Source organism: Microcebus murinus, chromosome 14 (assembly GCF_040939455.1).
Source record: "Microcebus murinus isolate Inina chromosome 14, M.murinus_Inina_mat1.0, whole genome shotgun sequence".
In the NCBI taxonomy this organism is placed as follows: Eukaryota; Metazoa; Chordata; class Mammalia; order Primates; family Cheirogaleidae; genus Microcebus; species Microcebus murinus.
In genome coordinates this window covers 221893-486268 of record NC_134117.1, presented here as the reverse complement: position 1 = coordinate 486268, position 264376 = coordinate 221893, and the positions used below count along the sequence as shown (strand labels likewise).

The 264376-nt window shown below is 60.4% G+C and overlaps 10 protein-coding genes and 1 pseudogene across 23 annotated transcripts; 6 read left to right on the top strand and 5 right to left on the bottom strand.

The window, feature by feature from the left end:
• The first annotated feature begins 61751 nt into the window (after positions 1-61751).
• ADGRA1 (adhesion G protein-coupled receptor A1) lies at positions 61752-90778 on the top strand. Of its 3 annotated transcripts, none has more exons than XM_076009683.1 (7): positions 61752-61828; positions 62383-62582; positions 71519-71646; positions 74384-74507; positions 77913-78058; positions 87238-87336; positions 88241-90778. In XM_076009683.1, exons 2-7 carry the CDS (start codon positions 62580-62582, stop codon positions 89397-89399), a joined length of 1659 nt encoding a protein of 552 aa, XP_075865798.1. In that variant the 5' UTR covers positions 61752-61828; positions 62383-62579; the 3' UTR covers positions 89400-90778. The 3 variants fall into 3 exon arrangements, 2 of the variants coding, with proteins under 2 accessions (XP_075865798.1, XP_075865799.1); XM_076009684.1 differs by lacking the exon at positions 61752-61828 and adding an exon at positions 61834-62032; XR_012922762.1 differs by lacking the exons at positions 71519-71646; positions 74384-74507; positions 77913-78058; positions 87238-87336; positions 88241-90778 and adding an exon at positions 68216-69035.
• Positions 90779-99820: 9042 nt separating this feature from the next.
• KNDC1 (kinase non-catalytic C-lobe domain containing 1) lies at positions 99821-142779 on the top strand. Its single transcript, XM_076010368.1, has 30 exons — positions 99821-99955; positions 106826-107024; positions 107451-107509; positions 110590-110736; positions 111072-111189; positions 112968-113671; positions 115520-115634; positions 116128-116199; positions 116286-116347; positions 117199-117357; positions 120584-120661; positions 120801-120897; positions 121325-121487; positions 121557-122206; positions 122327-122471; positions 123634-123728; positions 124686-125059; positions 126170-126263; positions 126369-126466; positions 126582-126802; positions 128419-128532; positions 129046-129193; positions 129279-129458; positions 130145-130351; positions 130979-131061; positions 131271-131421; positions 136383-136505; positions 136584-136643; positions 138569-138726; positions 142449-142779. Exons 1-30 carry the CDS (start codon positions 99857-99859, stop codon positions 142678-142680), a joined length of 5205 nt encoding a protein of 1734 aa, XP_075866483.1. The 5' UTR covers positions 99821-99856; the 3' UTR covers positions 142681-142779.
• Positions 142780-152601: 9822 nt separating this feature from the next.
• UTF1 (undifferentiated embryonic cell transcription factor 1) lies at positions 152602-153717 on the top strand. The gene is made up of 2 exons (XM_012746964.2): positions 152602-153142; positions 153224-153717. Exons 1-2 carry the CDS (start codon positions 152611-152613, stop codon positions 153715-153717), a joined length of 1026 nt encoding a protein of 341 aa, XP_012602418.2. The 5' UTR covers positions 152602-152610.
• Positions 153718-161615: 7898 nt separating this feature from the next.
• On the top strand, positions 161616-167631 carry VENTX (VENT homeobox). The gene is made up of 3 exons (XM_012746963.3): positions 161616-164509; positions 166085-166245; positions 166330-167631. Exons 1-3 carry the CDS (start codon positions 164287-164289, stop codon positions 166705-166707), a joined length of 762 nt encoding a protein of 253 aa, XP_012602417.3. The 5' UTR covers positions 161616-164286; the 3' UTR covers positions 166708-167631.
• Positions 167632-182940: 15309 nt separating this feature from the next.
• LOC105861481 (sperm flagellar protein 1-like) lies at positions 182941-188345 on the bottom strand. 3 transcript variants are annotated; one of them, XR_012922761.1, is made up of 8 exons: positions 188032-188345; positions 187587-187698; positions 186376-186526; positions 185886-185958; positions 185451-185538; positions 185246-185345; positions 184318-184442; positions 183184-183285 (listed from the first exon to the last, which is right to left on the bottom strand). XR_012922761.1 is itself a non-coding variant. In XM_076009681.1 (7 exons), exons 1-7 carry the CDS (start codon positions 188282-188284, stop codon positions 183145-183147), a joined length of 918 nt encoding a protein of 305 aa, XP_075865796.1. In that variant the 5' UTR covers positions 188285-188342; the 3' UTR covers positions 182941-183144. The 3 variants fall into 3 exon arrangements, 2 of the variants coding, with proteins under 2 accessions (XP_075865796.1, XP_075865797.1); XM_076009681.1 differs by lacking the exon at positions 184318-184442 and having other exon boundaries at positions 182941-183285; positions 188032-188342; XM_076009682.1 differs by lacking the exon at positions 184318-184442 and having other exon boundaries at positions 182941-183285; positions 188170-188340.
• Positions 188346-188742: 397 nt separating this feature from the next.
• On the bottom strand, positions 188743-189731 carry LOC109729421 (ATP synthase F(1) complex subunit epsilon, mitochondrial pseudogene; annotated as a pseudogene).
• ADAM8 (ADAM metallopeptidase domain 8) lies at positions 189677-199637 on the bottom strand. 3 transcript variants are annotated; one of them, XM_012746968.3, is made up of 24 exons: positions 199506-199637; positions 198322-198428; positions 197237-197313; positions 197026-197104; positions 196873-196949; positions 196423-196615; positions 196121-196183; positions 195969-196037; positions 195629-195798; positions 195463-195544; positions 195126-195274; positions 194879-195056; positions 194588-194677; positions 194269-194458; positions 194108-194189; positions 193800-193959; positions 193475-193552; positions 193021-193105; positions 192392-192512; positions 191516-191705; positions 190900-190965; positions 190612-190662; positions 190262-190339; positions 189677-189816 (listed from the first exon to the last, which is right to left on the bottom strand). In XM_012746968.3, the coding sequence occupies exons 1-24, from the start codon at positions 199549-199551 to the stop codon at positions 189766-189768; spliced, it is 2532 nt and encodes an 843-aa protein (XP_012602422.3). In that variant the 5' UTR covers positions 199552-199637; the 3' UTR covers positions 189677-189765. The 3 variants fall into 3 exon arrangements, with proteins under 3 accessions (XP_012602422.3, XP_012602421.3, XP_075865795.1); XM_012746967.3 differs by having other exon boundaries at positions 189680-189816; positions 190235-190339; XM_076009680.1 differs by having other exon boundaries at positions 189680-189816; positions 190235-190339; positions 194879-195041.
• A 1924-nt stretch (positions 199638-201561) lies between these two features.
• Positions 201562-225329, bottom strand: TUBGCP2 (tubulin gamma complex component 2). 5 transcript variants are annotated; one of them, XM_076009674.1, is made up of 20 exons: positions 225190-225329; positions 223217-223315; positions 221280-221374; positions 218542-218730; positions 216680-216808; positions 215786-215956; positions 213882-214041; positions 211896-212103; positions 211373-211572; positions 210835-211024; positions 210009-210154; positions 209279-209459; positions 208754-208934; positions 206638-206810; positions 206258-206386; positions 205386-205506; positions 204132-204275; positions 203149-203277; positions 202169-202332; positions 201562-201964 (listed from the first exon to the last, which is right to left on the bottom strand). In XM_076009674.1, the coding sequence occupies exons 4-20, from the start codon at positions 218689-218691 to the stop codon at positions 201829-201831; spliced, it is 2712 nt and encodes a 903-aa protein (XP_075865789.1). In that variant the 5' UTR covers positions 218692-218730; positions 221280-221374; positions 223217-223315; positions 225190-225329; the 3' UTR covers positions 201562-201828. The 5 variants fall into 5 exon arrangements, with proteins under 5 accessions (XP_075865789.1, XP_075865792.1, XP_075865788.1 ...); XM_076009677.1 differs by lacking the exon at positions 225190-225329 and adding an exon at positions 224978-225117; XM_076009673.1 differs by lacking the exon at positions 221280-221374.
• Positions 225319-229052, top strand: ZNF511 (zinc finger protein 511). 2 transcript variants are annotated; one of them, XM_076009678.1, is made up of 6 exons: positions 225319-225471; positions 225979-226019; positions 226262-226463; positions 226606-226730; positions 227750-227878; positions 228677-229052. In XM_076009678.1, the coding sequence occupies exons 1-6, from the start codon at positions 225319-225321 to the stop codon at positions 228753-228755; spliced, it is 729 nt and encodes a 242-aa protein (XP_075865793.1). In that variant the 3' UTR covers positions 228756-229052. The 2 variants fall into 2 exon arrangements, with proteins under 2 accessions (XP_075865793.1, XP_012602420.1); XM_012746966.3 differs by having other exon boundaries at positions 225946-226019.
• Positions 229053-234306: 5254 nt separating this feature from the next.
• Positions 234307-246133, bottom strand: CALY (calcyon neuron specific vesicular protein). 2 transcript variants are annotated; one of them, XM_076010370.1, is made up of 6 exons: positions 245957-246133; positions 239144-239292; positions 238048-238161; positions 237068-237181; positions 235233-235575; positions 234307-234449 (listed from the first exon to the last, which is right to left on the bottom strand). In XM_076010370.1, exons 2-5 carry the CDS (start codon positions 239276-239278, stop codon positions 235258-235260), a joined length of 681 nt encoding a protein of 226 aa, XP_075866485.1. In that variant the 5' UTR covers positions 239279-239292; positions 245957-246133; the 3' UTR covers positions 234307-234449; positions 235233-235257. The 2 variants fall into 2 exon arrangements, with proteins under 2 accessions (XP_075866485.1, XP_075866486.1); XM_076010371.1 differs by having other exon boundaries at positions 246020-246133.
• A 10920-nt stretch (positions 246134-257053) lies between these two features.
• Positions 257054-260681, top strand: PRAP1 (proline rich acidic protein 1). 2 transcript variants are annotated; one of them, XM_020280711.2, is made up of 5 exons: positions 257054-257166; positions 259037-259103; positions 259568-259620; positions 260119-260228; positions 260362-260681. In XM_020280711.2, exons 1-5 carry the CDS (start codon positions 257159-257161, stop codon positions 260583-260585), a joined length of 462 nt encoding a protein of 153 aa, XP_020136300.2. In that variant the 5' UTR covers positions 257054-257158; the 3' UTR covers positions 260586-260681. The 2 variants fall into 2 exon arrangements, with proteins under 2 accessions (XP_020136300.2, XP_075865794.1); XM_076009679.1 differs by having other exon boundaries at positions 260122-260228; positions 260362-260678.
• The last annotated feature ends 3695 nt before the right edge of the window (positions 260682-264376 follow it).

The window sequence follows — 264376 nt, the reverse complement described above, 5'->3', positions numbered from 1 at the left end:
GTCCCTGTGCTCCATGGGAGGGTCACCACTGATGGCCTGGCTGTCCCTGTGCTGGATGGGAGGGTCACCACTGATGGCCCGGCTGTCCCTGTGCTCCATGGGAGGGTCACCGCTGATGGCCCGGCTGTCCCCATGCTCCATGGGAGGGTCACCACTGATGGCCTGGCTGTCCCTGTGCTCCATGGGAGGGTCACCGCCGATGGCCTGGCCAGCTCAGCCTGGTCTCACAGGCAGCCAGGCCTCGTCCTGGGACGTCACTCGCGGTGACTCGAGGAGAACGCGGCCCACCTGGGGTGCCAGGCAGGCCAGAGACTCGGGGGTGGGGGCGCCTCCCAGGGGCTGCTGTCCCCGATGCAGGACGGCGCTCACCCGACCCCGCGGCTCCCTGGGAGGTGACAGGGGCCCCCGGGCCCCACCCACAGCCCACAGGGACACCCCAAAGGTGCGTCAGGGGACCAGCAGGCCCGCGTGGGGGTCCAGGCTCCGGCCGGGGTGGGCGGTGGCCTGGGAGCCGCCTCTGCCTCTGCGAGTCCGCACGGCGCAGCCCAAGCGCCGCGGGAGCCGCGCAGGAGACGGGGACATGGCCAGAGGCTGCTCCCCACTCGCACCTGAGACTTCAGAGTCTGAGCTTTGAGAAGGGAGGAGAGAGAGGTCACGGTCAGTGATGTCAGCAAATGTCTTGGGAAATTTGGAGAGGTTTCAGCTGAGGCTGGCTCTGACTGCGTCTCTGACGGCTTAAGCAAGAACGAGGGGCTGGAGCCGCGTGAAGGCGTCGGAAATGTGAGGATGGGCACAGACCGGCCCCCTCGCCCAGGCCTGGCCCCTGGGCCCCGGGAAGAGCAGCCCGTGACAAGGCAAGTGCGCAGCCAGTCGCCGGCAGGAACAGAAGTGGGGACAGAGCCGGCCGCACCGGTGGCGCCTTCCCAGGGAGGGGCTGGGCCCCCTCGCTCCAGAGCGCCCTGGCAGGTGACCGGGGTGTCCCCGGGCAGGTGAGCGCCCTTCAGTGCATCGGAAAGTGAACCGACACCCACATCATGTTCACACAACTGGCACCGGGGCTGGGGACAGAGGGCGGGTCCCCAGCCCCGCTCCTGCCTTGTGTTTGCGGAGACAGTCACAGAAGCATGAAAAGCCAAGCATGAGTGGTTCACTTTGCATTTCATTATTTATCAAGCGAGTGACTTATTCTTCTTTTCCGATCCTTTCCAAGAAAAAAAAAAGTGGGTGAGAAAAACAGCCCTCATGCTCTGAGCTATTGAAATTAAGATTTAAGTGACCTCTTAGCCAGGCGCGGTGGCTCACGCCTGTGATCGTAGCACTCTGGCAGGCCGAGGTGGGTGGATCACTCGAGGTCAGGAGTTCGAAACCAGCCTGACCAAGAGCGAGACCCCCGTCTATACTAAAAATAGAAAGAAATTAATTGGCCAACAAAAATATATAGAAAAAATGAGCTGGGCATGGTGGTACGTGCCTGTAGTCCCAGCTACTCGGGAGGCTGAGGCAGGAGGATTGCTTGAGCCCAGGAGTCTGAGGTTGCTGTGAGCTAGGCTGACACCATGGCACTCTAGCCTGGGCAACAGAGTGAGACTCTGTCTCAAAAAAAAAAAAAAAAAAAAAAGATTTAAGCGACCTGTGCAGAGTGAAAACTGGGCAAAGATGTTTTCAAACATGGGTGGATTGAAGGCAAAAAATGTCAGGGGTCTTTGTCGTCCATTTCATGAATACGATTCTGTTCCACTGACTCCCATGAACGGGCTCAGCCTGGTTTGCGTCTGGTCTTTGCCCACCCCACAGCAAACACTCGGCCTGTTGATCCATCAGCCTCATCCCCCGTCTGTCTGTCCGTCCGTCCGTCCACCAACAGCCCAGCACCTGCACTGCGTTGAAGGGGGACCCAGGCCCTTGAGGGGAGCAGTCCCGGTGGTGCCACTGTGCAGCTCCCAGACCACCTGTCCCCACGCCATTGTCCCATGTGGTTCAAACCTGCGTAGTCATACGCTTCAAAACACAGTGTTACCATTTTCATTTTATTTTATTTTATTTTATTTTATTTTATTTATTTTGAGACAGAGTGTCACTCTGTTGCCCAGGCTAGAGTGAATGCTGTGGCGTCAGCCTCGCTCACAGCAACCTCAAACTCCTGGGCTCAAGTGATCCTCCTGCCTCAGCCTCCTGAGTAGCTGAGACTACAGGCATACACATCCATGCCCGCCTAATTTTTTCTGTATATTTTTAGTTGGCCAATTAATTTCTTTCTATTTTTTAGTAGAGACAGGGTCTCGTTCTTGCTCAGGCTGGTCTGGAACTCCTGAGCTCAAATGATCCACCTGCCTCGGCCTCCCAGAGTGCTGGGATTACAGGCGTGAGCCATTGCGCCCAGCATCCACTTTTATTTTTTAAAGTCAATGTCTTTTAAAGAATTGAGAGAGTGAAATATACAGTCTTCTGTATTTGCTCACATATTTCCCATGTCTGGTGTTCTCCCCGTCCATACTGGAGCCTCAGTTTCCATCTGGGGTTAATTCCCTTCAGCCTGAAACTTCCCGTGGTGCAGCTCTGCAGGCTGCAGTCTTCAAATTTCTACTTACCTGAAAATATTTTTATTTCGCCTTTATTTCTTAATGGGCATGTTTGCTGGACTTAGAATTCTGGGTTGAAAAGTTCTTTCGTGCACCACTTTGAAGCTGCTGTCCCGTCTCCTGTGGGGACGGCTGTCACTTCTGTCCTCGGTCTCTTTGAGGTTGTCGTTTTGCACTGGCTGCTTTAGAGATTTTTTTCTTTATTTGGGGTTTTGAGGAGTTTGACTATGATGTACCTACATGTCCTTTCTTTGTATTCATTCTGCTTTGTGTTGGCTGGGCTTCTTGGATCCATAAATATATGCTTTCATTAAATTTAGGGAAATTTTGGCCGTGATTTCTTGAAAAAAATTTCCATCCCATTGTCTTACTCCTCTACTTCTGGGACTCCAAACACAGGTATGTTAGACCATGTGTATTGTTACACTGTATTCACTGTCAGCATCATTTTCTCTGTGTGGTTTAGATGGGACGATTTCTGCTGATCTGGTGACTCAGGGCTGCTGATCTGTCACGAGGCAGCCAGGCGTGCAGGGCGGGGGCTGGGCTGGAGTTGGGGCTCCCCGGTCACGATGGTGACTGAGCCCCCTTCTGGGTGGGCTCACTCGTGGGGGCCATTGGGGGCCCCTTTCAGCCACCCCCTTGAGGTCCGGGCTCTTTGCTGCTGAGGCACCGGATTGTGACCCCTGCCAGCCCCTCATGGTGTCCAGACGCACAATGACCACTGGCCCACGAGCCATTCCACCTCCTGCACGTGGTGACGTCAAGCATAGCCCCACCCCCACGCTGGTCCTCAGCCCCCAGGACGCCCAGGCTCCCCTGTCAGAGGGAGGGGCCACCCAGCCTCACGACGTCACTGCCCAGACTGGGGCCGGTGGCCTCAGAGCAGGGGCACACGCGTGGCCCAAGCCAGTGCTCCGGGGCCTGGCCAGGCAGGCGATGCTTGCTCGTGGTGCCCAGGCTTCCTCCTCGGGTGGAAGTCTTGCCCGGCTCTGTTGCAGCCATTGCAAGATTCCAGGGCTGGGGTCCCCTCCTCATTAGCCACCTTGACCCCCAGGAGCGGCAGGGCTTGGCCCTTGGCCCTGGGCTGAACGGGCTCTCTCCCTGCCGCACCTGCTACAGGTAGTCAGGTGTCTTACATGCAACACAAGGGCTCCGCGCAGTGGGCCCTGGGTGGGGGAGGGGAGGGCTCCTCCCAGTGGGCCCTGGGTGGGGGAGGGTCGCAGGGAGCGGCCCTCTGGGTGGCCCACGAGCTGACCCCACCCACACCTGTGTTGGGCACTGGCTGCTGCCAGGTGGTGGCCAAGGGCAGTCCCGGCCCTGTCTGCACTGGCCTAGACCCCTCTCCCCCTCCCTTTTTTCCCCAAAGGTTTGCCTGAGACTCAGTAAACACACTGGCCTGAATTATGTAAGCCCCTTGCAGCCTGGGCAGATACATTTAAAAATAAAACCTGTCAGGTGTCATTACCTTCCACTACCCTCAAAGAGGAGTCGTCTGAACTTGGGGCTATTTAAAGCCAGCGGCAGCGTCTGCATTCGGGGCACGGCACTGCGGGGGAGCAGGGACCCCCCACCTGGCCGCTGGGGAGGCTGCTCCCCTTGGCTTCTCCCCACCCTCCTTTTGGGTGTGCTGGGGAGGGGGGGGGAGATTCGGGAGGCAGCCCTGGGGTGGGGAGGGCGGAGACTGAGCAGGGCGGCAGAGACCCCTCTGCCCGGCGCGGGTGCACGAGACCAGGGCACCGGCAGCTCCGCGCCCCGGGCAGACCTTAGCAGAGGCCTGGGGGTGTGTCCTGGGGGAGGCCCCTCCCCAGCGTGGGAGCTCGGGTGAGGGCAGCAGCAGCATCTCGCCCTGAGCTGTTTGTGCAGGAGGGAGGCCACGTCCTGGGGGTGCAGGGCCCACAGCACGAGGTCTAGGCCTCCTGCCTCCCACAGGCCCCGTCTCTGCCGGGGTCAGAGGCTATTGGGGAGGGAGGGGCGCCAGACGTGTGTTTGGGTCTGGACTTGGGAAGAGGAAAGATGGGGAAGGCCCCGGACGCCCCAGCCCCGGGAGGGCCCGACCGAGGTGAACTGGCAGCCTGGGCAGGCAGGTCCTGACTCCAGACTCCCAAGCCAGCCAGAGGCAGCCAAACGTAAGTGACATGGAACTTGATCATTTACTGTTGCCTTAAACAACAACAGCAACAACGTAAGTTAGAGCCACAATAATCAGTGACACTGCTTTAAAAGCATCTTCCTCCACCGGGCGCGGTGGCTCACGCCTGTAATCCCAGCACTCTGGGAGGCCGAGGCAGGCAGATTGCTCGAGGTCAGGAGTTCAAGACCAGCCTGAGCAAGAGCAAGACCCCGCCTCTACTAAAAATAGAAAGAAATTAATTGGCCAACTAAAAAAATATATAGAAAAAAAAATTAGCCGGGCATGGTGGCACATGCCTGTAGTCCCAGTTACTCAAGAAGCCGAGGCAGGAGGATCGCTTGAGCCCAGGAGTTGGAGGTTGCTGTGAGCTAGGCTGACGCCACGGCACTCTAGCCCGGGCAACAGAATGAGACTCTGTCTCAAAAAAAAAAAAAAAAAAAAAAAGCACCTTCCTCGGCTTCTCCCAGGGCAGCCCCAGACCCCCGTCCTCCCCAGGGGGTTCAGAGCCCTCCCCAGACCCAGGCCTCTCTGTGGCTTTCCTCCCACCCTCCTGACACCTTCCGATGGCTGTGTTTCCCCACGGCCCCCCTGGTCTCTGTCTTGGGTCTGGGCCTGCCGCCCAGGCCACACCCTCTCATTAGCACCTCATGGGCAGGTGTGGTAGTCAGCACCTTCTCGGGGCTGGGGGCATGGGGGCACAGCCCTGTCGCCCCTGTGGAGAAGTAGGGAGCCCTCAGAGGAGAACGGTGCTCCTGAGCTCCAGGAGCCAGACTGTCCGGGGCACCTGAGCTCAGGCGTGAGACTGTCCCGGTGCTCCCGTCCCCTGAAGTCCCCTGAAGCCACCGCAGACTGGAGAGGAGGTGGCGGGTCCCAGGCCCCAAGACTCCCCAGCAGAGAGACAGGGGCCAGGACGGGCTCTGGTTGCAGCACCTGCTGGCGGGGGAGGGGTGGGCTGGCGATGCGGTGTGAGGACGGGCCGTCTGCTGCGGGGTCACCGTCACGGGACCTCACGGCGACCCTCTGGTCTCTAACTCCGGCAGAGTTGTGTCCACGACCGCTTCCATGGTGCGTCCGGTCAGTCTGTTGGGCCGGGCTCTCCTGTCTGAAGATCTCGTTTGCAGATTCCTTCCCCTGCAGTCCTGCAGCCTCTGCCTCATCCTGCACGGCCCACTCCACGCCCGGCGTCTGGCTCAGCACACACGCCCCGACTCTGAGAACCTCCCCGCATGCCGGGGCACTGGGCGCCGGGCGCTGTGCATCTCGGCCCCTCCCGGCTCCTCACGCTGGTTCCAGAAAGGTGTCTGCACATCGGGGTCTCTCAACTGTCCCGCAGGGACATCAGGGAGACGCCCGCTGGTCACGCCTGGCCATCCCGGAAGGAGAGGTTGGTGGCTGTCAGGTTTGGTGTGCTCAAGGTGCTCTCTGCTCAAGGGACACACGGCACTGCCCGAGAGGTGGAGGGGGCTGGGCTCGCTGAGAGAGGGGAGGCTCGTCGGTGCCGTGGAGCCCTGGGCAGGACGGCCAGCACCCGGGGAGAGGACGGGTCCCGTCTGTGTGCTCCGTTCACCTGTGTCCACGGCTGAGCTCCGGCTCCTGCAGCCGTTCAGCAGAAACACGAGGGGAAAATGAAGACGCTGCCCCAGAAAGGCTCAGAGAGCCTGCGCGGGGGTTGTGCGTTCCGCGCACGGGGACCTGAGCCACAGCAAACTTGCCGTTGATGTGCTTATTAAACAGAAACTCGGGAAGGAGTAATGGCCTGCTCCACGGTTACAAATTACCGTCTCTATTTTATTTATCGCTCTACAGGAAAGCGGAAGTGTAGCTCGTAATTTAGTGATTAGAACTTCACTGGCTTTCCTTTCGTATAGTCGCGTGCTTTCATGCAGCAAAACTCTCACCCTGTCTTTTCCCCAGTTCCTTTCTGACCTCGTGCAGGATCCTGAGCGGCCGCCCGGTCTCTGGGCGGGGAAGGGGCTCCGCCGCAGCCTCCAGGTCGTCTGGGAGTGGGGGTCGGCCTCTGCCCCAGTATTTTATTTATGGTACTGAATGATTTCTGTTTCCACTGGTTTTACATTTATTTATTTATTTATTTAGAGATGGGGTCTAGCTATGTTGGCCAGGCTGGTCTCGAACTCCTGACCTCAAGCGATCCTCCCACATTGGCCTCCCACAGTTCTGAGACTACAGGTATCGTGAGGACCCCTCCCCCACATCCAGCTGATTCTGCTTCCACTGCTTTTAAAATAACAGATGAAAAAGAGATGTGAGACAAGCCTACTCAGATGTGGCCAAACAGGGCACCTGCCTTCCCCACCTGGAGCTCACCAGCCAAGGAGACGCCCTCGAGTGACGCAGAGGCCCGAGACCCTCCGTCCTCCCTGCCCCCATGGCCCTGTCCCCGGCCCCTTCCTCCCCTGCCGTCCAGACTTGTCCCTGCTGCCCCAGTGGGTACAGCAGAGCTGCGGTGGACATGGTCACCAGCCTGTCCTCGGCCGGCTTCCCCAGCAGGACAGGGGCGGCAGGCAGGGGCGGCTTCCCTGCCCACCGGCCGTGCAGCTCCGACTGCTGCAGTGCGGGCCCGTGCAGGGCTGGCCGGGGACACAGACAGGCGGGGTGTGAGGTGACGCTGCCCTCTTCAGGAAGGCCCTGAGGCCGTCCCCTCTGGACTCTCTGAGCGGAGGTTTGCTGGAGTCAACTGTCCCTCCTTCCCAGAACTTGGCTTTGTGGTCCTGAAAGATTTCTGTTGCCACTGGTTTTATGTTTTTTAATTTTTATTTTTAATTTTTTAGAGATGGGGGTCCAGCTATGTTGCCCAGGCTGGTCTCGAACTCCTGACCTCAAGCGATCCTCCCACATCGGCCTCCCACAGTTCTGAGACTACAGGCACCGTGAGCCCCACCCCCGTCCAGCTGATTCTGCTTCCACTGGCTTTAAAATAATAACGTATGAGGAGGAGATGTGGGACAAGCCAACTCAGACGTGGCAGAAACGGTGGCCTTTTCCCTCAGCACGTGGGTTTCTAGAGCATCGGCCGCAGCGGGTCCAGCGGACACTGGGCAGACGGTCACCGCGAATGAAGACGAGTAGGCGCTGACCCGTGACTCGCAAACCAGATGAACCGCGGTCTTCCCTGACATCCTAGCGGCAGCTCTGACAGGTCATGCATAATTTAACTTTTGCTTAATTGAGTTTTATTCTAAATATATTCTAAGGAAGAGCGCTCTATTTTTTAAAATTCTTTTTTTTTTTTTTACGTTTTTCCCTTCCTAGTCGGCAGACGCCCGAGGAGCTCTGCACTTAAAAGCAGCTTTCTGTTCCTTGACACAGGAGGCGACGAAGCCACGCGTCCCGGACTCTCCCCGCTCTGGCTCTGGCGGAACGTTCCAGGCTGAGATCCGATTTTTAACACCATGATTTCATACAGCATGTTTTTTTCAAGAGCAAAAAGGATCTTTCTACCCTGAGAAAAAATAACATTTTGCTTTTGTAAAATCTATGAAAGGGCCTCTGTGGTTTCTCTTTTGTTCCCTGCAACTCGCTGGGCTGTGAGGCTGGAGTTTCCTTCTTACAGTTCAGAGTCTAACCACAGCCGAGGCTGCCTGGGCGAGATGCTGTCTCTTAACAAATGGAAAAACACATTTTTCCTGGCCGGGCGCGGTGGCTCACGCCTGTAATCCTAGCACTCAGGGAGGCCGAGGCAGGAGGATCACTCAAGGTCAGGAGTTTGAAACCAGCCTGAGCAAGACTGAGACCTCGTCTCTACTAAAAATAGAAAGAAATTAATTGGCCAACTTAAATATATATACAAAAAAATAGCCGGGCATGGTGGCGCGTGCCTGTAGTCCCAGCTACTGGGGAGGCTGAGGCAGGAGGATCACTTGAGCCCAGGAGTCTGAGGTTGCTGTGAGCTGGGCTGACACCACGGCCCTCTAGCCTGGGCAACAGAGTGAGACTCTGTCTCAAAAAAAACCCCATATTTTTCCAGATTTAGATAAAGGCGAAGGCTGTTTGGGGTTTGAAATGTTTTCCTTCTATGTGACATAAATGTGCACCACGCACACAGCCCTGAGATTCTTTCTGGCACCTTCCACAGGGAGCACGTGCTGTGTTCCCCACTGGCCCTCCTCCTGCCCGTCACCCGTTCTGTCCCGCTGGGGTTCGGGGCTCCCGGGGGCAGCGGCAGTGACCTGGTGGGGACGGGGCTCAGCCGGCGAGAACCCCGGACACTCCCAGCCTACTCAGCCACAGGCTGAGAGAGGGACTCGGGGTCGTGGCCCGGGTGGAGCCGCATGGCCTGGGCCCCTCCTATGGCCCGCTGGGACACGGGGCAGACTCCACACACCTGGTCAGGTACAGCTGGGCTCACGAGTCCAGGACGGATGCAAGGTCCCTGGCGAGGACGCCTCGGGGAATGGCACAGGCCAGAAGCAGGGGCCTCATCTCGAGGCGCCTGGTGTCCCCAGGTGGTCCATGCCGCGTGCACAGGTGGTGCCACCAACAGGGCGCTCGTGGGCATGTCTGCCTGTGAGTCCGTCCTTGGCCTGTGCCGTCTGAGCACCTGCCATGTGTGAGGCCTTCGGATCCGTCCTCTCTGCACCCCCAGAGCCGGGAGGGGGCCCTGCGGTGGTGCAGGGTCTGCCCCTCCCCTGCCTCAGCGGCGTCCAGGTGCATTTGGAGGGAGGACGGGCCGAGTGGTGTCCCCAGAAGGGGCCCTGGCACCTGCTCGTCATGGACAGCTGCTCCAGGCCGGACTTCAGAGCCTCCAGACAGCAGCCGGAGCCCCGGGGCTGCCGCGGCCCAGCCCACCGGGGCGCAGAGAAGGCAACACCCGGCCCCCACGAGGCGCTGGCAGCCCAGTCCCAGACCTCGGGACCTGTCCAGAGATACAGGTGACGCGGGCACATGGGGCACCGGGGCCTTGACTGGCCATTTGGAAAATCTGCACAGGGCAGGGGCTGGGCCCGGGCAGGACGGCGCCTGCAGAGCCTCCAGGGCTGCTGCACGTGGACCCGCTGGTGGGAGAGGGGCTGGTGGGAGAGGGGCTGGTGGGAGAGGGGGCTGGTGGGAGAGGGGCTGGTGGGAGAAGGGGCTGGTGGGAGAGGGGCTGGTGGGAGAGGGGGCTGGTGGGAGAGGGGGCTGGTGGGAGAGGGGGCTGGTGGGAGAGGGGCTGGTGGGAGAGGGGGCTGGTGGGAGAGGGGCTGGTGGGAGAGGGGCTGGTGGGAGAGGGGGCTGGTGGGAGAGGGGCTGGTGGGAGAGGGGGCTGGTGGGAGAGGGGGCTGGTGGGAGAGGGGCTGGTGGGAGAGGGGGCTGGTGGGAGAGGGGGCTGGTGGGAGAGGGGCCTCCTCTCTGAGCCCCTGCGGCTCAGGCTGAGCCCCCAGGGGGAGGAGGGGCAGCGACCTGCAGGGGCCAGGCTGTTCCGGGGCCGCCCTGGGCCTGACCCTGGGCCTGGGCCCTTGTGCATCGGAGAGAACAGGGCATGGGCTGCTCCGGGACACAGAGCCTGTGTGTGCTGAGGGCCGTGCTCAGCTCCGGGCGAAGTCTGGGGACAATGGGCCGCTCTGCAGAGTGTCCTCGAGGGCTGTCACATGGGACCCAGGACCCCAGGGTGCAGGGACAGGTGGGTGCTGTGGGGGCTCCCTTCCGGGGCCCTAAGGTCAGGCCTGGGAATGGGGACAGGCTGGGGCCACCTGCTGAGCCACGGCGCAACCCCACGTCAGCCACGTGGACCCGGGACCCGTGTGCAGAGGCGAATCTGGCTGCAGCACCTCTTGGCCGGCCTCCACGCTGACCCTGGGCTTGTCCTGCTGCCCCGAGCAAGGACCTGGCTCCCCTGCTGCCCGGGAGCCCCTCAAGGTCTGTGTCGAGTGGACACAGACACCGGGTGGGGGAGGGGGGCGCAAGCCGTCCGGGGACCGCGGGTCTGTCTGTGCCAAACAGCCGTCCCAACTCTCCACGTGGCAGGTCGTTAGGGATTCTGTGCGCACGGCTCGTGCTGAATAATGAATCAGACCGTCCTGGCATGATTAATTTTTTTAAACGAGCTATTTGCATATCGTGATTAATCACGGCCCAGCTGGAAGCCGCTGAGGCAGGAGGAGGAGGAGGAGAAGGAGGAGGAGGAGGAGGAGAAGGAGGAGGAGGAGGAGGAGGAGGAGGAGGAGCGGGTCAGGCACCAGCGCCTCTGTCCTGGCTGCGCAAGCCCCACATGGGACACACACTCGTGGAGCACAGAACACACACGCATGGAGCATGTCCGCCCTGCCCAGCCCTGCCCCACGGTCCTGGGACTGTCCTCCGTGCCCCCAGCCGGGCCGGTGCCCTGGCATCTGCAGCAGGGTGACCGGGGGCCTCGGGGACACCTGGACGCCATGGCCTCTCTCTGTGCGAGGCCCCTCGACTCGGGAAGGAGGAGTTCTGGGGACAGAGGTGAGAGGACACGGACGGGCTGCCGGGTCGGCACCAGGCTCCTCCCGCCCCCTGTGGCCCCAGGAGCTGACCCTACGTCTGGGGGTCAGGACACCTGGAGCTCCGGCCTGGCAGCCGTGTGCTGACTGATGGCACCGGTGTCCCCTCTGCTCTTGGTGGCCTCCCAGAACATCCCCCTGAGGCTTTGGCTGCGGAATTGCCCAGCTTCCAAGGGCTGGCGCCTGCCCGGTGCACACCAGGGTCGGCCGGCACGTGCAGACGGGGCTGTGCCGGGCGGGGGACCTTCCACGCATCAAGTGACGGGGAATCGGGTACTCGAGAGATGACTGGGGATGACTGTAATGAAGACAGCTAAACAGAACGCATCAGCACATTTTAACACATTTATCAAAGTGAAACACTGGAAAATATCCTGGAAATGTGATTTTCCCTCTCGCTGAGCATGTCATTAATCCTGAGCTCTGGGCTGAAGCTGGGTCGCCCTTGGAGACGCTCTCCCCTAGGGGCGTTGGCGGGAAGGCCCCCTCTGCAATGCCACTCGCCACTGAGGGGGCTCTGGCAGCTTCCCAGACACCCTGGGCTCTGCTGCAACCTTTGGGGCCAAAGCAAAGTTTCCCGTCCAGGTACATGCTGGGGAAGCGTGTGGAAGCCTGTTGTCCAGCTCTGCTGCAGGAGGAGACAAAAGCCCAACATCGGGCCACAAGAGCAACCTGGACATACCCCACCTGGACACACCCTACCTGGACACACTCCACCTAGACACACACCCCACCTGGACACACACCCCGCCTGGACACACACCCCACCTGGACACACCCCACCTGGACACACACCCCACCTAGACACACCCCGCCTGGACACACACCCCACACCTAGACACACCCCACCTGGACACACCCCGCCTGGACACACACCCCACACCTAGACACACACCCCACCTGGACACACCCCACACCTGCACACACCCCACCTGGACACACCCCACCTGGACACACACCCCACACCTAGACACACCCCACACCTGGACACACCCCACACCTGGACACACCCCACACCTGCACACACCCCACCTGCACACACCCCGCCTGGACACACACCCCACACGTAGACACACACCCCACCTGGACACACCCCACCTGACACACCCCACCTGAACACACCCCACCTGGACACACCCCACCGGGACACACACCTTACCTGGACACACACCCCACACCTGGACACACCCCACTGGGACACACACCTTACCTGGACACACCCCACCTGGACACACTTTACCTGGACACACACACTTTACCTGGACACACACCCCACCTGGCAACCCCCCCACCTGGACACACCCCCCACCTGGACACACACCCCATCTGGACACACCCCACCTGGACACACCCCACACCTGGACACACCCCACCGGGACACACACCTTACCTGGACACACACCCCACACCTGGACACACCGCACCGGGACACACACCTTACCTGGATACAACCCACCTAGACACACACACCACATGGACACAACCCAACCTGCACACCACAGTCCAATACCCATGGCACCAGGCCAGGGCCTTCCAGGGAATCACCTGGGGCTTGTTTGCAACATTAGGCCCCCAAGTCCTGCCGAATCAGCCGCCATGGAAGGACCCCAGGAATCTGCATGGTCAACAGCCCCTCCCACCTTCCAAGACCCTGAAATGTTTGAGGCTCTTCCCCAGTTCGGCCTGGAGGTCACCTGACCACCACCTTCCTCCAACCTTTAGAAACATGTTGAGTCAGAGTGGAGCAGAGATAAGCACCCCATTGCCAACCTGGTCACCTTCCACAACCCCGTGACCCCACCAGAGCCCAGCTGTGAACCCCATGACCCCACGCAGGCCAGGTGAATCAGGACACAGGCAGTGCTGCTTCCCTGACTAAAGTGATCTGCTCAGGGATGGTTGCCTTGTCTCAAGGGACCCGCCCCAGCCAGGGCGCTGCCATGAGGGAGGGTCAATCTTGGACAGAAGGGGTCTCGGATGGACAGATGGGGTCTCTTGTGGATATAAGGGGTCCCCTATGGGCAGATAGGGTCTCCTGTGAACAGAAGTGGTCTCTTATGGACAGAGAGAGTCTCCTGTGGACAGAGGGGTCCCCTGTGGATAGATGGGGTCTCCTGTGGACAGAAGGGGTCCCCTGTGGACAGAAGGTGTCTCCTTTGGACAGAAGAGGTCTCCTGTGGACAGAAGAGGTCTCCTGTGGACAGATGGGGTCTCCTGTGGACAGATGGGATCTCCTGTGGAAAGAAGTGGTCTCCTGTGGACAGAAGGGGTCCCCTGTGGACAGATGGGGTCTCCTGTGGACAGAAGGAGTCTCCCGTAGACAGATGGGGTCTCCCGTGGACAGATGGGGTCTCCCGTAGACAGAAGGGATCTCCCACGGACAGAAGGGGTCTCCCGCGGACAGATGGGGTCTCCTGTGGACAGATGGGGTCTCCCGTGGACAGATGGGGTCTCCTGTGGCAGAAGGAGTCTCCCGTGGACAGAAGGGGTCTCCTGTGGACAGAAGGGGTCTCCTGTGGACAGATGGGGTCTCCCGTGGACAGAAGGGGTCTCCCGTGGACAGAAGGGGTCTCCTGTGGACAGAAGGGGTCTCCTGTGGACAGATGAGATCTCCTGTGGACAGAAGGAGTCTTCTGTGGACAGAAGGGGTCTCCCGTGGACAGAAGGGGTCTCCCGTGGACAGAAGGGGTCTCCCGTGGACAGAAGGAGTCTCCCGTGGACAGAAGGGGTCTCCCGTAGACAGAAGGGGTCTCCCGTGGACAGATGGGGTCTCCCGTGGACAGAAGGGGTCTCCCGTGGACAGAAGGGGTCTCCCGAGGACAGATGGGGTCTCCTGTAGACAGATGGGGTCTCCTGTGGACAGATGGGATCTCCTGTGGAAAGAAGTGGTCTCCTGTGGACAGAAGGGGTCCCCTGTGGACAGATGGGGTCTCCTGTGGACAGAAGGAGTCTCCCGTAGACAGATGGGGTCTCCCGTGGACAGATGGGGTCTCCTGTGGACAGAAGGGATCTCCCACGGACAGAAGGGGTCTCCCGCAGACAGATGGGGTCTCCTGTGGACAGATGGGGTCTCCCATGGACAGATGGGGTCTCCTGTGGCAGAAGGAGTCTCCTGTGGACAGAAGGGGTCTCCTGTGGACAGAAGGGGTCTCCTGTGGACAGATGGGGTCTCCCGTGGACAGAAGGGGTCTCCCGTGGACAGAAGGGGTCTCCTGTGGACAGAAGGGGTCTCCTGTGGACAGATGAGATCTCCTGTGGACAGAAGGAGTCTTCTGTGGACAGAAGGGGTCTCCCGTGGACAGAAGGGGTCTCCCGTGGACAGAAGGAGTCTCCCGTGGACAGAAGGGGTCTCCCGTAGACAGAAGGGGTCTCCCGTGGACAGATGGGGTCTCCCGTGGACAGAAGGGGTCTCCTGTGGACAGAAGGGGTCTCCCGAGGACAGATGGGGTCTCCTGTAGACAGATGGGGTCTCCTGTGGCAGAAGGGGTCTCCTTTGGACAGAAGGGGTCTCCTTTGGACAGAAGGGGTCTCCCGTGGACAGATGGGGTCTCCCGTGGACAGAAGGGGTCTCCTGTGGACAGAAGGGGTCTCCTGTGGACAGATGAGATCTCCTGTGGACAGAAGGAGTCTTCTGTGGACAGAAGGGGTCTCCTGTGGACAGAAGGGGTCTCCTGTGGACAGAAGGATTCTCCCGTGGACAGAAGGGGTCTCCCGTGGACAGAAGGAGTCTCCCGTGGACAGATGGGGTCTCCCGTGGACAGAAGGGGTCTCCCGCGGACAGATGGGGTCTCCCGCGGACAGATGGGGTCTCCCGTGGACAGATGGGGTCTCCCGTGGACAGATGGGGTCTCCTGTGGCAGAAGGGGTCTCCTGTGGACAGAAGGGGTCTCCTGTGGACAGAAGGGGTCTCCCGTGGACAGATGGGGTCTCCCGTGGACAGAAGGGGTCTCCTGTGGACAGAAGGGGTCTCCTGTGGACAGATGAGATCTCCTGTGGACAGAAGGAGTCTTCTGTGGACAGAAGGGGTCTCCCGTGGACAGAAGGAGTCTCCCGTGGACAGAAGGGGTCTCCCGTGGACAGAAGGGGTCTCCCGTGGACAGATGGGGTCTCCCGTGGACAGAAGGGGTCTCCTGTGGACAGAAGGAGTCTCCTGTGGACAGAAGGGGTCTCCTGTGGACAGAAGGGATCTCCTGTGGACAGAAGGGGTCTCCTGTGGACAGAAGGGGTCTCCTGTGGACAGAAGGAGTCTCCTGTGGACAGAAGGGATCCCCTGTGGACAGAAGGGGTCTCCTGTGGACAGAAGGGGTCTCCTGTGGACAGAAGGAGTCTCCTGTGGACAGAAGGGGTCTCCTGTGGACAGAAGGGATCTCCTGTGGACAGAAGGGGTCTCCTGTGGACAGAAGGAGTCTCCTGTGGACAGAAGGGGTCCCCTGTGGACAGAAGGGGTCTTGGATGGGCACCTGGAGTCATGGATGGGTTCTTGCCGTGGCCACACGCCTTGCCCACGTGCCTCCTGGGCACACACTCCAGGGTCACTCATTGACTCCAGTGTCACCAGACTCATTCCTGACTCTCTCAGACTAGACCTGCTGAGCACCCAGAGAAGTGGCCAAGGCCTAGGGGCCCAAGGTCACGGGAAACATCCCACCAGAGAATCCAATGCCGTGTGGACCCACCGTCCGCACAGGGGCTGTCTCCAAGCTCACTGTCCACGCCAGGCCCACACATCTGTGCTGGAGCCACGACGCATGAGGAGAGGGTGGGGTGCAGCGGAGTGCGGCATGGGCCATCCATCCACCTGGATCTGCCGGGACGTCCTTGCCAAAGGCAGCTGAGAGACTAATTTAGAAGGAGTAAAATGGATGATGTTGACCTTGCTGAAACCTTGTGCAAAATAGTTCCCTCCCTGTGCTAGTTACTGGGGACCTTGAGGTCCGTGATGAACAGAGAAGCAGCTTCCGGCTCCGAGACTCTGGAGGGGGACCTGTGACACGAGAAGGCCTGGCCCATCTGGCATCCGTCACCCTGTGGCCGTGGGTCCTCAGGGACAGCCGCATGCCTCAGGGACCCCGTGCAGCTGCAGGAGGGACACACGGACTGGCCTCCGGACAGACGGGAGCCGTGTCCTGAGAACACACAGTGTTTGCCTGGCACAGGGGCCCGTTCAGAGCAGGGACACACACCCGGTGCAGGCTCAGGGTGGAGCAGGGATGCTCCCAGAGGAGCAGCCGTCACCAGAACCCCGACAGTGCCAGGCAGAGGGACCCCCGGCACTGCCAGAGCCCCCAGAGCCGGTGCCTTGGGGAGGACGGCCCGGCGGCCAGGCCTGCCCTGCAGGCAGTCTGCTGTGCCCGGCAGGCGGCAGAGGCGGGTGAGGAGGGTGGGCAGGGAGGAGCCCCGCGGGGACCCGGTGGCACCTTGAGGTCAGCAGAGACAGGCAGACACGTGTGGCAGGAGGGACGTGCAGGATGCAGCCAGCACGGGTTGTCCGCTGCCCTGCCGACCCAAGCCACGTGGAGGCAGGAGAGGAGCTTCTACCCACAGGGGACTTCACGTGGGTGCCCACAGGAGGCGGCGACCGTGAGGAGACGGGTGCCGAGAGGCTTCACGCGACGCCCACCCCACGACGCACGCAGGCCAGCGTCACAGCACCGCAGACGCGTGCCGCTCATTGTCCAACGTGCCTCGGTAGCGCCGGAGGGAAGGGGCTTCATGGCTGCACCTGCCGCGGCAGCCCCACCCCCGCCGTCGTGGCCTGCTGGGGGCTGGGCCACGGAGCCCCCTCGCCCCCACCCCCACCCACCGGTCCGTGGAAAAATCGTCTTCCGTGAATAGGGTCCCTGGTGCCACAAAGACTGGGGATGGCTGCCCTACAGGGCACCACAGCGGACGGCAACGCGGCCTTCAGGTGCGGCTGTGGAGCTCGTAGCTCATGTGGGGCCAGAGAGTGAAGTGCTGTGAGCGCCTCACAGGGTGGGGGCAGGGGAGCGCCTCACAGGGTGGAGGGGGCAGAGGAGCGCCTCACAGGGAGGGGGCAGGGGAGCGCCTCACAGGGTGGAGGGGGCAGAGGAGTGCCTCACAGGGAGGGGGCAGGGGAGCACCTCACAGGGTGGAGGGGGCAGGGGAGCGCCTCACAGGGTGGGGGCAGGGGAGCGCCTCACAGGGAGGGGGCAGGGGAGCACCTCACAGGGAGGAGGGGGCAGGGGAGCGCCTCACAGGGAGGGGGCAGGGGAGCGCCTCACAGGGTGGAGGGGGCAGGGGAGCGTCTCACAGGGAGGAGGGGGCAGGGGAGCGCCTCACAGGGTGGGGGCAGGGGAGCGCCTCACAGGGAGGGGGCAGGGGAGCACCTCACAGGGAGGAGGGGGCAGGGGAGCGCCTCACAGGGAGGGGGCAGGGGAGCGCCTCACAGGGTGGAGGGGGCAGGGGAGCGCCTCACAGGGAGGGGGCAGGGGAGCGCCTCACAGGGTGGGGGCAGGGGAGCGCCTCACAGGGAGGGGGCAGGGGAGCACCTCACAGGGTGGAGGGGGCAGGGGAGCGCCTCACAGGGAGGGGGCAGGGGAGCGTCTCACAGGGAGGAGGGGGCAGGGGAGCACCTCACAGGGAGGAGGGGGCAGGGGAGCACCTCACAGGGAGGAGGGGGCAGGGGAGCACCTCACAGGGTGAGGGCAGGGGAGCACCTCACAGGGAGGAGGGGGCAGGGGAGCACCTCACAGGGAGGGGGCAGGGGAGCGCCTCACAGGGAAGAGGGGGCAGGGGAGCACCTCACAGGGAGGAGGGGGCAGGGGAGCGCCTCACAGGGAGGAGGGGGCAGGGGAGCACCTCACAGGGAGGAGGGAGCAGGGGAGCGCCTCACAGGGAGGAGGGGGCAGGGGAGCACCTCACAGGGAGGAGGGGGCAGGGGAGCACCTCACAGGGAGGAGGGGGCAGGGGAGCACCTCACAGGGAGGAGGGGCAGGTGTGCAGTGTCATTGCCCCTGGCTCCGCACCTGCCAGCAGGTTGGGTTTGTCTTTCTGCTGCCCATTGAGCACTAGTTTCAGGCCATACTTGCCAGGGATTGCTCGGGGACTCTGAGCCATGGTGGATGGGGACTTCCGCTGTCTCCATCCTCACACGTCACACTGTCCCCATTCTGCCACGGTGCTGACCGATGGGTTCCCAGCTCAGCTCAGAGTCAGGTGCCCACAGGTGGGGCCGGGCCAGCCACCGCCCTGAGAGCTCCATCCTCTCCCGCCCCGTCTTCACGCGTGCCGGGATGGCATGTCCCCGTGCTCTCTGCCAGGCGGCTGAGCCCCTTCTGCTCTCCGAGGGCTTCTGGCCTCTCCTCCTCATCCTCCCACTTAGCGACTCCGCGTTTAATTTTGGAGGCGCCTCCTTTCTCTGATTCTCCTTGTCCCCCAACATCTCGGTTGGGTTTCCGGTTATAACATCATCTCAGACCTCGGGACTCTGAGTGCCGCGTGCAGTGCCGGCGTGTCTTGGCGTGTTCGGGAGGGAACTTCCTCTTGCTCCAGCTGTGCTGCGTTGCGTGTGGCCGCTCAGCCCGGGGTCGGACGCACAGTAGCCGTGCCTGCCGGGTGCGCCCGACGCCCAGACCCAGACGTGGGGCTCGGGCAGGTGGAGGGAGAGGGCGTGTGCGGTCGGCCCTCCCTGTGCGTGTCGTTGATTTGCTCGCATCCGTGATAACTTCCAGGTTCAACTTGGGTGTCAGCGGCGGCTTCGCGCGGACGGCAGCAGCACCCGACGCCTTCGTCTCCATTTCCATTTCTCCCCAAACGCTGGGTGAGAGGATTTCACCTCTTCCCTGGGAAACAAAGAGCTCACCTGGCCTCCAGGGTCGACACGGAGATTTCAAGGCACCTGGAGAACGTGAAGGACATTGGACTCCCCTGGCTGCCCCACAGCCCCTGGGCGCCCAGGTGGCTCCTCCAGGTGTGGGGAGGCTCAGCCTGCGTGTGGCACCTGCAGTCCACCCCAGGGGGTCCCCAGGGCCGCGCTGAGTCGCGGTTACTACTGTCTGCTGCTCACACTCAGGCCCTGGGGTGACGCACGTGGATGTTGACCCCACAGAGTGCCCGGGTCTATGCCGTTCACTCAAGGATGCCTGCCCAGCCCCAGGACATCACAGGTAGAGCACAGGCGGGCGACAGGTGACGCTGATGGCAGGGGCTGCAGCCACGTGGGGTCAGGGTCACGGCTGGCCAGGTCAGAGGACAGACCCCCCAGTGCCCCAGGCTCCCGGGCAAGCTCCGGCTTGTGGCCTCTACCAGCACACACCTGAGACCTCTGCTGCTGTCTTGGCGAGACTCTGGCTGGTCCAGCACCAGGATCCCATGGACGAGAGCCACACACCAGAGTCCCGAGCCCGAAAGGACATGGCTCAGCCTTCTGGGCCGGGTTTCATACTGAGGGAGGAACAGCAGGTCTTTGAAAGCACCTAACTGCAGTGTTAGCACATTTCCAGGAGGAATTAACACATCGCATTCGCTTTCCATCTTTTACACCGCATAATAGGGTCAAGAACTCCCGCTCTGTGCATGAGCTGCCCAAAGTGTTGGAAATGGAACTTCAACCTGCACAGCGAGGGCCGGGGCTGGGTCCAGGATGCTGGAGGACCCCTCCCAGCCAACCATTCCCACGATTTCCTTTGAGCCCTGCCCCCCACAGAACAGGTGCACAATGTTCTCTGAGCCCTGCCCCCCACAGAACAGGTGCATGATGTTCTCTAAGCCCTGCCCCCCACAGAACAGGTGCACGATGTTCTCTGAGCCCTGCCCCCCACAGAACAGGTGCATGATGTCCTCTGAGCCCTTCCCCCCACAGAACAGGTGCACGATGTTCTCTGAACCCTGCCCCCCCACAGAACAGGTGCACGATGTCCCCTGAGCCCTGCCCCCCCACAGAACAGGTGCACTATGTCCCCTGAGCCCTGCCCCCCCACAGAACAGGTGCACTATGTCCCCTGAGCCCTGTCCCCCACAGAACAGGTGCACGATGTCCCCTGAGCCCTGCCCCCCACAGAACAGGTGCACTATGTCCCCTGAGCCTTGCCCCCCACAGAACAGGTGCACAATGTCCCCTGAGCCCTGCCCCCCCACAGAACAGGTGCACAATGTCCCCTGAGCCCTGCCCCCCCACAGAACAGGTGCACTATGTCCTCTGAGCCCTGCCCCCCCACAGAACTGGTGCACAATGTCCCCTGAGCCCTGCCCCCCCACAGAACAGGTGCACTATGTCCCCTGAGCCCTGTCCCCCCACAGAACAGGTGCACGATGTCCCCTGAGCCCTGCCCCCCCACAGAACAGGTGCACGATGTCCCCTGAGCCCTGCCCCCATGATGGGCATTTGGTGCTCAGAGCACGGGGGAGGAACGTGCTCTAAGACAAAGCTTGTGTCAAGTTCCTGTCGCACAGCTGAATGCAGATGCCTCATTAAGAGGCCAATCATTTCTAAAGGTTAAATATGATGGTACTTAAAATATAATTCCAGCTGTTTAAATTCAGGGCACTGAGCAAAGTTCAGCCCAAGCGTGTTCCCCAGCTCTGGGCCGCAACTTCCCCGTGATGGTGAATCCGACACCGCGTGTTTGCTCTCACACCCGCCTGGGCGCCCGTCCGCAGACCCTCCAGAAGTCGGAAGTCCACGGCCGTCCCTTCTCCCCTGGACATGCGGGTGTCCCTGCCGTCCCTGGTGAGGAGGTGAGCTCCCCGGCCTCGGGCTGTGTCTCCCGTCCTCAGGGCCGGCCTTTGTCCTCCAGAGCCGTCCAGAGGGATGGGGGCACCCACTGGGGCTCCCCACCATTGCTCTGGCGTCCGCCACGTGCTAGGGACTCACACCCCTACCTGCCCCCGTGGGGATGTAGAACACCTGCCACAAGTGTCAGGCCACCTGGCCCCGGCTCGGGCACCCCGATGCGTAACAAATGGAGTCGTCTATCACACTTTTCTGTCAGTGAAATTCACCCCTGTAGCAACAACCCCCCCTCTTTTTAGAAACAGGGCCTTGCCCCCCTTTTAATTGCTGTGTGGTGTTTCTTACACGAATGCACCACAAATTATTTACTCTACTATTGACGAACATTTAGGCTGTTTCCAAACTTTAGCTTTTAGGAAAAATAGTGGTAAGAACATCCCGTGCCTTTCGTTGGTCCACATAAGTGCCCATTTTTCTGGGTAATTTCCTGGGATTAGAATCTGGGGTCGTGGAGTATCAGTGTTTTAGCACCCGTAGAAGCTGCCAAGCACTGTTTTCCAAGGAGCCCTGCCAGTGCAGACGGCTCAGAACAGGGTCCCGCAGGGCCACACCCGTGCCGTGGGGCTCTGTCCGCCCTGCTCAGGGGAGTGTGCCCGGCACTCGCTGGCTTCCTCCTGCCCCCCTTGGTGACGCAAGGTGTTAAGTGACACACAATGTACTCCCCGGCCAGGCAGGTGTCTGCATCTGTGCAGTGCCTATTCATGCTTTTCCCATTTTCTTTTTTTTCTTTTTGGATTGTTGGTCTTTTTTATCATTGATCAGTAGTTCTAGATGCATTTTGGTTTTTTTGTTTGTTTTTTGATACATTTTGTTTGTTTTTTGAGACAGAGTCTCACTCTGTCACCCAGGCTAGAGTGCCGTGGCATCAGCCTAGCTCACAGCAACCTCAAACTCCTGGGCTCAAGCGATCCTCCTGCCTCGGCCTCCCGAGTAGCTGGGACTACAGGCATGCGCCACCACGCCCGGCTAACTTTTCTATATATTTTTAGTTGGCCAATTAATTTCTTTATATATATTTTTAGTAGAGACGGGGTCTCGCTCTTGCTTAGGCTGGTCTCGAACTCCTGACCTTGAGCAATCCGCCCGCCTTGGCCTCCCAGAGGGCTAGGATTACAGGCGTGAGCCACCGCGCCTGGCCTCTTGATGCACTTTGGATCACATATACCTACATTTGAACAATGGTCTTTTCCAAGTGACAGCGTCCTGTGTCACTCTCACCTTTCCTTCCCACCAGGTGTGTGAGCACCTGGAGTCAGCTCCGCCCCTCCCCCATCCCACCTGCAGTCCATCCAGTCACCTGTTGCTGTAAGGGAGAATTTTTCCACTCCCTTCCTAATAGTGCATAGCTGCAAACTAGCACAAGCAACTGTAGAGTGACCCTTGACTAGATTTCTCTCTTGTGCATAACTGCAAAATAGCATGACTAAGCAGCTATAGAGTAACACGTGACTAGGCCACTGGGGCTGATGCAGACTTTAGAACCATTTGCTTCTGTAACATATAAAAGCCACCAAGGAGGCTGGGCGTAGTGGCTCACACCTGTATCCTAGCACTCTGGGAGGCCAACTCAGGTAGATCATTTGAGGTTAGGAGTTCGAAACCAGCCTGAGCAAGAGCAAGACCCTGTCTATACTAAAAATAGAAAGAAATTAATTGGCCAACTAAAAATATATAGAAAAAATTAGCCGGGCATGGTGGCGCATGCCTGTAGTCCCAGCTACTCGGGAGGCTGAGGCAGGAGGATCACTTGAGCCTAGGAGTTGGAGATTGCTGTGAGCTAGGCTGATGCCACGGCACTCTAGCCCGGGCAACAGAGTGAGACTCTGTCTCAAAAAAAGAAAAAAAAAAAATACCAACAGGCTCAGACCCCATTTTGCTCAGAATTTGAAGGTAAGACCCCTCTGAGCCCGCTGGCGTAATAAAAGCCTGTTTTGCCGTACTCTCCTGTGGCTCTCGGTTTGTTTCCAGGTCTTGTTTGCTGTCAGCATTGCCACGGCCCTGCTATCGTGAGTCGGACGGCTGCGGACGTGTGGGCAGTTTCTGGGCTCTCCTCTGTCCCTGAGGTCCGCGTGTCTGTCCTCGATCCACTGTCTGCTGGGTCACTGCGGCGGTGGTGGAACCTCGGCACCTGGCAGCGGAAGGCGGGCGGCGTCCCTTCCTTAAAGATTGCCTTGGTGGCCGGGCGAGGTGGCTCATGCCTGTCATCCTAGCTCTCTGGGAGGCAGAGGTGGGCGGATCGTTTGAGTTCGGGAGTTCGAAACCAGCCTGAGCAAGAGCGAGACCCCGTCTCTACTATAAATAGAAAGAAATTAATTGGCCAACTAATATACATAGGAACAAATCAGCCGGGCATGGTGGTTCATGCCTGTATTCCCAGCTACTCGGGAGGCTGAGACAGGAGGATCGCTTGAGCCCAGGAGATTGAGGTTGCTGTGAGCTAGGCTGACGCCATGGCACTCACTGTAGCCTGGGCAACAAAGTGAGACTCTGTCTCAAAAAAAAAAAAAAAAAGATGAGGAGCTCTGTGGGTCTGGAGATGCAGGCAGCCCTGAGAGCCACACGCAGGCGGCCGGGAGGTCGGGGGGTGGAGGGCCCAGACCAGACGGCCCTGCCCTCAGAGAGCCGGGGCTCTGGGGGCCGCTGGGCACGGAGGAAGCCCCACGCCCTGGGAGCCTCAGAGTTCGCTTTACGGGAAGGGTTTTCTTTACAGATTGAACATCATTAATCCCACAGGTGGGGTCACACAGTCTAGTCTTCCAAAGGGTCACCCACGCCACCCCATTCCCTGGGAGCGGACACAGAAGTGTCCGTCCTCTTCCCGAGACACTCGGGCCTGTGGTCATGTGACTTTTCCTTTCTGACACTTGTAAGGTTTTTTTCCTTGCTTGTCTTGCTCTAGGGACTTGTGCATTTTATGAAGATTTCCAATGAAACAATTCTTGGCTTTATTAATTTCTCTTATATTTTCCACTGCATTTGTTTCCACTCTCAAATTTATTTATGTATTTATTTGTTTTATTTATTTATTTATTTTTTTTTGAGACGGACTCTCACTCTGTTGCCCAGGCTAGAGTGAGTGCCGTGGCATCAGCCCAGCTCACGGCAACCTCCAACTCCTGGGCTCAAGCGATCCTCCTGCCTCAGCCTCCTGAGCAGCTGGGGCAGCAGGCATGCGCCACCATGCCCGGCTGATTTTTTTCTATATATATTTTTAGTTGTGCAGCTAATTTCTTTCTATTTTTAGTAGAAACAGGGTCTGACTTTTGCTCAGGCTGGTCTTGAATTCCTGACCATGAGCGATCCTCCCACCTCGGCCTCCACTCTCAAATTTATCGTTTCTGTTATCCTACTCTCTTGGCTTCCACGTGCTATTTTTCCAGCTTCTCGAGGGCGGCGATTCGATCTTCAGCTCTCAGCTTCCTTCCCAGCACCCGCGCAAGAGCCGTGCCATCCGCATCCATGTTTGTATGTATCACGCGCGTCACCATTCATTTCAGCTGTTTTTCATTTTCATGTGAATGTCTCCTTTGACCCACGTGTTATTTTGAAGCTTGTTGCTCAATTTCTAAACATCTGGGGATTTTCCAGTTGTCGTTCTCTATTAGTTTCTGTTTTACTCTACGGTGGGCAGACACGATGCTCCGTGTGATGTCAAACTTCTGAAACTGTCGAGACTGGTTTATGCCACGTGGTCTGTGTTGGTGCGTGTGCACGGGAAGTGGTCCGTGTCCCGTGGCTGTGAACAGGGCCCAGCATGTCGTTAGGTCAGGTAAGTTTATCGAGGTGCTCAAGGTGTCTAGATTCTTCCTGATTGTCTCTCTGTATCTTCTGTCGTATGTCCACCTTCCTTTCCGACCCTGTCTCCCACCAAACTGCACACCCAGGCCTCAGCCTAGGACCCTTCCCACGGGCCCTCCCCACCCGTCCCTGTTCCCATCCCTCCCTCTCAGATGCAGCTGCTGTGTGTTTGCCCAGCCCACAAGGGAGGGATCTTGGAAAAGGGCCGGGAGGCAGGTGGGTAGATGGGCAGATGGACAGACAGATGGATGGGTGGGAGGATGGGTTGGTGGGTGGGTGGATGGGAGGATGGGGGGGTAGGAGGATGGATGAGTGAGTAGGTGTTTGAAGGGATGGGTGGGTGGATGGGAGGATGGATGGGTGGGTGGGGGGATGGACGGGTGGATGGGTGGTTGGATGGGAGGATGGATGGGTGGGTAGGAGGATGGACGGGTGGATGGGTGGGTGGATGAGTGGATTTGGGGACAGATGGGTGGATGGGTGGGTGGGTGGGGGACAGATGGGTGGATGGATGGGTGGGTGGGTGGATGGGAAGAGGGATGGGTGGGTGGATGGGAGGACAGATGGGAAGATGGGTGGGAAGGTGGGTGGACCCTGGGCCACGCTGGGCCTGGCCCTGCCTTGCACCCATGGCCATGACAGTGAGTGGTGGCTAGGCTACTGTAGCCCCGATCTGCTTCTCGCTCTAATCTGAACAGAATGGGGTGAGGGGTCTCCGTGTGCTGCCAGACAATTCCTCGGGGGACTGGTCTGTGGAGAACGCAGCTGGAGCTCCTACAGGGTGGGCAGAAGCAACGTGCATGGCAGGACCCCCGGTTGGGGGTGCAGTAAGTCCATTAGCCCCTGCAGGGCAGGGGAGGCCCCATTCACACCAAGTCGTGCAGCCCTGGGCACTGAGCCTCTGGCTGGAGCTGCTACGCCCACCTGGCCCCGGGACCCTTGGAGGCTTCGAGTCCCCAGGGGGCCTCAGGGGAGGGTTGGCCTCAGCGGTGACTCCTCAGAGGCAGCAGCTGCGTGGCAGGTGCCTCTGGTGGGGTGGAGTCTGGTCCTTCTCTAGGCCTGGCCTAGCCCTGTGCAGGGCCTTGGGCCTCAGTGTCCCCATGGGGCCCAGGGACTAGGGGATGGCACCCCCACCCCCCACTGTGTGGGGATAGCTCGCTCCCCTCAAAGGGCAGAGGTGCTGAGTCAGCCCAAGACGGCCTTTCCCAGTGTCTGTGCCAGAGGTCTGAGCCTCCACCTGGGTGTGTAGGGAACCTTTGACCTGCCACCTGCTCCCAGCTCAGCCCCGTGCCTGGGGCCACAGGGACCCTCCCCACCCCAGGGAGGTGCTGGGCCTTGACCTTAAGGTGGAGCTAAGTCTTTGCTGAACATCAAGTGGCCTTGAGTTTTGGAAATCTCGGGGTTCCGCCGGACAGGCAGAGCCAGCAGGAGAGACGTACTAAGACACGCATCGCAAGGAACCGGCCACACACTCGCAAGGCTGGCCCGGCGGGCCGGGAGAGGCTAGTGGGCTAAAGCTCTCGGGCAGGACCTGCCCTGGCATCCACGGCTCACCCTGCTCCTCCGCTCCGGGCAGGGCCTGGGGAATGGGGTCTCAGAGGTGTGTTTCTCTGACCCCGACCCCGGTGAGGCCGCCTCTGCTGGGGGGAAGTTTGGCCAGAGCCCAGAGCCCAGCTCCCTGCCTCGCTCTGGCCAGGCCTCCCTTCTGCCCAGCCGGGGCCGAGGCAGGAGTCCTGGGGGCATGGCTCCCGTGAGCAGGTGCCGGGGAGGGCGGGGCCTGACTGGCCCTACCCAGGGCAGGTGGCTGTCACCGCCTCCCTGGGAATGGCCTCTGGTGGGTCGTCCCACGTCACTGGGGGCAGTGGCAGGGCTGACACCATAGACCACGAAAGTGTGAGGTCCCAGGCCAGGATCAGGCTGTTCCGAGGGACGAAATCCAGGGCTGGACCACGCTGGGCTCCCAGCTGGTCAGGTGCTTGGAGAAGCCGCCCTGTCCCGTGGCACCCGTGGCACCCGAGAACCACGTTCTTGCCACATGGCCCTGTCCGTGTGGCCTGAGCCCGGCGCCAAGGCCTAAATCTGCCACTTCCCTGAGTTCTCCGAGGCTCCTGGGGCTTCTGGAACTGCACGCTTTTAATTAGCACAGGAGATTACGCCTTCCCATCACATCTGTGAACGCAGGTTTGGGCTCCGCCGGGAGACAGGAGCAATTCCTGCCCCACAAACCGCACCATGGCCGGCGTGGCTGGTTTTTAATTATTGCACAATCCCTTGGGGACTTTTCATCTGTTTCAGACCGAAACCAACAGACACGTTCACTGGCCCGAGTGAGGCCGGCCCAGGGCTCAGCGCAGGCCGCGCGGACAGACCAGCTGGGAAACCCACCGTGTCCTTGCTGGCCCCGGCCCAGGCAGAGCCGGCAGCCGTGGCCTCGGGCCCTGAGACCCGGATGTGGGGCCGGCCCTGTGGGCTGCCTGGTGGGTCTGAGGGGCCTCTGGGTGCTCACGCCCACCCGGCACTCGACCGTCACAGACCACAGTGGAGGGGTCGGGAAGGCATCGGACGCTTTCCTTAGAAACTTGGGGGACGCTCTTGGTGCTGTCACTGCACTCACCAGAGGACATTTGAGTCTCCCCAGGGCAGCGGGAGACCTGCCCTCTCCGCTCAGGGGCAGGTGTTGCAGGACAAGCAGCTGCAGGGCGGTGTGGATGCCTTCCCTCCTGGGGAGGGAGGAGGGAGGAGGAGCACCACGGTGTTGGGCAGGTGGAGGGGAGGAGGGAGGAGGGGATGGGTAAACTCTCACCTAATGGGTGGGGCGAGCACTGCCTGGGGGATGAGCTCGCTGCAGCTCTGACTCTGGGGGCACAGGTGGTCTATACGTGCAGCCCCCCTGGAAAGGACCAAGGGTCTCCACTTCTGCTGGGACCCACAGCATCTGCCGCGACTTGGCTCTGCGCGGCCTGGAAGCCTTCTGTGTGCCCCCGGCGGGCACGGGAACTGCCCTGGGTGGGGCTGTGAGCCCTCTGGGCTTCTGCTGCCAGTTTGCGTCCAGCTGTGCGTGGGGCATGGAAGGGAGGCTGAGGCACAGAGGGAAGGAGCACTGAGGAGGAGCCTGCACCAGGCTCTGAGCCCCTGCGCTCCCCTGCCCGGCCTCTGTGGGCTGCTAGCTATCCCTCCCAGGTGAGCCCGAAGCCTGCCTCCCCCAGGAAGCCCAGCCTGCTTGCCCCTCCTACAGGACAGACAGCTCCTTTGCAGAGAGTGAGCGCCCAGCCCCGATGGCTGAGGCCATAGTTATTTCTGCTGTCCCTCGCCCAGGGGGCCTGGCCCACCCCAGGAAGGGCCCGGCCTGCAGGACGAGTGGGCCACAGGCAGGCCAGACGGATGCACGGCCCCAGCGGCCTCAGCTTTCCCAGAGCGAACGCCATGCTGGGTCTCTGCACCCCCAGCTTCTCCCAGGACCTGAGCCCCTCTGGGCTGCCTCACACACAGAAGCCCCCACCACCGGGAGAGGGAGCAGCTGGGGAAGGGCAGAGATAAGGCTTCCCGGACCCTCCTTCCGACCGACCGACCGACAGCTGAGGCCCCTGGCAGGGCCAGAGCCCAGGCTTCCTCCCAGTGGGTGGCCAGGACCTGCCTCCTCTTCCACGGCCCCGCTTAGCGTCCGCCAGACCGGACCCTCAGGCAAGCCCCATCCAGCTGCTCCGTGGTCAGTCCCAGGACCCACTCCACCATCACTTTGCTTTTTCTTTCCTCGGACATTTGCCGATTCAAGGCACAGAGACCTGGAGCAGAGGTTCCCTCCATGTATGTCCCTCTCCCTCCTCCCTCCATCTCTCCTGTGAAGCCCTACCACGTACCACCTCCCAGGTACCATGTACCACCTCCCAGGTACCACGGGTCACCTCCCAGGTACCACGGGCCACCTCCCAGGTACCACGGACCAGCTCCAAGGTACCACAGGCCACCTCCCAGGTACCATGTACCACCACTCAGGTACCACAGGCCACCTTCCAGGTACCACGTACCACCTCCCAGGTACCACATACCACCTCCCAGGTACCACGTACCACCTCCCAGGTACCATGTGCCACCTCCCAGGTACCACGTGCCACCTCCCAGGTACCACGTGCCACCTCCCAGGTACCACGGGCCACCTCCCAGGTACCACGTACCACCTCCCAGGTACCACAGGCCACCTCCCAGGTACCACGGACCAGCTCCAAGGTACCATGTACCACCGCTCAGGTACCACGGGCCACCTTCCAGGTACCACGGGCCACCTCCCAGGTACCACGGGCCACATACCACATGTCTCTGCTCGCTCAGCTCTCCCTGCTGAGCTGTGCCTCCCTGGTGTCAACCGTCAGACTCCGTCTCCTTGGGCCCCTGGCCCTACACATCCGAGGCCCTCAGTAAATGTCACGAGTCACTGAGTCAAAAATGAACTAACCGGATCTTCTAACACCGGCCGGTCTCAGCTTGTTGTTAATCTCTCCATTGAGCCACTAGCGCTGGGCTCTCGGGTGTCTCGGGGAGGTGCCCAGCCTCTCAGCACCTTCCTGTGGGCACAGCTCCAGGTCACTCCCAGCCTCCCGGGCGCGGCGCCCGGGCAGCTCCGAGCCTCAGACGCCCTTCCTGCGGACGGCGAGGGAGTGGGCCTGGAACGCTGGCTGAGCTCGGGCCCTGTGGACCCTGGTGGCCACAGACACATGTGGCCTCCCTGCCACGAAGTCAGTTCCAGGCAGAGTCTGGCCGAAACAGCGTCACCCAGAGGTGAGGGACGTCGCTGTCCCCTGTGCCATGGCGCTGTGACCTGCCAGACCGGCGGCCCGCTGCAGCCCCCCGAGAGCCCGCGGGGAGTTGGGGCGCGTCCCTCATGCGGGGGCCTGCCGCTCTCTGCGGCCGCCGCGGGGCCCCGGGCTGTGTGCCAAGTGCCACATGCCTGTGTTCCTCGCACCTCGCGGAGACCCGGAGAGCCGTGAGCACCACGTGGCAGGACTCACCCATCAAGCTTCTCGATTCCGCTCCCGGTTTAACGCCGCCCACCTGGAAGTGTCTTCCCTCTCACGGCCCCAAAGCTGCGTGGGCCGCCCCGGGCGGCTCCCGTCCTTCCCTCCCCCAGGGTGCCCACCCCGGAACCCACGCAAGGGCCTCGGGCCTGGACTCCTCCACCCGCCCGGCGCGGCCGCGGCCCTGCAGACAGACGCAGCTGCTGGGAGAACGCGTCTGTGTCTGTCCCCACTTTCCTGGCAGCCAACAGCCAGAGGCGGTGGCGGGTTTGCGGAAACTGCTTCTGGAACAGTTATTTTTACCTCCTCTGTCCGCATCCCACCCGCCTCCCCACCCCGCCCAGGGCAGGCCGAGTCCGGAGCCGCCGAGGCACTCCCGCCAGCCGGTGGCCACAGCCGGCGCTCGGGGCCCAGGCTGGCTGGCGAGCACCCAGGGGCTGCAGGAGCCCAGCGACTCGGGGACCAGGGCCGGGGTCCCCTCCGCATTCCAGCAGGTGGCAATGGCCTCTGACGTCACACGGCTGAAGCCCAGGCCTCCCAGCAGGTCAGGGGCAGCGGGCGCTGTAAACAAGCTCGCACACGCTTGCACACGCACTCGCCTTTTATCATGACATCTTCTGCCTCGCGGATGGGGGCAGAAAGGTGCCCAGCACCACGACCGTCCACGGCACCCGCCTCTCAGTGACGACCCCCCCTTCCTCCGTGCCTGTTATTTTGACACAAATCCCAGACATTTTATCATCGACTATGAATATTCAGCTTGCGTCAGGGACAGATAATGGCTAGGTCGTAAATAGCCATGATGCCATCTCTGACTCTAAAACCTAGAAATGACATTTCTTCACTCGATCAAATATCAAGCCCAGGTCCACATGTTGTGGGACGTCTTCTGATTTTTACAGTTTATTTTAAATTCCAGGCCTTGCGTGGCAGCTGCCGACGTGGCCTTGTGTGGCAGCTGCCGACGTAGCCTCCCGTGGCGCTGGGCCACGGCCCCCACTGACGTCCTTTTCTCCTGGCACAGATTGTGCCGGATCACCGTCCTGGCCTCTGGGGTGGTGCTGTGTGCTGCTCACGGGGTCCTGGGGCCCCTGCACATCCCACACGGGACAGCCACGTCTCGAGGCCACGATGCATCAAGGGATTGGCAGTCTGGCGGCTCAGAGGCTGCACGTGGCTCTCTCGCGAGATGGGCATTGCCCACGTGAATGCTCTCATCATCGGGGCCTGCGAAAGCCGGTCTGTCCTCGCCGCCTCCTGCCAGCTAGACCCTTCCACGAAAAGAAGCCACTGCACGTTCTCTTCTGGGAGACCCTGAGGTCACATTCCCGGGAAGGCAGGAGGGACGTTTGCACTGACGCTGTGTCCCTGACTCCTCCACTCACTGCAGACCCCTGTGGCCCACGCTCCCGAGTCCCCCTGAGATAGCCGTGGCTGCCGTGGCCTGGACTTCGGTGCACGATGCCCCGGGCGCAAGTTCTCCTCCTTCCCCAGGCCCAGAACGCCATCTCTCTTAGCCTGGTGCCGTGCAGGGGGCCCTGGTGCTCAGCACGTGGACTGCCACACTAGGAAAAACATTTTTCCTTGGGGCCACGGTGTTTTATTACGAAAATAGAATAGGAACTTCAAAAATAAAACAACCCTTCCTAATTTAATGAAAAATTTATTTCTCATTGTTTTCTGTGCATGAGTTACGTGAAACAAACAAAAAAAATGGTTCTTGTGGCTCCCAAGGTAGAGACGTGTTAGGTACACGTGCATCAGGAGGCTCCGGGCTCAGAACTAGCGCGAGTCAAGCACGGCTCGCGTGGCAGCTGCTGTGCTGGAGGCTGCAGCGTGGGCACTCGGCGCTCACCGAACCGGGGCTGGTCTTTGCTTCTTGGCTTGTTTGAGCAGATTGGGAGACGTGGGGGCCCCAAGGCCTGGGGACCCGCCGTGGGGTCCGGGCTGGCTGTCGAGACCACGCCGGGAGCTCGGGAGGCACAGCCGGGGCCCTCCTGGGGGTGCAGAGCCACACAAGGCCACCAAGAGGGCAACAACGGAATGAGATGGCCCAGAGGCTGAGATGGGGCCAGGGGACCCACGTCCCTGTGGTCACCTGGGGAGCGGGTCTGAGCGGGTCCCTCCCTTGTCCCCTCGGGTGAGCTCTGTGCGGGGGCGGGGGGCTGCCGTTGGGCACAGGGCACATGTGGCAGTCTCTGTGACAGCGCCGGGGGGCGCCCACCCAAGTCCCCAACTTGAGCAGTTCGGGGACATTTTCTCACAGTTGACATTTCTAACAAACTGCCCCCAACACTCGGGGGAGGTGCAGCCCGTGGCTCTTACTCTCCACTGTCCCTCTCGCCTGGGAGAGAAGATGTGAGTGAGCCTGGGAATGGCCCTCGTGCCTGGCCGGGTCCAGAAGCACCTCCCCTGGGGCCCCACCTCCCCTGCGGGCCTCAGGTGGGGGCCACAGCACGGCCAGGTCAGGGCAGGCCACAGCCAAGGCTCCACGTGGCCCTCGGCACCTCCCAGCAGAGGCCAGGCGGGCTGCACCCTCGGTGCCTTTGGGGACAGGGTCTCCTGCCCTGCGTGGCCTTAGCTTGTGTTCTGAGTGAGCACAGCCACTGTCTCCCACCCGTCAAAGAAGCCCAAGCCCTCAGCACAGAAACCGAGCGTTCTGCAGACAGGCGCCCTGCTGGCCACTCGAGGTCTGTGGCTCTGGTTACAGCCTGCCTGTCTACGGCCACGTGGGGGCTGCGTGGAAGGGGAAGGGGTGGCACAGCCCAGCCGAGAGTTGTCACCGGCCCTGGCGCCTAGAGCAAAAAACTGGGGTCCTGTGGCGTCAGGCGTGGCAGCCCGTGATCAGGAAGGTGACGCTGGCCCACGTGGCCCGGCACATGGACACAGGGAGGCGCTGGATCTGGGCCAGGAGGCCGGTGATGGTGGCAGCCACGCCAGGCCCGCCGGGTCGGGGGGACGTGGCCTCAGGGGTCCCAGCCCCGCAGGGCAGCCTGGGAGCCGATTCTGGGGAACGGAAAGCGAGGCGGGGCGGAGGTGGGAGGGAGGAATTTGAAAGTCGACTTGAAAGACCAACTGGCTGGGTCTGGCCCTGTCCAAGCTGCGCTTGGAGAAAACTGCCTCATCAGGAATCTTTTTTTAGACCGAGGATTAGGAAGGCTTATTTTATCAGGAGTTTGGAGGCTACTAAGGATTTTTACAACTGCAGGACGGAGAGACCACAGGGCTGCACCCTCGCATTCTGGGGGTGCCGCCGGCAGGGTCTGAGGCCCTGGGGGTTGGGGGGAGCCCCTGCCGCCTTCGCTCCACCCGCAGCCGTGGTGGCCGCACCTGCCGCTGAGCCCCAGGTCGCTGGCTCAGGTGGTCTGGCCTAGACACTGCCCACCTTGCTGAGCAGCCTCGGGCCGCCCCCCACCCCAGGCCCCCGGTCTGTGCCCGCCCCGGGGAGCAGGAGGGGAGGACCCTGAGACCCGGGTGCCGGGCGGCGAGAGCCACGCTGGGCTCTCCGGGGGAAGGGGCTGGCGCTGGTGGGTGGGGCAGCCTCAGCCTCCCCACCTCCCGTCCTTCCTCTTCCTCACAGCCACCGGAGCCCCCAGCACGGGACTGGGCTCCCCGGACCTCCCCACCTCCCGTCCTTCCTCTTCCTCACAGCCACCGGAGCCCCTAGCACGGGACTGGGCTCCCTGGACCTCCCCACCTCCCGTCCTTCCTCTTCCTCACAGCCACCGGAGCCCCCAGCACGGGACTGGGCTCCGAGGGCTCCCGCCATTGCAGCCCGGAAGCGCCCGGAGAGTGCCCGTTGCTCCGCCTCGGACTCAGCCCGCGCACGCCCACGGCTTCCTGGGAGCGCCCGCTCCGCCGCCCGCGCTAGCTGGGAAACTGTGGAACATATGGACGCACTGGTCAAATATTTGGAGTTTGTGAACTGTATTTTGAAATTAATGAGGATTTTAGCTTGTGTAGACTTGCAAAATACATAAACATGCGACTCGTGGGAGAGGACTCGCAGTTCTGCACGAAGCCGGCCCCACGTGGGCTCAGCAGTTTTCTGCCGTTTGGCGTCTAGAAGCCACACGGGACAGGTGCTCGGGCTCTGCAAGGCGTGTGCGTGTGCGTGTGCACGTGTGTACCGGGACCCGGGTGCCGACCCTTCCCTCGGTCTGCGTGGCCAGGACAACAAGGTGTTTCCCCAGAAGCTTGTGTCTTCCACAAGGACGTCTGCGTTGCCATGGCTACCCAGCCCAGACGGCGGCTCCGTGGCTACCACTGCCACCAGCCGCCCTGGCCGTGGCCTGCAGACGTGGCTGGTGCCTGCGTGTGCATCACCCTCCGTGTGACTCCCCTCACCCAGTCCCCGTGTATAGGAGCAGTGTTTGGGGACGGGGGGAGCACGAGGGTGCCACTGAGGCCACATCCCCGAGGCCCTGGACAGACAGGCGGGTGGCTCCGGCCCACCCCGTCGTCAGGTATTTAGATTGTTCCAAACCGTTGCCATTACCAACAGCACAACCCAGGGAAATTATTAAGAATTTTAAAATAAAAAAGATTATTTTTAGGCTCAAAGATTTTTGTAAAGGAGAGAAAGAAATGTTTCGAGATATAAAGAGTCGGAGAGCTGTTGTGTGGTGCACCAAAACTGCTAATCCTGGAAAAATCAGGGATTCAGGAATATGAATTTTCAAATGGTTATTTTCACAAGATTGCCAGGTGGAACGACCTGCTTTGGACCACAGCTAATTTGCTAAGATTGCTTGGCCTGACTGCCTGAGCCCTGGCAGGAGCCAGGCAGGAGGCCGTGGACAGAGCAGAGAAGCCGCCCAGACGGCTGCGCAGAGGGGCCGGAACTTGTGTGGGGGTGGCGTGTGCAGGGTGGGTGAGGACCACAGGACCCGGGGCCGCCCTGCCGCCCAGCCGGCTGGTTCCAGGGAGGGACGGCACCGCCCTGTGAAGCCGGCTTTGCAAAGATGAGTGGAGCACACTGGCGCTCACACTCCATGCACATAATTCCCCGGACTCAGACTTTAGGCCGGACGGCCCGAGCCCACCTGACCTCACAGACTCCCCGCCGGGCTGGGCCTGGGCAGGCGCTCAGGGGAAGGGCCGGCAGAGGAGGCGACGGCGTGACGTGCCCATCCCGTCTGGGCCAGGGCAGGACCCGAGGGGTGCGGTGGGCGCGGGGACCGGTCCTGCCGTGGGCCAGTGGGCGTGATGTCCAGCCCTGACCCAGCAGCGACGGGCAGAGAAAGTCCCCGGAGCAGCTCCCACCCCTGGGAGGACCTCGGAGGCCCGTCGGCCCAGGAGAGAAGAGAAGCTGGCTCTGACCGGGGAAGGTTTTCATGGAAACGGGGTCATTTGGCTACTTCTCCAGGTCTGAACGCTGGACCGGTCTGTGCAGTGCAAAAGCACCGGGACAGTCGGCTGTCTCTGTGTCGCCTCCGTCCCACGCCGGGGACCAGGACGGAGAGTGGGGGGCATGGCTCCGAGGCGGGGGGGTACTCGGAGTGGGGGCCTGGCTGTCCAAGCGCCGTGTTCACAAGTGTCCGGAGGATGCATGTCCCTTCTGAGTCCGGGGACTTATGCGCATGGAGTGGGAGCGTCAGTGTGCACCACCTGTCTCTGCAAAGCCGGAGTCTGGCAGCCGTGGGCTCTGCCGTCCGAGAGCCCGTGACACTATGGGGACCGTCACGGGGACAGGAGTGTTTGCTGCCGAGCTGAGCAGCACGGGCAGCTGAGGACATTGGAAGGTGTGTGTGTGGGGGGGGGTCCTATGGGGCCTCTGGGGGAACAGTCCAGGGAGCCAACAGGCAGCCCCCCCCATATGCAAGCAAAGCAGCAGCACCTGCCATGTCCCTGGGACAGCTACATGCAAACCTGCCCTCGCTCTCTCCCCCAGATACCCGCTATGGCTCCCTAGTGCCACAGAACACATGTCCAGCCTCCCCACCTGGCCCAAACAGCCTCCAGGGCCCGGCGGGCTCCGTGGCAAGGGGCCACGTAGCTCCTCCGTGTCTGGCGGCCACAGAGCAGGCAGGCGCCTTGGGTGCACCCGGCCACCTGGGGCCTCCGTGGACCTCAGGGGAGGGCACTCTTGGTGCCGTCTCTCTCTGACCACCAGGAATGCACAGCGCGGCTCCTTCCTCCTGCCAAAGCCCTCCACGAACTCTCAACACCCCTGAGGGTCCCGAGTGGGGCGGGAGAGCCCTTGGTACCTTCTGCAAGGAGCGGAATATCTCCGAGGCCCAGAGGAGGCCAGTGGGCGCTGGGCGCTCAGAGACAGAGGCGGCTGCCCAGCCCACCCGGCACCCTGCGGTGTCCACGCCCACGGCTCAGCCGGGCCACAGGGCCCGGTGCGGTCCTGGACTCTGAGCCTGGGCATGCAGGGACCCCGGGCAGTGACACTTTCCAAAGTCAACCCACCCGGACCCTCATCCCGCCAGGGGCCCAGAACACCCCGCAGCCGCCTGTCCGTCACAGATGGGGGTCGGGAAGCTTCCCGGGGTGCCTGGTGGCCTCCTGGCGGCTTCGGGTGGAAGCCGAATTTGCCCCGGTCCCCTCTCGGCCCAACAGCGTTTAATTAAAGAAGCGGTGGCACCGAGAACGTTTTAGGTTTGTTAATTTTGCTATTTGGTTCTCCAACTAGGCTTCACCTCCGGGCAAGAATGAATTTGTTGGCTTAAATCTCGGCTAGGAACGGTCCCCACGAATCCAAATCCGCGCTGGGGGGGGGGAAAGAGGCTGGTCGCCATGGCAACCGAGAGCGGCATTTAATTCACACCGGCAGACGGATGCTGCCCGCTGGGGAGGCCGTGGCCGCAGGTCCGGGCCAGGCCACCCACCCCGAGACACGGGGACACCACTTCCCACCCCCGGGGGCCTCCGATGTCAGGCTCTCGGGTCCCCAGGCCGGGCGGGAACGCTGCAGCCCCGGGCGCCATGGTGTCCGCGAGGGCTCGCCCTGCCTGAGAGTCAGCAGGGACCCGGCCCATGCTGATGCCAGAGACGTAGTGTTTTTAGCAAGCGTCACGCGTGTGCACCCGGCACCACAGCCCTGCATGCCTCAGGTCGGGGCTGGTGCCCTCCCTGAGGGCCGTGACCGGTCACTGGCCCACCCGGGTGCTGATGGCCACGCGTGAGGCCGGCCCCACGCCGACCGCCTCCTATTCTCCCGCAAACAGCTGCAGATTCCCAAATCCACAGGAAGTCCAGAGAAACGGTCTCCTGGCGCCCTGCGCCCAGGCGTTTGTGGCCGGCCGAGGCCCTCGAGTGTGGTGGGGCCTGCTCCATCTGGGGTCAGGGGTCGGGGGTCAGGGGTCGGGGGCGGGCAGCCTCCCACAGGCCCTCCTGCCCCTCCCCGAGCTCCCACCCGCAGGCCGGAGCCTCACGTCAGTCTCTGAGGCCGAGAAACCACTGAGGCCCCAGCCCTGGTCACGGCCCTCCGCCGGCGTTACCTCCCCTATCGGAGAGAAAGAGGAAACTGACCTTTCCGGAAGGGAGGTGGAAGCTCAGTGTGTGGAGAGGGAGGGGACAGGGACCAAGCACGCCGGGGACACACGTGACCTGGGCAAAGTGAGTCTTGTATGCTGATTAAACTACACACGCGCCGCACACGCAGTCTGGGCTCACGGAAGTGCGTTCCAGCGCCGTGGGCCCCTGTCGGGGGAACGGCTTCCGTGGGTCGGTGCCGGAAGCACCAGGTTTGCGGCGGGAAGAGGCCCCTGGCTGACTCCTGCCGGGGGGCCAGGGCGGGCGGCTGCCCCGTCCCCAGGGCCGGGCCGGGTCCTGCTCAGACTGGCCTCGGGGAAGCCGCCACCTGCTTGGGGACGTCCATCCTCCTTGTCGTGATGGGGACACGTCCACACAGCCCGTCAGCTGAGTGTCTTGTTGGGGGTTTTTTTGAGAAACTCAAAAAAACTCTCACTCTGTTGCCCAGGCTGGAGTGCCGTGGCGTCAGCCCAGCTCACAGCAACCTCACACTCCTGGGCTCAAGTGATCCTCCTGCCTCAGCCTCCCCAGTAGCTGGGACTACAGGCATGCGCCACCATGCCCGGCTAATTTTTTCTATATATTTTTAGTTGTCCAGCTCATTTCTTTCTATTTTTAGTAGAGACGGGGTCTCGCTCTTGCTCAGGCTGGTCTCAAAGTCCTGACCTCGAGCAATCCTCCCGCCTCAGCTTCCCAGAGTGCTGGGATTATGGGCGTGAGCCACCGCGCCCGGCCCAATGTCTTGGTTGTAAATGGTCAAAAAAATCGAAGGAAGAATGATGTCTCACGGCACATGAAAACCACGTGAAAGTCAAGCCTCGGTGTGTGTGGGCCTGCTTACGGCCACATGGCGCACACACGGCCAGCGTTGCCACGGCAGCCGAGAGAGAGTTGCCCGCCGGGCCTGCGGGGCGTGGTCTGGTCCTTCCCCAAGAACGTCCCAGAGGGGCCTGGGGAGGCGGCCAGGGTCATGTGTCCAGACTGTGCCCTCCAGTCCGGCACCGGCCCGGGCGCTGCCACGGAGGGACAGTGGATGGGGCTGACTCCACGCGGTGCCGTCTGTGCCTGGAGGCCCGTGGGCCGCCCCAGCGCAGGCGACCACGCCCAGCCTGCCCGACAGCGGCACCGGCTCCCGCCCGAGACTCCTGCGGTCGCCCGGCGCCCATCCACCGGAGAGCCGACTCCTCGCGATACATCTCGCCAGCTGGGTAGCCTCGCAAACGCAAAGGGGGACATGCGGACACGTCCTCCCCTCGTGCCTGCGGGAACCCAGGCGGGTCCTGGAGAAACGGCACAGGGAACTTGCAGACAAACGCGCCCGGAGCAGGAGCCTGGTGAGGACGTGCACCCATCGGCGTTCTGAACTCGCCTGTGTCTCTTTGGCTCGTGTTGCTTTCCTCCCGCCGCAGTTGAAAGACGGGAGCAGATAGGTGTGCGGCGACACGGGATGAGACGCTTCCTCCCGGAGGAAGCTGGACAAGGCGCGCCCCCTGGTAAACCGCGCCGTGCCGCTGCGTTCCGGAAGGCAGAGGGTGCCGGATCTCCAGGGCAGGGCGGGCGCCGAGGGACGTCCCCTCGGGGCTCACAGCTGAACCCGCCCCTGCATGGGGGCCCGGGCCGCGCTGTCGTGGGGGCAGACGCCCAGCGAGGCTCGAGCTCCCCACCCCACGGCAAGCAGGGTCCCTCTGGGTTCTCAAGGGGAGGACGTCGTCGTGGCAGCTGCCACCTCTGGGTCACCCCACGCGTATAGCAGCAGCAAACGGCAGGGGCCTGGGGCTGGCGCTGCCACGCAAAGCCTATGACCAGCAAAGCCCCCCGGCTGCTCTGTGCCTCAGTTTCCCCATCTCACAGGTGTGCTGCTCTGTGACAAGGACACAGCCCAGGACACTGTGTGGGGCCGTGCACGGGGCAACAGTCTGTCCCCACCCCCACCCCCACGCCCTCCTCCGGCAGCTCCAAGGCTGGGACCCTGGGGCAGCAGCTGTGGGTGACGGGGCAGCACCAGCCAGATGCTGCACCCCTCAAAGCACCCAGGGCCCTTTGTGCACCCCCTGAACCCCAGACACCCCCAAAACACCCAGAACCCTCTGTGCACACCTCCTGGACCCAAGAGCCCCCCAAAACACCCAGGACCCTCTGTGTGCCCCTCCTGGACCTCAGACCCCCTCAAAGCACCCAGGACCCTCTGTGCACCCCTCCTGAACCCCGGAGCCCCCCCCAAACAGCCAGAACCCTCTATGTGTCCCTCCTGGACCACAGAGTCCCCCAAAACAGCCAGGACCCTCTGTGTGCCCCTCCTGGACCCCAGAGCCCCCCAAAACACCCAGGACCCTCTGTGTGCCCCTCCTGGACCCCAGAGCCCCCCCAAACAACCAGAACCCTCTGTGTGCCCCTCCTGGACCCCAGACCCCCTCAAAGCACCCAGGGTCCTCTGTGCACCCCTCCTGAACCCCGGAGCCCCCCCCAAACAGCCAGAACCCTCTATATGTCCCTCCTGGACCACAGAGTCCCCCAAAACAGCCAGAACCCTCTGTGTGCCCCTCCTGGACCCCAGAGCCCCCTAAAACACCCAGGACCCTCTGTGTGCCCCTCCTGGACCCCAGACCTCCTCAAAACACCCAGGACCCTCTGTGTGCCCCTCCTGGACCCCAGACCCCCTCAAAACACCCAGTACCCTCTGTGTGCCCCTCCTGGACCCCAGAGCCCCCCAAAACACCCAGTACCCTCTGTGTGCCCCTCCTGGACCCCAGACCTCCTCAAAACACCCAGGACCCTCTGTGTGCCCCTCCTGGACCCCAGAGCCCCCCAAAACACCCAGGACCCTCTGTGTGCCCCTCCTGGACCCCAGACCTCCTCAAAACACCCAGGACCCTCTGTGTGCCCCTCCTGGACCCCAGAGCCCCCCAAAACACCCAGGACCCTCTGTGTGCCCCTCCTGGACCCCAGAGCCCCCCCAAAACACTCAGGACCCTCTGTGTGCCCCTCCTGGACCCCAGAGCCCCCCAAAACACCCAGGACCCTCTGTGTGCCCCTCCTGGACCCCAGAGCCCCCCAAAACACCCAGGACCCTCTGTGTGCCCCTCCTGGACCCCAGAGCCCCCCAAAACACCCAGGACCCTCTGTGTGCCACTCCTGGACCCCAGAGCCCCCCCAAACACCCAGGACCCTCTGTGTGCCACTCCTGGACCCCAAGGGAGTCTGGGTTTGATCATGTTTCCCTTTACAGCCTGTGGGACCGCCCAGGAGCTGCACAGGTGGGCTGAGGTGCAGCGGCAGGGGCTTCTCCACCCCCAACCCCTCCAGACAGCAGCCTCCCCACATTCCCATGCAAAGCCGCCTCCCCGTGGGACTCCAGGGACTCCAGTTCTGGCCCAGGGCAGAGACAGGCCGGGCCTGCAAGGGGGCTGGCAGCTGCTGCAGGCCAGGCCAGCTCTGCTCCCTGGGCCCCGGGCTGTCCCTCCACGTGCTGGGACCCTCTGGGGCAGACAGGCCAACGTGCATCCTCATCACAGCCCATTCCTGGAAAGGCCTCTGTGGACTCAGGGCCCAGCTCGGGGAGCAAGACTCCAGAGGCAGTCCCGGGGACCCCTGGCCTGAGGCATCCAACAGGGCCTCACACTCAGGGCCCCTCCCCACCCACGTGTCCAGGACCAAAACCAGGGGCTGCACGGCTGCACTTCAGCCAAGCGGAGCTGCCCCAAAACTCAGAAGACACGTGCAGGGCCCGGAGGGTCACACGCAGATCAACACAGACCTGCCCAGAACCCGAATCCGGTCCCTCCGATGAGGACACAGCTCATCACAGCATCCCAGAGAAGGACCTTTGGGAATATTGGGCAGGAAAGACAACAGAGGGGGGTTGGGAACACAGGATTGGAAGGATGGACGGGGGTGTTGGGAATACTGGGTGGGAGGATGGACAGGGGTGTTGAGAATACTGGGTGGGAGGATGGACAGGGGGGTGTTGGGAACACTGGGTGGGAGGATGGACAGGGGTGATGGGAACACTGGGTGGGAGGATGGACAGGGGTGATGGGAACACTGGGTGGGAGGATGGACAGGGGTGATGGGAATACTGGGTGGGAGGATGGACAGGGGTGATGGGAACACTGGGTGGGAGGATGGACAAGGGTGTTGGGAATACTGGGTGGGAGGATGGACAGGGGTGTTGGGAATACTGGGTGGGAGGATGGACAAGGGTGTTGGGAACACCGGGTGGGAGGATGGACAGGGGTGATGGGAATACTGGGTGGGAGGATGGACGGGGGTGTTGGGAATACTGGGTGGGAGGATGGACGGGGGTGTTGGGAATACTGGGTGGGAGGATGGACAGGGGTGATGGGAATACTGGGTGGGAGGATGGACGGGGGTGTTGGGAATACTGGGTGGGAGGATGGACGGGGGTGTTGGGAATACTGGGTGGGAGGATGGACGGGGGGGTGTTGGGAACACTGGGTGGGAGGATGGACAGGGGTGTTGGGAATACTGGGTGGGAGGATGGACAAGGGTGTTGGGAACACCGGGTGGAAGGATGGACAGGGGTGATGGGAATACTGGGTGGGAGGATGGACGGGGGTGTTGGGAATACTGGGTGGGAGGATGGACGGGGGTGTTGGGAATACTGGGTGGGAGGACGGACGGGGGTGTTGGGAATACTGGGTGGGAGGATGGACGGGGGTGTTGGGAATACTGGGTGGGAGGACGGACGGGGGTGATGGGAATACTGGGTGGGAGGATGGACAGGGGGGTGTTGGGAACACTGCGTGGGAGGATGGACAGGGGTGATGGGAACACTGGGTGGGAGGATGGACAGGGGTGTTGGGAATACTGGGTGGGAGGATGGACAGGGGTGTTGAGAATACTGGGTGGGAGGATGGACAGGGGGGTGTTGGGAACACTGGGTGGGAGGATGGACAGGGGTGATGGGAACACTGGGTGGGAGGATGGACAGGGGTGTTGGGAATACTGGGTGGGAGGATGGACAGGGGTGTTGGGAATACTGGGTGGGAGGATGGACAGGGGTGTTGGGAATACTGGGTGGGAGGATGGACAGGGGTGTTGGGAATACTGGGTGGGAGGATGGACAGGGGTGATGGGAATACTGGGTGGGAGGATGGACGGGGGTGTTGGGAATACTGGGTGGGAGGATGGACAGGGGTGATGGGAATACTGGGTGGGAGGATGGACGGGGGTGTTGGGAATACTGGGTGGGAGGATGGACGGGGGTGTTGGGAATACTGGGTGGGAGGATGGACGGGGGTGTTGGGAATACTGGGTGGGAGGATGGACGGGGGTGTTGGGAATACTGGGTGGGAGGATGGACGGGGGTGTCGGGAATACTGGGTGGGAGGATGGACAGGGGTGATGGGAATACTGGGTGGGAGGATGGACGGGGGTGTTGGGAATACTGGGTGGGAGGATGGACAGGGGTGATGGGAATACTGGGTGGGAAGATGGACAGGGGGTGTTGGGAATACTGGGTGGAAGGATGGACAGGGGTGATGGGAATACTGGGTGGGAGGATGGACAGGGGTGTTGGGAACACTGGGTGGGAGGATGGACAGGGGTGTTGGGAATACTGGGTGGGAGGATGGACAGGGGTGATGGGAATACTGGGTGGGAGGATGGAAAGGGGGGTGTTGGGAATACTGGGTGGGAGGGTGGACAGGGGTGTTGGGAATACTGGGTGGGAGGATGGACAGGGGTGTTGGGAATACTGGGTGGGAGGATGGACAGGGGTGATGGGAATACTGGGTGGGAGGATGGACAGGAGGGTGTTGGGAACACTGGGTGGGAGGATGGACGGGGGTGTTGGGAATACTGGGTGGGAGGATGGACGGGGGTGTTGGGAATACTGGGTGGGAGGATGGACAGGGGTGATGGGAATACTGGGTGGGAGGATGGACAGGAGGGTGTTGGGAACACTGGGTGGGAGGATGGACAGGGGTGTTGGGAATACTGGGTGGGAGGATGGACAGGGGTGATGGGAATACTGGGTGGGAGGATGGACAGGAGGGTGTTGGGAACACTGGGTGGGAGGATGGACGGGGGTGTTGGGAATACTGGGTGGGAGGATGGATGGGGGTGATGGGAACACTGGGTGGGAGGATGGACAGGGGTGATGGGAATACTGGGTGGGAGGATGGACAGGGGTGATGGGAATACTGGGTGGGAGGATGGACAGGGGGGTGTTGGGAATACTGGGTGGGAGGATGGACGGGGGTGATGGGAACACTGGGTGGGAGGATGGACAGGGGTGATGGGAATACTGGGTGGGAGGATGGACAGGGGTGTTGGGAATACTGGGTGGGAGGATGGACAGGGGTGTTGGGAATACTGGGTGGGAGGATGGACAGGGGTGATGGGAACACTGGGTGGGAGGATGGACAAGGGTGTTGGGAATACTGGGTGGGAGGATGGACAGGGGTGTTGGGAATACTGGGTGGGAGGATGGACAGGGGTGATGGGAATACTGGGTGAGAGGATGGACAGGGGTGATGGGAATACTGGGTGGGAGGATGGACAAGGGTGTTGGGAATACTGGGTGGGAGGATGGACAGGGGTGATGGGAACACTGGGTGGGAGGATGGACAAGGGTGTTGGGAATACTGGGTGGGAGGATGGACAGGGGTGTTGGGAATACTGGGTGGGAGGATGGACAGGGGTGTTGGGAATACTGGGTGAGAGGATGGACAGGGGTGATGGGAACACTGGGTGGGAGGATGGACAGGGGTGTTGGGAATACTGGGTGGGAGGATGGACAGGGGTGATGGGAACACTGGGTGGGAGGATGGACAAGGGTGTTGGGAATACTGGGTGGGAGGATGGACAGGGGTGTTGGGAATACTGGGTGGGAGGATGGACAGGGGTGATGGGAACACTGGGTGGGAGGATGGACAAGGGTGTTGGGAACACTGGGTGGGAGGATGGACAGGGGTGTTGGGAATACTGGGTGGGAGGATGGACGGGGGTGTTGAGAATACTGGGTGGGAGGATGGAAAGGGGGGTGTTGGGAATACTGGGTGGGAGGGTGGACAGGGGTGATGGGAATACTGGGTGGGAGGATGGACAGGGGTGATGGGAATACTGGGTGGGAGGATGGACAGGGGTGATGGGAATACTGGGTGGGAGGATGGACAGGGGTGATGGGAATACTGGGTGGGAGGATGGACAGGGGTGATGGGAATACTGGGTGGGAGGATGGAAAGGGGGGTGTTGGGAATACTGGGTGGGAGGGTGGACAGGGGTGATGGGAATACTGGGTGGGAGGATGGACAGGGGTGTTGGGAATACTGGGTGGGAGGGTGGACAGGGGTGATGGGAATACTGGGTGGGAGGATGGACGGGGGTGATGGGAATACTGGGTGGGAGGATGGACAGGGGTGATGGGAATACTGGGTGGGAGGATGGACAGGGGTGTTGGGAATACTGGGTGGGAGGATGGACGGGGGTGTTGGGAATACTGGGTGGGAGGATGGACGGGGGTGTTGGGAATACTGGGTGGGAGGATGGAGGGGGGTGTTGAGAATACTGGGTGGGAGGATGGACAGGGGGTGTTGGGAATACTGGGTGGGAGGATGGACGGGGGTGTTGGGAACACTGGGTGGGAGGATGGACAGGGGGGTGTTGGGAATACTGGGTGGGAGGATGGACAGGGGTGATGGGAATACTGGGTGGGAGGATGGACAGGGGTGATGGGAATACTGGGTGGGAGGATGGAAAGGGGGGTGTTGGGAATACTGGGTGGGAGGGTGGACAGGGGTGATGGGAATACTGGGTGGGAGGATGGACAGGGGTGTTGGGAATACTGGGTGGGAGGGTGGACAGGGGTGATGGGAATACTGGGTGGGAGGATGGACGGGGGTGATGGGAATACTGGGTGGGAGGATGGACAGGGGTGATGGGAATACTGGGTGGGAGGATGGACAGGGGTGTTGGGAATACTGGGTGGGAGGATGGACGGGGGTGTTGGGAATACTGGGTGGGAGGATGGACGGGGGTGTTGGGAATACTGGGTGGGAGGATGGACGGGGGTGTTGAGAATACTGGGTGGGAGGATGGACAGGGGGTGTTGGGAATACTGGGTGGGAGGATGGACGGGGGTGTTGGGAACACTGGGTGGGAGGATGGACAGGGGGGTGTTGGGAATACTGGGTGGGAGGATGGACAGGGGTGATGGGAATACTGGGTGGGAGGATGGACAGGGGTGATGGGAATACTGGGTGGGAGGATGGACGGGGGTGTTGGGAATACTGGGTGGGAGGATGGACGGGGGTGTCGGGAATACTGGGTGGGAGGATGGACAGGGGTGTTGGGAATACTGGGTGGGAGGATGGACAGGGGTGTTGGGAATACTGGGTGGGAGGATGGACAGGGGTGTTGGGAATACTGGGTGGGAGGATGGACAGGGGGGTGTTGGGAATACTGGGTGGGAGGATGGACGGGGGTGTTGGGAATACTGGGTGGGAGGATGGACAGGGGTGTTGGGAATACTGGGTGGGAGGATGGACAGGGGTGTTGGGAATACTGGGTGGGAGGATGGACGGGGGTGTTGGGAATACTGGGTGGGAGGATGGACGGGGGTGTTGGGAATACTGGGTGGGAGGATGGACGGGGGTGTTGGGAACACTGGGTGGGAGGATGGACAGGGGGGTGTTGGGAATACTGGGTGGGAGGATGGACAGGGGTGATGGGAATACTGGGTGGGAGGATGGACAGGGGTGATGGGAATACTGGGTGGGAGGATGGACGGGGGTGTTGGGAATACTGGGTGGGAGGATGGACGGGGGTGTCGGGAATACTGGGTGGGAGGATGGACAGGGGTGTTGGGAATACTGGGTGGGAGGATGGACAGGGGTGTTGGGAATACTGGGTGGGAGGATGGACAGGGGTGTTGGGAATACTGGGTGGGAGGATGGACAGGGGGGTGTTGGGAATACTGGGTGGGAGGATGGACGGGGGTGTTGGGAATACTGGGTGGGAGGATGGACAGGGGTGTTGGGAATACTGGGTGGGAGGATGGACAGGGGTTTTGGGAATACTGGGTGGGAGGATGGACGGGGGTGTTGGGAATACTGGGTGGGAGGATGGACGGGGGTGTTGGGAATACTGGGTGGGAGGATGGACGGGGGTGTTGGGAACACTGGGTGGGAGGATGGACAGGGGGGTGTTGGGAATACTGGGTGGGAGGATGGACAGGGGGTGTTGGGAATACTGGGTGGGAGGATGGACAGGGGGTGATGGGAATACTGGGTGGGAGGATGGACAGGGGGGTGTTGGGAATACTGGGTGGGAGGATGGACGGGGGTGTTGAGAATACTGGGTGGGAGGATGGAAAGGGGGGTGTTGGGAATACTGGGTGGGAGGATGGACAGGGGTGTTGGGAATACTGGGTGGGAGGATGGACGGGGGTGTTGGGAATACTGGGTGGGAGGATGGACGGGGGTGTTGGGAATACTGGGTGGGAGGATGGACGGGGGTGTTGGGAATACTGGGTGGGAGGATGGACGGGGGTGTTGGGAATACTGGGTGGGAGGATGGACAGGGGTGTTGAGAATACTGGGTGGGAGGATGGACAGGGGGGTGTTGGGAACACTGGGTGGGAGGATGGACAGGGGTGATGGGAACACTGGGTGGGAGGATGGACAGGGGTGATGGGAACACTGGGTGGGAGGATGGACAGGGGTGATGGGAATACTGGGTGGGAGGATGGACAGGGGTGATGGGAACACTGGGTGGGAGGATGGACAAGGGTGTTGGGAATACTGGGTGGGAGGATGGACAGGGGTGTTGGGAATACTGGGTGGGAGGATGGACAAGGGTGTTGGGAACACCGGGTGGGAGGATGGACAGGGGTGATGGGAATACTGGGTGGGAGGATGGACGGGGGTGTTGGGAATACTGGGTGGGAGGATGGACGGGGGTGTTGGGAATACTGGGTGGGAGGATGGACAGGGGTGATGGGAATACTGGGTGGGAGGATGGACGGGGGTGTTGGGAATACTGGGTGGGAGGATGGACGGGGGTGTTGGGAATACTGGGTGGGAGGATGGACGGGGGGGTGTTGGGAACACTGGGTGGGAGGATGGACAGGGGTGTTGGGAATACTGGGTGGGAGGATGGACAAGGGTGTTGGGAACACCGGGTGGAAGGATGGACAGGGGTGATGGGAATACTGGGTGGGAGGATGGACGGGGGTGTTGGGAATACTGGGTGGGAGGATGGACGGGGGTGTTGGGAATACTGGGTGGGAGGACGGACGGGGGTGTTGGGAATACTGGGTGGGAGGATGGACGGGGGTGTTGGGAATACTGGGTGGGAGGACGGACGGGGGTGATGGGAATACTGGGTGGGAGGATGGACAGGGGGGTGTTGGGAACACTGGGTGGGAGGATGGACAGGGGTGATGGGAACACTGGGTGGGAGGATGGACAGGGGTGTTGGGAATACTGGGTGGGAGGATGGACAGGGGTGTTGAGAATACTGGGTGGGAGGATGGACAGGGGGGTGTTGGGAACACTGGGTGGGAGGATGGACAGGGGTGATGGGAACACTGGGTGGGAGGATGGACAGGGGTGTTGGGAATACTGGGTGGGAGGATGGACAGGGGTGTTGGGAATACTGGGTGGGAGGATGGACAGGGGTGTTGGGAATACTGGGTGGGAGGATGGACAGGGGTGTTGGGAATACTGGGTGGGAGGATGGACAGGGGTGATGGGAATACTGGGTGGGAGGATGGACGGGGGTGTTGGGAATACTGGGTGGGAGGATGGACAGGGGTGATGGGAATACTGGGTGGGAGGATGGACGGGGGTGTTGGGAATACTGGGTGGGAGGATGGACGGGGGTGTTGGGAATACTGGGTGGGAGGATGGACGGGGGTGTTGGGAATACTGGGTGGGAGGATGGACGGGGGTGTTGGGAATACTGGGTGGGAGGATGGACGGGGGTGTCGGGAATACTGGGTGGGAGGATGGACAGGGGTGATGGGAATACTGGGTGGGAGGATGGACGGGGGTGTTGGGAATACTGGGTGGGAGGATGGACAGGGGTGATGGGAATACTGGGTGGGAAGATGGACAGGGGGTGTTGGGAATACTGGGTGGGAGGATGGACAGGGGTGATGGGAATACTGGGTGGGAGGATGGACAGGGGTGTTGGGAACACTGGGTGGGAGGATGGACAGGGGTGTTGGGAATACTGGGTGGGAGGATGGACAGGGGTGATGGGAATACTGGGTGGGAGGATGGAAAGGGGGGTGTTGGGAATACTGGGTGGGAGGGTGGACAGGGGTGTTGGGAATACTGGGTGGGAGGATGGACAGGGGTGTTGGGAATACTGGGTGGGAGGATGGACAGGGGTGATGGGAATACTGGGTGGGAGGATGGACAGGAGGGTGTTGGGAACACTGGGTGGGAGGATGGACGGGGGTGTTGGGAATACTGGGTGGGAGGATGGACGGGGGTGTTGGGAATACTGGGTGGGAGGATGGACAGGGGTGATGGGAATACTGGGTGGGAGGATGGACAGGAGGGTGTTGGGAACACTGGGTGGGAGGATGGACAGGGGTGTTGGGAATACTGGGTGGGAGGATGGACAGGGGTGATGGGAATACTGGGTGGGAGGATGGACAGGAGGGTGTTGGGAACACTGGGTGGGAGGATGGACGGGGGTGTTGGGAATACTGGGTGGGAGGATGGATGGGGGTGATGGGAACACTGGGTGGGAGGATGGACAGGGGTGATGGGAATACTGGGTGGGAGGATGGACAGGGGTGATGGGAATACTGGGTGGGAGGATGGACAGGGGGGTGTTGGGAATACTGGGTGGGAGGATGGACGGGGGTGATGGGAACACTGGGTGGGAGGATGGACAGGGGTGATGGGAATACTGGGTGGGAGGATGGACAGGGGTGTTGGGAATACTGGGTGGGAGGATGGACAGGGGTGTTGGGAATACTGGGTGGGAGGATGGACAGGGGTGATGGGAACACTGGGTGGGAGGATGGACAAGGGTGTTGGGAATACTGGGTGGGAGGATGGACAGGGGTGTTGGGAATACTGGGTGGGAGGATGGACAGGGGTGATGGGAATACTGGGTGAGAGGATGGACAGGGGTGATGGGAATACTGGGTGGGAGGATGGACAAGGGTGTTGGGAATACTGGGTGGGAGGATGGACAGGGGTGATGGGAACACTGGGTGGGAGGATGGACAAGGGTGTTGGGAATACTGGGTGGGAGGATGGACAGGGGTGTTGGGAATACTGGGTGGGAGGATGGACAGGGGTGTTGGGAATACTGGGTGAGAGGATGGACAGGGGTGATGGGAACACTGGGTGGGAGGATGGACAGGGGTGTTGGGAATACTGGGTGGGAGGATGGACAGGGGTGATGGGAACACTGGGTGGGAGGATGGACAAGGGTGTTGGGAATACTGGGTGGGAGGATGGACAGGGGTGTTGGGAATACTGGGTGGGAGGATGGACAGGGGTGATGGGAACACTGGGTGGGAGGATGGACAAGGGTGTTGGGAACACTGGGTGGGAGGATGGACAGGGGTGTTGGGAATACTGGGTGGGAGGATGGACGGGGGTGTTGAGAATACTGGGTGGGAGGATGGAAAGGGGGGTGTTGGGAATACTGGGTGGGAGGGTGGACAGGGGTGATGGGAATACTGGGTGGGAGGATGGACAGGGGTGATGGGAATACTGGGTGGGAGGATGGACAGGGGTGATGGGAATACTGGGTGGGAGGATGGACAGGGGTGATGGGAATACTGGGTGGGAGGATGGACAGGGGTGATGGGAATACTGGGTGGGAGGATGGAAAGGGGGGTGTTGGGAATACTGGGTGGGAGGGTGGACAGGGGTGATGGGAATACTGGGTGGGAGGATGGACAGGGGTGTTGGGAATACTGGGTGGGAGGGTGGACAGGGGTGATGGGAATACTGGGTGGGAGGATGGACGGGGGTGATGGGAATACTGGGTGGGAGGATGGACAGGGGTGATGGGAATACTGGGTGGGAGGATGGACAGGGGTGTTGGGAATACTGGGTGGGAGGATGGACGGGGGTGTTGGGAATACTGGGTGGGAGGATGGACGGGGGTGTTGGGAATACTGGGTGGGAGGATGGACGGGGGTGTTGAGAATACTGGGTGGGAGGATGGACAGGGGGTGTTGGGAATACTGGGTGGGAGGATGGACGGGGGTGTTGGGAACACTGGGTGGGAGGATGGACAGGGGGGTGTTGGGAATACTGGGTGGGAGGATGGACAGGGGTGATGGGAATACTGGGTGGGAGGATGGACAGGGGTGATGGGAATACTGGGTGGGAGGATGGAAAGGGGGGTGTTGGGAATACTGGGTGGGAGGGTGGACAGGGGTGATGGGAATACTGGGTGGGAGGATGGACAGGGGTGTTGGGAATACTGGGTGGGAGGGTGGACAGGGGTGATGGGAATACTGGGTGGGAGGATGGACGGGGGTGATGGGAATACTGGGTGGGAGGATGGACAGGGGTGATGGGAATACTGGGTGGGAGGATGGACAGGGGTGTTGGGAATACTGGGTGGGAGGATGGACGGGGGTGTTGGGAATACTGGGTGGGAGGATGGACGGGGGTGTTGGGAATACTGGGTGGGAGGATGGACGGGGGTGTTGAGAATACTGGGTGGGAGGATGGACAGGGGGTGTTGGGAATACTGGGTGGGAGGATGGACGGGGGTGTTGGGAACACTGGGTGGGAGGATGGACAGGGGGGTGTTGGGAATACTGGGTGGGAGGATGGACAGGGGTGATGGGAATACTGGGTGGGAGGATGGACAGGGGTGATGGGAATACTGGGTGGGAGGATGGACGGGGGTGTTGGGAATACTGGGTGGGAGGATGGACGGGGGTGTCGGGAATACTGGGTGGGAGGATGGACAGGGGTGTTGGGAATACTGGGTGGGAGGATGGACAGGGGTGTTGGGAATACTGGGTGGGAGGATGGACAGGGGTGTTGGGAATACTGGGTGGGAGGATGGACAGGGGGGTGTTGGGAATACTGGGTGGGAGGATGGACGGGGGTGTTGGGAATACTGGGTGGGAGGATGGACAGGGGTGTTGGGAATACTGGGTGGGAGGATGGACAGGGGTGTTGGGAATACTGGGTGGGAGGATGGACGGGGGTGTTGGGAATACTGGGTGGGAGGATGGACGGGGGTGTTGGGAATACTGGGTGGGAGGATGGACGGGGGTGTTGGGAACACTGGGTGGGAGGATGGACAGGGGGGTGTTGGGAATACTGGGTGGGAGGATGGACAGGGGTGATGGGAATACTGGGTGGGAGGATGGACAGGGGTGATGGGAATACTGGGTGGGAGGATGGACGGGGGTGTTGGGAATACTGGGTGGGAGGATGGACGGGGGTGTCGGGAATACTGGGTGGGAGGATGGACAGGGGTGTTGGGAATACTGGGTGGGAGGATGGACAGGGGTGTTGGGAATACTGGGTGGGAGGATGGACAGGGGTGTTGGGAATACTGGGTGGGAGGATGGACAGGGGGGTGTTGGGAATACTGGGTGGGAGGATGGACGGGGGTGTTGGGAATACTGGGTGGGAGGATGGACAGGGGTGTTGGGAATACTGGGTGGGAGGATGGACAGGGGTGTTGGGAATACTGGGTGGGAGGATGGACGGGGGTGTTGGGAATACTGGGTGGGAGGATGGACGGGGGTGTTGGGAATACTGGGTGGGAGGATGGACGGGGGTGTTGGGAACACTGGGTGGGAGGATGGACAGGGGGGTGTTGGGAATACTGGGTGGGAGGATGGACAGGGGGTGTTGGGAATACTGGGTGGGAGGATGGACAGGGGGTGATGGGAATACTGGGTGGGAGGATGGACAGGGGGGTGTTGGGAATACTGGGTGGGAGGATGGACGGGGGTGTTGAGAATACTGGGTGGGAGGATGGAAAGGGGGGTGTTGGGAATACTGGGTGGGAGGATGGACAGGGGTGTTGGGAATACTGGGTGGGAGGATGGACGGGGGTGTTGGGAATACTGGGTGGGAGGATGGACGGGGGTGTTGGGAATACTGGGTGGGAGGATGGACGGGGGTGTTGGGAATACTGGGTGGGAGGATGGACGGGGGTGTTGGGAATACTGGGTGGGAGGATGGACAGGGGTGTTGAGAATACTGGGTGGGAGGATGGACAGGGGGGTGTTGGGAACACTGGGTGGGAGGATGGACAGGGGTGATGGGAACACTGGGTGGGAGGATGGACAGGGGTGATGGGAACACTGGGTGGGAGGATGGACAGGGGTGATGGGAATACTGGGTGGGAGGATGGACAGGGGTGATGGGAACACTGGGTGGGAGGATGGACAAGGGTGTTGGGAATACTGGGTGGGAGGATGGACAGGGGTGTTGGGAATACTGGGTGGGAGGATGGACAAGGGTGTTGGGAACACCGGGTGGGAGGATGGACAGGGGTGATGGGAATACTGGGTGGGAGGATGGACGGGGGTGTTGGGAATACTGGGTGGGAGGATGGACGGGGGTGTTGGGAATACTGGGTGGGAGGATGGACAGGGGTGATGGGAATACTGGGTGGGAGGATGGACGGGGGTGTTGGGAATACTGGGTGGGAGGATGGACGGGGGTGTTGGGAATACTGGGTGGGAGGATGGACGGGGGGGTGTTGGGAACACTGGGTGGGAGGATGGACAGGGGTGTTGGGAATACTGGGTGGGAGGATGGACAAGGGTGTTGGGAACACCGGGTGGAAGGATGGACAGGGGTGATGGGAATACTGGGTGGGAGGATGGACGGGGGTGTTGGGAATACTGGGTGGGAGGATGGACGGGGGTGTTGGGAATACTGGGTGGGAGGACGGACGGGGGTGTTGGGAATACTGGGTGGGAGGATGGACGGGGGTGTTGGGAATACTGGGTGGGAGGACGGACGGGGGTGATGGGAATACTGGGTGGGAGGATGGACAGGGGGGTGTTGGGAACACTGGGTGGGAGGATGGACAGGGGTGATGGGAACACTGGGTGGGAGGATGGACAGGGGTGTTGGGAATACTGGGTGGGAGGATGGACAGGGGTGTTGAGAATACTGGGTGGGAGGATGGACAGGGGGGTGTTGGGAACACTGGGTGGGAGGATGGACAGGGGTGATGGGAACACTGGGTGGGAGGATGGACAGGGGTGTTGGGAATACTGGGTGGGAGGATGGACAGGGGTGTTGGGAATACTGGGTGGGAGGATGGACAGGGGTGTTGGGAATACTGGGTGGGAGGATGGACAGGGGTGTTGGGAATACTGGGTGGGAGGATGGACAGGGGTGATGGGAATACTGGGTGGGAGGATGGACGGGGGTGTTGGGAATACTGGGTGGGAGGATGGACAGGGGTGATGGGAATACTGGGTGGGAGGATGGACGGGGGTGTTGGGAATACTGGGTGGGAGGATGGACGGGGGTGTTGGGAATACTGGGTGGGAGGATGGACGGGGGTGTTGGGAATACTGGGTGGGAGGATGGACGGGGGTGTTGGGAATACTGGGTGGGAGGATGGACGGGGGTGTCGGGAATACTGGGTGGGAGGATGGACAGGGGTGATGGGAATACTGGGTGGGAGGATGGACGGGGGTGTTGGGAATACTGGGTGGGAGGATGGACAGGGGTGATGGGAATACTGGGTGGGAAGATGGACAGGGGGTGTTGGGAATACTGGGTGGGAGGATGGACAGGGGTGATGGGAATACTGGGTGGGAGGATGGACAGGGGTGTTGGGAACACTGGGTGGGAGGATGGACAGGGGTGTTGGGAATACTGGGTGGGAGGATGGACAGGGGTGATGGGAATACTGGGTGGGAGGATGGAAAGGGGGGTGTTGGGAATACTGGGTGGGAGGGTGGACAGGGGTGTTGGGAATACTGGGTGGGAGGATGGACAGGGGTGTTGGGAATACTGGGTGGGAGGATGGACAGGGGTGATGGGAATACTGGGTGGGAGGATGGACAGGAGGGTGTTGGGAACACTGGGTGGGAGGATGGACGGGGGTGTTGGGAATACTGGGTGGGAGGATGGACGGGGGTGTTGGGAATACTGGGTGGGAGGATGGACAGGGGTGATGGGAATACTGGGTGGGAGGATGGACAGGAGGGTGTTGGGAACACTGGGTGGGAGGATGGACAGGGGTGTTGGGAATACTGGGTGGGAGGATGGACAGGGGTGATGGGAATACTGGGTGGGAGGATGGACAGGAGGGTGTTGGGAACACTGGGTGGGAGGATGGACGGGGGTGTTGGGAATACTGGGTGGGAGGATGGATGGGGGTGATGGGAACACTGGGTGGGAGGATGGACAGGGGTGATGGGAATACTGGGTGGGAGGATGGACAGGGGTGATGGGAATACTGGGTGGGAGGATGGACAGGGGGGTGTTGGGAATACTGGGTGGGAGGATGGACGGGGGTGATGGGAACACTGGGTGGGAGGATGGACAGGGGTGATGGGAATACTGGGTGGGAGGATGGACAGGGGTGTTGGGAATACTGGGTGGGAGGATGGACAGGGGTGTTGGGAATACTGGGTGGGAGGATGGACAGGGGTGATGGGAACACTGGGTGGGAGGATGGACAAGGGTGTTGGGAATACTGGGTGGGAGGATGGACAGGGGTGTTGGGAATACTGGGTGGGAGGATGGACAGGGGTGATGGGAATACTGGGTGAGAGGATGGACAGGGGTGATGGGAATACTGGGTGGGAGGATGGACAAGGGTGTTGGGAATACTGGGTGGGAGGATGGACAGGGGTGATGGGAACACTGGGTGGGAGGATGGACAAGGGTGTTGGGAATACTGGGTGGGAGGATGGACAGGGGTGTTGGGAATACTGGGTGGGAGGATGGACAGGGGTGTTGGGAATACTGGGTGAGAGGATGGACAGGGGTGATGGGAACACTGGGTGGGAGGATGGACAGGGGTGTTGGGAATACTGGGTGGGAGGATGGACAGGGGTGATGGGAACACTGGGTGGGAGGATGGACAAGGGTGTTGGGAATACTGGGTGGGAGGATGGACAGGGGTGTTGGGAATACTGGGTGGGAGGATGGACAGGGGTGATGGGAACACTGGGTGGGAGGATGGACAAGGGTGTTGGGAACACTGGGTGGGAGGATGGACAGGGGTGTTGGGAATACTGGGTGGGAGGATGGACGGGGGTGTTGAGAATACTGGGTGGGAGGATGGAAAGGGGGGTGTTGGGAATACTGGGTGGGAGGGTGGACAGGGGTGATGGGAATACTGGGTGGGAGGATGGACAGGGGTGATGGGAATACTGGGTGGGAGGATGGACAGGGGTGATGGGAATACTGGGTGGGAGGATGGACAGGGGTGATGGGAATACTGGGTGGGAGGATGGACAGGGGTGATGGGAATACTGGGTGGGAGGATGGAAAGGGGGGTGTTGGGAATACTGGGTGGGAGGGTGGACAGGGGTGATGGGAATACTGGGTGGGAGGATGGACAGGGGTGTTGGGAATACTGGGTGGGAGGGTGGACAGGGGTGATGGGAATACTGGGTGGGAGGATGGACGGGGGTGATGGGAATACTGGGTGGGAGGATGGACAGGGGTGATGGGAATACTGGGTGGGAGGATGGACAGGGGTGTTGGGAATACTGGGTGGGAGGATGGACGGGGGTGTTGGGAATACTGGGTGGGAGGATGGACGGGGGTGTTGGGAATACTGGGTGGGAGGATGGACGGGGGTGTTGAGAATACTGGGTGGGAGGATGGACAGGGGGTGTTGGGAATACTGGGTGGGAGGATGGACGGGGGTGTTGGGAACACTGGGTGGGAGGATGGACAGGGGGGTGTTGGGAATACTGGGTGGGAGGATGGACAGGGGTGATGGGAATACTGGGTGGGAGGATGGACAGGGGTGATGGGAATACTGGGTGGGAGGATGGAAAGGGGGGTGTTGGGAATACTGGGTGGGAGGGTGGACAGGGGTGATGGGAATACTGGGTGGGAGGATGGACAGGGGTGTTGGGAATACTGGGTGGGAGGGTGGACAGGGGTGATGGGAATACTGGGTGGGAGGATGGACGGGGGTGATGGGAATACTGGGTGGGAGGATGGACAGGGGTGATGGGAATACTGGGTGGGAGGATGGACGGGGGTGATGGGAATACTGGGTGGGAGGGTGGACAGGGGTGATGGGAATACTGGGTGGGAGGATGGACGGGGGTGTTGGGAATACTGGGTGGGAGGATGGACGGGGGTGTTGGGAACACTGGGTGGGAGGATGGACGGGGGTGTTGAGAATACTGGGTGGGAGGATGGACAGGGGGTGTTGGGAATACTGGGTGGGAGGATGGACGGGGGTGTTGGGAACACTGGGTGGGAGGATGGACAGGGGGGTGTTGGGAATACTGGGTGGGAGGATGGACAGGGGTGATGGGAATACTGGGTGGGAGGATGGACAGGGGTGATGGGAATACTGGGTGGGAGGATGGACGGGGGTGTTGGGAATACTGGGTGGGAGGATGGACGGGGGTGTCGGGAATACTGGGTGGGAGGATGGACAGGGGTGTTGGGAATACTGGGTGGGAGGATGGACAGGGGTGTTGGGAATACTGGGTGGGAGGATGGACAGGGGTGTTGGGAATACTGGGTGGGAGGATGGACAGGGGGGTGTTGGGAATACTGGGTGGGAGGATGGACGGGGGTGTTGGGAATACTGGGTGGGAGGATGGACAGGGGTGTTGGGAATACTGGGTGGGAGGATGGACAGGGGTGTTGGGAATACTGGGTGGGAGGATGGACGGGGGTGTTGGGAATACTGGGTGGGAGGATGGACGGGGGTGTTGGGAATACTGGGTGGGAGGATGGACGGGGGTGTTGGGAACACTGGGTGGGAGGATGGACAGGGGGGTGTTGGGAATACTGGGTGGGAGGATGGACAGGGGTGATGGGAATACTGGGTGGGAGGATGGACAGGGGTGATGGGAATACTGGGTGGGAGGATGGACGGGGGTGTTGGGAATACTGGGTGGGAGGATGGACGGGGGTGTCGGGAATACTGGGTGGGAGGATGGACAGGGGTGTTGGGAATACTGGGTGGGAGGATGGACAGGGGTGTTGGGAATACTGGGTGGGAGGATGGACAGGGGTGTTGGGAATACTGGGTGGGAGGATGGACAGGGGGGTGTTGGGAATACTGGGTGGGAGGATGGACGGGGGTGTTGGGAATACTGGGTGGGAGGATGGACAGGGGTGTTGGGAATACTGGGTGGGAGGATGGACAGGGGTGTTGGGAATACTGGGTGGGAGGATGGACGGGGGTGTTGGGAATACTGGGTGGGAGGATGGACGGGGGTGTTGGGAATACTGGGTGGGAGGATGGACGGGGGTGTTGGGAACACTGGGTGGGAGGATGGACAGGGGGGTGTTGGGAATACTGGGTGGGAGGATGGACAGGGGGTGTTGGGAATACTGGGTGGGAGGATGGACAGGGGGTGATGGGAATACTGGGTGGGAGGATGGACAGGGGGGTGTTGGGAATACTGGGTGGGAGGATGGACGGGGGTGTTGAGAATACTGGGTGGGAGGATGGAAAGGGGGGTGTTGGGAATACTGGGTGGGAGGATGGACAGGGGTGTTGGGAATACTGGGTGGGAGGATGGACGGGGGTGTTGGGAATACTGGGTGGGAGGATGGACGGGGGTGTTGGGAATACTGGGTGGGAGGATGGACGGGGGTGTTGGGAATACTGGGTGGGAGGATGGACGGGGGTGTTGGGAATACTGGGTGGGAGGATGGACGGCGGTGTTGGGAATACTGGGTGGGAGGATGGACGGGGGTGTTGAGAATACTGGGTGGGAGGATGGACGGGGGTGTTGGGAATACTGGGTGGGAGGATGGACGGGGGTGTTGAGAATACTGGGTGGGAGGATGGAAGGGGTGATGGGAATACTGGGTGGGAGGATGGACGGGGGTGTTGGGAATACTGGGTGGGAGGATGGACAGGGGGTGATGGGAATACTGGGTGGGAGGATGGACAGGGGTGATGGGAATACTGGGTGGGAGGATGGACGGGGGTGTTGGGAATACTGGGTGGGAGGATGGACAGGGGTGATGGGAATACTGGGTGGGAGGATGGACAGTGGGTGATGGGAACACTGGGTGGGAGGATGGACAGGGGTATTGGGAACACTGGGTCGGAGGATGGACAGGGGTGATGGGAATACTGGGTGGGAGGATGGACGGGGGTGTTGGGAATACTGGGTGGGAGGATGGACAGGGGTGTTGGGAATACTGGGTGGGAGGATGGACGGGGGTGTTGGGAATACTGGGTGGGAGGATGGACAGGGGTGTTGGGAATACTGGGTGGGAGGATGGACAGGGGGTGATGGGAATACTGGGTGGGAGGATGGACAGGGGTGATGGGAATACTGGGTGGGAGGATGGACGGGGGTGTTGGGAACACTGGGTGGGAGGATGGACAGGGGTGTTGGGAACACTGGGTGGGAGGATGGACAGGGGTGTTGGGAATACTGGGTGGGAGGATGGACGGGGGTGTTGGGAACACTGGGTGGGAGGATGGACGGGGGTGTCGGGAATACCGGGTGGGAGGATGGACAGGGGTGTTGGGAACACTGGGTGGGAGGATGGACAGGGGTGTTGGGAATACTGGGTGGGAGGATGGACGGGGGTGTTGGGAATACTGGGTGGGAGGATGGACAGGGGTGTTGAGTACACTGGGTGGGAGGATGGACGGGGGTGTTGGGAATACTGGGTGGGAGGATGGACGGGGGTGTTGGGAACACTGGGTGGGAGGATGGACGGGGGTGTCGGGAATACCGGGTGGGAGGATGGACAGGGGTGTTGGGAACACTGGGTGGGAGGATGGACAGGGGTGTTGGGAATACTGGGTGGGAGGATGGACGGGGGTGTTGGGAATACTGGGTGGGAGGATGGACAGGGGTGTTGAGTACACTGGGTGGGAGGATGGACAGGGGTGATGGGAATACTGGGTGGGAGGATGGACGGGGGTGTTGGGAATACTGGGTGGGAGGATGGACGGGGGTGATGGGAATACTGGGTGGGAGGATGGACGGGGGTGATGGGAATACTGGGTGGGAGGATGGACGGGGGTGATGGGAATACTGGGTGGGAGGATGGACGGGGGTGTTGAGAACACTGGGTGGAAGGATGGACAGGGGTGATGGGAATACTGGGTGGGAGGATGGACGGGGGTGTTGGGAATACTGGGTGGAAGGATGGACAGGGGTGATGGGAACACTGGGTGGGAGGATGGACGGGGGTGTTGGGAATACTGGGTGGGAGGATGGACAGGGGTGTTGGGAACACTGGGTGGGAGGATGGACGGGGGTGTTGGGAATACTGGGTGGGAGGATGGACAGGGGTGTTGGGAATACTGGGTGGGAGGATGGACGGGGGTGTTGGGAATACTGGGTGGAAGGATGGACAGGGGTGATGGGAATACTGGGTGGAAGGATGGACAGGGGTGATGGGAATACTGGGTGGGAGGATGGACAGGGGTGTTGGGAATACTGGGTGGGAGGATGGACAGGGGTGATGGGAATACTGGGTGGGAGGATGGACAGGGGTGTTGGGAACACTGGGTGGGAGGATGGACAGGGGTGATGGGAACACTGGGTGGGAGGATGGACAGGGGTGTTGGGAATACTGGGTGGGAGGATGGACAGGGGTGATGGGAATACTGGGTGGAAGGATGGACAGGGGTGATGGGAATACTGGGTGGGAGGATGGACAGGGGTGTTGGGAATACTGGGTGGGAGGATGGACAGGGGTGATGGGAATACTGGGTGGGAGGATGGACAGGGGTGTTGGGAACACTGGGTGGGAGGATGGACAGGGGTGATGGGAACACTGGGTGGGAGGATGGACAGGGGTGTTGGGAATACTGGGTGGGAGGATGGACAGGGGTGATGGGAACACTGGGTGGGAGGATGGACAGGGGTGTTGGGAATACTGGGTGGGAGGATGGACAGGGGTGTTGGGAACACTGGGTGGGAGGATGGACGGGGGTGTTGGGAATACTGGGTGGGAGGATGGACAGGGGTGTTGGGAATACTGGGTGGAAGGATGGACAGGGGTGATGGGAATACTGGGTGGGAGGATGGACAGGGGTGTTGGGAACACTGGGTGGGAGGATGGACGGGGGTGTTGGGAATACTGGGTGGGAGGATGGACAGGGGGGTGTTGGGAATACTGGGTGGGAGGATGGACAGGGGGGTGTTGGGAATACTGGGTGGGAGGATGGACGGGGGTGTTGGGAATACCGGGTGGGAGGATGGACGGGGGTGTTGGGAATACTGGGTGGGAGGATGGACAGGGGTGTTGGGAATACTGGGTGGGAGGATGGACAGGAGGGTTTTGGGAATTCTGGGTGGGAGGATGGGGACAAGGGCAAGCTTGGAACACCCCACTCTGAAGCAACATGCCAGGAGGCTGAGGAAGCTGTGGCTGCTTCTAAATCTACCTTCTTTATTTTACAGAGACTCCCCAGTGGATCTGCTCAGACCCTCAGCATGGGGGCAGTGGGGTCAGCGTAGGGACCCTGTGGAGCGGAGCTGCCACAGGCTGAGGGCCAGGGAGGGAGGCAGGGATGGAGGGAATGAGCTGTGGGTTCCCGACGGGGCGGTTCTAGCTCACTCTTGGGGGTGTTGCCCCAGGCCTGGCGCCGCCCTGGAGAACGGAGCGTGTGAAGGAGACTAGGGTGGACCCCGGCCCAGCCTTGCAGAGCACAGGGGGGGTGGGGGGGGTCGGGGCGGTTCCCTGGCCGGGGCTGCCCCCAATCGGGGAGGATGTTGTGTGGGTCTCTGGCTTCCCCCCAACTCAAGGAGTCCTCAGTGCCCAGAATGGGGGAGGGGGTGGTCCTCGCTTGGGGGAGGGGCCAGGGAGGGCGCTGTGCTCACAGCCACAGGCGGGTCTACACCGCCTGCCTCTGCCCTGCTGACTCACGCCGCGATGGATTCGTTATGTGTTCACCTTAGTTTGGGCATATTTGGATTTGAGGATATATTAATGCAAGGACTATGAACATTCCTTCAAAATCAATTTTTTAGATATTTCTGTTCTGGAGCCCTCAACGGACAGGGAGTTCCTTCAAAAATCAAATCGAATCATGCATCCTCCCCTCGGGAGACGCGTTCATGCGAGCTGTCTGATTGTGCCGGAAGCGCAAGGCGAAACCTGGCGGGTTGTCGCTTTAAACGGGCTGCGCAGCTGACGGGCGCCGGAGAGCCGTCCCGCCCTGCCGCAGGGAGCCGCCGCCGCGTCCCCATGGTTACGGCCGGCCCGTCGCTGTCGCCGCGCAGGGCGGGCGCGGGCTGCGGTGCTGGCGCTCTGGACCCGCCCGCCGAGCGCAGCGCGGCCTCTGCGCCCCCGGCCCCGCGCCGGCCGCCCGGCCCCCGCCTCGCCGCAGCGCCGCGGTCCGTGGACAGCTCGCCCGCGCGCGCGCCCCGCCCCGGCATGGGGAGCCGCCCCCCGGCCCCGGGACCGCGCCGCGCCGCGCCGGCCGCGGGCAGCGCCGGCCCCGCGGCTCCCCGGCGGCTCGGGCCGGAGTAGGTGAGGGCCGCGCTGCGCCGAGCGCTGCGCCCTCCGGACGCGCAGGCCCGGTTCTGGGCAGGGGCGCCGGCGGGGGAGGCGGTTCCTGCCGGTCCCGCCGTGGGAAGGCGGATTCCCGGCACCTTCCCGTGAAGCCGGGGCCGGGAGCCCGAGAGCCGCGGGCGCGCGAGCGCTCGCCTGGCGACGGGGACCCAGCGGCCGGAGGTCCGCTACCCGGGTCGGCTGGTGGGGATTAATCCTAGGCGTACCCGGTGCTCTTGGTTTACACTGCCAGACATGTTTGTCGGCTTTATGCAGCCTGAGACGAGGGCAGTTCTCGCGCCGGGGTGGTGAGCACAGCTGAGCTCCATCTAACGTGGAGAAGGAGCTGCCCCCGCGAGGGCAGCGTCCGCCTGCGGGCGCGTTAGTCCTCCCCGGGCACCCCCGCGTGCCCCGACGGGGCTGAGCGGCGACTCCACAGGCTGGCCTGGGGACAGGCCCGCGGGGGCAAACTTCCGCTGAGCCGGCGCAGGGAGGACCCCCACCGTGCCTCTGACCATGCGCTGTCTCCACAGATGGGCGCAGCCTGCAGACCCCACCAGCCCCACCGCGGCCACCCTGACGCACACTGCCCGGAGCGCAGCGCCTGGCCGCTGTTGGGACTTTGACCTTCCGGATGGCCATGGAGGCTGGCGGGGAGCAGGGCGCGACATAACCGCCTGGGCCTGCGGCTCCTCCAGGGCGCTCACACTTCGGTAACTTTGCAGAGCTCATGGTGAGTACTCGGCCCCCCGGCCCCCAAGGCCACCCCCGCCGGGGGCCACCCCCGCCGTCCGGTCCGCGCAGCCAGCCAGCCGGGGCGGGAGAGTTGTGGGCGGGTAGTTCGGGGGCGTCGGGCTGGGGCGGGCCAGGGGCCGCGGGCCTCACAGCACCTGGGTCCCCAACCCAGGCCTCCTGTCTCGCGCCCTCCGCGCCGGCTCGCTCCGCGTTGATCATACTAATTAGTTGCAGGCGTACAGCAGTGTCTGTGGAGGTGACATCCACCCGGGGGGCTCGCGTCGACCCTGCCCCCGAAAACCTTGCCTAGCCCTGGACCAGGGCCCCTCCCCCGCCTCCTCATCCGGGCCCCTCCTGAGGCCCTTGGCCCCTGCCTGCCCCCTCCCCAGGTTGACCCAGCGGTAGAGCCCGAGGGGTGTGGGCGGGCTTCGCGGCCCAGGCACGGAACGGGTGTCCTCTCGCCAGGAGCGGGGACGGCCCTGCAAGCTTTTATTGTGGTTGCTGCCAGTCTGGACTCAGAAAGGTTGACAGCCAAGTAAACAGAGTGTCGTGTGTGCTGGTAAGGGACAGCTGACAGAGGCGGCGAGGACCCGGGGTGCGTGCAGAGAATGCTGATGGCCCCACAGGACAGTGTGGCCGTCACAGCCACCGGCATGCACGCTCAGAGCAGCTGAGCGTCTACTTCACAGGGAGCGGGCGTCTGAGTCACCTGCTCCTTTTCTTCCTGTGCCATTCAAAATGTCCACGCGAGAGAGACGCTTTTGGCCAAAATCCAGCATCATCTCAAGCTGCTGCCCAAGCCTCTGAGGCTGGAAGACGTGGCCACACGCACCTCCCCACGGCTGGCAAGGTCACGTGATCGGGAGCGGAGGGCAGGCCCCGAGGGGGGCCGCCTCCAGCTTCCCAAGCCACCACCTGTTGCCTGCAGGTGCCACACCCGCCGTGGCCGGGGGCGCCGGGTCGGCAGTAGCCCCGACTGTTCATCCTCAAATTCAGACCCTCCTTTGCAAAATGGAAATCTGCCATTGGCAGACGAAAACTGAGTCAAGGTTGCTTCAGAGGTGGGGGGGGGGGTGGCCACAGCAACCCTGGAGGCCTCGGGGTTAGGGGGAGCCACCATCTCGGCCCCCCTCCCCTCCGCTCTGACCCTGGGCCCTTCTGCGCACAGCTTGCAGGGGCTTCCCCCACCCAAGACGCGCCCCCCCGCCTGTGTGGTCTGAGCACAGCACAGCGAGGGCTCCTGCCGCCAAGACGCAAGACCTGTAGCTTCGCCTGGGAATTTGTGGGGGATTTCAGCCGTGTGTGGGGTTCTGTTGTTGACAGATTACATTCGCACCTGAGACAGTCTCTGAACGGGACAGAGAGCAGGCAGTGTTGTCCTCCCGAGTTGTGTAAATCTGGTGCAAGCGCTTTTCTGCCTGTGTCTCTGAGTTCATGGTATGGTTACCTGGGTAGACTCACCTGGCAGCCTCGGGGGTGTGGGAAGGAGGCCTGGAGGCCGCGGCCAGGGGAGGGTAGTCCTGACTCTGCCTGACCCTCCACCGGGGCCCGACCCCTGCTGAGGGGCAAACGGCCTTCTCAGTTCATAAGTGTGAAGACACAGGCCGGCTCTTCTCTGCATCTCCACCCACCGAGCACAGTGTTGTGTCTGGGGCCCTGCGCTCTCCTCTCTGCCTGCTCCCTGTCCACCTCGGGGCCCCAATGGACACATGGTGAGTGCCCCACGGCAGGACGTCCGAAGGCCTCCCGTCCAGCATTTTGCTTTTTGTTTTTTGTGTGTGTAGGGGGAGACAGAGTCTCACTCTGTTGCCCAGGCTAGAGTGCCATGGCATCAGCCTAGTTCACAGCAACCTCAAACTCTTGGGCTCACGGGATCCTCCTGCCTCAGCCTCCCGAATAGCTGGGACTACAGGCACGCACCACCATGCCCGGCTAATTTTTTCTATATATATTTTAGCTATCCAAGTAATTTCTTCTATTTTTAGTAGAGACGGGGGTCTCGCTCTAGCTCAAGCTGGTCTGGAACTCCTGAGCTCGAACGATCCACCCGCCTCGGCCTCCCAGAGTGCTGGGATGACAGGCGTGAGCCACGGCGCCCGGCCACGTCCAGCGTTTGAGGCTGAGGGCACCCCCTCCTGGACGCACCTGGTCGCTGCTGTTAACCCACAGCAGACGAACTCAGTGGCTCCTGCAGAAGGTGCTGTTAGTACTTAAATCCAAGCAGGCACCAAAATGTGCATGATTTGACCCTATTACCGGCAGCCCTCGTGCTCAACTTGGAGAACAGCCCTTCCCGAAGGGAACAGCTGATGGTCTTGGTAGTTAGAGTGAAAATTGTCCACACCTTAGTGCTTCCTCCGCCCCAGCCTCCTTCAGAGCATCCGCGTCTGCTGGTTATGCTGAGGCGCCTTTCACTGGGTTCGGGCTCGGGTTGCCAGCAACACGGTTCCCGGCATCAGGAACTGAGTAGCATAATGGGATTGGTATGACCTGACACGGAAGGGTGTATATGGTATGGTGTGGTGTGGTATAACACGTGTGGTATGATATGGCGTGGCACAGTGTGGTGTGGCAAAGCACAGCTTGGTGTCCTGTAGCGTGTGTATGTGGTGGTAGAGTGTGGCGTGGTGTAGTATAGTGTGGGTGGTGTGGTTTGCGGTGGTACAGCGTAGTGTGCAGTACAGTTTGGTGTGGTGTGATAATAGCATGATGTGGTGTGTGTGGTGTAGCACGGTATAGTGTGTCATAGCATAGTGTGGTGTCGTATGGCATGTGGTAGTATGGTATATAGCATGTTGTGGTGTGGTGTGGCATGGCATAACATATTATGGTGTGGAGCATTGGGGTAATGTGTGCAATATGATCTAGTAGGCTGGGCGCAGTGGCTCACGCCTGTAATCCTAGCACTCTGGGAGGCCAAGGTGGGCGGACTGCTCAAGGTCAGGAGTTCGAAACCAGCCTGAGCAAGCGAGACCCTGTCTCTACTAAAAATAGAAAGAAATTAATCGGCAAACTAATATACATAGAAAAAATTAGCCGGGCATAGTGGCGCATGCCTGTAGTCCCAGCTACTCGGGAGGCTGAGGCAGGAGGATTGAGGAGCCCAGGAGTTTGAGGTTGCTGTGAGCTAGGCTGACGCCACAGCACTCTAGCCTGGGCAACAGAATCAGACTCCATCTCAAAAAAATACATATATATGACACAGTGTGGTATAGTGTATGTTGCATGGTGTGATATAGCATAGTGTAGTGTGGTGTAGCATAGTATGGTGTGGTATACTGTGATGTGACGTGGTATAGTATGTACTATGGCTTAGCATAGTATGGTGTGGCAGAGCATGGGGTGGTGTGGTATAGTGTGATGTGACATGGTATAGTATGTACTATGGCCTAGCATAGTGTGGTGTGGTATACTGTGATGTGACGTGGTATAGTATGTACTATGGCTTAGCATAGTATGGTGTGGCAGAGCATGGGGTGGTGTGGTATAGTGTGATGTGACATGGTATAGTATGTATTATGGCCTAGCATAGTATGGTGTGGCAGAGCATGGGGTGGTGTGGTATAGTGTGATGTGACATGGTATAGTATGTACTATGGCCTAGCATAGTATGGTGTGGCAGAGCATGGGGTGGTGTGGTATAGTGTGATGTGACATGGTATAGTATGTACTATGGCCTAGCATAGTGTGGTGAGGTGGAGCATGGGGTGGTGTGGTATACTGTGATATGACGTGGTATAGTATGTACTATGGCCTAGCATAGTGTGGTGTGGTGGAGCATGGGGTGGTGTGGTACAGTGCGGCATAACAGTGTGGTATTGTGGTGTGGTGTGGTGTGTCATAGCACAGCATGGTGTGGCTCTTTCACCCTCTTCTTCAGACTGTGTGGTGTGGCATAACAGCATGGTCTGTGGTGTGGGATAGCATAGTGTGGTCTGTGGTGTGGGTTAGCACAGCGTGGTCTGTGGTGTGGCATAACAGCGTGGTCTGTGGTGTGGGATAGCACAACGTGGTCTGTGGTGTGGGATAGCACAGCGTGGTCTGTGGTGTGGGATAGCACAGCGTGGTGTGTGGTGTGGGTTAGCACAGCGTGGTGTGTGGTGTGGGATAGCACAGCGTGGTCTGTGGTGTGGGTTAGCACAGCGTGGTCTGTGGTGTGGGATAGCACAGCGTGGTCTGTGGTGTGGGATAGCACAGCGTGGTGTGTGGTGTGGGATAGCACAGCGTGGTGTGTGGTGTGGGATAGTGTAGCGTGGTGTGTGGTGTGGCATAACAGCGTGGTGTGTGGTGTGGGATAGCGTAGCGTGGTGTGTGGCATGGCATAACAGCGTGGTCTGTGGTGTGGGATAGCACAGCATGGTGTGTGGTGTGGGATAACAGTGTGGTTTGTGGGATAGCGTAGTGTGGTGTGCATAGCACAGCATGGTGTGTAGCCTGGGGTGGCTGGCATAGTGTAGCATGCTATCACATGCGATAGCCTGGGGGTCCCGCGTGGCATGCTATCACATGTGATAGCGTGGGGGTCCAGCGTGGCATGCTATCACACGTGATAGCGTGGGGGTGCAGCGTTGCGTGCTGTCACATGCAATAGCGTGGGGGTCCAGCGTGGCGTGCTATCACATGTGATAGCGTAGGGGTCCAGCGTGGCGTGCTATCACATGTGATAGCGTGGGGGTTCCGTGTGGCGTGCTGTGGCAGGGGGCAGCCCCTGAAGCTACTTGCTGTCGGTCATTGCGGTATTAAGTGAAGCTGTTCAGAGGAGCTCACCCTCTCTTCGATGTTCAGGCCACGGCTGGTGCCACGACCACCTGACTTTAGTGGCTGTGCTCAGTGTGACTCCCCGGTGGCCGCCAGCAGCCTCAGCAGGATGTGGGGCTGTCACAGAGAACCCGCAGAGCCCCTCGGCCCCGCTCACCCTAAATTCAGGGCTGCCCTTGGTGTCCCTGGCGGAGTCTGCTGCCACGTCCTGCACCGGGAAAGAGGGAGCAGCCAGACCTGCCCGGCCCCGCTTGGAGCTGCGGACCCCAAGGCGGCACGTCCGGATGCCCCTTGCCGCCAACATTTCCCGCCGCACACGCGGGAGCCTGTAGTCAGAAAAGGCAGGGTGGGGTTTCAGCTTCCCCAGGACCGGGCAGGTGGCGGAGGGTGGAGACCTTGGGCCGCACAGGCGGCGCAGCCGGGCTCACGGGGCGAGCAGGGAGGCTGGCAGGGGCCCCCACGGCCCCACAGAGGAGGCTGGCTCTGGAAGGGCCAGAGACGGGCCACGGGACAATCGTAGCCCGAGTTGTCAGCGAGGGGGTCACCCCTGTGCCTGGTGGGTTTGTCTCCTCGCAGCCCTGCGGCAGGGCGCCCGGGGGGCGGGTAGAGCCTGGGAACCGCCTCCCTGACCAGCGCGAAGAGGGCCGCTCGCATTCACAGACGTCTCAGAACTTTGGTGGGTTCTTTTCTGGTCTGTTGCTTTTTATTCAGTCCCGTACCAGATTCACAAAAAACTGCCAAAATCTGCTGCCTTCAGGGTCTGTCCTCGCCTGTCGTCTCCCCTGCCATTGAGAGCTCCAAACAAGCGAAAACTCAGTCTAGGAGGAAAGGCCCTATGACGCTTTCAGCGTGTTTGTCTCCGAATCCTGGCAGGACTGTGCTAGCCCACGTGCCCCTCCAAAAAGAAACCCACGACACGCTGCTGCGCAGACGTGACAAGGCGGCGCCCACTCTGGACACGCAGCCGAGCTCCTTCCTGCCCTCTGCCTCCCCCGGGGCCCGCGAGGCGGGCAGAGCACAGAGGCCGACGGGGTCACACGTCAGGCTGTGACGGGATCACTCGTCGCCGGCGCGGAACCAGGGGCGAGTGCGGGAGAACCTGCAAAAGGCCCGTTTACTGCCCGGACAGACGGAGCCTGCAGGCCGCCACGCCGCCGAGGGGCTCGGTGGGGTCAGACTCGCACGGACCTCGGCTGGCGCCCTCTTCCCACCTTCCCTCCTTCCTTCTCGCCTGTCTTTACACCCCAGCCCGTTCGACTTTGCAGAACCCACCGGAAAGGGTACGCCCGACGCAGATAATAAGGAAATGCAAAAGGAGGTTGGGGCTCTATGAGGAGACGACCCCCCCCACGTCGGAGCCGGCCTGCAGGAGCGGCTCCTGGAGCCACGGGGCCACCCTGCAGGCCCAGAAGCTGCCATCCCCCTGCCCTGCCCACGCCAGGTCCTCCGGGCTGTCTTCCTCCCGCCCTCCGGCGTGAGATGAGATCCCGGCTGCCTCCTCTGCTTCTCTGCGGCGGGTCCGGAGGGCTCCCTGCTGTCAGGGCCTCAGGGGACGTGCCTGTCCCCCTCGGCCAGATTCTGCCTGAGCACGTGTCAGACCGTCGGCGTGATCTTGCCCGTGGAATGCTGGCAGGGGAGACGCTTCCGAGGGGAACTTGCACATGTGTGAAACTCTAAAACATAAAATACATCTCTATTCTGCATGGCTTGCTTTGAGTTTTAAATGTCACCTCTAAAAATGTAGAAAGGCACTGTCGATAATTCTAATTTAGAGAGAGAAAAAAAAGGAAACCGAGCCAAATCGAATCCCTGTCTCTTATCAAATGTGCCACTGACCCACAGCCACCGCGGCCTGGGCACAGAAGCCCGGCCCGGACCAGGCCACGCAGCTGCCCCGGAGGCCGAACGCCTCCCCTCGCTGCCTGCTCCGTGCGGAACCTCAGGACCTGGCCATGCACAAGGAGGCCCCCGTCCACGGTGGCGTGGCCCGGCACACGGCGTCCCTGGCCCGGCACACGGCGTCCCCGGAACAGGACTCTGCATCTCGAACTGGCTCCCTGAGGTGCTGCCCCGTCGAATAACACGCGGTTCTGACTTCTGCCATGTTTCCCCGAAAATAAGACAGGGTCTCATGTTTATTTTTCCTCAGGAAGACACCCTAGGGCTTATTTTCAGGGGACGTGTTATTTTCCCCCCCAAAGCCTCAGCTTGCAGCACGCACAGGACGGCCGGGACCCGACAGGGGGAGCCACCTGGTTGGTGGGGCTGCCCGCACCTTCCCGGTCACCTCTGGGACAGTCGCTGTCACGACGGGGCAGACGAGAAGGGCTGCTCGTCTTCTTTCCCACTCCGCGACGACACGCATGGGTTGTGCAGATGTGCTGTGTAGCCATCACTAGGGCTTATTTTCGGGGTGGGGCTTCTGTTGCACAAATGCTTAGAAATTCTGCTAGGGCTCACTTTATGGGTAGGTCTTGTTTTCGGGGAAACACGGCATTTGGCTTAACATAAATGGGTTTTACGTAGGTGAATAAAAACCCACAGATAAGACACAGTCAAACCTGATCGCCGGGGACGGGGTGGGGTGTGGCTCGCACGCACAGGACATGGGGGGGTTGCCGCGGACGCTGCTTTAGGACGCCCCAGCCCGGCCCTGCTACCGACGTGCACGCCCCTTGGAAGGCCATGGGGGCACCTGTGACGCCCAGAGGGCAGACCCCCCCCCAAGCACAGTGGACGCAAAGTCCTCGTTCCAGGCAGGGGACCCGTCGCGGAGCCGGTCCTGACAGATACGGGGAGACCTGGGCATGGCGCACGCCAGGAAACGGTGCGCCAGGGGGCGCCGCAGCCGGAGCTCTGGGACTCGCAGCCCCACCCCCCACCCCACCCCCGCTGCCCAGCACAGGTGGAGCTGCCCCCCCAGCAAGCCCTCACCTGGGGGTTTCCAGAGTCATGGCACCATCCTGGAGGTCCAGCCGACAGCTGCCTGCTGCTCTGCCCGCCCGGGCAGCGCCCACCCCACGTCCAGAGCTGCTCCCAGCCTGGCGCACGGGCCCCAGTGCAGGCTGGGGGAGGGGCCCGCGCGGCTGCAAACCCCCGGCCTGACTGCCAGGGCCGCCCTGTGGTCTCACGGGGGACTCTGGGGCAGCCCCTGCCCGCATAGCCCTGGCCGTGTCCCGAGACAGTGGACACCAGCCTGGCCCACCCACCAGGCCAGGGCCTCTCCGTGGAGGGCCGGGCAGAGCATGGAGGGGGGCAGGGCAATGACTGTGCCCCAACAGTGGGACCACAGCACCCCGTGGGGTCCTGGTGGGACTCGGTGCCCACCAAGGGTGTGAGGCTGCAGGTCCAGGGTCCAGGTGCCGACAGGTGGTTTGTGCCGGGGCCTCGCATGGTCTGCAGACGGTTTCCTGCCGTCCTCACGCGGCTGCTGTGTGCGTGACCTCCCCGGCGTGTCCTCCCGTGCCTAGCTTAGCGGAGCTCACCTCGCCATGTGACCAATGAGACGCACACGTCGTCCTCGGTCCCAAACATTTGCAGCCAGGACACCCTCTTCCCCCAGCTCTGCTATGCCACAGAGAGCACGTTCTCCTCGCACCCCGACCTCAAGCCCTCACTTGGACCGTGACGCACAGCGAAGTCCGTGATGTCTAGGATTGGGCCGGGGGCCTTGGCCATGTCCATGGTGCGTAACAGCCACTGTCCTGTCTCCATGGACTCGAGCCAAGGCTTCACACGAAATTCTCCCAGGAAGGTTTTAAAGCAGGATTTCCGTGGGCGTGCCGCACAGAAGTGGGGCTGGGGTGACCCCACGCCTCGCCAGCTGCATGGGACAGACGTTAGGCACAGCAGAAATGCCACCTCCTAGAGCTGGCCCTCAGGGCCTGCAGAGTCGCCCCGGGCTGGGCACAAAGGTGGGGTGCAGACAGGCCACACTGGGCGGCCACATGCTGCCACGGTTCCTGCACCAGCGCCCACTGAGCAGGGCCTTTCTCCGCTGCCAGCTGAACCGCTCTGCCCAGGCGGACGCTGTGCCTGTGAGACCCTGGCTCGGGCCGGGACGTGGCCAGAGTGGCTCCAGGGGAGGCTAAACCCGAGGGGGGGACCAGGAGGTTCCACGGCCACGCAACTCCTGGCATCCCGTAGGTCACCCGGTGTCCTTTGTTTCCTCCCCAGGATCTGAAGACCGTCCTGTCCCTGCCCCAGTACCCAGGGGACTTCCTGCACCCCGTGGTGTACGCGTGCACCGCCGTCATGCTGCTCTGCCTCCTGGCCTCCGCCATCACCTACGTCGTGCACCAGAGGTGAGCCTGGCCGGAGGGCCCTGCGCCCAAGGCGCCTGCCTCCACCTTCAGACGCAAATCCCCAAAGTGAGGTCCCACTGTCCCCCAGGCACCAGAGGGTGGAGGTGCTCAGGGGAGCCTCGCCCTCCACTCTGGCCTCCAGCGGGTCTCACAGCAGCTTCTGTTCTTAACTGGGTGCAGCGAGCTCCCCCTGAAACAGGAAAGGTCAGCTGGGTGCAGTGAGCTCCCCCTGAAATGGGTGCAAGGTCAGCTGGGTGCAGCGAGCTCCCCCTGAAACAGGAAAGGTCAGCTGGGTGCAGCGAGCTCCCCCTGAAACAGGAAAGGTCAGCTGGGTGCAGTGAGCTCCCCCTGAAATGGTGCAAGGTCAGCTGGGTGCAGTGAGCTCCCCCTGAAATGGTGCAAGGTCAGCTGGGTGCAGTGAGCTCCCCCTGAAATGGGTGCAAGGTCAGCTGGGTGCAGAGAGCTCCCCCTGAAACAGGAAAGGTCAGCTGGGTGCAGCGAGCTCCCCCTGAAACAGGAAAGGTCAGCTGGGTGCAGTGAGCTCCCCCTGAAACAGGAAAGGTCAGCTGGGTGCAGCGAGCTCCCCCTGAAACAGGAAAGGTCAGCTGGGTGCAGTGAGCTCCCCCTGAAACAGGAAAGGTCAGCTGGGTGCAGAGAGCTCCCCCTGAAACAGGAAAGGTCAGCTGGGTGCAGCGAGCTCCCCCTGAAACAGGAAAGGTCAGCTGGGTGCAGCGAGCTCCCCCTGAAACAGGAAAGGTCAGCTGGGTGCAGCGAGCTCCTCCTGAAACAGGAAAGGTCAGCTGGGTGCAGTGAGCTCCCCCTGAAATGGTGCAAGGTCAGCTGGGTGCAGCGAGCTCCCCCTGAAATGGGTGCAAGGTCAGCTGGGTGCAGCGAGCTCCCCCTGAAACAGTGCAAGGTCAGCTGGGTGCAGCGAGCTCCCCCTGAAATGGGGTCAAGGTCAGCTGGGTGCAGCGAGCTCCCCCTGAAATGGATACAAGGTCAGCTGGGTGCAGCGAGCTCCCCCTGAAATGGGGTCAAGGTCAGCTGGGTGCAGTGAGCTCCCCCTGAAATGGGTGCAAGGTCAGCTGGGTGCAGCGAGCTCCCCCTGAAATGGGGTCAAGGTCAGCTGGGTGCAGTGAGCTCCCCCTGAAATGGGTGCAAGGTCAGCTGGGTGCAGAGAGCTCTCCCCGAAATGGGTGCAAGGTCAGCTGGGTGCAGCGAGCTCCCCCTGAAACGGTGCAAGGTCAGCTGGGTGCAGCGAGCTCCCCCTGAAATGGGGTCAAGGTCAGCTGGGTGCAGTGAGCTCCCCCTGAAGTGGGTGCAAGGTCAGCTGGGTGCAGCGAGCTCTCCCTGAAATGGTGCAAGGTCAGTGGGTGCAGCGAGCTCCCCCTGAAATGGGTACAAGGTCAGCTGGGTGCAGCGAGCTCCCCCTGAAATGGTGCAAGGTCAGCTGGGTGCAGAGAGCTCCCCCTGAAATGGTGCAAGGTCAGTGGGTGCAGCGAGCTCCCCCTGAAATGGGTGCAAGGTCAGCTGGGTGCAGCGAGATCCCCCTGAAATGGTGCAAGGTCAGCTGGGTGCAGTGAGCTCCCCCTGAAATGGGGTCAAGGTCAGCTGGGTGCAGCGAGCTCCCCCTGAAATGGTGCAAGGTCAGCTGGGTGCAGCGAGCTCCCCCTGAAATGGTGCAAGGTCAGCTGGGTGCAGCGAGCTCCCCCTGAAATGGGTACAAGGTCAGCTGGGTGCAGAGAGCTCCCCCTGAAACGGTGCAAGGTCAGTGGGTGCAGCGAGCTCCCCCTGAAATGGGTGCAAGGTCAGCTGGGTGCAGCGAGCTCCCCCTGAAATGGGTGCAAGGTCAGCTGGGTGCAGAGAGCTCCCCCTGAAATGGGTGCAAGGTCAGCTGGGTGCAGTGAGCTCCCCACAAGGTGCTCACACCTCGGGAGGGTGCAGTGGCCTGGAGAACACTGAGAGATTCGGGAAATGTGAGGAGGGTCCCGCACAGCAGGGCCAGGCATCAAAGTCACGGTCCACGCCCAGGCCGTGGCCATGCCCGCACTCATGGGCAGAGACCTGGCACAACCCAGATGCCATAGACTCAGTGGCTTATAAACAACGGAAATTGGTTTTCTCACAGTTCTGGGGCCGGGAGGTCCAAGACGAAGGCGGCGGCAGGAGGGGCAGGACGGCTCTCCGAGGCTCCTTTATGCGAGCACTAATCCCACTTAAGTTTGCACGTGAGAGCCTTGGTGGGACACAGACCCTCAGGCCACAGCCACCGTGGTCACGGGAGAGGCTTGGCCGTGCCCACGGCCACGGTGAAGGCTGTGGCCAGTGTCGTAATCCGGCTACACCCATCCCGCCCAGCCCCTTCCCGGGGTGCCAGGCGTCTGCTCAGCTGGTGGGGGGACGAGCCCGTCCTGGGACCCAGAGGCGTGACTTCTGCCTGAGTCTGCACACGAGCCAGAGTCCCAGGGCTCAATGTCGTCACCTGTCGAACGATCGGATTGCTCAGACCCTGCAAACGCCGCCTGCCCCTCCCGCCCCGGTGCAGCATGCTAGGGTGGCAACCCGGCAGGGTGGGCGTAGCACGGCACCTTGCTCTGTCCCCCGTGCGGGGCTCCAGACAGTTGCTCCCGGCCCCGCAGAGGGACAGGGCTGGGGGGCAGGTAGGGGGCGAGGGGCTCAGTCCCCAGCTGCTCCCTGAAGTGGCAGTTGCGAAGGTGACCTGCCCTCTTTCTCGCAGCGCCATCCGGATCAGCCGGAAGGGCCGGCACACGCTGCTGAACTTCTGCTTCCACGCGGCTCTGACCTTCACGGTGTTCGCGGGCGGCATCAACCGCACCAAGTTCCCCGTCCTGTGCCAGGCGGTGAGTGCCGTGGTCGCGTGTGCCACAGAGCTGAGCGTGTGTTCGTCCCCCTCCTGCCGAGGGGGAGAGAGTGTGACCGTCTTGCCTGTGAAGTGAGATTCTAGCGTCTGTCCAGCGTTTCCCGGGAAGGGACGCGAGGCTCTGGCCGGTCTGCGTCAGTTTCACTCCGTGCGAATCCGGTTGTTTTGCCCCAAATCGTATCATATAAAACAATTTACTTCTCCCTGGACTGGCGTACTCCGAGGCCATGGTGACAGCTGACCGGACATCTGCTGTCCACCGAGGCCAAGGACAGACCTGCCTCTACCAAGGGGTCTGGTGGGGCAGGAGCTCCGGGGAGGAGAACCGGCCCCAGCCCAGGCAGAGGCCGCCTGTCGGGGAGCAGGAGCCAGTCACCGGGGTGTCTGGATTGTGCAACCCGCCCGCCCTGCGTGAACCCCCAAGAGCTGCTGGGAACATCCCGCTCTGCCAGCTCGAGGCAGAGCCTCTCAGCACCCAGCATGGAAAAGGACGAGGGTGTCAGGAAAGGGGCCTCCTCCCGCCCTGGGCCTGCCTGGCTTTGGCTTGAAAGGGGGGATTCGGAGTCGCCGGCTCCAACAGAGCTGAGCCTGGGTCGCAGCTGTGCCCAGGCAGCTCCTGCCTGCACCCCAGGCCAGGCCCCGGGACAGGGGGGTGGGGGTACCCACGCACTGCAGGCGTGTGACCGGGGCTCAGCCCTGCGGTTCGGTTCCTGCGTGGGGCCTGGCTCAGCCTCCTGTGCCTGGGTAGCGTGTGGGTCCCTCCCCGGCCCTGTTGTCACAAACTCAGCGAACAGCCACGGGTGGGCGTGGGCGGACTCCAGACCGGGTGCCTAGGCCCTCCCGAGCCTGCACTGACATGGTGGCCATCTGTCCATACTGGTGACCTGTCCACCTGCCAGAGAGCAGTGGCCCAGATGCGCCCTGGGGGTGGGTGGGTGAGGGACTGTCCCCGCAGGGACATCTGGGCTGTGGGTGCCAGGCCTGCCCAGGGCGTCTTTATCTCCTGGCATGGGTGTGATCACGTGTTGAGGCCGGTCCGGCCTCGCGGGCGCCCACGAACGGGCCCCAGGCCTGTACACGGAGGAGACAGCATGTCCATGTGAGGACACGTCAGGAGCAGCCACCAGAAAGCCGTGTCCACGCCTGGGCCCAGCCCCACGTGGCCTGGGCAGAAGAGTCCCGTGCACTCTCTGCAGGCGGCTGTAGCGGATGCCGCTCAGTGCACGGGAAGCAGCCACCGCGCATGCCTGGAACCCCGTTCGCATCCTGCCCATGGCGCCTGCCACGGTGCTCTGGGCGTGGGCTTTACAACCGCCCTTCACCGAGGGGGCTCCCTCCACACGCTGCAACAAGGCCACCGGGCCCCACCAAGCCCCGAAACCGTCCAGGCTCAGAGCAGCCCGGACAAGGGCCTGCGGGTGGCAGCCGGCATTGAGGCGGACACGTTCGTGGGCAGGCGAGTCTGGAAGGGGCCGGGCGGCGCGACCGTGAAGATCGCGTGAGAGGAGAGAGGTGTCCGCGCTCTCCCGGCGGCAGTGGCAGCTCGCAGGGGGAAATGGGCTCTGAGTTCTGCGGTTGGAAGGTGACAGCCCCTCTCCAGGCGCCCTCTCATCTGCAGTCCCAGCCCCAGCAGGTGGCAGGCGGTGCTCACACGTCCATGTGCTCATTCCTTCATTCATTCATTCATTCATTCATTCATTCATTCATTCCACACGCGTGAGACGGGGCCTGCTGGGTGCTGCGCGCAGCGGGAAACAGGCCCACGGGGTCTCGAGTGGACCCGCGTGCTGGGGGACCCCACACAGCAGCCGCGCAGGTGGCAAGCGACGTGACCCGAAGTACCTCTCGCTGCTTCTGAGGCCGCAGAGAGCCCCAGGCCGGGCTGCTCCACCTTCGCTGCCTGGAGACCCGGGACCCCTCGGCCCTTGGCTCCCCTCCCCCTCCCCCGCTGGAATAAAGGCCCGGAGCCAAACGCGAGGCCCAGGACAGCGCCTGCCACGCTCCGCCAGGCCCCCCAGGGCGCCGCGCACAGGAGCTGGCCCGGCCTTCCCGCCAGCGGCACGCGGAGCAGCGTGGGAGCGTCCAGAGCTCTGGAGGGCTGGAGAGGACCGGCGGTTGTCATGGCAACGTGCAGCCAACCACAAGCCTCATTAGATGCCAAGCGGGCGTCATCCGCAGCAGACGCCACCCTCTGCACCGGCCTGGTCCCCAGTGGGGGTGGCGTGACCGTCCTGGCCTCCGTCTGGGCAGGGCAGCCCTGTCCGGGTGCCAGGGCAGCGTCCCCAAGGCCGGTGCGCGTGTCCAGCCCGACGCCCACATTTGGGAGACAAGCGCCCGTTGACACGTCCCAAAACCCCCGACGCATGCGCAGGCGAGGCCCGGCCCTTCCCACCCCCCTCGCCACCCGGCGGCACCGGAGGCCTGGGGCGGCACCACCTCCGACCGCTGCTGCCGGCTGCGCAGGACCGTGACCGGCGACTGGCGACCGCGGCGCTGCCTCTCCGCGCCCCAGCCCGGGCAGCGCATGCGCCCCACACGCGGGCCGGTCCCGGGAAAGGCTGGACCCCGGCGGGCGGATGCGTGTCCTGCCGCCAGCCCGCGGAGGGAGCCTAGCGGAACCTCGAGCAGAGCCGCGACCTTCCCGCCACCCCACGGGGCGTCGTCCGCGTCTGTGGTCGTAGGTTTTCTCTTAAGTCAGTCGTGCGCTCTGGATCTGATGGGTCGTTAGGAAGGCGCGACGCTGGCTGCGTTCAGTCTGTGTTCCACCGGCATCTACGTCCTCTCCAATTACAGCCGCCTTTTACTTGTCATTTCCACGTGTCAGGTTATCGCTGCAAAGGCAGCTTCGATTTGCAGAATCGGAGGGACGGGCGCGGCACGTGATTGGCTGGGCAGAGGCGGCGCAGCTAGGCCGGCAGGAGCAGCTCCCTGCACGGCGGGCCGAGTGTCCCGGTCGGAGTGGCCTGGCACACACGGGGCCACGAGCGCCACGAGCCCCCTCCCCCTTGTGCGCCGTGTGGGGCTCAGGTGCGCAGCTCCGCAGCCACAGGGCCCCCCAGCCCGAGCCCCAAGGGACTGCAGGAGGCCTAAGCACACGGGCACACGGGTGGTGTGGACTCATGCAGGGACGGACATGCACAGGGAGCTCCCCACCCTCACCTCAGTTCAAGGGTCTTTGCAGCCCACACGCCCCCTGAGATCTCTGGGACCCTGCGGCGTCCGTGGCTGCCCCGAGATGACCCACCTGCCCTCCGGCAGGCATCACATCTTGTCACTGAATGACTGTCTCCTGAAAGTGCCCAGGAGCCCCAGGCTGGGTGGCTCGGGCTTTGGGGAGGTAGGGCTGGGCGGGGGCTGACCGGCTGGCTGGCCTCTGTCCCTCCAGGTGGGCATCGTGCTGCACTACTCCACGCTGTCCACCATGCTGTGGATCGGAGTGACCGCCAGGAACATCTTCAAGCAGGTGACCAGGAAGGCCCCACCGTGTGCGGACACGGACCAGCCGCCGTTCCCCAGGCAGCCGCTTCTCAGGTACGGGGACCACTCTGTGCGCGGCCCACCCGCCAGGGGGCCAGGGTGACACTGGCACATCCTCCGTTTCCTGGCAAGCTCCTCAGAGGGCAGCTGGGACCTGAGGAGGACCCGATCCAAGAGGGCCACAGGGGCAGGGTGGTGACCTGGGGACAGGGTGGTGACCTGGGGGCAGGGTGGTGACCTGGGGCAGGATGGTGTCTAGATGGTGTACTGGAGACAGGGTGGGGATAGGGTGATGTCCTGGGGACAGGGCAGGGACAGGGTGATATCCTGGGGACAGGGTGGGGCAGGGTGATGACCTGGAGACAGGGCGGGGACAGGGTGATGTCCTGGGGACAGGGTAGGGACAGGGTGATATCCTGGGGACAGGGTGGGGACAGGGTGATGTCCTGGGGACAGGGTGGGGCAGGGTGATGTCCTGGAGACAGGGTGGGGCCAGGGTGATGTCCTGGGGACAGGGTGGGGACAGGGTGATGTCCTGGAGACAGGGTGGGGCAGGGTGATGTCCTGGGGACAGGGCAGGGACAGGGTGATATCCTGGGGACAGGGTGGGGCCAGGGTGATGTCCTGGGGACAGGGTGGGGCCAGGGTGATGACCTGGAGACAGGGTGGGGCCAGGGTGATGTCCTGGGGACAGGGTGGGGACAGGGTGATGACCTGGAGACAGGGTGGGGCCAGGGTGATGTCCTGGGGACAGGGTGGGGACAGGGTGATGACCTGGAGACAGGGCGGGGACAGGGTGATGTCCTGGGGACAGGGTGGGGATAGGGTGCTGACCTGGAGACAGGGTGGGGACAGGGTGATATCCTGGAGACAGGGTGGGGACAGGGTGATATCCTTGAGACAGGGTGGGGACAGGGTGATATCCTGGAGACAGGGTGGGGACAGGGTGATGACCTGGAGACAGGGCGGGGACAGGGTGATATCCTGGGGACAGGGTGGGGCAGGGTGATGACCTGGAGACAGGGTGGGGATAGGGTGATGTCCTGGGGACAGGGTAGGGACAGGGTGATATCCTGGGGACAGGGTGGGGACAGGGTGATGTCCTGGGGACAGGGTGGGGCAGGGTGATGTCCTGGAGACAGGGTGGGGCCAGGGTGATGTCCTGGGGACAGGGTGGGGACAGGGTGATGTCCTGGAGACAGGGTGGGGCAGGGTGATGTCCTGGGGACAGGGCAGGGACAGGGTGATATCCTGGGGACAGGGTGGGGCCAGGGTGATGTCCTGGGGACAGGGTGGGGCCAGGGTGATGACCTGGAGACAGCGTGGGGCCAGGGTGATGTCCTGGGGACAGGGTGGGGACAGGGTGATGACCTGGAGACAGGGTGGGGCCAGGGTGATGTCCTGGGGACAGGGTGGGGACAGGGTGATGACCTGGAGACAGGGCGGGGACAGGGTGATGTCCTGGGGACAGGGTGGGGATAGGGTGCTGACCTGGAGACAGGGTGGGGACAGGGTGATATCCTGGAGACAGGGTGGGGACAGGGTGATATCCTTGAGACAGGGTGGGGCAGGGTGATGTCCTGGGGACAGGGCGGGGACAGGGTGACGTCCTGGGGCCAGGGTGATGTCCTGGGGACAGGGTGGGGCCAGGGTGATGACCTGGAGACAGGGTGGGGCCAGGGTGATGACCTGGAGACAGGGTGGGGACAGGGTGATGACCTGGAGACAGGGTGGGGACAGGGTGATGTCCTGGGGCCAGGGTGGGGCCAGGGTGATGTCCTGGGGACAGGGTGGGGTCCTGGTTTGTGCTGGGGACAGGGCATGGCAGGGTAATGACCTGGGGACAGGTCGGGGACAGAGTGGGGTCCTGGTTTGTGCTGGGGACAGGGTGGTGGCAGGACATCCGGGCAGCATCCGTGGCTGGGCCTTTATGTGCTAGCAGCCACGTGTGTGCCTTGTGCTGGACGTGCCCGCCGTGCCATTGAGTTACTGTCGTGAGACCCCTGCTCCCCCGCCCAGGGCCGTGCGTGGAGGCGGCCCACGTGGCCTTGGCCCCAGTGTCCGTGGTGGCCTCACTGACATTGGGCACCTGCTCCTGAGCTGGTAGGGAACCACGGAGCACTTGGGCGCCAACTTCAGGGTGGCCCTGGCCTGTGCCCGGCTGCTTGTCCCCGGTCCTTCCTCGGGTCAGGATTCACGGGAGACTCGGCAGGAACCGGTGTCGTGCCTGGGACGCAGGGACAGCCCCAGGACGAGGGCCGGGACGCCGTCCTCCCCAGAGTGAGGAGCCAGGGAAACCGGGGCAGACGCGGAGATTCTTCTCGAGTCCCGTGGAAAACACCCGCGCCAGGGCTGGAAGGCTCTGCAGGCAGGAACGCACACGCGTGTGCCTCCTGACTGGACAGCACCTTCCAAATTCGAGTTCTGTGGCTTCGCTGTTCGCTCCTCTGAGTCCAGACTTAACCCCAAACCCTGGAGTTGGCGAAAGCCAGGCTCAGCGTGTGGCCCGCGAGGCTCTGAGCCTCAGCGTGTGCCCCGACCTCCCGTGGCTCGAGCTCCAGCAGGGCCTGCTCTGCACCTGGGTACCCCTCGGGACACTTGGGGGACTTTTTCTTCCAGGCGGCTCCTGCAAGAGGCAGTTGCTGCCAGCGTGAGGTGTAGCCACGTGCGGGCCGTGGACGTGGCAGCTCCACTGAGTACGGAACAAACAGAACTCATTTCGAGGCAGCAAAAGCAACATCCTGTGTCCCATGAATGAGGCCAGTCCCTGACGAGAGTTTTTGCCACTGTTTGAATTCGGGTCTGGGCAGACCTGTTGCCACTTAGCAACCAGGGCTGGCGTGGGCTGTGCTCTCGGGGGCCCGGTGGTGGGATTCCCAGTCTTGCCCGAGGTCCCTGGGTCGAGAGTCACTCACAGGGTGCGTTTCCCGTCTGTAGTGGACCACAGAGCTGTGGGCCACAGAGTCTGTGCTCCACCGTGACAGAGCGGGTCCGGGTGCTGTGGCCAGTGGGCCGGGCTCAGTGGTGCAGAGCAGCCGACTCGGTGGACCACGGGGTCCACTTGTTTACCGTGGTGCTCTGGGGACACTCACTGTTCCTCTCGGTGCTGCCTGGAGACCACGGTCGCCCTACCCGACCCGGGACCCTCCTCTGGTGTAGAAAGGCCCACGCTACAGCCTGCCCGGGGGCTCCCAGCTCTCCCTGTGCACCGGCGGCCAGCCAGGTCCTGGCCTCCCCCATCCTGCGCCCTGGCTTGTCCACCTGCCGGACGCTCCACGAAACCACGGGAGGGCGCCAGAACCCTGCAGTGGCTGTCTCCAGCGGCAGGGCCCCGGCAGAGGCATCCAGCGGGCCCCGCCAAGGGGCAGGGCCCAGGCGAGCGAGCGGATGCACAGACCACAGGGAACGTGGAGCGTGGTCCCAGGGAAAGGCCGGTGAAGGCCACAAACGTCCCAGGGACAAAGTGGCAGGTCACGTGCCTCAGGAGGGCACGCCCACTGGGGCTCAGTGTGACCCTCACCGGCCTCAGTGTCTGCAGACACGCCAGCAAGACCACGTGGGGGCTGGAGACCACGTTACGTGCCGCAGGTCGCAGTGCTAAACCGTCCGCTCCTCTGTGGTTTTCAGAGCTCGAGTCTCGACCTCCTGCGTCAAATGTTCATCCCCAAGTGTTTTATTCTTCTTGCTGGGATTGTGTTCTCAGTTTTCTTTGTGGATTCTGTATTGCTCGTGTATAGAAATACAACTGGTTTGGGCGTCGATCTTGTCCTGCAACAAGGACAAGGACTTTGCTAACTGCCTTCTGTTAGCTCTGATCGGCTCTCCGTTAACTCTTTCGGATTTTCTGTACATACATGACAATCTCGCCGTCTGCACGGGGATGGTTTTGCTTCTTCCGTCCCAATCTGGATGGCTTGAACTTCTTCTTCTTGCCTAGTTTTGCCAGCTAGAGCACCCAATGCAATGTTACTCTTCTCATTTTCTTGGTCTAGTGAAAGGTTTACCAATGTTGTTGATTTTTATTTATTTGTATTTTGGAGAGTCGCTCTGTCACCCAGGCCGCAGTGAGTGGCGTGTGGCTGTCCCACACACTCCGTGACCTGCAACAACGCACACGCAGCACCTCACCATGTGGACGCTAGAAATCCAGCGTCAGGGGCCAGGCGCGGTGGCTCACACCTGTAATCCTAGCACTCCAGGAGGCCAAGGTGGGCGGATTGGTTGAGGTCAGGAGTTCGAAACCAGCCTGAGCAAGAGCGAGACCCCGTCTCTACTATAAATAGAAAGAAATTAATTGGCCAACTAATGTATATAGAAAAAATTAGCTGGGCGTGGTGGCACATGCCTGTAGTCCCAGCTACTCGGGAGGCTGAGGCAGGAGGATGGCTTGAGCCCAGGAGTTTGAGGTTGCTGTGAGCTAGGCTGACACCACGGCACTCACTCTAGCCTGGGCAACAAAGTAAGACTCTGTATCAAAAAAATAAAAAAGAAAAAAAAAAAGAAATGCAGCGTCACGCCACGGGGCCAAAGCCAGGCATGGCAGGGCCAGCTCCCCCTGGGGGTCTCCCCTCCGTATCTGTCCAGCACGGGGGTTGCCGTAGCCACCTGCCCTGGGGCTGGCTCCCCTCCTTCCCGAAAGCCAGCTGCCTGGGGTCCTCTCTCCGCCCTGACCTTTGTCTTACAAGGATGCCGTGATGCCATCAGGCCAGTTGATGTGGGACAGTCTCCCGTCTCGAGACCCCTCCCCTGACCCCATCTGCAAAGTCCCTTTTCCGTGGGAGGCGACACACGCACAGGTGCAGAGACCAGGACCTGGCCACGCTGGGGGCCACAGGAACTGGCGCCCAGTCTCGTGTGCAAGCGCTCACCTGCCCCCCCTTTGTGGATGGCCAGTCCCCCCCCACACACACACACCCCACACAGCCCTCTGCCCCAGATGGAACGCCATGATCTCAGGCCAGCTCCCGGCTTGTCCCTCCGTGAGCTGTCTGGTCTTTGCTGCTCCACCCCGACCTCTCTCAACGCCTGTGCTCCGTAGTGCCCGTAGCTGTGCTGCAGACTCTGCGGAACGTTCTGTGCCATCAGTCACGTCCTCTGCAAATAGAAACGTGTTTTCTTCTTCCTCTTTCATTGGCTGCCTTTACTTCTTTTCCCCGCCTCGTGACAAACGCCCTCGTCACTGCACAGCAGGGCCCGTGCGGGGGCGTCCTTGGGCTGTTTTTGATTTTAGAAGGAAGACGCCCAGTCGTTCCGCATTAAGCATGACACTAACTACACGCTTTCCTTGGCGCCTCTTGCAAATTGAGGCCGTGGCCTCTGTGCCCAGCTGCTGAGTTGTTTTCATGATGGATCCATATTTAACCTTGTCGAATGCTTGACCACCTCGATTAAAACAGTCGTGTTGTGTTCTCCTCGCTGGGTTTACATGCCGAGCTATGCGGGCTGATTTTTATGAATCGCAAAACCAAGTTTGCATTTTTTTTTTAGACAAGTCTTATGTGGTCATGATGTTTCCATCTTTTTCATGAAGTTCCTAGGTTTCACTTGCTGGTACATTGTTACGCTGTCTGTCTTCCCGAAGCACGTTACAAGGTAACTGACCTTTCTTTACGGTCTGGTTTTGGTGTGAGGGTCGTGCTGGCCTCCTAAAATGAGTTAGGAGATGCTCACTCTTCTTTCACTGTCCAAAAGAGCTTATGTAAGATCTGTGCTATCTCCTCCCTAGATGTGTGGTCAACAGACCAGGGAACCTTGTCTGTTAGATGCTTTTAAGAACTGAATTCAGTTTTTTTTTTTTTTAATAAATATAGGAAATTCCAATTTTCTAATTCTTTTTGTTTTAATTTTGGTAATTGGTATTTTTCAAGGAATTTATACCTTTCGTCGAAGTTGCTACATCTTTTGGCACATAGTTATTTGTAAGATAGACTTGCTGTTCTCTTGCTCTCTGAGGATACACAGTGATAACCCTCTTTTTTGCTACAGACTGAGAATTTGTCTTCTCTCTCTTTTTCCTCGCTCAGTGTAGCTAAGAGTTTATAGTTTTGTTGATTTTTCCAGAAAATCAACTTTTGGCTTTGGTAATTTTAGCTGTGCTTTCTTTATTTATTTATGCACTTATCTTTATTATCTCCTTCTTCCAGTTACTTGGGGCCTACTTTGAACTTCTATTTTTCTACTTTGTTAAGGTGGAATCTTAGGTCACTAAAGTGTAGGTCTTTCTTTTTTTCTAGTAAAAAACATTCAAAGCTATAAATTTCCCTCTATGGCCTGCTTTAGCTGCATCCCAGAAATCTTGATTATGTTGTATTTTCTTTATCATTTTTTAAAATATTTTCTAAATTTCCTTGGGATTCGTCCTTGCTCCATGAATTATTTACAAGTGTGTTGTTAGATCTACAAATATTTGAGTGTTCCTAGTAACCTTGTTAATTTCTCATGTCATCTAGTTGTCATCAGAGAATATACTCTGTGATTCCAATCCTTTTAAATCTACTGAGATCTGTTCCATGGTGCATGATACCTTCTACCATGGTGAGTAGTCGCATGTGCTTAAAAAGAATGTGTGGATATTCCATACAGAGCAATTAACTCAAAGTGGTCGATGTTACTGTTCACATCCTTTACTGACTTCTGTCTAGTTGTTCTAGAGAGGGGTATTAGAGAGGGGTATTAGAATCACCAGCAATGATTTGGGAATTGTCTATTTCTTTTTTTTTTTTTTTTTTTTTTTTTTTTGAGACAGAGTCTTGCTTTCTTGCCTAGGCTAGAGTGAGTGCTGTGGCGTCAGCCTAGCTCACAGCAACCTCAAACTCCTGGGCTCAAGCAATCCTACTGCCTCAGCCTCCCGAGTTGCTGGGACTACAGGCACGAGCCACCATGCCCGGCTAATTTCATATATATATATATTAGTTGGCCAATTAATTTCTTTCTATTTTTATAGTAGAGACGGGGTCTCACTCAGGCTGGTTTTGAACTCCTGACCTTGAGCAATCCGCCCGCCTCGGCCTCCCAGAGTGCTAGGATTACAAGCGTGAGCCACCGCGCCCGGCCTATTTCTTTTTTTTTTTTTTTAATTTTGTCAATTTGGGGGTTTTTTTTGGTTTTGTTTTTTTGTTTTTTGGAGACACAGTCTCCCTCCATCACTCCCTCCGGAGTGGTGTCATCATAGCTCACAGCAACCTCAAATTCCTGGGCTCAAGCGATCCTCCTGCCTCAGCCTGACTACAGGCATGCGCCACCATGCCCGGCTAATTTTTTCTATTTTTAGTAGAGATGGGGTCTCATCCTTGCTCAGGCTGGTTTTGAACTCCTGACCTCAAGCGATCCTCCCACCTCTGCCTCCCAGAGTGTTGGGATGACAGGCGTGAGCCACCGTGCTCCGCCTGGGGTCACGTATTTTGCATCCTCTCTCAGACTGTGCTGACATCATTGGGAGTGCTGCTCTGTCTCCTCGTCCTAACGTCTTTCTCTGGGTTTCCGCGTGGCCACTCCAGCCTCCCTGGGCTCACAGTCAGCGTTGCTCGGCCTTTTCCATCCATGTACTTCTGACCCATCTCTGTCTTTTAGTTAAAGTGCTTCTATTCTAGATATTAACGTATCACAAACTCCACAAGGCAATGTTAAACTTCTTCCGTTAAACAGTCATATCTATTTCAAAGGGATTACGAGGAAATAGTCTTTTACGTTTATGCCACAATTAGCCTTTCTGGTGTTCGTCACTCCTTTCCGACGATCCGTGTCCCCTCTGGTACAACACCCCTCCAGGCTGGGTAGTCTCGTGGCATTTCCTGGAGCACAGGCTGGGTGATGGCAAATTAGGCTCACTTTTATCAGAGAGTGTCTTTAGGCCGGGCGCGGTGGCTCACGCCTGTAATCCTAGCACTCTGGGAGGCCGAGGCAGGTGGATCGCTCAAGGTCAGAAGTTCGAAACCAGCCTGACCGGGACCCCATCTCTACCAAAAATAGAAAGAAATTAATTGGCCAACTAAAAATATATATACAAAAAATTAGCTGGACATGGTGGCGCATGCCTGTAGTCCCAGCTACTTGGGAGGCTGAGGCAGGAGGATCACTTGAGCCCAGGAGTTTGAGGTTGCTGTGAGCTAGGCTGACGCCACAGCACTCACTCTAGCCTGGGCAACAAAGCGAGACTCTGTCTCAAAAAAAAAAAAAAAAAGAAAGAAAGAGAGAGTGTCTTTATTTCACTTTTCTTCTTGAAGGAGATTTTCTTGGGATGTAGAATTCTGGGAAGCACATATTCCCGGGGGGTCACGGAGAGTGACCCTAAGAGGAGCCACCCTACTCGAACCTGGGGTCTGGCGCCGTGTTGCACCTGTTGGGGCATGTGCCGTGTTGCTGTCGTGCAGAGTCCGCCACACCCAGGAGCACAGCGCCCTTCTTACCAGGCATCTCTCTGAGCTGGCCCCTCGGCCGCCCCTTCAGGGGGCCGCCACAGCTCCACAGGGCTGGCAGCTGTGGGTGGTGGCACCTGTGACAGGCCAGCATGCTCCACGTCCTGTGCACAGGTGCACGAGCTTGGCGCAGCTCCAGGTCCTCAGATACACGCCGTCCCGAGCCCAGGGCTGGACACCTGAACCCTCTCAGATGGAGTCGCTGGCTGAGGCTCCGTGGAGGGAAGTCGGCCCACGCCTGCACCGTGGGCCAACTCCCACCAGGATGAATGTGTCCCTCCCCGGCACAAGGTCAAAGGCCAGCAGCTTGCCCCCAAGCAGCTGGACACAGCAGGTCTCTGTGGGTCGGACAAGGAGCTGAGACAGGCCGTCCGAGTTTCCCACCCTGGGGCTATGCGTGGGCTCTCAGAACCCGTGTACTGGCTGGTTGCTGGACACAGGCTGGGCTCGGGGAGAGGGCGTGACCTGGGGACCCTGGTGAGAAGCGCACCTCCACCCTGCAGGGCCAAGTGACCCAACTCAGCGTCCTCTGGGCTCCCGTCCTCACGCCACGGGTACACGTGCCCCCAGTACCTGTGCCACCTCCACCGGGGGCTTCCAGTTGTCCCTGCTGAGTCTGCAGCGGCAACGGACCCGAGTCTGCAGGGCCTGGCCGAGGTCCTCCGCGTGGCCCTGGGCTCCCTGGTGGGGGCGGTGCTGGTCGGATTCGGACGGGCTCGGCCCAGGACACCAGGCAGCTCCCAGGGAAGGCGGAAGGATGGTGCTGTCCTTCTGGGAGGACTCAGGCCAGGCGGGTCAGCACCTTCTGCTCTCCGACAGGTTCTACCTCGTCAGTGGAGGGGTTCCATTCATCATCTGTGGGGTGACGGCCACCACGAACATCGGGAATTACGGGATGGAGGACGAGGAGGCTGCATAGTGAGTTCAGGGCCACCCAGGAGAGAGGGAAGGTGGGGAGGGAAGGCCACCTGCCCAGGGCAGGGCAGCCAGGAAGGCGTCTGCCAGCGGCGCCCTCTGCTGGTGGACCTGGGCCGGGGCAGGGACCCAGGAGGCCACCCGCTAACTGTCCCAGGTGCTGCGGTGAGGGGGTCCCAGTATCAGGTGCTGGCCCCTGCCTGGAGTGGCCACCCAAGCCGTGCCCTTCCCCTGCCCGTACTCCCCATGGGTTCGTGGAGCCCCCTCCTCTCTAAGGACTCCTTTTCCCCCTTCAATCTCTTTCCCTGGACACGGCAGGCCTGGTTTTCTTTAGATAAGAAGGGCCTGGGAGACAAGGAGCGACTAGGCAGCACCACTGAACTCAGCTGAGAATGGAAGCCCCATTCCTGAGTAGGAACAGATCCAACCCATCCCCCTAAATCAGTGCCCAGAGCCCCCCACACACACTCCAGCACTGCCCAGGAGGCCCAGAGCACCTGCTGGCCCGGTACAGCTCCGCCCACACAGCTCCGCCCCACCTGACACCCCCGCCTGCCCCCCCTTCGCCCCCTGACTCTGTCTCCACCCCCCACCTGGCTCCACCCACCCAGCTCCATTTTCCCACCCTCCTCGCTCAGGTCACCTGGGGGGGTGCCCCGCCCTCCCGAGCAGGCAGAGCCAATAGGGCCCCTCCGCGCACAGACTGTCTCAGGACAGGTGGGCGGCTCCGCAGAGCACCTCGCGGACAGGTTCAGTCCGGGACAGCTGCCCATGAGCGCGCGCCCTGGGCCCCGGCCTTTGAGCTCCGTGGGGGGCGCCACAGTCGGACGCGGAGGCAGGGGGCCCGGCCAGGTCCGGCCCGGTCCGGTCCGCGAGCCAGACTCCGCTGACCCGCCCCTCCCCGCAGCTGCTGGATGGCCTGGGAGCCCAGCCTGGGCGCCTTCTACGGGCCGGCCGCCTTCATCGCGCTGGTCACCTGCGTGTACCTGCTCGCCACCTACGTGCAGCTGCGGCGCCATCCCGAGCGCAGGTACGAGCTGCGCGCACGGCCAGAGGAGACGCAGCGGCTGGCGGGGCCCGAGGGCGGCCTGCGGGTGTCCAGGCCCGGCACGCCCCCCGTGCGGGACACGCCCGCGGCGTCGCTGCTGCAGAACGAGCACTCGCTGCCCGCCCAGCTGCGCGCCGCCGCCTTCACGCTGTTCCTGTTCGTGGCCACCTGGGCCTTCGGGGCGCTGGCCGTGTCGCAGGGCCACTTCCTGGACATGGTCTTCAGCTGCCTGTACGGCGCCTTCTGCGTAACGCTGGGGCTCTTCGTGCTCATCCACCACTGCGCCAAGCGGGAGGACGTGTGGCGGTGCTGGTGGGCCTGCTGCCCCGCCCGCGCCGCCGCCCCCGCCGGCGAGCTCGGGGCACGCGCCGCGCTCCACGCCAACGGGGACGCGCCGTGCCTGGGCCAGCCGCGGGGCTTCGGCCACTGCAAGATGACCAACCTGCAGGCCGCCCAGGGCCACGTCAGCTGCCTGTCGCCCGCCACCCCGTGCTGCGCCAAGATGCACTGCGAGCAGCTGATGGAGGACGAGGCCCATGCGCACCTGCACGGGGAGGACCCCTTCGGGCATGACGCACACCTGCACAGGTGCCTTAAGGGCAGAACTAAGCTGCACTACTTCAGCCGGCACCAGGCGGCCGCCGAGCCGGAGTACGCCTACCACATCCCATCCAGCCTGGACGGCAGCCCCCGCAGCTCACGCTCGGACAGCCCCCCCAGCTCCCTGGAGGGCCCGGTGGGGGCGCACACGCTGGCCTGCTGTGCCCAGGGTGACCCCTTCCCCATGGTCAGCCAGCCAGAGGGGGACGGCCTCTACGGCTGCCCCCCAAGGCTCGGGAGGGAGGCGGCCCTCGGCCCCGGCCACCTGGAGATGCTCCGGAGGACACAGTCCCTGCCTTTCGGGGGCCCCCGCCAGGACGGGCTGCTCGAGGGCTCCTTGCGGGAATGCCTGCCCTTCAGCACCGACCCGACGGGCAACATCCGCACCGGGCCCTGGAAAAACGAAACGACCGTGTAGACTGTGGGGAGGTGTCCCTGGAGGGGCTTCGGAGCAGCGCGGGGCTGTCTGCCACGTGAGGCCCGTGGGGGTCACCCAAGTGACCGACCCTTTCGGGAGTGGTTCACGTCTCCCAGCCGACCCCTTCCTTGTGAGAGACCCCAGCGGGGAAAGCGCTTTGGGCCACCCCGCCTCTGTCCCCCTGCACAGTCACCGCTTTCTGTTCCGCAGCCTCCAGCCCCGGGATTCTGTCAAAGGAAGCGCCCAGACCCAGGTGGCTCCGCGCTGTGGCCAAGGCCTGCGGAGCCCGGCCTCCCGCCGTCGGGCTGTGACCCGACCTGGTGTTTCGTGTGTGTCTTGGCTCTGTGCCCTGGCACCGGGGCCCTGGGCGGCGGCTGCAGGCCTCTCTCCCCTGAGCTGTGCCGGAGTTGCCACCACCTCCCTTGGGGGACCGGCAGCCGCTCTGCCAGCTCAGCGTCCCCCGCCAGCCTCGGTCCCGGACGCAGCCCTGGCCCCCAGCCGGCCAGAGGATATCGCAGGTGCTGGACGACACGGCTCCGGCACCACTGGGGCAAGGCCTCAGGGGCCGCTGCCTTGGAAAGCACCCAAACGGTCTTTCCTGGAGACTCAGCCTCCAGATCCAGCCTCCGTCAGGACTGGATGCCCGTCCAGTGTGGGCGCTTGGGAGCAAACCACTTCTGCCCTGGAAGGAACAGGGGCTGGCGGGTGGGCGGTCCTCAAGGACAGAGTGACCTTCCCTTTGTTGCAGCTCCACAAACATCTGGGCACGGAGCCCTGACTTGAAGGACAGGTGTGGATGGCGAGACTTCTGTGGGAGCCATGTGTGCAGAGGGGCCTGCGTGTGAGGCTGTGCACGGCTCTTCCTCCCCCCACCCCCCGTCTGTGGCAGCTGTGCATACATGTGTGTTTACACACATGCACACAGACATGTGCACACACCATGCACACGCACGTGCACACACAGAGGTAGTGTGTTTTCTAGCCTCCCTGAGCACTGGGTTTTCACGCAGACGACGATGTCTGCAGACGTGTCGGTGTGCTCTGGCCTCGGGATGGGGAGGGCCACGCCAGCGGGAGACCCTCAGAGGGGTGAGGGGTGTTCCCGGCGCCTGGAGGCTCAGCATCTGAGTACAGGGAGCCGCTCCCGGGATGTTTGTGGACCGCGGTGTGGCAGCTCAGCGCCGCGCTCCGCCCCAGCAGACCCGTGTGTCCTCGCGGGTCGCCCAGACAGGCAGCCGAGTGACCGCCGAGCGGTTCTGTGTCCGTCGCTGTCCCACCCGTTCACCTGCTCCCACCGCTGATGAGCCAGAGCCCGGCGCTGTCTGTGTACACGCGGTAGATGCAGAACCGTCCAGACAAATACAATATTTTGCATTGTTTCCCGCTGTGAGTCTGGTTCATGGGTCCCTGCGCGCTTCTTGCCAATGATGGGGGCGGGGCACGTTGGGGGGCTGGGCTGGGGGCTGGCGAAGCTGCTGCTCCCCGGCCCCCCGGCCCCTCACGTCCTTCCTGCCCTCAGCGCCCCTGTCCCGACAGGGGGGACCTCACCCTCACCCTTCAACCAGAGAGTCACAGTAAGCCCCATTGTGTCTCTGCGTTGATGTGGCCTCCTGAGTCCACTCGGGACCACGGTTGTGGCGGACGCATCTGCATGTCGTGTTCTGGAGCACGCGAGTTCCCAGCCCAGCAGCACCGAGGGTCCCTGACATGGAGTCAGCTTCCACGGGGCTGTGAAACGGATCGGGCCCAAATCCCGTTGTCTGCAGCCCAGGTTGTTGTGCCGCTTCCTTTAGGTGTGTGCTAGTGTCCACGCGTGTGGATGGATGCGAGGTGAGTGTGCACGCGTGTGGGCGGATATGATGTGAGCGTGCACGCGTGTGGGCGGATGTGATGTGAGCGTGCACGCGTGTGGGCGGATGTGATGTGAGCGTGCATGCGTGTGGGTGGATGTGAGGTGAGCGTGCATGCGTGTGGGCGGATGTGAGGTGAGCGTGCATGCGTGTGGGCGGATGTGATGTGAGCGTGCATGCGTGTGGGCGGATGTGATGTGAGCGTGCATGCGTGTGGGCGGATGTGAGGTGAGCGTGCATGCGTGTGGGCGGATGTGAGGTGAGCGTGCATGCGTGTGGGCGGATGTGAGGTGAGCGTGCATGCGTGTGGGCGGATGTGAGGTGAGCGTGCATGCGTGTGGGCGGATGTGATGTGAGCGTGCATGCGTGTGGGCGGATGTGATGTGAGCGTGCATGCGTGTGGGCGGATGTGATGTGAGCGTGCATGCGTGTGGGCGGATGTGATGTGAGCGTGCATGCGTGTGGGCGGATGTGATGTGAGCGTGCATGCGTGTGGGCGGATGTGATGTGAGCGTGCATGCGTGTGGGCGGATGTGATGTGAGCGTGCATGCGTGTGGGCGGATGTGATGTGAGCGTGCATGCGTGTGGGTGGATGTGATGTGAGCGTGCATGCGTGTGGGTGGATGTGATGTGAGTGCATGCGTGTGGGTGGATGTGATGTGAGTGCATGTGTGTGGGTGGATGTGTCGTGGCCCGTTTACAGGACGGAGGATGAACACAGAACATAAAACACAAACGCAGAACACAAAGAAAAACAGAGACACATGTACAAAGGGTTGACTCGAGTAATAATCCACCGGGTTTGTTTTATATTTATACTCTAAAAGATTAAAGTTAGTTCCTTATATGTAACCACCCAGGCATGGCAGCGATAACCATAAATTCCGGAATCGCCTTAGGGAAGCTGACGTCCTCTGACTCAGAATCTCCAGGTGGTTGCCCTAGGCACTAGGCATAGATAAAGGACCGAGCTTAGCAGGGATGGGCAAGGTGAGCCACAGGGGGCATTTCTCATCCCCAGCTTCTCTTAGGGTGACCCCCAAGATCTTCGGCTGAACCCCGGCGGCTGTGCCTGGCTTAGGTCGCCCCTCCCTTGAGGGGTCTTACCCGTCATTGACTAACCAGCCATCTTATGGGGTGTTATCGTGTGGCCTCCAGACCCCCAATGCTGTGGGGCGGGGCTGCTCTTGCTAGTCGAAGCTCAGGTCCTTTGTTATGCCTCTAGGCAACACCTTTGTTTATCACAGGGAGCCTGTCCGGAACAGATTACTTTCAAACACTCTGGGCAGAACACGTACATTACTCACTAACTTTAATTCTTAAACTAGGAAAATATATGTCAGTCCCCTACATGGATGTGATGAGAGTGTGCATGCGTGTGTGGATGTGCTTGCATGTATGCACTGTGTGTGAGTTGTATGTGGATTGTGTGGGCATATACATGCATGAGTTCGTGTGTGTGCACACACGTGTGCTATTCTTAAGGACAGCGTGAGGCGGCCCCTCTGCCTGGCCTCTGTGCTAGTGTCTCACCAGGGTGACGTCCCCCACGACAGCGGCCCTGTGAGGACGTCAGTCGGCCTAAAGGAGGTGGAGGCAGAAGCCGCCGGTGGGTCCCCTCTGGAGTGGTCCTGGAGGGGGAGGGTCCCAGTCCTCAGGGGACCACACGGTGGCATCTGCTGCCTGTCCCGTGAAGGCCCCAGACAGGGCTTGGCTCTGGGCCACCTGCTCTGGCTCTGAGAATGTCGCCCCACGGGGCGGTGGGCACTGGGGAGCCCAGGTGGCTTGTGGAGAAGGCTGGTTGTTGCCTGCGCTGAGGGGAGCTCTGGTCCTGGGATGAGGGGCCTTCCGTAGATGTTCTGGGCCCGCGAGGGCAGTTCCCACCACCCAGGGGCCAGCCGCCCAGGCCTCCTGTGGGCCGTGAGGCTGGTGGCCTGAGCAAGGACATGCTGACCCACAGACGGTCCTCCAGGGACCTGGGAGATATGTCAGGCAGTGTCCCCACGGGGCAGCGGGTCTGGACAAGGCCCCCAAAGAGAAAAGACCACGTAAATAAAACCAGCAGAAATGACAGACAAAAGGAAAAGACTCACAGGGTGTCAACCCGAAAGGAAGAGGCCGAGGCATGAGTATGGAGTTGGCAAAGTGAGCACAGACTGTGTGACCCCAGGTACATTTCTAAAGACAAAAGCAGAGACAAAGAGTGGTTGGTAAGAGCTGTCTGTCAGGACTTCTCATTGGTCTGCAGAAACAGCATTGATTGGGGATTGGCTACACATTGTTGAGCTATAGGGTGCAGCTAATGCTGCTCTGTTAGGCTGATTTATAGCACTTGTGGCCACAGCTCAAGGGGTGAGTAGGATGTGACTCTGTCTCATTTTAATAATGTAAAAGGACTCGCTTCCCTCAGATGAAATTTCTTTCTCAAGGGGCTACAGCTAAGAGTTACCCAACACATCTATTGAAATAACCGTGCTCAGCCTGGTTACCAGGCTCAGAGACATAAAAGGTAAGGTTGAGAATTTTAGCAGAGACTCAGAAACCACTAAAATTTAATATAAATAAATTCTAGACCTGAAAAAAAAAAAACTGAAAGAAATTGATGAATGAATTTAATGGGAGATTAGACACAGTTAAAATAGAGCTTGTGAACTGGAAGATAGAGAGTAAAAGATATAGAGGTCGGTATCAACAAACCTTTCGTTCATGTAATCGGAAGCCAAGAATGGGGGTGGGGAGCAGAGAGTGAGAACGTTGAGACAACATCCAAAGAAATAATGGTGAGAACGTTCCCAAACTGTAAAAACACAAGCCATGGATTACCAGAAGTCCTGCAAACTTCCATAAACTAAAATAAAACCTTACACACACCCCCAGCTGACTGAATTGACCCCCCTCTCAGCCAAGGGAACCCCAGAAATACCCTGAAGCTGAGTTGCTGGCCACGAGGGAGGTCAGACAGCCTCAGCGCACCCCTCCCTTCTTGGAGATGTCCTTTTTGACTCCTGACAGACTGAGGCCATGCAGGACAGAGCTTGGACCACACCTGCAGGTCATCAGTTTACTTAACAAACCACTTGAGTCCGGGTGTGTGTCTAGTGTCCTGTCCCTGATAACAAACGTCCTTACCGTAACTTAAAACAGTCCAAGCCTTTACACAAAGCTTCATTTCTTTAACAAATTAAAGAATCTGTAAACCCACCTGTAAACTGTAAGCCCCTACTTTGAGATGTTCCACTTTTTCGGGCCAAACCAATTTATGGCTTCCAAGTATCGATTTACGACTTTACATGTCATCCCTGTCTCCCCGAAATGTGCAAAACCAAACCGTAACCCAATCGACACCACTTGCTCGAGGCTTCTTGGGCATGGCTTTTCGGGCCGTGGTCACACATATTGAGCTCAAATAAATCTCTTAAAGTTATTTTACGGAGCTTGACTTTTCTTTTGATGCTTCGAAACTAATATAGAAGAAAATACAATCATAATTAATCATTATGAAGTAAGTAGAGAGAAAAGCTAACATATAGCAGGTAAAAAAACAGCACTTTTAACAAATGGTAATTTTAATGCAAATAAATCAATAATTAGGTTAAATATGAATGGACTAAATGCTCCAGTTAAAACACAAAAATTGTCATAATGGACTTTATATATTTATATTCATACACACAGTTTATAAGAGACACAACTTAAACACAAAGATATAGAAAGATTAAAAACAAAAGAGAAAAAAAAGCCTTGGCCAGGCATGGTGGCTCACACCTATAATCCTAGCACTCTGGGAGGCTGAGGCGGGAGGATTGCTCGAGGTCAGGAGTTCGAAACCAGCCTGAGCAAGAGCAAGACCCTGTCTCTACTATAAATAGAAAGAAATTAATTGGCCAACTAATATATATAGAAAAAATTAGCCGGGCATGGTGGCACATGCCTGTAGCCCCAGCTACTCGGGAGGCTGAGGCAGGAGGATTGCTTGAGCCCAGGAGTTTGAGGTTGCTGTGAGCTAGGCTGATGCCACGGCACTCACTCTAGCCTGGGCAACAAAGTGAGTCTCAAAAACAAACAAACAAAAAAAGCCTTGCCTAAAGCCAGGTGCAGTGGTGGTTCACGCTTGTAATCCTAGCACTCTGGGAGGCCGAGGTAGGCAGATTGTTTGAGCTCAGGAGTTTAAGACCAGCCTGAGCAAGAGCGAGACCCTGTCTCTACCAAAAATAGAAAAAATTAGCTGGGCAACTAAAAATATATAGAAAAAATTAGCCGGGCATGGTGGCACGTGCCTGTAGTACCAGCTACTCGGGAGGCTGAGGCAGGAGGATGGCTTGAACCCAGTAGTTTGAGGTTGCTGTGAGCTGGGCTGATGCCACGGCACTCTAGCCCAGGCGACAGAGTAAGGCTTGTCTCAAAAAAAAAAAAAAAAAATGTTCCAGAGATGAGAAGGAGAAACACCCCCACAGTTCCATGAAGCAGTGTAGCCTTGATGCTTAAGGCTGACGGGACTCTGGGAGAGACGCAGATTACCGGCCAGCGAAAATAAATGCAAAATCCACACACAAAATATTAGTGAGCCAAATCCAGGGATATTGGGGAAAGATAATACATCACGATCAGTTGGGCTTTTTCCAGCAATGCAAAATTAGTTTAACATTAAACATTCATCACTGTAACATATTAACAGAAGAACAGAGAAAATCATGTAAGCATCTTAATAGATGCAGAAAATACATTTGATAAAGTTCAACATCTATCTGTGATTTTAATAGAGCATTTGGCAAATTAGCAACAGAGAGGAACTTGATGAATCCACTGAAGGGAGCTACGAAAGTGCACAGCAAAACTGCACTCCTGGCGCGGCAGCAAGCTTGCCCTCCCCCACCGGAGCTCAGCACGGAGAACCTCATCACCATTTCTAGTCAATGCCACGCAGGGCTTCCCGGCGGGAGCGGAGAAGAGGGAAAGAAGGAAGAAAGAAACACGATGGGATTAGTGATGAAGAGGCCAACCTAGCACCATTCTCAGATGACACGACTGCTTACTTGTGAAATCCACAGCCCTCTGCAGATTAGAATCGGTGAATGGGCTGAGCAAAGCTGCTGGATACAAGGCCACTACACAAATCCCTGTTTCATTTCTATAGCCAGTGCTGAACAGAAAGTATGTTGTTTACAAAGCTATGATTTACAATAACTCCACGAAATGTCAAATATCCCTGCCAAATACAATAAAAGATGCACGAGACCTCTTCACAGAGCACAACGAAATGTTTTTGAGAGAACATAAAAAGACGGATGATGGGTCTGCATGCGTGGGCAGACACGTCTATTCGTCGATTAGACGATTCTCGTCGTAAAGACTTGCAGATGTGTAGAGTCAATGCAATCCCAATCAAATCCCGACCACGCGTTTAGGGCGGACACACACAGCAAGCTGATCCTAAAATGTTCATGGAGACACAAAGGACTGAGCTTCAGGAGTAAAATATCATGGTCGGAAAAAAATTCTGAGCACAATGAAATAACTCTGATAAGCAAAGGACAGGCCGTTAGGACGAAGGTTTCCATTAGGGAAAAACGTGCTTCTGTGCTTTTGACGGTGGCTCTCAAAGCCGCTTTGGTATTTAGCTTCTTGGATACATTGACAAGAGCGACTGACAGTTTTATTTCAAAGTGTCAATATTTACACCATCCAGCAATTACATTCTTTGCAGTTATTTACATTATTTTTGAAGAAAAGTTTAGCTGTTGACTTCAAAATTCAGGAGTGGTTTGACAGCTTTTCAGAATTCTTTGGGGAAAACGAGAGGAAGGCTTTTTGCAGACCCCTGCTCCAGCTGCCCCAGCTCAGCCTGGTCCCGCTGAGCACCGACTGCATGCCCTAAGGCAGGAGCCAGATCTGGGGGAGAGAGGGGGGTTCAAGAACAAGACAAACCCTGTCAGTGTGCAAGGTGACAAGGGCCAGTGACCAGCAGAGCGAGCTCTCAGGAGAGTTAGGGTTAGGGTTGGGCTTCTCATGCAGAAGGGAGGCCCGTGGGAGGCAGCCCAGCCAGGAGGGCAGCGCAGGCCGGGGACACCAGGTAGGCACAAGTGTCCCTGCAGAAGGCGGGGCAAGAGAACGAGTAGACAGCCAGGGAAGAGTGAGTCAGACTGCATGCCACAGGGTGACGGGGGGTGGGGGACAGGGGAGGCCAGAGCCAGGAGGCCATGCTTGTGGCCTCTTCACGGTCCTTTCTGAGTGGCCACATCTGTGCCAGCTCATCAGGTCTGGGAAGGTGTGGAGAGCCTAGCACACACCCGCTCTGGTCTCAGGAATTGCTTCCTCCTGTGACGTGAGGCACCAGGACAGGCCAACCCCTCGCGCCTCCCTGGAGCAGAGCTTGCTGCAGATGCAGGTGAGCGTGCAAAACCCCGTGCCTGTGACCAACAAGGCTTCCAGCAGAAGATTCACAACACCCCGCTGAGCAACAAAGACCAAAGACTGAACCTTGAAAGGAAAGCAGCAGGCGGGTGGAGGAGGAGACAGCAAAGCAGTCCCCACCGGGCACTCTGGGGGCTCTTTGGCCCCCACCCTGTGCAGGAGCTCTGCAACCAAGAAGACAGGAGGGGCCAGCTGAGTTCTTTCAGTTCTTTTGCCTCAGCCGTGTGTTCTGTGTTCACCCAAACTGGAGGCACCTTTCTTCCTGAAGTGGATGATGTCATCAGACCCAGGAGTTCCCCCAGGCATGGGACTATCTCAGCCCCTCCCATCCAGAGTCTGTGTCCTCACTGCTCAGCCTGCAGGACAGCCTACGCCCAAGTCGACCAGATCCTGTGTTTGCTGCCTGCGAGGCCCCTGGAGCCTCCCTTTGTGGCCTCATTGCCAACGTTCCCCCTGAGAGCGCTCAGGCTGGGTGGCCACCCCAGCCCCCCAGCAGAGAGGCCCAGAAGCCCAGGCACTCGGGTCTGCGGATCCAGGTTCCGAGTACTGGGGTGCAGCCGGAGCCCCCAGGTCCTGGAGCAGGGCCCACCTGCCCCATCTGCCCTCCTTCTGAGACTGATGGTTGGGGGCTGCTGTGGACCCCTCTGGGGCCCACAGAGAGCACTTAGGGACAGCTGGCCACAGCCACACAGCCCGGAGGTGTCTGTTCTACAACTCCGGCTGCCCCCACCCCACCCCACCTGGCTGGCTGCTCTGAGCTTCCAAACACCCCAGGGGGGGAGGAGGCTGCACCCCATGGTTGATTCGGGTGACGTGGGAGGGCCCTCGGTAGGCACTGTGTAGAGGGTGAGACCACCTGGCTGGATGCAGGACCCTGCCCAGCACCTGCCCCAGCTCCCACCCCCCGAGTGCCACAGCACTCTGGGAGCCACAGAGACCTGGCCCAGCACAGAAGGCTGGGAACCAGTGTCCCTGCCCACGCCACACCTGAGGGCTTTGCAGGACCCGCCAAAGCCTCCCTCATTAATTCAAGGAGCACTTATCAAGCGCCTACTGTGTGCCTGGCCAGGCTATGCTCTGAGCCTGCCCTGCAGTGCCCACTCTGGTGGGAGCGCCGACCCACAGCTCTGCTCTCTAAGGCAGGGGTGGGCGGTGGTGAGATTGTCACCCACCCTCTTGGCCTTTTGCCAAGGGGCATTCTGGCCCCTTGTGTGTGGGGGGGTATCCAGAGCCACAGGCCCCAGCTTGGGACAAGCTCCCCCAGCACTGAGGAGGCCCAGCGAGTGGACCCTAACAGGCCGGGAAGGGGTTAATCAGGAGCCGAAGGACTGCCAAAGTGGGCCCCAAGTGGGGCGCTGCAGGCTGCTGCCCCACCGACCTCTCTGGGACCCCAACTCCAGCTGCTCTGCCACAGGCACGCCCCCTCCTCCCCCCATTGCGGCAGCCCCGCCCCTCGGCCCCCTCTTCGGGTAGACTCCGCCCCTGACCCTCCGTGTGCCCAGGTGGGCGCAGACCCAGCCTCCTGCCCGCGCTGACAGAAGCCACACGCAGTGGCTCCGCCCCGCACAGTCGCAGCTCCTGAAAGGGGACCAGGTGCCCAGACACCAGGGCCCGGGGATCGCCCGCGGAGACCGCGGCCCCGGGCGCCCCCCTCCCCCTGTGCCAGCCATAGAGACCCCGGCCCCGGGCGCCCCCCCTCCCCCTGTGCCAGCCACAGTGACCGCGGCCCCGGGCGCCCCCCTCCCCCTGTGCCAGCCACAGTGACCGCGGCCCCGGGCGCCCCCCTCCCCCTGTGCCAGCCACAGTGACCGCGGCCCCGGGCGCCCCCCTCCCCCTGTGCCAGCCACAGTGACCGCGGCCCCGGGCGCCCCCCTCCCCCTGTGCCAGCCACAGAGACCGCGGCCCCGGGCGCCCCCCTCCCCCTGTGCCAGCCACAGTGACCGCGGCCCTGGGCCCCGCCCCCGGCCCCGCCCCGGGCTCCCTGGCGCGTCCCCCGCCCGGCGACACTGCGGCAGGCGGCGCACCGCGGGGCGGGCGAGGCGCGGGGGGCGCGCGGCGCGTTGCCATGGCGGCCGGGCGCGCGTAGCCGAGGCCGAGCTGCCCAGCGGCGAGCGGGCGCGGACAGGGACGGCGGGGACAGCGGACGGCGCGGTGCACTGCGCGCCCCCCGCCCTGGCCGCGCCCCCCGCGGCACGATGCAGGCCACGGACCCCGCGGCCGAGCTCTGCGAGGAGGACGGCGGAGACCTGGACTTCTACGACTTCGAGCCGCTCCCCACTCTGCCTGAGGACGAGGTGAGCCCCGGGCCCCACGGCTGTGTTCCCTGCGGGGTGGGGGAGGTCGGAGGACAGTGCCCGGAGGGGGAGCCGGAGGTCTCGCCGCGGGGGATCCCGCAGCTGTCCTCAGCGCCCCCTTCCTCACTTTGACACTTTGGCCAGGAGGGACAGGACCCCCTGGAATGCCGCCGCTGGGGGGTTGGTGGTGGGCGGGTGGTCTCTGCGCAAGTTGGCACCGTGGGGGGTGGGCTCCTGACCATAAATGTTGTCTGGACGGTAGGGGCCACTGTTTACCTTCCTTCCTGCCCTGGGAGGCCCCCGGAGCACAGGGCAGCAGACCCCTCTCGGGCGCCAGTTTGGGAGCTGGGGGGTATGAGGCCCCCCCAGGGCAGAGGTTCAGGGGCCCCTGGAGGAGAAACCCCTGAGGGCTGAGAGCTGCTCCCCGCTCTCTGGGGGCTCTGGGCCTTCGCCCTCCCCCAGGCACAGGGGGACATGCCTGCTGTCTCCATCCCCTGGCTCCTGGCCGCGGTCTGGCCACCTGCCCACTGAGCCCGTCTGCCCAGCTCTGGCAGAGAAGCAGGTCGGCCCGGTCTGTCCCTGTAGGTTAGCCCTGGCTGCCCAGTAGGGCCCCGCAGGCTGTGGGCTGGGGTCAAAGGAATAAACTCTGTGTCCCGAAAACATGAGCCAGCCCCCAGAGGGGCCCTTCTGCCTCCCAGGGATATGGGATCTTCCAAACCGCCACCAGGCAAATGCCCCAGCCAAGCGCCAGGCTGCCCTGTTCCCTGCTGAGCTGCAGGGCCTTCCCTGTAAACTGCCAGGGGGTGCCGAAGACCCTTCACCAGCCCACAGGCACCTCCTGGAGCAGAGCAGCCCCCCCAGCGGCAGTCTTCAGGGCCTCTGCCGGCCCCCACCCCCGGGGGAGGGGTGGGCTCCAAGTGCCGGGAGCTTCCTCCTTTGGGGATGGTGTTGGCGTGTGTCTAGGCAGGGCTGGGGCTGGCTGCCCCACCCCCACAGCGGCCTGGATTTGGTGCAGTTGGAGGCTGCCCAGAGGAGGGGACGAGGGGATGAGCCTTGGATGTCTTCAGCTTGGACGGGGAAGAAGGCACATGCAGCCCATGGCCTGCAGAAACAGAAACGCCCACGAGGACATATTTCACTGTGTCCCTTAGAAGAGTCTCGGGATCGCTGTGGGGAGCAGCCCTGAGGACGTGGCTCTCCTCACAGCAACTTTGCACCCGGCACCCCAGCCTGGAAGGCCCCTCTGTGCCCGGCGTGACCAGGCAGCAGCTGGTGCCCCTTAAGCAGAACGTGTGGTGCAGCAGCCTGAGCCCAGAGACACCCACCTGACAGTCTTTCTGCCCCCAGCCAGCGCCCTCCCTGCTGGAGCAGCTCCCACCATGCACCATGCGTGGGGCCAGGCTCTCCGACCTGTGACCTGACAGAGGCCTGCAGGTGCACAGGACGCCAGCGATTTGGGAGCGTCCAGCAGGGAAGGCCGGTGGGCTTCCCCACCTGGGGAGGAGGGGCTGCCTGCCGGTGGGCAGGGCTGCAGCAGCCCCCAGAGAGACACCGGGCAGCCCCAGGGCAGCCGCCAGGACAGGGAGGTGGCACCAGGCCCAGGACACACACAGCCTGCAGAAGACCTAGGGACTCGCTCCTTCCGACAGCTAGTTCTGACAGCTGACCACAGTACGGTCGAGAGGTAGAAGGCCCCCCAGGAGCCCCCGGAGTGTCCCTCCTGCGTCCGTCATGACCCCAGAGAAGATCCAGAAGGCTGATGAGCACAGGAAAAGATGTTTGCTCATCGTAATCAGGGCATGCAAACGTGCTGCCATGAGCACCTTTCCCAGACCGCCAGGCCGGCGGAGCTGAAAGGTGGACAGCGCTGCGTTGGCAAGGACAGTGCCCGGCAGCGCCGCCCACGCGCGGAAGCCAAACTGGAGCAGCATCTCTGGAAAGCAGCTCGGGCTTTGCTACCGAGGTGGGAGCTCCCCGCCGCCGAGCCCCAGCAATGTCACTGTGGGTGTGGGGCCCGGGACACATGGCCCTCGGGGGGACGGTGCCTGAGACCGCCCTCTCCCGGAAACCCCAGGCCTGCTGTGAGTGGACCAGCTAGCCTGGCCCTGGAGGCAGTGCCGTGGGCCAGTACAGGCCGAGGACCACTGGCACACAACTGACAGGGCGATGCTGTCTGCCTGGGCCCTAAGCAAGGTGGGCTTCCTGGGGGAGGTGTCCACGTGGGATTTCGGCCACTGTGGAGGGGGATTGTGCTATCTGGGCAGAATGGCGGCTGCCGGGGAGGCAGACACACGCCGGGCAGCCGCAGCCTAGGAAGGGGAAGCTCCTGCTGCCCCGTCACGAGCAGACGGTGCCAGTGACCCCCGGGAGGTTTGGAGATGAGGATGGCCTGCGGTGCGGGGCAGAGCAGGGTGTTTCCTAGTTGTCATGCCCCCGGGGGGCAAGCGGCATCTCGTAGCCCCCTCGTTTGGCAAGTGCCCCCCCAGAATGTCTTGCGTGCGGCGTTGGGCTGGCTCGGGATTCGAAGGTGGGTGAGGCCCAGCTGCTCCTAGAGGAGCGGGCTCGGGGGCACCTGTGGAGAGGGGAGGTTCCCACGCTGCCCCATGGGGGCCATGTGACACCTGAGCCGGGACAAGCCCAGAGCAGGAGGCTCCTGCCGGGAGAGCCAAGGACAGTCTGGGGTGACGCAGGGGCTGCAGGAGGGGGGAGCTTTCCCTAAAGCCCCCCAGGCCTCGGGGGCGGCCAGTGAGGAGGGGCAGGGGCAGGGCTGGGGAGTGCCAGCAAATGTCCTCGGCCGAGACTGAGCTCTGTGTGGCCAGGTCCTGTTAGAACACCCCAAGGCTGGGAAAGTCACCTGGTTACAGGAGAGTATTTGCAATCTGCACAGCGACCCAGGGCCCCGTCCCCCATAACCCAGCTCGCAGCCTGCCTCTGAGCATGGGGCCTCCTCAACGCACAGAAGCCCCGACACTGGGCACTTGGCCGTACCACGGGAGGGTCCCGGTGGAAGCCGCCCCCCCTCTGGCTGAGGGGCCGCTGCCTGGAACAGCCCCCGGGGGTCACGTGCGCTCACCTGCCACGTCCCTCCCCCCACAGCGGCAAGGCAGGGCCTGCTCTCTCCTGCCCTGCCAGGAACAGGACTGGGGGGCCTCACGCTCAGACCCGCAGCCCCCAGACACTGCTTTTCTGGGGCTGGTGAGAGGCAGGGTGGGAGGCCGGGGAGCCCTCTGGGCTGGGCGGTGAGGTCTGTGCCTGCCGACAGAGCCCCACATGCCAGCCGGTGACAACACGGTCAGACCGTGTGGCAGGAGCAGGAGGGGCGGGGGTGGGAGCCGTGATGCCCCAGGTGCCGAGAGCCCTGTGGTGCCCTGGAGCCGAGGCCGGCTTTGCTATTCGTAGGAAGCACGTCACCTCCCTCTGAAATGTCACGGCCGCTAAGCTCTCGTGGAGGCCACCTCGAAGCTCTGCGCCCCCCCACCACATTTCACCTGGGCATGGCGCCCCCAGCCCGCTGTGGGGCTGGACCCGCCTGGGGGTGAGGTTGGGCCTCGGGGTCCCCAAGTGGCCCCTCTGGGAGGTGAGTGCAGGGGTGCAGGGTGTGCATTGCCGCAGGGCTCCACGGATTGGTGAGGGCTGTCCACCCCCCCGCCCCTGGCCCCTCTCTCTTCCCTGTCCCCGGCACCACAGCCCTAGTCTGGCCACCGTGCATTTGGGCAAGGGAGGGTCACTCCTCCCGCCGGGGCGGAGCAGGGTGGGGGCAGCAGGGCCGGCTGCAGACCCCGGAGTTCAGGCCTGGGTGACCCTCAGCACATGCTGAGTCCCCGACCTGGCGTGCCAGAGCAGCCAGGGTGAGCCAAACCCGCCCGGGACGGACAGCGTGGCTGAGACAGGTCTGTCCGAGAGTGGAGGCACAGCCACGGCCCCACAGAGTCCCCCCTGCAGGCAGCAGAGGAAACCCTGACACATTTAGGCGCCCCCCAGATAGGCGCTAGGGGTGCAGGTCTCCAGCCTCACGGGGGGGGGGTGCGGGGGGGGCTCGCTGTCAGCAGGTGTCCTCCCACAGGGCCCGAGCGTGGGATGGGGGACACGCCTGACCTGGGTGCCCCTCTCGACAGCACACCTGTCCCACACCGTGTGAGCAGGCGGGGGCTGCGTGGAGTTGGGACTGGCTCAGACTTGCGCACGGGTTGGCCTCATTCCTCCTCAACAGCACAAACCCACGGGTCTCTGGAGTTGGTCATTACTTCATGTAGTGCATGCCTGTGTGCGTATGTGCATGCATGTGTGTGTGCATGTGTGCTGCCCTGTGCACAGGTGTGTATACACGTGTACAGGTGTGGTGTGTGCCTGTGTGTGTGCACGTCTGTATGTACATGTGTGCTGCCTTGTGCATTTGTGTGCAGGTCCCTGGGTGTGTTTACATGTGCAGATGTGGTGTGTGCCTGTGTGTGTGCACGTCTGTATGTACATGTGTGCTGCCCTGTGCATTTGTGTGCAGGTGCACAGGTGTGTATACATGTGTATAAGGTGTGGTGTGTGCCTGTGTGTGTGCACGTCTGTATGTACATGTGTGCTGCCTTGTGCATTTGTGTGCAGGACCATGGGTGTACTTACATGTGTGCAGGTGTGGTGTGTGCCTGTGTGTGTTTGTGTGCACCTATACATGTACATGTGTGCTGCCCTATGCATTGGTGTGCAGGTGCATGGTGTGTGTACATATGTACAGGTATGGTGCGTGCCTATGTGTGTTTGCATGCACCTATATATGTACATGTGTGCTGCCATGTGCATTCGTTTGCAGGTGCACGGTGTGTGTACACATGTACGGGTGTGGTGCATGCCTGTGTGCACATCTGTATGTACATGTGTGCTGCCTGATACATTTGTGTACAGGTGCACAGGTGTGTGTACATATGTACAGGTGTGCTGCATGCCTGTGTGTGTTTGTGTGCACATCTGTATATACATGTGTGCTGCCTTATACATTTGTGTACAGGGGCACAGGTGTGTGTACATATATACATGTGTGGTGCATGCCTGTGTGTTTGTGTGCACGTCTGTATGTCCATGTGTGCTGTCTTATGCATTTGTGTGCAGGTGCATGGGTGTGTATACATATGTACATGTGTGGTGCATACCTGTATGTTTGTGTGTGTATGTGTGTGTACATGTGTACTGTCCTGTGCAGTACGGGTGCAGGTGCATGGGCGTGTGTGCGCGTGTGCACACGTGTGAGTGCATACAGTGCCCAGGCACCTCTGCAACCAGCCCCACAGGCATTGCTAAGTGCTTCAGGCTCCCTGAGTCCTGAGGAGGTCCAGGCGGTGCAGAATTGGCTGCAGGTTGAGCACAAATCAGAGAGACCTTTTATCATTGGGACCCAGGAACCCTGAGGGAGGTTCACGCCACAGAAGGAGCTGGAAGGGCCTAGGAGGTGATGTCGTCATGCCACTCCCTGGACTCCGGGCGGCCGTGGGGCAGGCGAAGTGCGGGCCACGCAGGGGACCTTGAGTCAAGCCCTGCCCTCACCTGTGGTGGGGGCCCATGCAGTGCCGGCCGCAGGCGGGGGAAATTCAAGAGGGGAGACGCCTTTCAGGCCCTGGGGGGCCCACCCCCAGCCCCCAGGTCGGTGCCAATCTTCTCCTGGCCACACCCACACCAGCCAGCCCCAGCCTGGCTCCCCCCACCCCACCCCCCGCCCCCGCTGCTGTGGGTGGCAGGGCACAAACACGCAGGCACAGGGGTGACGGGCCTGGCACAGTGGGCAGGAGAGGCCCGGAGCCCAGGGTGCGTGGCGGGTGAGTGTGGCTGTGTGCATTGTGTGTTAGTGTGTGTGACGCTCCGTGTACTGAGTGTGGGTACAAGTGTGGAGGGGCCATGTGTATGAAAGTATATGTGGTTGACATTATGTGTGAGTGTGCTTGCATATAGTAAGCGTGTGGATATATATGAGAGCATGTATGAGTAAGAGTGTGGGCATATATGAATATGTGTGTAGTGTTGCATGTGAGGATATTCACTCCCACTGTGTGTGGGGTGTACATGAAAGTGGATAGAAGCATTGTGAGCATGCATGTGCCTGGGAAATGGTGTCTTAGTACATAGATGTGTGCATGTGTGAAAGTGTATGTGTTGGCATGTGCCTGTGTGTGGTTGCATGTATAAGGGACGTGTGTACATGCATATGTACGTGTGTGAAACTGTCATGTGTTAGGTGGGAGCATGTGTGCACAAGTGTGATGTGCGTGTTGGGCAGGTGCATGTGCACGCATGTGGGTGCTGGTGCAACCATCTTGATCGCAGCTGGGCTCTCACGGGGTCGGGAGGTGAGGCCAGAGCCGGGAGGCCCCAGGCAGTCTGGCCGTGCAGAAGGAACCACGTGCCTGTGTCCTGCTGGAGCTAATTTCTGGGCAGTTCTATGACCATTGCGTCACATGCGTGTGGTTGCATGTCAGGGTCACACCACATCAGCCCTGCACGGAGCGCGTCCTGTAGGTGCCAACTCCACCCTCACAGGCCCATACACCCGGCTCTTCGGCCCACGACCCACGTACCCACTGGGCCACGAGCCTGTGGGGTCAGGGGTGGCCCAGCGAGCAGGTGTCCCAGCCGGGCACGGGTCCCCTGGCTCCAGCCGAGCTTCCGGGGGAGGCCATGTTCCAGGCGCCGTGAGCAGACACCTGCTCTGGGAAGCACGCTAACCGTTCCCAGATGTCCCCGGGCTCTGACGCCCAGAGAACGGGGTGACAAGGAAACCTTGCTCCAACCCTTTCCCGACCCACGGAAGGATCCGCATCTCCGGAGTCTCAGCTCGGGGCTCGGGGCCTGGCCAGGAGGAGCTGCGGCTCACGGCTGGGCCTGTCTTGGCAGGAGAACGTGTCCCTGGCCGACATCCTCTCCCTGCGGGACAGCGGCCTCAGCGAGCAGGAGGCCTGGGCCGTGTGCCTGGAGTGCAGCCTGTCCATGCGCAGCGTGGCACACGCGGCCATATTCCAGACCCTGTGCATCACGCCCGACACCCTGGCCTTCAACACCAGCGGGAACGTGTGCTTCATGGAGCAGCTCAGCGGTGAGGCGGCGGCGGGCGGGCGGGCAGCTGCAGGGTGGACGTGGGTGCCAGCACAGCCAGAGGACCTGGGGCGCGGGCGGGAGGACCGGCCCTGGGCGGGGCTGCAGCCTCACTCCTCGGAGGGGCAGAGGCGCCGGACCGGCGTCCCTCCTGGCCCCTGGGCCGGTCCCGCTGGCCCCGCAGGGGTCTCCCAGGTGAGACTCCCGGGCGCAGTGGGCGGCTGCACCTGCCCTGCCCTCCAGGCCCTGGGTCCCTCCTCCTGGGGCCCCGCAGAGCCCAGGTGCTCCCACCTGCAGCCAGGCCCAGGTTAAGGCGCCCACTCCCTTTTTACCGCGACTGCCGCAAATGCTGGGCGCTGGAGGGAGAGGACTCGGCTGCCGGTCGGCGGGTCCGAAGGGTGAGTGACCCTTCTCTTTGCTCCCCAAGATGACCCCGAGGGCGCCTTTGTCCCCCCGGAGTTCGATGTGACCGGGAACACCTTTGAGGTGAGTTCGGCAGGTGGGTGTGCGCCGAGCCGGCCCTCCTCACCTTACCCTTCAAGGTCGCCGTTGATGTCACCACGTGGGGTCGGCCTCTGCCAGCCGTGCGGGGAGCCGGGGGCAGGGCTGCCGTTGGGGGCGCCCACCTTGTCCCCCGCCGGGGACTCCAGACAGCCCCAGTCACGGCTCCGCCTGTGGGAACAGTGGCTCTGACCACGTTTGTCATTGTTATACTTTCGTTCTGTGTTTTCTGGATGCAAATGCACACACGTGACAGTAAAACCACCTAAAACTCCCAGAGACGATGGGCAGGCGCCGTGGTTTCCCCGAGGCCTCTGGGTGGGGATCGCCCCCGAGGCCACCCTGCTGGGCTTTTTTTTTTTTTTTTTTTTTTTTTGAGACAGAATCTCACTTTGTTGCCCAGGCTAGAGTGAGTGCCGTGGCGTCAGCCTAGCTCACAGCAACCTCAGACTCCTGGGCTCAAGCGATCCTGCTGCCTCAGCCTCCTGAGTAGCTGGGACTACAGGCATGCGCCACCATGCCCGGCTAATTTTTTCTATATGTATTAGTTGTCCAATTAATTTCTATTTATAGTAGAGACGGGGTCTCGCTCTTGCTCAGGCTGGTTTCCAACTCCTGACCTTGAGCAATCCAACGGCCTTGGCCTCACAGAGTGCTAGGATTACGGGCGTGAGCCACAGCGCCCGGCCTCCGCTGAGCTTTTGAGGCCTTCGTGGTGGCCGAGGCGCCAGGCGGCCCCCAGGGCACGAGGGCATCGGCTCGGCCGCCTGGCCCTGGGCTCCCGCTCCGTCCCCTGGCACTGTCTGTCCGTCCGTTAGAGCCATCTGTCCGTGGGGCTGGGCTGAACCGGACGCTGATCCAAGGGCCATGGGGAGAGCAGAGCCTGAGCCCCGGCTCGGAGCAGGGCCGGTCTGGCCAGAGCACAGAGCCGGGGAGAGCAGAATCCCACTCCGGCCGCCCCGAGCGGCGCCTTCTCAATCTGGGGGGAACCGACCGTCTGGGTGACGGTGTCAGCTCTGGAGCTCTGATCCCAGAGGGGAGTTTCCGCACGCACTGCCCGCTGTGTCCCCGGTGCCCGTGAGCGGCAGGACGCCCACCGAACCTTCGGCTACTCGGCCTCCACGGCCCAGGGCTCCATCCTCTCGCTCCTGAGCATGCGGCGCCCTGGCCGGCCTCCCTCCACCCCTGCCCCTCTGCCAGGCAAGCCCAGCCAGGCGTCCCAGCACCCCCACCGCCCGGGGGCCGCCCACCCCCTTGTCCAGCTCCTGCTCCGTCCAGCCGAGTCCTGCTACCCTGGGTGTGGACACCCTGGCTCCGAGAGGGGCTCTCCCTGCCGGCCGGACCCCCAGAACGTGCTCGAGCTGCTGCTCTTAACAGCCAGACCGGCCCGACACTGGCATCTTGCTGGGTCACCAGCTGTGCCGGGAGGTGACCCGGGACCCCCCACCCACTCCCCAGAATTGCGCCACACAGTGTGGGGGTCCCCCAGGGAGATGGAGCCCGGCCCAGGCCCCCCACGAGTCTTTAAGGACCCTCAGGGGCGCGGGCAGGTGGCAGCCCCCCGGGGGCACCGGAGACCACAGGGGCCGGCAGCGCTGGCCGAGGTGCGGGGCAGAAACTGTGGCCGGCCAGGCCCAAGCCAAGCGGCGAGGAGCCGGCAGGTGGTGCCGGGCAGGGGCTGGTGCCACCGGGAGGGATGGGGGACCAGACGGCAGGGAACCCAGGACGCAGGGCAGGTGCGGAGAGCGCCCACGTGGGGTGTCAGGCCGGGCTCCGCGAAGGTCAGTCTGGTCCCCGGAGGGACTTGTGCTGTGAAGAGCTGGCGCCCGGGGCCGAAGTGGCTCACACGGAGAAGCACCAGGTCCTCGGCTGCGTGTGCATGCGGCGTTTGCATGTGTGCCGTGTCCAGGCGGGAGGCCTGGAGCATCCCTGTCAGTGTGGAGATGGCGTGTGTGGAGCGCCCTCTGGGGGGTGGGACTGCAGGAGGAGACTCAGTTTCCCCTCTGCAAAGCTTTTTATCTTACTCAAATACAACTTCTGAGCAGAAAAAGCAGTTGAGGCTGGCGGGGCGTGGAGGCTCATGCCTGTAATCCCAACACTCTGGGAGGCCGAGGTGGGAGGATCACTCGAGTTCAGGATTTCGAGACCAGCCTGAGCAAGAGCGAGACCCCATCTCTACTAAAAATAGAAAGAAATTAATTGGCCAACTAAAAATATATAGAAAAAATTAGCCGGGCATGGTGGCGAATGTCTGTAGTCCCAGCTACTCGGGAGGCTGAGGCAGGAGGATCGCTTGAGCCCAGGAGTCTGAGGTTGCTGTGAGTGGGGCTGACGCCACAGCACTCACTTGAGCCGGGGCAACACAGTGAGACTCTGTCTCAAAAAAAAAAAAAAGTTGAGGCAGAATTGGTGGTGCTGGATGGGCAGGCCCCGTGGCCGCGCTTCTGGACAGAGACCCTGGCAGGGGTCACGGTGGGAGGGGCAGCTGGGCCTGGGGTCCCGCGACATGGGGCTTTCAGCGAAAGCCAGACAGTCTGCAGGTGACCCCGGGCCTCACCACGGCTGAGGGTCATGTGACCACCCGGGGGCCTGGGCGCCCGGCCCCCCAGCAGCGGCGGCAGGTCCAGTTCAGGGTGGGCGCCATGTGCTCTCGGCCAGCCTCGGACTAGTATGGACACGGAGGTGGATGGGGACCGGCCTCACCTCCAGAAGGGGCGTGGTGCGGTCCTGGCCTCCACGTGTGTGCTGGGACCTGCCTCCCTGGGTTCCGCTCCTGTGGGAGCCTGGGACGGTGACGCCCCTGTGCTGTTCTGGATGAGGCAGCCAGGCCTTCACACGGGCCCTCAGGCCACAGCTGGGAAAGCCCTTTTCAAGCACAAGCGCAGCCCGACTTTCCTCTTGCCGAAACCCAGCGGGAGGGGCACGCCCCACAGAGAGAGGCTCGGCCCTGCAGAGGTGCCGCGGCCTCAGGGAGGGGGTCCGGCATCTGCCCCGAGGGGTGGGGTGGGGGGAGGGCGGCGTGGCGCAGGTGTGTGCCCGGCGCTGACGGCCCCTCCGTGCCGCAGGCTCACATCTACTCCCTGGGGGCCACGCTGAAGGCGGCCCTGGAGTACGTGGCGGAGCCCACGCTGGGGCCCAGGCTGAGCCAGGACCTGGAGGCGCTGCTGGGCCGGATGCAGGCTGAGGACCCCGGGGACCGGCCCGACCTGGAGGTAGGCGCTCGGCCGCGCCCCGCCCCCGGGACAAACACCGGCCCACCCCCCTGCCACGTGCACTGCACATGTGTGCACACACACACATGGGCCCGAGGCTCCCTTGGGTCCCTGGACAAGAACTTGGAGGTGCCGCATTGTGTTTAAGCGAGGGCTTGACTCTTCCCGCAGGTGTTTGTTACGGAAGGTTGGGCTCGTGACCGTCACGGGCCGAACGGGACCTCCCGGAACCCCAGGGTGGGGGTGCGGAAAACGGGCGGGCGGGTGGGCGGGTCCTGGGGGCTGTGCGGTCTGGGCGGGCAGGCCTCCTCCCTGGCGACCCGTCCTGTCCACAGAGCATCATCGCGCTCTGCGAGGAGAAGATGCAGCTCGCCTCCTCCTGCCGCCTGTGCCGCAGCCTCTCGGCCGTGGGGAGGAGGGTGCTCTCCATCGAGTCCTTCGGAGCACTGCAGGGTGAGCGCTCCCGGACCCACACACGTATGTGTTTGCATGTGTGCATACACATCGACACATCTGTGCATGTGTGCACGTGTAATGTGCCTACAAGTGTGCACATGCATACGTGCAATGCACACATATATACATGCATGTGAGTGTTCCCGCTAACATACACACACACATATATAGGCACACATCCACTTACACAGGTGTGTGCACACGTACACGTACTGCACACACATTAACACAGATCACATGCACACTCACATGCATACTAATGTAATCACACACCTTATAAACATCTGCACTGACACACAATCACATGCACCTATATTCACACAGATCACGTGTGTACCCCTGCACACATCCACTTACACAGGTGTGTGCACACGTACACGTACTGCACACACATTAACACAGATCACATGCACACTCACATGCATACTAATGTAATCACACACCTTATAAACATCTGCACTGACACACAATCACATGCACCTATATTCACACAGATCACGTGTGTACCCCTGTACACGCACACATTTACACTCACTCACACAGTCACACATATATGCAGATTCATGTGTGTCTATATATACTGCACCCTCCCAGGTGAGCACACTCTCATTTACATGCCCACACTGAAACACACATGTTCACACGTGCATACACGTTCACACTGTGCACACGCTCGCATGTCCACGTTCGCACTCATTCTCGGGGGCAGCTGGCAGTTTTGCAGACACCAGGCCACGAGAGCCGAGGTCAAGGTCACGTTCGGAAGTGACGGACACTAGTGCTGGTCACCCCTCTGGGTCCCAGGGGCTCAGCGAGTGGGCGTGGTGCCGTCTCCCTCTGCCAACGCCGCACGGCGACTGCTGCCGCAGCATCCGGGGGTCCCGTCTTTCCTCTTGCCGAAATCCAGCGGAGGGACACGCCCCGCAGAGAGAGGCTCGGCCCTGCAGAGGCGCCGCAGCCTCAGGGAGGGGGGCCAGCATCTGCCCCAAGAGGTGGGGGTGGGGGAGGGCGGCGTGGCGCAGGCGTGTGCCTGGCGCTGACGGCCCCTCCGTGCTGCGGGCTCACGTCTACTCCCTGGGGGCCACGCTGAAGGCGGCCCTGGAGTACACGGCACCATCTCCTGTCGTCCCAGTGCCCTGGCACAGACGGCACCTGCACACCGTGGCCTGCGCACCGTGGCCTGAGCACGGGGCCCGTGGGGCCTCAGGGCAGCGGTGCTGAGGCCGCAGCCGCAGGCAGCCTCGCAGAGGCCACAGCCTCGTCCTGCCGAGCAGGTGGCATTTCCAGCCCCGTGAGCGGTTGCACTGCCGCGGCCCAGGCGGGCGGCCACCAGCGTCACTCTTCACGGAGCAGTGCCCCCTGGGAGGGCGCAGCGTGACGCGGCTGCAGAGTCCCCAGAGCGGCCACGGGAGCCCGAGCCGCACTCACCCAGCGAGTGTGGGAGCCTGTCCGCCAGCACGGCCGTGGCCAGATTCAGTGTCGTGTCGTGGGGACTGTCACTTGTGTGCCATGATGGGAAAGTGACTGCCTCGGCCGAGATAATTAGCCAACCCAGGGCTCCCGTGGGAGCCCCCGGCGGAAGCCTGGCCTGGCCCGGGGAGAGGGAGGCCCCGAGCGGCTTTAATTAGCCAGGACCATGTGACGGGAGAGGCGGGATTGGCGGTCGGCCCTGTCCCCTGGGCACCTGTACTGGTGTCATGGAGGTGGCGGGGCTGGGGACGCCATCCGGGCGGGGCCCTCTGGCTCCGCGGTAACCACGTCCTGCTTGTGCGCAGATGTCGGGGAGACCCCCTGGAGGGAGAAACCTGCTCCAAGAAGCGCAGGGCCCAGGCGGCCGCCCGGAGACCGCGGTGCTGACCCAGAGCCCCTGCCTCAGCGCCGCCCGCCTGCAGGCCCAGAGCTGGAGACCAGCCCCAGGCCCTCGCCGCCCAAGCCCCTGCTGGCCCCCTCCATGAGGAACGGGGAGGGCCACGGCCGGGGGGGCCTGGCCGGCCTCTTCCTGGACACCAGGGGCCCCCTGGGCGAGCTGGACCGAGACCTGCTCAGGAGGGGCCGGCTGAGGAAGGTGCAGACGTTCCCCAGGCTCCTGCCCGACGGGCCCGAGGCCAGCGCCCTCCCCCCGCCACTGACCGGCTTGAAAAGCCAGCTGCTCACCTCTGAACTCTTCCCTCCGGACCCCAGGAAGGCCTTTCCGGATGGGGAAAATGGCCCTTCCAGCTCCAAGCCGCAGGCCAAGTGCAGACTGTGGCCCGGGCCGGAGCCCACGTCCCGGCTGGGAGGGGCTCCCCAAGCAGGCCTCAGCGGAGCCGGGGGGCCAGGGGCGCCCAAGGCTCCATGCCCCGGCCAGGAGCCCGCAGAGGAGAGATCCCCGCCCTGTCCTGCAGACCCAAGAGAGGCAGGCCCTGAAGGCCGGACACCCAGGGGTGACGAGGAGATTCCAGAAGCTGCCGTGCAGCCGGCAGGTGCAGACTCGGAGCAGGTGGGTGAGCAGGTGTCGTAGGGCTGGGCCAGGTAGGCGGCTCGAGGGCAGCAGGGGGTGTCCGGGCCCGAGAACTCCCAGGGCGTCCCCAATGTCGCTGGGAACCTGTGCAGCTGGCGGGACGGCCCCGGGAAGGTTACCGAGGAGGTACCACGGTTACCACGGTTACCATGGTAACACGGTTACCATGTCCTCTGCCCCTGGTGACGGCAAAGGACTCTGTCTGGAGCCAAACCTCGGGCAGGCTTGGGTGGTTTTGCGTCACCACGGGCGGTCTGAGGGACCGGCCCCTCGGGCCTCTGCCTCTGCGTCCTCGTGAGCTCCTCAGGGCAAGGACCCCAGAGCCGTGGCCCGAGGACCTCCTGTGCCACCAGGGCCTCCTTCCCGCCAGGCCGCTGACCCACAGTCCCGGCCTCACTCGCACTCACCTCCTGTGAGCCTGTGGGGTCCTCTCCACCTGGCTCAATGTGCACACGCGTGCCCCGCCACCCTGTCCTGCACTACCCACCCGCTTCCCGCGCCCAGGCGCCTCACGACAGCCCACCTTCCAGGTGGGTAAACTGAGGAACGGGGTGGCTAAGCCCCCGTGAGAAGGCGGCACTGCCGAGGGGTGGAGCTGAGGTCTCGGGACCGGGGCCGCCTGGACCTCAGCCCGAGGCGCAGGTGACAGAGCTGGCCCAGAGCCAGGGCCACCGCCAGGTCAGAGCTTGCGCTGGGGCACACACGTGACACGTTGGCGGAGGAGGGCGGGTGCCAGCTGCCCCACGTTTCAGCCCTGAGAGGCGCCAGGGCCTGGACGCGGGTCTCTGCTGAGGCTGCACCTGCGGCCCGAGGCTGGCGGCTTCGGTCCTGGCTCTCCACGGGCCTCGGAGCAGGCGGAGCGCTGCCCTCGGCGAAGCTCTTTGGACTCCAGCCGTGCGTGTTAAAACACGTGTAACAGGTCGGGTGCAGTGGCTCACACCTGTAATCCTAGTGCTCTGGGAGGCCGAGGCAGGAGGATTGCTCAAGGTTAGAAATTCAAAACCAGCCTGAGCAAGAGCGAGACCCCATCTCTACTAAAATATAGAAAGAAAATTAATTGGCCAACTAAAAATATATAGAAAAAATTAGCCGGGCATGGTGGCGCATGCCTGTAGTCCCAGCTACTCCGGAGGCTGAGGCAGGAGGATTGCTTGAGCCCAGGAGTTTGAGGTTGCTATGAGCTAGGCTGACGCCACGGCACTCACTCCAGCCTGGGCAACAAAGCAAGACTCTGCCTCAAAAAAAAAAAAAAAAAACCACATAACATGAAACCTACCGTTTTACCTGCTTTAAGTGCACCGAGCGTCACGCGTGTTCACCCGTCTCTGGGACACTGTGTCGTCCGCCCCACGCCAGACACTGCTCCTCCCCAGCCCCCGCACCTCCCTCCACTCCCCGTCCCTGTGAGTCTGACGCCCGCCCGGCAGCCACCGTGCTGCCCTGTGGGGACCGGCCCGGCCACGAGCACGGCGTCCTCAGGGTCCTCCACGCCGCAGAAAGTGCCGGAATCTCCTTCCGCTCTGGGGCTGGACGATGTCCCACCCTGCGGGACAGTGGACACGGGCTGCGTCCCCACCAGCCCTGGGACTGGCCGGTGCTGCGGGGACACGCATGTGCGTGTGCCTCCGCTCCCTTCCCTGGGCCCTCGTGCAGCGGCAGGACCGCCGGGTCACAGGGTCACTACACGCTCCGTCCTCAGCCGCGGGCACCTGGGACCGTCATCCCGCCAGCAGTGCGCAGGGCTCCGGCCCGCGCCCTCGCCAGGCTTGTCTCGGCGTCCGCGCGGCTGGGTGGCTCTCGCCCCTGACGACGCCCCTCTCCCCGCAGCCGGCGCCCCTGCAGGACGTCCTGTCCCGGCTGGGCCGGCCCCTGAGGGAGTACGAGCTGTGGGCCCTCTGCCTGGCCTGCCTGGGCGCGCTGCGGACCCTCCCCCAGCACCCAGGTGAGGCCCTCCCCCACCCGCGGGCCCTGGGGGCTGGGGGGCGGGTGCTCACGGGTCGGCCTCCCAGCCAGGCTGTGATAGAAACGGGGGCCACACCTCCCCAACGGGGCCACGCTGTCCCCAGGGAGGGAATCTCCCCGCGCTGGGCTGTGTCCCCCCAAAGCCCGACCTGCCGGACAGCGGGACAGGTGGGCGGGACGTCGGTGGCATTTTTGCCCTGCCCGGGGGCGGGCGAGGACCGAGTCCAGGGGGCTGGGGGCATCAGAGGTCCACGGCCACCCGAGCCTGGCGTCCCCACGCTGTGCACCCACAGCCCTGGGGCGGCCTCAGGAGGGACCCGTGACCCCCAGGGCACAGCCGCCATGCTGGTGCTGGCCGGCACTGCCCAGGGCCGCGTGCCCGTGTGGCCGGGCCGCCTCGCCCGGCCGAGTCCCTGCAGGCCCAGAGAGCAGGGCCACGCCTGTGCCCGCCGCTGACCGCAGCTCTGTCGCAGCCTTCCTGCGCCTGGACTCCGTGCTGCTCACCGAGGATGGCGCCGTGCTCCTCAGGCCGCCCCCTGCCGACGGTGGGTATGGGGGGGCGGGGGCCCCCCCAAGGGCCGGGACCAGCAGCAGCTGGGACGGGGAGGCTAAGCAGGCTCTTCTCCCGCAGGCTCCTGCGACTCCTTCTTCCTGGCTCCCGAGCTGGCAGAGCAACGGCTGGTGACCGAGAAGGTAACCGGGCCCCGGCCCTGTGCCAGCCCGAGGGCAGCGCTGGCCGGGTGTGCGGGAGCTGCCCTCCTGGCTCTCTGACCCAGGGCCGAGCCCTCAGCAGTGTCCGTGCCGCACTCCTTAAACACCGCATCATACAAACTGCGCTTGCAATTGGATGAATTGTACTCAAAGCTAAGGTAGGGGCCGGGCGCGGCGGCTCACGCCTGTAATCCCAGCACTCTGGGAGGCCGAGGCAGGAGGATTGCTCGAGGTCGGGAGTTCGAGACCAGCCTGAGCAAGAGCGAGACCCTGTGTCTACTAAAAATAGAAATTATCTGGACAACTAAAAATATACATAGAAAAAAATCAGCCAGGCGTGGTGGTGCACACCTGTAGTCCCAGCTACTTGGGAGGCTGAGGCAGGAGGATCGCTTGAGCCCAGGAGTTGGAGGTTGCTGTGAGCTGGGCTGACTCCATGACACTCTAGCTGGGCAACAGAGTGAGACTCTGTCTCAAAAAAAAAAAGAGAGAAGCTCACGTCTGTCCACAGTTGTTTGTGTGTTTGCCCAGAGAGCCTAGAGTTGGCCACTTAGCGGCACAGCACTGGTTGGGAGCGACTCCCGGGAGGCCCAGTCAGGCCGTCACACCTGAGTGCTTAAAACCCAAAAGGGGGTTGGGGGAGGGGGCTGCTTATTAAACGCAGATTCCCACCCCTGGCTCTGAAGTGAGGGTGGGTGGGGCCACCAGGCTCAGGGCCACGACCCCCAGCATTGCAAGACGAGCCCCCCTGCAGGGCTGTGCCTCGGTGTCCCCTGGGGGGTCCAGGTCTACAGGGCGCAGCAGCCACCTCTGCTCTCTCTGCTGCCGCCCAGGCCTCCGTGTACTGTGTGGCCGCCGTCCTGTGGACCGCAGCCAAGTTCGGCGTCCCCCGCGACCGCAAGCTGGCCCTGCCGCGCAGGCTCAAGACCCTCCTCCTGGACATGGCCCGGCGCAGCGCCCTGGAGCGGCCGTCCGCGGCCGAGGCCGTCAAGGTAACCGCTTGGCGGCCCTGGCCCCAGCTCACAGTCCACGGGCCTCGGGAGGAGGCCAGCCGCCGGCTGGACACGCACGGGCCGGGAGGAAGCCTTCCGGTCCTTTCTAGGAGTGGGTGTGTCTCAGCCACGGCCCATCCACGTGGGCCGGCAGTGTGGTCCCTGCTGCTCCACGGCTGCTCCTCCAGGCACCCCCCTCTCTCCAACACCCCCCTCTCCAACACCCCCCTCTCTCCAACACCCCCCTCTCCAACACCCCCCTCTCTCCAACACCCCCCTCTCTCCAACACCCCCCTCTCTCCAACACCCCCCTCTCTCCAACACCCCCCTCTCTCCAACACCCCCCTCTCTCCAACACCCCCCTCCCTCCAACACCCCCCTCCCTCCAACACCCCCTCTCTCCAACACCCCCCTCTCCATCACCCCCCTCTCTCCAACACCCCCCTCCCTCCAACACCCCCCTCTCTCCAACACCCCCTCTCTCCAACACCCCCTCTCTCCAACACCCCCTCTCTCCAACACCCCCCTCTCTCCAACACCCCCTCTCTCCAACACCCCCTCTCTCCAACACCCCCCTCTCTCCAACACCCCCCTCTCTCCAACACCCCCCTCTCTCCAACACCCCCCTCTCTCCAACACCCCCTCTCTCCAACACCCCCCTCCCTCCAACACCCCCTCTCTCCAACACCCCCCTCTCTCCAACACCCCCTCTCTCCAACACCCCCCTCTCTCCAACACCCCCCTCTCTCCAACACCCCCTCTCTCCAACACCCCCCTCTCTCCAACACCCCCTCTCTCCAACACCCCCTCTCTCCAACACCCCCCTCCCTCCAACACCCCCCTCTCTCCAACACCCCCTCTCTCCAACACCCCCTCTCTCCAACACCCCCTCTCTCCAACACCCCCCTCCCTCCAACACCCCCTCTCTCCAACACCCCCCTCTCTCCAACACCCCCCTCTCTCCAACACCCCCTCTCTCCAACACCCCCCTCTCTCCAACACCCCCTCTCTCCAACACCCCCCTCTCTCCAACACCCCCCTCTCTCCAACACCCCCCTCTTTCCAACACCCCCCTCTCTCCAACACCCCCCTCCCTCCAACACCCCCTCTCTCCAACACCCCCCTCTCTCCAACACCCCCCTCTCTCCAACACCCCCTCTCTCCAACACCCCCCTCTCTCCAACACCCCCCTCTCTCCAACACCCCCTCTCTCCAACACCCCCCTCTCTCCAACACCCCCTCTCTCCAACACCCCCTCTCTCCAACACCCCCCTCCCTCCAACACCCCCCTCTCTCCAACACCCCCCTCTCTCCAACACCCCCTCTCTCCATAACCCCCCTCTCTCCAACACCCCCCTCTCTCCAACACCCCCCTCTCTCCAACACCCCCCTCTCTCCAACACCCCCTCTCTCCAACACCCCCTCTCTCCAACACCCCCCTCTCTCCAACACCCCCCCTCTCCAACACCCCGCTCTCTCCAACACCCCCTCTCTCCAACACCCCCCTCTCTCCAACACCCCCTCTCTCCAACACCCCCCTCTCTCCAACACCCCGCTCTCTCCAACACCCCCCTCCCTCCAACACCCCCTCTCTCCAACACCCCCCTCTCTACAACACCCCCCTCTCTCCAACACCCCCCTCTCTCCAACACCCCGCTCTCTCCAACACCCCCTCTCTCCAACACCCCCCTCTCCAACACCCCCCTCTCTCCAACACCCCCTCTCTCCAACACCCCCATCTCTCCAACACCCCGCTCTCTCCAACACCCCCCTCCCTCCAACACCCCCTCTCTCCAACACCCCCCTCTCTCCAACACCCCCCTCTCCAACACCCCCTCTCTCCAACACCCCCCTCTCTCCAACACCCCCCTCTCTCCAACACACCCCTCTCTCCAACACCCCCTCTCTCCAACACCCCCCTCTCTCCAACACCCCCCTCTCTCCCACACCCCCTCTCTCCAACACCCCCCTCTCTCCAACACCCCCTCTCTCCAACACCCCCCTCTCCAACACCCCCCTCTCTCCAACACCCCCCTCCCTCCAACACCCCCTCTCTCCAACACCCCCCTCTCCAACACCCCCCTCTCTCCAACACCCCCCTCTCTCCAACACCCCCTCTCTCCAACACCCCCCTCTCTCCAACACCCCCCTCTCTCCAACACCCCCCTCTCTCCAACACCCCCCTCCCTCCAACACCCCCTCTCTCCAACACCCCCCTCTCCAACACCCCCCTCTCTCCAACACCCCCCTCCCTCCAACACCCCCTCTCTCCAACACCCCCCTCTCTCCAACACCCCGCTCTCTCCAACACCCCCCTCCCTCCAACACCCCCTCTCTCCAACACCCCCCTCTCTCCAACACCCCGCTCTCTCCAACACCCCGCTCTCTCCAACACCCCCCTCTCTCCAACACCCCCCTCCCTCCAACACCCCCTCTCTCCAACACCCCCTCTCTCCAACACCCCCTCTCTCCAACACCCCCCTCTCTCCAACACCCCCTCTCTCCAACACCCCGCTCTCTCCAACACCCCGCTCTCTCCACGGGGTCCAGCGACCAGAGAGCGGGCAAGGGCGTCCCCCCAGCCTGCAGCTCAGGCCACCTCCTCTGAGGGTCCCGCTGGCCTCACCCCTCCCCACCTGGTCCCACTGCTGGGACTCGGACCTCGGGGTGGGTGGGCCCTAACCCCTCCCGAGAGGGTCCTCACCAGCCCCACCAGCAAAGAGTGGGTGACGGAGCAGGGTCCCCGCGGCTGTGAGGCCACCACACCTTCTGGAAGGAGGAGCCACATGCAGACAGGCAGGGGGGGGCTGGGGGCACCTGGGTCTGTGGCCTTGATGGTCACGTGAGGACAAGACCAAGTCTCAAAGTGGTGGGAGCAGGTGCTCCCAGGAGTCACACAGGCACCCGCCGCCCCTCGCGGGGTGTGGGGCTTCGGGAGGGGGCCGGGCTGGGGGGAGGGGGCCCGGGCTGGGGGGGAGGGGGCCCGGGCTGGGGGGAGGGGCCCAGGGGTCCAGCCAGCGTCCCTGGGGGGCGGCCGTGGGCGCCACGTGGCTGCCGGCCCTTTCTGGTGAGCGCCCGGAGGAAGGGCGGCCGTGGCCTGTCGCTGGAGCGAGCAGTGAGCACCGCGGGGCCGGGGCCTTCTCAGACGGGAGCTCCTCGGAGCGGGGCCGGGCAGGGCCGCAGCTCAGCTGTCGGACGCGTGGACCGACGTTCTCCCTGCTCTCAGGTGTGCAGTGCTTACCTGCTCCAGCGGGGCATGGACAGCAGGAAGGTCCTGGCCCACCTGCGGGCGTCCACCTGCGAGGTATGCGTGCTCCGCGGCCCCAGTGCTCGTCCCCCAACCCCCGTGCCGCAGGTGGCACCAGCACAGGGGGGTCCACCCCACCCCACCCCCATCCAGGCCTCTGTGGCACCTGGGCCGGGCCCTGTGTCCTTCCGCCCAGGTCTGCCCGGAGGAGCAGAGCGTCGGTCTCCAGACGGCGTCCTCGGTGGTTGAGCTGAAGCCCGGCACGGCGGCGCCTGCTCCGGACCCCGGCCCAGGTGGGCCCCCACCCCACACCCCAGCCACCCCACCCTGAGCGGACACACAGCACCCACGGCTCTGGGAACCCGGGGCGGCGTGCCCAGCTCTCAGCCTCTCCCAAAACTCCCCGGCTCACAGCTGCTCTGCCCCAGCCCCCACCCCAGACCCTCCCGAGCCCACGCTCCGAGACCCCCAGTTCTCCTCCTGCCACTTGGAGCCCCCCAGGTCTCAGCACCTCCACCCCAACGCCCTGCCTGGCCTCTCTGGCCTGGCCCTGAGCCCCAGCCCTCCCCCAAGCTCTAGCCACTCCCACCCCCAGCCCCAGGCCTGGCTCTGAGGGGCCCTCGGGGACCAGGGGAGGGTGCGGATGGCCCCACGGGGCAGGAAAGAGCAGCCGGTGGGCCCTGGGCTCCCAGCACCCCCACATCCACCACCCGTCCCCAGATTTTGTGCCGGTCAGCAGTGATGCCGGACTTGTGGCCATGCCGGGGCCCGTGCCCAGCCAGCCCCCTGGCTGCCAAGGAGCCCCCCAGCTGCCAGCCGCCTTCTCCTCCGTGGCCACTCACCTCAGGCCCATTGTCCTCCCGCAGGATACAAGCCTCACCAGGTGAGTCTCCCGGAGCAGGGGGGTGCCCGAGTTTGGGGCTCCCTGCTAAGCTCTCTGCTCCCCGCGCAGGGACCAGCTTGTCTCGAGCCCAGGGCTGGCGGAGAGCGGGGAGGAGGGGAACGGCCAGCCGGAGGAGGGAGGCAGAGAGCAGAAGCACCCCCCCCAGACCCCCACCGGAGACAGCCTGGAGGTCGGGCCCCGGGGAGCAGCCCCAGAACCTCTCTCGGAGCCGGTGCTTCCGGACTGGGCCCAGGGGCACCCCCAGCCCCCGGCCCCCGAGAACCAGCTGGAGGGGGCGTCACCGGTGACTCCTGGCTCCGCTGCCCCCACCCTGGCCCTGAAGCCATCGGTGCCGCCCCCGCAGCCAGGGACGGATGGGCAGGTCCCACCAGGAGCCATTCCCCCCACGAAGCCACCGCGGAGCAAGGCCACCGACCCCCCGGGCCAGGAGCCGGACGGCCCCCAACCGGCCTCCCCGGGCCCTGCCCTGGCCGGGGGGCGCGCAGACAGCGCCGGGGGCTCCCCCGTGGCAGAGCGGGGGGACGGCGTCCCCGAGAGGCCCCAGCCAGCAGACCACAAGCTCTGCCCGCCCGGCGTGGACGCCTCGCCGCCCGCGCAGGGGACCGCCTGCCCGTCACTGCGGGAGGCCACGCGCCTCATCCAGGAGGAGTTTGCCGTGGACGGCTACCTGGACAACGGGCTGGAGGCCCTGATCATGGGTGCGGGCGCGGGCGCAGGGGCGCGGGCGGGACTGGGCCCCCGGGGAGTGGCCGGCGCGAGGGGCCGACCCCCAGCCCAGCCCCCCTGACCGTGTCCGGTCACCGTGTCCCGCCGCCCAGGGGAACACATCCTCGCCTTGAAAGACCTCTCCTTCGCCACCTTCTGCGGCGCCGTCTCCGAGAAGTTCTGCGACCTCTACTGGGACGAGAAGCTGCTGCTGAGCCTCTTCAGCGTGGTCAACGGGCCGGCCTCGCCCTCGGGCAGGTGAGAGCCGCAGGGAGGCCCCGCCGAGAGGCCGGACCGGCACTGTGCAGTCAGGGCGGCACGGCCCGGCCTCGGAGGGGGACAGGGGATGGGAACTGCCCACGGGGTGACAGTCACGGGGCGCAGGCGGGAGAGGAAGCCACAGACCACGCCACGGCCTGGCCCTCCGTGGGACGCGCCACCCTGGAGTAGGGGGGAGGTCGGGTGGGGGGGTCGGGTGGGGGGAAGGTCAGGTGGGGGGGAGGTCAAGTAGGGGGGAGGTCGGCTGGGGGGAGGTCAAGTAGGGGGAGGTCGGGTGGGGGGGAGGTCTGGTAGGGGAGAGGTCAAGTGGGGGGAGGTCGGGTGGGGGGGAGATTGGGTGGGGGGAGGTCGGGTGGGGGGAGGTCGGGTAGGGGGAGGTCAAGTGGGGGGGAGATCGAGTAGGGAGGAGGTCAGGTAGTGGGGAGGTCGAGTAGGGTGGAGGTCGGGTAGGGAGGAGTTTGGGTGGGGTGGGGGGAGGTCAGGTGGGGGGGAGGTCGAGTAGGGGGGAGGTCGAGAGGGGGGAGGTCGGGTGGGGGGAGGTCAGGTGGGGGCGAGGTCGGGTGGAGGGGAGGTCAGGGAGGGGGGGAGGTCGGGTAGGGGGAAGGTCGGTGGGGGGGAGGTCAGGGAGGGGGTTGGTCTGGTAGGGAGGAGGTTGGGTGGGGGGAGGTCGGGTGGGGGGGAGGTCGGGTGGGGGGGAGGTCAGGTGGGGGGACCCTGGACGAGGCCGTGCCCAGAGCCCCCCACGCCCTGTGCTGAGGGACTGAGCAGGGGGACAGTATTCACTGTCAGGAGCGGGGTGGGGGGGGGCCCTGACCTTGTTCCCAGCCCCACGCCAGCCTGCGCCTCCCCGACCCCAAACACGCGTGTCTGTGGCGCTGGGAAGGGAAGCCCCAGACTGTCCCCGATTCCGTCTCCGGACCCCGAGGACCTGCGTGTGCCGTGGCCCTTAGTGGCCCAGAGGGGCAAGTTCGTGACCCCCCGTCGCCCCAGCCGTGGGTTCTGTGTGGCCGCGTGGCCCTGCTAAGTCCTGCTTGTACACGGGAGTGGTCCACGCCAGCCCTGGGATGGGGTCACTGCAGAGACTGAGGCCGGTTCCCAGCGGGTGGGGGCGTCTGACCCATGTTCCACGTTCTCTCGGCAGCGCTTCCGAGGAGGCCGGGCCTCGGCCCGAGCGCAGGCTGAGCGGGTGCTCGCTGTCGGGCCAGAGACCCACGCTGCCCGGACCGGGTAAGAGCTGAGGCCGCGCCCCGCGGGCACCGGGGAAGGACATCTGGGACCCCAGGGCCTGTCCCGAGAAGGGAAGTTTCCTCCCCACAGTGGGCAGGGCTGGGGCTGTGGGGGGCTCCTGCCCTCCCCACCAGCAGGCGGGACCAGGCAGGGGCGGGGCCTTGGGTCTCCCAGGACGGGGTGTGGCTGCAGTCACCCTAGGGTCTGCCCTTGGGCCTGCGCCCGGCCAGTGACCAGAGCCTCTGTCATGGGCTCGGGCCAGTCCTGGCAAATCAGAGAAGCAGTCAGGGCCGGGCGCGGTGGCTCACACCTGTAATCTTAGCACTCTGGGAGGCCGAGGCGGGAGGATTGCTCGAGGTCAGGAGTTCGAGACCAGCCTGAGCAAGAGGGAGACCCCGTCTCTACTAAAAATAGAAAGAAATTATCTGGACAACTAAAAACATACATAGAAAAAAGTAGCCGGGCATGGTGGCGCATGCCTGTAGTCCCAGCTACTCAGGAGGCTGAGGCAGGAGGATCGCTCGAGCCCAGGAGTTTGAGGTTGCTGTGAGCGAGGCTGATGCCACAGCACTCTAGCTGGGCAACAGAGTGAGACTCTGTCTCGGAAAAAAAAAAAAAGAGAGAGAGAAGCGGTCAGCACGCCGGGCGCGGCGTCCACACACGCCTGGGTGACCAGGGACGCCCAGGAGAGCTGCCTGCCCGGCTCAGGTGGGAGCGTCCGGCATTAGGAGAGCCCGGGCTGCCGCGGGCGGGTTTGCATGTGAAAACACGCAGATTCGTTTGGGGGCCAGCGGGCTGCGGGGCCCGGGCCCGGGGAGGGCGGGGCGGGACTCTGAGTGCACGCGGAGTTGGAACACACGGAGAGCCCAGCGGCGCGCTCTGCCCGCCAGGGCCCCTCCGGGGGCAGGTCACCCTCCCAGATCCCCACGCGACCCTCCGGGCGCTGCGCGTGACCTTCCTCCGCAGGGAAGGACAAGCCGGCCGCGGGCAGGACCAGCAGAGCCCCCAGCCTGGCCCCCTCCCTGCCGGACGCGGACGCCGACGAGCTCTCCCAGGGCAACTTCGAGGTGGGCTTCCGGCCCCAGAAGTCCACGCGGGCGGAGCGGGAGCGGCAGCCCGAGGACGGCCGGCCGGCGTGGGGAGCCGGGGACACGGAGGCCAGGCCCGGGGAGGGCGGCCCGGCGGCGCCCCCCGGCCCGGCAGGGCTGCAGAGCTGCAACCCCGGCTGGTCCAGCGCCTTCTACGAGGCGGACTGCTTCGGGGCGGACGTGCACAGCTACGTGAAGGCGCTGGGGCGGCAGGCGGCCGGCGGGAGCGCGCAGCCGGACGCCCAGGCCCCGGTGAGTCCAGCTGCCCGCCGGGGCGAACTCGGAGCGAGCCCGCCATCAAGCAGAGCGACCGTGTCACCCCGGGGACAGACGGTGCCCCCAGCTCTCCCCGCAGTGGTCCGGGCCCCTCCTGTGCTGGGCTGTCCTGGGCTGGGCTCGCCTGCAGGAGACCCCATGTCGGGGGGTTGGGGGGGCGCAGAGCTGGCGCGTGGTCGGAGTGACGGGTTCACGGGGACGGCGAGGGCTGCTCCCCGACTGTCCCCGGGGGCCGACTCTGGCTGAGGGCGCAGGCAGCCCGTCCCCCAGGCTCTGCCCTGCGGGCCGGGGACCAAGGAGGGGCCTCCGGACCTCAGATGCCCGGGCCGGTGGCTGCAGCCCGCCAAGTGTGCGTGTCTCCCCTGGAGGCTGTGCTGGGGGGGTCCTCATTGCAACGCGTGTCCCGAGTGGCAGTGTGTGTCCCCATCGCCGTGCGTGTCCCCATCGCAACGCGTCCCCATCGCCGTGTGTGTCCCCATCGCCGTGCGTGTCCTGAGTGGCAGTGCGTGTCCCCATCGCAACGCGTGTCTCCCCTGGAGGCTGTGCTGGGGGGGAAGAGGGGCTGAGCGCTGGGGGTCCTCGTTGCAATGCGTGTCCCGAGTGGCAGTGTGTGTCCCCATCACCGTGCGTGTCCCCACTGCGGTGCGTGTCCCCACTGCGGTGCGTGTCCCCACTGTGGTGCGTGTCCCCACTGCGGTGCGTGTCCCCACTGCGGTGCATGTCCCCATCGTGGTGCGTGTCCTCACTGCAGTGCGTGTCCCCATCATGGTGCGTGTCCCCACTGTGGTGCGTGTCCCCACTGTGGTGCATGTCCCCATCGTGGTGCGTGTCCTCACTGCAGTGCGTGTCCCCATCATGGTGCGTGTCCCCACTGCAGTGCGTGTCCCCACTGCGGTGCGTGTCCCCACTGCGGTGCGTGTCCCCACTGCGGTGAGTGTCCCCACCGAGGTGCGTGTACCCACCGAGGTGCGTGTCCCCACCGTGATGCGTGTACCCATCATGGTGCGTGTCCCCACCGCGGTGCAGCCTTGCTGCCCCTGGCTGAGCCTCGCTGCCCCTGGCTGAGCCTCGCTGCCCCCTCACCAGGAGCTGGAGCAGCAGCTGGTGATGGAGCAGAGGAACTACCGCAAGACCCTCAAGTTCTACCAGAAGCTCCTGCAGAAGGAAAAGCGCAACAAAGGTACCCGCGGGCCAGCGCGGCCAGGGCAAGGCGCGCCGTCCCCGAGTGCCGACCCTGCCCCCCCCCAGGCTCCGAGGTCAAGACCTTGCTGTGCCCCCCCTGCAGGGTCGGAGGTCAAGACCATGCTGTGCAAGCTGAGGACGCAGCTGGAGGAGACCAAGTCCAGGGTGCAGTTCCTGGGCCTGGTCAAGAAGTACCTGCAGGCGAGTGGCCGGAGCCCGCGGACGGGCAGGGCGGACGGGCAGGGCGGACGGGCGGGTCTGGGCCACAGGGAGCCCGGGGCAGTGAGTGACGAGCCCCTGCGTCCACCCACGCCAGGTCCTATACGCGGAGCGCTGGGGCCTGGAGCCCTGCGCCCTGCCCGTGATCGTGAACATCGCGGCGGCCCCCTGCGACACGCTGGACTTCAGCCCGCTGGACGAGTCCTCGTCCCTCGTCTTCTACAACGTCAACAAGCACCCGGGCGGCGGCCGGCAGCGCAAGGCGCGCGTCCTGCAGGCGGGCACGCCGCTGGGGCTCATGGCCTACCTGTACTCCAGGTGCGGCCCCGGGGCAGGCGGGGAAGCTGGTCGGGAAAACAGAGAAGGGCCCGGGGTGGGGGACAGAGGCCTCGGTGGGCCCGGCGTCCCTGGGCCCTGCACGCTGACACGCCCACCCCGCACAGCAAACACGCTGACTCGCAGGCTGTGGTCTCAGCCTCCCCCACATCTGCCAGACCCACGGCCACCGTCAGGTCTCCGTGCTGTTACGGGGACGTGTATGTGTGCGTGACTGTGCGTGCAGGTGCATGCACATGCAGTGTGGGGTGTGTGGTCTGTGTGCTGGGTGTGTGCATGTGTGTTGTGTATGATTGTGCATGCGTGATATGCACAAGTATACACATGTATGGTATGTGTGGTATATTGGGGGCATTGTGTGGTGTGGTGTATGGTTGTGCGTGTGCAGTATGCATGTGTGATGTGCATGTGGGCATTGCGGTGTGTAGCCTGTGTGGTCATGGGTGTTGTGTGGCATGTGTTGTGTGGTATGGCATGTATGATGTGTGTAGTGTGAGTGATTGTGCTGTGACGTGTATGGTGTGTGTGTGTAGTTGTGGGTATGTGGCGTATGTGATGAGTGTGGTGTGTGTGAATGTGTGGTTGTGGGTGTGTACAGCGTGTGTGGTGTTTGTGTGCTGTGTATGATGTAGGTGAGGAGTATGTGGTTGTGGGGTGTGTGTGGTTGTGGGTGTACATAGTATGTATGTGTGGTTGGAGGTTGGCATGTATGTGTGTGTAGTTGTGGGTGTTTGGCATATATGATGTGTGTGGCATGTATGTGTGAGGACATGGGTGACGTATGTGGTATGTGTGGTGGGGGTGGCATGTGTGATGTATGTGGTGGGGGTGGCGTGTGTGATGTGCATGATGTATGTGGCATCTGTGATGTGTGTGATATATGTGGTAGGGGTGGCGTGTGTGATGTGCATGATGTATGTGGCATCTGTGATGTGTGTGATGTATGTGGTGGGGGTGGCATATGTGATGTATGTAGTGGGGGTGGCGTGTGTGATGTGCGTGATGTATGTGGTGGGGGTGGCGTGTGTGATGTGCATTATGTATGTGGTGGGGTGGCGTGTGTGATGTGTGTGATATGCGTGATGTATGTGGTGGGGTGGCGTGTGTGATGTGCATGATGTGTGTGGTGTGTGATGTGCGTGATGTATGTGGTGGGGGTGGCGTGTGTGATGTGCGTGATGTATGTGGTGGGGGTGGCATATGTGATGTATGTAGTGGGGGTGGCGTGTGTGATGTGCGTGATGTATGTGGTGGGGGTGGCGTGTGTGATGTGCATTATGTATGTGGTGGGGTGGCGTGTGTGATGTGTGTGATATGCGTGATGTATGTGGTGGGGTGGCGTGTGTGATGTGCATGATGTGTGTGGCGTGTGATGTGCGTGATGTATGTGGTGGGGGTGGCGTGTGTGATGTGCCTGATGTATGTGGTGGGGGTGGCATATGTGATGTATGTGGTGGGGGTGGCGTGTGTGATGTATGTGGTGGGGGTGGCGTGTGTGATGCATGTGGCGTGTGTCACGTGCACGTGAGCACGCACTTCCATCGAGGAGGGCCTCCTCGGCAGGCGTGCTCTCTGCACTAAGGCCGCGTCCCCCCCAGCGACGCCTTCCTGGAGGGCTACGTGCAGCAGTTCCTCTACACCTTCCGCTACTTCTGCACGCCGCACGACTTCCTGCACTTCCTGCTGGACCGCATCGGCAGCACGCTGTCCAGGTACACAGCCGGGCTCCGCCTGCCCCGCGGGGCGTCTGGCCGCCGTGAAGGGCGAGGCAGGCCCAGGCCCAGCGCGGACGGGGGCCGCAGAGCCTGGCGGGAAAGGTCCGGCTGGGGGCAGGGGCACCGCGGAAGCAGAGAGGCGCTGGCGGGTGCAGGACCGGGGGCTGACCAGGAGGACGCAGGGAAGAGCCCGGCCAAGCTGGGGGGTCCAGCTGGCCCTCGGCCACCCTGGGCAGGGCACCCCCGCCCACGGCCGGTGCAGGAGAGGGTGGCAGCCGTGGGTGGAGGCACCTGGCCTCCTCTCCGAGCCGGCCTGTCCTCAGCCCCGGGACACCCTGTGCACCCTCCCGCCCCGGCCAGCCCGGCCTTGGGAAGGGACCCACAGGAGGCCCCCCAGCTCCTGGACAAGGAGACTGGCTCCCACCCTGCCCTGGGAGCGCCGGCTCGCTGCCCCGCCCTCTGCCCGCTCCCCTGCACCCGGGCGCCTCAGGCTGCTCCGTGTGCCTCCAGGGCCCAGCAGGACCCCTCCTCGACCTTCACCAAGATCTACAAGCGGAGCCTCTGCGTCCTGCAGGCCTGGGTGGAGGACTGCTACGCCGTGGACTTCACCAGGAACGCGGGGCTGCTGGGCCGGCTGGAAGACTTCCTCTCCTCCAAGGTGGACGCCACACGTGGGGCTCCCTCGGTGGGAGGTGCCGCCCTCGCCCTGGGGGTGGCAGTGACCCCCCCGTGCTTCTGGCCAGATCCTGCCCCTGGACGGCTCTGCTGAGCACCTGCTGGCCCTCCTGGAGGTGCACACGGACCGGCGGGCCGAAGGCACCCCTCGAGGCGCAGACCTGGAGGACCCCAAAGAGGCTGAGGAGGACGCCAGACCCTTCAACGCCTTCTGTAAGCGGCTCTCAGAGGACGGCATCTCCCGGAAGGTGCGCACCTTTCCCAGGGGAGGTGGATGTGGCTCCCTGAGCCCAGCCTCAAGGACACGGCATGTGCATGCACACGCACACATATACACATGTGCAAAGGCAAACATACACACGTGTGTACATGCACGTACGTACTGCATACTTAGGCATGTGCAGGCAGGCATGTGTACATGTGCATGTACATGCACACAAGCACATGTCTGTGCACACTGTATGCATGTACATACACACAAGCACATTTGTGCATGTCTTGTGTGCACACACATATACACGAGTGCATACATGCACTTTCTGTGTCCCCATTCTGGCACTTCCCGCCCTGGCCCCTGTGCTCAGGTGAGGGTCCTGCTAGGTGTAACTCACCCCCTCCACCTTCCTAACCCTCAGGCCTGAGACCTGGGTGGCGGAGACCTCCGTGGGGAGATGACCGGCCTTTCCGTTAACACACAGGACAGCCCCAAAGCTCAGCGGCTCTGTCCGTGGGGAGCCACTGAAATGACCAGCACAGGTGTCCTTGTGCCAACAGCCGTGGGTGGGCAGGTGTCGCTCTCTGGCTGTAGTGGAGCCAGTCCGAGGAGTCCTGGGCTTGGACCCGGCCTGGTCCCCACCCTGTCCCTGCCCGGGAACCCCAGACTGGCGGGGACGGCCGAGCTCAGGCCCCCTGTCTGCACCGGCCTGCCCTGCAGAGCTTCCCCTGGAGGCTGCCCCGGAGCAACGGGCTGGTGCTGCCCCAGCACAAGGGGCGGCCGTACACCATCGCCGCCGCGCTGCCCAAGCCCTGCTTCCTCGAGGACTTCTACGGCCCCTGCGCCAAGACCAGCGAGAAGGGGCCCTACTTCCTGACGGAGTACAGCACGCACCAGCTCTTCAGCCAGCTCACGCTGCTGCAGCAGGTGAGGGAGGTCCAGGGCCCCGCGCTCCGAGGCGTGCCAGGGCACGGTCACCGCGGGGCTTCCTGGAGGGGCAGGTCCACGGTCAGGGAACGGGCCGGGTGCCGGGTACGCAGGTCTGGGGAGCTCCTGCCTGCAGTGGGGAGCCCGCCCAGAAGGGGCCTGGGCTCTAGGGGCCTCCTCCACCAGCACAAGCCACGGTGCCCGCTGGGCCTGGCCCTCCTCCACCCTGGCGCTCCAGCCTCTCCTGGGCACTGGAGGGCGCCCTGGGGCCGCACGGGCTCTGGGTCTCCCCCCTCCCCCAGCAGCCCTGGGGCCTGTGCCTCTGTGCTACTCCTCCCTCTGCTGCCACCCAAACAACCCAGGCAGCCCCTCCTTGGTCCCCGCCATCCTGGGGCCCCACGTCACGGGGCAGGTGACAGGAGTGATAGCGACCCAGCAATCCCATCACGCCTGGGAGGACACACACACAAGGAGCCCGGCTGGCCAGGCCCTGTGGGCTGCTGCGTGGGTGCTGAACCCCAGATTGCAGAAAGCGTCCCCAGAAACCCCCGCCCTCCCTGGACCCCGGCCTTGGCCACGAGGCCCTGGGGACAGGGGCCTGAACCTCTGTTTCCGTGTCTTGGGCAGGAACTGTTTCAGAAGTGCCATCCCGTCCACTTCCTGAACTCGCGGGCCCTGGGAGTCATGGACAAAAGCACAGCCTTCCCCAAGTGAGCTTCCCCGCTGCAGCCCCAGGCCCTCGGTTTGGGGGGCGGTGTGGCGGGAGGGTCTTGGGGGCCTCCCTGAGAGTCTCACGGACTCTTGGCCGAAGGGACCTGCCTGGGTCTCACTCACCCCGCGGGAGTGGGCTCCCAGCCAGACCCCGGCCGCCTGCACAGAGAGCCCCTGCAGCCGGGTGACCTGCACAGTTCTCTTCCAGATCCAGCTCTTCCGAGTCTCTGTCGGCCAAAACCTGCAGCTTGTTTCTTCCCAATTACGTCCAGGACAAGTACCTGTTACAGCTGTTAAGAAACGCCGACGACGTCAGCACCTGGGTGGCTGCCGAAATCGTGACCAGCCACACCTCCAAGGTGGGCTCAGTTCTGCTGTCAGTGCAGGAGGTGGGGTCCACCTGCCGCTGGCCCGGCGGCCCCTTCTCCTCATGCAGGGAACCCACTTACCATCCCTCGGAGCGACCATCCAAGGGCAGGGGGATGGGCAGAGTTAATGAGGACCTCGGCCACACCCCCAGCTTCCCCCAGGCACACCCCTCACATGTCCCCTTCCGCTGGGGGTGCTGCTCCAAGGTGGGCCACGAAAGACCCAGGACGAGCCACACCCCTGCACAGAGCCCCGTCTCGGCTCACACACACACACACACTCTCACACACACACAATCACCCTCACACAAACACACACAACCCATACACACACAGTCCCCACACACCTACACAATCCCACACACACACAATTCCCCTCACACACACACAACCCTCACACACATAATCCCCATCACACACAATCACCACACACATAATCCCCCTCACAGACACACCATCCCCCTCACACATACACAACCCCTACACACATATAATCCTCCCACACATAATCCCCCTCACACACACACCATCCCCCTCACACATGCATATACAATCCAGACACACACAATCTCCCTCAGAGACATACCATCACCCCTCACATGCACACAATTCCTCTCACACACATATACAATCCCCACACACATGATCCCCCTCACACACACACCATCCCCCTCACAGACACACATATACAATCCCCACACACACAATCCCCCTCACAGACACACCATCCCCCTCACACACACAATCCCCCTCACACACACCGTCCCCCTCACACACATATGATCCCCCTCACACACACCATCCCCCTCACACACACACCATCCCCCTCACACACATACACAATCCCCACACACACCATCCCCCTCACACACACACCATCCCCCTCACACATACACCATCCCCCTCACACACACACCATCCCCCTCACACACATACACAATCCCCACACACACAATCCCCCTCACACACACACACCATCCCCCTCACACATATACACAAGCCCCACACATACAGTCCCCCTCACAGACACACCATCCCCCTCACACACCATCCCCCTCACACACACAATCCCCTTTACACACACACCATCCCCCTCACACACATATACAATCCCCACATACCATTTCCCCTCACACACACACAATTCCTCTCACACACACCAAAACCACCCTCACACACAATTCCTCTCACACGGACACCATCCCCCTCTCACAAACATCATCTCCCCTCACACACACCCCATCTCCCTTCATATACACACAATCCCCCTCACACACACACAATTTCCCTCACACAATCCCCCTCTCACACACCATTCCCTTCACACACACACTATCCACCCTCATGCACACAATCCACAGACACAATCCCTCACACACATACAATCCACACACAATCCCCCCGACACACAAAATCCACACACCATCCCCCACACACAAACCATACACACACAATTCCCCTCACACAAGCACACACATGCAGACACAATCTCTCACACACACAGGTGTACACATGCGTCTTAGTACACACCACACACAGGGGCTCTGGCGCTGAGCCAAGCCCCTCCCCAGGACTGGACTGGGTGTGTGACTCCCGCTCCTCCACCCTCAGCAGACGGGCATGGCGGGTCCTCATCCTGTTCTCAAGACCCGAGTGAGATGCAGCTCAGTGGTCTGGTCAAGAGGCCGATCCCAGGCTCTTCCGGGTCCTGGGGCCTCGGGCTGGACACGGGGGGCTTCTCAGCAGGACCCGGCCCACTGCTCCCAGCAGGGCACTTGGCAGCCTGAGAGAGACACACCCGCCCTGGTGGCACCTCCTCCAGCGCCCAACCCCGGGAGAGGGGCCGGGGCGCCCTGCCTGGAGCTGCCCCTCTCCCCGCAGCCGCCCGGAGGCCTCCCCTCTGGCACCTGAGGCCAGCGTGGCTCATTGCTGGGCAGCACAGGCTGGGGCCACACGACAGGCAGAGGGCACCTGTGTGGTGCAGGTGGACACCTGCCACCTGCTGGGCCGCAGCTCCCTTACAGCAAACCTGGGCCCAGGACACGGAGCCCCGGCAGGAACCCACCGCTGCTGCCCTGGAGAGGGTTGAACGTGTCCACGGAGCACAGGCAGGGCGGCACCTGGGGCTGCCCCGGACCCCCCTGAGGCCCAGCTCCTCCTGCCAGGCTCCTCCTCTAGTCTCCTTTCAGGTCCTCCTCAAGCCCCACAGGCCAACCCCGAGCCCAGTAACAAATGCAGAGTTTTCCTTTGGGGGGGAATTTTCCGGTTCTGGGTACAAATCCACCCGCCCTCATTTCCGCCAGGACAGGGGAAGGGGGAGCCTGGGTTACCATCTGCCCTGATCTGAGATGTCAGTGCCTCGTGGGGGACTTTAGGACAAGGTTTCCTGAGTCGGGGGTGTGTGGCTGGGCTTCCCGAGGACGAGAAGAGGGGCGCTGACCTCGCATCCTGGGAGCACCTACCCCTGAGCTGCAGGAGAAGGCGGGGGTACATGCTCTTCTGTGTCTGGAACATTCTCAGGTCTCTGGGGCTGGCAGCAGGGGGCGCCGCGCAGGCTCACACCCAGGTCAGCCCCTCCTGGAAGGGCAGGAAGGACGAGGCCTCCCCCACACCCGGCTGTAAAGGAAAGGCAGAGCTGGTGGAAGGAGCAGCAAGTCCCCACAGCAGGGTGGCAGCCGCCCTGCGTGTCACTTACTGCGGCCGTCACGACAGTGCAGAGGCTCAGTTTGACTCTGTAAACCTGCGATCCCAAAAAACTGTGAAAATCCAAAATTCCAGCCAAAGAGTGTAGCACTGTCGGCGGTAACAGTACATCCCATTCAGATATCGTCCAGGGCAACGACGTGGACATAGGAGGCCAAAAAGAAATTTCTTCATTTTTTTTTTTTTTGAGACGGTCTCACTCTGTTGCCTGGGCTAGAGTGCCGTGGTGTCAGCCTAGCTCACAGCAACCTCAAACTCCTGGGCTCAAGCGATCCTCCTGCCTCAGCCTGCTGAGTAGCTGGGACTACAGGCATGCACCACCATCCCCGGCTGATTTTTTTCTATATATATTTTTAGTTGGCCAATTAATTTATTTCTATTTTTTAGTAGAGACGGGGTCTCGCTCTTGCTCAGGCTGGTCTCGAACTCCTGACCTTGAGCGATCCTCCTGCCTCAGCCTCCCAGAGTGCTAGGGTGACAGGCATGAGCCACCACACCTGGCTAGAAATTTCTCAATGTGAAGAAAAATTTGCTGTCTTTCATTGGATGCATAACGGGTGGTTTCGATTTCACTGACTACGTTTAAGAGAAGGAGCACAGCGGCCAAGTGAACAGGTGAGGAAAATGTGGTCCACCCACACCTTGACATGTCACTTGGCCTCGAAAAGGAAGGAGATTCTGACACAAGCCACAGCGCGGGAGAATGTGGAAGTCACCATGCCCCGTGGAAGAGCCAGCCACAGGCCACAAATACCGCACGAGGCCCTGTGCCCATGGTCCCCGGAGGAGTCAGACTCACAGAGACAGAAAGTGAGGAGGGTGCAGGGTGGGGGAGGGGAGGGGGGTCAGTGTTTAATGAGGACAGAGTTTCCGTTTTGCAAAATGAAGAACTTCTAGCGATTGGGCGCACAACAACGGGACTGCAGTTAACACTACTAACCTGTACTACGGTTACGGTTACGAGGGTAAGCTGTATTTTCTTTACATTATTTTACAACTAAATTTTTTACAACTTAAAATTTTAAAAACAAGAAAAAGGGATAGAACAGTTCTATCTGAAAATTACATACTTCGCATCTATTTAAATCTACAAAGGAAAAAATTGAGATGTCAACGTTGAAAGTGTGAGCGGATAAATGTTTTTCGAGATCCTTTAAGCGGCACTCAAGACAGACAGGTGGAGGCCACAGCCGAACCACCTGGGGGTCCCCTCAGTCTGCAGACGGAAGCCCCTGGAGGTGCGTTCACTGGAACCTGCAGTCTGTTCGCAGCAGAAGGATGGCCCAGGCCCTGGTGACATTCCTCAGGCAGGTCTGGAATGAGGGTCAGCTAAATTCTCCAGAATCTTCCAGAAAGCTCCTTAGAACTGCTCTGAAAGGAATGAGAATCCCACCAGGTGTGGCATGTGCCACCCACAGGGGAGTCCCATCAAATCCAGCAAATTAGGCCGGGGGCGTGGTGGCTCATGCCTATAATCCTAGCCCTCTGGGAGGCCAAGGTGGGAGGATTGCTCAAGGTCAGGAGTTCAAGACCAGCCTGAACAAGAGAAGAGCAAGACCCTGCCTCTACTAAAAATAGAAAGAAATGAGCTGGACAACTAAAAATATATAGAAAAACTTAGCCGGGCATGGTGGCGCATGCCTGTAGTCCCAGCTACTCGGGAGGCTGAGGCAGGAGGATCACTTGAGCCCAGGAGTTTGAGGTTGCTGTGAGCTGGGTTGACGCCACGGCACTCTAGCCTGGGCAACAGAGTGAGACTCTTGTCTCAAAAAAAAAAAAAAGAAATCCAGCAAACTTGCCACTACCAGCCAAGGAGCCCCAGAGGAAGTGTCCACTCCCAAGGGGCCACAGCCTGGACGGCGCGGACACCCCCATGCAGTGGCCTCCACAGGTGGACGATGAGGAGCTGCCCACCGGTCTCCCACCTGCCCGGGACACGCCTCCCTGGGTGGGGGCGTCTTTCCCGCTGGTCCATTCCTGGTGCACCCGGGAAGCTGGGGAGGTCTGTCCTGGCTCGACTTCGCTTTTGAGAAGCGAGGCCGGACCTCTCCTCAAACACTTCTGCTCCTCAGGCATTGCCTTTGTGCTTTGCTGTGTTTCCAGCAATGCCCACCCCAACGCCAGCCCCGTGGCTCAGCACGCCCCTCCTGTGCCCTGAAGCTGGGTTATGTCCACAGGTTCCCACGTGTTCTCCGTTTGCTCGCCTTAAACCAGAAGATTATTATGAACGTGTCGTTTTCTCGTTGCAGTTGCAAGTGAACCTGCTGTCCAAATTCCTGCTGATCGCAAAATCCTGCTACGAGCAGAGGAACTTCGCGACAGCCATGCAGATCCTGGGTGGGCTGGAGCAGCTGGCCGTGAGGCAGTCCCCTGTGCGTCCCCCTCGGGCCCCGGGGGCGTGGGAATGAGCCCCGCCGGCCGTAGGCGTCTCACCTGTGCTCTCCTTTCAGGCCTGGAGAATCCTTCCTGCAAAGATGGCGGAGATCCTGGAGGAGCTGAAAGCCGTGGAGGTACTAGCGCTCGGCACACACCTGGGGCCTCTCCTTAACCACTTGGGGACCATGCTCACCCGCAAAACCTCGCCCGCAGCCGGCACTCACAGTCCGCACGGTAGCTTGTGCTGTGCATTGACGACGAGTCCGTCTTGCTCTTGTGTGATGAGGAAAGCTTGAAAGCACCGAGAGCTTGTTTTACTTTACGGGCAGCTTTACTTGTAGCGTAAATCAGAATAGGTAACATACATATATATGTTTTCATGACGTTATTTTTAAATGTTCACAATTTTATTTTGATAAACAAAAAATTAGAAAAGTCATATCACGGCTGTCGGCTAAAGTCGACGCTCGGCTGTGCGCCTTCACATCACGGCTGTCGGCTAGAGTCGCTATGCGCATTCATCTGTGGCTGTCGGCTATAGTCGACGCTGGGCTGTGCGCGTTCATCTGTGGCTGTCGGCTATAGCGGACGCCCGGCTGTGCGCGTTCATCTGTGGCTGTCGGCTATAGCGGACGCCCGGCTGTGCGCGTTCATCTGTGGCTGTCGGCTATAGCGGACGCCCGGCTGTGCGCGTTCATCTGTGGCTGTCGGCTATAGCGGACGCCCGGCTGTGCGCGTTCATCTGTGGCTGTCGGCTATAGCGGACGCCCGGCTGTGCGCGTTCATCTGTGGCTGTCGGCTATAGCGGACGCCCGGCTGTGCGCGTTCATCTGTGGCTGTCGGCTATAGCGGACGCCCGGCTGTGCGCGTTCATCTGTGGCTGTCGGCTATAGCGGACGCCCGGCTGTGCGCGTTCATCTGTGGCTGTCGGCTATAGCGGACGCCCGGCTGTGCGCGTTCATCTGTGGCTGTCGGCTATAGCGGACGCCCGGCTGTGCGTGTTCATCTGTGGCTGTCGGCTATAGCGGACGCCCGGCTGTGCGTGTTCATCTGTGGCTGTCGGCTATAGCGGACGCCCGGCTGTGCGTGTTCATCTGTGGCTGTTGGCTATAGCGGACGCCCGGCTGTGCGTGTTCATCTGTGGCTGTAGACTATAATCGACACCCAGCTGTGTGCATTCATCTGTGGCTGTCGGGTATAGTGGACGCTGGGCTGTGCAGTTCATCTGTGGCTTCGGCTATAGTCGACGCTGGGCTGTGCGCGTTCATCTGTGGCTGTCGGCTATAGTGGACGCCCGGCTGTGCAGTTCATCTGTGGCTGTCGGCTATAGTGGACGCCGGGCTGTGCAGTTCATCTGTGGCTTCGGCTATAGTGGACGCCGGGCTGGAACCTTCCAGCATCTCCTGGTGGCCCTCTGCCACCCACCTGGGCAACAGGGCTGCCTGGGGGGCTCACTGGCCCGACTGCCCTGTGCGGGCGACAGGTGCCCAGGGGGCAGGACTGAGACCTGTGGCTGGGGCCTGAGCCCCGCAGATGGACGGACGGAGGCCTGCCCAAGAGACAAGGAGATGCCGCCTGCAGCAGTCAGGCATTTCCCAAAACGAGGCAGCGGGAGCCACAGAGCAGGCACGGCCGGTCCCGGTCCAGTCCTGGAGCTCGGAGCCCAGCCTCAGCTCTGCGTGGGGGGGGAGGGCTCGTGCAGGTCCTCCCTGGACACGCAGATGAGGGGCCCCTCCCGCCGTCCAGCCGGGGTTTGATCCCAGGAGCCCTGCAGAGCGAGGAGAGGGTTTCGCCATTTCCACGGCATGGGGTGACAGGCTCTCTGGTGGCTGTCAGTGCTCTTCTTGTGCCAGCAAGCTTAGGACCCAGGGACTCCCAGCCCGCGATCCGATAACGCAGGGCACGTTCTGGACCGGGCGCTAACTCAGAGTCTGTGCAGCCCCCGTGCACGCAGCATGCAGGCATCGGCTGGCACTGGCTGGGCTAAGCTGGCCCCTGCCTGAGCCTCGTGGCCTGACTGCGCCCATCTCTCCTCTGCCTATGCCCCGCGGGCTGCCAGGTCTTCCTGAAGAGCGACAGCCTGTGTCTGATGGAGGGGCGGCGCTTCCGGGCCCAGCCCACCCTACCCTCCGCCCGCCTCCTGGCCATGCACATCCAGCAGCTGGAGACAGGGGGCTTCACCATGACCAACGGGGCCCACAGGTGGGGCAAGCTCAGGTGAGGAGGGACCCAGCGTGACCACAGGCCTGGGGGGCTCAGGTGAAGGGGACCCAGCATGACCATAACCCTGGGCTCAGGTGAGGAGGGACCCAGCGTGACCACAGGCCTGGGGGGCTCAGGTGAGGGGGACCCAGCATGACCACACCCCTGGGCTCAGGTGAGGGGGACCCAGCATGACCATAACCCTGGGCTCAGGTGAGGGGGACCCAGCATGACCATAACCCTGGGCTCAGGTGAGGGGGACCCAGCATGACCATAAACCTGGGCTCAGGTGAGGGGGACCCACTATGACTATACCCCTGGGCTCAGGTGAGGGGGACCAAGCATAACCACACAACTGGCCTCAGGTGAGGAAGGCCCAACGTGACCACACAGCTGGGCTCCGGTGAGGGGGACCCAGCATGACCACATACCTGGGCCCAGGTGAGGAAGGCCCAGCATGACCACACACCTAGGCTCAGGTGAGGGGAACCCACCATGACTATACCCCTGGGCTCAGGTGAGGGGAACCCACCATGACTATATCCCTGGGCTCAGGTGAGGGGGACCCAGCATGACCACATACCTGGGCTTAGGTGAGGAAGGCCCGCCATGACCACACACCTAGGCTCAGGTGAGGGGAACCCACCATGACTATATCCCTGGGCTCAGGTGAGGGGGACCAAGCTTATGCCCAACATGACCACACAGCTGGGCTCTGGTGAGGGGGACCCCAGCATGACCACACACCTGGGCCCAGGTGAGGAAGGCCCAGCATGACCACATACCTGGGCCCAGGTGAGCAAGGCCCAGCATGACCACACACCTGGGCTCAGGTGGCATGTCTCCTCCTGTCCCTGCTCTGCAGAGGTCGGGCCCCTCGACTTCCCCTCACCTGCCAGGGGCCGAAGTGCTCTCCCTGCTGCAGTCATTTCCTTCTCTGCAGACAGTACACAGCCAGGGCTTCAAAACACTCCCAGCACCTGTGGTGACCCGTCTGGGGATCTAGGCACACCGTCCCCTCACCCCACCACACCCTCGTCTGCAGCAGAGTTGCCCAGGTTGCCACCCCTAAACACACATCGTACCCTTGGGTCCTCCCTAGAGACGTACACTCAGGGCCGGGCGCGGTGGCTCACGCCTGTAATCCTAGCACTCTGGGAGGCTGAGGCAGGCGGATTGCTCAAGGTCAGGAGTTCGAAACCAGCCTGAGCAAGAGCGGGACCCCGTCTCTACTATAAATAGAAAGAAATTAATTGGCCAACTAATTATATAGAAAAAATTAGTCGGGCATGGTGGCGCATGCCTGTAGTCCCAGCTACGTGGGAGGCTGAGGCAGGAGAATTGCTTGAGCCCAGGAGTTTGAGGTTGCTGTGAGCTAGGCTGACGCCACGGCACTCGCTCTAGCCTGGGCAACAAAGCGAGACTCTGTCTCAAAAAAAAAAAAAGAGAGACATACACTCAGGACCCGCGGTCAGGCCTTGGCCTGTCCCCCAGTCCCGCTGTCCACCTGCCCGGGGCACCTGGGGCCCGGCCACCCTACTTGCTGCCTGGGGGCGCAGACCAGGGCTGGTCAAAACCCACCCCGCCCCCCAGAGGCCAGCACAGCCTAGGCCAAAGAGCATCTCAGCTATCGCTTCTGCCTTGGTGGCCCAGAATGTGTCCGAGGGCCTCTTGGGCACTCCTCAGCACTCCTCCCTCACCCCACGACCCCCACCCTGGGTCTCCCCTAACCTCTCTCTGCTCTCTACACCTGGTCAGGCCCTGGCCAGACGGCCACTCCTCCCAGGGCAGACACGGAGCCTAAGCTGCTCAGTGCAAGGCCCTTCTTACATAATCACCAGTTTTTAAAAAAATATATACGATAAACCACACATGTGTGCTTGTAAGAGACCAGGAAACCCATGTCGACAAAAAGGGAATAGAAAACTTAATGCCATGATCTGGAAAGAATACAGGCTAACATTTAGTGTTTGCTTTTCTTGATGCTGTGCATGTGTTAGAGACAGCATATTCACGCTTGTCCTTTAATTGGCAAAAACGACCTCACTCACTCTGGACGTACTATTTCTTCATCCAACGTGGGACTGGGACTGTCTCTGGAGTTTGCAGCTCCCTGGGCAGAATCAAGGGCACCTGCTTCCGAGTTCCCCGTGTTTGGGATTATACCCTGTGGTGCGCTGGTCACTGTGTAACACCCAGTTCTCCAGGAGAACAAGCCCTGGTTCACAGCATTTGCTGACTCCCAGAGTATGAACACCCCACTGAGGCATGTGGGAGCCCAGCTCACCCCGCACATGCCATGCTGACTCCCAGGGTGTGAACAGCCCACTGAGGCATGTGGGAGCCCAGCTCACCCCACATGTGCCATGCTGACTTCCAGGGTGTGAACACCCCACTGAGGCATGTGGGAGCCCAGCTCACCCTGCATGTGCCATGCTGACTCCCAGGGTGTGAACACCCCACTGAGGCATGTGGGAGCCCAGCTCACCCTGCACATGCCATGCTAACTCCCAGGGTGTGAACACCCCACTCTGGCATGTGGGAGCCGAGCTCACCCTGCACATGCCATGCTGACTCCCAGGGTGTGAACACGCCACTGAGACATGTGGGAGCCCAGCTCACCCTGCACGTGCCATGCTGACTCCCAGGGTGTGAACACCCCACTGAGGCATGTGGGAGCCCAGCTCACCCTGCATGTGCCACGCTGACTCCCAGGGTGTGAACACCCCACTGAGGCATGTGGGAACCCAGCTCACCCTGCATGTGCCACGCTGACTCCCAGGGTGTGAACACCCCACTGTGGCATGTGGGAGCCCTGCTCACCCCACACGTGCCACGCTGACTCCCAGGGTGTGAACACCCCACTGAGGCATGTAGAAGCCCAGCTCACCTTGCATGTGCCACGCTGACTCCCAGGGTGTGAACACCCCACTGAGGCATGTGGGAGCCCAGCTCACCCTGCATGTGCCATGCTGACTCCCAGGGTGTGAACACCCCACTGAGGCATGTGGGAGCCCAGCTCACCCTGCACGTGCCACGCTGACTCCCAGGGTGTGAACACCCCACTGAGGCATGTGGGAGCCCAGCTCACCCCGCACATGCCATGCTGACTCCCAGGGTGTGAACACCCCACTGAGGCATGTGGGAGCCCAGCTCACCCTGCACGTGCCACGCTGACTCCCAGGGTGTGAACACCCCACTGAGGCATGTGGGAGCCCAGCTCACCCCGCACGTGCCATGCTGACTCCCAGGGTGTGAACACCCCACTGTGGCATGTGGAAGCCCAGCTCACCCCGCACGTGCCATGCTGACTCCCAGGGTGTGAACACCCCACTGAGGCATGTGGGAGCCCTGCTCACCCTGCATGTACCACGCTGACTCCCAGGGTGTGAACACCCCACTGTGGCATGTGGGAGCCCAGCTCACCCTGCATGTGCCACGCTGACTCCCCTGTCTGCCCGGCCCTGACACCAGGAATCCCTTTTGGAACCCTCAGCCCCAGCCAAAACCGCACACAGCAGGTTTTGAATAAACATTCGTGGACTAAGAAGTGAATGGATGGATGGACGGACGAACAGATAGAAGGCCTGAGTACTGAAATGAGGCTGGGTCTCGTAAACACACACAGAAAACCCACCCTTCAGTTTCTGCACTTTGAGGACAGGCCAGGAACTCACGTGCCTCAGGCTGCTCCTTCTATAGGGCGAACTAACGTCTTTCCTCCCCATCCCCCAAAGAAACATAGCCAAGGTGGTGAGCCAGGTGCACGCCTTCCAGGAAAACCCCTACACCTTCAGCCCCGACCCCAAGCTCCAGTCGTACCTCAAGCAAAGGATCGCGCGGTTCAGCGGAGCCGACATTTCCACCCTGGCCGCAGACAGCAGGGCCAACCTGCACCAGGTCCCCAGCGAGAAGCAGTCGCGGAAGATCCAGGACAAGCTGCGCAGGATGAAGGCCACGTTCCAGTAACCCAGCTCAGCTCCCGTCAGGTTGTGGAATTCCAGACATGCCGGACCTGCCAGGAGGGGCTGGAGGCAGAGGGCGCGCCCAGGCCCGGAGCCCGGGTGGGCCGAGCAGGGCTGCCTCAGGCTGCAGCGGGGACCCGCAGGTGGGGGCCCCACAGTGGGGCGGGCGGTCTCCTCCCAGCAGACGGAGCCAGGACAGGCACCAGAGCCTTGGGGGCTTGCGTGTTTCTGCTAGAATTAAAAAATCATCTTCAAAGATGAAAATAGAAAAAGTAGACTTCCCAAGAATGTCGAATTTGTACCTCTCACCGTGACCCTTCAAAAAGCCAGCACCGTCCGTCCCCCTGAGCAGACGCCAAATGCACCTGCTCACCGAGGAGGCATGGCCCTCAGAACCGCACCCAAGAGCGGCTCCAGGGGCTCCAAGACCTTCCGCCTGGGCCCGCACCTGGGTTCACGCCCCACTTCCGCTGTGCTGTCTCCCTGGGAGCTCGCCTAGGGGCGGAAAGTAGCCTCTGAGGCCCAGCCTCCTGCAGCGGTGAGCGCCTTGGCCCGGCCCCCTCCCTTCGGGGAACCACTGTAGGTGAGGCGGGTCCTGCAGAGGCTGCAGAACATGAGTCAGCTCCAGCCCAGAGATGCAGCGTCCGCGGCTGGGGCGCTGCGCCCATCCGCCTCCAGCACCAGCGCTCGGACCCGCGCCCACCGCCCCACTGTGTCCCTACGCCCGCTGCGCCCTGGCCCCTGCGCCCACTGTGTCCCTACGCCCACTGTGCCCAGTCCCCTACGCCCGCTGTGCCCTGGCCCCCAAACCCACCGCGCCCAGTGTCCCTACGCCCACCGCGCCCTGGTACCCAAAACCACCGCGCCCACTGTGTCCCTACGCCCACCGCGCCCCAGCCCCCAAACCCACCGCGCCCACTGTGTCCCTACGCCCACCGCGCCCCAGCCCCCAAACCCACCGCGCCCACTGTGTCCCTACGCCCACCGCGCCCCAGCCCCCAAACCTACCGCGCCCACTGTGTCCCTACGCCCACTGCGTCCTGGTACCCAAACCCACCACGCCCACTGTGTCCCTATGCCCACTGCTCCCTGGCCCCGCACCCACCGCGCCCACTGTGTCCCTACGCCCACTGCTCCCTGGCCCCGCACCCACCGCACCCACTGTGTCCCTACGCCCGCTGCGCCCAGGTCCCCAAGCCCACCGCGCCCACGCGCTTGGCACGTCACTGTCACTCCTGCTTTGCCAGACCAAGGACAGGCAGCTGCTCAGTGGTGGCGCCAAGGCCCTCCCCAAGGCTCAGGCTCCAAACGCTGGTTTTGCGCTCTCGCTGGGGGTGGAGGGAGCCCCTCTGCCAGGTGCGGCCTGTGAACAGGGCGGGGCGGCCGGTGCCCCACTGGGCTCCCGGACAGGGACATGGAGCCCAGGGCCTATCCCAGGCTCTGGCTCTCACAGGGCAAATTACCGCAAGACCCGGGATTTTTCAGTTTTAGAATTAGTGATTCTTTAGCGCAACCAGCTAGTGGTGTTTCTAGGAAAACTCTTTGTGACAAAACGCTTAACTTTTAATGTCAAGATGTGTTTTCCCACATAAACTCATGGGAGACATCTGGGCCCTGCTTAAATGGAATATAGGAGGAACAGCATCCTGGCTGTGCAAAGCAATCGTTTTTTTAGGCTTTTGTGCAAGGATTATGTTCTGCTGATCAACCCCCACGTTTTCAGATTTTGTATCTAGCAAATCAGTGCTCAGCGCACGTCAGCATTTCAGCCGTAAGGAATCGTTTTCCTGGGGAAGTGACCAGGCTTTGGCTTAGGCACAAGCGTTTGCATGTCTCCCAACCCGTCACGTGGTACCAATTTCTAAATAAAGTCGTTTCTACCAAGCCCCTTGCGTGAGCCGTGCTCTGTGGGTCCAAAGTGACGTCTGCTTTGTGGGTCAAGGTGGTTTCCAGGCCGGGCGCGGTGGACCACGCCTGTCATCCTAGCACTCTGGGAGGCCAGGGCGGGAGGATCGCTCAAGGTCAGGATTTCGAAACCAGCCTGAGCAAGAGCGAGACCCCCGTCTCTACTATAAAAAAATAGAAAGAAATTAATTGGCCAACTAAAAATATATAGAAAAAATTAGCCGGGCATGGCGGCGCGTGCCTGTAGTCCCAGCTACTCGGGAGGCTGAGGCAGGAGGATCTCTTGAGCCCAGGAGTTGGAGGTTGCTGTGAGCTAGGCTGACGCCATGGCACTCACTCTAGCCTGGGCAACAGAGTGAGACTCTGTCTCAAAAAAATAAAAAAAGTTGGTTTCCTTTGTGGCCAGACGAAGGCCCCTTATGGGGGCACACGCACTCACATCCGTGACGGCACAGAGGCCGCCAGAGTCTTCCAGACCCGTGTCTAGTTCAGGCCCCGCAGGAGGAGAGAAGCCCCCCAGACTCCCAAGCCACGAGAACCGCAAACTCCCCCTGTAGCTGCGGGACTGCCCGCTTCTGGGGAAGGTTGTGAAGGGCCCGAGACGTCACAGCTGGTTCATCACGGCCACTCCACCGCAAGCTGTCCTGCCCTAAACGCTGCCCACCCGGCAGCCCGAGCCCCAGCAGCAGCCTGTGCACAGCACAAAGCTGGGTCCACTGCTGCCCACATGGGGCCTCCCCAGAGAGAGCTCGGCCACATCTCGAGAGGGGAGCAAAGTGGGGCCCTCGTGCAGCTGGCGGAGGGGGGTGACCATGGGAGAGGACTCTGATGTCACAGCAAAGCAGGGGGCTTAAGACCAGGACTTCGAAGAGCTGCGGGTGCAAACAGCTGATGCTCTTACGGAGGAGTCAGTGGGTCTCTGGGGAGGCTCCAGGGATGGGCAGTGCAGTTGTCTAAGGAGAGACGCGCAGGGGGAAAGGTGTGCTGACGCGGGCGGAGCTGCCTCGGCCAGGTGTTTTGGTGCCAGGTCAGGTGTGGGCGGGTACTTTGGACCTCATCCACCTTAAATCTTTTCTGGCTTCCCCGCTGAGACAGTGCTGTGTTGCACGCACGTCTCCCTCCACTCTGCTCTGCTGACCCCTGGGTTTCCCCTTTGGAGAACTGACAGCCCACAACCTGAGAGCCCTGGGAGAGCCTCACCAGCAAGGTCCTGCCTCTGCACTGGCCGTGCCACTGCTCGGGGACAGCCACCCGCACACAGCAGGATCAACCACCCCGAGACCACCCCACCGCAGACATGGTGTGCCAAGCCCAGGGCGGCCACACAGTGGGCTGTGTGCAGTCGCCCATTTGACCCTACCGCCCAGGCAGCCCAGCCAGGAGCCTCCCAGGGCCAGCACATGCCACTTGGAGAAGGCCTGAGGGTCCCCTGCAACAGTGCCAGAGGCCACCCTCACCTGCCCCAGCCACGAGGGACACAGAAGCGTGCACTCTGGCCTCACCCAAGCTCCTGACCACAGAATCACCGGGTAATAAACTGGTCTTCACCACTGCTGTGGAGACGTTTGCTACACCATAGATTACCAACACGCTCTTCCTACAACATCAAGCCAGTGAGTTCCCCTCTCTGAGACTCGGTTTCCTATCTGCAAAAGCAGGATTATAGCAGCGAGCTCACTGACTGGGGATAGTCACGTTTGTCTCTGTTGTTGCTGATATGCTAAACGTGCCACCAAGACTGGGACTTCCCTGGGCCTGCTGTGCCTTGGGCCACCCCTCCCGCCTGGCTTCCGTGCATGCAGTGCACTCTCAGGAAGCACACTGCAGTCCAGCACTGGCCAGGTCATGCTGTGCTCCTACACAGCCGCTGTCCAAGGGAAGTTCAGGGAAGTGTGAGTGTCCAGCCCCCCAGACTCCCCATCCTGCCCACAGGCAGAAGCTGTGGCCCGAGGCGGGTCTGTGCTTTAAAACCACTGCTCCATTGGCCCGGCGCGGTGGCTCACGCCTGTAATCCTAGCACTCTGGGAGGCCGAGGCGGGCGGATTGCTTGAGGTCAGGAGTTTGAAACCAGCCTGAGCGAGACCCCGTCTCTACTATAAATACAAATTAATTGGCCAACTAATATATATATTAAAAAAAAAAATTAGCCGGGCATGGTGGCGCATGCCTGTAGTCCCAGCTACTCGGGAGGCCGAGGCAGCAGGATTGCTTGAGCCCAGGAGATTGAGGTTGCTGTGAGCTAGGCTGACGCCATGGCACTCACTCTAGCCTAGGCAACAAAGTGAGACTCTGTCTCAAAAAAAAAAAAAAACCACTGCTGAGGACCCATCGGAAGAAGCATCCCTTTGTAGCCGGGAGCAGTGGCTCACACCTGTAATCCTAGCACTCTGGGAAGCCGAGGCGGGAGCATCGCTTGAGGTCAGGAGTTTGAGACCAGCCTGAGCAAGAGCGAGACCCCGTCTCTACTAAAAAATAGAAAGGAATTAGCTGGACAACTAAAATAAAAATACATAGAAAAAATTAGCCAGGCGTGGTGGTACCTATAGTCCCAGCTACTCGGGAGGCTGGGGCAGAAGGATCACCTGAGCCCAAGAGTTTGAGGTTGCTGTGAACTAGGCTGACGCCAGGGCACTCTAGCCCAGGCAAGAGAGCAATACTCTGTCTCCAAAAAAAAAAAAAATCGCTTTGTGGGAGACCCCTCCTCCCAGCCCCTGGCAGACACTGACCAGTGCCCCATCCTGTGGTTTTGCCTTTTCAGAATGTCCTACAGATGGGTCCCTCAGTTCACAGCCTTGGGGTCTGGCCTCATTCACTCAGCAAAAGGCATGTGAGATTCACCCCCTGTTGCACCGACCGAGAACCCAGGCGTGGATGCGCCGCCTGTTTACTCATCCCCAGCTGAACAGGCTTCTTGGTTACGTCCAAGGCGTGGCTTTACGAATGCAGGCTGGATAGACTGCATACAGGTCTTCGTGCAGACGCAAGTTTTCAACTCTTTTGGGGAAATACAAGGAGCACGGATGCTGGGCCAGACGGCAGGAGTGTGTTTAGTTGTATAAGAAACCGCCGGGCTTTCCCAGAACAGCCGTGCATTCCGCATTCCCACCAGCAGGATGGGAGTTCCCGCTGGCTCTGCCAGTGTTCCGGGTTCGGCCATTTTGCCAGGCGTGTGCTGGTCTCTCTTTGGGTCTCGCCGTGCAGCATTTCTCCAATGACGAGTGACAGCGAGCGTCTGTCACGTCCCTGTCGGGCTCTGTGCATCTTCTTGGGCAAAGGTCCGGCATTCTCTCCATTTGTTACGGGGTTGTTCTGTGTCCTACGGGGTGGGAGACACGTAACTCCATGTGTTCGTCAAAACCCCATGGAGGCCGGGCACGGGGGCTCACCCTGAAATCCTAGTACATCGGAAGGCCAAACAGGAGGATTGCTTGAGACCAGGAATTCAAGACCAGCCTGAGCAACAGAGTGAGAACCCATCTCTACAAAAAAATAGAAAAATCAGGCTGGGTGCTGTGACTCACGCCTGTAATCCTAGCACTCCGGGAGGCCGAAGCGGGAGGATCACTCGCTCGAGGTCAGGAGTTTGAGGCCAGCCTGAGCAATAGTGAGACCCCATCTCTACTAAAAATAGAAAGAGGCCGGGCGCGGTGGCTCACGCCTGTAATCCTAGCACTCTGGGAGGCGAGGCGGGCGGATTGCCCGAGGTCAGGAGTTCGAAACCAGCCTGAGCAAGAGCGAGACCCCGTCTCTACTATAAATAGAAAGAAATTAATTGGCCAACTAATATATATAGAAAAAATTAGCCAGGCATGGTGGCGCATGCATGTGGTCCCAGCTACTCGGGAGGCTGAGGCAGCAGGATTGCTCGAGCCCAGGAGTTTGAGGTTGCTGTGAGCTAGGCTGATGCCACAGCACTCACTCTAGCCTGGGCAACAAAGCGAGACTCTGTCTCAAAATAAATAAATAAATAAAATAAAATAATTAAAATAAAAATAGAAAGAAATTAGCTGGACAACTAAAAATATATACAAAAAATCAGCTGGGCATGGTGGTGCACACCTGTAGGCCCAGCTACTTGGAGGCTGAGACAGGAGGATCACTTGAGCCCAGGAGTTAGAGGTTGCTGTGAGCTAGGCTGACACCATGGCACTCTAGCCCTGGCAACAGAGTGAGACTCTGTCTCAAAAAAAAGAAAAAAAAAAAAACCAGAACCCTTCCTTGGGTTTCAGCTTAGAAATCTGGAAGAAGTACTCCTGGTCCCGCTTGGGTCAGGTGTCCACCCTTGGGCCAGCCAGTCTGCAATGACTAGAGGCAGGTGACCCAGGACAGGCTTCACTTGGGTCTCACCCCCATTTCCAGAAAAGAGGGTCTTCATGAGCTAGGGAGACAAAAAAGCACACTTTCATCGAATAAATTCAGAACAATTTTTTTTTGTTTTGTTTTTGAGTCAGTCTCACTCTGTTGCCTGGGCTAGAGTGCCATGGCGTCAGCCTCGCTCACAGCAACCTCAAACTCCTGGGCTCAAGTGATCCTCCTGTCTCAGCCTCCCGAGTAGCTGGGACTACAGGCACGCGCCACCATGCCCAGCTAATTTTTTTCTATATATTTTTAGCTGGCCAATTAATTTCTTTCTATTTTTAGTAGAGACGGGGTCTCCATCTTGCTAAGGCTGGTTTCGAACACTTGATCTTGAGCGATCCTCCCGCCTTGGCCTCCCAGAGTGCCAGTATTACAGGGGAGAGCCACCGCGCCCTCCCCAGAACAATGTTTTTTAACAACCTAGAACCACCCCCACACAAAGACGGCCTTCATTATCAGCAGGACGTTGGGGCCCCAGGACGGAATAACACCCACTGTGACAAGTGGCTCTACCTGCAACTACAAATGGTGGACGCCACCTCACCGGCCGGAGCGCAAGCCACTGACCCCGGTGACCGTGGTAAACCCCAAGGCAAAGATGAGAGGACTTCAGGCAACACTGCCCTCTGGGGGGCAAATCTGCTTCCCTGAGGGACCGAGTCAGCGATTCTGAAGGACTCTCCATGCACACAAAGGCTGAACGATAAATTAGGTGCCAGCAGGGGAGCCAGGACACATCCCCATCCCCCACCCCACGCCCGTCCAGGACAGAGGTTACAGTAAAATGGGGAGGATGAGAGAGAGTCAGAGACCTCCCGTGAACGCAAGCTTACTCCAGGAAGAGGGTCAGATACAGACATAAACGGAGATGTGCATGTGGTCAGTGCACACGTCTGCCTCCCAGCTCTGTCCCACGAACGGCGTAAGCAGAGCTGCTCAGCCAGGGTGCCACTGACACTGCGTCCCTCCCTCCTGTGGCCCTGTGGCCGGCTGTCTGGGCCCAGCGGGCTGTGCAGCGCCATCTCTATCCCCCGCACCGGACGCCAGGTGCCCCTCCCAAGCCCCACTTATGACAACCAGAATTGTCTCCTCCTGCGGGCAAAATCTCCCCCGGAACCTCCTGCCTACAAGGAGTGACACCCCGGGAGCAGTGAGCCAGACCCCAGTTTCAGATGCCATTCTTCAGGAAAGGGAAACACAGGTTTCTTGAGAAATGTCTCAACAGTTGATTCTAGGGCTAGGGTTGGCAAAGTCCAGGACGGACCGGGACCGTCTTGTAGTGCCAGAAAGTCAAGGAGTGCTGGGGGGTGGAGAGTCAACAACACACAGGAAAAGAGGAAAGAGCTGGAACAATCTGGGCACAAAAATAAATAACAGCACCAAATTATAACCTAAGGGATAAAGTAAGTCCCCACAAGTACACACTGCTGGAAATCAGTGACTGAGCAGATGAATAAGTAGGGAAGAGACAAACCTTCCTTACAGAAGAGAAGAACCCCAGGGGCCGGGCTCGGTGGCTCATGCCTGTAATCCTAGCACTCTGGGAGGCTGAGGCAGGAGGATTGCTTGAGCACAGGAGTTTGAGGTTGCTGTGAGCTAGGCTGATGCCACGCCGTGGCACTCTAGCCAGGGGAACAGAGTGAGACTCTATCTCAAAAAGAAGAAGAAGAACCCCAGGTAACACACACCGCCAGGTGCAGCTTCATCACCCTCCCTGGGGAATGGAGACAGACCTAGGGACCCGCCCCAGTGACCAGAGTAGGGACGGGAGATGGCCTGGACAGCAGGGAGGCTGCAGACACCACCCGCCCAAGGCAAGGGGGCGGAAGTACCAGTGCTGAGCCACGAGGACTCCGCTGCCCCAAGGGTACGGGGCAACAGGGGCAGCTCACCTCTGCACCTTCTTTCCAAAAACCCACGGCTCTGGTCTAGTCACAGGAAGACACCAGCAAACCCAAACCAAGGAGCCCTGGACAGAACACCTAGCCAGTCCTCCTCAGCAGTGCCAGGGACTTGAGAAACCACCACAGACCGGAGGAGACCAAGGAGACAGGGCAAACGTGGCACCCTGGATGGGATTGGGGGAGAACAGGGACATTTGTGGAAAAGCTGGAACAACCTGGTCAAGAGCCACATACCAATCTGTCCTCCTGATTCTTTTTTTTTTTTTGAGACAGAGTCTCGCTTGTTGCCCAGGCTAGAGTGAGTGCCGTGGCGTCAGCCTAGCTCACAGCAACCTCAAACTCCTGGGCTCAAGCAATCCTTCTGCCTCAGCCTCCTGAGTAGCTGGGACTACAGGCATGCGCCACCATGACTGGCTAATTATATATATATATATATATATATATATATTAGTTGGCCAATTAATTTCTTTCTATTTATAGTAGAGACGGGGGTCTCGTTGTTTTCAGGCTGGTTTCGAACTCCTGACCTCAAGCAATCCGCCCGCCTCGGCCTCACAGAGTGCTAGGATTACAGGAGTGAGCCACCGTGCCCGGCCTGCCCTCCTGATTCTAAAGAACATGCCGTGGTTACCTAAGATGCTCCTATTGAGAGGAACACAGGAACTAAATCTAAAATCATTCCTAAATAAAAGAGGTTGCAAATTACTATAGCTAGTATACAGAAATACTACAAGTGATTTTTATGTATTACTGCATGCAATGGCCTTGTGAAATTCACTTAATCCAAATACTGTGCTTTTAGATTACTTTGCACGTTCCATGTATATACTGTCATATGATCTTCAGATAATGCCTGTTTTACTTGTTCCTTTCCAATCTTTATACATCTTACTTCTTTTTCTTGTCTTATTGCACTGGCTAACACTTTTAGAATAATCTTGGATAGAAGTGATGTTGCACGTTCTTGCCTAACCTCATATTGGGGGTGGAGGATGTTCAACCTTTTTATATTGCTTATAATGTCGGCTGTAGAGACACTTAGCAGGAATAACGAAGTTCCTCCCGATAGAGCGTGTGTGTGAGTCGTGGCCTTCGACCAGATCAGCCCCCAAACTGCCTGCTCTGGGGAGTGAGCCGTCACCCGGAGCGGGGATCAGGCCTGCCTCCAGTGTGCAGGCGCCAAGACCCCGGCAGGGCTGGGAGGGGGCGGAGGGCAGAGGGGCCAGCACGCGCACGCGCACGTCACGTGGGGGGGGGACACGAGCCAGCACGTGCACGCGCCACGTGGGGGGGGCACGCGCTCCGGCGCCCAAGACCGAAAGGAGGGGGCGGGAGGCTTCTGGAGCTGGCCGCGGTCCAGACACGACGTGGGCGGCGACTGCAGGGCACAGCACATGCGTAAAAACGAATCGAACCCTACGCGCCTTGGGGCCGCGGCCGTATCCAGCATCTCAGCAAAGCACAGCCACGGTTGCGCTGAGGTTCTCCCCGCCACGCGAGGGCAGAGCTTTGCTCCACGTCCCCCGGCCTAGGACGCCAAAGGCGGCGCTAGAAAACCCAGAGGGCAGAGCAGGCCGGGTCGAACTTGCCGGGGCGGAGGGGGCGGGGCGGAGGGGGCGGACCGGGCGGTGGGAGGGTCGTGTAGACCCGGCTCCGCCGGCGGCCTGCGGCGCAGGGGCCTCAGAGCGCGTGTGGGCGGCCCTGGCTGCGCCCGCCTCCCTCCTCCGGCGGCTGCCCGACCCCAGCGCACCCGGCCCGGCCCCGGGATGCTGCTCCGGCCCCGGCGGCCGCCCCTGCTCGCGCCCCCGGACCCGCCGTCGCCGGCCAGCCCCGACTCCGAGCTGCAGCTGGCCGGGGAGGCCCCGCGGACCCCGCCCGGCCGACCGGCCTCGCCAGACGCTCTGGAAGCGCGCGCGTCGCCCGTGTCCCCAGGCTCGGCGCAGCGCACGCCCTGGAGCGCGTGGGAGACGGAGCTGCTGCTGGACACGCTGCTGCAGCCGGCCGTGTGGCGCTCGCTGCTGCTGGACCGCCGCCAGGCGCTGCCTACCTACCGCCGCGTGTCCGCCGCGCTGGCCCGCCAGCAGGTGCGGCGCACGCCCGCGCAGTGCCGCCGCCGCTACAAGTTCCTCAAGGACAAGCTCCGCGAGGCGCAGGGCCAGCCGCCCGGGCCCTTCGACGCGCAGATCCGGGAGCTCATGGGCCTCCTAGGCGATACCGGGCACAAACGGCCCCGCCGTCCCGGGCGCCCCCAGCGCGGCCGCCGCCCGGCCTCCAGCGTGCCCATCCCGTGCGAGCCAGGTAGGCGGGGAAGGAGGGGACTGGGGGAGGGGCGGCCCGCCACCCGGGTCCCCCGCCCGACCACCCGCTCTGCGTTTCCAGGTGCCACGCCGCTGCGTGCCGCCCGCGACCCCAGCGTGGACCCCGCCTGGACGCTCAGGTTTAGCCCGTCTTCTCCAAAGTCCGCGGACGCCTCCCGCGCCCACCGCCCCCCGCCAGCCCCCACCCCGACCGCCCTCTCCAACATCCCCCGGCCCGGCAGCCCCGAAGACCACGTGCCTGCCCGCGCCCCCGCCTCCCCGCCGACGCCAGCCCACGACCCCGCCCAGGAAGACTCAGACTCGCCGCCCGGCCGCCCCGAAGACCGCGCGCCCCCCCAGGCCGCGCCATCGCTGAACGCCGCCCTGCTGCAGACCCTGGGGCACCTGGGCGACATCGTGGCCGTCCTAGGCCCGCTGCGCGACCAGCTGCTGACCCTGAACCAGCACGTGGAGCAGCTGCGTGGCTCCTTCGACCAGACCGTGTCGTTGGCCGTGGGCTTCATTTTGGGCAGCGCGGCCGCCGAGCGCGGTGTCATGAGGGACCCGCGCGAGTGAGTCCAGGCCCACGCCAGCCCCTGTCCAGGGCCGAGCCCCTCCCCCATGACCTGCCCTGCAGCCTCCCCCACCCCCAAACCTAGGTACGTTCAATAAAAAGTTGTTTTTTTGGACTTAACCTTGTGGATGCGTGTCGTGAGGGCGGGCTGGGTGGGAGCAGCTCCCTGCGGGGTGGGGCCGCCAAGGTCAGCGCAAAGTTAAAATGCTTCCCGATCCTGAGGGGGCGGAGCCGCTGGGAGGCCATACTCCATGGCGGTAGCTGTTGTGGGGCACTCGTTGCAAGCCAGGTCATCAAGGCCACACCTGAACCTGCCCCGCTGGTGGGCGAGGACTGTCCCTGCTGCCCTGGGAGCCCCACTGAACAGACCACGAGGGGAGGTCGGGCCCACTGGGGGTCCCCAAGGGGCAGGGTGACAGGTGAGTGTGCTGTGTCCAACCTGCCTGGCAAGGAAGAGCCCCTTGGACCCAGGTTTACGGTGGGGGTTCCTGAGCTCCAGCCACAGCTGCACGGGTCTGGGAAACAGACCAGACCCTTTGGAGGCCCCGGCAGCAGCAGAGGACGAGGAGCTGAGTGCAGTTCTAGGGAAGGAGCCGCTTCTGTCCCCAGGGAGGTGACTCAGGTATAGGTGGGCCCTAGGAGGCACTCAGTGGTTGAGGCTGGGGTCAGGGTCCTTGCAATTTGGGGAGAACCTAAACAAGCTCGCCCCGGAGCATTTTCAGAGTGTCCTCTTGAAGGCTCCACCCTGGACCTTGAGTCGGAGGGGTGGAGAGGGGCAGTGTGGGGCGGGAGGGGAGGGTGGAGCGGGAGAAACTTGGCCTGCATAACAATGCCTGCTCCGCTACACTGATGGCCTCACTTTGCAAATTAACAGCCCCATCAGGATAGAACGAGTGGTTTGCCCCAGGCCACCAAGCTGCTTAATGCAGGATGGGGGTGCCCGCTGGTCCGCACGGTGTGGTCCGGAGGGTTTCACCGGGTGGGGGTCCCAGGCCCTCACAGCCCTGAGGCTGCTCCTGGGGAAGTGAGGCCTGGCCACGCCCAGGTTCCGGTAGAGAACAGGGCTGAGAGATCTGACAGGGCCAGCTCTTTTGGACCCTCACCCCTCTCACCCTGCTGTGTCCCTTGAGGGCCTCCAGCTGCCAAAAACCTGTGAATGAGCCCAGCTTGCTGGCTGCACCCCCAGCCCCTACATGCACTCTGCAGGTCAGAGCCACTGGCCTGGGGACACTGAGGATTTTTTTCTTTTCTTTTTTTTTTGAGACAGAACCTCATTCTGTTGCCCAGGCTACAGTGCGGTGGTGTCAGCCTAGCTCACTGCAACATCAAACTCCTGGGCTCAAGCCATCCTCCTGCCTCAGCCTCCCGAGTAGCTGGGACTACAGGCATGCGCCACCATGCCCGGCTAGATTTTTCTATGTATTTTTAGCTGTCTGTCTAATTTCTTTCTATTTTTAGTAGAGACAGGGTCTCGCTCTTGCTCAGGCTGATACTGAACTCCTGAGCTCAAACGATCCGCTTGCCTCGGCCTCCCAGAGTGCTAGGGTTACAGGCGTGAGCCACCGCGCCCGGCCAGCCCACACTGGGGATCTGGGAGAGCCTCAAGCCTCTGCCACGACCCCATCGGTCTAAAAGGTTCTACCTCGGAGCTAGCCCACATCCCAGCAAACACCGGACACCCCGAGGGCAAGTCCCAGCAAACGCCGGACACCCTGAGGGCAAGGGCCTAGGAGCATGTCTGTCCTTGGTCACGTGGACCTTCTGCCCTGGAGGAGGGCTGTGCTTGGGGCCTGAGCTTGTGAGCCACAGCTATCTGGGGTCACCAGGTGGAGTCACCAACCTTTCTGCCCACAGGTTGGGGGGGGGCGTGCTATGGCCTTCTGTTAGAGTGATGAGTCTGAACGCTCCTGCCCTGGTCCCGTTGTCTTCCAATCCGGGGAGGGGTGTCTGGGGGGGCTGTTTAAATCGCTCCAGGTTCACGGTGAGATTGGCCTTTTGTGTGCGGTCAGACGTGGCCCGAGTTTGTCAGGAGGCGCCTGGCTGAGCTCTCCAAGTTCTGAGGCTAATTCCCGCAGTCTTTAGTCCCCTCGTGATGCCCAGGTGCCTGTCTCCACCACCAGAGGCGCTGGTGTGTGGTGGGGTGAACGCAGCAGCCTCCGGCTTGAGTCCCTGGCCTCAGCTCAGGGAGAGCAGGGGCTGGGTCTCCCAGGCCAGTGTCCCTGCTCTCTGGCCATGGACCCTGCCCCCCTCCCCGCCCCTCAGCAGATTCACACCTTTCGTGTAAATCGTAGTAAAATGCACATAAGATAAACTCTGGCGTTGAGAATATTCTCCCTTGGTGCGGCTGCCACCACCGTCCACCCTCCCCCTCTCCCAGCCCCTGTAACCACTGTCCTGCGATCCGCCATACTGTTTGGCTCTGAATCTGACCGCTCCGGATACCTCCTGTCTGGAGAACCTGACTTCGTCTCTTTGTGTCTGGCTTATTTCAATTGCCAACACAGGTCCTCCGGGTCCACCCTGTAGCATGGGACAGGATCTCCTGCTTTTGGGTGCTGAATAATATTAATAATATTAATAATAATATTAATATTCCCTTGTAAGTATCTCCTAGAGACCCTGTATAAGCATACGGATATCTCTTAGAGACCCTGTTTCTTTTCTTTTTTTTTTTTTTTTTTTATTGTTTTTGAGACAGAGTCTCATTCTGTTGCCTGGGCTAGAGTGCTGTGGCATCAGCCTAGCTCACAGCAACCTCAAACTCCTGGGCTTAAAAGCAAGACTCCTGCTTCAGCCTCCCAAGTAGCTGGGACTACAGGCATGCACCACCATGCCCGGCTAAATTTTTCTATATATTTTTGGTTTGGCCAATTAATTTCTTTCTATTTTTAGTAGAGACGGGGTCTCGCTCTTGCTCAGGCTGGTCTAGAACTCCTGACCTTGAGCGATCCTCCCTCGTTGGCCTCCCAGAGTGCTAGGATTACAGGTGTGAGCCACCGCGCCAGCCAAGGCAATTTTATTTTTAATTTTTGAGGGAGCCACCACCCCGTTTTCCATGACAGCTGCACCATTCCACATTCCCATCACCAGCACACGGTTATTTTCAGCTCTTTGGTTGTGGCCATCCCAATGGGGGTGAAGTTTATTGACTGTTGTCACAGCATGCGGAGTTACAGAAATACCTTTTCTCTGACGGGGGGACAGACGTGCTGGTGCCTTCCTGCCCTGCTGCCTGGGGGACCCCGGCTCCTGCCGCTTTGCGGGTGCCCAGGGCCCGTGCTGTGGGTCCACCACACACAATGGCTTCTCCCACGACGCCTTGCCTGTCTGGGCTCCCCCTTTTTTTTTTTTTTTTTTTTTTTTTTTGAGACAGAGTCTCACTCTGTTGCCCAGGCTATAGTGAGTGCCGTGGTGTCAGCCTAGCTCACAACAACCTCAGACTCCTGGGCTCAAGCAATCCTGCTGCCTCAGCCTCCCGAGTAGCTGGGACTACAGGCATGCGCCACCATGCCTGGCTAATTTTTTTCTATATATATATTAGTTGGCCAATTAATTTCTTTCTGTTTATAGTAGAGACGGGGTCTCGCTCTTGCTCAGGCTGGTTTCGAACTCCTGACCTCGAGCAATCCGCCCGCCTCGGCCTCCCAGAGTGCTAGCATTACAAGCGTGAGCCACCGCGCCCGGCCCGGGCTCCCCTTTGTCAGCCAAGTAACTGTTCTCCCGTGCAGGACCTACTTGTCCAGCGACTGACTGCCGTCGTGAGTTGGGGCACAGGTGACCCCGGAAGTGCCCTGAGGTGTGCACTGGACTCGCTCCTTTGGATGTGGACTGTCTAGCCCGTGCCCCCTCCTGCTGAGGGTCACCTTGGTGCACAAGCTCAGGCGGGGCCCTGCGTCACTGCCTTAGTGCCACCCATCGTTTCTTAGGACACAGCGTGTCTCACCGGGACAGGTAGCTCAGCCCTCGTAGTGGCCCCGGGACCGTTATGCCTGGACACTGGCAGGGGCTTGCTCCCTGCCTCCCGAGGAGCCCTGCCATGGCTCCCCACCCAAATTACATTCCTGGGGGCGGTGCCAGAGTCGTGATGTTTTCACATCCTGTTTAGTGCAGCGAGAATAGTGCTGTAGCTTTGTCTAGTGGTACGGTGAACTGGTCATAAGAGAGCAGCTAAGGCCAGGCACGGTGGCTCACGCCTGTACTCCTAGCACTCTGGGAGGCCGGGGCGGGAAGATCCCTTGAGCTCAGGAGTTTGAGACCAGCCTGAGCAAGACTGAGACCCTGTCTCTACTATAAATGGAAATAAAATTAGCCAAACAACTAAAAATAGAAAAAATTAGCTGGGCATGGTGGTGTGTGCCTGTAGTCCCAGCTACTCGGGAGGCTGAAGCAGGAGGATCGCTTGAGCCCAAGAGTTTGAGGTTGCTGTGAGCTAGGCTGATGCCATGGCACTCTAGCCTGGGTGACAGAGTGTGCCTCTATCTAAAAAAAAAAAAAAAAAGAATAGCTAAATGTTAAATTTCTCCCAAATGACTGTCTCTTGTATATTTGCTCCTCTAGTTATCTCATCTGCATAGCTCCATCAGAAAATGTTCCGGAAATTTGAGCACCCTCAGACCCCTGCCACAATGCAGTGACACTCCAGGGTGGCCTCCCGTGCTTGCTGGGCGGGCTCTGACCTCCAGTCTCTTTCCCTACCAGAGAACACACCCCTGAGACCTGGTGAGCCTTGTTTATGCTCTGTATGACTTGCAAGGACATAGGAAAGCCCCTCTGTGTCCCCCCTTCTCGCCTAACTCACCGGTAACACCTGAGATCTGTCCCCACAGTGTGCCGGGCCCCAGCAGGAGCCCCTCGTCCCTGGCCTGGCCGCACAGCCCTGGCTTGGTCACTGTGATGCTCACCAGGGCTCCCTTCATTCCCCTGCCATGTGCAGGTGTTTCCCAAAATTGTCCTCATTGTGATGATCTGCACCCAGTAAAATCCTAACATTTTCTGTTCTTCCAATTTTTCATAGAAAATGGCTCCCCAGTGCCTCACCTGGCTGCAGCCCAGCACCTCCGTGTCCCCTGTGTGGGTTCCGGGGTTCACTCCCTCCACGGCCCCTTCCAAGGCCTGTGGACACATGCAGGTCCCTCCTCTCCCCTCAACCTAGAAGGTGCAGACTCGCTGACAGCTGCTTACCCACGTATGGGCGATGATTCTTTGTTACAACTTTATCTGATGGTCAGCTGTGAGTTCTCATCCACCGGGACAGTCCGTAGATTTCTGGAAGCGATGACAGCCACACAGCTGTCCAAAGCACAGAGCTTGTCTGGTGAGTCTTCGCCTCTTGTGCTTTCTGGACAACTGCACACAAGTCTGTCACAGAACGGCCGCACTCCTTCAGCCGGACAGCCCCGGTGAGCCTGGTGTCCACATGCACATCTGGAGCGCCCATCTCCTTCGGGGCAGATTCCCGGGTCTCTGAGCGCCTGCCCAGGGGGCTCGAGTCTCAACCCCGCTGCCTGGATGCGCTGTTCCCCGGTCTCCACCCTGCTCTGCCAGGCCAGGTTGGGAGGGAAGAGCTTGAGGGACTCTGCCGGTTATTCTTGGCTAACCTGGTTCTCCCACACTCAGGGTGACCAGCGGGCACCTGTTCCTTCCCTTGCTTTCTGAGCTCTCTGTTCTCATCTGTTCAAGATCCCCTGAACAATCTAACGGCGGGGCCTTCCCCTGGCCAGTTTGGCTGGGACATGATTCACCCCCTGTATTTCCTGGACATATCGTCTGCCAGAGATGCTTCACTAGCGCTCATCATTTTCACTGGCGCCATTCTTTCCCAGGGGTACAGCCTTTAAGCAGAGTCCCAGCTAACTGGTGGGGCCCCGTGCCCACTGCTCCTAAGCCTTTGCCTCTTGCAGCTCTGCTCTTGCCGGGGCCCAAGGCTGTCACCTCGCCCGAGTACCATGATGTCTGTCCTCTGTCCACGTCCCACAGCCCCGCACCTGGCTCCACCCCAACAATTGCTGGCACGTGCCCAAGTGGGCCTGTTACTCCCTCCTGAGTCAAGATGTCCAGTCATCCTGCAACGCCTGCCACCTCTGCCTCCCAGAAGGGTCCCCTCCTCACAAGCCCAGGGATCACTGTCCTCATTGTGGTTACAATGAGAAGGTGCCGGGGCCTCCCCAGCTTCCTGATCTGTCTGGGTTCACTGCGGATTCCTGCAGCAGCCGGCACACCCCTCACTGTCTTCAGCAGCCCTGTGCAGAACACTTGGGGACAGAACTGCACCATATCCAGCACGACAGCCACAAGCCATGTGTGGTCACTGAGCCCTCAGCATGTGGCCAGTGTGGCTTAATTTCATTTCATTTATTTTTTTGAGACAGAGAAATTTTTTTTAAGACAGACAAACTTTATATATTTTCAGACACAGTCTGGCTTTGTTGCCTGGGCTAGAGTGAGTGCCGTGGTGTCAGCCTAGCTCACAACAACCTCAAACTCCTGGACTCAAGCAATCCTCCTGCCTCAGCTTCCCGAGTAGCTGGGACTACAGGCATGCGCCACCATGCCCGGCTAATATTTTTTCTATATATATTAGTTGGCCAATTAATTTCTATTTATAGTAGAGACGGGCTCTCGCTCTTGCTCAGGCTGGTTTCGAACTCCTGACCTCAAGCAATCCGCCCACCTCGGCCTCCCAGAGAGCTAGGATTATAGGCGTGAGCCACCGCGCCAGGCTGATTTCATTTACTTTAAATGATCACATATGCCTCAGAGCTCCATGTTGCAAATTAAGTCTTTACACAAAATTTCATTTTATTTTATTTTAACATTATGTATTGCTTTTAAATTTTAACTTCGAAATACTATTCCTTTCACCGAATGTCCAGGGTCTGAGCCCTCAGACCTGGTCAAGGTTCCCTCCAGCCATCCAGCAGGGAAGTAACTGACCCGAGGGCACCTCTGCAACTGTACTTGCTCCAGGGTCTCACAGTGGCCAGCACCTGTACAAGGTGTGGTCACAGGGAGGCCCTGAGCCTCCAGCTGGAGCACTTCCTTTGCTTTCTTTTTTATCTTGTCAACTTTGGTGCTTGAAAAGGTGCACTTCCTATGGTGGGAGGACTGCGGAGCCTCACCCCTGCAGTGTGAGAGGTGCGGGTGGGCGCCACACCCCGAGTCACCAGCAGAGAGCAGAAAGGTAACAGCCCACGTGAACCGTGCAGACCGCCCGCTGACTGGGCCCTGGCAGCGCGTCGCTCGCCCTCAGACCCGCGGGCATGACGACTGGCCAGGTGTCTGGGGCGACGCCAGGACACGTGCACCCAGCTACGGCTCCGCCCCCAGCGGGCTGGCCGGGTCTTCCACCTCTGCCTGCGCCCCTCCCTCCCCGTAGGAGGCCTTCGCCTGCTCCAGTCCAGTCCGGTCCGGTCTGCCTTCACTTCCGCAGCAGCAAAGAGCCCACACGGGGGGCCCTTTCAGGGGTGGCCCCCAGCGCGGGCTTCGCCAGCAAGGGTCCCAGGGCTGAGCCCTCCCCGCCCCCTCCGCCCCTCCCGCGCCCACCGACCTCCCCACCTGCACCCCGCGTCCCTTCCCCGTGCCCCCGCCCTGCTGCCCCAGCGGGAGGAAGGCCGGGCCGCGACAGGACCCGCCGGGTCTTCCGGCGAAGGGCCGCAGCCTCGGCTCCGCCCTGGGCGGCCGTAAGGAGAGACGTGCCGGACGCCCAGACGGACGCAAGGCGGCGCCCAGAGCGCCCCTGCCCCGGAGCCGCCGCCGCCGGGGGAGGGGAGGGCGAAGGAGAGAAGGGCGCGGTGGGGGGGACAGAGCCAGGGGGGGAGAGGGGCGGGGTGGGGGCGGGGCGCGGACCCGAGGGGAGGGGCCAGCCTAGTGAGCGTGGGGACCGCTGGTGTGGCCGCGCGGCCGTGGCCTGGGTTCTCCTGGACGTGGGGGGCCCCGCGCTGCCGGCGGGAGGTGGGACCGCGCGGGCAGCGAGGGGACTGGTCCCCCCTTCTTAAAGGGGGAGGAGTGTCCGGGAGGGGTGGGGCCGCCCCTGGGCCCTCCGGCGCGCAGTGGCGCGGACTAATCGCGGCGGAGCGCGCTGTGCCTGGGCGCCGGCCTCGGCCCCGGAGGAGCCGGTGTCGGTGGGGGGGGAGTTTGACTTTGGACGTCTGCGTTGGGGCGGGGGCTGCCGGGGGCTCGGGGTGGGTGTCTGGACCTAAGAGCGCGGAACCCCCGCGGGGACGTCCCCGGGGACGCAGCTGTGCCATCCGGGCGGGGGGCCGCGGCCAGCGCGCGAAGCCAGCGTCGGGTCCCCGCGCTCGGAGCGGGAGGCGGCGGGCGACACGCCGGCCTCGCAGGGGCCTGAGTCTCCGGGGGTGGGGGTGGCCCTGCAGCCTCGGCGTGAGCGGCCTCTCGGGGAGGGGTCCCAGGCCGCTGGAGGGGAGGCTGAGCCTGGCAGCGCCGGTGGCGAACGCGGAGGGGTCGCTCCTGGGCCGCCCGGGAGCCTGGGGGGGGGCGGGGGCTGTCTGACCCTGCAGCCAACGTGGGGCGGAGACCAAGGTTCCCCGGGCCCCTGAAAGATTAGAAATGAAGAAATACTAAAACTAGGTTTTAAGGGGTGTGGTATGTCAATGGTTACGTTTCATAAATTAACGCTTTGGAGCACACGACGGTCATACTTCCTACAGATGTTCCTCTTTATTTAAGAGACTCTGCCCGGGCGGGCGGGTGGCTCACGCCTGTCATCCCAGCACTCTGGGAGGATCGCTTAAGGTCAGGAGTTCGAAACTAGCAAGAGCGAGACCTCGTCTCTACTAAAAATAGAAATAAATTAATTGGCCAACTAAATATATATAGAGAAAAAATTAGCCGGGCTTGGTGGCGCATGCCTGTAGTCCCAGCTACTCAGGAGGCTGAGGCAGGAGGATCGCTTGAGCCCAAGAGTTTGAGGTTGCTGTGAGCTAGGCTGACACCATGGCAGTCACTCTACCCTGGGCAACAGAGTGAGACTCTGTTTCAAAAAAGAAAAAAAAGGGGACTCTCCCTGGCCTTGTACCCGCAAGGCAGCAGTTATTGGCGGTGGCTTGCGGGGTGGGGGGTGCCCTCCCTCACGGCTTGGTCCCGGTAGCAGGACAGTCCCCTCCAGCGCCACACCGGGCTCTCTCTGCGCACTTGAGGACGCTGCAGCTCTTAGGAGCACCGCGGGACCCGCCGCAGGGTCCACTTCCCCTCCCCGGAGAACCAAGATGACCAGCTCTGGAAGGGGTTGTGCCTCGGGACATGAGGGACAAGTGGCCTCAGCTGGCCCCCCAGCCCTCCTGGCCTCACCCCCAGAGGCCACGTCCAGAGCCCCGGCGCCCGCTCCCGGCCAGCCTCACCCCGCAGGGACCTAACTGGGCCGGTGTAGAGTCCGAGACAGACCCGGGTCAGCGGCGGTGCGGCCCTTCCCCGACCCCTCACCTGGGCCTGCGGGTCTCGCCGGCTCCCACCTTCCTCCGCTGTCCCAGCCCCGGAGGGTCGGAAGGCGGAGCTGGGCGTTAATCCTGGGGCCGGGCCCACGGGCCTTTGATCTCCGCCGGGCGGGGTGAGTGCGGAGGCGCCGTCGGAACCCGGCCGGGCTGGCGCCGGCGCCCCGGGGGTCCCGGCTGCAGACTCTACCCCGTCTGCACAGCGGCCCCGCGTGGTCTGAGGGGCGCCCAGGGCCCCGCCGGGTGGGCGCGGCACGTGCCCGTCTGTCCCCGTGCTGGGCCCGCCTGGCTGCGTCCACCCCAGAGCACGGGGACGAGGGCGCCCCAAGACTTAGCCCCCGAGGCCAGCGCGGCATCCGGAACGCGGACGCAGAGAGCCCGGAGGGAGGTGGCTGCAGTGTCAGGATGCGCACTCGGAGCGTCCCGGCGGCGGCGATGCGCAAGACCGGGACCCCACGAATCAGGGTGGCACCCTGTCTTCCCGCTTGGATGCTCTGGGCAAGCAGCCCCCTCCAGGGCGGGCCCCTCGGCCCGAGTGCGGAGGCCGCTCCTGTGGCAGCAGGGTGACCCTCCCCCAGGAGCCCGACCAGGGCTGCAGCGGCCAGCCCACCGGGAGGGGTCCAGGGAGCAGGACGCCACGTTGCTGTCTGGCTCCTGGCAGTCCCCTTCCGGGACGCTTGCCCCCGTCTCTGCCCGGCCGGGGCGCTGTCCACCCCCGCTCTGCTCTCCCTCAGGCGGACACACCTGTCCCCTCCAGGGTAGGCCCCAGAAACACCCTCAGAGGAGAGATGGCCCCCACCCTCCAGACGACCCCAGGTGGAAGCCCGCTGGGGGATGGGGGCCGGGGGCAGGCGGTAACAGTCCGGAGTCAACATATCTCAATTAACCTGCAGACCACAGCCCCACCCCTCCCCAGACATCTAGGAGCCCGCGAGGTGTGAACCGCCTCCTTTGTGCCTCTGAATTGAAGGCAATTAGGCGCTACTTATCTGGGGATTCACTGGCGTCAGTGCAAACCCGGCTCGGGCTCCCTCCTTGGCTTATAAATGCAGCTCGCCCTGCTCCGCCTGAGGGGAATCCTGCCCGCCAGCCACACCCGGCTGTGGCCCCGCCGGCCGGACCACCATGCGTCCCTCCACTGCCCGGCCCCTCCGCCCAGAGCCCCCCTCCAGCTTTGGCTCAGTGGACTGGCTCTCCCAGAGCAGCTGCACCAGGCCTGCGGCAGCCTCCTCCTGCAAGGGCTCCTCCCGCCCGGGCCAGGCGGCCAGCACCGGGGAGGCCCCTCAGACCACCGGCTTGAAGGGGGCCAAGTCCATGGATCTGACTGTGCAGGAGATGCCTGCGGCCGGTAGGTCTGGATAGGGGTCCCTTCCTTCCCGGGCAGGGATGGGAGTTGAGGGTCCAGGAGCCAGGAAGGCGGCACATAGCCCTGCCCTGTCCCTGTGCACGAGTAGGGGCTGGGGTGGGGGGTGTTCTTACAAGGGCTGGGCTGGAGGTCTGGCTGCCCCCACCCCGCCCCCGTGGGAGGAGGCAGAGCCAGCTCCAGGCACTCACTGCAGCTCTTTGCAGACGTGAGCACGGAGTCCCCTGACCCTGGGGACACAGTTCCAGGGGTCCTTGTTCTTCCCAACAAAGTGCCGGGTGCTTGGTTCAGCTGCCCTGTCCCTTTATTTATTATTTATTTAATTTGTTCAGGTCCCTGTCCCTCTGGGGTCCTTTATTTGCTTTCTTAAAGCCCTGCAGGTCTGGTCATGGGGCATTGTCACCCCTGGCATCCCTTGCGTGAGGGTCTGTCGTTGCTACGGGGATGTGGTCTCCAGGACTCTGAGTTTTATCTAACCCTGTGTCGTTTGCTGATGAGACGCAATCATTACTTTTGTTTTTTTTTTTTTTTGGAGACAGAGTCTCGCTTCGTTGCCCGGGCTAGAGTGCCATGGGGTCAGCCTAGCTCACAGCAACCTCAAAACTCCTGTGCTCAAGTGATCCTCCTGCCTCAGCCTCCCGAGTAGCTGGGACTACAGGCATGCACCACCATGCCCAGCTAATTTTTTCTATATATTTTTAGTTGGACATTTAATTTCTTTCTATTTTTAGTAGAGACGGGGTCTCTCTCTTGCTCAGGCTGGTTTCAAACTCCTGACCTTGAGCGATCCGCCCACCTCGGCCTCCCAGAGTGCTAGGATTACATGCCTCATGAGCCACCTCGCCCGGCCTATGGTTGCTTTTAGATTTGAAGTACTACTTGGTCAAAAGTGTGTTTGATATTATCCATAGGTTTTCTGTTTAAAAACTCTGACTAGTCCTTATGGCATAGTTTTACAGTTCACTTTGCAAAATGTTAAATTTATTCTCCCCCGATCAAAAAAGGCATCTAACCCTGCCCACACCACAGTCTCTCCTCCCTCCTCCCCGCCGGTGACCTGCATTCTGTCGGCTGCGTGCTTCAGGCTCATGTTGGCAGGTTTGGCAAACTCAGCTTCCTTCCATCCAAAAAACCTGACGGCCTTTCAGTAGGACTTGCAGTAAATGTCACCCGCTTGGCTGGTGGCCGGTGCTCACCATGGCGGCCCCTTCTCAGGACTGAGACCACCTGGGGGGCTTAGCAGAGACACGTGGGGCTGCAGGCTCCTGGGGTCCCTGGCGGCCTTCTTGGCCCACCCCTCCCCCATCTCACCTGGGGAATCTCCAGCTCCTTGTCTGCAGGCAAAGGAAACTGCTTCCTGGGAAGGACCGGATGGGACAGTGGACGGGGGCACTGGACGGGGCAGAGGGTGGCCCGTGGAATTGTCCAAGCTAGGGTCACCTGAGCCTGGCTCTGCAGAGGGGGAAGAGCAGCCCAGGGCCTCCTGGCACCTCCCAGGCAGGGTAGGGTGTCCCACCTGGCACTTTAGCCAAATAGACCCAGCACTTCCTCCCTCCTCAGGGCTGAGCAAGGCGCCCGAGCCCTGGCGGGGCCCACGCGTGCGCACAGCCTTCTCCACGGAGCAGCTGCGTGCCCTGGAGGGCGTCTTCCGGCACCACCAGTACCTGGGCCCCCTGGAGCGGAAGAAGCTGGCCAGGGAGATGCGGCTCTCGGAGGTGCAGGTGAGGCTGAGGCCAGCTGGGCTGGGCCGGGCCGGGGAGGGCGTCTAGGCCCCTCCCTGCTCTGACCTTTTTTTTTTTCCACAGATAAAAACCTGGTTTCAGAATCGCCGCATGAAACACAAACGCCAGATGCAGGACTCCCAGCTGGCCATCCCCTTCTCTGGGCCTCTGCCCTCGAGGCCGGCTCTCTGCGCCCTCTTCCACCCGGAGCAGTGGCCTGCAGCCGCCGTGCCCGTGGGCGCCCCTGCGGGGGCCCAGGCCCTGGTGCTGCCCCCGGGCTCCTGCTGGGGCCTCTGCCAAGCGGAGCAGGACCCCCTGGCCCTGGCATGGGCCTCGTGGTGCCGGCAGCCCCTGATGTGCCGTGTCCCAGGCCCCGGAAGCCACACGCGTGCGCTGGGCCCTGCCTTGTCCACAGGACCCTGGGGCCTGCGTGCTCTGCCGGAAACCGGGGACGCCTTCTGAGGACGCAGGTCGGGCTCTGCGAGGCCCACGCGAGCGGCATGTGCAGACGTGCCTGGGGGAACGGCTGTGTTCCTGCTTGTCACCGTGGCCCTGTCTGCAGCCGGTGGCACTTCTCCCCGTGGCCTGCCACAGGATCCTGGAGAATTTACAGTTAGAGACGTTTTCAAGCCACCCCTGCCCTGACAGTTACTGAAAGGACACGTTCTGGGAGTTAGGGAGTAACTGACAGGCAGAGTCAGAAGCCGGACGTGGGCTTGCTGCACGCAGAGCTTTCAGAGCGTGATAAAAAGGGGTGATTTATTCCATAAAAGCTGCGTGTGCTCATTTTGCCCACTGAAAAACCGAAACACCGTTGGACCCCTAATTCCAGGGCGTGCCTGAGCTGGGTCGCGTGCCCCCTGTGTTTCCCGCGGCTGCTCTTCCCCTTCTGTGACGTGGGCGCCCAGGACCTGCAGCTCCAGGGACCCAGGCCAGGTCCCCGGCCCGGCGTGCACTTGCCTGCAGGACGTGGCGGCCAGGGAGCCCCTCAGGCAGGGCCCGGGGGTCTTCTCCCCACTGGCGGCGACATGCAGACTTCTGACAATGTGCACCGAAACATTAACTGAGCACAGAAACGTCAACCGAGCAAACATCTGTCCTCAGCGTGCGAGTTGCCTGCGCTCAGGAGCGAGGTTGTGCTACGTGCCCGCCAGGTACACGCGTGCCCGGGTGTCCCACGGAGGACAGGTGGTGTTCAGCTGCCAGAAGGCCGAGGGTGACCTGTGGACACGGACCCGGGCACCCTGACAAGAACAGGAGTGCGACCTCTTCATGTGTTGTCATGGCAATACGTACGGCAGGTGACCGCCACCAGCCTGGCAGGCTGAGACTCCCCCTTCCTCACTGTCACCTCCGAGTTACTGGAAGGGTTTTTATAATAAAATCTCAGATGAGGGCCGGGCGTGGTGGCTCATGCCTGTAATCCTCTCTGGGAGGCCAAGGCAGGAGGACTGCTTGAGCTCAGGAGTTCAAGACCAGCCTGAGCAAGAGCGAGACCCGTCTCTACTATAAATAGAAAGAAATTAGCCAGGCACAGTAGTGTCCCAGCTACTCGGGAGGCTGAGGCAGGAGGATCGCTTGAGCCCAGGAGTTGGAGGTTGCTGTGAGCCTGGGAAACATAGTGAGACTCTGTCTCAAAAACAAAAATAATCTCGGATAAGGATGAATGAGCCACTGTGCCTGGGGTCTGGACGGGCCTTCCGAGGTGGTAGGGGCACAGCCTGGATGTCAGATGTGGTGGGGGAGCTCTTTGAAGTGAAACCACACATGCCCCGGGCCACGGAAGCCACTCGGCCTTCATCCCTAGGCTCCTCCGGAGCGTGGACTCCAGGTTGGGGGCGTGTCGAGGTCCAGCCAGGTCAGGACAGCTGCAGGGGTCCCCTCCTGCAGATGAGGGCTTTTGGGGACAGCACAGAAAGTTCCGGGTGGCTGCGCAAGGGAGCGGGCCTAGTTCCTGCATCACTGGGTCGCCAGGAAGGGCTCTGGCGGGTCCAGCCTCACGCTGGCCTCCCACTGAGCCTGTGTGCGTCTGCGCAGGCCACAGGCTGGCGTCTGGGAAGACCAGGGGCAGCAGCACCAGCGACACCGGCCGCTCACTCCACCCCCACGGCCTTTTTCTTCTCATGGGTGCAGTGTCCACCCCGCTGGCCTCTGCCCGGCCACAGCCTGTCCTCCCGTCTCAGTCTCTGCGCCTTCCTGTGCTCCACCTGGTCCTCTCCGCGGCCCGGGCTGGGCCCCAGGTCCCCTCTCTGCTCCAGGGTGTCCTCAGCTGCCCCCACGTGCTCTGGGCCCACTGGAGCCCCAGCCCCGCCGTGCTCAGGGTCCCCTCGTGGGTGTCCAAGGGCCCCAAGGGCCCCAACAGAGCTCCATCCTCACTCCCGCCACCCCGGGCAGCCTCGATGCCACCGTGCCCTGTGTCCCCGCTTTGTGAGCAGGGGGGCCAGGAGGAACAGAGACCCTGCACCCACGGGGGCTCGGGTGGTGGGTGTGGGGCAGGTGGGGGTTCACTGTGTGGCAGGGCGACGCCCACAAGCGACAGGATGAGGTGGTGGTTTAGGGGTGTCTGTTGGGAGAACCTGGGTCAGAGCTGAGGGGGAGGGGTGGGGTGGGGGTGGAGGGGCGAGGTCAAAGCAGAGCCGGCCTCTGGGAGGAGAGGGCCTCCCCCTCTGGGGAGGAGAGGGCCTCCCCACGCCCCTGAGGCCTGGGTGATAATCCTCCTGCTACGGCTGCATGTGCACAGCATGTGTGAGAGCCGTGTGCTCTCTGTGGTGTGTGTGTATCTGTTGTGGCGTGTCCTGTGTGTGTGTTGTGTGTATCTGAGTATTGCATGTGTGTGGCTTGTGTGTTGTGCGTAGTGTGTGTGGACATCTCGTGCACCTGAGTGCTGTGCATGGGTCTTGTGTGATGTATGTTCTGTGTGTGTATCATGTGTGGTGTGTGTGTCACATGTGTACCAAGCGCTGACATGTCCATTCTGAGCCCGGAGCTGTGGCCCTGGCCACAGGGGCATCCAGCCCCACCAGCCCCGCCCAGGCCAGGCCACTGGCGCTGAGCGGGAAGGGGGGTGGGTGGGCTTGCTGAACAATGGCAGCCCCAGCCCCTCCCTAAGGGCGTTGGGAGTGGCCCTGCACCCTCCCCACCTAAGCAATCCTTAACCGGCCTCAGAGAATGTGAAGCTTCTCCAGATACTTCTGGTTTCCATCATCGCCCCAAGTAGCAGGGGTGGGGGTGGGGGCGGAGGTGGGGGCAGTTCCGTGGGCTTCCCCCCCCCAGGGTCCCCAGAGGCTCACCCCTCCTCCTAGGCCAGGGGCACCTCATTCCCAGCCCAGTGTTATTTGCAGGTGGCCAGGTGACAGGAGACCCCCTCCCCAGGAAGGGAGGAGAAGGGCAGCCCCTCTGCCAGTGTCCCTGAGCCCCCCCCATTCATGGGACAAGGGCCCGGGACAGGACGCTGCGTTTCTGGGGTGCCCCTCCCGCCCCACCCTGACCCGGTGCCTGAGTCACAGCTGTCCAGACCGCAGAGTTAAAACAGCGATTTTCAGCGGCCCGTGGGGCGCAGCCCAAAGGGTCTCCAGGGGCCTGGGGGGCGGGAGGCCTGCTGGGGGGTGCGGCTGCCTTGCAGGGCGGGTCCCACCGGGAAGCCCCCAGCCTGACCCTGCCCTCCCCGGCCTGGCCTCGGCTATCAGGCGGGATTAGGGGCGAGGCTGTTTGCTTTGATGCAAATGCTGCTCTGTGGCCTTCAGAAACAAGGACGCCGCCCGCTGGAGGGTGGCGGGTGGGGTGGCGTCTCACATGCTTGCTCCTGTGTTCAGTCTCCTTTTCAAAAGCAGCGGGGGACAGTTGTTTGCACCATGTTTGGAGGCTCCCTCTGTCCGTCTTCCTATACCAGGAAGCCCAGCCACAGGCCTGGGAGCTTCTGCCCCACCAGCCCACTGCTCAGAGGCCAAAGTGCAGGGCAGAGAGGACAGCGGGGGGAGGGGTCCCTGCCAGCTACCCCAGGACAGCCCACTCACACGCCTCACACTCCCCAGCCGGCCCTTCTGGGCTCTTCTGGCACTACCCAGTCTCCGGGGCATGTTCCTAGTGACTCTGACACCAAGAAAGGTGGGGACCCAACCCCAGCCCCAGCCCTGGCCCCTGAGCCCCAACCCCAGGCCCTGCACCCCAGCCTCTGGCCCCAGTGCCTCAAATCCCCTGAACCCCAGGGCCCAGCCCCAGCCCCTGACCCTGCACCCCAGCCCCTGACCCTGTCCCCTTAACCCCGGCCCCTGGCCCCTGAGCCCCAGTTCCTGTGCCCCAAATCCCCTGTGCCTCAGCCCCTGCACCCTAGCCTCTGGACCCAGTGCCCCTGAGCCCCAGCTCCTGACCCTGTGCCCCAGCCCCTGGCCCCTGAACCCCAGCTCCTGCACCCCAAATCCCCTGCACCCCAGCCCCTGCTCCCTAGTCCCCTGAGCCCCAGCCCCTGGCCCCTGCACCCCAGCCCCAGAGCCCCAGCCCCTGTGCCCCAGCCCCTGCACCTTAGCCTCTGGCCCCAGCGCCCCTGAGCCCCAGTCCCTGACCCTGGCCCCTGTGTCCCAGCCCCTGGCCCCTGGCCCCTGTGTCCCAGCCCCTGGCCCCTGAACCCCAGCTCCTGCACCCAAAATCCCCTACACCCCAGCCCCTGCGCCCTAGTCCCCTGAGCCCCAGCCCCTGGCCCCTGCACCCCAGCCCCAGAGCCCCAGCCCCTGTGCCCCAGCTCCTGCACCCTAACCTCTGGCCCCAGTGCCCCAAATACCCTAAACCCCAGCCCCCTGGCTCCTGAGTCCCAGCCCCTGCACCCCAGTCCCTGGCCCCTGAATCCTGGCCCCTGCACCCCAGCCAAGGCACGGGGACCATCTCATTCCCCTCGTGTGGTGGGTGTTTAATGAAGTCCCCAGCGACCACTCTTCACCCGCGTGCACCTGCATCAGCACGACAAGAGGAAACACCAGCACGGCAGAGCAGCGTTAGCTCCAAATTCTGTTTATTGTCAGAACTTCACCACACTCCATGGATTTAAATGCAATTAGCTCTGTTGACATTTCGGATCAGAAAACCCACTCGTGCCCAGGATCACAAACGGTAACACCCACATTAAGAAGCAGCAGTCGCCCCAACCCAGAGCCCACGTGTGGACCCCGCCAGCATCTCAGCCTCGTCCCCTCCTCTTCCGAGGCGTCTAGATCCATGGCCCCCACTCCTGTGAAAAGTGGGGTCTCACACGGGGGCACGGTTCTGTGTTCTGTAGAGGAAGTTTCCAAAGAACAGGACATGGGGCCTCCCAGCTGCCGCCCGGCACACCCGGCCCCCCGGGGCGGCCCCCCCAGCCCAGGCTCCCCCACTCCCGTGACCCCCGGCCCCCCCCCCACCCGGGCTCTGCTCTGCAGCTCCCGGCTCCCCGGACACTTCCTCGACACACACACCTTACCACTTGGACCTAGAACACTCCACCCAGTCCTGCCCCCAGGACGGGGACCCGGATCCCGCAGAGGGGGAGCAGGAGGAAGCCGCCGTCCAGACGCAGGTGCAGGTGCCGGCTGGGGAGGACCTCGTCGCCCCATTTTCCCATGCCCTATACCTCTTTAGGCCAGATCCTCAAAGAAGTATATGCATAGGAAAAAGGAACAACGAGCAGCGTCTGCCGGGCGTCTCTTGGGCACCAGGACGGAGATCCTGTGGGCGTGAGGAGGGGCCGAGCCTTACCTGGGGTCCTCGGCGGAGGGCTGGGCCGCGCAGGGCCGGGCGGAGCGGCGGAGAACCCGTCTGCTGAGCAGGGAGTTCTGCTGCTGCCTGCCGAGCCCCGCATTTATGCCCGGCGGGGACCTTGGCTGGCGCTGTCACACGTGGTCAGAGGGCCGCTGCGTGCCAAGGACCCCGTCCCACCCCCGCACCTGCGAGATTGGGGCACAAAGACCTGCTCTGAGAGCGTGAGCCGGGCCCGGGGCGGGCGGTGGGCGGCGGGGCCCGCGGCCGGAGCTGCTGGCCACCCTCCTCCAGCCCTTATCTCCCCTGTGCCTCTGCTTGCGTCAGGGGCCCGGGAAATGCACGCAGGGGAGACCGGCTCGCCCAGGGAGGGGGTCGTCTCTCCCTCCCAGGCCTGCCGCGCTCAGCAGCAGCGGCCACCCGCCTGGGCCTGGAGTGGCCTGCAGGTCCAGGTAGAAGCTGGTGCGGGGCGTGAGGCGGGGCCCTGCCGGGACACAGGCCTGGTGGGGGCTCTGCTCCACTCCCAGAGCCCAGGAGCATCTACACAAGGCCAGGCAGGAGGGTCCTCGCAGGGACAGCTGGCCACAGACCTAGAGTGGTCACAGACGGACAGGAGGCCCCTAGGCCGAGGGCCCCAGGCGAGCAGCTGAGCCCTTGCAGGCCTGGCCGCCCTGGTGTCTAGGCTCCAGACACAGGAAGAAGCCCAGAGACGCCCCCCACCCGGGGGTCCGGGAGGAAGGGTCCGTCTTAACCGCAGGACATGGGGCAGGTGCGGCCGGCTGGGGAGCCGGGCTGAGGACTCGCAGCCCCCAGGCAGGAGGGGCTGCAGGGACCTGGGGACAGGCAGGGGCCCAGCAGCCCCCCAGGCAGCTCAGCAGACCCCTCTCCTCAGGGAGCCACGGTCACACCCCGTGCAGCCGTGGCCCTGGACGTCAGGCCTCGTGGGTCAGCGTGGGCTGGCTCCATCACGGCCCAGGAGCAGAGGGTAGCGGTCCTGGGTCAGGCGCCTGGGGGCACAGGAGACTCGGCCCTGCCTGGCTCTGGGCTGGACGCCCCATGAGGCCCGAGGTGGGGACCGAGGGGCTGACGGGACCCTATCCTGAGCCTCCCTCAGCGCCAGCCCCCAGTGCTGCCCCCGGGGCTTCTGGAAGATGCCGCGGAGTTGGCCCTGACCTTGGCCTACCGGCCTCCGCTCTACAAGAGGGAAGGAGGAGAGAGGCAGAGAGATAGAGACAGAGAGACAAAGAGACAGCGACAAAGAGATAGAGAGATGGCAACAGAGACAGAGATAGAGAGATAGACAGAGAGATAAAGACAGAGAGACAGAGTCAGAGATAGAAAGACAGAGAGACAGAGACAGAGAGACAAAGACACAGAGATGACGGAGAAGTAGAGACAGAGAAATAGAGACAGTCACAGAAATAGAGACAGAGACAGAGAGACAGACAGAGATATAGAGACAGAGAGACAGAGACAAACAGAGAGACAGCCTTGTGGGGGAGGCCCTGGGCTATTCTGAGGCACCACCAAATTCTTCACTTTGTTTCCTTTAACTCTTTTTCTGGATTTTAAAACAGACACCTGCTCCTTATAAAGCACTTTAAAAACCCAGAGAAGGGGCGGGAGGAGGAGAGGGCAGCGGGCAGGGGAGGGTGTCCCGTCCCCTGCCGGCTTGGCCTGGCCTGGCCCCACCAACCGGAGCTGGGGCTGGGTGGGGGCCCCGTGGGGGGCCGGGCCCACCATGCCTTCCCACGGCCACAGGGAGCCGCAGAGGCCGGGGTGTCGTGGCCTGGTGGAGTCTGTGTCTGGAGGCCCCTCAGGCTGCCTATGGGGCTGGTCAGAGGGAGGTGGGGCCAGGGACCAGGTTCCAGTCCCAGCACCCAGGCCACAGCTCCAGGGCAGTCCTGCAACCCCCCAGGGTCTCAGCCCCTCCCCAAATGCCAGTTTGAGGGATGGACACAGGCTAAGCCTCAGCCCCGAGAGCCGAGGTCAGGCGGGGCCTCTGACAGGTGCACCCCACACGTCTGCCCCTGCTCCAAGCTCCTCCATGGCTCCCCAGTGCTTTCCGTGAAACCCCGACCTGTGAGCAGGAGCACCTGGACCCTGGGGGCAGCCCCCACTCCACACGCAGATGGCTGCACAGCCTGGCTCCCCAGTCCAGGGGCCCCGGCCAGAGCTACAGGGCCAGGGTGAGAGGGTCTGAAAGCAGAGGACCCCACCCCAAGTGGGGGGCCTCCACAGTGTCCCCACCACCATCCTGGGGCCTCCTGCCTGGCTGCCTGCCCCAGGGAGACTCCTGCACTCAGGCCCGCCTGGGCAGGGACCGAGCCTGGTCCTCTCACCTCTGCAGGGGCTCAGGGGACCATGGGGCAGAGGCCCTGCTGCTGGGTCCAGCCTAAACTGGGCACCGTGGACCCCGACACTGGCCCCCACAACACCAGACATGCCCGGGCTACCCTCCCTCTTCCCAGGAGACAGAAAGTATCCTTGTGGGCCTGGGAGGACGTGCTTGGCACGGAGCTAGAGGGAGATAGCAGTGGCCTTCAGGCAAGCTCCTCAACTCCCTCACTCCAGTCCTTGCTGGGGTGGGGGGAGGCCCCTGCAGCTGCGTCAAGTCAGACCAGACCGCAGCCCCCAGAAGGCAGCCTACCCTTAACCGTTGGGTGGGTTCCCCAGGCCGTGGTTCCTAAAGAGGGTGCCGCTGGTCTGCACAGGACACGGAGACCCCAGTCTCCACACTGCCCACTGGGGGGTGGGGACGGCTGGGAGTCAGGGGCTGGGCACCCCCTGCCGTGCACCCTGACCCACCCTGCACCTCGATCTTGGAGCCAGTGTCCTAGACTTAGCAGCTCACCGGGTCATTGTCCAACAACCTTCTCCACCCCTGAGGAGAGGCCAGGCAGGCTCTGGGGCTACTCCACAGAGAAGCCACCAAGCCTGGAGCCCAGCTGGCCAGCTCTCCTGGCCTCAGTTTCCCCACCTGTCAAAGGAGATGCTGGAATGGCACAGCCCCCTCGGAGATGGGCAGAGTCTTATAAATTAACCTGTGCCGCACCCTACAACCCGGCAATTCCACTCCCAGGGAGTTTGCCTAGAAGCAATGAAATCAGCGGGCCAGAAAAGGCTTGAACAAGAATGACCTCAAAGTGGAAACCAGTCCAAGGGATGGGCCCAAAGCCATGACTAAGGGCTCAGGGAAGACAGAGACCTCAGCCCCTCTAGAGCAGGCCTGACCCAGCGGGAAGACAGCCGCTGCAGGTGCATATGTCAAATCCCTGGGATGGGGCCCCGTGCAGTGGCTCACGCCTGTAATCCTAGCACTCTGCGAGGCTGACGCGGGTGGATCGATCAAAGTTAGGAGTTTGAAACCAACCTGCGCAAGAGCGAGACCCGTCTCTACTATAAGTACAAATAAATTAATTGGACAACTAAAAATATATATAGAAAAAATTAGCCGGGCATGGTGGCACATGCCTACTCGGGAGGCCGAGACAGGAGGATTGCTTGAGCCCAGGAGTTTGAGGTTGCTGTGAGCTAGGCTGATGCCACGGCACTCTAGCCTGGGCAACAGAGTGAGTCTCTGTCTAAAACAAAAACAAAAACAAAAAAACCCCGTGATGCTACACCTGAGACTATTCATTCCACAGGCTGCAAACCTGGCTTCGAAAAAGCCAGGCTCAGAGCTGGCAGGTGATAGCGGGAGGCCTTCAGACCAACCCCTCAACTCCCTCACTCCAGTCCTTTCTGGGGGCTGCAGGGAGGGGTCCCTGTAGCTGTCTCAAGTTGGACCAGACTGCAGCCCCCAGAAGGCAGCCCACCCTTAACCCTGGGTGGGTTATAACGCATGGTTGAAATAAATGAAACAGAAATCAATGGAGGGGCTGTGCAGTGGAGGGGGTGTCCCACTCTGGGGCAGCTGACGGCAGGCCCCCGCAGCCCTGGCCAGAAGAACACAGGACACACAGTCAGATCTGGATCTCAGAGCAGCATGGATAATTTCTCATCACAAGTGTGTCCTGTGAAATATTTGGGACATACACCCCAAAATACTCGTTGTTCATCTGAAATTCAACTTTCACTGGGTGTCCTGAACTTCCCCTTGCTAAAGGTGGCGGTGGCCCGGCACCCGGCCTACCGGAGGACAAGGCTCAGGAGCAAGGGCTGGGCCTGGGCCTCTGCCCTCAGGGTCAGGCTCTGAGGCAGGAGCTGGGGCCTCCAGGCAGGGCGGTGTGGCCGGCGTGGCCGAGCCCACAGGCTCCTGGCGCCCTGGGCACCCAAGAGAAGCCCCGAGGGGCAGGTCCCTGGAGCCTGCGCCCCAGCCTGGCCGAGTGGGCGAGGGAAGGAGGCTCTGACCAGGCCTGGGCCCAGCAGGGCCTGGGAGGGGCTGGAGGGGCTGGTGGGCCCAGGGCTCAGCTGAGCACCCCCACCGGGCGCCCGGCCTGGCGAGAGGGGAAGGAAAGAGTTAACCTGCGGCCCTGGGCCCCCCTGCTCAGGCCGCCTCAAGGCTGCCCGGTGACTCCCTCTGGGAGAGATAGTTGCCGCTTCTTGATATTTTCTTTCTCCTCTCCTGCGCCCACCCTGCTATCAGGAGCAGCCGCTGGGCCACGGGACTTCCATCTGCCCTCCAAGGCCATGGGGCAGATGGCCTGTCCAGGAACCCACCTGGACTGCAGGGGGCCCCTTGGAGCACCTGCCCCCGAGCCAGGGGACCGGCCTGGTCCCTCACTCTCACGCACACACACAGACACACACACATGCCATGCACGCCACATGCAACACTACACAGACACGCACACATGCCATGCACGCCACATGCAACACTACACAGACACGCACACATGCCATGCACGCCACATGCAACACTACACAGACATACACACATGCCATGCACGCCACATGGAACACTACACAGACACGCACACAGGCTGTGCACACCCCATGCAACACTACACAGACACGCACACATGCTATGCACGCCACATGCAACACTACACAGACACACATGCCATGCACACCACATGCAACACTACACAGACACGCACACATGCCATGCACACCACATGCAACACTACACAGACACGCACACATGCCATGCACACCACATGCAACACTACACAGACACGCACACATGCCATGCACACCACATGCAACACTACACAGACACACACACATGCCATGCACACCACACACACTACACAGACACACACAGACACACACACATGCCACACACACCACACACATTACACAGACACACACACATGCCACTCACACCACACACAACACTACACAGACACACACAGACACACACACATGCCACTCACACCACACACAACACTACACAGACACACCCATGCTATGCACACCACATACAACACTACACAGACACACATAGACACACTCACAGGCTGTGCACACCACATACAACACTACACATACACACACAGACACACATATGCCATGCACACCCCCCCACAGGCATGCACACATGCTATGCACACATGCAACACTACACAGACACACAGATACACGCACATGCTATGCACACCACATGCAACACTACACACATAGACGTGCACACATGTTATGCACACCACACACACTACACAGACATGGACATGCTATGCATACCACACACACTACACATATACACAGACACACACATGCTATGCACACCAAATACAACATACACATGCGATGCACACCACACACTACACACACACACACACAAGCTATGTACACCGCACATACTACACACAACACTAACATACACACACGCATACACACGCCTGGCCCGCCCCTTTCCCATCCGCCTGGGTCTGGACTCCACACTCGTCGAGGCCCCAGCACGGTTGCTGCCGTCCACTCCTGGGCTCCGGGAGTCTCTCCCACTGCTGAGCTCCCCGGGCTGGGGCCGGACGGCGCCACCGACCCTCTGAGGCCTTGGCGGGCTTCCTCTCTGGCAGGGGCACCCCGGGACTGTGGGCCTGGTCCCGGTCCCCATTTTGCTGATGAGAAACAGGCCCAGAGAAGCAGGGGGGAGCCCAGGTCCCTGGGGCCAGGGCCGGCCACAGTCCGTGCAGGACACCCTCCCACACTGCTGCCCACAGAGAGGCCACCGCCGGCTGGGCTGCAGGGGCCTGGGAGACCCTAGAGCAGGGTCCTCAAACTTTTAAAACAGGGGGCCAGTTCACTGTCCCTCAGACCGTTGGAGGGTGCACACTGTGGGCCCGGGACCAGTCAGCTGCTAAGCAGGACAGGCAGTGGCAGCAAAAACACCCAGAGGGCCGGATAAATGTGCTAGGCGGCCGCATGTGGCCCTCGGGCCTACCCTCGAAGGTTGGGGGAGGGGGTGCTACCTCCCGGGGAGCCCAGGCTGGGGAGTCACGGGGTCTCACCACCCTGAACCTCGGTGGGGTTGGAGAGGCTGGGTGGACCCCGCGCCTGGGCTGGGCTGCTGGCAGACTTGGGGGTGCTGCCCTCAACATGGGCCAGGGAGGCTAGAACCCCCCACACTGTGGGGTCTGCAGCCTCCTGCTCCAGGCAGTGCTGGGCTCTGGCTGGTCCAAGCTCGAGGGTCAAAGGAGATGGGGCCGTGGCCCCGGTGCCCAGGCCAGAGGGTCAGAGAGACGCCAGGGATGGGCGGGAGCTGTGGAAGTGGGAACAGGGGAGGGAGCTGTGGGGGCCGCGTGCCGCGTGCACGCTTGTGTGGCCATTGTGGGGGCCACGTGTCTGTGTGTGGGTGGGGGGCTCAGCCCCATGGCGGCAGGGACCCCCTTCCATCCCCCCACAGGTAGGAGGGGTCGCAGCAGAGCAGCTGGCACGCGTGATGGTCTAGGGCAGAACGGGACAGCCACCAGCGCTGGGGACCACCCGGGACACAACCCCAGCCCCGGACACTGACCCAGCACCGAGGGTGGCACACGTGGGCTCCACACCCAGGGCCAGGTGCCCGCCCTGCAGGGAAGCACCCCCAGCCCTCCGCCACCGTCCGTGGGCAGCCAGCAGAGGCGGCTTGAGGGCCCAGTTGGCCAAGTGGGGTGCAGTCGAGCCCAGGACAAGTGGGGGGCGAGGAAGGCCACCTCCTGGTCACATGTCCTGTCTTTCCCGGGGACAGCGCCATTTAGGCAGTGGGTGCTGACTCACCACACTGAGCGTTCTTTGGAAAGAACTCGTGCTTTAAAAAAAGAAAAAGATGGAAACTTCGTCAGAGCCTGAGATTTCAAAACGGCTGAGATTTCAAAAGGGCGTGGGAAAAAGCAGCAGCAGGACTCCGTATCTCTTAGGCAAGTTTTAAAGAATCATTATTTTCATTTTTCTCTAATGATAAAACAATACATAGTTACTATGGAGAATCCTGAACAATACAGAAAGGAAGTAACAGTTTTGCACTGAAGGCAGTCGCTGCCAAGCACGTGGGTTTTCTCTCCGGCCTATTCTGGGGTATCATTGCGCCAATTTCCTGCACATGTGGGGTGACCCGACTGTGGACCCCCACAGACGTCTCTCACTGCGGAGTGTGTCCTCGTGCTGCCCCCGCCTTCCTGCCTTCATTCCCACGTCATTTCAGTCCAGCGTCTCTGCTCTGCAAATTTACTATCTGAAGTTATTTTAAAGCCTGGTCTAAAGCTTTTCTTTCTTTTTATTTTATTTTTTATTTTTTTTGAGACAGAGTCTCTCTTTGTTGCCCAGGCTAGAGTGAGTGCTGTGGCTTCAGCCTAGCTCACAGCAACCTCAATCTCCTGGGCTCAAGCGATCCTCCTGCCTCAGCCTCCCGAGTAGCTGGGACTACAGGCATGCGCCACCACGCCCGGCTAATTTTTTCTATATATCTTAGTCAGCCAATTAATTTATTTCTATTTATAGTAGAGACGGGGTCTCGCTGTTGCTCAGACTGGTTTTGAACTCCCGACCTTGATCAATCTGCCCGTCTCGGCCTCCCAGAGTGCTAGGATTACAGGCGTGAGCCACTGCGCCCGGCCTAAAGCTTTTTTTAAAGCAATTTTTAAAGGTGACTTTTAGGACAGCAATGAGTTTCTAATCATCAGTTTACGCTTTTACAACTTTTGTGCATCCCAGTTGTCTTCCCCTGAGAAATTGCTGTTTAACTTGTTACGAGATTTTAACACTTGTAAAAAGACCTGACACGAAGAGCTCCCAGCATCCGCCCCCCTGCTGAGACACGTAGCCTGGGTGCTGGCATGCCTGGCACCTCTGACCACAGCCCCCGGCTGAGCTGCTGGTTGGGGTTACATCCCCAACTGCTTTCTGGAATTCTTTTTTGTTTTGAGACAGAGTCTCACTCTGTTGCCTGGGCTAGAGTGAGTGCCGTGGTGTCAGCCTAGCTCACAGCAACCTCCAACTCCTGGGCTCAAGAGATCCTCCTGCCTCAGCCTCCCGAGTAGCTGGGGCTACAGGCATGCGCCACCATGCCCGGCTAATTTTTTTCTATATATTTTTAGTTGGCCAATTAATTTGTTTCTATTTATAGTAGAGACGGGGTCTCACTCTTGCTCAGCCTGGTTTCGAATTCCTGACCTCAAGCGATCCTCCCGTTTCAGCCTCCCAGAGTGCTGGGATTATAGGTGTGAGCCACCGTGCCCCGCCGGCTTTCTGGAATTCTAAAATGTGCTCGTCACTGATATCTGAGACCCACGTGTGTGTGTGTGTGTTTCTTGCTGCTCCGCCTGCAGTGAAGGCTTCTTAGCACCTTGCTGCTCCTGTCTACATGCCTCCCAGGGCTGCCGCCTGGGCCGTCCACACTGGCCAGAACCACCCTCCTGGACACTAAGTCCAAGCCCCGCCATGGCCTCGGGCCCTGCGTGTGAGCCCCAACCCCTGCCTCTGCCCCAGGGCCTTTGCCCGCCAGTGCCAGCCCGGGTTCTTCCTGACCGGCTCCTCCCATGCCAGCCCCAGCCCAGCGCTTCACCCACATCCTGCCTCCCCGCGCCTGCCCACCGGAGGGCGTGCGTCTAGCAGTCGCCGCCGACAAGGATGCCGGTCTGGGCCCTGGCAGGGGACTTCAAGTCACACCGAGTTGGGCAGAGCGGCTCCCAGTGGCTCAGCAGTTCTTCCTGTCACTGTCACAGTGTCCCGGGGGCTCTGGCCCCAGCCAAGCCCCTGCACAGGGGCTACAGCCGCCCTCCCGTGAACTAGCCCCCGTCCCTTTCGGCCGGGGTGGGATCCACGCTCCTTCCCAGGTGCTCCCTGCTTCGATGCCCTCTGCCCGCTGACACCACCACGGCCCCGGTCAGCCCCCGGACAGGCTCTGGCTGGTCCCTGCAGAGGCCTCCTGAGGGCCTGTCTTCGGGCAGGGCCTGTGTGGGGTGTGCCGGCCTCCAGGCACTGGAGCCTGATTCTGCCTGTCCTGGGTCCCTCCCCGGGCGGCCTTCCAACCCCAGGCTACACCCCGTCTTCACCAACCCCAGCAAGAGGCACAGGCCCAGCCCCTGGGCCCAGCAGGGGGGGGGGCTGACTCAGGCACCCCCAGCACCTCCTCCCAGCACCGGGGCCGCAGCCCCTTAGCCCACCCCTGGGGGCCCCCACAGCCACCCCCACTGGCCAGCACGTGTGCACACCCACACGCACACAAACACGCCCACGGCAGCCTCTGCTCCAGCTCAGGCTGGAGGCTGCCAGGGATGAGTCTTCCTGCTTCACTGAGGAGCGAGCCTCACGCATGCACTTGCTTGCACATGCATGTGCGTGTGTTTCTGTGTCTGGGGGACCCGGAGCAGAGCTGCAGCCTGTGCTGTCACCACCTGAGGCTGCACGGCTCCTCCCGGTTGCTGCGGCTCAGCCCAGGCAGGCAGCCAGGCCAGCCTGAAGCCACCATAGGTGCTGACTCAGAGTCACGGCCAGGCCTCCCCAGGTACTTCCCGCCCCCCGCCCCAGCTGCTAGGGCAGCTGTGCACCTGGCGCTGGGAGCCCCGTCCAAGATGCTTGCTGCAACAATCCAGGAAGTTTCAGAGGGCGGCAGGCGCCACTAGCTGAGATTCTTGTCCCCCCGCATGGTCCCAACACCCAAGCAGAGGCCAGGACGCCCACTCCAGGGAGAGCCACAGGGCCTGGGGGCCTGCGCCCACAGCCGTGCCCCTCCCAGCCCCCCTTGCTGGGGCTGTTCTCCTGGGAGCAGCCCCCCTCACACAGGCAGCCCCCAGTCTGGCTTCTGGACAAGGGCTCCGAGGACCAGGCTGACCCGGTTAGCTGACCAAAGCTGACCAAGCTGGTCACCGGAAGCCGCCTTCTTGACTGATGAGTTGCAAAGTGACTCAGGGCGGGGGTCAGAGTGTGGTGAGACTTGCCTCTGACTCAGGGAGGAAGTGGGCAGCCCAGCCTCTGGTGGTGGCTCCGAAACCCTCCTGACACCCACAGGGGCTGAGCCCAGGGAGGGCTGAGCCCAGGGAGGGCAGACCCATCTCTGGACGCAGGAGCGGGGTGGGGGGTGGGAGGGAGGTGCCATGGCACCAAAGTCAGCACCCCCACCCCACCTCCCCGCCAACCTCAGCGTCTGGGCGTTCCGCACATCAAGGCGCCGCCCAGAGGTCCCCATGCCAGGGCCGGGGCCTTGGGGGAACCTGGAGGGGCCTGTCCCTGGCCAGAAAGCCACAGCAGGTGGGCCAGTCGGGGGAGGCCCTGCAGCGGCCAGAAGGGCCCAGGTCCTGGTACCCGCTGACCCCCAAAACCCCCGGAGCAAAGCAGGTGCCCAGCCCGTCTGGGAGGCCTGCTCTGGGACCGAGGCAGGAGGCTCTTCTGGGGGTTCTTCATGCCTTCCGTTCCTCGGGGAACACGAATGGCCCAGGCGGCGCCCCGGCCTCCCAGCGAGCCTTTTCTACAGAGCCTTCAGAGCTCGGAGCGGCTGGGTCGTTTCTGGGCCAGCCCCACCGGGGCCGCGTGGCTGACCGTGGTGCTTCCGGCCGAGCCACCGTGTCCACCCCCCAGCCCCGGCCATGAGCCCAGACACCACACAGACTCGGCTTCAAGTGCTCACAAACACCATGGTGACGAGACTTCCCAGGGCATGAAAGAACCAGACCCCAGTCTCCGAGTCCAAAGCCGTCTCTGGCTGGCAGGAACCCAGAGCGACGCTCGGAGGGAACCCCTGGGGAGCAGCCCCGGCTCCCCACTCGTGCGGGACAGTGCTTGGCCACATCTGGAGCATCAACCGGGTCTGGGGGCGGCTCAGGGTATGGCTGGCTCAGGCCAGGGGGCTCCTCCGGGGGGCCCTCCATGCCCCCCACGCCGGGGCCTCGCCAGCTCTGCGATCCGCCGGTCCTTCAGCTCCACCAGGTGCTCCAGCTTGTCCACCTTCACCTGCAAAATCTTCAAACACACAGATGTGATCAGCAGCTACCTCCAAGGCAGCCCCCATTCCCCATCTGCCAGAGGCTGGGGGGCCGCAAGGCGCACAGCGCTGTCAGACCAAGGCCCTCTTATCAGGACCCGCGGCAGAGACGGACCCTGGGCCCTGTGGGTAGGAGCCAAGGGACCCGGCAGGGCTGGTGTCCGCCTGGCGCCCCTTCCCGCTCCCCAGGGGTTCCCACCAAAAGTCGCCCTGGTCCCGGCATGCCAGGGCCGCCAGACCTCCGGGAGCCCCTTGCCCTCCAGCCTGTGCCCCGCTTTGCAGCAGCTGGAAGGGCTGGGACTTGGGGCGAGAATGGGGCCCCTCATCACCGAGCGCCTGCACGGGACCTGGTGGGAGGTCAGGGCACACCTGCTGCTCGAATGCTGACAGAGGGACTGCGCCACGGCCGGCCGCACAGGCTGTTCGATGTTTGCCCCTAAGTTAGTAGCCGGGAGGTGCAGGGAGAGCCTCCTGGGGCCTGTGGCCTCCTGCCAAGCACGGCAGCCACCTGTGGTGGCCACAGCCCACACCTGCCCCTGCTGGGAGCACAGACCCACTGCGCTCTCTCTCGCCAGAGAGAAAAGCGGGAATGGCTGGACTTGAGAACGCTGCTTTGTCCCAAACACGCTGTTTCCAGGGTGAAGTCCACGGCATGATGGCCCACACCACACACACACAGCGGGTCACGGCAGCCGCTCAGCGGACCACGGCCCCACACGCCTCATGGGCCAGGCCCCGTGGCGCCCTCGCTCAGGGACAGACCGCAGAGGCTGGCACGCTGAGGAGCACTGTCCCTCGAGCCCAGCCAAGGGCACTCAATCGTGCCACTGTCCCAAAGGGCAGGCTGAGCTGTGTCCCCTCCAGGTTTCGTGAGACGAAACAGTCGCGGTTGGCTCTGCCAGCGCACGGACGTGGCGGCGGCAGCGGCTTCACTTCCTCCCTGCCGCGTTGGGCAAGGCCGGAGCCACACTATCACATCACTTTCCTGCTTTCTCAGGAAAACAGCTCACCGAGGTTCTAGGGCCCGCTCAGGAACTGCGACAACCGCAAGGCCCGTCCTGCGCACCCCCACCCCGTGCGCCGTCCTGAGGTGCAAGCGTGGCAAGGGGCTTCCTCACACAGGGCGCTGGGGCACCTGGCAAAGCAGAGGCACAGGTGTGCGCTCACGGAGCCCCGTGGGCACTGCAGACCCCCGTGCTCACCAGGAACCCCAGGCTGGGTGGGGCTTCCCGGGTCCCTCCGGCTAAGCCTCCCGTGCCTGCGGGGACAGGAGGAAGGGCTCATTGTGGGCTGGTGCCAGCAGCCCCTCCCCACCCACTTCCCTCGCTCGCCAAGGGACGGGGGACCCGCTGCTCCCTGACCCGGGCCCCTGTGCGGCCTCACTGCAGACCCACGGGCACGTGGGGACTGAGCAGGACGCCTGGCACTCTGGGTGGTGGTGCCTGCGGCCTCACTGCAGACCCACGGGCACGTGGGACCCGAGCGGGACGCCCCGCACTCTGGCTGGTGGTGCCTGCGGCCTCACTGCAGACCCACGGGCACCTGTGGCCCGAGCAGGACGCCCACACTCTGGGAGGTGGTGCCTGCGGCCTCACTGCAGACCCACGGGCACCTGGGGCCCGAGCAGGACGCCCACACTCTGGGAGGTGGTGCCTGCGGCCTCACTGCAGACCCACGGGCACGTGGGGCCCTGGGCGACAAGGCAGGAGAGGGCTGGTGAGCACAGGGGCCACTGTGCCCTTCCCTCTGCCTCTGGAAGTGGCAGGAACATGCCAGCCAGGTTGGTTCCTAAATAAACTGAATGCAGGTTCTTCCCGGCCAGGGATCCCGTCTGCCTCACCCACCACCATCACCCACACGTGGTGCCAGGGCGGTCGGCCCCTCTGCCTCCCAGCCCGTTAGCCCATGGGGTGTCAAGGCGGCCAGGGGCGTCCGTACCTTGACCATCTCCTGCAGAATGGCCAGTGCCTGCTCCTTGTCCTCCAGCAGCTGCCCCCCAGGGTCCGGGAACTCCCAGGGCCCTCCGGCTGGGTCCCAACTGGAAGGCAGACCCCTGGCTGGAACCCAGCTGGCTCGGAATGGGGAGGACGGGAGGGGACAGGACGTGGGGACGTGGCGGAGGGTGGGAGAGACAGGGACCCACCCTCTGCAGGCGCAGCGGCCCATCTTCTCCGGAGCACTCTCGTTCTGAGTGGTCTTCATGCTGGAGGGGGCTGGGGGGCTTGGCAGGCCTGCATGACAAATGGGACCCCTGAGCTCAGGGGCTCTCCTCAGAGAAGCCCACCCAGCAGCAGTACCACAGGTGGGGGACACAGGTGTCTTAATGCCCCTAATATCGTGTCCTCTCAGTGCAGCCTGGATGCCTCTGCCTGGCTTCCTCGTCTAGGGCGTCACTTGAGCAGCCGCCCTGCATGGCCCGGGGCTCCCACCTGGCTGCTGTCTGGGTACCTCTGCAGCTCTGTGCCCTGAGGCCAGCAGGGCCCCCCAGGCCCTGTGTGCACCTGAGCACACCTGCCCTCCCCAACAGGTGTGTGAACTGGGAGGCCCTAGAGGAGGCCCGGGGGGGGTTGGACACTACCGGCACGCGTAGGGGTGGTGAGGTCTGCCCAGGGCTGGGCGGCATCGGCGCCATAGAGTCCTGACCCTGCAGACTATAAAAATTGTGAAGTAAGACACCAAGTAGCAGAGACACACGTCCCCACGGCCAACCCCTCTGCTGGGGTCCCCAGGCACAGACTCCCCAGCAGAGGGTGGGGACAGTGAGCAGACTGGGGGTGGGGCACAGCTGGGGCTGTCCTGGCCTCAGAGGAGCAATTCCGGTGTTTTCTCTGCCCTGAGGCTGGAGGGTCAGGCTGGGAAGGGCCTAGAAGGTCTGGGGAGGCTGCCAGCAGCACCACCACATACGTGAGCCGGGCAGGGGCTGTGGCCTCACATGTGCATTGAGCTGCGGTCTGGCCCACAGGGCCCGGGGAGCAGGGACATTTATTTCGTGGCTTTATTCTCTCATAGACGAATTACGTGAAGACACAGCGGGTTTGCAGGGCGTACACCTTTGCACCAACACATACCACGGCACCGGGCAGGTCCGTGTGGATAGCGCCACCCTCAACCTTCTCCCGCAGAGCACACAGGATGGGCTCCACGGCCCCGGGCGTGCTGGCCACCACCTTGCGGATGTCTGTCTCTGAGACACAGAAGCTCAGCCTGTGAAAGACTTTCCTGCAGAGGAAGCAGGCACAGCCCTCAGAGCAGCGCACCCCTGGGGTCAGGCGCAGGTGCCCAGCTTTCCTCAGAGGGGAGAGGCTGGGACTGGCCCCCTGCACCCCCAGAGGTCCAGCAGCCATCTCATTCCCAGCCCTGACGGGTCGGTGTCCCATCTGGGATCCCCAAATGCTTGATGCCGGGCAGGCCCCCCAGGCCAAGTCTCAGGGACGCTCCACCCTCCTCCTGCCTCACAAATGCCCTTTGCTCCTCCAGTCCTGTTGGCCGCCTCCAAAGAACCTGAAATCTGCCCTCTTACCAGGGCCAGGGCCAGGGCCAACACCTGCCTGCAGACAGGCCCTCTCACACCTGGGTTAGGGCAGCAGCCTCCCCCTGGCTGTAGCCCTCTGAAATGCAAGTCCTAGCAGAGGCTGGCCAGGCCTCAACACCTGCAGGGCCCACAGCCCACCTGGCTGGAAGCCCTGTCCTCGTCCTCCACCTGACCTCAGGCCCCTGGGCTGCCCCAACTCCCCACCTACACAGGCTTTCCCCTAAGCACCCCCACAAGGACTCTGCCTACTCTACTGCAGCCTCCCTGGCACCCCTAGTTGGGCCCTTTGCTCACTGCCACCTTCTCAAGGGCCCTCTCTGACTCCTCCACCTCCGATCTCAGTCGGCTGGATCCCGGCACATTGATCTTCACGTCCCTCCTAACCCAATTACACTTCACTGCTGCTCTCCAACCCTGAGACTGCTCCACGAAGGCAGGGACCCATCCCCTGCCGTGTCTGCTGTGCCAGAGCTGTGCTAAGGAGTGGGGGACGGACTCCAATGGGGCAGGGCTCATCCCCACAAGGGATCCCCCAAAAGATTCCTGGCGGACAGGACACAGGCACTGAAGAGGGTATCAAGGTAACCCACAGCTGGGAAACTTGTCCCAGAGAAGCTGTGGGAGAGGCTCTGGCCAGCCGTGCAGGGAGGGGCCTGCAGAAAGCAAAGAGTGCCAGTAGTTCCCCCCAGGAAGGGCAGGAAACCAGGGCCGGGGGGCTGGGCTGCCTGCGCCCCCTGCAGCCCTTGCCTGTTGAGAATGTGCCAGTTGCTGAGCTTCTGATCCGTGTTGCAGGTAGGGGTGTAGTTGTGCAGGTCCACGAGCCGGGGGTGGAAGTGCTTCACAATCTCCGCCAGCATCACTGTGAGGGGTGGGGGCGCAAGCTGAGCCTGGCCTACCCGGCTGAGATTCCTCCCTTGTTTCCTTATGTCACTCCCGTCCCCCATGGCTCTTGGGTTGGATGAGAACAGAAAAAGGAGGCAGGAGAGGAACAGGCTTGTCCCCAGGGATGCTGGGCCCCTGCGCCCGGAGGCTGGGAGGGCCCGGAGGCTGGGAGGGCCCGGAGAAGGACCAACAGGGCGGGAGCTGCCCGCGGGTGTGGGTGCCCAGGCTAGGGGGCTGTGCGACGCGCAGCTGCAGGCAACCGAGTCGGCCCACCCTCCTGCCGCGCAGTCTCCGGCACCCTAACCCTAACCTCCCGCCCGCTCTCCGCCGCGGGGCCCCTCGCAGCCCGGACGGCGGCCCGGCCCCGGCCGCCTGGCTGGACGGAGAGCGCAGGCCCGGCCGCTCCCGCCCCCGGCCGCCCCCACGAGTCCCGCGGACGCGTCCCCACCGCCGTCGCTGAAGTCCCGGGCCAGACGGCGCTTGGGGCGGCTGAGCGGGAGCCCGTCCAGCCAGGCGTAGAGGCTGCGGAGGGCGGCGGGGCTCGGCAGCCCGGCGTCCAGCATGGCGGCAGGTTGCGGAGCCGTTGCCCGGCGACGGAGCCGGAAGAGGCGGGGCGCGGGCTGGTTGAGCGGCCGTTGCCGGGCGACGGGGCCGGAAGGGGCGGGGGCGCGGGCTGGTTGAGCGGCCGTTTCCGGGCGACGGGGCCGGAAGGGGCGGGGCACGGGTCTTTCGGTCTGTAGCTACAGTGTAGTTGCAGGTGCGGGTTCTGGGTCTGCCCAAAGCTGCTCCCTGCCGGAGGAGTGGGGCTGTTTCCCTCAGGCGGAGGGTTTAGGACTACAGTGCGGGGAGGGAGGAAGGTAGACGTAGGTTGACCCGATCTATTCGCAGTAGACGCTTGAACAAGCGCGGGACCTTCAAGTCTCGCACATTGGGCTTCACGTGGCTTAGCAGGCACCTTCCCACCTGGCTCGTAAGTCTCGGCGTTTAGAACCTGGTCAATAATTTATTGGTAAAACAGAAATTTTTTTAAAGAGTGAACCATACTTCAATTTATTGGCATTGTCAATTTATGAACAAGATAGTATTTTTTTTCCATGAAGTGAGATCGTTTCCAATCTGCCATAACATGTGCCCACACATCTTCACCTTGGAAATGTGGCATTTCAAGCAAGGTAGATCATTCCTTTTTCACTCTCACAATTTTTACGTTGCTGCCAGAAGTCTTCTCGGCACTTGCTTTGAATTCCGCCTTCAGTGCATCTCTCACTGCTTTTGCACAGACCTGGGAGTATCGGATGTAGCTAAGTCCCGCCTGTCGCCAGTACGCCACCATGATGTCGCGAGAGTGCAGCCCGTCGGCCAAATTGCGAGGACACCGTAAATCCAGAAATGTTTCATTATTAAGGGATGAAAGTTTGCACCTGAGGTTTCAAGAGAACCAGACAAGACAGCTGAGCCCCCGCGGCCCTATAAATAAGTGACTTCGAGGTGTAAGCGCAGGAGTCCTTGCACACACACACACACACACATCTGGGTGGGCCTTTTCCTTCTTAAATCGCATGGGAAAGTGGCTCAAAAAACTAAGGGACTTGGAGTCTGGCTGTAAGTGCATTCCACACACTGACACCCTCTGCAGAGGAAACCTGAGCTTGGGCTGGGGCCCCGCCTGGGAGGTGTCTTCCTGGCGATGCACCATATAATACGCATGCCTGGAACCGGGAGGTGCCCAGGGCAGCTGGGAGCTCAGCAGGCGTGGGAGCAGGTGCAGAGACAGTTTGGAGGGGTGCGTTCCTTGTCTCCTGAACACGCTGAGGTCCCCAGCCTGGTGACTGCAGACATGTAGCGGTTAAGCGTGGCCAACCCTATGCACTCCTGAGGTCAGAACAGCGGCTGAGAGTCTAAACGCAGAGTCTTGAGCGGAGAGGCTCTGGCTGTGGTCCTGGGACATGGAAGAGTGTGGCTCTTCCCTTGTGACTTCTCCAAAGTTCCAGATGGGTGCACAGATGTCCCCCCTACCCACGGTGCTCTTGGAGCTCTGGCCCCATCACTTCCTCTGGACAGGGGGTTTCAAGGCAACCTTTGGGCCAGCAACCTCCTTGGAGGAGGAAAAGAGAACGGATATTAAAAATCACCAGGACATGTAAAGGGTACAATAGGACATTTCTTAAAATGTGGATTCTTAGTTCATCCAACAGTGCGTTGGCATGGCCCACAGGGTGGTAGCTGTCTAGTCACATTATTGGTAGCTCATTTTATGTAAGGATGGACTTTCTTACTCGCACCAGCCGGGGAAAGAAAGGCAAAACCGACTGGCAGTGGCAGCAGCGCCTGCTGAAAAGTCCTCTGACCGATGATCATAAAGTAGACGCTAAATAAACCTATAACTGATGTTTCCCATTTTTTTTGAAATAATCACCAAGGTTTATCAGCTGATAATTTGAAGACAGCTCAGCTCTCTCTGCTGCCCTGGCACAGTAGATACTGCCCTGTGTGTGCCTGGGGGTGGGCCTCACCTGTGTGTGCCTGGGGGTGGGCCTCACCTGCGTCAAACCAAACTTGGCCCCTCCAGCCCCAGGCTTGGCTGGTGGCATCGGGGGTGCAGAGGTCGGCTTGATGATCTGGAAGATAAATGGATACAGCTGACAGGACACCCCTAAGTGGTCCAGGCCCTTGCCCTGGGCCCTGTTATCCCCAAGCCCAAGGGCCTGCAGGCTCTGCCTTTTCTGGGCTCTCTACAGAAAAATCCTGGTGCCTGGCTGGCCTGAGGCCTGCGGTGTGAAGCCCAGTGGGTACAGCCAGGGCCCCAGTGAATCACATCTGAGACCCTTTCACTCGCCCAAAGCCCCCACACCCAAGGGAAGTGCCATGATGGGCTGTCCAGGCCTCTTACCTGCTTGGGCTTGAGCTGTGGGAGGGGCTTGGTGGGCGGAGCAGGTCTGAGCTGCAGGAGGAGGAAGAGTCAGGACCCCAGGAACCAGCCCCCCAGGCACTGAAGGGCCCTGGACTGTGCCCAGCGAGGCCACCTGAGTCTCTGCTTCAGTTCAACATCCTCGAGGACCAGGCTAACCAGCTCTCTGTGCAGCAGCTGCTACCCTGGGGTCCCTGCCCCTCCCTGCAATGCCCTCCATAGACACGGGACCTCCTCCCAGCAAGGCCTGGACGCCCCCCACCTGCTCACCTGCCCTGGCTCCTGCCGGGTGTAGACAGGAACTGAGAGGGGTGTACTGGACACAGCAGCAGGAGGCTGTAGGGGACAGGGCCATGAGCCTGGATTGGGGACAGCCTCAGAGCTGAGCCCGCCCATTTCACCAGGCATCCCCCAGCCCCAGCCCCCCAACCGAGGTTCCTGCATTGCACAGAGAAGAAGGAATGAAGCCCTCTGGGTCTGCTTGGGGGTCTGCCCCGGCCCCCAGCCCCTGCCCCATCTTTTCCCTTGGTCAAGTGGATGCACAACCAGAGCTGGAGAGCCCAGGTGCCTGCAGCTCAAAACCATCCTCAGATGGATCCTGTTGAGGCCAAGAACGACCTTTGCTGGCCTCAAAGCCACAAGTTCAAGTTCAAACTCCAACTCCATCATAATTTTTGCAGGTCCTTGGATAGCCCATCATAAAGCCTCAGTTTCCCTCCCAATGGGGTGATCACAGCAGCTGCTCTCAGCCCCAGGGCCACCCCACAGCCACGAGTTAATTTACACAAAGGGCCTCGAGGGTCCCATGGGCAGCACCCCAGGATGGGGGCCTGGAGGTCTGGGAAGGCCCCTCCCTGCCCCGTGACCCTGCCCGGGATGTACTTACAGCAGGGGGTGGCCTCTTTGGGGTCACTGCAGACACCTGGGTTCTGGGGGGCTGGCTGGGGTGGGTGGTAGAGGCCAGCACTGAGGGGCCCTGTGTGGGGGCTGGGGCCCCACCCTTGGCTGGCTTGCTGCCATCACCCTGGTGGAACAGGGGGTTGAAGAGCCCCACGGTACTCTTGGGTGCCACGTTCCTGGGGAGGAAGCACAGAATGAGTTGGTGCCCTTGGGGTGTCCCGGCCATGGGGTTCCCAGTACTGCACCCTGAGTCTGGCTGGGGTCCCCCAGTGCTAGCGGGCCTGGCGGCAGGCTGCAAGATGTACAGTCACAGCCAGAGGGGAGGAGCAGTCCTGGGAGATGGGGTCTGGTCCCTGAATAGAGAGATATATCTCGTGTCCCCGGGCCCAGGCAGCGGGTGGGAGGCCCCTGGGCTCCTGTGTCTGGCTATGGCCAGCCTGGGCTGAGGTCCCCACAGACCGGGGCTCAGGGTGTGGCAGGACGCAGTGAGTGTGCAGGGGGCCGGCTGGGGGTGCCCAGTCACACCTCTCTGGATTTACCACACTCCCAACCTGCCCCAACACGGGCACTTGTTCTGGCCTTGGTGACAGGCAGAGGCCCAGGGCAGCACCACGGCCCAGGGCAGCGCCACGGCCACGTGGAGCCCAGGACCCTCCCTGTGCTCAGCCCAGGCCCGCCTGGCTTGGGTCTGGGGGATGGCACCAGCGGCTGTCCGCTGGGTGCCCGAGTACCCCCACCATGGGCCTGCTCCACAAAGTGCTGGCGTCTCTTCCTCAAACAGCGGCAGACGCCATTTCCCAACAGCCGACCACAGGAAGTGCCGCCACACATGCTGACGTGTCATAACCCCGTGTGTCCTTACCTCTGGGCACGGCTCCGGGCCTTGCAGTGGACAATGACGCCTGCCAGGATGACTGCCACGGCTGCCACGGCTGCCAGGAGCCCCAGAGCCACCAACACACCGACAGGGAGGCTCCCAGACTCTGCAGGACACGTGGCCATGTCAGCAGGGGCAGGACCACGACCTGAGGCCACGGAGGCAGGGAGGGCACGAGAGGGGCGACCTGGGCCCCCAGGGGCCCCTAAGGCTACACCGGCCCCAGAGCCCACTCCTAGCCAGTGGCTGCAGACCCCTCGGTGGGGGACCTGTCGGGCTGCCCCAGCGCTCTTGGCTCTCCAGGACAGATCAGAGGGTGTGGCCGTGAGTGGCCCCAGGGTCTAAAGTGCCACAGGCCAGACTTGGCCCTTGAGGCCTGGTGCTGTGGACGGTGGCTCACCAGTGGCCACTGCTGAGGAAGACACTGTGTGGTGGTGGCCCTGGGGTCCCCAGGCAGCGAGGGGCTGGGGGACTTGTGTGGGCATGTCACCCCCTGTGGTCCCGGCACACAGCTCTGCTGGGGTCCACTCGCACAGTGTGCCGTGGATCCCGTCTGGGGGCCCTGTGAGCCCAGGCTGTGCGGCGTGGAGCTCCTGGGGTGGTCCGAGCCCTACCTGCCTGCACGTCCGTCAGCAGCTTTTTGCAGTGGGGTGGGGCCCAGCCCGGGTGGCAGTGACACTCCTTCTTGTGGTTGCACACCTGGAGGGACACCAGGTTCAAGGCTGGGGGCCCCGGGGGCAGGCCGTGCCTGCAGCACACGGGCCGCACCAGCCCCACCCTGCTGAGGGCCCCCATGCCCTGCTGCATGTGCCGACCACGGGGCCTTGCTGGGTGGCCTCTCCCTGCTGCTCGGTGACAGCACGGGTGCTGTCCACCGAGGTCGCCTGGGCCTGCCTCTGTCCCAAGCTGGGCTGTGCCAAGACCCCACTGGTGGACACGCTGGGCTTGTCCGAGCCTTGGGCTCCCACGTCCAGATCGGCCACTGCCAGCTGTTCTGTGAGAGGAGCGGCAGCCATGGCCTCGCTCTTGGGGCAGTGGGCGGGGACTGTCCCGTGAGGCCACACGTACCCCGTGGCCGTGGCACTGGGCTGAGCAGTTCCTGGATCTGTAAACGTGGAGGTCCTGGCAGCGACCTTCCCAGCAAACCTGGAGGGCAGGAGGGCATCTCAGGCAGCCAGCTGGGATCCCTGCCCTGCCCCTCCACTGGGACAGGCCCCAGGGGTGTGGCAGGCACGATGTCCCCAGGATGAGGACGCACTGCCCACCTCCCCATCCACCTCGTTTCCTACCAGAGCCTCCGGAGAGGATCCCAGGCTTGGAAGGTGTCCGTGGGGGGCCGTGCGGGGCCTGCCCAGATCACAGCCACTCTGGGCGCTATGCTCCCGGCACTCACCTGCTCTGGGCCGCAACGGGTGCCCGAGGGCACCGGCTCGTAGGTGGCACTGTTGTCGGTGGTGAGAGCTCGGCACACGGCCGAGGAGAAGGTCAAGGTGCAGGTGGTTCCCTCCAGGCGCTGCCGCCCCCCGTTGCAGAACAGGACGCCACACTTGACCCTGTGGATGGGGCAGGCGGGGCTGGCTGGCAGTGACCGCCATCCCTCCCATGAGGACAGCACGCTTGAGCCTGGGGTCCTTCACCTCCCCCCCACCTCTGAGGATGTCCCAGGGCCTGGGCCCAGGGGAGTCGGCCTTGGACACTCACCTGTCCGTGCTAAGAGGGACGCTGACCCCACAGCCTGCCGAGATGCTGTAGGAGAAGCAGGTCTCCGCGGCAACCCATGCACCTGCCGGCCAGGAGCGGGTGAGCTGGGGCAGGGCCTGCAGCCTCCCTGCCAGGCCAGGGCTGGGCCGTGCCTGACTCACCTGGCCCAAATAAGTCCTGGCACCGCCCGGCCAGCGTGGGGCAGGTGCCGTCATAGCAGTAGCCCCCCTGGCAGGGCATGCCATTCTCACGGAAGGCGTCTTCCGGGCATTCAGGCTGCCGGCCATCACAGAACTCCTCCAGGTCGCACTCATCCTTTGCGGGGCGGCAGGGCTCAGCGACCGGCTTCACCTGGCCCAGCAGAGAGCAGCTCATGGAGAGGACAGGCCCATCAAGCTGCCTGGTCATGGGCGCCCCTGGGGCCCCTTCCCACCCACCAGCCTTGGGCTCCTGGAGGTCCTGGGTGGGGGCCGTGCTCACTCTGCACTCGTGACAGCAGGCGCCCTGGGCGCACTCGGCCCCCGCGGCCAGCTGGCAGGTGGTGGCGTTGCAGCAGCGGTTCTGGCAGTCCTGGGGTGACAGCCAAGGCTGGGCAGGATGCACCTGGGACCAGCCGCCTCCCTCGGCCACCCTCGGGGCCTTCTGGCGCCTGTGGGGTCCTGAGGACCATGCGTGGCCCGTGGGGACTGCCCTGACCCGAGGGGACAGAGGCCGGGCACTGCTTGCGGGAGCAGGTGACATAGGCACACAGGGGTGGGGCGCCTGGCGCACCTCGGGGGGGCCGCAGTCACACTGCTCTCCACGCTCCACAAACCGGTTCCCGCACACGGGGCCGCCCACCAGCCGGCCGAGGTCAGGGGCGTTGGCCAGGCAGGCCGTCCCCGGCTTCTCCACAAACGTCTCCAGGTCGGCCCGGCTGCAGTGGCTGAACATCCTGGGGAAGGTGGAGCTGAGGGGCGGGCGACGGTCAGGGCCCTGGGCCAGCACCAGCCCTCCCCCACCGGAACCCTGGACTCACCCGATGCTGGATGCCATGATGCAGCCACCACCCGCACGCGGCACGGGGCAGTGGCAGCCCGGGATGTTCTCGTCGTGGTCCATGCCCAGGTTGTGGCCCATCTCATGGGCCAAGGTGGAGGCCACGCCCACGGGGCTCTGGCTGTGGTCCTGTGGGGAGGGGCTGTGCTCGCCGGGCCGCCCTCTCACGCCTGCCACCCTCACCCTCAGCAGGGACAAGGGTCTGTCGCAGCTTCCTGCCAACGTCACTTGTCACTTCTCAAAAGCAGACGCCGGCCCGGCGCCCAGAGGAGGGACTGCTCAGGTGCTCTGGGCACCTGGGCCGAGGCTTCCCCTACCTGGTTCACAGCCCCTGAGCTTCGGGAGCACATGGCAGACACCTTAGCGAGGCCCACGGTGGTGCCGACGAAGTTGACGCCCCTAGAAGCCAGAGCACCGTGGCTGCTACGGGGGACACGGCCCCCCGCCCGGCCCTGCCCGCCCGGCTCTGCCGGGGCCCCTCACGTGATGAGCTGCACGTTGTCGTGCGGGTGCCGTCCCACCAGGTCCCTCGAGCGCCAGGCAAGGAAGTTCTCCAGCGTGATGTTGGCGTGGGGGCTGACGAGGAACTTGTCTCTGTGGCTCCAGACCTCCAGGCCCACCAGGGCCACGCGGAAGTTGAGTTCCTGATACAGCTGCAGAGGCGGCGAGGAGGGCACGGGGGTGGGGCCAGTGCTGGAGGCCACACCTGTCCCGCTATGAGGTGGGGGCCCGGGCCATCCCCCTTGTCCCACCCTGCGGCCACCCCCGTTCCCAGAGTCTCCTGGATGCCCCTGCAGGGGCCTCGCTCTCGCCCGTGGCCCACCTTGTCCACGTGGTTCACCACCTCCAGCACCCGCTTGCGCACAGCGTCTCTGCTCCCCAACTTCTGGAACTGGGGACAGGAGAGCCTCAGGCCATAGCCCAGCATGCCCCGCCCTTCCCTGCCCCACTCCGCCCCATGCTGCAGGCGCCCACCTCTGCGCTGTCTGTGACCACGTACAGCTCCACGAAACGGGGCCCTCGGGCTAGTGGCCCATTCTGGGGAGCAATGGCAAGAAGCCAGTCAGCCTGCCCAGCCCAGTGGCCCCGGGCCCAGCCCGCCCCTCAGGGCCTGCTCAGGGAGGCAGGAGCCGTGGCGCAGACCCTGGGCCCGGGCCGCCCGGCTGCAGTGAGCGGCTCCGTGGCTCCAGGAGACACGGCTGCTCAGGGCAGCAGGGCGCACAGGCCCAGCACGTGGACAGCGTGGGACTGGCCAGACGTGAGGCGAAGCCGCTCACCCGGGGCCGAGGCCTGAAGGCTGCAGAGACTCGGGGCCCCAGGAGGTCGTCCAGGCTGGCGTCACTGACCCCACAGGTCCCGGCCTTCTGCTGCTGCAGGTGCTGGGCCTGGTACAGCGCGTGCCGCCCTGTCTCGCCGGCCCCATCCAGGGGCTCGATCAGGTGGACGGCTGAGCCTGCCCGGAAGAAGCCCCTGTGGGGACGGTGGGCTTTGAGTCAGCCTGTCCCCCGCCCATCTGGAGGGTGACCCAAGAAGGAGGCTCCTGTCTGGTGCCCGCGGCCCCCCTTGCCCTGGGACCAGCACCCCGGCCCCACGGCAGGAAATGCCTCTGCACAGCCCCAGGCGCCAGGTGAGAAGAGGCCGGGTCTGCCTCTGGCCTCTGGCCCTCCCTCCGCCTCCACCTGCTGCTCTGCAGGGCGGGAAGTGTGGGCCATGAGTGCCACAGGTACCTGAGGCCCGCACAGGTGCTGAGGCTGGCCGCCGAGCGTGGGTGCCCCTCCACGTGGCCCTGGTACAAGCAGTGGTCCTGCAGGAAGAGCGTGAGAGGGGTCCCCTGGCTCCGCCCTGCCCACCCCCAGCCCTGGGAGAGCGGCTGACTGTACCTGCAGGGGCGGCTGCTCCGTCACCTCGGAGCCATTGGTGGCAATGTAGGTCTCTGTGTATCTCGAGCCCAGAAGTTCCCTGGGAAAGAACCGTCACGCCGTCAGCCCCCTCCCCACAATGTCTGGCGCCTCCGCAGGGCGACCACCAGGCGGGATTAGCACTGCCAGGCTCTGCAGGGCAGGAGAGCCAAAGGCCCCAGCTCCGGCTCACCTGTTCTTCCGCAGGTGCAGGGTGAAGTTGTGCTCCTGGGTCCCCAGGACGTAACTCACGCTCTCCGGGTACAAGCCCTGAGCCAGGAGGGAAGGGTGAGGGTGAGGGGCGCCCTCAGGCTCCGCCTGCCTCACTCTGGAGACAGAGCTGGGGGGCAAGGCAGTGGTGCCCATCCTCTGGGGGGGCCCAGAAGCAGATTGGACTCCTCAGCCCTCCAGGCCTCGGTTTCCCCATCTGTCCACATGAGGGTAACAACAAGGAGGCCCCTCTCCCCAGGAAGCGGGGGCAAGGGGTGGACACAGCCCCAGCCAGGCAGCAGTTAAAGCCTGGGCAGCAGACACCAAGCAGAGCCCGAGCCAGCCGCCCTGCCCCAGGCCCCACCCCCAGCAGGCTGCCGCAACTTGGCCCCCTACACCAGGACTCAAGGCTGCCAGCCCCTCTGGACAGTGCGCACCGTGCCCACTGGGGAGATGCCAGCCCAGGGCAGGAGGTGGGTCTGGGGGCTGCGGGGGAAGGGGTGCCCTGGACACCCAGGAAAGGACAAGCCCCCCTTTCTGGACACAGGCACACATGCGCCTGCAGCACACACGTGTGCACCCCCACCCTGAGACAGTCTCAGTCCCCCTCCCCGGGGAATCCCGCCAGACCCACACGCCCAGGAAGGTGTGTCAACCTGCGGTGAGCTGTTCCCCACTCAAAGAGGAACTGGCTTCCCGGCCCTGGGGAGTGGCCTGGGGCCAGCTCCAGCTACCCCTGCCCCTTTCCTGGGGCCCAGGGTCTTGAAGGGACACAGGCAGCAAGGCCCCAGAGCCCCCCTGCCTGCAGCAGGGAGAGGCAGGTGGAAGGGCGGGAGGGAGGGGCGCCACCGCCGCTAGCTTAGCGGGACCTGAAGCAGAGATAGGCCCAAGGGGACCCAGAGCCACTCAGGGTCTGCTCTCAAGCCCAGGGCTGCGCAGGGCAGCACCCACTGCCCCCACCCAGCCCCTCACAGCTGCCTGGGAGGCAGAACTGGGGAGCTACGATCCCTGTCACCGGAATAGGCTCTGAGCGGTCAGCCAGGGACCCGCAGGCCAGCTCAGACTTACCGTGCGGGAGGAGGGCAGGGCGCGGCGGGCTCGGGGTCCCGGCAGGCGCCGGGGAAGCACCACCTCGAACTTGTCCACGCTGGGCAAGGCGCAGCTGAGAGCCAAGCCTGCAGGAGACGGGGCAGCACTCACACAGGGGTTCTGCCCGGGAAGGCCTTGGGCCGGGTTCTGCCCGTTCCCTGGCCTACCCCTCCTCTAGGGGAACAGCCTGCCAACTCGGGAACCAGCAAGACCCCAATCTGGCCCCCACAGCCCATGTGAGGGTTCTGTACCCAAAGACCACTGGACCCAGCACCAGTTGGCCACGTAGAGCTTGGCCTGGCAGTCACCACACGGGGCCCCGGCACCCTGCCCGCATCGGCCTTTCCAGGGCCAAGGCTGCCCACAGACCCCCCCGGAGGATGCACAGTGGTCCGGGGCAGGTGTGCCCTGCACCTCGAGTAGAGCTGACACCCTTCCAGCTCATCTAATCACATGATTGCAGGTAACCGGGGAACAGGGGGCTCCCCGAGGCCGTCTGCTCCAAGGCCTGGAAACTCCCTGGTCTCCAACATCAGAGGGCAGGTCCAGAGCTTCAGAGACCACCTACCCTGAAGCACTCACCTACGCTGTCTCTCCTCTGCCATTACCTTGCCGACCGCCAGGGAGAGCTGGAAGCACCCACGGCCTCCAGCCCGGCCCAGGACGCTCCCAGCAGCAAGGGGGGTCCAGGGTCAGCAGCACACCCAGTCCTCAACCAGGCAGAAGATGGGTGCCGCATGGCCAGGCCACCCCTCGTGCTCACCCTTGCCTCCAGGCTGCTGCCCCGTCCCCCCTTCCCAGTCTGGCTGGAGGTATCCATGGGGTGGGCGATGGCCTGTGGCCCCACAGGCAGATCCTGGAGCAGGGAGGCAGGCAGAGCAGCCCTGTGGCCCTCAGCACCCAACAGGCTCAGAGAACACCCAGGACGCCCAGTTCACCCTTGAAGACTCCCTCTGGTCGCCTGGCCTTGGCCTGCCCCCCACCCCGAGTGATCACCTGTGTGCCCCCCACCGCCTCCCCTAAGGACCAACCCAGAGCAGGGCTAGCGTGGAGGGAGCAGGGAGGCCAGGTGACCGGCTCGTTCCTGAGAGCCACCCTACACCCTGCTAAGGTCGGCGGCTCCCTGGAACCCCAGCAGGAGCCGCTTGGCCCAGGCCACTCACCCTGCAGCCAGAGCGCACCGAGCGGCCAGAGCCCCGGCCCGCGCATGGTCGGGCGCCAGCGGAGCACGGGGCAGGGCGTGTGGAGGGCTGGGCAAGGGACACCGTCTGGTCCCTGGCGCTCCCACTGGCAGTTCCTCCCTGCAGCGAATGGGCCCCGCCCCGCCCCGTCCTGTCCCGCCCCGCCCCTTCTGTGTGCTGGGGCCAGGAGCACAGCCTGCCCCGCTGCTTCGCTCCCGCCTGCCTCCTCAGTCTCCCTGCATCTCCTCTGGACCCCTGTGGACTCTGGACGGTTTCCTCGTGTCCAGCACGTGTGGACTGAGTTAACAGGCAGGGGGAGAACAGGCCAGCTGGGACGGCTCCTTACAACTCTGCACTCGCCTCGTACATGTGAGGAAACTGAGGCAGGGCTGTCCCAGTCCCGGCCAGAGCTCTGGAGGGGCAGCCCGGGTCCGGCAGGAAGAAGGCACCCGCCAGACCTTGGGGAGACTGACTTGTAGATGGCTGGTGGTGTCAGGAGGTGGGGCCCCCCTGCCTTCCCAGGGACCAGGAAACACCAGGCGGGGACAGAAGTGGCTTCCTGGGCACAGGGGCAACAAAGGGAGGGACTCTGCCAGGCTCCTGCCTCGCTGGGCAGGGACGAGGCACAGCCACATCAGGGGAGGGTCCGGCCCAGGTGGCCGGGCTGTGGAGGCCACCTGCTCTGGGGTCCTGATGGCCGCTTCCCAGCTTCCCAGACAGCCAAACTCCGCCCTGCCCCGCAGCATGTGGCTGTCCCGGCACCAGAAGCTGGCCCAGCTCCTCCAGGTGAGACTGTCACTGGGAACCCAGGGCTTGTGGGGGCAGCCTCCTTCCTGCTGCGGGGAGGGGAGGGGTGGCAGTCCCTCTGGCGGCTCTGCCTGGGGGCCTGCGCAGTGGAGGTCAGGACAGTCAGGCAGAGGACAGAGGGCCTGTGCTGGAGGCCAGCGTGCCCCAGCCCACCAGTGTGGCGTTTGCACAGGGATTTGGTTGCAGAGCAATGTGTAACTCAGGCCAACCTGCTGGCTGGCACTGCAGACAGGAGAGGAGGCCGTCTGGCTGGAGGGCCAGGCACTCCCCCCCCCGGCAAGGCGAGCCACGGGGCAGGGAGACCTGTCCACGTGGGACCCCAAAGCATGTGTTTAAGACTGGATTCTGGCTGGGCGCAGTGGCTCACGCCTGTAATCCTAGCACTCTGGGAGGCCGAGGGGGGGCGGGGGCGGAAATTGCTTGAGGTCAGGAGTTCGAGACCAGCCTGAGCGAGACCCTGTCTCTACCAAAAATAGAAAGAAATTAATTGACCAACTAAAAATATATATACAAAAAATAAGCTGGGCATGGTGGCACATGCCTGTAGTCCCAGCTACTCAGGAGGCTGAGACAGGAAGATCGCTTGAGCCCAGGAGATTGAGGTTGCTGTGAGCTAGGCTGATGCCACGGCACTTACTCTAGCCTAGGCAACAAAGCGAGACTCTGTCTCAAAAAAAAAAAAAAAAACGACTGGATTCTGATGGCAAGTGTGGGATTTGGCAGGGGCAGCTTGGCCAGGAGAACCATGAGGACAGCCCACCACGGCTGGCTCTGCTGTCCACTGGAGGCAGGAGAGGGTGCGACCACCCATGGGCACAGGTGTGGCAAAACCAGCCGCCATGGAGTAACTTCGGTTCAGGAGGCAGCGCCCAGTGGGCAGCGTGGGCCAGTGAGCTGGGGGCAGGGCCAGGGCCACCCAGGCCACAGCTGCTCTGCGGTGCGTCCCACTGAGGTCTGGTGCTTGCCCGGATGCCAGGGGCCCATCTGTGGCCTTCTGCCCCCGACCAAGCCGTAGGAGAGGCTTGGCGCTGGCCACCACCCCGTTGAGGAACTGCTGTCCCAGCGCAGAGCAACGGCCGGGGCTACGGGGTCCCTGCTGGCTTTCAGAGACTCTCCTTGGTCCGACTGACCCCAGGGGGCCCAGCCCCAGCTCACGTGGGTGGGATGTGGCCACCAGGCCAGTGTCACCCCACAGTGCCTTTGGAGTTACCTCGTTTTTCCCTCAAATAGACATGTTTTCACTTTGTCTTTATTTAAGGCCAAGAACATCTAAAACAGTGACAGTCCAATTTCAAAAACCAAACAAATCAACAACATTCACTCTGGGCAGCTTCTGTAAAATGAAACAGGCTAAGTCAATAATTAGGACTTTGTTTAAACAGAAACCACACACAGAACATACGTGTTCAGGAATACCTGGCTGGAAAATCCTGGACTCGCTCACACCGTGGCACCTGCTGGTCCCACCACACCCTCCCTCCGAGCCATGGCCAACAGCTCACTGCGCAGTGACCGCAACCCTGGGCACTGTGACAGGGGGCCCCCGTGGGACGGGCACTTGGGGGGTGGCCTTCTGGCTCCTCTCCGCAGACAGGCGCTCCAGGCGCTCCGTGTAGAAGCCGTTGAAGTCAAGCCTGTGTGGAAGGAAGGTGGGGCGGGTCCCTCCTGGAGGAGGTGCCACAGGAGCACACGAATGTCCCGTGGGCGGCCGTGCTGGGTCCCCTCCCCACCACCCGGGGAAAGGACCAGCGACAGAGACCACAGCGAAGCCGCCCCCCGGCACGGGCAGCGGGAGGGCAGGGCTCTGGACCGCGGCGGGCGAAGGCCGAGACGCCCACCTGGAGATGACGCTGGCCATGCCGTGCTCACAGTCGCTGGTGCTGTAGATGCTCAGCCGGGCCAGGAGGTCGAGCAGGTGCGCAGAGAAGTTCTGGTCAAACTTGTTGATGGTGGCCTCGAAGCTGGACGCCAGCTGGGGGGCGTCCACGTGCTCGGCCAGGTACTAGAAACAATGCGGGGAGCGCGTGAGCCAGCACTGCCGCCTACAGCGGGCCTCCCAGCCACGGCACGGGTCCCAAGCTCTGCTTTCCGCTTCCTCCCTTTTTCTCAAATAGTAGAAACAGGTTCCATGTGATACAAGGTAAAAACTCGGTGTCACTAGGTGTTCCTGAGACTGCGGCACATGGAGAGACGCCCCAACCCCAAGCAAGTGGCACAGCTGCCACTAGCATGCTGGAGGTTCCGCTGGGCCTTGCGGGGGGACAGGCCCAGGCCCAGGCCTGGCCCCCTGGTGTACCTCGAGCTTTCCCGCTACAGGTCAGGAGTTCCCTGGCTACTTCCTGCAAGAGGGCCGAGCCGTCTCTAACGTCCCTGTTCCCTGCCCATCTCTCCTGCCAGCTCCCTTCAGGGAGCAGGAGGAGCCCTCAACCCACCCTGGCTCATGCCAAGCTGGAGCTGGCTCCTGCAGGGCCCAGACGACATGCGGCTTGCTGGCGCCAGCTCAGGAAAGTCTCTCACTGGAGACAGCAGGGCCGTGGCCCCAGCCCCACTGGGCCTCGCTCCTCTGTGGGGTGCCCCAGGCTCACTGCACGACACTCATCCCACAGATCACCGCGGCTCCACCCTGCAGCCCACCAGGCTGAAGTTAGGACCAGAGTTGAGCAGGAAGGTTCCTGCAACTGGAACCTACTTTTAAGTCTTTTTTCAATCAAAGGGGAGACAGAAATAAAAGTGCAGCGGAAGGTTCCCTCTCCTAAGTGCTGCAACATTAACACCACTGCACCCGACCAGGACAAGGAGGCACCCTTCAGCCATGCACCTTCCTGGTGAGCTCCTTCCGGGCCCGCTCCTCGGCCCACTCAGCCCCTGCGGATGGCCCCAGCAGCGCACCCTGCTCCAGCGTCGGCCGGCCCGGCTCGCCATCTAACTTCATGCTCTGTGTGAATTTCTAAGGGTAGGAGGTCGTACAGAAGTGCTTCCGTTAGTTGGAGCTACCACAATTTGCAGAAAACACCCAAGTCCCTGCAGGTGCACACTCCCCGCTGCACACCTGGTGCTGTCTCTGCAGCTTAGGGGACCGCCAAGCATGTCTCTGCAGGCTACTGGTGAAGTGACCTTAGCCGTCCCGACAGAGTCCCCGGGTCTACCTTCCACAGCCACCAACTCACTTTCCAGCTCCCCCCCGCCCACCTCTTCCACTGGCCCTCGTCCCAGTCCCGCAATGGCACCGCCTGTGGAGTGTGCACCTCAGACCTCGGCCCTGGAGCCCCAGTAACCCCCAGGCTGCCCCTTCGCCACTGAACACGTGTTTTCTCCACCACTGTCTCGGGGCAACTGCCTGGAACAAGCGCCCAGACGCTGAGCTGAGCCAAGGAGCTCCAGTCCCAGGGAAAACACAACAGCCGGGACGGGACCAGCACCACAGAATGCACCCCGCAGTGCGGACGGTGTGGAGGAACGCAGTGGGGCCAGGTGTCAGTGCCCACACTGCCAGGGTGGGGCTCAAGGGAGAGACCACCAGGCAGGGAAGACCCAGGAATTCTGGAAACACTCAGGTAACACTGGGCTTGACGAAACACAAGGGCAGATAGTGTGGGACAGGGCTGCTGTAGCACTGGCCTGGGTACCCACACCTGCCATCAACTGCCTGCACCTGTCCTCACCTGCCTATACCTACCCACACCTGTCCTCACCTGCCTGCACCTGTCCTCACCTGCCTATACCTACCCACACCTGTTCTCATTTGCCTGCACCTGTCTCACTTGCCTGTACCTGTCCACACCTGCCTGCACCTGTGCGCACCTGCATGCAGTTGGTGAACATGACGCACACAGACATGAGCTTGGAGAAGACCTTCAGCAGCTCGGGGTTGGTCAGCATGCAGTCCTTCAGGCAGTTGTCCAGGAAGCTCGTGTGGTGGCCGAGGACGTCATCGATGTTGGAAGCCTGCGAGGAAAGGGCTGGGACTGACGGCACTGAGCCTTTTCTCTCAGAAAGACACTGTGTGTGGCACTCAGCCTTGCCTCTGTATGCTTCTGTTTACAAGGTTCCACCTTGTAATGGGCCTCTCATTCAGGGGAACACTTCAAAATACCACTAAAAAACCCCACTAAGCCTGCCCTCAAAGGTCCAACTTTTTAGTTCCCAGAAAACAGGAATGGCTGGACATGGTGGCTCACGCCTGTAATCCTAGCACTCTGGGAGGCTGAGGTGGGTGGATCGTTTGAGCTCAGGAGTTGGAAACCAGCAAGAGCAAGACCCTGTCTCTACTAAAAATAGAAAGAAATTAGCTGGACAAATTCTTTTTAAAAAAAAAAAATCAGGAAATATGACTATTTGCTAGTTTTGGAATTTGGTGGTAACTGAAGTCCTGGCGCAGGCCCCATGGGCCTAGGCAGTACTGGGGGGCTGCCCAGCTGCTAAGTGCTCAGAGCCCCCTGGAGTGGACGGCGTCCACGAGTCTGGACAGCCGATTCCCATGCAATGTGGCTGATGGGAGGAGGTCCCCCTTCTTCTGCTCCTCTCTTTCAAACCTCCCTCTGCCTCTCTCACACTGATCGTGTGGGAAGAAACCCGCTGTGGGGTGTGGCGTTACAGGGAGGGGTCACTGCAGCTCTCCCAACCAGAACCAGAACTCGGTGCTCTGAAGACCATTCTGTGAAACACACCCTGTCTTTTATTTCTTTTTTGTTTTTGAGACAGAGTCTCGCTTTGTTGCCCAGGCTAGAGTGAGTGCTGTGGCTTCAGCCTAGCTCACAGCAACCTCAATCTTCTGGGCTCAAGCAATCCTCCTGCCTCAGCCTCCCAAGTAGCTGGGACTACAGGCATGCGCCACCATGCCCGGCTAATTTTTTCTATATATATATTAGTTGGCCAATTAATTTCTTTCTATTTATAGTAGAGACGGGGTCTCGCTGTTGCTCAGGCTGGTTTGAACTCGTGACCTCAAGTAATCCGCCCGCCTCGCCTCTCAGAGTGCTAGGATTACAGGCGTGAGCCACCGCGCCCGGCCTACCCTGTCTTTTAAATGTTATGATCTATTGAGCTCAAACTCACAGATTTCAGGTTTTTCTCAAGGATGTGCCAGGTTGGTTCCATCACCTCAAACATCATGTAGTACTGAATATTCTGAACAAAGTTGAGCATTCGTTGTCGCAGAGTGAAGGCCCCAGCAAACCTGAGTGACACAAACGACAGTCACAGAAATGTGACGCCAGGCCGAAACCTTGAGGGCATCCCGTGGGCTAGAACGGCGTCCTCCAGAGCACGTGCACCTCCTCCGAGCACAGCGGACTCTCGCGACTGCTGCTCCTGTGAGCCAATGGTGGCTCAGACAGATGTGAACAACACGGACACGGGTGTCCTCAGTGCAGGGTGTGGCGACTGGCACGGAGGCCCAGGGACACCAGCTCCCAGCTCCGGCAGCATCAGGTGGGCGTCCTGCTGGACACAACTCACCACCTTTGTCCCCCTATGCCCTGCAGGGACATCACCAACCAGCCCAACCATGGAGCCTAGAGCGACCCCACACGGCAGATTCTCATTTTGTGCCTTACTGTTGAGACAAGGCTGTCCTCAGCCCTCCCTTCAAACACCACCTGGTGCACATGCCAGCGTGCAGAGCACCTGTGGGGCAGGTGGAACAGCTGCAGCACACCGTGCCCACTTGCTCCCAGCCAAGAGGGGCCGTGTCCTGCAGACAGACCTGGGTGGTCCCCATGCCTGGGCCATCGCCCAGGCTGCGGAGAGGGCTGAGGGACAGGGCCAGGGAACCCTGTCGCGTGGACAGTGGCCTCATGCTGCCCTTTGACATGAAAACTGACACATTGTGGACCTAAAAGCCATAAACGTGCATTTTCAAGTCACTTTGTTAAAAGGCTAAGCAGCACAAACACGCGGCGTAGGTGTGAGGGCACGGAGGCACGCACCACTTGGCGGAGTGCAGCGAGTGCTGCTTGGCGGCCTTGTTGCTGACCCAGACGTTGCAGAGCTGCCGCTCCACGTGCTTGCAGTAGAACATGTGCCGGAAGAGCATCTGGTAGCGGGTGAGAGCTTTCCTGAGGAGGAAAGGCACACGGTTCTCAGACAGGGACCACCGCTGCTGGCGTTAGACACCGCAATCGACACGGCGTCCACACGCTCCACGCCGTGTGGCCCTGGACAGCCGAGGATCCCCTCTGGGCACGAGAGGCCTGGAAGTGCCACACAAAGCCGTGGCAGGATGAGGCCGCCTCTGCAGGCACAGCTCCACCTTCCCCTGAGCCTGAGCGAGTACCTAGGAGATGCCTCCATGGGGCCGGCCGCTCACCTGTTGATGATGAGAGACAGGGGCCACTTGACAATGTAGTCGAAGGAGAAGGCCTCCAGGCCGCTCAGCGTGAGCTCGGTGGGGTCAGCGTGGGTCATCGCCTTCTCCTGCTTGGTCTCGATGGCCAGCACGCGCAGTAGCTGAGTGATGAGGTCGTGAGGCATCAGGTCAATCTGGGGAAAAGGAAATAAAAGAAAGCATCCAATTTTTAGAGGAAAAGGCCAGAAGTCAAGTCCTGATCCCCAGGGGATGGGAAAGCGAGTCAGTCCTGAGGTGAGTTTCTCTGAATTCTGCTTCTAGATATCGGGGGCTTGGGTGAAGAAAAGCCAAACATCTATGGATAAGCCCTAGTTCAAAACTAAGCCACTTGCCATTAAAACACAGAAAGAAAAATGCAGATGAGTGCTCTCTATTAATAGATGCCCCAGCTGCTGCAGACAGCACGGACAAGAAACCACATAGACAGATAAACCCGAATCCCTAAGATCGAAACCTTTTGCCACAGTAAGGCCCAGGCCCAAGTTGAAGATGAAGCCCATCTGACGGGTGACCTAGCCGGGCAGGCACATCACACGCCCACAGCATCACTCACAACTCACACGTGCCAACCACACGCCACGGAGCGTGTGACAGAGCTCCTCCAAGTCCACGAAACAGGACATGACATAAAATAAAGACAAGAACAAAGATGAAAGACAAATAAACAAAACAGCTAATGAATAGACAAAAACGCTCACCTAACAGAAACAAAAATCTAAACCATTTTTCCTGCCCCCAGGCTAACAAAGACGTGTGCAGACAGCAGCTCTGCTGTGATCCAGTGTCCTGAGACTAAACCCCAGTAAGATCAGTCCGGTTGTGCAGGGGCCACATGCTTTGACCCAATAATTTCAGTACTAGAAATTTACCCTATAAAAGTATTCTTGGCACCTAAAAACAGATCCCAAAACATACAAAGCAAGAATGGGCAGAGTTACAACGAGAAATACAACTGCACAAGAGCAGCAGAGACGCCAGTGCCCACTCTCAGTAGCAGATGGAGCCACCGACAGGAGGTCGGGAAGGAGGAAGGACCCAGCGACGCGGCACAGCCCGCGCACTCTCCTCACCGGCATGCAGAACGTTCCCTGGCACACATCCGAGGCCACAAAACAAGTCAATAATTTTTACAAAACTGAAGTCATACAAAGCATGTTCTCTGACAAGATGAAGTTAGAAATAAGTAACAGGAGGAAAACCAGAAAATTAACAAACGTGTGTAAATCAAGCACAACCAACCAATGGATCCGAGAAATCTCAAGGGAAGTAGGAACCACACTGAGAAAACGGAAATGAAAACACAACGTACCAAAGCTTAGGGGGTGCCCTGCAAGCCCTGCTCCGAGGGAACTTTACAGCTATAAACATTTCCATGAAAAAAGAAGAAAGATCTCAAATTCATACCCTAACTTTATAACTTAAGAAACTAGAAAAAGAGCAAACTAAACGCAAAGCTACCCGACAGAAGGAAATAACTGATTAGAGATGAATAAAACAGAACAGAAAAATAAAGCAAAAAATCAACAGAACAAAATTTGGTTCTTTGAAAAAGATCAATGAAATTGACAAATTTTTAGCAACACTGCCTAGGAAAAGACAAAAATTACTAAAATCAGAAACAAAATCCAGAACATTACCACCCACCTTACAGAAATCACAAGGATTACAAAAGCATATGATGTTTCCAGCCCACAAACTGGGAAACCTAGACGAGGGCTGTGGAAACACACACACAGGGGCTGGGGGGTTCACGGGTGGGTCTTGCCCAACATCCAGAGAGGAATGAGCATTTGAAGCCCTCCCAAAACCCTGAAGAGGAGGCCATTCCCAGAATCGTTCTGCGCACCAGCCTCATCCAACACCGAAGCCTGACAAGGACCCTGCGGGGCGCCTCAGACCAGCGTCCGTGTTCGTGCAGACGCAGCAGCTTGCTGACGGGAAGGAAGGAGCCCCACACGACCCGCTACACGGCTGTGGCCAGCACGAGACAGGGCTGCTCCCCACAGCCCGCCTCCCGTACCCTTCTCGGTGCCCACCCCCGGCAGCATGGCACAGGCCCACAGCCCGCGCCACCCACCTTGAGGTCGTCTTTGAAGGGGTCCGTGTTGGCAGTGCTCATGCGCAGCGCCAGCTCCAGCAGGGCCTCCAGGCGGGGGGGTGCGATGTCCTCCACTGGCTTGCGGAGCTCCTCTTCGGTGAGGTCCATGAAGTGCACAAAGAAGTCGCCCTGGTCCATCAGGAAGTAGCGCTTGATGGACCTGCGCCGTGGAGGGGGAGGTGAGCACCCCACAGGCGCTTCACCACAGCCACAGAGATGAGTGATGTGGCTGTGTGCCAGGTGAGGCGGGGCAGGGCTGGTGGGCCCAGGCAGGGACGGGTGGGGAGCTGGGCCCCAGACAGGGCGGCTGGGGCAGACACTGCCCCGCACAGGTGCAGCCCTTAGCCTGAGACAACCGGCAGCAGGCCCACTTCTCCAAAGATGAGATAGGACCGTGAGGAGGGACCCCCAATGTCAGCCCCACGACTGTGAGGAGTGACCCCTAATCTCAGCCCCACACCCTGCAGGCCCCGTCCCCCCAGGAAGGAGTGTGCAGAGAACCACCTCAGGTGGGCCACCAGCTCCTCCTCCTCCATCAGGAAGTCCAGCAGCACCTTGCTGGCGTGGTCAAACGCCTTCTCGATTTGCTCCACGTACGCCCGCTCCTTCAGCGTGTAGATGATCTCTTTAGCCACGGGGCAAGTGACGTGGTGACCACACTCTCTGACCACATTGAGATACTTTCCTGAAGAGACAAAGGGAAGCAGAGTAGAAACTTTATCATGTGCGCAGCAAATCTCAGGCCTGAAGCCTCGGCTGTCTCCATCCAAACACCAGGGAGTGGACTAGACTCAGCTCTACAGTTTCCCAGGAGAGAAACACAGGGACCACGGCTCTTCCTACAGGCAAATTTCTGATCCAGACCACAGAAGCAATTTCCAAAAGGCCTATGAGAATCAGACCATAACCACCTTCCAGCCCCTTCCGCAGGGTCCCTGCATCCCTCTCCGGCACGAGGCCAGGCCCTGACCCGTGTGGTGGCGACTGAAACTGCTGCCGGCCTGGCAGGCCTGTGGCCTTCATGGTTTTTCCCACAGTGGTGATGAGATTTTTAGGAATTAAAAAGTAAAAAGAGAAGCCACCTATGAGACGGCCTCCTGGGGTCAGGGACAAAGTGAAGGTGGCAAGCATGTCCAGGAGTTGCCTGGAGACCAGCAGCTTGCTCAGGTGTAGGCGACCTCCACAGCCCAGCTCAGCCCGGCAGCAGAGGCCCACGGGCGCCCCACCCCCGCACCTGTGCTCAGGATCTTGCCGGCCACCTTCTGCAGGAAGGATGGGATCTGCGGCTGCACCACGGTGTAGCGCTGGTCCCAGTACTTGTCGTTGTAGTCCTCCTGGATCTTCTCCTTGCGCAGCTCGTGCTCCTCGACCATGAACTCGCTGAGGACCGGGGAGCAGGTCAGCAGGAGCAGAGGCCGACATCCGCCCTGACTTGCTAGTCCCTCCCCCGCTGTGAGTTAGCGTCAGTTTGCAAACCTCACTCTGCACCGGGCACCTAACCTGGGATTCGGGGACCTTAGGGGTCGCCAGAGCCAGACGGGAAATTAATTTGTCTTTATTTTCATCCACCTCTGAGTGGATCTAGCATCTCCTTCCATTAAACAGGCAACCAATGACACTCGGACCCCGTCACCAACAGACACCAGACACGACCTGCCGCCATTCACAGGACGCCAGCGAGGGTGACGCTGTACCCGTGTTCGGCCCGTCACTCCAAGTTTCATTACTTGGTCCGTTAGTGAAGAAATACGTACTTCTACATCACAGATTTATCTTTTAAAATGTTTAGACAAATACCTGTCAGTACAACAGGATTCTCTGTGAGCTAACGCATTTTGTTTTATGCCCTTAATAACCTGGAGGAGAAGCCACGGGCCTCCCAGGCCAGGCAGTCCACGCACCAAGGAGGAGCCTAACTTGAGGCGATTTCAGCATCCTTCACACACAGGACGAGCCGCTCAGAGGCAGCACAGACACACCATCCCCGACACCCCCACACACGGCCACGTGGTGGCAAGCGTCTCCCAGCCCTCAGTATCCCAGCAGCACTAGGGTCCCACCTGTAAGGGTCGTGGATGACGCCCCTGTATATCCACTTCTCCAGAACCTCAAAGTAGGGCGCGCTGGCCGCCTTGGTCAGGTGCAGGCACAGCTCCTGCGCCTGGGTGTCCCCCGTGCAGCTGACGCTCCTGTCGTGCAGCAGGCTCAGCGTCGACCCCCCCAGGCACTCACTTTTGTCCACCGCAGCAGCTGCAGGGAAGAGGGGGGCTCACTGCCACGAAGGAGGCCCCATGCGGGCCCGGCTCAGGCCAAGACCAGAGCCTCTCAGTTTCCGGCTTTCTTACTGGGACAGGTGCTTTTTTTGGGGATATGCTCAAACTATAAAGTTGTGCTTGCTAATTGAAGCTTATCAATGAAAACTTCCAAAGCTTTCCTCCCCAAATTAGGAAAACATGAAACCACGTGGGCTTTGGCCTCACGATCTGGTATCCAGAAGTAAGAATGGAAGGGCTGGTAGCCCGCTCCAGCCGCACCCTCACACCCGCCCTCTGTCCTGAGCCCACCAACTGCTGCGCTCTCCTGCCAGCCGGCGTGTACCGAGGGAGGCCAGGATGTCCACGGTGCGCATGGCCGGCTGGATGTAGAACCAGAGCTTCTGCAGCGACAGGAGGCCCTGCCTGTGCAGCTGCTCCAGCTGGGTGACCAGGATCAGGTACTCCTTCACCAGGGTTCTCATGGCGGCCGCCAGGGCGTGGTTCACCTGCCCGTACTCAAAGGAAGACTTCTCTTCAATGAACCTATGAGGAAAGATACATCAAACATCCTTAAAAAGGCAAGAGCTACATTTATAGATAAAACGGCAGATATTTTGCATTCCATCCTGAAACAGGAAGCGAGTGACTCATACGAGCCTCTCATCCTGGAGAGAAACCTTCACCACTGAGTGGTGAGTCAGACACTGGAATGACGACTCACAGGCCCCCAAAGATGTGTCAGGAACAAAGCTGAGTAATAACCAAGGAAGGGACTTTCTTCAGAAGGGGGTGCCAATGTCTCTACAGCCATCGGGATGCACTCTAGCCCCACCAGCTGGTGTGGGTTCCCAGGGGCTGGTGCCCACCTGGTCACAGTGGAGTAGCTGGCTGCCACTGGCAGGATCCTGCTCACTAGCTCCCTGATGGACAGGTCCAGGTTGGGGTCCACGAGGAAGGTCCGGCTCTGCCTCCCAGCCAGGGGCTGAGCGGTGATGTACCTGCCATCTACACCCACCAGCACGTAGAGCAGGTCCTCCACCATAGCCGCCTCCTGGGAGGCCAGGGGCAGCGTGCCTGCGGGACAGACAGACGGCGCTGGGCTCTGCACAGCATCCACGCCCACAACCCCTGCGGCCCCAGGGATCTCATCTGCTCATCAATCACACTCTCACTCACTGCCTTCTTTGTAACTTCCTCAAATATCGGTGGGCACAAAAGTAAATTGCTGCATTTGGCTTCAAGTGATCTCACTGGGGAACCAGAGTCTGAGATTCCAAAACTGCCAGGACTGGTCCAGGCCCAGGAGACATGATGGCTCTGGAGTATAGGGTTCTCACTGCACACTGTGGTCCACTACATGTCAATGAATGCAACTGGTAAGGAGATAAAGTCAGGAGTTCAAAAAGCACTTCCAGGCCTGTGATCCTAGCACTCTGAAAGGCTGAGGTGGGAGGACCGCTTGAGCCCATGCCTGGGCAAGAGTGAAGTCCAGTCTCTAATAAACATAGAAAAATAAACCAGGTGTAATAATAGTCCTAGCTACTCAGAAGGCTGAGGCAGGAGTGTCATTTAAACCCAGGAGTTTGAGGTTGCTGTGAGCTAGGATGACACCACTGCACTCTACCCTGGGCGACAGAGTGAGACCCTACCTCCAAAAAAGAAGGTAAAAGCACTTCCACCATTAGTTAGACTTTCAGCATTTTTAATTACAAACGTGGTAAGCATGGGTTACTCTGAGACAAAAAGAGGTTTTCTTTAAAAAGCTATCGCTTACATGTCAAGAAACCCTGACAACTTCTATCACACACAGCGAGAGTCGCTGCAGGATGCAGTGTGGTTTCCTTATCGTGACCTGACGCAGCCTGGAGGCTGGCCGTGGGCCATCTGCTGAGGTGGCCCACCACACCCGCACATCCAGGTGGCGTTGGCTCTCACAGCTCACCCACTGCCCTAGACTGGAAACGAGCTGAGAGGAAGGAGCCGGGGGTTGGGTGATGGCAGGCCCAGGATGGGGGGAGGCAGCAGAAACTGTCCCCACAAGGGCCTTGGGCTAGTTGGGACACCCATGTTGGCCAGGCCACACCCACCCCCAAACTGGGGCCTGGCAGCCCGGGAAGGTGCTGCATGCACCCCTGCGGTTTACAAAATCCCTCTGTTGCCCTCACACATCTGCTGGGAAGAAGTGTCCTGGTGCAGTTGTGACCAGTCCCGGCACAAGCCGTTCCTGTAGCTACGCAGCATGAGGCCTCACACGCTTCCTCTTCACTTTGGCCTACTAGCGGTGGGGCAAAGTGCCGCAGGCACTCTCTCTCCTTAATTTGCGAACTCTCGTTTTTTCAGTCCAAAAAGGTACTTGTGAATTAAGACATGCAGTTCACAGTGTACAAGTGGACCCATCCCAGATCCCAACAACCTGTCCTGAAAGGACCGTGTGGTCTCATCTGCATTTTGTCTACAAGACACACTGCTGGGAAGGGGCCTCCGAGAACACTGCTGTGGCAGGATCTGTAGGAATCACAAATTGCTGTTCAGGGCAAGCTCCCCACGGGCCTGACGCCCTCGGGCACCAGAAGCACGGTTCAGGAGGCGTCAGCCACAGCCCACCCCTGCTCTGGCAGGAGGCTGGGAGAAGAGCCTGCTGAGCACCCTGGTGAGGGGCCACCTGCAGCTACACAGGGATGGGACCGGGAGGGACGGCGGCAGGCGGGAGGACTGTTATGACCTGGGAAAGGGCAGCCCTGGGGAGGGCCCGCCATGCTCATGCTTTGCTGAGGGGCTCCCGCCAGGACAACTCCACACAAGCACAGGTGTCGTGGAATTCCCGGGGAGCTGGAAATAAACGCATCACATACCTATAGGCAAAGCCGTGTCGGTGCTTAAACCTGAGCCAATCAGGAAGTCCCCGACCAGTGCAGGTCTCTCATACACCCACGCTGGGAAGACAGGGAGGTGCTGGCCTGAATTTTTTTTGTTCTGCTTGTCTCGAAGCATCTTTCTTGTAAGTTCCAGAGACTAACGAGGATATTTTAAAAAACAAAAACAGAAGGGTATCAACTACAAAAACCAACGGTGATTTAGCACCTCTTATATTATCCTGGGTAGATACTGCGCCCATCCTTCGAAGCGAGGTATCACAAGGATGGAAAAACATGCCCCACATGTACTCGCCATCAAACTGGCAAGCTGACCAGCACTAAGATGCTCACATGGTAGTAATACTCACCGGTGCCAGTCAGGGGGGTAAATCCACAACTAATGAAAACGGAATGCACTGTATGGAGAAGGGACAGGCTTGTAGCCCTGGCTGGGGCAGGGCAAACAGCATTACATGTGACCAAAATGTTTGTACCTCCGTAATATACTGAACGAAAAAAACCCAAAAAACCAGAAGGGTATGCTTTAGTGCAAATACTGAAATAAAATACACTTTTATGCACCTGTCACAATGAGGGGCTGGGGAAGGAGAGAGACAGGGAGACCTAACACCTCTTCCCAGGGGACTTGGGCTGGTACAGGGCCCACAGGTAAATCCCAGGCACGAGCAATGGGCAACTGAGAGGGAAGAGGGTGCATCTCCACACAGGAGCGGGGGTTTCAGACCAGGACACACCACGAAGAATCTGAATCTCTTTTCTCCTGGTGGCAACTAAGTCTAAACGTGACTTGCTGGGTGAAGTCCAGACGTGGGACAGACCCAGGAGGCAGCACGAAGGCAGCCGGCAGCCAACATGTGATGGAGCACTGGCCCTCCGGAGGCACTAGCCACCAGAGGCTGACCGGGCCAGGCTGGGCTGGCACAGCTTTTGGAAGCACTGACTCCCAATCAGGGCGGTCGGTGCGAGGAGCAGGTGCAAACCAACTCTGCATTTAGCAACGAGCCTCGGTTTCCTCACACGTCACATGGGAAAAGTGGTATGAGGGCTGCGACGTGGGCAGAGGCTCACCATCACGTCTGGCACACAGACATGCCCACTAGCATCAGCTGTGTCCTTGTTAGAGTGGCTGCTCCAAACACACACACGCCAGGTGCCCTTACGGGGACACGGCTCTTAACAGGGGCTGCAAGGTCAGAATGGCCAGGGTGTGGCAGCTACAGGAGGGCCCTAGATAACTCACATCAAAAAATGAAAGAAGGCCAGGCGCGGTGGCTCACGCCTGTAATCCTAGCTCTTGGGAGGCCGAGGCGGGCGGATTGCTCAAGGTCAGGAGTTCAAAACCAGCCTGAGCAAGAGCGAGACCCCGTCTCTACTATAAATAGAAAGAAACTAATTGGCCAACTGATATATATATATATTAAAAAATTAGCCGGGCATGGTGGCTCATGCCTGTAGTCCCAGCTACTCGGGAGGCTGAGGCAGAAGGATTGCTTGAGCCCAGGAGTTTGAGGTTGCTGTGAGCTAGGCTGACGCCACGGCACTCACTCTAGCCTGGACAATAAAGCGAGACTCTCTCTCAAAAAAAAAAAAAAAAAAAAAAAAAATTAAAGGAGGGAAATGGGGAATCATTTGTGTTGGCTCGTAGTCCATAACTGCCTTGAGACCAGCAAGTCTCGCTCCCCAGCTAAGTCAGAACCTTACTGCCACTACTTAGCTGGCGCTCAACATTCTTGGCTAAAAAATGACCCATAGAGAGCTAGGTCATAACTGTTAAGCCTTAGCCTCTCTAAATTCAGATGCATTTTTAGTAAATGACAGAGAGACATGCCCATCCAGTGGCAGCAAGCGTGAGCGCCTACGGACAGCCATGGATGCGGTACCTGCTGCAAGGTGGACCCCGTGGCCACGCTGCCGAGCTGCTTCCTCAGCTCCTCAAGCTCCTGCATGGAGATCTTGGAGGCTGCAGTGGGGACGCTGAAGCCAGTGGTGCTGCCCACAGGGGCTGTGAGCTCAGCTCTTTCTTTCGCATTCTGTTGCAAATACTGTAGAGTCTGAAAATTGCAAAACTATTTGTTCATCCTAGGCTGGCATGTTTGTGTACCTTGCCAGGTAAACTGCCCTTCCTTGTTTTCTAATTCCAACCACCACATGGAGGAGTGAAATAAGGGGGCTCCCTGTCAGCTCGTTAGCTATGGTTGGTCTCTGCATGCTCCATGCCACATGGTAGCACCTGCCACATCTCCAGAACACACGTAGAAGGGAATCCTACAGCCTTCTTTGAAAGTCAATCCCGCATTCTGCCGCAGAAGCAAGCTTTCCTCCACGCTGCACCTCAGGCTCCCTGGCTGCACAGACCATGTCCCCTTATCTGTCCCTAGCACTGGTGGTCCAGGAGCACCCAGCTGCACCCGTTACCTCTTGTGGAGTGGAGACCTAACACGGCACTGGCCAGCTACTCAGTCTCAATGCTACTTTTCTCTATATCAAAGTAACGTGTGACAGGCAGAAACCCAGCAGACACTCACTGGACAGTCACGCTGCCCTGAGCTGGAGGAACCTACTGTTGTTACTGGTGTGAGGCAGGGAAGAGCCCGCAGGTGAAGCAGTCAGAGCAGGGAAGTGGACGTTCAACACATGTGCAGGGCAGTAACTCAACTCCCCAACACAGGCCTAATTAGGAACGTGTGCCATGCATCTTCCACAGACACTGAAAGAACCTTCCTTTCTGACACCCACCAGGTGGGTGAGGGGCGAGGGCTGGTACAGGCACTTACCTCTTTGTCCTCTGTGAGCTTTGACAACAGGTATACAAGCGGGTCAAGGTTCCTTGTATTTTTAGACTTCAATTCATCGTATTTCTTTAGAAAGTCTTCTGGAGTACGAGAAAACTCTGCAATTTTAACCTCAAAAGCAAAAACATGAGTAATTTAATGACAATAATTAATCCACTTTAATTAATTAAAACAATTAAGCACTTAAAACAAATCTTTAAGAAAATTAAACACAAAGCCAAAATAAAGTTAAGTCAGGTAGTCTAAATAACCATATATTTCTAAAATAAACCAAGAAAACTCACCTAAACATTTTGTTAAATCTACCCATATTTTCTTGTATGGTTTCTCTTTTATGGTACTTAAGCTTTAGGTCAGATGACAGTCACTCACATTTCTTCCTAGTAGTTTGCACATCCATTTATACATTTAACTCCACTCCTTCTGGAATCTATTACTGCATACAGACTCGGGGTTGTTATGCTCAACACTCCCTTTATCTATTCGTATTTACCAAATGTAACTGCATGCGTCTCTGAACTCCCTATGACACTCAGGTAATCTGCTTAATCATCCTTCTGTCATTGCGAGTTATTTAAATAACTGATGCTGCTTAATGTGCATTTATTTATTTTTGAGATAGGTTCTTGCTCTGTCGCCCAGGCTGGAGTGCACTAGTATGATCACAGCTCACTGCAGCCTCCAACTCCTGGGCTCAAGTTATTCTCCTGCCTCAGCCTCCCGGGACTACAGGTGTGCAACGCCACGCCTGCCTAATTTTTTAAAAATTCACTTTTATAAATTGGGTCTTGCTATGTTGCCCAGACTGGTCTTGAATTCCTGGCCTCACTCGATCCTCCTGCCTTGGCCTTCCAAAGTGCTGGAATTACAGGCATGAGCCTCTGTACCCAGCTCATACCGTGTTAGAAAAAATGATTTCAAATTCAAAGTCATCTTTTACAATAAAAGACCTATGATTTTGAATTACATACTATTTAACTATAGAAATAATACTCAAAAGGGATTTCAAACTGGCTAATCCCAATAGCTTCCACAAGAATGCCTGTGTGTCATGAATCTCCCTCCCTGTGGACCACGGAGAAGATGTGTCAGAGCCAGGGCTCGAAGCCTAGCTCTCACCCTTGGAGGAGCCAGCAGAATCACAGCAGAGCACAAACTTCCCCAAGAATCACAGCTGAGTGCACACCACTGCCACAACCACCTCCACTTCCTCCTCCACCGCCACCACCACCTCCACAATCACGGCTGCCACCACCACCACCACCACCATCACCATCACAATCACCTCCACTTCCTCCACGGCCACCACCTCCACAACTACCTCCACTTCCTCCACCACCACCACCACCACCACCATCTCCACGAACACTGCTACCACCTCCTCCTCCTCCTCCTCCACCACCACCATCGCCACCACCACCACCACCTCCGCCACCACCTCAAGTTGAGAAACACAGCCGAGCACAGACCACCACCACCACCACCTCCATCACCACCACCACCACCACCACCACCATCAACCACCACCTCCATCACCACCTCCACCACCACCATCATGACCACTGCTACCTCTACTACCACCACTACCTCCACCACCACCACCACCTCCACTACTTCCACCACCACCTCAAGTCAAGAATCACAGCCGAGCACAGACCACCATCACCACCTTCATGACCATCTCCACCATCACCTCCACCACAACCACATCCACTACCTCCACCATCACCACCATCACCTCGAGAATCACAGCTGAGCACACACTTCCATGAAAAACTTTTGATAAGTGTCATCTGTCTGCCGTCATCACTGGCCCTGCTGAGCCCACCAGGGCAGGCACTCACCTTGGCACTGTGAGCAGAGACAGTGGTCGTGACATACGGGGTCCTGTTCTTCTGCAACAGGTCGATATAGACCTCGGCCCCATCCCCTCCATGGACACGCAGCAAGCTGAGCAGTTCATTGACATCATGGTGAATCCGAAACTCACTCATAGTTTCAGCTCTAAGACACCAACATCACGATGTGTTCTCCTAAAGGTAAGAGGAGAGCTGTTTATAAAATTGAAATCCTATAAATAAAACATTTTTTCTTTTTTTTAATTTTATTTTAGTGTATTATGGGGGTACAAGTGTTAAGGTTACTTAGATTGCCCATGCCCCCCTCCCCCAATAAAACATTTTTTAAACAAGCAAAGGCCAAGGCCAGGCCTCTGACAAACCAAATCATTGTCTTGCCCTGGCCCTGCCTGGGGCCCCTCCCCCAACACCACAACAGCCTCTTCCTGGCCATCCTCTCCCTCAGTGTGGGGCCCTGGAGGTGGGGGGGCTTTGCTATCATCCCAGAGTTCATTCCCTGCCCCCAGTCCAATTTCCAGGCTCATGCCACAGCTCGGGACCTGGCACCCTGTGGGCAATGTAAACGTGGCTCTGGCTCTCCTTTTTCCCTGTGACTCCCCCACACAGGGCCCAGGGCCAGTAGGGCACTGCTCCGCTGCTCCCCTCAGCTGCTGGACTGAGCTTTCTGGTCCCAGCTGTCAGACGTCACCCCCTTGGGGGTCCAGGATCTGCACTGGAGGCTCTGCACTGGAGGCTCTGCACCGGAGGCTCTGTACTAGAGGCTCTGCACTGGAGGATCTGCACTAGAGGGTCTGCACGGGAGGATCTGCACTGGAGGCTCTGCACTGGAGGCTCTGCACTGGAGGGTCTGCACTAGAGGCTCTGCACTGGAGGATCTGCACTAGAGGATCTGCACTGGAGGATCTGCACTGGAGGGTCTGCACGGGAGGGTCTGCACTGGAGGGTCTGCACTGGAGGGTCTGCACTGGAGGGTCTGCACTGGAGGCTCTGCACGGGAGGCTCTGCACGGGAGGCTCTGCACGGGAGGCTCTGCACTGGAGGCTCTGCACTGGAGGGTCTGCACTGGAGGGTCTGCACTGGAGGGTCTGCACTGGAGGGTCTGCACTGGAGGGTCTGCACTGGAGGCTCTGCACTGGAGGGTCTGCACTGGAGGGTCTGCACTGGAGGGTCTGCACTGGAGGATCTGCACTGGAGGGTCTGCACTGGAGGGTCTGCACTGGAGGGTCTGCACTGGAGGGTCTGCACTGGAGGGTCTGCACTGGAGGGTCTGCACTGGAGGGTCTGCACTGGAGGGTCTGCACTGGAGGGTCTGCACTGGAGGGTCTGCACTGGAGGGTCTGCACTGGAGGATCTGCACTGGAGGATCTGCACTGGAGGATCTGCACTGGAGGATCTGCACTGGAGGATCTGCACTGGAGGGTCTGCACTGGAGGATCTGCACTGGAGGGTCTGCACTAGAGGGTCTGCACTGGAGGATCTGCACTGGAGGATCTGCACTGGAGGATCTGCACTGGAGGGTCTGCACTGGAGGATCTGCACTGGAGGATCTGCACTGGAGGATCTGCACTGGAGGATCTGCACTGGAGGATCTGCACTGGAGGATCTGCACTGGAGGGTCTGCACTGGAGGGTCTGCACTGGAGGGTCTGCACTGGAGGGTCTGCACTGGAGGATCTGCACTGGAGGATCTGCACTGGAGGGTCTGCACTGGAGGGTCTGCACTGGAGGGTCTGCACTGGAGGGTCTGCACTGGAGGGTCTGCACTGGAGGGTCTGCACTGGAGGGTCTGCACTGGAGGGTCTGCACTGGAGGGTCTGCACTGGAGGATCTGCACTGGAGGGTCTGCACTGGAGGGTCTGCACTGGAGGGTCTGCACTGGAGGGTCTGCACTGGAGGGTCTGCACTGGAGGGTCTGCACTGGAGGGTCTGCACTGGAGGATCTGCACTGGAGGATCTGCACTAGAGAGTCTGCACTGGAGGGTCTGCACTAGAGGGTCTGCACTGGAGGATCTGCACTGGAAGCTCTGCACTGGAGGGTCTGCACTAGAGGATCTGCACTGGAGGATCTGCACTAGAGGGTCTGCACTGGAGGATCTGCACTAGAGGATCTGCACTGGAGGGTCTGCACTGGAAGCTCTGCACTGGAGGGTCTGCACTAGAGGATCTGCACTGGAGGATCTGCACTAGAGGGTCTGCACTGGAGGATCTGCACTAGAGGGTCTGCACTGGAGGATCTGCACTAGAGGATCTGCACTGGAGGATCTGCACTGGAGGATCTGCACTAGAGGGTCTGCACTGGAGGGTCTGCACTAGAGGATCTGCACTGGAGGATCTGCACTGGAAGCTCTGCACTGGAGGGTCTGCACTAGAGGATCTGCACTGGAGGATCTGCACTAGAGGGTCTGCACTGGAGGGTCTGCACTAGAGGATCTGCACTGGAGGGTCTGCACTGGAAGCTCTGCACTGGAGGGTCTGCACTAGAGGATCTGCACTGGAGGATCTGCACTAGAGGGTCTGCACTGGAGGATCTGCACTAGAGGGTCTGCACTGGAGGATCTGCACTAGAGGATCTGCACTGGAGGATCTGCACTGGAAGCTCTGCACTGGAGGCTCTGCACTGGAGGATCTGCACTGGAAGCTCTGCACTGGAGGGTCTGGACTGGAGGCCTAGGCCATCGCCCTGTCCTCCCACAGACAGTCCCACCCACGGCTCTCGATTCTGACCTGTCCAGCTGCACCCATGCTCACGCCTCCAGCTCCGTGCCTTCTCTGCACTCTGGTACCTGAGACACCTCCTCGTCCTGCCCAAGCTTGGTTACCTACGAATACACTTTTGGTAAGATTTCTTCTGAAAGACCAACGTATGTTCCCCATGCATCTGAGCTGCATAGAGCTGCCGTCCAGCTCCCCGGCCCTGCGGACCAGCTGTCCCAGGGTCTTGAGATTAGACATACAGCACACAAGATCAAATCCATAACAGACATTCCCAGTGGGCAGCAGCAGGTGGCGTGGGGACTTCCACTCTCCCACTAATAACTGGCTGTCAGCCACTGTCAGAGTGCTAATAAAAGGACATCGATACAAATGCACACGGACAATTTGCCATAGGTTCAAGAATAAACAGAAGCAAACTTTACAGGCTTCACATAAACACTACAATTTACCTACACAGGTGTTCTTCATTTGGGATCCATGAACTGTAGATGAACCCTTGGAAATCATAGGCAAAATCATTTGTGAATTTTCTGAGATGGTCTTTCAAGGAATTCTCCAAGGCTCTGTGACCCAAGAAAGGTCGACAACTACTGTACTAATGTCTCCAGTGAGGACAAGCCATGAGTTAAACAAAACATCACGTACAGAAGACTCAGCACACACTCCCATAATATGCCAATTCACTAGTGAGTATTAACTTGGAACTCCACAGTAAGAGAGCAAGACTCTAATCTTGTGTGACAGAAAACCGTTTTGCAGTATGTGAGCGTCAATGCTAGTCAGAGGCAGGCTACCTCCAAAATGAAAGCAGAATGATAACTTCTGCACGCATGCAGAAGTTGCTAGCATGTGTGCTTTTGAATCAGGAGGTGCTCACGGTAACTACAGCCAAGAATGCAAGACCAGCAGGGCACAGCCTGTGGTGACCCAGGTAGATGGACTCTGATGTGGCTGCTTCTGGGCTGGAGACCCCGGACAAGGGGCTTGTCCTCTCTAAGCTTCCTATGCAAAGGCAGAGTAACATCCTCCTACAGTTGTAGTGGAGATTAAGTAAAATCACTCTTCGTAGCACCAAAGGGCTCTCAGGTAGTACATTCTTGCACACCTGTTACTAGGAAAGGAGGACAGGTCTTGCTGCTGTGACTACATAAGGCCACCCACCTGGAAGTGCTCTCACTTATCTGGGAAACAGTTTAACAAAAGGAAAGTTTGATCCAAATCACCAACAGCATCCTAAACTACCAGTTACCTTCTGAACAGTCGTAGGTAGCCCTGAATGAGGCATTGCTAATTCCTCACAAAACAGAAAAGACGACACAAAACTTTCCAACTGCTGGCCTCTTTGAACACAAGGGCTGTTGGTTTTACTTGCATGCCACCAGCTTCCTATAGACTGCAGGTAGTCTTGTAACTGAGGACTGAGCACCACTGGGGTGCTGCTAGATGGCAAGAGCATTTGCCACAGAGACAAAGCACCCCTACCAAGCAGAAGTGGGGAGAGACAGCTACTTCTGAAGAAAGAGCATCTACATGAATATTAAAACTATCTTCAGGAAACCTTACATTTGTGGTAGAAACAGAAGCACAGACATTACCACATTGTAAGTGTTAATCCTACAAGAGCCTGCTATGAGAACATGGGGACAGTGCTTATAGGAAGCAGCTCTCTCCTGCACGAGTACTTCCCCCAGGGGACCTCTGGAAATGTACTGGGGCGATATGGTTGTCACATGGAAGGTGCACTTGGTATTTAGTGGGCAAGGGCTAGGGATGCCAAACATCAACAGAACTGTCCCGCCAAAATGCCAACAGTGCCCACTGAAAAATACAACTTTGAAGAACATTTAGCTGTAACAGCTCACTTGATCTTTTTGATGATCCTGAGCTCTCATTTCTATTAGTCACCACAAATGGACAAACCCAATGTCTGACTACACAGGACTTACCTCTTTCTTGCACTGAGTATGAGCTACTGCAGGGACCAGTGACAAGGAAGCAATGGCACAGACATCCCTTTCCACGATGAGTGAGGTGGGCACACGCTCCTGGTGAACAGCAATTGATTAAAACAAAAGAAGTGAAAAAGGGCCTCTGTTGAGAGTTCAAAGCTAATTGTATAAGCTGGCTTAAAAAACATTGTACAATTTGTGAAAAATGTCAATAGCCCAAATGCTTTTACAAAGAAAAAAGTACATACGTTTTGAAACATGTTGTTAGGCAATTGTGTGCAAACATTATAGAGTGCACTTACACAAACCTATGTGGTATAGCCTACTGCATACACCTAGGCTACATGGCACAGCCTGTTGCTCCTAGGTTACAAACCTGTATGCAGCATGTTACTGTAATGAATACTGCAGGCAACTGCAACACAATGGTAAGTATTTGTGTATCCAACACATCTAAACATAGAAGAGGTATAGGAAAAACATGGCATTGTAGGCTTATAGGACTACTATCCTATATGAGGTCTATGGTTGACGAAACGCCCTTCTGTGGCATGTGACTGTATGAGAGATGAAAAAGTCTGAATCTGTACAGAAGCTCTTCTTATGCCTAAAAATGACTGGTTGGCAACATAGCCACAAACCTTCATTTCTAGAAGGAAATAAGAAAGTTTTTATTTTTTTAATATCTTAAAGAAACAGTACCCCCTTTTCTTTGATATGCACATGTGTATAAGTCCTGCTAAATAATAAAATATTTTCGGAGAGACGTGGAAAGTTAGAGCCTCTGTAAGCCACATGTGTCCATCCTCTGCAGTAGATCTCAAGGGTACTGTGATTCCCTTCAGAATCACCATTTTAATTAGGTAACTCTTTTTGTGTTAAGACAGGGTCTCTCTCTGTTTCCCAGGCTGGAGTGCAATGGCATGATCACAGCTCACTGTAGCCTCAAACTCCTGGGCTCAGATGACTCTCCTGCCTCAGCCTCACAAGTAGCTGGGACTACAGGTGCACCACCATGCCCTGCTAATTTTTACTTTTTGTAGAGACATGGTCTCACTATGTTGCCCAATATGGTCTTCAACTTCTGGCCTCAAACAATCCTCCCACCTTGGCCTCCCAAAGTGTTGGGATTATATATAAGCAGGAGCCATCATGCCCAACCTTAATTAGTTAACTCTCCAGGCAAACATTTGTCTCTCCTGCTGTAGGCTCCACGTTGGCAAGGACCTCTTCTGATTTCTTCACCCATGCACCCTGAGCACCTAGCACAGGGTCCTGCACTTCACGGGAGCCTATGGGATGAGGGGATTGGAAAGGTAGACCAAACCCTGGCAGGACAGGAAAGAGCCATTGGACTAAGGTAAAAGGAAGTCACCCAAGGGCTTTAAGCAAAGAGTTACAATAAAACGCATTATTTCCTAAAAATCACTTTGGCTCCAGTTAGTGACTGGTTTGGAGGGAACAAGAATGAACCAGAGACTGTTGCAGTCCAACAGGTGAGGGAGAGAAGGCCGGAAGAAGGGAGAGAGGGGAGGGAGAAAGACGAAGGGGAAAGAGGTTGGAGTGACCGGGGAGGGAGAGGGGAGAGAGCGGGAAGGGAGGCGGAGAGAGCGGGAAGGGAGGCGGAGAGAGCGGGAAGGGAGGCGGAGAGAGCGGGAAGGAGGCAGAGGGAGACGAGTGAGCTAGAACCTCCGCTGTAGGACGCCGACCGGCCGGGAAGGGGCACCTTGGGACGACCCGGACCCGCTCCGCACCCACCAAGGCTCTGCTCCACACGAACAGGGTGTCGGAGTCTCGGGGACCGCGAGGAGCAGAGAGCGCGAGGGCACGAAAGGCATCCAGGCAGAGCCAGCGGCGTAGCCGGGGGCGCTGCGCGGCCTGAGGAAGCGCGCGGGAAAAGCCAAGTCCGCCCCGCCCGGCGCCACCGCCCCGCATCCCAGCCCGCCGCACCGGGCCGGGACGGAACTCACCGCAAGCCTCACAGCCAAGCCCCCGGCGCAGCACCGACAGCGGCGGAAGTACCCGGTGACGTCACTTCCGGGGCCGCCCCCGGCTCGTGGACGGTGGCCGGCAGGCTGTGCCCGCCTGCGCACGGGACGATGCAGCTGCCCCCCGCGCTGCGCACCCGCCTGGCGGGGGGGCCTGGGGCGGCCAAGCCGCTGCCTGTGGAGCGGGACCCCGCGGCCGGTGCTGCACCTTTCCGCTTCGCCACGCGCCTTGTACGCTTCCCGCGGGAGCACGAGTTCTTCGAGGTGCGTGGGTGACAGGGGAGGGCAGGTGTCGGGTGGGGCCTGAAGCGGGGCGGGAGCCGCGGTGGGCGGGGCTTCAGGCCAGAAGACGGGCGGGAGCCACGGTGGGAGGGGCCTAAGGCCTAAAGGGGGGCCGGAGCCACGGTGGGCGGGGCTTCAGGCCAGAAGACGGGCGGGAGCCACGGTGGGAGGGACCTAAGGCCTAAAGCGGGCCCGGAGCCATGGTGGGCGGGGCCTGAGGCCTGGAGCGGGCTGGAGCCCGCGGTGGGCGGGGCCGGAGCCCGCGGTGGGCGGAACCTGAAACATGGAGCGGGCTGGAGCCCACGGTGGGCGGGGCTTCAGGCCAGATGTGGGCTGGAGCCGTGGTGGGAGGGGCCTAAGGCCGTGGAGCCTGCCTGGAGCCCACAGGGGCGCGGCCTAAGGCATGGGCGGGGCCGCAAGGCGCCCGACCCCGCCCACGGCACGCTTCTCCTGCAGGATGGGGACGTGCAGCGTCATCTCTACCTCCAGGACGTGCTCTCGCAAGTGGCTGAGGCTCCTGAACGGCCCAGGTGAGCGGTGGAGAGGGTGGTCCTGGGGCCACACCTCTGACCCTGCAGGTGGGAGCGCTTGGTTGCTGTCGTCTGCCCACCCCACTGCTGCCTGCTTAGCCTATTGCGCATCATGAGAAGTTCCCGAAAAGAGGCTATGGGCTGGCAAGAGAACCATCCGGAGCTTTAGGGAACTTCTCCCAAAGGGAGACCAAGTGGCCGCACCAGCTCTGGCCCCCTTGTGAGCCGAGTCTTCTCTGCAGGGTGCCCGAATTTACCTGTCAGGTGGCAGGCTGCTGCCAGGTGTTCGACGCCCTGGAGGACTACGAGCACCACTACCACACACTGCACAGAAACGTCTGCTCCTTTTGCAAACGGGCCTTCCCCTCGGGACACCTGCTTGATGCCCACATCCTGGAGTGGCACGACTCACTCTTCCAGATCCTGTCTGAGCGGCAGGACATGGTGAGTGAGGTCTCCACGCCTGCCGCCATCCTGTCCAGCAGGGGCAGGGGTCAGAGCGCACCGCAGCTCTCTGTCCAGGGCAGGCTGGGGGGCCGTGGGGGTCGTGGTGGAGCTGGTGGAGGTGAGGTCATCTCTGTTTCAGTACCAGTGCTTGGTGGAAGGCTGCACAGAGAAGTTCAAGACCAGCAAAGCCCGGAAGGACCACCTGGTGAAGCTTCACCTGTACCCTGCGGATTTCCGGTTTGATAAGCCACAGAAAGGCAGAGGGTAGGTAAGCCTCAGCACGGCAGCCCTTGATCCTAGAAAAGCCTTGGACAGACTCGAATGTGTGGACTCTGAGGACTCAGATGCGACAGTCAGCATCTGTGTCTCACTTAACGTGGCTGAGACCCTGACCACTGGCACCCTCCACCAGAGTGGGTTGCACAGGAGTGGGTGGTGCTGCACACAGCCACCACTGCAGTGGACGGGAAGGGGCGCCTGGCTTTCCGGGCGCTGCACTGGGCTCCATACCAAGGGACTGGCGGGTGTGTCCCTGCCAGCGGCGGGCCCTTTGGTTTGTCGCTTGTCCTGCTGGTGTACACGTAGGAGCTGGACAACAAAGCTCTTCATCTACGAACACGATACTGTTTAGAGTACACCGTAGGAAATACCACCAGGAATAATTCTTTAAATCATGTTGTGCTTATCTCTTTTTTTAAACTGATTCTTTTAGGTGAACTTTCATAACTATCTAAACGCTGCATTGATTCAGCTGTTTTCAGGCTAAATTTTCTGCAATAGCACTTTGCTGCCTAAAGCTATTAGGAGAACCCACTGTAATGTGAGAGACTTTATAAGGGCTTAAGTATGAAGTAATTCCCTCCTTTCTGAGGGATCATTTTTAAAGAGAAAAACTACAATGCTGGATTGAGACATTGGTGTTAGGATACTGTTTTACAGTCATTGGTTAATTTCAGTAAATTTCTCATGCTCATGAAGGACACCTGGCAACCTGGGCAGGGATTTACTCCGTGGCACCATAAAATTAAGATTTTCAAAAGGCAGAGTGTAATTGTTACACTTAGATTTGTAAAATATAGGACTTACTGTATAAACAATGAATTTTCTGTAATCATGCTCCTTTTCCCAGTACCCTGAAAACTGTGTTATGAAGCTAGACTATGCCGAAATAGTAAGAAAATACCTTTGCAAGAAAAAAGTCTCTCGCTTGCCATATTGTTTCTGGGAAAAACCGAGTGGCAGGAGCCAGGTGGGGCTGGTGCTCACTGCCGTGTCCTCCACAGCCCGGCCACGGCCGCCGAAACCCTTGGGGCCGACAGGGAGCCGTCAGAAGGGGAGGCCATGGAAGTCTGCTCTGAACCCACAGCCCCCTCCCCAGCACCTGCGGGTGGGAGGTGGACCTACAGCCATAGGTCAGTACCGGCATCTTGCTGAAGGAGGTTCTAAATGTGTGCTTGATGGTGAAAATTCAGGCCTGACCCTGGGCCAGTGTTCTCCTGGGAGAGTAGCACAGGGTAAGGACGTGGGCTGCTGCAGATGAGAGCCTCAGGGTCTGGGTGCTCTAGAGTAACTCAGTTCCCCTGGCACACCGTGAACCCCTGCAGCCCAGGAATGCGGAGCACCCCCTTCATTGTCCTCACTGGGATGGGAAGAGCTCGTGATTGCTGCGGTTACAGCCCAGGAGCTTCCCAGCACTGACTCTGCTCTGATTGGGTTAAAGTCTATTTCAAATCTAATTTGGGAGAAATGTTGAACAAATGGGAAAAAAATGCCAAAGAATCCAAAGACAGGAAGATGAACTTGCGTGTGCCTTGGGGTCTTCTCGCAGTTGCCTGGACTTTGGCTTGTGAGTGAGTCCTGGGCACCAGGGGCAGGTAGGGTTTCCGTCGAGTTGGATGGTTGGTTGGTTGGTTGGTTGCAGGAAACTTGAGCCCCGGAGAGCCTGGCAGGAGCCGGCCCTCCCGGCTGAGCGCTTCCAAGCAAGCGAGTGAGCACCCATGGCCAAGAGAAGCTCCCACAGGAAGCAGGTCTGAGACGGACGCAGAAACAGAGCTGCCCAGGGCCCAGGAGGGCAGCCTGCATGTCCCGAAAGCCCACAGAGGGGGACATTCCAGAGTAAGAAGGAAACATGCATGACTGCTGTTGTGAATCGGGCTGTTTGTTGGCAAGGAAAACACAGTCATTTAATACGAGCCCTTTTTCTATTCCAGGATACCTTCCACCATCTGTTTTGGACAGGGTGCATCTCGAGGGTTTAAAAGCACCAAGAAAAGAAACAAACACCTCTGACGAACACAGACAAGAGAAGGAACCAGGCATCTGAGCAGACCCAGAGGCAGGAGGCCGGTGTCACGAGTGGACCTTTCTCCGACACTCTGCTGTGGCCCTTTGGGGGCCAGGCCTTTGCCGTCCTGCACGTCTCCATCCCCGGGTGACATAGCTGTAGTTGTTATCAGAGCCAGCCAGGGACCCGCAGGCTCCAGAAACGCCCGTGACACTGCAGGGAATGAGATGTGAACGGCCTGCCGCCCTGTGCAGGCCCACCCTGAGAATGTACTTTTTAAACACATGAATATTTTTCACTGATCTTGAGTCTTCATTTCTCTGTTGAACTAGATAGGGGAGTGATCGGTTATTGCCCATGAGTATTGTGTTGTCCACCTTCTGTTTTCAGAAATATTGTGAAGTCAGAGAGCCCTGAGAGGTGGGTGACGAGCAAGGGTGTGCCAGGCATCCAGTCCCTGGCCGTCCGTTGCTGAGAGGGATGCCCAGTTGTCCTTGCCACGCCACTCACAAACCTGATGGCGGGACAACGATGACTAGAGAGGGTGGTCAGTGGCAGGGTGCTGGCAGACACTGCAGGGCAGTGACCCAGCAGGGCTGCCCTGAGGAGTGTTCCCCACCCCGAGTGCACCAGCGGAGGGGTGCACGGCTTGCAACAGGTAAAGCAAGCTGGGAGTTGGGGCAGGCTTCTGAAGCGTGGAGACGCACTGGAAGGGCACCACATGGCTGGGGCGGGCCTTCCCCGCCAGGGGGTCCTGGGGCAGGAGAACAGCGTGTCCCAGGCAGCCTTCTCTGAGACAGGAGCTAACGAGACACTCTTATTCAGCCAAACCTTGTCACAGGCAGCACTGAGGGAACAGGTTGCAAATGCCTTTCTTTCAAGGCATCCAGTATCTAAAAGACAAAACTGGGGTCAACTGCAACAGTAGACGGGACAGAGCAAGGACAGTCACGCATCACTTAAGGACAGGGACCTGTTCTGAGAACCAGGTCAGGTGATTTCATCATGTGTGAACATGCCCTCCTGGGCTCCAGGGAACCTGACCTCCCCAGCTGGTGGCTGAGCAATTAGCAACCTCCCTGCTCTCTCATGCCCCCTCGTGGGCAGAGCTGGGCAGGACATCCCCTGTCCAGCCGGGTTGGGGCTCTGGCCCAGACCTGCAGAGACCTCAGGCTCTGAGCTTCAGGTGGGGCTGCACAGCAATGGGCCAGCCAGAGCCCACTGTGCCTCACCTGAGAGAGGGGCTCTCTGTGTGGTCACAGGTGAGGGCCTGAGAATTGCATGAAGCTCCACAGATATTTCTAGGACATTGTTTTGGGGATTACTGAAATGTAAATATTTGTTTCACTTGAGGATTAACATTTCTGGAGATGCTTGAAAAACAGGTGGGATGGGGACGGGGACAATACCCCTTAAGAGATGACAACAGTGAGCACAGGATGGGGCTTGGAGACTGGAGGAGCCCGGCCGTCACCAGAGGGGACGGGAGTTAGGGCCAGGCACGTGGGCCTCAGGGCAGTATTGCCCCGCAGAGCACCCAGGAACCGAGAACCCCCAACAGAGCCTGTGGCGTCAGCACCAGGGTGGCGGGGGCCTGGGGGGCTGTGGGGGGCTGTGTGTGTGAGCGGCCCACCCTTCCCTCAGCTGTGTTGCCCTCCCGCATCTACGCTCCACTGTGCTCTTCCTGCCCTGCCCTCTACTTAGTTTGGGTTTTGTTTGCTCTTCTTTTCCCGGTTCCTTAGCTGGCAAGCTGGAGTCATTGGTTTTTAACCTTTCTTGTTTTTTGTTTTTTTTTTTTTTGAGACAGAGTCTCACTTTGTTGCCCAGGCTAGAGTGCCGTGGCGTCAGCCTAGCTCACAGCAACCTCAAACTCCTGGGCTCAAGCGATCCTCCTGCCTCAGCCTCCCAAGTAGCTGGGACTACAGGCATGCGCCACCATGCCCGGCTAACTTTTTCTATATATATTAGTTGGCCAATCAATTTCTTTCTATTTATAGTAGAGATGGGGTCTCGCTCTTGCTCAGGCTGGTTTCGAACTCCTGACCTTGAGCAATCCACCCGCCTCTGCCTCCCAGAGTGCTGGGATTACAAGCGTGAGCCACCGTGCCCGGCCACCTTTCTTGTTTTTAATAGAGTGTTTGGTGCTATAAACTTAGCCCTAGGCTGCTTTTGTGGCAACCCGCAAATTTTGGTATGTTTTCATTTTGACTCAGTCCTGAAGACTTATTTCCGTTTTTATTTCATCTTTGACCCAGAGGTTACTTAGAAGTGTGCTACTTCGTTTCCAAATTTGGGGGACTTTCCAGGGGTGTTTCAGTGTCAATTTTCAATTTACTTCATTGTGGTCAAAGAACACACTTTGTTTGACTGAGTCCTATTTAAACTGTTGAGCCTCATGCTCCACCAGAACGTGGTGGGTCTTGGTGAACGTCCGTGTGTCCCTGGGAAGAAGGGGGACTGCCACTGGCCAGAGTGGCCGGCAAGCACCGTTTGGTCACTGTGGTTGGCAATGCGCCTGTCCACTGTGTTCCTCCTCCTTGTTCTAGCAGTTACTGCGAGAGGATTATTGAAACCCTTGATGTAGGCCGGGCACGGTGGCTCACTCCTGTAATCCTAGCACTCTGGGAGGCCGAGGCGGGAGGATCCTTTGAGCTCAGGAGTTCGAAACCAACCTGAGCAAGAGTGAGACCCGTCTCTACTGTAAATAGAAAGAAATTAATTGGCCAACTAATATATATAGAAAAAATTAACTGGGCATGGTGGCGCATGCCTGTAGTCCCAGCTACTTGGGAGGCTGAGGCAGAAGGATCGCTTGAGCCCAGGAGTTTGAGGTTGCTGTGAGCTAGGCTGACGCCACGGGCACTCACTCTAGCCTGGGCAACAGAGCAAGACTCTGTCTCAAAAAAAAAAAAAAAAGAAAAGAAAAGAAACCCTTGATGTAATTGTGGGTTTGAAGGAAGCTGTCTTATTAAATCCATAAATGTTTTAAATTGTTATGTCCTCTTGACAAATTGACTCTTTTTATCAATATTCTTTATTTCTGTAATGTCTTGGCTCTAAAATCAACTTTGTGTGATAGTAACATAGAGACTCCAGCTTTTCTTTTTTTATTTTTTATTTAGAAACAGGGTCTTGCTCTGTTGCCCAGGCTGGAGTGCAGTGTTGTGATCACTGTCAGTCAGCCTCACTCCTGGGCTCCAGCGATCCTCCTGTCTCAGCCTCCCAAGTAGTGGGAACTACAGTCCACACCCAGCTCTAGCTTTCTTTTGACTAGATTTAGGGTAACACTTTTCCCCCATCCTTTCACTTTTAACCTCTCTGTGTGTTTATATTTAGAGAGTGTTTCTTATAGGCTGTGTAGGTGTGTCCTGCTCCTTTACCCAATCTGATAGTCTCGGCCTCCTAATGGGGGTGTTTAGATCGTTTGTATTTGATGTGTTTATTGATATGGTTAGATTTAGATCTATCGTCTTACTAATTATTTCATAAATTCTCATCTATTCTTTGTCCAATTATTTTCTCTTTTTCTTTTTTCACAGGAATGTAACCATTTTGTCTTACCACCCCCTACCCTTTCTGCATGCCTGTATGCTGAAAATTCCAAATTCCCTTTTGGAAAAACAGTCACAGATCTCTGGTTCATTGATAAGAACTTTGCCTCAGTCACTTATTTTGGATTCACAGGGGTAAGCCTGGTGGTGGGTGTTCGGATCATGGCAGTGGATCCCTTCTGAACAGATTATGTCCACCCTGGGGGGGGGTAGTGGGAGAGTTCTCGCTCTGTTAGTTCCCAGGAGAGCTGTTGTTAAAAAGAGCCTGGTGCCCCCCCTCCTGCCCCCTCTCTCTCCATGTGGTCGACAAGTGCCAGCTCCCCTTCACCTCCCGCCGTGAGTGGAAGCTCGCTAGATGCAGATGTCATCACACTTCCTCTACAGCCTGCAGAACCATGAGCCAAACAGGCCAGTTTTCTTTATGAGCTGCCCAGCCTCAGGCGTTCCTTGGGAGCAACACTAAATGGACTGAAACAGCAACCACTGAGGAATCTCAGTGAAGGGTACATGGGAGTTCTTTATGTTTTCATGATTTTTCTCCAAATCTGAAATTATTTCAAAACAAAAAGCCACAAAATAAAATAGGGAGTAGAAGTATTTTAATTTAAACATCAGCTGTGCAGACTCTCCCTGCCCCCACACACCCGCTGACCTCCAGGCCTGTGGGACCCTCCTTCAATGGCCATCAAAGCCAGCCGTCTGGTGCAAGGCCTCTGGGAGCCGGCGGGGAAGGGCCTGGTGCACATGGCCCAGCCTCCTCACCCCCCGGCCACCCACCGGCCTCCAGTTTGCCCAGGACCCCACTGGCCCACCCACCTAAGGGGCTTCCCGGGCACTGCCCACTGTGCCAAGGCAGGCCAGTCCCACTGAGGCAGGGGCTGCCTAGACCCCCACCTTGCCACCAGGCTGGGGAGGATGGCCCTGCGTCCTGCCTGTCCTTGGTCTGAACACCCAGCCCTGTGTCCCCACCAGTATCCACTGACACTGGCTCTAGCAGCCCCCAGACACGACAGACCACCCTGGGCTCTCTTCCCAGTTATCGGGTTTCCTGCTGGGGTCCTCGAGGGGCTCTGGCCTCGATGTTGGGGGCCCATCACCCTCCACTGTGCAGGGCAGCCGCCCCTGCGTGGAACTGTCTCCTCCCGCCCCTGAGCACCCCAGGCTCTGTCAGGGCCCCCTCACCCCTCTACGCCGTTAGTTCCAAGGCCTAAACCCAGCTCCCATCAAGGGGGCGTCGGGTCCAAAATGAAAGGGACCAGAGGAGGGCTGGAGCTAGGGTAGCGGTGGCGGACAGCTGGCCCGGGTGGCGCAGGCGGCAGGTGAAACCCATCCTCTGCGGAGTTTGGAGCAGGCAGCTCCAGGGTGGGGACGGGGCAGCCGGGCGCCCCTGGGCCCTTCAGACTCAACCTGTGTCTCGGTGTAGCTCCAGGAAGATGGGAAAGTGTTTGGGCCTCGCAGCCCCCAGGAGCCGGACCTCACGTCCCCCACCGCCCGCTCCCCGCTCGATGCCCGCCTTTGCCCATTCAATTCTTCATTTGAACATCCACGCCTGCGGACGGCACCTCTCGGCGCTGCCAGAACCCGGCAAGCTGCCCACAGGCGCTCCGGGCAGACGGCGGAGGCGGGACCGCTCCGGGCACCGGGCAGACGGCGGAGGCGGGACCGCGCCGGGCACCGGGCAGACTGCGGAGGCTGGACCGCTCCGGGCACCGGGCAGACGGCGGAGGCGGGACCGCTCCGGGCACCGGGCAGACGGCGGAGGCGGGACCGCTCCGGGCACCGGGCAGACGGCGGAGGCGGGACCGCTCCGGGCACCGGGCAGACTGCGGAGGCTGGACCGCTCCGGGCACCGGGCAGACGGCGGAGGCTGGACCACGCAGGGCGCGCGTGCACTCCCTGTGTGAGCCACGGCTCCCCGGGGCCAGCGTGCCGGGCTGCGGGGGGTCGCGGCTGGGCCAGACGAAGGCCAGAGGAGAGCAGAGGAGAAGCGGAAGACTCAGGTGGATGTGAATCTTTATTCAGAGAAAAGCGAAGGAGCCGGAGACCCACCGGGGGCGGGGGCTTCAGCGAGGGTGCTGCCTGGGGCAGGGGCAGGAACACGGGTGCGAGAGCATCGGGCGCGCGGGTCACAGGAGCCGCGGGAGACGGCTGTGAAGAGAGCGGGGCGGGGCTGAGAGCCGGCGAGGCAGGGCCCGGCGCCCAGGACGCCCCAAGAGCCCACCTGTGGAGGGAGAACTGCGAGGCCGCCCCCGCGGATCCCGCAGCCCGTACACCTGTTCTTTCCCCGGCCCGGGGGGCCCCTGGGAACCCGCCCTACCTCTCTGACTCGGACTACCGCCTCGCCTCCCGCCCCCGCGCCACGCGCCCCGCCCCTGGGACCTTACTCCCATCCCCGGGACCCTCTCCGCCCCGCCCCCGAAACCCTCTCCGCCCTGCCTCTAAGACCTTACCCCCACCTCCGACACTCCGCCCTATACCCTCTGAAGACCCCTCCCCAATCCCGCCCCCGGGACCTAACCCAATCCCCCTCCGCCCCGCCCCTGGGACCCCGCCCCATCCCCCCCGAGACCCTCCCCACCCCGCCCCAAAGACCTTACCCCCACCTCCGAGACTCCGCCCTATCCCCCCCAGCAGACCTCTCCCCCGTCTCGCCCCTGGGACATTACCCAATCCCCCTCCGCCCCGCCCCTGGGACCCCGCCCCATCCCCGGGACTCCACCCCACCCCCAAGACCCCAGCTCCGCCGCCCACCCCAGGGACCTGCCCAGACCCCGTTGCGCCGCGCGGGAGGGGCGCGCGAGGACGCGCCATGCTGAGGTTCTGGCGGGCGGGGTCGGCGGCCCCGGGACTGCGGGCGGGAAGGGCAGAGAGGCGGAGGCCAGGGAGAGACCACCGAGCTGGCCGGAGCCCCGCAGCGGCAGGCACACCTACCCTGGGGGGCTGCGGGGCCGAGGCGTCACTGGGGGGGCGGGGGCGGCGCGCTCCCGGCCGCCTTGTGCTCCTCCTCCTCCTCGTCCCCCTGGGCCGAGGGCCTCCCGGGCGGGTGGGTGGCCGCCGCCGCCTGGGTGGGCCCGCTGTGCTCCTCCTTGGCGGCGCGGCGGTTGCCCCCCAGGGCCGCGGGCATCTCCGTGCCGTGCTTGCGGCTGATCGGGTAGGCCCCGATGGCCGCCAGGATGCTGCGGTGGCGCTCGGGGTCCATCTCGGTGTAGTACATCTCCAGGGTCAGTGGCGTGCATATTTTGTGCTGCGACATGGTCAGGTCAGGGCGCGGGGGCTGCGAAGGGAGTCGAGTTCTCCCGAATTAATACACCCAGCCCGGTTCGCATCATCGCCTGCGTGTGGGGGTCCCCCTGTCCCGCCCCTCCTGCTCCGCCCAGTAGGGTCGCGCTGTGCACAGTCTGTCGAAGGGCATTTCTACCATTTCAGGCCACCACAGGGTCTCATGGAGCCACAGGAGGTGGTCACCCCCGGGGCACAAGGGAAGGGGACGGGACTCCCTGCGGGGCAGGGCGCCATGGTGGCGGGCTTCTGTCCCAGAAGCGATGGGGTTGACAGGAAAGGGTAGATTTTACCTCTGAAAAATGAAAGTCTTTAGGAAAATACACTAAAAATTATAGCCATCGTTGGTAAAGTTAAGAGATTTTATAAAGAGGGTGAAAGAAAATATTTGCCAAATAGTCAGGAAATGTTAATACCCATATTATATTTTAAAATGCTTCCACAAGTCTCTAAGGAAAAGAGGAATGACCCCCCTGGGAAAGCTGGCAGGAAAAACACTCTAAGCCCGTCACTGTAGGGAGTTGCAGGCCCGGGGCTCCACCTCATCTCTTCACCACCTGCCTCTCCTTGACTTATGTTTTAAATTACAAGAAGATAAAACCTGTCACTAAAATGCCTTTTCAAAAGATTGGATCTTGGCTGGGCTGGCCAAGTGGCTCACACCTGTAACCCTAGCACTCTGGGAGGCCAAGATGGGAGGATTGCTCGTAGGCCAGGAGTTCAAGACCAGCCTGAGCAAGAACGAGACCCCATCTCTACAAAAAAACGGAAAAATTAGCCAGGTGTGGTGGCGTGTGCCTTAGTCCCAGCTACTTGGGAGGCTTAGGCAGGAGGATCACTTGAGCGTGGGACTTTTTTCTCTTTTTTTTTGAGGCAGAGTTTCACTCTGTTGCCCAGGCTAGAGTGAATGCCATGGCATCAGCCTAGCTCACAGCAACCTCAAACTCCTGGGCTCAAGTGATCCTGCTGCCTCAGCCTCTCGGGTAGCTGGGACTACAGGCATGCACCACCATGCCCGGCTAATTTTTTTTTCTATATATATATTAGTTGGTCAATTAATTTCTTTCTATTTATACTAGAGACGGGGGTCTTGCTCTTGCTCAGGCTGGTTTCGAACTCATGACCTCGAGCTATCTGCCCGCCTCGGCCTCCCAGAGTGCTAGGATTACAGGTGTGAGCCACCGCGCCCGGCCGAGCCTGGGACTTTGAGGTTGTAGTGAGCTGTGATGATGCCACTGCAACAGAGTGAGACCCTGTCACAGAAAAGAAATAACTGGATCTCAACATATTCTGGAAAAACAACAGGACATGGGCAGCTTTGGGGGCCCAGAGGAGCAGGAAGTGCCCTTGCTCCCCCCAGGTGGGCGTGGGAGGTGCTCCCTCCACTGAGCATCCATGGAGAGACTCCTGTAGGACCCCTTGTGGCCTGGCGAGGACAGGTGGTCCCTGCTGCCCCCCGAGGGCCCAGCCCCCGCGCCGCTGCTCACCCGAAGCAGGAAGCCGTCCGGGCAGGTGTACTGGTCGTACCAGATGGCCTTGTACATGATCAGGACACAGCCCAGGAGCGCCATGGCGAAGGCGATCATCCGCGCCGTGGGCAGCTGTCGCAGGAAGGGACACGAGCTCAGGTGTGAGGGACAGTGAGCCCGGGCTGGGGCTGGGCACAGGACCCCCATCTCCCTAAGTCTTGGCACCCCACCTGCACCCCAGGCAGGCAAGGTCGCCTTTCGGGAAGGTCAGCAACAGGTGCCTGGAGTGTCCGGGCACCATCCCTCGGGGTCAGGCCCTATCGACGGCCCCTTCTCTGGGATTGTGGAAACTCGGCCACCTGGTGAAGCGCACACGGCCTTGACCCAACAGGTGCTTGTAGAACAGCACAGGCCGGTGGCTGCAACATCTTTTGAGGTGTTGGGAGCCATACGGAGGCTCACTGGGCCTCCAGAGGGACCGCAGGGAGGGTGGGCACGTCGGGGGTTTGCTGGGGGGCTCCCATCACAGAAATGATGCCAGTCTGGGAACCTGCGGCCTTCCGGATCCTTGAGTGTGGCCTTTTGACTGAACAAAGATTCGTTCTGTGAAATTTGGATTTGGTTGGGGGGGCTGCACTTGGGGGTCTGGAGGGCCATGACGTGTAGCCTTAAGGCTCTGCCACCTCAGGAAGGGCAGATCTCCCTGCTAAAAAGTGAAAGGCCTTAGAAATAGTCCATTAAAAATGCTTACAGCTTTCGTTAGTAGAGCTAAGGGATCAAAAAAGAGGAGGGAAGGTATTTGCTAGATGTGCTGTGGAAAACGTTAATTTTTGCATTATGCAGAAAGCCTGTGAGTCACTAAGGAAAAGACCAGCAGCCCGGGGAAGACCTCGCAGGAGACACACCCCGGAGGCTGGGTGGGGTGCAGGGCCCCCCCACAGTCAGCCCTGGGCACCCGCCTGGGGGCACCCCCACCCCACGAGTGGCGGCATGGTTACCTTGCGCCCTTCCTCTGGGTTGCTGCCATTGCCCTTCTGGCCCTCCAGGTCAGGGAACTTCTTCTGCTGGTCTGGGGAGGACAGCTGGTATTCCGTCTGTGTCTTGATGACCACCTGTGAGAAGACACGGCCATGGCCTCACCAGGTGGCTGGCAAGGCCCCAGGAGAGCCTCGGCTGAGAGGGTCGGCCGCATGGCAGAGCTGTGGACGCTGACAATCTGCCACGGCCACCTGTGGCTGGCAGGGCTGCAGTAGCTACAAGGTGAGGCCGAGGGAAGGTGGCCGCTGCAGGTCTGCTGGGGGCCAGGGCAGCCCTGGAGCCTGGCAAGCCCACGGACAGAGCCCCTCTGTCTGCCAGCTGCCGCCGGCTCTGAGGGCACTGCTCTCCCTGCCGGGAGCTCCCCCTTCAGTGGAGCCACGGCTTGGCCTCCTACTCCAGGAAGTCTATCCGACTTCTCTTCTGGGTCCCAGGGTCTTGAGGCCCCTTCCCTGTGGGGCACAGTGTGTGCTCCTGAGGGGCAAAGCCTGAGCCCCCCAGGGCCCAGAGCTGCAGCAGGTTCAGGGGAAGCCCACTCACGCATGCCACCCTCACCCCTGCCTGGGACAACTCCTGGCCCTTCACGCTCCAGAGCTCCCCTGGGGTCCGGCTGGGCTAGGCCTGAGTGAGCTCTTTGCCTTTCACCAATATCTGTTGGAAGCCCCCTCCCTTGGTTACTTGCCCCAGGGCCTGGACCCCCGTCCCAGCAGGAGAAGGGGGGGTTGCTGCTTGCTGGTCCCCATGGACAGACATGGGTGGGCAGTGACCCCATCTCTGTGGGACCCCCACTGGGCCCAGGCAGGTGTGGTGCTGTCTGCAGGTGGTGCATGAGTCATGTCAGCTGCTGCAGGTGGGGAGAGGGGCTCTGGAGACCAGGGAGCTGACCAGAAGGTCACAGAGTGCTGGTGGCCGACTGAGGTTTTGGCCCCCATGGCCTTCCTCCACTTGTTCTGTGGCACCTAGGAGGAGGCAACATCTAACAAACCTTACCCCACACCCTTTGCTCCCAGGGGAGCCTGAGGAAGCCCCCCCACCCCCCACGCCAGCGCCGCCCCTCACCTGGTCCGGGAACGGTGGCTGGAGCTGGCTGACGTCCAGGGGGCTGATCAGAGGCACACTGTCCGGGCCAGCCCCATCCTGGTCCCCGGGGTCTTTGCCTGGCTTCCCAGAGAAGCTGCAGCCCAGCTTCACCATGGTGGGTGGTGGTCCTGCTCCAGAGACAGAGACAGGGTCACTGCCCACAGGCCACCGTGGGTGCCCACGCAGCTGGGTCTGGAGCAGAGCAGCCTGGGCTGGTCCCAACACTCCTCACACCGGAGCCTGGGCCAGGCCATGGCCGGTCAGGCCAAGCTCCCTGGGGCCAACTGGCAGGTGCACCCAAAGGCTTCTGATCCCTTCCTGACCCCCAAGCCCCTCCGGACCCCACAGCAGTGAAGGGGGTGGTGCCCCTGACCACTGATTGCCCAGACACAGAAGCAGGGGTGTGTCTTCCCTGGCCAGTGCTCTAGAGGCACTTCCAAGGACAGCGGTTCCAAAGAAAACCCCAGACAGCAGTCTGGAGGGTTAGGTTGCCAGATTTAGCAGATAAAAATACAGGAAACCCAGCTAAATTTGAATTTCAGACAAGCAATGAATACTTTTCCTTTTAGTGTAAGTACACCCCACGCAACATGCAATATGGGACATATTTATATTTAATGCAAAAGAGTCATTCGTTGTCTAAGTGAAATTCAAGTGTACCGGTGTCCAGTGTCCTGTCCTGCAGCCCTGCTGGAGGGCAGGGGGTGAGAAAGAGCCATGGGGAGGACGGGCTCAGGCAGGTCCCAGCACTGAGGGTGCGGGACCGTCTAATGGCTCCGGAGTGCACGAGGCAAGCATCTCGGGGAAGGCAGTCTGGGCCCCTGTGGCTTGAAGCCCATGTGGCTCCAACAATGGGTTGGGGTTAGGGTGCATGGCTCCACCTCTAGGCTGCCCTCTTAGAGGAGAGGAATGCAGCAAATGACCTCTAAGCTGATCAGTGGAAAAGTAGAGAAACAAAATATATTCAATGAATCAATCAAAAGAAGCAGCAGGCCGGGCGCGGTGGCTCACGCCTGTAATCCTAGCACTCTGGAAGGCCGAGGGGGGCGGATTGCTTGAGGTCAGGAGTTCAAAACCAGCCTGAGCAAGAGTGAGACCCCGTCTCTACTATAAATAGAAAGAAATTAATTGGCCATCTAATATATATATAAAAAAAAAATTAGCTGGGCATGGTGGCGCATGCCTGTAGCCCCAACTACTCGGGAGGCTGAGGCAGAAGGATCACTTTAGCCCAGGAGTTTGAGGTTGCTGTGAGTTAGGCTGACACCACGGCACTCACTCTAGTCTGGCAACAAAGTGAGACTGTCTCAAAAAAAAAAAAAAAAAAGAAGCAGCAGCAAAGGTCCTGTGTCCAGTAAGAAACTGAACCTGTCACTAAAACTTCTCACAAAGAACTCCAAGCCCAGGCAGCATCACCGCTGAATTCTACCCATCGTTTAAGGAGGAAATAATGCAAACATCACACAAAACTCTTCCAGAGAAAGGACAAAGGTGCACTCGCCAGCTCATCAGGCCAACATGGCCTCAGTTTCCCAACCTGGCAAGGACAACAGGAGAGGGGAAGTCACAAGCCCCCTCACCCACAATCAGTGCAAAGACTCCAAGTGAAATTCGAGCAAACCAAATCTAGCTAGATAAAAAGATAACACACCCTGATAGGTTGGGTGTGTTCTGGGAATTAAATTGGATTCAATATTTGAAAAGGCATGAGGAGGCCGGGTGTGGTGGTGCACACCTGCGATCCCAGCTACTCTGGAGGCTGCGGCAGGAGGATGCTTGAGCCCAGGAGTTCAAGGCCGCAGTGAGCTGTGATGGCACCACTGCACACCAGCCTGGGTGACAGAGAAACACCCTGTCTCTAAAAAAAAAAAAAAAAACAATCAGTATTTTTCACCATATTAACAAAATAATGAAAAATAATCTGGTCGATTTCAATAGGAGCTAAAAAAAGGATTTGATAAGATTCAATGTTAAGGCCAGGAGCGGTGGCTCACGCCTGTAACCCTAGCACTCTGGGAGGCCAAGGCAGGCGAATCGCTCAAGGTCAGGAGTTTGAAACCAGCCGGAGCAAGAGTGAGACCTCTTCTCTACTAAAAAAAATAGAAAAAAAATTAATTGGCCAACTAAAATATATATAAAAAATTAGCCGGGCATGGTGGCGCATGCCTGTAGTCCCAGCTACTCGGGAGGCTGAGGCAGCAGGATTGCTTGAGCCCAGGAGTCTGAGGTTGCTGTGAGCTAGGCTGACACCACTGCATTCTAGCCTGGGTAACAGAATGAGACTCTGTCTCAAAAAAAAAAATTCAATGTTCATTTATTATTTCAGAAATCTGTTAGCACACTAAGGGCAGGAAGAACATTCCTTAACCTAATAAAAGTTAACCACAAAAAAAAAAAAAAAAAAAAAAACAAACACCCTACAGCAAACTGTACTGAATGTGAATCTTGTAGTTTTTAAGGTTAGGAAGGAGACAAAAGTGCCTTCAGTTCTATAAATCGTGTGCTGGCGGTCTCAGCCAAGGCCCAGGGCAGGGAAGCTTCAGGGCTGGACAAGATGAAGTAAGACAGTCATTATCCACCCAGGAAAACACAAATGAATCTGTAAGTAAATTACAGGGATTGAAAAGTGAATTCAGCAAGGTTGCTGGATTTACAGTATTCAGAAATCAATTCTATTTCAATATATCAGTGGCAAAAAAAAAAGAGAAACATTTTTGAAAGATTCATCTAAAGAGCATAAAAATATCAAATGCTCAGGAATGGGTGTAACAAGAGATGAGCAAGATCTCCGGTGCGGAAAGCCATGAGCATTACTGACGGAGACCAAAGAAGCGCTAAATCCCCTAAATCAACGGGACACGGTGCAGCTATGGGTTTTGAAAGTCTCCGTGTTGAAACACAGCACCCTGCCCCCAACACGTATCTATAGCATCAACAAATCTTAAAGTCCCAAGAGGATTTTTTCCCATGAACTTGATGAACACTGTTATTTTATATGGAAGGCAGAGGGATGAGAAAACACCAGATACCTTGGGAAAGAACCAGGAGTCTTGTCTGCCAGGTGCCTGGCTTGCTGCACAGCAGTAGCGTGCTGGGTGCTGCTGAGTGGTAGACAAAATCCCACGCGACACACCCACCCTAACCTACAACAGAGACGCCGCTGCAAGGCCCGGGGAATGGCCGCCTCCCAGCAAACCGCTGGGTTCACCAAAAACAGTGAACCTCATGCCACACACAAATCTACTCCAGGTGGACAAACTTACATTGGAAAAGCAGAGTAAAGCACCTCACGGATGACACACGACAAGATTGTTCTGGGCTCAGGGAGGGAAAGATTTCTTCAGTAGGACAAAGAAGCGCTAATCGTAAAAGGAAATACTGGTAAAATGACATTAAAATTGAGAACTTCTGGCCGGGCGTGGTGGCTCATGCCTGTAATCCTAGCACTCTGGGAGGCTGAGGCAGGCGGATTGCTCAATGTCAGGAGTTCAAAACCAGTCTGAGCAAGAGCAAGATTCCGTCTCTACTAAAAATAGAAAGAAATTAATTGGCCAACTAAAAATATATAGAAAAAATTAGCCGGGCATGGTGGCTCATGCTTGTAGTCCCAGCTACTTAGGAGGCTGAGGCAGAAGGATTGCTTGAGCCCAGGACTTTGAGGTTGCTGTGAGTTAGGCTGACACTGCAGCACTCTAGTCAGGGCAACAGAGTGAGACTCTGTCTAAAATAAAATAAAATAAAATAAAAAAATTTGAGAACTTCTGTTTATCAAAACAAAGCCTTAAACGAACAGAAATCAAGACCCGAAGAAGATATTTACAACCCACAAATGATGAAGGGCTTGTGTAGGTTAAATGGCGTCCCCCCCAAGTATGTCCAAGTGCTAATCCCTGGTATCTGTGAATGTGACCTTATGTGGAAATAGGGCCTTTGCAGGTGGAATCACGTTAAGATGAGTTAGGGTGGGCTCCAATCCGGCGCCTGGGCTGGGCGAGAACGCCAGGTGCAGACGCTGGAGTGATGCGGCTGCCATCGGTGAACACCTGGGGCCCCAGAGCAGGGGTGGGGAAAGCAAGGAAGAATGTTCCTACAGGTTCTGGAAGGAGCAACCCTGCTGACACCTAGCTTTTGGACTTCCCACCTCCAGGAGTAGGAGTAAATTTCTGTTGTTTGAGGCCACCCAATTGTGGCAATTGGTGACGGTGGCTCTAGGAAGGCCAGCAGACCACCTTCTCATCCTGCCCCCACGGCGTTGTCATGTGCTTCAGCCAGCGGCTGCCAAGCCTGCAGACAAGGACCTCCACCTGGAAGTGTGTGTGTAAGGGTGTGTGTGTGTGGAAGGGTGTGTATGTAATGTGTGTGTAAGGGGGTGTGTGTTGATGTGTGTGTGGAAGGGTGTTTGTGTGTGTTGATATGTGTGTGGGTGTGTGTGTTGATATGTGTGTGGAAGGGTGTGTGTGTGTGTAAGGGTGTGTGTGATGTTTGTAAGGGTGTGTGATGTGTGTGTAAGGGTGTGTGGTGTATGTAAGGGTGTGTGATGTGTGTGTAAGGGTGTGTGATGTGTGTAACGGTGTGTAAGGGTGTGTGATGTGTGCATGTAAGGGTGTGTGTGCACGTGTGCATGGCAGGGTGTGTGTATGGAAGTGTGTGTGCAAGGGTGTGTGTGTTGATGTGTGTATGGGTGTGTGTGCGCATGTGTGGAAGGGCCTGTGTGTGTAACTGTGTGTGTGGAAGTGTGTGTGCAAGGGTGTGTGTGTGTTGATGTGTGCATGGCAGGGTGTGTGTGCACGTGTGCATGGCAGGGTGTGTGTATGGAAGTGTGTGTGCAAGGGTGTGTGTTGATGTGCGTATGGAAGGGTATGTGTGCATGTGTGGAAGGGCCTGTGTGTGTAACTGTGTGTGTGGAAGTGTGTGTGCAAGGGTGTGTGAGTGTGGACGGAGTCCGGCGGGGTGAGGAGCTGGGCAGGGGCCCCTCCTGGCCTGCCAGGCCCCACCCTGCGCTCCCGGCAGGTGAGCCTCTGGCCCAGGGCCCTCCCCACCTGTCGCAGGGTCCCTGCCCACGAGCCCCAGAACAGAGGGTCCCCTTCGGAGGGGAGGGAAGGGGGGCGCAGGGCGACCTGACGGAGCAGACGCCCGACCGCGCGCAGAGCTCTGCAGGACGGACACCAAAGTGTGCAAAGGGCAGCGAGGGCGGCAGGCCGGGAAACGCGGTGGGGTGAGGTGCCCTCGGGAGGCGGGGTTGGGGGTCTTCACCGACCAGAGGCACACCCAGCCTCCCCACAGACGGAGCGTGGAGGGCGAGGGGCGCAGTCCTTCCAGGAACACCGTCTTCCAGGCTGCGGCCAGCCCACGGGCCGCCCCTCCGCGTCGGGCAGGAGGCCCCGCCCTAGAAGGAGCTCCGCCCCCAGGTCCCCGAGAGCCGGGCTAGAATTCCGCCTCCTCTGCTTGCGGGCATCTGACGTCATCGCGGGTTTCCATGGCAACGGAGACAGGACCCTGAAGACACGTCTCCATGAGGACAGGGAGCCATTTGGGGCCCACTGGACCTTCGCGTCTGCATCCAGGCCCATGTCCCAGGCAGAATGCACGAGGGGGACCGTTGTGGGGTCCCCCCAACATTCCTTTCCTTCGGGGTCAGACACACGACAGACTCAGAGCTCCGCAGAACTAGGGAGCCCCTACCGCCCCCCCACCTCCCGCCCCCTGCGCTGCAATTGCATCTTCCGTGGGTCCTCTGCTCCCCACTCGCCGCGCGCTCCTGGCGGGGGAGCAGCGCGCCTTTCCTCGCTCCGAGGCTGGGGCGCGCAGGATGCTGGCGTATGGGGGTGCTGAGGCCGCGGTTGAGAGTCCTCCGAAGCTCAGCTACAGGTGACGTCACAGGCTCGCTCCGACGCGCACCCGCCGCCTGGGATGCTGCGTCACTCGGGGAGGCGCGCGCTCCTGTGCGCGGGCGTGCGCTCGTGCGAGCCGCGCGCGTGACTGCGGACCGCTGAGGCTCGCTCCCGCCGAGTCCGGCCCCACCTTGTCTCCCGCCCCCTGACGCCCACCCCTCACCCTGCGGGCGGTCGTGGGCCGACTCCTGGTTCCAGGGCCCTAATCTGCGGGTGTCAGGCCAGCCCTGCGGGGCCAAGAACGGGCCCGGGCAGAGCTACTCCCAGCTTCCCGCGTCCCAGCCACCTGTGGCCCCGCATCGCAGCCTGCGGCAGGTGGTTCCGCAGAAGTGCCCCCTTCCTGCCTCCTGCCTGTCACACAGCGGCCCTCTCACGACCACATCCACGCCCCAGCCCCGTGCGGGCAGCGGCTCCTCGGTGCTCCGGCCCAGCGCCCCTTCAGCGCCCCCTTCTCAGCCCCGCCCCCCGCTGCCACAGCTGAGCAGGGGCTGGGACCCGCACCCCCGCCCACCCCAGTGGGGCGCCCAGCTCCCCCTCGCGCTCTCAGACCCCCATGGGTGGAGCCAGCTTCCGGGGAGGGGGCTGCATTCACCACGGTGGGGGTCGGCTGATGCCCCACCCCGCCCCCACAGCTCCACTCTGCCCAGGACCGGGACTCCGGGCGGCACGTCGGGTCTGCGCCACGCCGGACACCCATAGCCCTTCTTGAACGTCCAGGCTGCGACTCGTCCACGGCCCCTGACGTCCTGGGAAGCCTGGGGCCCCTCCCCCTCCCCACGCCAACTGTTCCGGGGAGGCCTGAAGACCACCCCGCTCCAGCCCGCAGGGCCGGCTGTGGCCGTGCGGCCCTCGGGTCCTCCTCGGTGCCCCTCCCGCCCCCCAGCACACGCGCCGCGCACACCTCACCGCGCCCGCGCCCGGCCCCTCGCCCCTCTCCACCAGGAGAAACGTGGAAATGGCTCACAGGCGGCTCCAACGGCAGCTGCTGCAGGAGGCGGCCGAGGACGAGGATGCGGATGTGGATGCGGAGGATGCGGTTCCAGACGCTTCGCAGCCAGGGGGGCGGGGGAGGGGCCGGAGCGGCGAGACCGAGGCTGCAGTTGCCATGGAGACGCAGGCTGGAGGAGGGGCCGGGCTCTCACGCTACCTCACACCCCTCCCCCAGCTTCCGCAGTGGGAGCCAGCGTGCGTCAGACCCCGGCCCGGCCCCCAGCCTCACTCTCTTACCCCCGACACACACACACCCCTGAGACACCCCCGCACCCCCATACACACGCCCGTGACACACACACCCCATAACACACGCCAACACAGAGACACACCCCCAACACACGCCCCTCTACCGTACCCCTTACAATCCACACACTCACCCACAGGTGCACACACCTCACACACAGGGACCCTCACACACACACACCACCTCGCTGCACGGGGCAGACTCCGGCCGGCGGGGCCCTGGGCGCTCCCTGGGGCGGGTCTCCTTGGTCAGGTATTTCCACTTCAGCTCACCCCCATCCCTGTCTGGGTGGCCGGAGTCGGCACACCTGGTTTGCCTCCCACTCGCCCGGAGGGTGGCCCTCTCTCACCTGTCAGCGTCTGAGCCCCTGCGCCTCCGAGGGCCAGCCTCGTCTTCCTCCCTGACCTGGCGCCCTGGCCCCTGCCGGGTGCCCAGCAAACAGAGGGCGCTCAGGTGAGCTCGGTTGGCGAGTGAGTGCGGAGCTTTGCCGTGTGTCTGTGCAGGCTTGACCTCCAGGGACACTGGGCTCCCGCCCTGGGGGACCGCAGTGACAGCAGCAGGTATCCGTGTGGCTCCATTGCTTGTTTGTGGTTGAATGGTGTCCCCTATGAATGTCCCACGTTGTGCCCCTTCGTCCTGTGAATTGTTCCCCGTTTTGGCTGCCATGTGTCATGTTGCCATGAACGTTCTGCAAGTCTGTGGCGAACATGTGCTTTTGTGTCCCCTGGGCAGATTCTGAGCGGAATTGCCCAGCCGGATGGTACGTTTACATTTAACTTTTTTTTTTTTTTTTTAAATGCTAAAATGTTTTTTCCCAAAGTGGCTGCACATTTTACCTTCCCGCCAGCAACGTGTAAGGGTCCCAGTTTCTCCACACCCTTACCAACGTTTGTTAGTGTCTCTTTTTTAAATCATAGCCATCTGTCTTAGCTCCGGCTACACAACAAACTGCCGCAGAGTGGGTGGTTTAAACCACAGAAGTCCGAGATTGGCATGGTTGGGTATCGATCTCCAGGGCTGATGCCTCTTTGGCCCGCTCTCCTCCGCTTGTGGATGGCCACCTTCTCCGAATCCACACGTCATCTTCTCTTGGTGTGTGTCTGTGTCCTAACCCCCTCTTCTTGTAACGACACCAGTCATGTTGAATTAGGGCCCACCCTCATGACCTCGTTTTGCCTTAATTACGTCTTTAAAAACCCTGTGTCTTGCCGGACGCGGTGGCGCGCGCCTGTAGTCCCAGCTACCCGGGAGGCTGAGGCAGGAGGATCGCTTGAGTCCAGGAGTTCTGGGCTGTAGTGCGCTATGCCGATTGGGTGTCCGCACTAAGTTCGGCATCAATATGGTGACCTCCCGGGAGCAGGGGACCACCAGGTTGCCTAAGGAGGGGTGAACCGGCCCAGGTCGGAAACGGAGCAGGTCAAAACTCCTGTGCTGATCAGTAGTGGGATCGCGCCTGTGAATAGCCACTGCACTCCAGCCTGGGCAACATAGCAAGACCCCGTCTCTTAAAAAAAAAAAAACAAAAAACAAAACAAAAAAAACCCTGTGTCTTTTAGCTTGAGTACCTCTGGGAAAAAACAAAGCAAACAAACCAACCTCCCTCTCCAAATACAGTCTCGTTGTGTGGGGTTAGGACTTCAGTATGTGAATTCGGGGGGACCCGAGTCAGCCACACCACCGTCCTACAGTTTGTAGTGACACTCCTTGTGGTCTGGATCCACGTCACCCTGATGGCTGCTGGCGCCAAGCACCTTCTGCGTGTGGTAGCCATTTGTGTATCTCCTTTGGTGAAATGTCTGTTCAAATGTCACGAACATTTTCAGTTGGGTTGTTTGCCTTTTTCTTACTGAATTGTAAGACTTCTTTATGTATTCTGGACGCAAGACCTTTTCTTTATTTTTAAAGCACTTAATTGACAAAGACTGTGTATATTCAAGGCATACAACATGATTTAACGTACGTACTCATTGTGTTAATAATGATGACCACAATCAAATGAACGCAACCGTCACTGCCTGTTCTGTACATTGGAGCCCCAGAACTTGTTCCTTTTATAACTCGAAGTTTTTACCCTTGGACCAGCATCTCCCACTTCCTCTGCCCCCAACTCAATCCCCTGGCAACCACCCTTCCACTCTCTGCTTCTGTGGGTTCAACTTTTTTGGATTCTCCACGAAAGTGAGGTCACGCAGTATTTGTCCTTCTGTGTCTGGCTCATTTTGCTTGGCGTACCTTCCTCAAGATTCACCTATGTTGTGGCATGTGTCAGAATTTCCCTCCTTCTTAAGGCTGAATAGTATTCTGTTGTGTACATTTACCACTTTTTCTTTCTCCGCTCTTCCCTTGATGGGCACTTACATTGCTTCCAGATCTTGGCTGTTGTAAATAATGCTTCTGTGAACATGAGGGTGCAAATATCTCAGAAACAGGATTGCTAGGTCGTCTGGTGGTTCCGTTGCTAGTTTCCTTAGGAAACGCCACACTGCTTTTCACATCTGTACAGCCAGTCCGCATTTGCACCAGCAGGTACAGGTGTTCCCTTCTCTCCACACCCTCACCAGCACTGGTTATGTATTTTCTTTCTTTCTTTCTTTCTTTCTTTCTTTCTTTCTTTCTTTCTTTCTTTCTTTCTTTCTTTCTTTCTTTCTTTCTTTCTTTCTTTCTTTCTTTCTTTCTTTCTTTCTTTCTTTCCTTCCTTCCTTCCTTCCTTCCTTCCTTCCTTCCTTCCTTCCTTCCTTCCTCCCTCCCTCCCTCCCTTCCTCCCTCCCTTCCTTCCTTCCTTCTTTTTTTTTTTTGACAGAATCTCACTCTGTTACCCACGCTAGAGTGCCATGGCATCAGCCTCGCTCACTGCAACTTCAAACTCCTGGGCTCAAGCCATCCTCTGGCCTCAGCCTCCCAAGTAGCTGGGACTGTAGGCATGTGCCACCATGCCTGCCTAATTTTTTCTATACATTTTTAGTTGGTCAATTAATTTCTTTCTATTTACAGCTCAGGCTGGTCTTGAACTCCTAACCTTGAGCGATCCTCCCCGCCTCGGCCTCCCAGAGTGCTAGGATTACAGGCATGAGCCACCCCGCCTGGCCTGTATTGTCTTTTTGATAATAGCCATCCTAACAGGTGTGGGGTGATACCTCGTGATTTCAACTTGCATTTCTCTGATGGTGAGTAGTAAGCACCTTTCACGTAGCTGTTGGTCATTCATGCATCTTTGGAAAAACGTCTGTTCACGTCTGTCCAGACAGAAAAATATCTGTCCTTTGCCCATTTTTAAATTGGATTATTTGTTTTGTTGTTGCATGGTTTCTTACATGTTTTGGATTTTAGCCCCTTTGCAGATATATGGCTTGTAAATATTTCTCCCGTTCCATAGGTTGCCTTTTCATTCTTTGGTTTCCTTTGCAATGCAGAAGCCTTTTCGCTTGACCTGATTCCACATGTTTATTTTCGCTTTTGTTGCCTGTGCTTTTGGCGTCACGTCCAAAAATCATTGTCCAGACCAACGCTAAGGAGCTTTCCCCCTATGTTTTTTCCTTCAGGAGTTTTATGGTTTCATGTCTCACATGTAAGTCTTTAATCCACTTCAAGTTAGTTTTTGTGTATGGTGTGAGACAAGGGTCCGGTCTCATCATTTTGCATGTGAGTACTGGATGCAAGTCCTTTATCAGATGATGCCGGACTTGCAAATAGCCTCTCCCAACCCACGGCTTTGCACTTTCTCGACTGTGCCTTCTGAGTGAAAAAGTCTATAATGTTGACGAAGTCCAATTTATCAATATTTTTCTTTTATGGATTGTGCTTTTGGTGTATTTAGGAATTGTTTACCTAGCCCAAGGCCATGAAAATTTTCTCTTATTTTTTTTCAGATGTTTATAATTTAAACTTTTACATTGAAGTGTATGATGCAATTTGAATTAACTTTTGTATACAGTGTAAACGTCTAAGTTCATTTTTTAAAAATATGGATATCCAATGTCTCATCACTTTGTGTTGAAAACACTAATTTTTTGTGCCAAATCGTCTTTTTTTTTTTTTTTTTTTTGACACAGAGTCTCACTTTGTTGTCTCAGCTAGAGTGCCGTGGCGTCAGCCCACCTCACAGCAACCTCAAACTCCTGAGTTCAAACAATCCTCCTGTCTCAGCCTCCCGAGTAGCTAGGACTACAGGCATGCGCCACCATGCCAGGCTAATTTTTTCTCTATATATTTTTAGTTGGCCAATTAATTTGTTTCTATTTATAGCAGAGACAGGGTCTTGCTCTTGCTCAGTCTGGTTTCGACTCCTGACCTTGAGCGATCCTCCTGCCTCTGCCTCCCAGAGTGCTAGGATTACAGGCGTGAGCCACTCTGCCCTGCCTGTGCGAAATTGTCTTGATACTTGTTTCAACTGTCAGTGTCCCTGTGCAGGTTCATTTCTGGCCCCTTAATCCCATACATTGGTCTTTATCTTTAGGCCTTTTCTTTTTCTTTTTTTTTTTTTTGAGACAGTCCAGGCTAGAGTGTGTGCCATGGCGTCAGCCTAGCTCACAGCAACCTCAAACTCCTGGACTCAAGCAATCCTCCTGCCTCAGCCTCCCGAGTAGCTGGGACTACAGGCATGCGCCACCATGCCCGGCTAATTTTTTCTATATATATATTAGTTGGCCAATTAATTTGTTTCTATTTATAGTAGAGACAGGGTCTGGCTCTTGCTCAGGGTGGTTTCGAACTCCTGACCTTGAGCAATCTGCCTGCCTCAGCCCTCCCAGAGTGCTAGGATTACAGGCGTGAGCCACCGCGCCCGGCCTATCCTGGGCCTTTTCACTGTAGCTTTATAGCAAAGTTTGGTACAGGGTAGTCAAGTTAAAATTTTTTAAACATTTTAAATTAAAAATTTTTTTAATTAAAAAAAATTGTTTTGGGCATTCTGAGTCCTCTGCATTTCCATATAAATTTTAGGATCAGCTTTCCAATTTCTACAAAGAACTCTGGGCATTTGATAGAAATGCATTGATTCTACAGATAATTTTGGGAGAATTGATCTTAACAACAATGAGTCTTCCAAGCCATAAATGTGAAATAGCTCTTTATGTACTTGGATATTCTTTACTTTTTCTCAGCACCAGACTTCTGTTCCTTTTGTGAAATCTGTTCCCAATTATTCTGCTGTTTTCAATCCTGCTACCGTTTGAGTGTGTCCCCCAGAAGTCACGTGGTGGAAATGTGGCCCCTGGCATGGCAGTGTTGGGAGGTGGGGCCTTTCAAAGGGTTTTGGTTGTTAAGAGGGATTGATGCTGCTCTCAGGGAACTGCGCTATGGTGAGAGAGGGCTGCTGTTCGCATGATGCAAGGCGCCCTCGAGGGTACCTCTTTTGCCCGCGCTTGCTTCCCGTGTTTAAGCCGTGTGACGATGCCACTCGAAAGCCCTTGCCAGGGGCTGCCTCCCTGACCTTGGACTTCTCAGGCTCCAGAACTGGAGGCCAAATAAACTTTTCTTTGTAAGTTACCCAATCTCAGGTATTCTGTTACAGCAGCAGAAAACAGACGGAGACAGACGCTATTATGGGTTAAATTGTTTTCCTAATTTCATTTCAGATTGTTAGCTTAGAGAAACACAACTGATTTTTGTGTGTTGACCTTGCATTCCGATGTCTTTCTCTACTCATTTATTAGTTGTTTTTGCATTCTTTTACAATTTTCCAAATATGGGATCTTGTCATGCACAAATAAAGACAGTTTTACTTTTTCTGCTCCAAGCCATTCTCTTCCTTTTTTTTTTTTTTTTTTTTTTTTTTATTGTTTTTGAGACAGAGTCTCACTCTGTTGCCCAGGCTAGAGTGCCATGGCGTCAGCCTAGCTCACAGCAACCTCCAACTCCTGGGCTCAACCCATCCTCCTGCCTCAGCCTCCCGAGTAGCTGGGACTACAGGCGTGTGCCACTGTGCCTGGTTAATTTTTTCTATATATATTTAATTGTCCGGCTAATTTCTTTCTATATTTTTAGTTGAGACGGAGGTCTCGATCTTGCTCAGGCTGGTCTCGAACTCCTGAGCTCAAGCCATCCTCCGCCTCTGCCTCCCAGAGTGCTAGGATTACAGGCGTGAGCCACCGCACCCAGCCTCATTCTCTTCTTTTTATTGCATTGTTGTACCAGCGAGAACCTCCAGTACAATTTGGATAGAATTAGTCAGAATGGACATCCTTGTCTTCTTCCCATTCATAAGGAGAGGGCTGTCAGTCTTCCGCCATTAAAACGGTGTTTGCTGTAGTTTTGTGTAGATGCCTTTTTATCAGGGTTAGAAAGCTTCCTTTTAGTCCTAGTTTGTTAGAATATTTTTTAAAATCATAAATGGGTGTTGGATTTTGTCAGATGCTTTTTCTGTGTCTATTAAAGTGATCATGGGCCAGGCGCGGTGGCTCACGCCTGTAATCCTAGCTCTCTGGGAGGCCGAGGCAGGCGGATTGCTCGAGGTCAGGAGTTCAAAACCAGCCTGAGCAAGAGCGAGACCTCGTCTCTACTATAAATAGAAAGAAATTAATTGGCCAACTGATATATATATACAAAAAATTAGCCGGGCATGGTGGCGCATGCCTGTAGTCCCAGCTACTCGGGAGGCTGAGGCAGGAGGATTGCTTGAGCCCAGGAGTTTGAGGTTGCTGTGAGCTAGGCTGACGCCACGGCACTCACTCTAGCCTGGGCAACAGAGTGAGACTCTGTCTCAAAAAAAAAAAAAAAAAAAAAAAAGGTGATCATGAGTTCTTTGTCTCTCATTCTATCAATTGTGAACTAAAATGAAATCTTATGCCCCCAGCTGACTGAATGGACCCCCTCTTGGCCAAGGGGACCCAGAAATACCCTAAAGCTGAGTTGCTGCCATGAAGGAGGTCAGACTCGCCTCATCATGCCCCTCCCTTCTTGGAGATGTCCTTTTTGACTCGTTACCAAGCTAAGGCCGTGCAAGACAGAGCTTAATCCATACCTGCAGGTCATCCATTCTCTTAACACATCATGTGAGTCTGGGTGTGTGTCCAGTGGCTTGTCTCTGATCAGCAGACTTCCTTATCTTGACTTAAAACATTGCAAGCCTTTAGACAAAGCTTCCTTTTTTTTTTTTTTTTTTTTGAGACAGAGTCTCGCTTTGTTGCCTAGGCTAGGGTGAGTGCCGTGGCGTCAGCCTAGCTCACAGCAACCTCAAACTCCTGGGCTCAAGCAATCCTTCTGCCTCAGCCTCCCGAGTAGCTGGGACTACAGGCATGTGCCACTATGCCCGGCTAATTATTTCTATATATATGAGTTGGCCAATTAATTTCTTTCTATTTATAGTAGAGACGGGGTCTCGCTCTTGCTCAGGCTGGTTTCGAACTCCTGACCTCGAGCAATCCGCCCGCCTCGGCCTCCCAGAGAGCTAGGATTACAGGTGTGAGCCACCGTGCCCAGCCAAAGCTTCCTTTCTTTAACCAATCACAAATCGAAGAAACTTTAAACCTACCTGTAACCTGTAAGCCCCTATTCAAGACATCCCGCCTTTTCAGGCCAAACCAACTTACACCTTCCATGTAACGATTTATGACTTTACCTGTAATTCCTGTCTTGCTGAAATGTATAAAACTAAACTGTAACCCACCCACAGCAAGACCACTTGCTCAAGGCTTCTTGGGCGTGGCTCTCTGGGCCATGATCGCACATATTCAGCTCAGAATAAGCCTCTTTAAATTATTTTATAGAGTTGGGCTCTTTTCTGTTAACATGATATAATGTAGTACATATATTGGTTTTTGAATGTTACACCAACTTTGCATTCCTGGGATAAATTCCTCTTTATGTGTTGCTGAATTTAGCCAATATTTTCCTAAGGATTTTTGTGTCTATGTTCAGGAAGAATATCGATCTATCATTTTCTTTTCTCACACAGTGTCTTTGTCTAGCTTTAGGTGTCAGGGTGATGCTGGCTTCATGGAAAGAGTGTTCGTTCTCCTCTGTGGTGCCACTGCCCGTCACACAGTGCCTGCGGGTCTCCCTGTCCCTGCCTACCCGGGGTTGGTGCTCAGTACCTGAGTAGCAGTTTCTGTCTTGCTCTTTTCAAGATTTTCTTTGTCCTTGGGGTCAGCAGTTTGGCTGCGATACGTCTTTGCACTCATCCTGTGTGAGGGTCTGTAGAGTAATGCTTTTCATCAAATTCAAAAAATTTTTGGTTATTTCTTCAAGTTTTTTCCCGCTCTTTTCTTTTTTCTCTTGCTGAGATTGCATATATGTATGACCCCATGTGTGTCTCTGAGTGCATATGTGCATATGTATGACTCCACACGTGTCTGTCTATGCATGCACATCTATGACTTGGCGTGTGTATTTGTGTACATATGCATTTGTATGACTCCACGTGCGTATCTGTGTGTACATGTGTATAATTCCACGTGTCTGTGTGCACATACCTGACTCCACATATGTGTCTGTGTGCACATATGACTCCACATGTGTGCCTGTATGTGCATGAATATGACATGTGTGTCTGTGTGTACATATGCATTTGCATGACTCCACATGTGTGTCTGCGTGTGTGTGCACTCATCACTTGGTATGGTCTCACAGGTCTCTGAGGTGCTGCTCATTTTTCATTTTTTCCCTCTCTTTTCTTCATATTGGATAGTTCTATTGATCTATCTGTAAGTATAAATCGAAGTTAAAGACATTATACACTTAAATATGTCTTCTATTAAGCCCTCTGGTGACCTTTTAATTTCAGTTATTGTATTTTCTTTTCTTCTTCTTTTTTTAAATTATTTTTATCTTTTTTCTTTTTCTATAGTATTGTTCAGATAGCAAAAACCTGGAAGGTTATTGTATTTGCAATTCCAGAATTCCCATTTGATTCCTTTAATGAGTTGTTTGCTGAAATTATTTAAGTCATTATCATCATACTTTCCTTTAATTCTTTAGACATCATTTCTATTCATTTGTTTTCCTGCTAAGTCCAACATGTGGGTCCACCCAGTTTCTATTACCTGCTTTTTTCCTCTGAACATCGATCACACTTTTTCCTGTTTCTTTGCCTGTCTTCTTATTCTTGGCTGAGAGCAGGCGTTTTAACTGGCTCATCAGCTGCAGAAAACGTGCCACTTTAATGCAGGAGGACAATGACAGGGAAGGGCAAAGGGAGCTCCTTTCCGCTTTCCGCTCAGCTTTCCTCGAAACCTGAAATTGCTCGAGTCTGTAGTACAGTCCATAAAAGCATTAATTTTCATGAGACTGCCGTGCTGCACTAAGAGGGTGATTATAAAGGTCTATTAATTTTTAAAAATGTGGTGTTTTGGATGACATATTAGAGCCACTTTGAATTCTATTCCCCCCGCCCAAAGGTGGTTGCCGCTGTTTTTGTCTGTCTGCCTAGCAGTTTCCCTGAGCTACATCGTGGGCTTCGCTTCCCTCGTGGGGGTGGCATCATTTGAGGCTGTCTTCCTGGGGGTCACCTTGCGTCTGCATTGGTTAAGGCCGTGCGCTCACACCTCTGGGGGCTTGTGCGTGGCGGGGAGCACACTCATGTCAGGCGGTTTTCTCCTGCCCCTCCGGGAGGGTGACAGACGGGTGGTGGCTTCCCCACCTCTGGTGTCCCTGCTGCAGTCTGGCTGGTCTGCCAGTCACTGCACAGCCCAACCCGGGAGCCCCAGGTCCCTGGGCCACCAGCCTTCCCGCTGCCTCCCCGGTGGAGCCACTGTGCCCACTGCTCTGGGCGGCGTGGGGACAGCCCGGCCAGAAGGCCACAGGAGCTGTGCTCTTGCCTGGCTGAGTAGCTTGTTCAAGTAACCGCCCCTCAATGCGCATTTGCCCCGGGTCAAGGTCGAGAGCACTGGAATGGTGGTTCTGGTGAGCCTCCCTCTACCATGGAGCCCACCCTTCCCATGTGTCTTCGTGGACACTGGGGTCCAGGAGGGGCCCCGAGACCTGGCGGTTGGCCTGCTCCACGACCCCCGGCAGCAGGAGCGCAGGGAGGGCCGTGGGACCACAGGGCGCTGCAGGAGGGTCCCCAGGCTGCCAGCAGTTCCCAGCCAGCCGCTCTCTGGCGGGGCGGGCCAGCCGTGGGCGAGGCCCGCAGCGTGCAGGTGTGGCCGGGCAGTGGGGGCCGGGCGGTGGGGGTGCGTGGTGAAGCAGGTGGGCAGCGAGCTGAGGATCCCGCGTGGGGTGAGCCAGGTCTGGTGCTGGGCAGTGGACGGGCCACAAGTGTGGCAGGTGTGGCGGGGGTCGGGGGCAGTGGTAACTGAGAGGTTTGTCGTGTCCACCTAAGGAAGAAGCTGAGGTGAAAAATAGAATTTTAGAGAGTTTGCTCGAGCCCAAGGGAGGACAGCTGCCCGCACACGCTTCCAAGTTCCCGTCGGCCTTTGTCGCAAGCAGGTTTTCAAAGGCCAAAGGGGACAAGGAGTGGCCGCTGCGCAGTGTGTCGGGGACGCTCGCCGGCTCACAGCGGTGACACGGAGCAGAGACCGGCTGTGCATGTCGCACCACAGGGCACGAGCTATGGTGTCAGCCTGGGGTGGCGTCGGGGCGATCCTCTGCCACGTGGCAGCAGCCGGTCCCGAGCCCATGCGTCAGGTGGCTTCCCCAGGCGAGCGCTCAGCTCGGGACACGGTGCTGTCTCGCCCTGTGCCCGCCCGGCCAGATCAGTTAAGGGGCCAGCGTTCCCCAGACAAGAGGTCTCTTTCCTTCCTCCGTTGGGTGTGGCGGCCCCAGGCTGGAGCGCGGGGCGCCGTGGCGGCCCCAGCAGTGCAGTGTGGGATCCCGCCGACCTCTGCCCAGACACGCCCTCGTGGGCAATAAAGCCTGGGCAGCCCTGTGGGGAGCACGGAGCCGGCGCCTGGATACGGATCGGCACCACGGCCCCCCAGAGCAGCCGCAGACATGAGCAGGTGATGCCCACGCCCCGAGCCCGACCCCGGACTGGGCCCACTGGCAGGAGCCCTGCTCCGAGACCGGCCGGGTCCCCACAGGCCTGGCTCAGGGGGTGTCTGGGAGGGGGAGGGTCTGTCCCAGCTCCGCCTCCAAAGGCACCCTCTGTGGCCCCACACGCGTGTGTGTGTGCATGCGTGTGTGCGTGTGTGAGTGCCTTGTCCCCTTGTGTCCCCCACCCAGCGGAGAATCCCCCAGGGACCCCGGGGAAAGGCGAGGATGTGCTAGCCCCAGCACAGGCTGGTCTGCGATGCCCAGTTCCCGGGGGCAGGAACATGGGAGGGGCAGGGCCGGGTGCCCTAAGCGGGCGTCACCTGGGGAAGCCATCAGAGGCTGCCATCCTCCCGTGGGGTCTCCCTCTCTCCTCCTCCTCCTCCAAAGGGTTCCCTCCTCCCTCCCCGGTCCTGTGGGGTCCCCACCTCTCTCCTCCTCCTCCAAAGGGTTCCCTCCTCCCTCCCCGGTCCTGTGGGGTCCCCTCCTCCCTCCCCCTCCTCTAGGCCACGGCCCCCTCCTTGGGACCCCGACCTGGAGCAGATTGTGGAGAGGTGGGTCCGGTGCTCGGGGCCTTGGGGACCCTGTAGCGTCCAGAGCTGCCCGTCAGGAGAGGGATGGGGGGTCCTACAGCCGGGCCCCTCAGCACCCACCAGCCGTCCCCAGGCTCCAGGTCCAGGGCCGGCTGTGCGTCTCCATGGGCAGGGGGTGGAGTCCTGATGCCCGGACAGGGGTCTTTGCGTCAGCCCCACCCAGCATCACAGCCGCCCTCCGACCTCCCCGGGTGCATGGGAAACTCCCCCTAAGGTGAGTCACCCCGACAGGGAGCAAAGGTCTCCGTGGGGCTACAGCGTGGCCTGCAGGGCGCCGGGACACAGCCCTGACCCCAGCCCTACTGACCCCAGCCCTACTGACCCCGCCCGGCCCCACCCCAGACCACCTGCCCCCTGCAGAGACAGAAACCTCCCAGCAGGGCCCAGGGCAGCCAGGTGCACAGTGCACCTCACACATGCACACGCACACGCACATGGCACCACAACTGCACGGCACACACAGCACATCACACGACACCCACATGACATCCACAACCACACGCCACACAGCACACACGTGCACATGGCACACATACACCACACACACAACCACATAGCACGCCGCCCACACAAATATAAACACACACCCACCATGTGTGCAGACGGTCCTGCCCTCCCTTGGCCTGCGGGTGGTGCCTCTGTCACCCATGAACTCCCCACAGCCGCCCCCATGGCTCAGGGCAGAGTGTGGTGCCCGTCCTGCCCGGAGGGGCCGGGTGGGTGCAGGGCTCTGCACCGACTCCCGTGTGCACATGTGTGCTCACATCTGACCCTGTGCAGAGGTTGGCACAAGGGCATGGCAGAACCTCTGGAGTCCCCAGCACCCACCGCCAGCGCCTGCCCCAGGGGATCTGCCCAGAGCAGGGGCAGCGTCGTGGGGGTCCCTGTGCTGAGGGTCCAGAAGTAGAGGCCTCGGCCTTCTCACCTGCCCGTGGGGGCTGATAACACTACTATGGCCCCATCAGGGGACCTGCCCCGGCCCTCTGGCTGGGCAGCACCCTCATGCCGGCTGCCTGTGGGTCCTGCCTGGGGCCAGGGGAGGTAGGGGGGCAGGGAAAGTGTCCTCCCACGCCCCTCCCTGCCCCCAATACTCCCCTCCCTGCCCCCCAATACTCCCCTCCTTCCTCCCCCCATTGCCCTCCTTGCCACCCTAAAACTCCCCTCCCTCTGCCCCCCACACCCTTCTCCCTGCCCCCCAATACTCCCCTCCCTTCTCCCCCCCACACTCCCTTCCTTGTCCCCCTAGGCTCCTCCTGGTCACCAGCCTGGTGGCTGTGCTGCTGCAGGGAGCAGGTGCGGCCCCAGCAGCACAGGTTTGTGTGGGGGCCCTCCCACCCAGTCCACACTCCCAGCTGTCATCCTCTGCCCCAGCCAGCAGGGGGCAGCAGTCGCCTGTAACCTAACCCTAAACCTAACTCTGACCTAACCCTGAGGGCACTGAGGTGGGGCCCCAGGATGAAGGGCCCTTCTGCTGGGGCCTAATGTGCAGCCAGGTGACCCAGGTTGGGGAGGTGGGCCTGGAGGTGCCCAGGTGACCCAGGTAGGGAGGTGGGTTTAATGGGTGCCCAGGTGATCCCAGGTGGGGGAAGTGGGCCTGGAGGTGCCCAGGTGACCCAGGTGGGGAGGTGGGCCTGGCTAGATATCCAGAAGGCTCATCACTTGAGACAGGCTGGCAGTCTCACGGCCTGCCCTGTGGTCCCGACATCCCGGTGGCTCTGCCCTGCCCATGCCCCCGCAGACCCTGTGTCCTTTGCCCACAGCAGTGATTCTCTCCCAGGTCCCTGTCAAGATTCAAGTCAGACTCGGGGCCCCTGAGCAGGACACAGAGAAGTAAGAGCCCCCAAAGCCCTTCCTGCTGTCCCTGGGGCTGCAGCCCACCTTCCCAGGCCCTCCCTGAACCGGGGTGCGCTGGGATGGAGAGGGGAGCCCTGTCCAGCAGCTTCTGGAGGAGAAGACTCGGGCCTCACAGGGACCACCGCAGAACCGGGTGCCAGCAGCAGGGAGCAAGCTGGGGGCCTGGGGTCTGGGTGGCTCCTGCCCCGTGGCAGCCAGGGTGGTCTCAGGGGGACCAGGATGCTGCCTCACAGCTCTCGACCTGGGAGACCCTCAGTGGAGGGTCCACCCCAGCCCCTGGCCCCCTGGCTCAGGGACGTGGGGGACACCTGGCGGGATGGGCCATGGGGCCTGTGGCTGCTGGTGTTGGGGGTGAGGTGGCTTCCTGCACGTCCCATCCCAGGCCCACTCTGCCCGGGATGGTGGGTGCCCTGGGCGGGGGGTGGTGATGTCCACCTGCCCCACCTGTGCGTCCGCCTGACGCTGCTGTGCCAGCAGGGCCTGGGGTGCCCGGGTGGTGGAGCCTCCAGAGAAGGACGGATGGCTGGTGGGGCTGTGGCCCGCAGCGAAGCCAGAGCTCTCAGCCGCGGAGGAGAAACTGCCAGGTCAGGGTGGGGCCGTCCCTCAGGCTGGCAAAAGCCCCTGGGGGTGATCTGGACGGACAGGCCCTTGGGAGGGTGTGGAGGGGAGGGTCTCAGGAGTGAAACCGAGGCTGTACCTTCTTCCACCTGTCCCTAGGCACCAAGGCCTGGGTGGAACCTGAGGACATCCTGGGCCTCCTCCGGAGCCCCCTGCAGGGTCCTGAGCCCGACCATGATGGCCTGTACCACCCCCCAGCTGAGGAGGACCAGGGAGGCAAGGGGCCCTGGCTGTGGGCGCTGCCACCTCGACAGGTGCTCCGGGGGCCAGAGGAGGACCAAGACCACCTCCACCACCCTGCAGAGGGGCTGGGGGGGCCCTGACTGCCCTCCAGCCCTGCCCTGGGGCCCACCCCTGACCCTCACCCAGAAAAATAAACACCTGCCCACGGCAGCAGAAGGCTATGTGTGCCTGCAAGGCCAGTGACCCTGGGGCCCGGCCTGTTTTGTGTAAAGAGGGGAGGCCTCAGGGCCACGCAAGGCCCAGCTGACCCTCAGCTCCCAGAATGCTCTGCTCCCCCAGGCCCTCCCCACTGTGTGTCGGGAGGGGCAAAGTGGCGTTAGGAGCTGGGACCTGAGGCGCCACTAGAACCAGCGACAGAGAGGAGCCCTTTCCTGGGCTCCCCAGAGAAGGGGCCTGAGAGAGGGCAGGATGGGTGGGGTGGGGGATGGCCAAGTCGATTGCTGCTCAGGTGCCCAGTGCTCAAGTACACAGGTGTGCAGGTGCCCACATCCTCATGTATTCAGGTGCTCAGGTACACAGGTCCTCAGGTGTTCAGGTGCTCAGATGCACAGGTGCCCATGTGTTCAGGTGTTCAGGTGCTCAGGTGCATAGTTACACAGGTGCTCAGATACACGGGTGCCCACGTGCTCAGGTGCACAGGTACTTAGGTGCATAGGTACACATGTGAGTGGGGCAGGACATGGGCCCAGCTCACAGACCTTCCATTCTCCTGATGTCCTCAGCATCTCTCAGCTCTGCCTGTGGTGCCAGTCTCTGCGCTGCCTTGCTCAGTGGGCCCAGCACTGTGGCACAGGTCCGGTTATGCCGGGTGTTTCAACATTGTGCACACACTGGGGTACAGGTGCCCTCATCCTGTGGCAAGAGGGAACCATCTAGTGCCAAACCCTCCAGACTAAGCCTCATGTTTGCCAACTCCAGCAGCTGAAACAGAACAACCAGCAGAGAAGCTGCCTGGCGCCACCCTCATGTGGCCACCCAGGACCGTGGCTTTGCCCAGGCATCTTCTCCTGCCCCCCAGCCCCCCAGGGGACCCTGGGCAACCCAGGCTGGTGTTTGTGGCAGGTCTTAGGCCAGGCTCCATGTGGGCATTTCCTACACCTCTCAAAGGGCCAGTGAGCGAGAGGCAGAGGAGCCGAGGACCTGGTGGTATGCAGGCCTGTGACAGGGACAGAGGGATATGACAGCCAAATCAGCCCCCGTGACATAAGACCTAGCATAGCCCGAGGGAGAGCAGGGGTGGGGGGAGTTATCACAAATAATGGAAGTAGTTGGGGAGAAGGCAATGGAAGCCCCCACACCACAAACTCACCCCTAACTCTAACCCTGCACACTAACCCCTAATCCTAACCCTAACCCTGGCACACTAACCCCTAACCCTAACCCTAACCCTGTCACACTCACCTCTAACTGTAACCCTAACCCTGCACACTCACCCAAACCCTAACAGTAACCCTTCACACTCACCCCTAACCTTAACACTAACCCTACACACTCACCACTAACCATAACCCTAAGCCAGCACGCTTACCCCTAACACTAACCCTGCACACTCACACCTAACGGTAACCCTAACCCTGCACACTCACCCCTAACTCTAACCCTAACCCTAACGATGGCACACTCACCCCTAATGGTAACCCTAACCCTGCACACTCAACCCTAACCGTAACCCTAACCCTACACGCTCACCCTTAACCTAACACTGCACACTCACCCCTAACCCTAACCCTGAACACTCACCCCCAACCCTAACCCTGCACACTAACCCCTAACCCTAACCCTGGCACATTCACCCGTAACCCTAACCCTAACCCTGGCACACTCACCCCTAACCCTAACCCTGCACACTCACCCCTAACCATAACCCTGAATAATCACCCCAACCCTAACCCTGGCAAACTCACCCCTAACCCTGGCACACTCACCCCTAACCCTAACCCCTAACCCTAACCCTGGCACATTCACCCCTAACCCTAACCCTAACCCTAACCCTGGCACACTCACCCCTAACCCTAACCCTAACCCTGCACACTCACTTGCACCCAGCAGAGGGTGCAAGCGCTTTGGACAGAGCTCACCTTGGACCACCTTTCCCTGCCCTGGGTGTCCAGGTAACACTGCTTGTGTGAGGTGACACCACTGGGAGGTGAGGCTGGCCACGTCCCAGTTTCGGCTTCAGTGGCCTGAGGGGACCCTGGCGCTTGCCCCAGGGCTGCGGCCAGCTGCCGGCTCAGGGGATGCAGGCTCCCCGGCTCCGCAGCTACCCGTGCGCCTGGCTCTCACCCCTCTGACCCTTGGTGTGCCCCGTCCAGTGTCCCCCTGCGCAGGCCGGTGGGCCCGGCTCACCTCGGGAGCCGAATGCTTGGTTAAGCGCAGGGGCTTGTGCTGGGCACAGGAGCCCCCGCCAAGAGCAGTGGCCGAGCGTTAGGAAGGCTCTGGTGCCAACCACAAGCGGGCAAGAGATCTGAACGTCCCTGTCTCCGCAGAGAACACAGGGAAGACGCAGGACAGCGGAGGATGCAAATGAAACCCCATGGACACCACACACCCTCAGACAGGCTTCAGCGAAAGGCTCGGGACTGTGCGGGAGGTGGAATGTGCAACGGTGTAGCTGCTTTGGAAAACAGGAGTTTCCTTAAAAACTGCGGGTCCAGTGACGTGGCCCTGTCTTCTTCCTGTACACGTGGCTGGAGGCTGGAGGGCCTGGACAGGGGCCGGCAGGAATCGCTCCCCGTCCTTTGAGACCCAGCCTGAGCACCCCGGGAGAGGCATCACCGGCCCTCCCAGGGCACTGACCTCACGCCCCAGCGTCCCTGCCTCCCAGGCCAACTCGGGCTCTGAGGGGGCAGCCGCTCCTGGCACAGGCTGCTCCCCCAGCCTCACCCTGGCATGGCCTGCACTGCCCTCGCCTCACCTGCAGACCCCGCCTGAGCATCCTGGCCAGCCCCTGCCCCGCCTCCTGCTGGGGCTGGACCAAAGAATGGCCCCTGGTCAAGGGTCACCTCAGCGTCCACAACCAGGGGCTGAGGCGGAAGCCCCCACCCCACCCCACTCAAGGCCTCCAGGGCAGCCACTGACCCCACCTGCAGCCCTGTGTCCCCACAGCTCCAGGTCCCAGGCCTCAATCCAGCCCCCAGGCCTTGTGGATTTCCCACTGGAGGATTCATTAGGGTGGAGGTACCACTCTTTGGGGAGCCAGTAGCCCCCCCTTTAGCTCAGTACCAAGCAGGTCTGAGTGAGGACAGCCTTAGACTGACGCTAACCAGCCCCCATGGGGAGGAAGGTGAGGGTGGCAGGAGAAGCTGTCGGCTTAACTGGGCGGGGGGCAGCCTCCCTGCAGCGCCCACACATTGAGCCCTGACCAGGATCCCCCCGGAAAAAAAGGAGCCAGGGAAAACCTCGGGTCAGCCCTGGTGCAGGCGGTCTGGGGAGTGTTCTGGGGTCAAGCGTCGGACCAGTCCTGAGAGGGCCTGGGAAACAGCCCACCCTGACCACGGGTCACCTCTGACCCCCGGGCAGATGTTGGCCTGGGAGGGGACAGGGGGGTAGCCTGGGGAGGGGTGGGGTCAGGGAGGCATGGGGGTAGGCTGGAGTGCTGGGCAGCTGGACTTAGGCTTTCAGCCAATGCTCTCGACATGGCCTGTGGGGGACCCTGGCATGGGGTGGGGTCACAGGGCAGCCCCGGAGGGGGCCAAGGAGGGACGACAGGCCCAGCCCCCAGGCCGTGCGCGGAGGCCAGGACACCTGGGGTCACCGTCCGCCTCCTCCTTGCCCCTGCACAGGACGGCAGTGTCCTGACCGCTGGCCGGCTCCAGCTGCCACCCGCTTCCTGGGGGCTGGGGTGGCCCTTCCCCAGAGCCCAGCACCTGCC

Bases quoted from the DNA above. Each gene is read 5' to 3' on its own strand.
- ADGRA1 (XM_076009683.1), top strand. The intron at 71,647-74,383 runs GTGAGCCTGGCC...TCTTTCTCGCAG, and splicing joins ACCTACGTCGTGCACCAGAG to CGCCATCCGGATCAGCCGGA. The intron at 74,508-77,912 runs GTGAGTGCCGTG...CTGTCCCTCCAG, and splicing joins TCCCCGTCCTGTGCCAGGCG to GTGGGCATCGTGCTGCACTA.
- KNDC1 (XM_076010368.1), top strand. From the start codon at position 99,857: ATGCAGGCCACGGACCCCGCGGCCGAGCTCTGCGAGGAGGACGGCGGA. The intron at 107,025-107,450 runs GTGAGGCGGCGG...TTGCTCCCCAAG, and splicing joins CTTCATGGAGCAGCTCAGCG to ATGACCCCGAGGGCGCCTTT. The intron at 120,898-121,324 runs GTGGGCCCCCAC...ACCCGTCCCCAG, and splicing joins TGCTCCGGACCCCGGCCCAG to ATTTTGTGCCGGTCAGCAGT.
- UTF1 (XM_012746964.2), top strand. From the start codon at position 152,611: ATGCTGCTCCGGCCCCGGCGGCCGCCCCTGCTCGCGCCCCCGGACCCG. The intron at 153,143-153,223 runs GTAGGCGGGGAA...CTGCGTTTCCAG, and splicing joins GCCCATCCCGTGCGAGCCAG to GTGCCACGCCGCTGCGTGCC.
- VENTX (XM_012746963.3), top strand. From the start codon at position 164,287: ATGCGTCCCTCCACTGCCCGGCCCCTCCGCCCAGAGCCCCCCTCCAGC. The intron at 164,510-166,084 runs GTAGGTCTGGAT...CTCCCTCCTCAG, and splicing joins GCAGGAGATGCCTGCGGCCG to GGCTGAGCAAGGCGCCCGAG. The intron at 166,246-166,329 runs GTGAGGCTGAGG...TTTTTTCCACAG, and splicing joins TGCGGCTCTCGGAGGTGCAG to ATAAAAACCTGGTTTCAGAA.
- LOC105861481 (XM_076009681.1), bottom strand. From the start codon at position 188,284: ATGCTGGACGCCGGGCTGCCGAGCCCCGCCGCCCTCCGCAGCCTCTAC. The intron at 187,699-188,031 runs GTTAGGGTTAGG...CACCCCTCACAG, and splicing joins CGGCGGAGAGCGGGCGGGAG to TGATGCTGGCGGAGATTGTG. The intron at 186,527-187,586 runs GCAAGGGCTGCA...CTTCCTCTGCAG, and splicing joins AACTGGCACATTCTCAACAG to GAAAGTCTTTCACAGGCTGA.
- ADAM8 (XM_012746967.3), bottom strand. From the start codon at position 199,551: ATGCGCGGGCCGGGGCTCTGGCCGCTCGGTGCGCTCTGGCTGCAGG. The intron at 194,459-194,587 runs GTGAGCACGGCC...CTGCTGGGCCAG, and splicing joins CCTGCTGTCACGAGTGCAGA to GTGAAGCCGGTCGCTGAGCC. The intron at 190,340-190,611 runs GTAAGAGGCCTG...TTTATCTTCCAG, and splicing joins CACAGCTCAAGCCCAAGCAG to ATCATCAAGCCGACCTCTGC.
- TUBGCP2 (XM_076009674.1), bottom strand. From the start codon at position 218,691: ATGAGTGAGTTTCGGATTCACCATGATGTCAATGAACTGCTCAGCTTG. The intron at 216,809-218,541 runs GTGAGTGCCTGC...TTTGCTTTTGAG, and splicing joins TCTCTGCTCACAGTGCCAAG to GTTAAAATTGCAGAGTTTTC. The intron at 201,965-202,168 runs GTGGGCGTCTCG...CCTTCCACACAG, and splicing joins ATGGCCAGCGTCATCTCCAG to GCTTGACTTCAACGGCTTCT.
- ZNF511 (XM_012746966.3), top strand. From the start codon at position 225,319: ATGCAGCTGCCCCCCGCGCTGCGCACCCGCCTGGCGGGGGGGCCTGGG. The intron at 225,472-225,945 runs GTGCGTGGGTGA...CTTCTCCTGCAG, and splicing joins GGGAGCACGAGTTCTTCGAG to GATGGGGACGTGCAGCGTCA. The intron at 226,731-227,749 runs GTAGGTAAGCCT...TGTCCTCCACAG, and splicing joins AAGCCACAGAAAGGCAGAGG to CCCGGCCACGGCCGCCGAAA.
- CALY (XM_076010370.1), bottom strand. From the start codon at position 239,278: ATGGTGAAGCTGGGCTGCAGCTTCTCTGGGAAGCCAGGCAAAGACCCC. The intron at 238,162-239,143 runs GTGAGGGGCGGC...GTCTTCTCACAG, and splicing joins AGCCACCGTTCCCGGACCAG to GTGGTCATCAAGACACAGAC. The intron at 235,576-237,067 runs GTGAGCAGCGGC...CTCCCTTCGCAG, and splicing joins CGGACGGCTTCCTGCTTCGG to CCCCCGCGCCCTGACCTGAC.
- PRAP1 (XM_020280711.2), top strand. The intron at 259,621-260,118 runs GTAAGAGCCCCC...CTGCTGTGCCAG, and splicing joins CCTGAGCAGGACACAGAGAA to CAGGGCCTGGGGTGCCCGGG. The intron at 260,229-260,361 runs GTCAGGGTGGGG...ACCTGTCCCTAG, and splicing joins CGCGGAGGAGAAACTGCCAG to GCACCAAGGCCTGGGTGGAA.